The sequence below is a fragment of the Misgurnus anguillicaudatus genome, chromosome 21 (genome assembly GCF_027580225.2).
Source record: "Misgurnus anguillicaudatus chromosome 21, ASM2758022v2, whole genome shotgun sequence".
Taxonomy (NCBI): domain Eukaryota; kingdom Metazoa; phylum Chordata; class Actinopteri; order Cypriniformes; family Cobitidae; genus Misgurnus; species Misgurnus anguillicaudatus.
In genome coordinates, this window is record NC_073357.2 from 7,562,255 (window position 1) to 7,824,404 (window position 262,150).

The following is a 262,150-nucleotide window of genomic DNA, read 5'->3' on the forward strand; positions in this document are numbered from 1 at the left end:
TGCCCTGATTTCTAAATATCGGCATCGGCCAGAGAAAAAGCCATATCGGTTGACCTCTAATGTTAATTGATGCATAGCGAATGTGTAAGGCAACCTGCATGTTTATTTCGTTTCATGTTTATTTTGTTTAGTTTTGATTCATTATTTTTCTGCACCCCGCCGCGACTGCGAGTAACAGAGCAGCCTCCCTCCGCTTTAAAAAAAATAGTGTTTGATAATAAACATTTAAACTAACATTGTTATATGCTCAAAATATATATTATTATATAAATGTTATTGTAGGCAAGTAAAGTGTTGATTTGAGAGGCTCAATTGATCAAACAAGTTGTCAACATGACGTTAGCTGTCGGCCGCTAACCGCTTGGGCATTATCAAAAACCTTAATTTAACAAACAAAAAAGGCTCTAAAATGTAAGAAATAAAAGATATTTTATAATTTTGACAGTTAAAACGGAACTGCTTTAATTGCTGCAATAGTACAGCTGTAAGGAATCTGTGTAAGGAGTTATTTTTTGTTATTTCTGCGGATTTCTTTTGCAAAATATATGCAGAATTTTACAGAATGATTTTAAATGTTTTAAAAAGATCTAAGAGAATGGGAGCTGTGGATATTACAAACAATAAAATATTTTATAATATAGGCCTATAAAAGGTATATAATATTATACAGTGCCCTCCACAATTATTGGCACCCCTGTTTAATATGTGGTCGTGGACTTCTAAAAATTCTCCTTTTTATTTAAACAAAATAGAACCCAAATGCAAAAAAAGTACAAAAATACAACCTTTGATTTAAGTACATTACTTTGGTGGTAAAGAATTTAAACGTTTAGAAAAAAAAAAGCTTGAAATCATGTGTTCCACAATTATTGGCACCCGTAACAATTCCTATGAAAAATAATTAAAAAAAGTTTTAAATATATTTTTCTGTAGTTGCTAAAGTTGGTCAGGGTATCTAGGAAGTTATAATTAGTAATTCATGACTTCCTTTTTCCCTGGAGTATAAATATGACGTGACAAAGAGGTCTAATTCTCTTACCCATTTGTCATCATGGCAAAGACAATAGAACACACCATTCAAGTAAGGCAGATGTGTGTCGACCTTCATAAGTAAGGCAATGGCTACAAGAATTAACTTGCCCATATTTACAGTCAGAGGAATCATTAAGAAGTTTAAAACAACTGAAACAGTGACAAACAAGGCTGGAAGAGGTCCCATGTTTATCTTGTCACAACGCACAGTGAAGAGTATGGTTAGAGAAGTAAACATTTTCCTAAGCTTACTGTCACAGAATTGCATCAAAGATTGGCATCTTGGGGTTACAAAGTCTCCATAACAATTATCACATGCCAACAAGCTGTTTGGGAGGCGTGCACGGAAAAAGCCTTTTCTCACAAACGTAAACATCATCTGGAGTTTGCTAAGCGGTACTAAGACTTCAACTGGGATCATGTGCTTTGGTCAGATGAGACTGAGATTGAGCTTTTTGACAACAAACACTCTAAGTGAGTCTGTCGTAAAACAAAAGATGAGTATGCCGAAAAGCACCCCATGCCCACCGTGAAGTATGGTGGAGGATCTGTGATGCTGTGGGCCTGTTTCTCTTCCAAAGGCCCTCAGAACCTTTTTAATGGTGCATGGCATTATGAATGCTTTGAACTATCAGGACATTTTAAATAAAAACCCGAGGGCCTCTGCCAGAAAGCTGAAGATGGGTCGTCATTGGGGCTTTCAGCAGGATAATGATCCAAAATATGTGGCAAAATCTACACAAAAATGATTCAGCAGTCACAAACTCAAGGTCCTCCCATGGCCATCTCAGTCCCCAGAACTCAACCCAATCGAAAACCTGGGGCGAGCTAAAGAAGAGAGGACCCAGGACACTGGATGATCTAGAAAGATTGTGCAAAGAAGAATGGTCAAAGATCCCTCTTTCTGTGGTCTGCAATCTTGTGAAATGTTATAGGAGGAGATTAAGTGCTGTCGTGTTGGCAAAAGGGGGTTGTACAAAGTATTAATATCAGGGGGGCCAATAATTGTGGAACGCATGATTTCAAGGTTTTTTTTTCTAAATGTGTAAATTCGTTACCACCAAAGTAAGGTACTTAAATCAAAGGTTGGATTTTTGTATTTTTTTGCATTTGGGTTCTATGTTGTTTAAATAAAAAGGAGAATTTTTAGAAGTCCACGACCACATATTAAACAGGGGTGCCAATAATTGTGGAGGGCACTGTACATGGCTGTAAAGTGTAATAAAAATACTGAAGTAAATAGAAGTTCTTTACTAAAAAAATTATCGTAATTTTTAATCGTTATCAAAAGTTTGAGCAAAACAATCGTGATCATAATTTTTTCCTGTAATCGTGCAGCCCTACTCTACATAATATTAAGTAGGGATGCACCGAATCCAGGATTCGGATTCGGCCGAATACTGGGCTTTTTAACGGGGTTTGGGTTCGGCCGAATCCTAGATTTTTTTTCCACCGAACCGAACCCTAGGCTTGCGCAACGCTGGTCGACGTCACGCGACCGTTGATTACACACATCGGGTGCTGAAGTGGAGATGAGCTTTTTCTTTCGGTGAGCCTTAGGGGCTGGACACACCAAAACTTTTAAACACGGCTGAAAACGCCTTGAGGACGCCAAATGCCAGCTGTTTTTCAGCCGAGCGCTTGGTAGCTGTGACGCTTCAGCTGTGAGCCGGTTGGTTGCTGTGGTAATGTCCCGCCCCTCCTCCACTGTAATTTGACGGCCGTGTGAAAACTGACATTGAGGAGCGGAGCTTCTCACTCAAAGTTAAATATAGTTTTCAGCGCGGAGCTGTTTATTGGAAAAACGAGCGTGTCGCAACGCATCGCTTTCATTATGCATAGGCTTATGGTTATTGTCAAAATAGTTTTTTCAACTTGTCATCCTGGCATAATGTACAGTTAAAATTAAATAAAATGAAAAAATACATTGCTGTGGACGTTGTTTACTTCATTAATGTGTTTTACTGTATTCGGTTTCGGATTCGGACGAATCTTAAACGGTGGATTCGGCCGAACCTAAAAAATCCGCTGCATCTGGAAGTGCTTGCGCAACATTACGCACAGTGCGTAAACATTATTGATCACTTACCGAACTGTCCTTAACGTTTTATCGACAAAGTTTATATCGGTAAAATTATTGTTATCGAATTATCGCCCAGCACTACTTACAGTTTACAATTGTTTGAAGTTATTTGGAGAGATTTGCGTTAGTGGACGACCGTTTACTGTTCATTTGCAAAAAACTGACTGTACATCTATTTTTTACAGTGTCTTCTCATTATGTCAATTTAAATACGCATCTTCCAACTAATTTAAGTCCAAGCCCTGCTTTTAACATTAACCAGCAGAGCGAAACCTTGTTTTGGGTGTCCAGCCCATTTTGTTACACACGAGTTGGTCTATGATTCATTTTCTCAATTATGCTCCTAAATCGGTACCTCAAATGATTCATTCTATAATCTTGCATCTCTTTCCCTCCCCAGGTGAGTCTTGAACTGCTCCGAATCCAGCTCTCGTCCTCATCTCTCTCTCTTTACATGTGCCTGAGGCAGCACAGGTATCGCATTGGGTTGCTGTGCTGACGGACTCTGTGACATAAGTAACTCCTGCCTTGGTTATTTCCATCATCTCTGATGGATCTCCAGCTCGCCTCACTAACGCTCGGGACACTACTGATTCTTGTGACCTCTGGACCGCGACCATCCATTGGACAGACGGTTTACACGAACTCATGGGCTGTCCACATCACAGGGGGAGAGCAGGAAGCTGACCGGATTGCAGAGAAACATGGCTTTGTGAACCAGGGCAAAGTGAGTACAGCGTTCAGTCATTTTCATTATAGAAAAAATTTGATTTTGTTCAGGTGTACATTTCCTTAATAAAGAAATTTCAATAAAATTGTAGAGACAGAAGAGCCGATAGTATTGCGATATATGTGACCCTTTCTGTGAAATCCAGGTTAAAGTCTCATAATCTTATTCAATCATTGATTTCACAATGGTCTTACTCAGTCAATATTAAAGGTTATAGGTTATATTTTCACTGAATGTTCTTTACAGTACATGATGTAGGATGATTTTATGTGGAAAACCAGTACATTTAAAAATTACCTTGACTTCATGAGCTGGGTTTTCATGGGTAGGGTCACATATTTTCTTTTTTAGCAAAACGATTAATCGTGACTAGTTGTTTGCAAAATAAAAGTTTTTGTTTACATCATATGTGTGTACTGTGTATAATGATCATGCATATATAAATACACACATATGCAAGTATATATTTAAGAAATATTGCATATGTTTTTATTAGGGCCGGGACTCGATTAAAAAAATTAATCTAATTAATTAGAGGCTTTGTAATTAATTAATCTAAATTAATCGCATTTTAATCTCATATAAATATTTGACCTGAGAACATTAAGAAGTATTTTTACATGGATTTTTATAAATAATGACTGAATACATAAGCTTAACAAAATATTGTTTATTTTTGTTCAACCAAGTCGTTGTACCCGGAGTCGGGCTAATGTCCACGCTAGCTGCTGTATGTTTTGCATTGAGATTATACTTGATGCTCGATGAGCTGCGGTGATATGTGAATTCCTTGTTGCATATCTTACACACAACCATGCTCTTATCGACGCTTACCAGTGATGCGCGGGTCAATGTATAAACAACCCGCCCGCAAATCGGACCGCAAAGAAAAAAATATATATATTATACCCGACCCGCATTTCTTAAAGTAGTTTGTTTAATATTGCAGGGTTCGGGACTTCTCAGGTTTTGACTGTCTGTGTTCTGGTACCTATGTGCGCGGATGCCCCACCTCGCGTATAAAAACAACAAAACATAATATACTATATAGCCTATATTAAAATTAAAATATATAAAAATGTGCATAATATATTTTTTAAGTTGCACATCGTTTATAGGTTTCTTAAGTGGGATTCGGATGTGAAAAGCGCTGCATAATGTACGCGCCTTTAGTGTTACCATTGAAACTTAGCTTTAGCCTACATAAATGCTTATTGCTTTAATGTTGCGAGTTCCTCTTCAGCTTTTCTTGCTGTTATGTTTATAATAGTTCATTGTTCAGAGTTCATATTGATGATCTTATAGTCAATTTAAAAATGTTCTTACAAACTGACTCTATTCGTTTAACTTTTTTCCTTTACCTGCCGTCGCTGTTCTCTGTCCGTGTCCTCCGTCAAAGTAGCCTATTAAAATTAATATGAAGTTGATTTTTAAAAGTCTTAAGCACACCGCAAATCAAACGTGCTGATACAGTATGCTCTAAATGCGCGTGTAAATTTAAAGCGTAACTAAATCCCTGGTCAGAGCCTGACTCCACCCACTGGAAATATTTGAAAAATGCAAGAAAAGTGGGCAGATCCCAACAGAGATAGAGGGGACGAACTTAGTGTGTGGTGAGATCGTAACAAGGGCGTGGTGAGCTTGAACCTGCTTACGTTAAGAGTCATTTTTTGGACCCCACATCCAATAGGAAAATTCAACTGCAGTAGCCACCGTTCAACCTGAAGAGGGCAGCACTCAGACGTTTTTACACCATTTATTGTAGTATTGAAACACTTTATATCCAAATGTCAAAAAACTTACTAAAATCAATGAACAGCACTAATAAAGCATCATTCTTACAAATCAGTAACTAAAAAAAGTTGGATTAGGGTTTAGTTACTGTTTAACTTCTGGGCACTGCCAGGCTGATTTTTTGAAAAGTAAGTGATATAGGCTACTCACTGCATGTTTTGGCATTCGGTAGCATATGCATCAATGAGATGCACGGTGTTGCTTTTAATGTTCTTTTTAATTTATATTCACAAAACCTAACAACAAAACATTGTTTATAATTACGAGACAAATTATTTGAAACGAAATTCGTTTTAAAGTAGCAAACAAAACTTAAATTAAACTCGTAATAAACTAATTAAATTGAAACAAAACAACATTACAACAATATTTAAACCCAACAATACTCAAACATTAACATATAACAGACATTAGAATACATGTTAAAATAATCTGTAGTTTGTTGGTAGATGTTTATTGGGCAAAACCTCCGTTGCAAACCTCCATTTACCAGAATAAATCATTTTTACTTTGAAATTGATGCGTTGTCACGTTAAAATCAGCTGTTCGTTTAGGTTCCGTCTACTTTTATTTACACTGCATCACAACCCCGGAGTTCTCGTACTAAAACAGGGTCTGCAGCATTTACGAATGACTCTATTAATAAGTGCGATTAAAATGCGTTAAAATGTTTAACGCGTTATTTTTTGTGTAATTAATTAATCTTAATTAACGCGTTAAAGTCCCGGCCCTAGTTTTTATACATTTTTATATTTATATATTAATTTATATTATATATATTATAAATAGATTTTTTTCCCCTAAAATTATACATCCATGTGTGTGTACATGCACACATACACATACACATACACATACACATACACATACACATACACATACACATACACATACACATACACATACACATACACATACACATACACATACACATACATATACATACATGCATATAGAGAGCGGGGCACAACCTAACGCTTTTTTGTTTTGGTTTTGATTAATTACATTTTTACACAAGCAACACACATCTCTGCTACAAATGAACATTTGAAGTTTGTTTCTGGTACTTACCATTCTTGGACAATTACATCAAACGTGACAGAAGTGCAAACGTTAAAAGTTACCCCATAGGTGGGGTTAATTGTTACAGACAGGGGGTTAGTTTTAACACTTGCTAAAAATTAAGTTTGCAGGCAAATATTTCAATACCGGTACTATTTTGTCTATATAGTTGAAGTGGGTATTGTTTATATATCTGTCTATAATAGACAGGTATCTACACTATTCATCCCTCATCTAACAATAGTTCAATTATAAATGGATACAAATGTCTAAATATGTGAGAAAACGCAGCACAATTATGACAAAAAAAATTTTTTATAATGAAAATGAAAATAATGAGAAATGATTTTAGCCATTAATTTCATTATGATTTTAATCTTTGACATGACCTCATTTAATCAATATTGAAGATATGAACAAAAAATACATTTTGACACACAATTTTTGATAAGACAAGCACATTTATTTTGTTGGCAGCCAGCAATCATTAGTGTGTAGCCTATTTAAAACAAAGGCAAGAATTAGGCTAACGTTAGCTGTTTTTATATCGTTAGTACTGAGGGGGTAACTAACCCCGCTGGGTGAAAATATTTTCAAGCCTACCAAAAAAGTAGTTTAAGCGCTGCAGACAACAAGAGACTGATTGAGATGACATAACATTGATTTGGGCATCTTACACACCCAACTCAGAAACCGAAAAGAAAAAAAAACATATGATGAAAAAATTTACCTACATGCCACCAAATCAGTATTTCATCAATAACTCTAGGGAAAAACATTATACCTTTCCATAAATTTGCACGAGAGCGTCTTTTGGCAGCGTGAAAAAAAAATCGCTCAACCCTGTGCAACAATGTAAACGTCCGTGTTACAATTAACCCCACGTTAGTTTGTGCCCCTTGCACCCCTACTAATAAAATACAGTACTAGATTAGTCGCGATTAATCGTTTGCAGCCCTACATTTTTTAGATTTGTGCTTGACTATATCAAACTTTAATCTGAGAATCATCAAAAGAGTTTTGGTTTTGGAGTGAAATAAGACACGTCCTTAATGGGCTTCGTGAACTTTCCTTGTAGGTGACATTGTACATTTGCAGAAAATTAGAATATTGTTTATCATTCTGTTTATTTTCTTGTGCAATATTTGACCCCTTGTCCTATTTGTTCTTGTTGAATATTGAGAACATCATGGTTTTGCATGTTACCAGAAGGTTAAATACCTGCACTGCGGCCTGCACGTCCTTCAAGATTTCCAAATGAAACTTGTCTCACGAGACTCCCATTAGTAAATGCAAATTCATCCTGTTCTTCCTCTCAGCCCCCGTTCAAACAAAACTCTTGAATTTATGGAGATTTCTTGCGTTATGTCTCAACGCTTGGGCTCTCTGATGGAATGCATAAAACATCTTCCTCTTTCTTCGGGTGTCATTAAACATCCTAGGCTTGTATCCGTTTATTTGGACCTTCATGTCTTGAACAAGCTGCTACATAACTTCATGGCCAATGTAGGGCAAGCTCGCGGCTGCGCCAAGCAAGGTTGGGCCAAAATAGACAAGAAGGCTATTTTATGCAAATGCTGAGCGATGCAACAAAGCAACTGCCAATCGGAGTGAAGGGGCATTGTGACGTAGGTCAGTGGCTCGAGTTGAAGAAAACAATTTAAGATGGCGGAAAATTCATATTTCTGTATATATCTGATAAGTTTGGCATTTTATCTCATATATTTTGTTATTTTCATCGAGAAATAAATACATTTAAATCCAAAAACATCGTTCTTGTAACTTAACAATACCTCTGAAGTGACTCTTGATACCGCTTTTAGATACTAGCCAAGGAACGGCCATCAAGCGAGTGCGTGCCACTCGGTGTTGCTCACTTTCATAGCTAATGTGACTGTAGTGTAAAGGTACAGTATACTTTTTTCCAGTGTCCGCCTTGCTCGACTTCATATCTGTTTGTCAGCGAGGTGTGTATAGCTTGTATATGTTTCTTACGGTACATTCACACGAGACAGAAACGATAACGCTTGACGGAAGGCTTATCTGATGCGTGGCCAACAACCAATCACAGTGGCCGCTACACATGCTCCATAAATGTAATTTGCTGGCTTTGCCTAGGTTATTTGCATAAGACGATCTGATTGGTTGACGCACGTGTTGGCGCTTGAAAAGTTGAGAAATGTTCAACTCCAGCTGCGAGCTACGGCAGTGACGCGGCACCAACGGATCCACAATTAAAAAAGTGAATGGGAAGCGTTAACGCTTACGCCCTGTGTGAACGTACCGTTATGCGTCGCCACTGGCATTCAACACACGTGTGATCACTGATCTAAGTTTTCTCTTTTGTTTAAGTGAGCTGGATGTTAATCAGTGTATTGAAACACTTCAGTTTTTAAGCTGTCTTGGGTCTTTAAATGACAGTAGCCTGCTGCTTTCTTTGTCAGAAATGTTCATTACACACCAAAAATGATGAATATCACTCACTACTTTTAACTAAACATGTTTTGCAGATGTACATTTAATGCATACAGCGAGGACTTTGCAGTGTTTTATTTGTATTTATCGCTAATCACTGTAAAAAAAATTCTGTAGAAATGACTAGCTGCCAGTAACTTACTGTAGATTTTACATTTATGTTATTTACTGGCAACAGTTCGTTCAATGTTAAATGAACATGAAACATTTTCAGGCTTTATCTTCTACAGTAACTTACTGGTAAACAGCTGCATAATTTCAGCAACTTTTTTACAGTGGGATTTTTGACCGTTTCATAGCAAATATAATTTAATAAATTAAAAATTAAAGATATTTAATACAGTCTGAAAGCTAAAACAAGATGAGTTGTCTTATAATTAAAAGAAAAAATAAACATTTGATTGTCAGTAGGATGAAAATACATCGGCCTAAATGTAATTTTAAATTAATAAATTCTTGTTAAATTATATTTGTTTAATGTTTTCAGTTGATAAGATATGCTTTTTGATAACTGAAATTTAATTTAACCACTAAAACCAGAATACAGAAAAATGAAAATGGAAAACATGGAATTTGAGAATAAATAAAACTGATTTCATAGGGCCCTACCAATGTGTTTCATTACCCAACCCTGCAGTTTTAATTCTGGCTTCACACTGTGAAAACATCCTTCATTCACTTTTACGTCCCCGATGAGTGCTTAAATGATCATGTGAGTGATCGATAACTAAATATAACGTTACATGAATAAATAGCCAATTCATTAGGTTAGATGATTCATTTAGATGAATATTGCAGACCATCCTTCTCGGAAAGGATTTGGTTGACTTTCTAAGACAGACTAGACGGCCAGTGTCCAGATGGTAATCTAAAGTGAGGTGATGAATAGTTCCCAGCATGCTTTGTAGTGAGCGAGGAATATGCTGCGGTTAGTAATTGCTTGAAAGTAATGCCTCAGGGTCGTCTCTGCATATAGGTGGGTTCAGTACTGTATTTCACGAAAGGGAAGCTACACACTAAAAACTCCTGGGTCAAAAACAACCCATTATGGGTTATTTTTGACCCAACTCCTGGGTTAAAAAGGGACCAACTAATTTCTGGGTTATTTCAACCCAGAAAAATGGGTTATTCTTTTTGACCCAACTTCTGGGTTAAATACCTGACCCAACTTCTGGGTTAAAATAACCCAACATTGTAGTTAATATAACCCAACTTCTGGGTCAAAAGAAAGACCCCAATATCTGGGTTGAAATAACCCAGAAATTAGTAGATCCTTTTAACCAAAGGTCATAGATAACCTAAATTGTGTAACTATGCCACTATGCCTTATTTATTTCAGAAAAGAAAAATCCAGGCACTTACACATTTCAATCAGTTTTACATTTTTATTGCATTCAATTAAATTCTATATAAAAAACACACACTTTGACCTATTTATTTAAGGTCACACTGTAATAACATTAGAAAGGAAAAATAAAAAAATAAACAACTCTCAAACATTCTCTCTCAAACATTTGACAACATTCAATAACTAAATTGAACTTGAGGCTTTAAGTCTTCAAACATTGGTTGTGTCTTTTACTGCAGCTTAAGATCTCCCAGAGGGGAATGGCATCGATTGCTGAAGGTATTTCACCAGTGGGGGCCGGTGACTTATTTTTTGAGGGCGCTCGATGCGAAGTTCGTCACAACATGTATGTAGCCCGTCATGTGTGTGGTTCGTTATTTCCAAATATGTGTTCTGCGCTTTGAGAGATCCTGTGTGCATCACGTGTCATGCCAAAATAAGTGCCCGCTGCAGACGCGTCCAAAGGGTTTATGATAAAAGAGATGATTGCGTTTGCCAGATACTGGCATAATTTCATGCGTAATCAGAGTTTACTGTTAAGAAAGTGTCTAGTGTGTATTTTGTGAACATGAGTGTCTCTTTTATCATAAACAGTTTTGATCTCTCGACACGCAGGACACATATTTTGGAAAAGGAAACCACACACGTGACAATCTGAACACTCATTTTGAATTAGCGCATCCTCGGATGAGCAGTCACGAGCCGCCACTGTATTCCACCATATTTGTTCCAACCTAAAACAGACAGAGACAGAGAGATAGAAAGTGAATATTGTGTAGAAAGTGAATTGTAAGCAAGATAATAGACTACCAGTTTGTGTTATAATGCTGATAGTAACTGTACAAGGAAGCCAAATGTTGTGTTTATTTTGAGTGGGTCATGAATGTGACCAAGAAAATTAGTAATAAAACTTAACATCTTTAACTTCACTTTCTAGTCAGATTGCTACCTTAGATGGCATCGCCCAAAACTGAAATACAACTGCAAGGAGCATGAAGGTTTTTTTTAAACCAGGATTCACCCTTTTGCTTTCACATGAAACATGTCCCATGGATTGCCTGCTTTCACATGTACAGTATAGTTATAGAATTAAGAATATTCTCTCTCAGAGTGGTGCTGAGAAACTGGTCCATTGTACTTACAGACATTTGGTGTATGAATGCTGTCCAGGACTCTTCAGTGGAGTGCCGGATTGTCTTCTTCCCAACCCTGTAGGCGGCCTGTAAATGATGGCAGAACTTTCATTTTTGGGTGAACTATCCCTTTAAGCCCTATTAAAGAAAAAGGTTTTCAATATTTAACTATGTTCTTCCCTAAACTTATACGAAATAATACATCCCTGTCTTTTACATCCTCATCACACTGATTTTGAAAGAGATGGGGGAGTTCACAGGAGTGATGTTACTGCACCAGAGGTTAAAGTTCTGCAAACTAAGTGCTCTTCCACCATACAATATAGTTCTCATTTTTTAATCCGCTTAAAATATTGTCACGTTTTATTTTGTGGAACCATACTTACTGGTGTAACTACTCATTAAACAGTCTTTAAATAGGGAAAACATGGAAGTGTTTGGTGGCTTCTAAATTCATCCCTGTTTGGATCCTAAGGAATGAATAGGGCTAGACTAAATGCTAACACATTCACGACATGCTGTACACGATGTACTGCACACATTGAAAAAAGACAGGGGTGTATTATTTCGTCTAAGTTGAGGTAAGAACATAGTGAAATATTGAAAAACAATGTAGTTTTCCTTTAAAGAAAAATGTTTAGGTATAGAGAGATGATATGAGGGCAATAAGAGTAAAAAGCTTACCTCAAAAATGTCTCTGTCAGCTTAAACAGCCACCACTCAGTTAGCTTATCAGCAACAAAGCTGTCCATTTAAAAAGACCTGGAGAAAACATAGCAATATAGAGGTTAGCAACAATTTGAAGACTTGACCAGCTTGTTTAAATCTCACTACTTCAGCCAGTAGAACAATGTATAATATAAGCATGGCACAGCTGGTAAACATAACTTAACTCAATGCAACGCAAAACCCAGTGAGCATTGATGGTCCCCATGTTCCCTTACCACAAATCACGTGACCTTTTCGAATATCTCCAACCGAAAATCGCATGATATAAATAATAATATTTATTTAAAATTGTTAAAAATATATATATTTAAAATGTAATTATATTCCTCGAATTTTATGCACGGATATATAAGAGGATAATGACAGCGTTTTTCACAATGTATTGTTTAAAAATTTAGTCAGAGAGCTGTTGGTTTTGCCGGTTGTTGATGCGTAACAGCTGTGAGTGATCACAACACCTTTAAGCAGCCACATCACAGGATAAAGTGAACAGTGTCCCAATGTCAAGTGAGCTAAAGTCCTTACCAGTGCCCGAACTTGTGTACACGCTACACTATATACTGATTCACGACCTTTGGAGACACAGGGTATGTGTGTGTACCGGCGGTGCCATTTCGCGTCTGTCTGCAGCGTATAGCGCCATATACATAGTTTTAAATTTACACTTATTTGTCTCAAATCGTCGTTAATGTATATACGGACTTCACCATGTGCTGAAATGTACACTCATTTACAGAAATCAGCTACTTAAATTGAAATTTGCTGATGTTATTGGATTTTCAGGTGATAATCAAATTCATTCAGTTTACGGACGCTCTGAGGTAAAGTGTTCAGACTGCAGACACAGCAACGATTGTATTTAATTAACTTATACAGTACAATCATAACACAGTACTGATTTATCTTAATTCCATAATGTCCTTGAACATAACAATATTCCTGGCCATAAACTGAAAAAGTGCGCGGGATACCTCGAATAATGCTATACACGGCACAGCGAGACGCTTCTCGTCCGGTGTTCGACCCCCTTAACGTGGTACGAAGTCATCACTAGCTGCACTGTACTTGTCGTATTTTACCGGTATTATAACAATTAGATAAGCAACGGGGACATGGACACAGAAAGTTTACATTACATTGACACTTAAAATAATTGCTTACCTTGAATACACAGCGAAGTTGCACCGAAGAAGCCCAGGCCAACACGAATCGAGCGCGAACTCCGTGAAGTGACAGTTATTTCAAACGACTGTTGTGAGAAAATTCCAGAACAACAGCGAGGGGCGGGGCATTAACCCAGGACATGGGTTAATCTTTGAAAAATAACCCAGAAACCCAAACAACCCAGGAATTGGGTCAAAATATTAGCCCTATAACCCAGAAAATGATTACTCTCTGAAAAAATAACCCATAATTTTAACCCAACACAAATAACCCAGAATATGGGTTGAAGAAATAACCCAGGAGTTTTTAGAGTGTAATACAACTGCCATTTCAGTTTTTGCCAGACGGTGCATGAACTTATTCAATAAGACGCTACAGTGTTCGGGAAAAATATTAAGGGCTTTCTTTATGTGTCACTGACTGATGTTATTCTGTTTATTAAAATAGCTCTGGTCTTTCAGTCACGGAACTGTTCCTGGAACAGTCACTTTTTAGTTTTAGTTTTAGTTTTGCATGGGCCAATGCCACTCTCTTATAAGTAAATTGAAACCTCTTGTTAGGTCTGTACTAGTTTAGATTTAATCAGTTTAGTCAGTGGTCTGCTTAATTGCTTGGCAGTTTACCAGACGTGTTTTTTCTTAACGTCTGCAATTTCCATACCATTGGTTTGCTTTGAAACTCTGCTTTGCTTACTGTTGTAAGAAGGGGGGACTGTGACGCTACGTTTTGAAGTTTAGTCTGCGGCTATTGCTGTAACACTTTTTACAGGCTTTTGAAATTTACAATTACAATTTCCAAATAAACTTGAGTGTCTGTGATGTAATTTTTTTTTGGACAGGCCAGCCGTTATGCATCATTGTAAATCAGCTATTTGATCTCAGTAATAAGATTGCAGCGTGATTTTACTCAGCGTAAAAGCGCGGCAGCTCAGCTGTGCCGAAATCACACCTGGCCGAGCCCCAGACCCACATTGTTCGATGAGACATGCTGACAGTGCTGTTGGCCGACTTTGAAAAGCATATCGTTTGTTACACCAGTGCCGGAGGCTTAATGTTTTTAACATTTCTCATTTGTTTTCCAAGTGAAGGATTACTTTTACAGACAGAGGAAAGCTTTTATTTATTTTAAACAGCGCCTACTCTTTCTTCTTCACTTCGAGATGCCGCTGCATAGTTTTACTCCTTGCTCTCCTATGTTTTTAATAGTTAATAAGTCTTTGACTTTCTCTCGAGTGCGGCAATTTGTTTTGGGTCACGGATAAACTTGTAAGGCAAAGTTGTAAAGTACATTTTGATGCATGATGTTGCTGCTGCCATTACTATTGATCATACCCGGAGTTTGAATTTAAAGCAAACACCTAAGCATTAAGCATCACCGGTTTGTGCTACAGCCATGCATAACTCAAACTGAGTGGCTTGTTAAGGAGTGTTTTGCTATGTGCTGTTACAATTCAGATGTATTGGAGAATTAAACGGGCAGTGAAAAATATGAATATCATATGCCCCTTTTCCACCAAGGCAGTTTTAGTGCTGGTTCAGAGCCTAATTTCAAATCACTTTTTCGACATCCAACGCACCAACTCTGAACCAGGAAAAGTGTTTCTTAAGGAGCACCAAAACATTGCAGGTCTAGAAATAAGAACCGATTGTGTCAGGGGTTGGGACACAATATAAGGAGAGTAGCTACATGCTAAGGCTAACGTTATTCTGTGTAAATAATACAATATTTTTTGCCTGTATTGTTATTCTTGATATATATATTACGTTGAGCTGCACGTTAGGGCTGTCCCATCACTTGCTTTCAGATGGAGCGGCATTTTCTAAACATAGCTTTAGATCACATAGAAGCTAGGCAAAATCGCATAGATTATCAGAGTCGATTTTCCTCGATTATGAACGTGATTTTGACGAGCTTCTCTGTGTAGTAAATGCCGCTCCATCTGAAAGCAGGTGATGGTGATTTACTACTATCAAGGAACCGACTTTACTGATGAAACGCATGAGAATGAGAGATTTTTTTTGCACAGCCCTACTGCACATTCATGTTGGATTTGCAATGTTTGGATGTGAATAAATGCAAGCAAAGTCATGTCCATTAATAGTATTTATTAGGGCTGGGTATCGATCCAGATGTTCCAGATTGATTTCGATTCACAAGCTATCAAATTGTTTCGCTTCCGATTCTCTACTCGATTTTTATACCCGATTCTCGATTCAACTCAATGAATATAGATTGTATAGAATATTATATTATATTATAATATATTACAATATAGACTGAATGACAGGCTCGCCTCTCGCTCCTTGGTAACATTGCGCAAGGCAAAAATAGGGTGACATCTAGTGGAGAAGACTAGTTATTATATTAACGTTAATCTTACGTTCAATGTTTGCGGAAATAAAATTGGGAAAAAAATAGTTTCGTGGCCTGTGAGAATCGATTTTAAAACAACCACAGAAAAAACGATTAATTGAAAATCGATTTTTTTTTGCCCAGCCCTAATATTTATATCAATTACATCAAGCTACATGTACACATTGATTCGCCACATTAAGATGCCAATGGAGGTACGCAAAGCCATTGACCATTAATAATAATGCTACGTCTGACATTGTTGATGGTGTGTTTGTGTTTAGTGCCGCCACGTTAACATTGCTAGGAAAGATGAGAGGTATACAGTGACGTAAGACTTGGCTCTCTAGCCCATGTTAAGGCAAACGAGTTCTTACGCCCCATTCAGACAACCAACGACCAGCATTAGCAGAGCGATGCCATATCCATTACAATGGAAGCTTGGCGACTTCCGGCGCCACGTCAGCAAGCGTATGGGCGTGACCAGCGACACGAGAAAGTTAAGAAACGTTTTTTGGGAGCGACTACCAATGGGAGCGAAGCAGTGGAGTTCGCATCATTCTTTTACACATCATCAGTTACTGGAGTGGACGGTACTCATTTGTTTATGACAACCAGATTTAGAAACACCTCATTGAAAAAGACGCTAGAGAAATAAAGTCGCTAGTGGTCTGAATGAGGCTTTAGAAGGCTCTTCGAACCAACAACAGCACTAGCTCTGAACCTGCACCAGGTTCTTTCTGGTGGAAAGGGGGCAAGAGTGCTTGGCAGAAGTGTTGGGCGATATGCACCACAGTGAGATCGTCCTATCGTCGGCCTGTGAGATCACCAATACACGATAATATCAGGGGGCGGGGAAATGTTTATTTTTGCAATAGTGATTTTTTTAACTCATTTATGACAAGCCACTAGATTGGTGGGCAGAAAAGAAGCTGATTCAGGGCTGCTGGCAAAACTTCACGACTGCAAGCATCTAATACCGGATGCCTTTAATCCGAGCCAAGGCGCTCTGATATTTCCTGCGTGCCAGGGCGCAGGACAACTTACCCACTGGTTTTAAACCTCTGTGCCCCTAACAACCTCTCTAGTGCTAGGAAATTTCAAAGCTTTACTCATTACAAGTTCACGTGCAAGAAGGAGTCCATGCAGCGAGCATTACAAGCTCTCTTGCACAAAGAGAAACCCACAAGCCTTCTCATGCGAGGAAAGCATGCATGTTGATGTAAAGCTATGATGATGATAATAATGGACAAACATGCCCCATATCTGCCATATGTCTGACTATCATCTTTGGGCACAACCCTATTGGGCTGCCTCTTTTGGCAATCATCTAGGAATCACTTAAGAAAAATTTTGCAGTGCCTTTGGACTCAACCTCAACACCCTAAAATAATGTTTACTTAATAGTATAATTTGAGATATTATTTTATTGAATTGTCCTTCCGACCAAACTGAGGATTTGAGAATGCTATTTAATATAAATACATAAACTTCACAACCGCACCTAATTTGATTAAAAACACGGTAAGGCTGTGAGATTGTGTGATATAATAAATGAAGTAATGTGGTTATGGTATTGAAGAGTGGCATTATTAGATTTATGGAGGAAAGCTAAGTACAGTAAAGTCCCCAAATTCATTTCTTAAGAAGTGGGTTAGAGGTGGATGCCTGCGAGTCCTGGAAGCTGTCCAGATACCTCATCTCATTATTTTCCTGCTTGCTTGCTCAGGATTCAGTTTGTTACCTCCCCCGGGGCTGGAGTTTAAGCAGCTGATTCGACTTCATAGTTTCACGCTGAAGTCTTTAGGATTGTATGAGACCACTTAAGACCGTTCCATCTGTTCCCTTTTAGTTATCCATGCGTTTATTTCCTTAAAATCAGAATTCAAAAGCTCTAGGGCTAAGTTACAGTGAAATGCGTTCCTTTTTTATTGTAGTGTATTGCAAATGGCAACGTGTGCACACGCAATAATTATCTATCCTTCCCAAAATCACCCCTTGTTCCATTTATTTGATTATTATGTTGATGTGAAACAAGGGCTTGGATTCCCAGAAATGAATCCATTTGAAAGATTTTACAGCTGTGAAACCAGACAGTTTCTTGCAGGTGTTTGTGGTGAAGTCAAGAGTATGCAAGATCTCGTCTGCAGCTGATGTTTTATGACGCGAAATTGTGCCAGGAGTTCAAAGCAGTATATTTGCTTCTATCATTAGCTGAGTTATAGGGACATGAAACGATATTAAGATAATGAGACGCCATACTTGACTGATAAACATTTACATGTAAACATGTTACTATATTTGAAGGATTTTTAGCGGCATCTAGTGGTTAAAATGCATAGAGAATCTATGGTAGCCGCCACAGGACAAACATGTCTTCGTCATCTGAGACAGAGGGGGCATCCCAATTAAGGGGCTGGATCCTTCTAAGGACGCAGACTTTGAGGCAAGACTTGTTATTTGAAGGCTGGAGCCTCTGAAGTCCACAAAGGGAACTGAAATGAGACGATCTAGTCTACGGTGGGAGTTGCGTCACTTGCTGTTCCCGTCCACCAGGCTTGTCAGCGGGACACAACTGCTGAGACTTATTAATATTAGTTGCCTCCCCTTGCAAATAGCGCACTTAAATCTGGGCAAGATTGTACTCAGGGTTTCCCGCAGCATATTTCAGTAAAGGCGCTGCACAAAAGGCCATCAAGTGCATCTCGGAGAATAGCGCGTACTCGCATCAAACTGCGAGCGGGGATGCGCGCCACACAGCCGAAATGAGAAAGACGTGGTCCGGACCGTCACTGTCTGGAGGATAACTATCCAGCTGATAAAACATCTCATAGATTAGCGCAGACGCGCTACACACCGCGAGCGTGCACAACACGGCCGAAATGAGATAAGACGTGCTTCCGTCACGTCTGGAGGATAGCCAGTTGATAAAACACGTGTCCGTGAGAACTGTAAGTGGACTTATGTTTTAGGTTTATTTCAGCCTGTTATTGTATTAGTCTAGTTCTTGCAAATTGAAAGTAAGTTAGCTGGTGATTTTGTTGTTTGAGCAACCTGCTAGAGTTTCACGTGCCTGTTGATTAGATATAATTGTTGAGCGCTCTTACTCACTTTATTCATGTGCATTATTTACATGCTACAGAACATGCTACACTGCTTTAAGATAATGTAATTAATAGTGAAAAATGTTCAGTTTTTACCATTTTTGCGCTATCGTTCTACAACATCTGCTTTAGTTTGTGTTTATTAACCCTTTAGTTTCACTTCATCACGCAGCTATTCCTGTTAAAGGTAAAAACATTTAATTTATTAATAATCTAGTATGTGTTCATTTTTTTGTCATAGTTTCTTCAAAATTAAGTTTTATTTGAGTGTTTTAAAAATAAAGATTTTATTTATTTATTTTATTAAAATATTGTAATTTTCATCATGACACATATGCCCCGCCCATTTGATTGCCATGCCCTCGGCCCCGATACCACCTTAACTAACAAATTTTCTGCGGGAAACCCTGTGTACTTTATATTTTCATAGTTTGTGACGTACACACCAGCTCTAGTCGCACTTTACCACCGCGATGGCGCTGCACCACTGCAGTGGTTATGACAATCGTCATAGCCCTAGACATACCTACAAAACATTACTGGTGTGTATCTTGAGACTAAACAATTGCACTGATATATTTTTAAATGTGTAAGTGCGAGATGATTTTAGTTAGGACGACCCAAACAAGCATTTTAAACCCAAACCCGAACTTGTTGTGTTGTGCCTGTGCTAAAACACAGACTGTAATGTTTAGATTCTTCAATATTTCTATCTCTGACGTTTGAATGCTTTTATAAAATGATGCCAAGGCTCAACCTAGTAATTTCTCACTGTTGGTCTAAAATGTACTTCTGTACCCGAGGTGTACTAAAACACCAGATTGCAGGATATTTTTGCTCTGGATGCAAATGTTATTTTAACCTTCTAAGATGCACATGCAGAGTAGATCGTAGAAAGTCAAGATGAAGAAAAAAACAAATGTTGACTCATACATTATGAATACTATTTTTTAAAAGAATGTTTGTGCAAACATTCCTGTAAAATGATTTATGGCATATGATTGGTTCCCATGCCTTTCTTTGAAACTGTGGGGATCCTAAGTAGGAAAACAGTGCTACATTCATGGGAACCACAAACATGTTTCAGTCTCGTCAGTTTTCGCTGCGGCGGTATGTTTTTCTGTGGTTGATGCGTCACGTTTACCTCTTTTAAGCTTACTCAAAGTCCTTTTGCTCCCCAAAAATATTGCATTGAAAGATGATTTGACACTTAGACACCTTAGGACACCTTAGGGCTACAAATGACCCAGAGAGAGAGAGAGAGAGAGAGAGAGAGATTTTTTTGGGGGGAATGTAATTGGCCCCTAGGGAGTTTAAGCTATTGGGCTGAAGATTGAAAACTGAAAGAAAATGGCACTATATAGGCCAGACTGACTGTATTCATGGTCTTGTCATCTTTCAGCGTTTCTTTGTTTGAATGCTTTCTGTATGGGAACTAGATTATGTCCATTTTCTCAAATCCCATTATTATAATGATATGGCTTCAAAGAATAAAACCATGTTTTTACAAGATAAATATTGCATCATAGTTTGCTGTGTGTTTTGTAACTTGGCGTGTTGGTGCATGTTTGTTGATCAGTTTCTAACTGCTTATTGTTAAGTAACTCTAATGTGGTTGTTTAACTTGATTTTAATGCACATCTTTAACTTGATTTTAATGCACATTTTCAACTTGATTGTAATGCACATTGTATTTTACCACTCGTCTTCTCTCATTGTCTCTGTTCTCGCACCATGACTCTACTACTACTCCCTGTAGACATATAACGGCATAGTTGAATATTACTAGTGAAAGTTAATGAGCTATGAACATTGATTTTTCTTGTGTAGTATAGAGTGTAAGAAAATTATGTTATGATGTTGGCATTTTCTCTAGCATCTTTTTCTACAAGCATTTTCTTTCTGGTGGAAGTCTTAACCTCTTGGAGTCAATAGATATTGACATATTGATCCTCATGCTTGTCCAGTTGTTAATTTGTTGCATTTATAGAAAACAAGTTAACATAGCACCACAAATGCTGTTGATTGAACAACTTGTTCCCAGAGTATTTCCTTTAAATTTAAGTCATGACAAAATAGCATTAACATCTAGCAACACCGTAGTGCCTGATGAAATGACAGTTGGAGGCTACAGATGTTGTCACTTTTCTTTAATGGTGGGTAATATGGACATTTTTTTTAAAGAGTGTCACAATTTACTGTACTGGGACAGTAGTCAATGGACATTGAAGTTTTTTTTTTTACACCGACAGGCACATGCAACATTCTCTGTATGGTTGATTCTAACGAATACTTGGTTTTAAAAATGTCAAGCATGAAAATGTAAATATTGCTTAAATGTACTTTTTTTCCCACCAGACATTGAAAAACAAAGTCTTGAGTAAATGGGAACATTAATTTAAAAACTTTTACTTATCATTTAACACTTTTTGTAACATAATTAAAAAAATTAGTCCTAAAAAATCTCAGTACCGCAACAGTCAGAAAACATCAACACTGACATATTTTCAAAATGAACATGACAAACCTGAAAGAACATAATTTGGAGATTCTGCACATGCATTTAAAATCAAAGTATTATGCTTCTATTAATTAAATTAACATTTAATAAGCATCTGTTGTGGTAATGATAATCAAAATGTCGTGTAAGCATTCTGACAAGACAATATTTCAAATTAACTTAAAAAAATGATCTTACCTGGTAGCCATCTTGAAGTAACTGGTCCATGTGCTTGGTCACTCAAAATCAAACTTTATTAAAATTCTGTATGTGTGCTTAAACTGTTCTCAAAAAGTGTTGCGGAGGATGAGAACATCAGGCATGGACACATCATTTTCCTAAATTTTCTTCATTATCATTATACATGAATATTCAGTAAATATTTTTTCTGTCATCTAAAGTAGTCTAGTAAAACATCCATTTATTTTTTTTCTTAATATTTTTGTGTTAATTTGATTAAATTACAACATAACGCATGTTCAAACACAGCCGGACACATTGCGGTAATGAGAATTTCAGCATAAAATGAGATAAAATTTCCAATTATAAATTCTTATGTTGAAATCACACATTGTGCAAGGTAGAACACAGTATTGTGTTAATTCTGATGCTTTTTAATGTCACTATATTACACATTTTAAAGCTAAAATCATTAGTGCCGTATTGTTTCAATGGTTTCGTGAGAATCACCCGTATTGTAATTGATGCTGTGTTGCAGGATTTTTTTTTTTTTGACGACACAATCAATCGCATGCCAATTCTGTAAACTCATTTTGAACCATGTAGCTGTGTGCCAGGCAATCTTTTTCTGTCCAGAAATCTAAAACCGACTGCTTTCTTTGTATTAAAAATCTCACCTCTTAAAAATTTCAATTTAGGGTTTGTTTGAAAACCAGCTACTGTTAGATCCTGTCAAATAAGCAAACTTGTTTCATAATGTAGTGAGGCATTCCAAAAAGTAATTTAATTCCTCTTAAGCCGTTTTGTGAGTTTGATTTGTTTCTCTGATGACATGTTTGCACAGATAAAAGCCCTAGGGTCCTGCCAAGCTGTCGAAGATCAAGTCAACTTGCATGTATCGCCGCTGCAGTTATTAATACAAGCTAACAAAATTAACTGAAGGCTGTTTTGTTCAGGTTCATTAAACAGTACATTTGTTTTTGGAAAAGCACCATTTTTGGGGGGATTCGCTATTGCAAAAGTATTCAAACAGTTTCTTCTCTTTGTAAATACTTTCCTGCAATCCTTTTATGTCAAGTTAAGTCAAACACTAGACACGAACTTTGATCAGTCATGCATGCCAGTTTGTGTACAAAAATGTTAAGTGGAGAAATGTTCAGAGCAGATTTTCCTAAATTAACAACTTTAAAACTTGATGATACTATTTGTGTTAGATGTTTGTTAAAGAGATTTGAAGTCTGTAACTTAAATGTTTAAAATAACATTTGATGAAACATTGCTATATTAGGTAATCATTATTGCACTAAACCTGCACTTTAATGGGTTTTTTTACTGAATAAATGGAATTTTTGTTTTTACTTTTGTAGAAAGTCAGTACTTTTCTAAAAAGCTAGATGTTTGTGATGGTTCACGCAATGTACAACAAATTGCAGTGTCACTCAGTTGGAAATCAAAGCGAATGTTTTAATGTTCTCGACTTTAATGCCACTGCTTTTTTATGATTTCCGTGTTAAATGGATTGTTTGATTTGTTCAAACATTTAAGCACTCCAGATATGAAGCTCGAGATGAAGTGAAAAGTGGGATGACCTGAAACGAATCCTGTTAGCACAGCCTTCCTACAAGAAACTTTCTCCAGCTGTTTACCCAACAGCATCATTGCATCTTTGTGTTGACACTTGACAGATGATCGTGACCCATATCTAAAGACTAGCCTCTTTAAACTTAGTAAACCACACAGCAAGCTTAAAGAAAGCCATTAATAACTGCATAGTTGCAAAATATACTAGAAAATATGACGCACTTTTGTTTAATGAAAAGTACACTGTAAAAATGCAGCATTTTTGTCAAATCAACAAAAAAACAAAAAAAGTTGAAAGTGTTTAACTTCATTTTTTAAGTTAAATATAAGTTTTGTCAACTTATTACAGGTCAAAACTTAAAATAGTATATTGAATTGACTTGCAAAACCAAGTGGTTTTAATTTTATGCTTCAAATTGGTTAAAACAGAAAATGGCTTTTAAAAAAAGTTTTTGTATAATTGTATTAATATAGACTTTTTAGGGTCGATAACTTGATGAATCTGAGTTGGGTTACAAACCAATAACTGCAAACCAATAAAATGTAGCACACCATAATTGAATTAAAATTAAAATTTAGTTATATTCAACAGAATCAAATTGAACAGCTTTTTATCTAAATGATGTAAAGTTCTAGAAAACTATGCAAAATAGTAGTAAAGAAAAGCAGCTTTGTTAAAACATTGTTTAATTAAGATGCGCAATATTTTTAATGAAAGTAACAGGCAGGACACAGCATGGCAATGAACCTCTGTTCCGCTTATGTGCTTCAGTGATGTTGTATGTTACATTTCGACTACAAATATGATCCACTTTTAATAAAGATGAATGTTTCCACGGGTGAAATGTTCATTTAATGAATGAATTATAATGAATTACGGTGAAATCCCGGCACATCCCAAAGCCAGGGGGCGCTCTCATGCAGAAACTCCCTTTGTGCCTAAGAAGTGGCATTACAAATGCTAATCCAGGAAATGTCTATAGGAATATTTATATCACTCTTCTTCAAATTGTTTAACGTATTTTCATGATACTAAAGTATATTTTGTAGGGCTGCACGATAAATCGCATGTGTTTGTCACGCGCATCACGTCAGTAATGCCGGTTCCTTGATTAGTATTAAATCGCCATCAGCTGTTTTCAGATGGAGCAGCTTTAACTGCACCGAGCCGTAGTTCCCTGATAATCGGGGCAATTTTGCATTAATTATCACGGACGTATCGCCTGCGATATGTATGCGATATGGCCCAAATTGTCAGGGAACTACGGCTCTGTGCAGTTAATGTCGCGCCATTTGAAAACAGCTGATGGCGATTTAATACTAATCAAGGAACTGGCATTACTGACGTGATGCGCGTGGTATCGCATGCGATTTATCGTGCAGCCCTAATATTTTGAATGATTTTGTTTAACGAGTGTTGCTTTTTTAAATGCACATTATAAACGACTCCGACTCATAATGATTTTAGATTGATAAGGACTTCCTACTGACCAAATGCCGTAGTACACGCACAAGCTGTGCATGAAACACATAATCGATTCAAAATCGATTTCAGAAGCATTTTTAATAATACGAGACCTACGCGCACAATGTACGCAAGTTTTCAAAAATCCGATAGTGTGCGTATCGTACGGGCGCACTCTATACATGAAAACTTAGCTGCTAGCCTTAACAGGTTACTACAAACTGTGCACTTCATTATTAGTTACTGACAGGCCCGATCAATATTAACAACTATATTTGATAGCCTGTTGCATTTCAGAGGAAGACTTTAACTTGACACGAGTCAATGTGTTTTCGGACGTTTTTTTAAACCGTCAACAGACAAATTTTCTGTGCATCCCCAGTAGATAGTCAATCTGTTGTCAGTGGATCCTAGTTAATCCATCCATAATGTCCTTGAAGTGAGTTAAACCCAAATAATTATGAAATGTTACATGGAGGTTCTCAATCAGTAGGGAACCACAGAACAAAGGATTAGATTCAAAGGATAATAAGTGGTTTTGTTTAGGTTTGTCCAGTATGTCAATACTGAACAGTGATAGCCCTGAGAATCTTGGACACGCCTCAAACTTGCAAAACAAGCTTTAACTTGAGCTTGCAGGGTAATGATGCCACTGTCTGGGGTTTGGTCTGGTCTTTAACCACACCACAGTTTTAAAGAAATAACACTCCTCTTATTATAAGCCAATTATTGCAGACCTACAGGTGGAGCAGAACCCTGATTGTCACCACTTTGAAGCGACACTCGCAGGATTTCATTCTGGTTTTGCTGTCAATTGAGCTTTTTTTTAATCTGCGCGGCTGGCAAAGTTAAGCAGAGTAAAATATTTACTTGTGAAATAGAGTCGGAACCTGAGGCAGGGTTTGTAACCAAAGCCAGATGTGTTGAAGGTGTGAGCTTAACGTCCTTATCGTCAAGCACCGCCACCCTGTCGCCCAGTCCGGATCCGTTCCTCTATAAACAGTTTAATTAAGCCGTGGCGTAGTACGACATGGTTGGATAGAATGAGATTTCATTAGATTGTCTGCATTTTTTTTCCCTCTGAGGCCTTGGCTCAATTTGTCAAGGACAGGCCTGTGTAGGCGCCATGCCCCTTGGCCTGTCACAGAGATAAATCGCCTGCGAATGGAAAGGAATTGCTTAAAATGAGCAAGGCCTTGGGTGAGACTAGGAAAAACACTCTTGATATTGTGCTGATCTAGTGTACCGGTCAAGTGCTTGTGCTTCAGAAACGTAAGGACCGTGATTAATATTTAAATATCAATTACTTGTATTGATGGTAGCAATAACTTAAAAGCACGGAGTGGTGTTTGGGGATAAGATGTTTATCTAGGAGAACATTTAATTGTTTTCTTGATCTTGGCAGCAGAAGTGGAGTTCAGTTTTGCCGTTTTTAAAATGTTTTCTCCAAGGCAGCCCTATAGCTGACTGAATAATTTCTCTGGGCTTTTCAAAATACTAGTAAGCTGTCTACATGGACAGAATTTTAAAATACTTGAGTCTTGAATGGCATTCTGCTGTAAGTAATAAGTAAGGTAAATTACAAACTGGGGGCCGCGAGATGGTGCCATGGATGCACTGTAAGGGGCTTGACACACCAAAGCTTTTACGCACGTGGACGTCGCATGTTTTCAATTGATTCCAATGGAAACTCAGCGTTTTTCAATAAGCAAGCAGCTAGCAGGTTTTTTCCGTGCTGAAAACCGGCACTCTGGGTTTTTTCGTGCTCAGCGCTGAGTTCAAAAATATTCAACTTTGAGTGAAAAGCTCAGCTCGTCAATGTCAGTTCGCACACGGCCGTCCAATCACAGCAGAGGAGGGGCGGGACATTACCACAGCAACCAACCGGCTCATAGCTGCACTGTAAAAAATTCTGTAAAAATGACAGTATTAATGGGTATTACTGGCAACTAGCTGCCAGTAACTTACTGTAGATTTTACATTTATGTTATTTACTGGCAACATTTTGTTCAAAGTTAAAAGAACATGAAACATTTTCAGACTTTATCTTCTACAGTAAGTTACTGGCAACCAGCTGCAAAATTACAGCAAATTTTTTACAGTGTGAAGTATCACAGCTACCAAAGCGCTCGGCTGAAAAACAGCTGGCATTCGGCGTCCTCAAGGCGTTTCAGCCGCGTTCAAAAGTTTTGGTGTGTCCAGCCCCTAAAGAATTTGTAGTTTACATTAAATCTGGGAACTGTGGTTGCCAAAAGAAAAGCATAAAATACAGGAAACAACTTTGCACTTAATAACTGTAAAAAATACATTGGAATTGTATTTTTTATTACAGCAAAGTTTTGTATATTTCAAAATCGGTACATTTATTTTTCATGGAAAAGTTTTTTAAACTTCAATTCTTAACCGTTTATTTAATTAACTGATGTATATGTCTGTTAATGTAAATTTGCATTTTACTTTATAACGTTCAGGGTTCCCACGGGTCCTTGAAATTCTTGAAGCCCTGAGAAGTTTTTGAAAATATACATACATAGATACAGGTCATTGAATGTGCTTGAATCTATTTTATGCAAGAAGTTTTCTGAAAAAAAAATTCAAATTATTCCCTGTGTAGTGTAGGATAATACCATTAAAAATGTAAGACTTCTTAAGCACACATGCTAAATTGTTCATAGTTTGTGTTGTGTTTGACAAATGAAAACGTCTCGGGTTACGTATGTAACTGTTGTTCCCTGAGAAGGGAACGAAACGCTGCATCTCCCTTGCCATACATCCTGCGTCCCTGCAACGCCGTCTTTGTCAAACATAGCGATGTACTTCCTGCCTTCTGCGTCACCCTGTTTTTATCGTTAAGCCTCACCATTGGTTGAAATTGATATTCACATTCAGACGCACTTACCATTGGAGGCGTCCCCAAAGTGTCACGGCAGTGACGCAGCGCGAGTTCCTTCAAAAGGGAACCGTAACAATGTATCTTAAAACAGTGGTTCTCAAACTTTTTCAGCGTGCGGCCCCCCTTTTGTATGGCGCATTCCTTTGCGGCCCCCAAAGAAAATTTATGAAACTGTTTTAAAACTCAACTTTTGATTAAACAAAACATATTAAATAATATGAAAGTAGTGCTGTTGGTTATTAGTCTTATTTTTTTAGGTTTAATTGCACAGAATTCATGATAAATTAATTTATTTTATAAAATGTCATAAAACTGGGGCCCCCCTGGCACCATCTTGCGGCCCCCCTGGGGGCCCCGACCCCCAGTTTGAGAACCACTGTCTTAAAAGATAACACGATGTAACCTTGCTCTTACTTGAAATGTGTCCCCACATTTACTACTTGAATTTGAGGGTATTTGGACCTGGAAAGTCCTTGAAAGGTCCTTGAATTTGAAGTTAACTAAAGCGTGGGAACCCTGAACGTTCTGCTTACCACTATAACATAGGTGGTGAAATGGACGGCCACATCCTGAAACAAAGTTTATCACGATTGGTCTTTCCATAGATTGTTACCAATACACCAATGACATTTACACACAAAACACCATGATGGTAACACGTGACATGAAAATAATGCTATAAACCATTAATTATTCAACATCAATGTTAACAGAAAACACTCTAATGTACATAACTGCATACACATTTTCAGAGGAAACATAATTATTTAAATAAAAAATCATCAAATGTTAAGAATCACGCAGGGAATTGTGGGAACATGTTTTTACTGTTTTCACCATAAATGTTATAGCGGCTTGCATTTTTAACCTAAAGCAACCATATTTTTAACAATATTTTACTGCAGTGTATAATCCATTTTCACCATCCAATATATGGTAATTCACAACTTTTATTTGCGAAACAGAACATTTGACGTTATTTTACTGTAAAATTAAATGTAATATTTTGTTAAATCTTTTACACTTTAACTGTATATGTTTTTTTGGTTAACCAATTAACAGTTTTTTTTCCATAGCTTTTTTATTTCATTACAATTACAAGTGTGTTCATTACAAACGTGTCGAGTTCGTAACTAAATCAATTCTACTGTCGGTTGTCAGGTTTTCTGTTAATTACTGTGAGTGTGGGTTTATCAGACAGTACCCGTGCAGGACTCTGCTTTTGTGTTTGGTACCGGGCTGTTGTCTGCTCAGGGACAGAACAACTCTTGACATTTGCTTTGGTTTTTGTGCACTAGAAAGACATTTAGTTTCAGGCATCTTCAAGGTGTGTGTGTACTTTTGAGGCTTTAACAGGTTGTGACTTGGCAGTTACGTCTTTTCTAATATAAAAACAATTTAGAGTGGCTTTGGGCCATATAGCTAGTAATCACACTGGGAGAATAGCCAGTGGAATGTGATATGGTTTACATTTCTAAATAGATTAGATGTCATAACTATTTTTATTGAAGCTAGCTATGATTTGTGGCGTCCATTGGTGTTTATCAGTTGTGTACCACCCAAATTACTTCGCCTGAACGTTGCCAGTCATATACCCTGAATTTTAATTTGGAAAAAAAGGCTGCACTCGAACTTTGATGTTCTCATACGCAAAATCGATCTTGCTGGGTTGATACTGAGGTCTTTGGCTAAGATCACAGCAGTTGCGGTATTTGCATTGCAAATTGGACCACGGAAAATGTGTGTTGCTTAAAGACCTTTTCGTATGAGATTATGTTTTTGAAGAACGGTCTCGGGAGAGCAGGTGACCTCTGCAGAACGAACTCAATTAACAAGAATTTGCATTAATAAGAACACTTAACGTGCAGCCTAATTTTGTTGTTATGCAGTGCTTGGTTGTTTTAGGTTGTATGTTTCATGTACTAATTTTGTGTTTGTCAACTAAACAGAAAAACTGTAAAACTGTAAAAGTTTTTTTTACCAATTTCATGGTAATCAAGAATTTGCCTTGCATGCAGATTTCCTGGAAAAGTATTAATAATTTACGTTGTATTAAATAAATGTTTAGAAAGCTGTAAGCTTCTAAGCTTTTTGAAATATTTTATTGGAAAATAATTCAGTTTACAATATCATTCAAAATCATAAAAGTGCGATCGACAATTATACGATTTACCCAAAATGTAACAGAAAAAAATAAATAAAACAACATATTAAGGCTGCACGATAATTAGAAAATATGCAATATGTGATCGTTCTGTTGGTTGGTGCGATGACGATATGCCTTGCGATAAACAAGAGCCAGTTTTCATTGCCTTAGAAACCAGAGGGACGCTATGATGAGGTAAATACAGTTCTTGGTCACCTTTAATGTATAGTAAGCATTTAGTGTAAATACATTTAACCGGCCATTCTCTTCCTTGTATTCACAGTGAATGCGGGCTTGCACTTTCATTTTTCAAAAAGTTCTTGCATAACTTGTGCATTATTTTCTAAGTAACCTGAATCCACGCAAAAGCCGTGTGGGAACTGAAAAACGAAATATAATCACGAAATCATAAACTAATCAATGGGTCAACACGTTCACTATATAAATTACATTTTGGTTTGTTTACTGCCAAACCCTACTGTATGCCTTTGGCTTTATTAGACAAAATGTTGGATGACTTTCTATTATAGGCATTTTTATCATTTTTGAGTGTCTGACATTTCTTCATGCCGTTGTAATTCATCAGGTTATGCAGTACACAGCTACAGCACCGATTGATGCAGATGTATAAATCGCTCTCAACGGGCCCTTAGGAGACGTTCTGCATTTTGCCATTGCACTTGAATTAATGCGTAATTTGTAATTGTGGTCGCCTGGGAGTGACAATATGGAGCAAGGACTGAAAAACAAAATGAGTTTCTTAAAATAATGACGCATATAAAAACATAATTTTTCTTTGTGTGATGTGTAACTGGTGTAAGAGTGGACAGCAGCCTGAAATACAAACACTCATCTGTTATTCTAATGGAGGAAGACACTGACCAGAGGTGATAACCAAATCCTGTGGATGAGAGCAGGATTTCCTCTGTGGTGACTGCAGCAAATATACAACTAATGAATCCTATTAATAGTAATTGAATATTGAATAGTCTGCAGCGTTTGCGTGTTCAGTGGTCAGCATAACCCTTGTAAGATCATAGGAGCCCAAAAGTGCTGAGCCATTGGAAAGCATTTGGAGTGTTTATTGCTTTTGAAGTTTTGTTAATGGAAAATCTGTTATATTGAATCAGTTTATGGCTAAATGGCGTTAAAGTTTTTTTTATCTCATTCAGGGAAGTTTTTCACAACAAAATTCATTTTGTCAACCATTTTGTTATTGCTTGTTCTTAATATTAAATTCTTCCCTAAATATAAAGTTTATACTCTGTAGTTCTGATGACAATGAATGATGCACGTTTTCTTTTTTTAATCAATCGTAATTTTAGTAAATGTTTTATCAAATGAATGCATGTAGATCACTCAATTTAATTAAGGTAAAGTGTCTTATTAAGAACGAGAGAGGGAGAGAAATAGACATGGGTGGTTTTCCAGACAGGGCTTACCACAGTCCCAGATTAAAATGCATGTTTGAGTTGCCTGAAGTTAAAAGCACCTTGCACTGCATATATTAAAGCTATAGTCTACGATTTCAAAGATTGTTTATTCAAAGATTATTAATAACCTCGTTTAGATGCTGGTTATTAGTGATGCACCGATGTATCGGCCGCCGATATTTATCAGCCGATTTTTGATGAATTTGAAACCATCGGCAATAGCACGAGAAAGGCAGATACCGATTGTTTATTAATTAACTGCATAAAGAAATCCATTATATGTAAAAAATGAGTTAATGTTGTTAATAAAATAAATGCTGAATAGCAAAAACCACCTTTGAAGGTTGTCATGCTGTATTATTAAATTTGTTTTAGCTTAATTTGTGCCTCTATTATTATGTTGGTCAGTTGAATGTTAATTAGATCCAATCCATGTTCAGTAAAAATAATTTGATGCAGAAATAAACTAGCTAGTAGACCAACTGTATAGTATTGTATACAAGTGTTTAATATCGGTATTGGCATCGGTATCGGCCAGAAGTTTAAATCGGTATCGGCCCAAAAAAATCCGATCGGTGCATCCCTACTGGTTATGGTTCTACAGTAAAATCCTAACAATATGAAGAGAAAACAGAAATAAAAAAAATCCATTCACTCTATTGGGTGTAAAGCGACAGAGAATTTGACCAATGTAAGCTGTCCGGCCGGACAGCTAACATTGGTCAACTGCTCTCATCCAAATTCCACCTTGCGCTCACGTCTCCACCACATCGCACCCCACCCCGCCTCCCTCCTGCGACATGAAATTTCTGACAGTGTAGGGCTGAAACGATTCATCGAGTTACTCGATTTACTCGATTAAAAAAATTCCAAGAGGCAAAAATTCTGCCTCAAAGCCTCGTTAAATTCCTATGACGCGCACTACACGCGACGAGATCTGATTCACACGGACCGTTGTTCAATGTTCAGGAAGCACATCATAGCGCGTGGTACATTTTGAATTTAGTTGGCACGATGGCAGAGCGAATATGTCCATAAACGGCAGAGAGAGAATGTCTAAAGTTTGGGATCATTACATTATCATTACATTCAGCATCTGAACCGAAAACATCCACTGCTGTTTCACCAAGCGTCGATGAAACAAGGCAACGCAGCTTTCGCTGATTTTAACCCCATACTGTATTTGTAGCGATGTCGTTATGCGATTTGACTAGATATGATGTTTAGCTTTGATGTTTTTAAGTAGTAAACGTATTCACGTTCAATTGCAGGAGAGTATAGCTTAAAAAAGAACCCCTTCACACACACGCATGCACTTTACATGCTGTTGTTGTGAAAGTAAATAACGTCAATTAGTCATAATTTAAAGTGTTCATTCCTTCAAGGCTTTATGTGTTTACTGCTTTTAGCTAAATCTCTGTAAATCTCGGTAAATCTCTGTTCCGATGTTTACTACCAGTGATCACAGATTGACTAAGTGACGTTGTTCAGGTCGTTTCCCGGTGGGAGTGGTGTGTGTGTGGAGCGGCGGGATGAGTTTTTTAAAACTTCCCAACCGTCTCAGGCTTTCTCGACCGATTTTCAACATTGTAGACTACAGCTTTAATGCCAATATTTTGTCTCAGTATTGTTTTTGTAAGGTTTGTTTGTAAGATTTACTTAAATGTCCTAATCTAACTAAGGCCAAGTCCTGTATTAATCTAAACCCTGTCCAGGAAACTGTCCCATGGATATAGACGGTTTCAGCAGTAACAACATAAACAAGCGGCTGTCGTGGTCCGCACGTAACTTCCGGTAAACTCTGCTAAAAATAAATAACAACAAAGTTCTTTAAACGTAGTTTATTTATATTACAAGCAAAAAACAACACATAGATTACCTAGGAAACCAAAACATTTGTTATTTTCGACGAGGCATTTGTTCAAGATATCAGTTTAGTAATTAGTCAGACCATTAAAAAAAAACTAAACCGGAAGTAAAGTTCGGATCCAGACGTGTATCGTGTCAGCGCTCGTGCGTCCGATGAAACCGTCTATATGTATAAACCGATATAGATCCTAGACAGACAGATGGATATTGATATAGATAGATATAGATAGGTTGATATATGCATACTATAACAGCATTTTTATCAATCATTTTCCACCCTAGTTCTGTGTTTCAGGCCATTAAAAATCTCACATCGGTTGACCACTGATATTATGGAGGTCTGCGGGATAAAATTTCCTCCAGATGGGCTGCATTTTCTTGAAAGCGAGGAATTAAGGTCTACCCTCCTAAATCTCCATCTTTCTATATTTATCTGCCGTTTGTAATTCCAAGATGAGGAAGAAAATGAGCCAACAGCTTCGGCTTGGCATGCCACTTCTTGGTTTTCGAGTTTCGAATTCCTTCTTGGACATTTCTATTCGTGTCAGGAGCAGAGATATTATGCTTGGAACAAATTGCAACCCGCTGTTTGTTTTCGAAGACAAAGCTCGGTCTGAGGCTTGCTGTCAAGCAAATTAATCTTGTGCTACAGCAGGACCCATCCACCGAAACCATCGATTAACAGCACAATGTGTAGTGGACCAACCAGCTGCGGGATATTTATCTACTTGCTTTTGTGACACATCAGATAAAGTTTGTTTCGCTGTGATGACACCAAGGACAGCGGCGCTGGTCCTATCTCTTTTCTGTTCTTGTCCGTGACATCATCTCCAGGTCATATCTACAGCTCACTGTCAAACTGTATCTGTTTAAGAGGATGTTTCAGACCTGAGGCAGGGCTGCACTGTACCTTTTTGTTTTGTTTTTCTTTGCTTGTTGTAGAGACACTTTGGTAACCTTGAAATAAGGTTAAGGGTTTAGTATATGAATAATGATCCCAATTTGTGTACTCATCATGGCTGTTTTTAAGGCATTTTTAACTTTCATTTCAAAGTTCCCCAGGCTGTTACTGACTACGTCTTCATTTCTGGGACTGCCATAAAGTCTAATTCATTGCTTGTGATGTAGTGGAAGTCAACATGCCCTTTATTTCATTGCTGGTTGAAAAATATTAATTAATTTGGTTTATGTCCTTGGTGATTGAACAATATCATACTGTATGTTTTCCCAGATGGAGCAACGGCGGAGATGAAGGTTTATTTTAAAGTCTGTAATGTATTCTTATAGCTCAAGGGTGAGTTGGCCAGGGAACACTCGGCCGCAATGTCTCGGACAGGAAACTCTGTGAGGTTATAATTGGCGAGTCGTAGCAGGCCAGAATTGCTCCACACGTCTTGTTGGTGCGCTGGGATCAAGGCCAAACGTCTCTGTTTGGATCGTCTGCTGTGGTGTTTTGAAGGCTGCCGCTTTGGTTTTGTCGAAAATCTAGCTTTCCTATCCTGAGAATGTCTCTACATGGCACAAACAGCACAGCATACAATTATAGACATTTGGAAAAAGCTGAGCGTCGTCTGGGCGAATCTGTGACCGGTGGGTTTGTGTCTGCAAATGCGCTCTCCTTACTAGCATTGTTTTCACATCAACAAAAGCTGGCAGTGTGAGCTGCAGTGCATTGCGAACCACTTATTATTTCATTTTGGCAACGGGCATCATTTTTATAGGCAATTGCTATTTTCAGAAGTAATATTCAGATGGACCTAGAGGGCTATGGGATTGACAATCGTATTTACTAACAGGTAATCTCGAATTGTCCTGTTCAAACAACAACTAGGGCTGTGTGGTATATCGTGTTTAAGCGATACATTGGTATTTTTTCCAATGTTATACAGGATGAAACAATAATGTATATAGACTGTTTTAACAGCAACAAGATAAACAAGCGGCTTATATGGACTAAACGCAACTTCCACATAGAATCAATAACAACAGAGTGCATTTATTACCGTATTTTTGGTTTTTTAAGCCGCGTTTTTTCATAACTTGGCTGGTGCTGCGTCTTATAGTCAGGTGCGCCTTGTAAGGCTGCAGTCACACCAAAAGCGTTTATGGCAGTTGCAGGCGCCTTTTTTGAATGATATTCTATGGGCAGGGCGCGTTTGCGCGCTGTTTATGCGCGCCGAGCACCTTGCGGTTTTTTACCGCCTGCCGCGCACGCGTTTTTGAAGGAGCGCTGAGAGCGGAGAAGCGGCTGACGTCATTCGCGTCTTCCATTGTCCAATCGAATCAGGGGAGAGGCGGGCCTTACGTTGTGGTGAGGAAAGTTTACAGTTGCTTTGAAGAACCGGACTCCACTCGCTCACTCGCTCCTGTGTGTTTGTGCACCTCTCACCCTCAAACAAGGTCAGAGCAAGCGCCCTCTTTTAAAGTTTCTGCTAATATGACAGTAAACATCAAAAGAGCGTTCACGCTTCAATATTTGATTGACAAGACAGCTGACTCGGTGGTTGCTTAGCAATATGAAAAGCCGCTTCGCACTGCTCTTTTTTAAAAAAGGCGGTGCGTCGCGCCTTGCGTTTGCAAGCGTTTAAAGCGCTTTTGGTGTGACTGGCCCCTAAGTCAGTATGAATTAATTTTGACATTTATGCTGCGAGAGTCCACCATATGCTGCTTCTGTATTTATGTAATTCAATGGTAATGTGGAATGACAAGTATGCGAACTTTACGCTAGTTTGGTTATTTTGGCCTATTTAACCTTCCAGGCTATGGTTTATCATTTAAATAACTGATAATATTACTTTAACGTACAGACATCTATTCAGCCTGCTGTTCTATCTGCTATTGTTTAGTTGAATAACTTGACTTTCCAGATTAAATGTCCCTTTTTCGGCAGGGATTTTGTTTAAAAATAATTATCAAAATAAACGCGCTGTATAGTCCCCTTTGACTTATATATGTTATATCGTCTTAATGGCGCGTTTTTGAATGATGCGGCTTATACTCCGGTGCGGCTTATAGTTCAGAAAGTACGGTATTCATCATAATGGAAGTAAATGACAGGTAAATTACATTTGTTCAATGTTTATCAACTATTACACTGAACTAACATTACTGTGTAAAATGAATGTATACAATGTGAGCTACCGGTCCTTGAATTCTTTCCTGGCTGCCCAACCACTCCGCATAGTTGTGATCAATGCTCATCGTCTCCTCTCTTCTTTAGGAAAGCAAAACATTTTATTTTATTTAGTTTAGCCAGAGGTCAGACGTAAGCTTTGCGCATGTTGTGCAGCTGTATATTTTTAAACAGGGAAGAAAACCTTGTATTTTTTTCATTATACGCCGTTTTAATAAAGATTGTGATATCTCACGTGTCTTTGAGTTGCATGTGAACATTTATTCTACTGATAATAGAAACTTCTGAGTTTTCTAACGTATACCATCTTTAATCACCAAATTACTGAGATATGAATTTCGGTCCAGCCCTAACAACTTAGAGGAGCATCCCATCTGTAAACTGTCTGCATTAAACATTAACAGTAGCTGTGAATAACATCTATAAACCATAGCAACGCCACAGTCATTATTAAAATCAATGCTACAGCATTTAATAAACAAGTCAATCAAGTTCATTGAGTTTTAAATAACGATTAGTGGCTTTGATTACTTTGTGTTTTAATGTTACAACTAATTGAGTCTGTCTGGTTTGGAGTTATGTGTATGTGTGAACTGAACTGTCAAAATTAAACTGGACTGACAGCTGTATTGTTCTTTTGTATTAACAAATACCCAGTGTGAGATGTTTAATGGAGTCGGGTGGTGAACTATTTAAAGGAATAGTTCACCAAAATATGAAAATTCTCGGTTTTCTCACCTTCATCTTATTCTAGATGTATATAACTTAACTTCCTTTCTTCAGCTGAACACAAACACAATCATAATGACTTTAAATTATTCTCAAGTGAAGCAATACAACAATTCATATTTAAAGGATTACACCACTTTCATAAAAAATCCAAATAATTTATTCATCCCCAGTTCATCCAAGATGTTGATGTCTTTGTTCAGTCAAAAAGAAATGAAGTTTTTTGAAGAAAAAAAAAACATGGGTTTTTCTCCATATAGTGGACTTTAGTGGATCTCAACAGTTTTTTTTTTAAGTGGAGCTACAAAGGGGTTGTTTACACTTGGTATTAAGATGTGTTTTCGTCGACCGGATCACAAGTGGACGAGAGAGACACATTACGTTTACACCTGGTATTTAAATACGTGTGTTTTGTCCACTTTTGACCGTTTCTGTCCTAAATACTGTGAGGGGTGTGGTCTTTCGAGACTGTGGGCGAGTCTCTCTGCTGTCATTTAAACACGAGCGGGAGTAATGATGGGTTTAATGGACGCAAACTAATATTATTTCGGAGTCCGCTGCTTGTGTTGTTAGTCAACATGCTGCACAGTGTTTTGTACATGCAAATGTTAAAGCTTTCTCTGATATTTCAGCGCAATTGATGAAATAAGATTGCTCAACTTTCACATGCTCGCGAAATGAAACTAATTAAAGACGTGGAGATCAGTCTCTTTCGTTTTATCAATGAAAGGTTTAAAACAGCGCTGTACACAGTGTGTTCACGCCAGAAGTCAGAAAAGACTTAGTGTTCAGTACCTCAGATTAGATAAATTTGGCGGAGAGAAGGCGGTCGCATGTGACTTTTCGAACACATTCAACCACATGTGCGTTACACTACAAAAGCAATCCAATCGAAAGGGTTTTCGACTACCTCTGAATGTGGTTGAAAGTGGTCGAAAGTGGACGAGCTCAAAACGTTTTGAACACTGTTTACACCTGGCATTAAAGTTGTTCACTTGTGATCCGATCGACGAAAATGCATGTTAATGCCAAGTGTAAACAGCCTTAAAGAGCTCTAAGCGATCCCAACCGAGACATAAGGGTCTTATCTTGTGAAACGATTGCATTTTTGCAAACAAATTACTTTTAAATCACAACTTTTCATCTTGCACTAGCCTTGTAACGTGTAAGCACAACCTTAAGTATTACGTAATCACGTCAAAAGGTCACAAGTTACATATGTGTACTGCACACTTGCGTACCATTTAAAACGATAAACTGTCACAAAGACTTATTTAGTATCATTTCACATACAACAACGTCGGAACGGTCCTCTTTCTCCACACTTGTAAACACTGGAGTGGTAGTTTTGCATACGTCATGCATGACTTTTCAACATGATTACGTAATATGAAGATTGCGTTGGCCCATCATAAGGCTAGTGCAAGACGAGAAGTTGTGGTTTAAAAGTACATATTTTTTATTTCTTGAGGCGAAAATGATGTTCGATTTGCTTAAGACCCTTATGGCTCATTTGGGATCGTTTAGAGCCTTTTGAAGCTGCATTGAAACTGTAAACCAGGGGTGGGCAATTCTGGTTCTGGAGGGCCACAGTCCTGCAGAGTTTAGCTCCAACCCTAATCAAGCACACCTGAATTTCATTTGCAAGTGATACTGAAAGCTTTGATTAGATTTTTCAGGTGTGCTTGATTAGGGTTGGGAGCTAAACTCTGCAGGACAGTGGCCCTCCAGGACCAGAATTGCCCACCCATGCTGTAAACTGTTGTGGAAAGTGGAGTGATCTTTTAAGATTATGTAGCGATCAATATGTTGTGTTTCCATGGCAACATACAGTTCTGTACAGTATGTTCAAATTAGCATATGGATAACGTCAAATCTCATTGGTTCTTGCGTGTCTCTCACATAAGAAAATAACATAAATGCATTTTATTATTAATTTGTTTGTGTTTAGCTGAAGAAAGCATGTCTACATTTACGATGGCATAAGGGTGAGTGAATTACGAGAGAATTTGTATTTCTTGCTAACTATTCGTTGCGCAGTCCCTGCTAAAGCGGCTAAATAAACAGTTTATTTAGTAGATTTTATGACATGTCATTAGTTGGGTCCATAATGGAATCAACGCGACAAGATTTTGGTAAACTTCAAAGAGTTCTCAGTGGCCCCTCGTCCTGTCATCTCACATCACCAGTCAGCAGTGTGGCTGGGTTGACCTGCGACCTCAGGACTGTCGCCATGGTGATCGTCTGACCTTCCCGAACGGCTACAAAGTTGGGAGTGGAAGTAGCCTCTCGGGAAAGAATGGAATGTTCTAGACGCAACGGGAACACCGGAGTAATCACAGAGCCGGCCTAGATCATGTAGGCACCTGGATAGCTCAAGGCTGCATGTAGTTTTTTACGAAACCGTAGAAAGTATCACCTATGCCTTTAAAGCAACAAATAGGGATGTAATGAGGAATGCTTCATGAATGACATATACCCTATGTCATACTATGATTCATTTTAAGGCGTGTTTTTGTTTTGGTGTTTTGTTGTGGCATGATATTGTTCATTAAATTTAACGATCATCCATTAAAACACGTCATATTAACAGGAACAACTCACAGCAGAAGAGTCACAGCAATACTATCCGTGAGAGAAGAAACTTTCTCAGAAAAAAAGTCACAACTGTCTCAAGGAAGTAGTAATTATACAAATGATGCATTACATTTTTGAAAACCAGACAGTCATTTCCAAAGAAAATTGATTTCAAAATGGATAAAGAGGAAATGAGAGATGTTTTGGGAGAGTGTACAAACACTTTAAAATAAGAGATGTCTTTGGTGTATTAATACCCAGAGGCATTGCAATCAGTTTTGCAGTGATTTACTTTCAGTCCATGGTGTTCCTACATTCAGGGTAATTGAAAGTTTGTGAATCTGGGGGGAAAATTCAAGGCCCTGGGAAGTTTTTGAAAATATACATACATAGATACAGGTCATTGATAGTGCTTGAATCTATTTTATGCAATAAGTTTTCTGGAAAAATCCCTGTGTAGTGTAGGATAATATCATAAAAATTCTAGACTTTTTAACCACACGTGCTAAACTGTTCGCTTTAAACTCTTCTGTATGCGAATGTTGATTCATACCAAAATGCTTTTTTGCATAGTTGTGTTTGACACATGAAAATGCCTCGGGTTATGTATGTAACTGTTGTTTCCTAAGAAGGGAACGAGACGCTGCGTCTCCCTTGCCATACTTCCTGCTTCCCTGTAACGCCCTCTTTGGCAATATTTCAGATAGCGATATACTTCTTGGCTCCCGCGTCACCCTGTCTTTGTCGTTAAGCCTCACTAGGGATGGGAATTGATAAGAATTTAACGATTCCGATTCCATTATCGATTTTGCTTATCGATCCGATTCCTTATCGATTCTCATTGGGTGAGGTAGGGCTGCACGATTAATCATTTTTAAACCGAAATCGCGATTTGGATTGGTGCGATTTTCGAATCGCAAAAGCTGCGATTATTTCGATTCAGTTCTATCAAATATAACAATCATCTAGTACGCCGTTTTTGACAGTTCGCTTCATGCGCATTTTACGTTTGATGCAGTTTAAACCAATAGAGGGCATTAACACTAAGGTGCTGACTGAACGTCAGATAACGCCATTGCGCGAGCAGCAGTTCAACTTACCAACAAAGTGTACGGCCATATGATTTCAGCGATGCGGAAAACACGGACAGAATCGCTAAATGCATAAATTGAATTAACTGCACAACGCGGAATGTCATGGAAGTTGGCAGATTTTGGATTCAGTCCTTTTTAAAACCCATTATCTGGAGCCTCTGAGCCCGTCATCAATTTGATGGACAATGACAACGGAGATTATCCGTGCCGTAAAAGTTAAAATAATGAAATGGCGCTTACATTAACACATTACCTTCGGCATTAATAACAGATGGCGTCCCGTTAGCTCCCCTGGTGCTTGACTCGCTGGTGTTGTTTGTGTAATAGTGTATCAAACACGCGACAGTCCTGCAACCGTATTGTCGTATTTTCGCGTGAAATATAAGTTATTGATTCAACTGTTTCAGTGTTTCACGAAGCCTCGCTCTGCCCACCACTAAATATAACCAACCATTGAATTGTTCTGCCTCGAATGCAATGTTTGCTGCATTCTAAACCAAAACAACACAATGTGTGTGACACGTCATGAGACATTTGCAACGAGCGGAACTCATAAGCGGAATCGTTAACCAGGCATGCTAACGGTTCAAAGGAATTGATTCACTGGGCATTGGTTCTTAAGAAGAACCGGTTCTCGATTCCCATCCCTAAGCCTCACCATTGGTTGAATTTGATATACACATTCAGACGCACTTTCCCCTGGAGGCGTCCCCAAAGAATCACTGCAGTGACGCAGCACGGGTTCCCTCGAAAAGGAACTAACAATGTAACTTAAAAGGCAACACAATGTAACCTTGCTCTCACTTTAGTCCTTGAATCTGAGGGTGTTGGACCTGAAAAGTCATTTGAATCTGCTAATAACGATTATAGGTCGATATATTGGTGGATGTGTATATTTGGTTTAGCAGCTCATTAATTTTTCTCTAGAAGAGGGCTTTAGACCCCCAGCATGCTGAACTAGTGGTTTGGTCAACCAAAACAAAGATGTAGACTCTTAACACAAAGTACTGTTTATTGTGTGTCTTTGTTTTTATTAAACCTTTGCTGTTTTTATCACACTGTAATTGCCTCCAATTTGTAAAAGCATTGCACTGTGTAAAAACATTTGAATCATAGTTATGTTGTGAAACCACTGTAGTTTAATATTGTGCTGTAATCCCCTTTCTTCAGTTTTTAAATTATCCAGTCGAACGCTTTTACTTGTTCCTCCATGGGGAATTCTTCTGACAGACCTCAAAACGGTTCTGACCCAATTTGCACAAATTTGAATGCTTCTTTTCCCTCACTTTAATTTCTCATGGGAATGGAGACGTTTCAATGTCAAGTCGTTTTCTTGTCTAATGTTGGCAAGTCATTTAACCTGTAATTATCTTCACTAACTCAATTCGTCGTGTAGTCTAGAATATTCACATTTTTTATGCATTTCTGATCTGGCCCATCTCCATGTGGCATAGCTGTTGTGTTTACCAAACTCGAAAGTATTCAGTATTGCCAAAACCATGGCCGTGTTCAACCTTTAGTCTGGGTGTGTTCATGGGTCAGAAGCTGGATTATGTCGGGAAAGCATTTTTTATTTAATTTGCATTGTATTTACATGAGCAACTGCAAATGCTTAAAATGCAATCTTATTCAGGTGCCATAATATCATGACCATGCCAATCGATCGGAGCATCCCTAGTTTTTACCATCCTGGCTTCAGTCTCAATAAGAGTGGAGTTGATTGAAGACCAACACAGTGTAAATATGCAATGACATCCAATGTCTGCAGTGTTGTTTTAGATGCAAATAAAAACAGGGCAGCATTGCAGGTGTAGGAGCAGAACAGGGCACAAGCGGTCTGCTAGCAGGTGTGTTCGTGAGGAAAACTGATTCCAGCGAGCCTGGATTTATGGTAGCGCTAATGAGGTGCAATTAGCTTTAGGAGTGGATCACAAGCTGCCAGCAGTCCTTCATTGTCCGTTCAATTTATTCAATAAAACGCGATTACCGACCAGGTGAAACAGCATCTGACAATCTGCAGTCGCAACAGAGCACCAGTATCATGCAGTTTCAGCCTGACCTCTTTATTTCGCTCAGACAATGAGAAACAATCCCACGTTGGAGACATTAAGTGGGCAAACTTAATTTTGTGGGAAATTTAATAACCCAATAGCAGGGTCCACGGGTACTGCAGTGACCAAAATCCGGCTTCAACGCTGTTGCGTACCATCTGGAAGTAGGTGTGTTGGTCTCTCTCCTCTCTCTCACTTCTTTTATTTATTTATTTTGACTCATATTGTGGAATGAGGATGCATAATGAAGTGCGTGAGAAGGCCTTATTATTCAGCGAGTGCGTCCTAACATCTGACTGTCGTGTACTGCAAATGTTAGTCGGTTGTGTTTGAGCATCATACACTCTAGTGGATAATTTTTTTTGAAGTTATCCTCTTTGTCAACCTTGTCAGTCATTGCTTGGTTTCTCAGCAGACAAAGTGGGCAACATTTGTTTGTCTTGGTACATTTGTAGAAGGCTCCTTTTGATTGCTTTGACGTTTAATGTCTGTTTGAGACTGATGTCTCTCATTAATTATATCACCTTCTAATCCAGCTTGAAGTGACACCAAGCTCTGAAAAAATCTTGGAAACAAAATTTGGGACGGAAAGGCAAGGATAGTGGCCAGGTTGCTCTGCTTTGTGAATACACAGTGTGTTATGCAGCAGTAGGGTTATATGAGGGGCCAGACTATGTAAGTGAATACTGTAGTGAGCTTTCAAGGTTAGCAGAACAGCATTTTACTGCACAAGGTTGTTTATTTGAATGGATTTTAATGGAGAAGACACTGTATTTGGGCTGCACGAATCTCGAAAAAATCAGAATCATGATCTTGTCCTTTTTAAATGAAGATTTCAAAATAACAATAGACAAAATATGAATTGCTGCAATTTTTTTAAATGGGTTTGAATTATTTTGTAAAATCTGAAGATTCAATGACTCACTTTTTTATTATTGAATGTTTGCCCTTGATTGTAAACAATAGTGTTTGTATGTAATAGGGGTGTCACAATTCTCCAAATCCTCGATTCGATTACATTTTCGATTCTAAGGTCACGGTTCGATTCAATTCTCGATTTTTACTTTTTTTGAAAGACAAAAATGCTATGCCATTAATATTTATTATTATTATTATTATTATTATTATTATTATTAAAGTTTCACATTAACATGCACATTGCGTGCTTTTCCTCGCATGGGGGTTTGTGGGCTTCACTTTACGAGAGAAAGCTTGTAGAGAGAGGATTCCTTCTTGCACGCACATGGACTTAATGCGCGCATCTTGGACTAGCATATGAAATAAATCCAGTGCGTCATATGCAGCTGCGCTTCTCTCTGTCTCACGTGCACGCGCTGTCCCATCTGTCCGAAGTCTAAACACAAACTAAAGTAGTAATCCTTGGTAATCTGAGAGGTTTATTTTCCCCCGCTTGGCAAGCCGACCAGACGTGACGTGGGGGCGTGGCAGCATCGACGGTCCCATTTTGTAATTCGAAGTTCGAGGTTGTGACTTAATTAAGATCGATTTCGATTTAAAATCGAAATCGTGACACCCTTAGTATGTAAACTGAAAAGTATTATCCCAGTACTTCTGTGATAATTTAAAATTAACCCCAAAAAGACAATTTGATCATAAATTATCGTTCTAAACCACCAAGTACTTTGATTGTCTTCAGAACACATTTTAAGATATTTTTAATGAAAACATAGATGGGTGATTCTCGCGAAATTAGACTTGAAACATGTCATGAAACATTTTGATAAAGTAAATGCAAAGTAAGAGTATATGCAAAGTAAAAGTATAATGTGTACTATTTTGCACATGATTTCAAATGACATCATACAAACCAATTTGGTTGTTTTTTTCCCAAATTTAAGGGGAACATTTTCATTACCGTAACGTGTCCATGACTGGATTTGGGTTCTTTGACATGGAAAATTTATAATTAAAAAAATCTAAATAAGAAAAAGCTTCAGTGCATGTTATACTATAAACATTAACAGTAAAGAAACATGTGGTATTTGGTGATCATTGGTAAATGTAGAGACAATAATAAGGAATATAAATGTGTCCAAGAAAAATTTTCTCATCTTCCGCAACAATTTTTAATTATTATTTAAGCCCTTTTAAATGTTTAATATTTTAAATAAAAGAAATTGTTAGAAGGGACAAAATTGACTGTGACACTCAAGATGGCTACCAGGTAAACAGTTCTTATTTTTTCTCTCTGGATAAAAGTTGAAATTTGGTTTGTCAAAGACAACTTTTTAGTTCTCATTACCGAAACATGAGTTTGTAAATGCATATGTTTAATGTAATATCATGTTGCGGTAATGATAATTTTTGATAATGATAATCTAAAAAATGTAAATAATTCTATAGGAAATATGTTTGATATCCTCTAAAAATAATGGTTATAGTAAGTTCAGACCTTAAGCTTATATTTGCAAAAAAAAAAATTGGCTTCAAGGGCTTTAAAAAAAAATCTGATGCTGGACACCTTTTAAGTCTGGATTTCGTGTGAATCACCCAGATGCTTGTGACTGTCCCACTGACTGAGGTTTGATTTTCCCAATCAAACCCAGAAAAGAATGAAAGACATGCTGCTGACGTGACTTGCCAACGTAGTTGCCAGCGTACAGACAACAGAATACGCTGGCAAGTCATTTGTGCATTTATACAGGCTGTTTAGGTATTGTTTACAATGTTTGCATAATGTCTTAAATAAAAAATGGAAAAAATGTTGGCAACTACGTCAACAGGTCATGGCGCATGCAAAAACCAAATCCCTTTTGGTAGATTAATCTTTATTTCCTTAAAACAAAGCAATAGTAAAATAAGCATTTTTAAGAACTTCCTCTGTTTTTAATTCTAACACCGTTTGCAAATAAAATAAAGTGAACTACTTATTCTGTTGTATTTACAGACAGACAGTTCTGGTAAGTTTTCTGTCAAAGGTTTAATAGGTAGAGGTAATTCCTAATAAGTTAGGAATGAGATTGTGTGGGTTCTTGAATCGATATTGCAATCTTTTTATGATTAATCATGCAACCCTACACTGTATACCAACTGAACAGCTTTTGTAAAAAAACACTATATAGACGATCTGTCCACTAATTTATTTACAATTTAGCACTTGTAAGTTTAATGTTAAGTGTAATCAGAAATCATTGTCAGTTTTGTGTCTGGAGTGATTTTGCGGTATTTTGTTTTGAGTCATGTAAATAATTCGAATGCAAGTGGCACAAGCTTTACGCAATTTTCTTGGATGATACCCATTTCCAATTTTTCTGTAGGTGTGACCTGCAGATTCAAATTTCTTTCTAAGAACTATAACTGACAGCATATGGGTGATTCCCACGAAAACTTGGTTTTAAAAATGTCAAGCATGAAAATGTAAAAATTGCTTAAATTTACTTTTTTTCCCACCAGACATTGAAAAACATAGTCTGGAGTAAATGGGAACATTAATTTAAAAACTTTTACTTATCATTTAACACTTTTTGTAACATAATATAAAAAATTAGTCCTAAAAAATCTCATTACCGCAACAGTCAGAAAACATCAACACTGACATATTTTCAAAATGACATGACAAACCTGAAAGAACATAATTTGGAGATTCTGCACATGCATTTAAAATCAAAGTATTATGCTTCTATTAATTAAATTACCATTTAATAAGCATCTGTTGCGGTAATGATAATCAAAATGTCGTGTAAGCATTCTGACAAGACAATATTTCAAATTAACTGTAAAAAAATGATCTTACCTGGTAGCCATCTTGAAGTAACTGGTCCATGTGCTTGGTCACTCAATATCAAACTTTATTAAAATTCTGTATGTGTGCTTAAACTGTTCTCAAAAAGTGTTGCGGAGGATGAGAACATCAGGCATGGACACATAATTTTCCTAATTTTTCTTCATTATTATTATACATGAATATTCAGTAAATATTTTTTCTGTCATCTAAAGTAGCCTAGCAAAACATCCATTTATTTATTTTCTTAATATTTTTGTGTTAATTTGATTAAAATACAACATAACGCATGTTCAAACACAGCCAGACACATTGCGGTAATGAGAATTTCAGCAGAAAATGAGATAAAATTTACAATTATAAATTCTTCTGTTGAAATCACACATTGTGCAAGGTAGAACACAGTATTGTGTTAATTCTGATGCTTTTTAATGTTACTATATTACACATTTTAAAGCTAAAATCATTAGTGCCGTGGTGTTTCAATGGTTTTGTGAGAATCACCCATATAGGCTACAAACAAAAATCCACTTTGTTAATTAAATTTTTATCATAAAATAAGTGATGAAATATTGCACTTTTACCTAAACTGCATTAAATTAGGATCCTTTTTCGTTTGAACAGATGTCAAAAACGGATGCGTGAAATCTGCCATTTCCGGTCCCTGGGCAGTAGATCAGTGCGTCTCTTATTTAAATACTAAAAAAGTTACGTATAGTTAGTTTTATATTGATAATGGCAAAAAACTAGCGAAACAAGAAAAGGGGTGCTTTCTCCCAGAAAGAATGTTAAACGTGGTTATATAATTTTAATACTTAAGAAAAAAGAAATAATTTATTTAGATTTTACAAACTTGAAGCATTATCATATCATCTATCACATTGCATTTTTCTTCAATGTCGTGCAGCCCTTGTTGTTTGTATTGATCAGTATCACTGTCTGTAATGTATTGAAATTAAGATAGCATGCCAAAACTAAACCGTGACTAAACATCCAGAAACAAAATTCCTTATGATTATTTATAGGTTCCCAGGTCTCCAAAAGCTCTCGAAGTTCTTGTCCTACCACCCAGGTTGTCTTTATTTATCCATTTTACAGTTGCTCTGTGTTCAGCTGAGTGCTGTTCTGTGTATCAATTTGGCTGGGGTGTGTATAAGCCTTAGATGTCGCACCGCAGCATCATAATTCAGTTTCTGATTTTGATACCCATAAAAAGAAATCCCCTGACATTTATTGACATATACCAAGTCGAGTCATTTGTAGGAAATGTATTGATTCCAGAACCTTTTTGCTGGCTCACAGCTCGGGAGGACACAGTTATGTTTTTTTCAGTATGTCTGGCTTTTTCTTCGTTTCATATCTTCTTTCACTATCATGAAGATATAAGATGTTTTTGTCTGTCTGTAGAGACAATCGAACTCAAGTAGAATCTCATTAGTGACCCTTTCAAAAACTTGTATATCAGCCTAGACGAAACTATTTGTATGAACATATGAGAGGTTTTACTTTCAATTCTTTTGATATTAGCATGTTGCTAAGCTAATTAGGGCTGTGCCGATAGACGATAGTATCGTGTATTGACGATTGTCAGACACATCGCTAATAACGGGCTTTCATGATGATAGTTGGCGATAGTTGTTATTATTATTATCATCATAATTTCACATTAAGATGCGCATTGGATGCTTTTCCTCGCATGAGAGGGTTTGTGGCAGGCTTGTGCACAATTCAGAATTTCAGAATTGGCCTCCATTCAATTCATGAATTGGAATTTGAATTGAATTGACTCCGCCCTACAGGAAGTTGAATTTGAATTGGAATGACAGGAAGTGGAATTGAATTCATGGCAATTCAAAGAAATTCCACAAACAAAACAGAAAGAATCTCACATACATTCAGTGTTAGGAAAGTTACTTTGGAAAATTGTTTGTAAATCATTTTAAATAATTGGTTAAAGCAAAGCATTCTGGGAAATAAAGTCATGTTCCATCGTGTTCCACAAAATTACAATTACAAAAAATCAAACTTAATTATTTGCTTTGTGACTAGAGTTTTGAACATTAATTGCTGGGGGAAAACATTTCCTGTTAATGTAATCTGTACAAGTAGTTCAAACTAATATAATTTATAGAATATGTAATGCAATCATATCTGACATATACTGAAAGCTATATTTTTAACACTTCACTTACTGTATAATATATATATATATATATATATATATATATATATATATATATATATATATATATATATATATATATATATATATATATATATATATATATATATATATATATATATTTATAAAACGGTTAGTTCCAATCCTTGATTCTGATTGGTCAATAGGTGTGCTTTATTCACGATAAAACACTGCTATGACCGCTTCACCCAACGGTTCTATTTAATATCACTGCGCCCTTAGCAACACCCTTAGCAACACATAAACATATGATGAGACAAAGTCTGAGAACAGTTTGTTGTTTTTATTTGAGCTTTCATGTTATTGTTCGCAGTCAGGGACTATTTTTTCTAGCGGAAGGAATGCTTTTATTGATTTAACTTCATGAAAGTTGCACTAATATTTTTTTTTACTTTAATATTGTGTGGTAACCGTTTTATAAAAGCAATAAGGTACTTGAGGCAAGTGCTGTATCGTGAATAAGTAACGGCTGAAGGGCGTTGTTAGGCACGACGCGAAGCAGATACAGCACAGCCTCTCGTACCTTATTGCTTACATATGAATTTCTTTGAATTTCTATTGAATTGCAATTCTGCTTCCTTTAATTCAAATTCGAATTGTAATTCTAGATCCTGTTTTTGACATCAATTCAAATTCAATTCAAATTCAATTCAAATTCAAGAATTGAATTGGAATTTAGGAGTCATTCTCAATTCAATTCTGAGTTGTGCACAAGCCTGGTTTGTGGGCGCACAATTTTAGACTTAATGACGCGGATGGATTAATGGCAACAGTTCTAAGAAGGTTGCGGCCATGGCAGTGTTGCCCTTGCTTCTTTTTTGTCCACCAATCAAGTGGGGCAGTAGTTTAATAAATGAGTAAACTACTGCCCCACCCCCCGATACTATCGCGTATCGGCCATCTCACGGGCTGACGATAGGACGATCTCAAAATGGGGCCATATCGCCCAGCACTAAAATAAGTATTGGGTTACTGTATATTTATATGGATTACGACATTTTTGCTAGTGATGCACCGATGTATCGGCCACCAATATTTATCGGCCGATTTTTGATGAATTTGAATCGGCATATCGGCAATAGCACGAGAAAGGCCGATACCGATTGTTTATTAATTAACTGCATAAAGAAATCCATTATATGTAAAAAATGAGTTAATGTTGTTAAAGGGATAGTTCGGCCAAAAACGATATTAAACCCATGATTTACTCACCCCCAAGCTGTCCGAGTTGCATATGTCCATCGTTTTTCAGACAAACACATTTTCGGATATTTTAGAAAATATTTTAGATATTTCTGTTCATTAAATGTAATGTTGCGGGGTCCAGGAATAGTCCACGACCTTCAAGTCCAAAAAAGTGCGTCCATCCTTCACAAATTAAATCCAAACGGCTCCAGGATGATAAACAAAGGTCTTCTGTGGGTAATCCATGCGGTGTTGCTGTAGAAATATCCATATTTAAAATGTTATTAACTTTATAAACTAGCTTCCGGTAGCGCCGCCATCTTAGACTCAGGAGAGAGGATTAGCGTAGTGTACGCACTTTTCTTAGTGACGTATGACAAATTCGGAGGGCGGGGGCACCGAGCAGCAGCAGATAAACTCTGTACGCTGCGTAAGCTCTCATCCTGAATGCGCATCACTCCAAAATGGCGGCGCTACCGGAAGCTAGTTTATAAAGTTAATAACATTTTAAATATGGATATTTCTACAACAACACCTCACGGATTACCCACAGAAGACCTTTGTTTATCATCCTGGAGCCGTTTGGATTTAATTTGTGAAGGATGGACGCACTTTTTTGGACTTGAAGGTCGTGGACTATTCCTGGACCCCGCAACATTACATTTAATGAACAGAAATATCTAAAATATTTTCTAAAATATCCGAAAATGTGTTTGTCTGAAAAACGGTGGACATATGCAACTCGGACGGCTTGGGGGTGAGTGAATCATGGGTTTGATGTCGTTTTTGGCCGAACTATCCCTTTAATAAAATAAATGCTGAATAGCAAAAACCACCTTTGAAGGTTGTCATGCTGTCTTATTATATTTGTTTTAGCTTAATTTGTGCCTCTCTTATTATGTTGGTCAGTTGAATATTAATTAGATCCAATCCATGTTCAGTAAAAATAATTTGATGCAGAAATAAACTAGCTAATAGACCAACTGTATAGTATATTGTATACAAGTGTTTAATATCGGAATCGGTATCGGCCCAAAAAAATTCTATCGGTGCATCCCTAATTTTTACCCTTTCAACCTGTAAAAATGTTAAGTTGACATTTCTCTCGATTTTTTTCAATAAGCTGATGCAGTGCATTCTGGGATTTTTTTCATCATCATGAATACATGCAAAACTGCCTTTGAAATTGTCTTCGAACAGTAGTTCTTAACTGGTTTTGCTTCCGATTTTACATTTGGACTTTAGGCGCACCAATACAAGGCTTTCTGATTGAAATGTAATTATATCAATTATTTCTTTTTTTCAACCAAAAGTTTGTCCCGAATTTACTTTTTCTCTTAACGATCTTGTTAATGTTAATCTCCTGAGACGTTGAAGGATTAATTCACTAAAGTCTCAGTTGGTTTTCCTCATAAGAATGCAGACATTGTCATTGTGGCGTAAAATTGGTTGATTTTAACAGCGTGCGGTCTGAGCTCGTCTCATAATGGTCTTCATTTTAACCGTCATAGATCGTCCTCAATATCGTACCTCAAAAAAGTCTTTGAAATAGACTGTGTTGTTTATTTCAGGGTACTCTTGTATGTCTGTCGATGTTCTCTGCCATATACATCTAAGATGATCCACCCCCCCCCCCCCCTCCAAAACCTGAATAATCATACCTTTTCTTTTCCTGTAATTGGGCTAGAGCCCAAAAGAGAACACCAGAGGTGCATTTCTGTGCAAATTAATTCACCTTTGACCCAGTCTGTTGCAATCATGCTATTCCAGATGATCAGCCGAGAGTTCTTTTGGGCAACATTTAAAAAATATCTCCTCTTGTTTTACATGAATGAAATTGTGTTGATGTTTGCTGAATCACAGTTGCTTGCAGGGCAAGTCAGACAGGTTTTAATAAGAAGAAATGGACGACTATGCAAGTATAACCTGGTCCTGCTTCACTCTTTGATTTAATGTTCATGGCTAACATTGAAATCTTTTTGAAAATCTAAACTTCAGGCATTCTTTCCACCTCCTCAGTAAATGAAAACCATGTGTGGGTTTCTTTCAATATGCAACAGACAGCCATTTAAAAAAGACCCTTCTAAACCTCAGATAACGTTTTGTACTTGGCATACTCGGATGAAATCGTCAAGTGCTTCCCAAGACGCCTTTATGAGTTGGAACCCTGCAGAGATGCAACATCGGTTTCCCAAAGCAAACATGAATTCATGTCAAATGTTTCAGGTATGCATGTGTTTTACATCTCTTTGGGAAACTGCTGTGAACGTGGTTTTTCGGCACAGCTATCCACTGGAACAGTGTTGTGCCGCTTTGGTGAGCATTTCCCCCCCTTGGCATTTCTGCCTGGAGGTCAGCGAAGGCTTGTTGACTTTCTGACACACAGCGCTGGTTAATGGTGCGGCTCAGCATCCGTCTGCACCAGCTTTTCCTGCTCGTCTAAAAGATTAGACTAAAAGATTAATTAAGATTAACTTTCCCCCGGTCTCGCTCGCTTTGTGTTTTTCCATCAGCAGTGGTAACTTTCGGAAAAAGGTGCTTATCTAGAGCTTTTAAAAGTGTTTGTTACTTTGTTCACACTTTCTCCAGGATGTTGGATGGATAGTTTCACATCTGCTCTGATTCAGATGACAGTAAATTTTTATTTTTATATGTTCCCCTAAACATGGCTGAATAGGCATTATGCAAGGCTGCTAAGCCTAAAAGTAATGTTCAGTTTATTGATGATACATTTTTTCCATTCCTCAGAAGTACAGCATATGCTATTTTATTTTAAGGAGCTGCTCTGAAAAAGGTTTGTCCTCTGATATGCAAGGCCTGTGCATATTTTTTTATAGGCAATAGATTGTAATGTTTGCATCATAACAAACACATAAAACTTATTGAGAACAACAAAACAGTGCTGCCTGATATGGCAAGCAACACTTGCTATAATTTTTTAGGGGTTTCTTTAAACCTAACCCTATGGGGATGTTTCCCAGACAAGGTTTAGATTAACCCAGGACTAGGCTTTAGTAATATTAGGACATTTAAAGGAATAGTTCCTGAAGTTGATATTTTGATTAATGATGGAAAGCACACAGTTGATGGTACCCATTGAATTCCATCATATTTATTTTTCCTACTATGCATAGCAAAATTCATACAGGTTTACACAACATAAGGTTGTGAAAATGACGGAATTTTTTTTTTCTGTGAATTATTCCCTTGAAGTCATTTTTACAAACATACATTGCACAAAACATTATTGGTGTGTATCTTGAGACAACACTGACACTGATATATTTTAGAATATGCCAGTACAAGTGGTTTTCAGACTGCATAAAAATACATTTTAGATTGGGACTAGACTTAGGGGGCGTGTACACCAAAACATTATCAATTGTTTTCATTGGAAGTGCCGCGTTTTTTTCTCCACCCAGAGTTGAAAAAAGTGCAAATTGCACAACAACAAATGGGCGCATCGTACAATGACTTATAAACAAAACAGAAGTACCATACACTATATATATTATATAATAAAAGTCAAATAAACATATATTTATACGTTACTTTAACTTAACAAAATAATTGGAGTTTGTTTTAACTTAATGCTGCATTATTTTTACAGTGCAACCAAAATGCTTAGCTGATAAAACGTTGAGAGCGCCCACAGTCTGTGTTTTCAGCCGTGTTTTAATGCTTTGGTGTATAATTTCCATTTAAGCCCAGTCCAAGAAACTGCCCGTAAGTGTTAAGATTTGTCAATTAACACACCTCCCACTTTGTACACTGAAAAAAAATTATTCATTCAATTTACTCAATTTTTTTAAGGAAGTGGTTACAATCAATTTATTTAAGCTACATTTAAACAAAAAAATTAAACAAATATTTTTTTTTGTTTAAATGTAGCTTAAATAAATTGATTGTGACCACTTCCTTAAAAAAATTGAGTAAATTGAATGAATAATTTTTTTCAGTGTAATTGCTTCATGGGACTTCAATTTTTAAGTTTCATTAAAATAACCTTAAGTATCTGAACAGGATTAAACTTCTTTTCTTAAACAGTACGTTTTTTTATTTCTAAATGTGTATTTAAATATTTGTAAATGTGTAGTCTGAGCTTCTTTTAACTGTATGACATGAAAAAGCAAATCTGTGAACTCCTCAAAGGTAAATGTGTGCATTTTTTGTGCTGTTCTAAGATCAGCAGGGACTTTTCAGAGGCCGCAAGTGAAATTTGCTACTTCCTGTTATGGGTGTAGGCCTGTATGGCTCGTATATCTGTTAGTGAGATTAAATTTGTAAAACTCACTTGAACTTCCTCAGCGTCACATTAGCTTCTCTGAGGTCGCAGAACATAAAATCTCTCCGCTGTGGCACTTTATACAGTTCAGATTTTTATTTGCTATGCAAAAAAATGTAATGGCCAAAAGCTCAGGTTTTGTCTTGGTTTCTTCAAGGTCTTATCCTCAAGATGTTTTGTTGGACCAGTTTTGCCCATTTTTTATCTCGGATCTTAAACCCCAAATTGAAGTTATTTCCACTGCTTTGCAGTTTATTGAAGGACTGAATAATATTATTCGAACAATTTTATGTAGACTTCGGTTTAATACTGGAAGGTTAGTTCAGTCATTTTGCTATACTTTCACAGTTTGAAAGAGTTTGTCAAATGAATATATTTCTAGACTGAAAAAAAAAAGATTAATTCAATTTACTCAGTTTTTTAAGGTAAGTGGTCGCAATCAATTTATTTAAGCTACATTTAAACAAAAAAAATTGAAATACAAAACAAAACAAAAACTTCTGTTTAAATGTAGCTGAAATAAATTGATTGAAACTGTTACCTTAACAAAATGGAGTAAATTGAATGAATACTTTTTTTCAGTGCTATAAATATGTAAAGACAATGTGGGCCTGCCTGTAGGCATGTAACATTATAAAAAATCTCACAACCCTATACTTTTTCCAAAATTGTGATGAAATATGAAAGCTACACTCTTCGAGCTTTCCAACAATATATAGGCTTGGATATATGGGATAAAAATTAATTAAATAAATTAGGCGTCCCACTGGCGGAACAGTGAAATTTAGCAGGATTATCAATATTTTTAGGAAAACACTTACTTGCTTACTATCCCTACATAATTTCTTTTATAAGAAACTGTCAAAATGTGTATTTTAGAGGCTTAGACCTTTTCAACGATACAGTTTATCCTGACTCAATAAAAACCCGCATTAAAATTATTGAAGTAAACTCCAGTGTCCCCAATACGGGACGTGACAAATGGTGACATTTAAACGGTTAAACTTCAATGACTTTCAGACATATATTTTTTATTATTCCAATTCAGCAATAATCTTCCAAGTGTCGTCTTTCAAATGAGACAAACCTTATGTTTATATTTCAAAGGGGGGTGACCGTTCGAAGCCTTTTCTGATACTCATCCTTCACACAAGTGAAATTGTACTTCTCTTCCGTGCAAAGCTTAAAATTTTCTTTTCATCAGCAGGTTTGTGGTTGGCACATTGCACAGCGTTAAGTCGTGTTGTTGAACATAGGGAAATTCTTTGGTGTGCGTTGACATACGTCAAGATACATTGTTGCATTTATTGCATTACATCGCAAGTTTGACACTTTATTTACGTGAGACTGAATTATATTTGTTTTTCAGTTGTCGGATCAATCGTTCGTGCTTACTTGTGGGTTTCGATCACCTTGGGAAAGTATACTCCACTTCAACTAAAGCACACTGAATTTAATTTAGATACTTGAATTGTGTGCCGTGATAGGCATGTCATTCAGGTATAACACCGTGACAGGAATATTATTTTTCCGGAAACATTATAGTTTCATCTGCTCGTACTGTAACCAACATGTCCAATTCATTGCCTACCACAGGCTGTCTCTATAGTAACCATGGGTTACAAATTTTTCCTCCTGTCGTTGCTCTCCGTCTCTTCCACACAGTATCTTCTTCATTTTTTAATGTACGAGTTGAAGTGAGAGACCTTTTGGGTTTGGAGAGCTCACATTTACTTTTCAAGCGTAATTGATTAAACCATATCAGTTTTAAGAAGCCAAAATGTTTTGCTTGATTATGACGGCTTGCAGACAAGCCCACTTGCTCCTGGTAGCTGGTGTTAAAATGATCCAAATGATGAAAAACATTTCATCCGGTCTACCTCCTGTAGACCTTTTAAACTTAAGGCATTGTTCTGCGTAATTACACGCTTTGCCTAAATTATCCCCTGCGGGAATGACATTTAAGTCATCTTGTGGACCTGCTTCTATGACAAGTTCCTTGTACTTAAAAGTTTTTTCATGCCGCTGCACTCCATAAACTCAGTTTGTCCAAGCAAGCCGCCCACGTATTTCTCTAAATGGTTTCTTTACAGGTTTAGATGTTTTAGTTTTTCTTGCACCTTGGCAGACAGCTATGAGTTTTCTCTTGGTCCATCTCTTGGGAAGGCATTGGAACCTCGTCTCTGATTGTCATCATAAATCTGAATAAAACTTGCAGATGACCTCAACACAAAGAAAGTATAGAAAAGAAGATGACAGATGAGTCATTATGTAGAATATTATGTGTAATTTTTAGCAGTTGTCAACTACTATACCTTACCATATAAATCAGAACATGTTATTGCAACAAATGATATGAGTCACATAAATAAAAAAATCCAATCAAAACAAGAAACGTAAGTACTGATGCAGTATAGGGAGAAAAATAATTACAGGGCTTCTTTATTAGAAGTAACCTTATTAGGTTTGATCGTCTGCAATTTTGACCTTCCAGTGTTTTCCAACATGGGTTTAGGATGCTGTACCTCCTTTCCGGTGTGGTTGTGTCTTTCTACTTCATATAAATTTGGGAAAGCATTGTCTAACCAAATTCTGTATGTGGAGATAAATATTTTTGTTGATGTCTTGCTCTGTCAGTTTAAAACGGTCCTTCAGCAGCCCTTCTTTTTAGCTATTTTCAACACAGCATTGGGTCAAAAAGGGAAAAACCCAAATTTCTTGGTTGTTTTAATTCATTTTTGTGTAAAATATGTATTTGTTTTGTTTAAGTGAACCCAACGGCTGTGTTTTTCCCCTTTTTGACCCAACGCTGGGTTGAAAATAACTGTGTATTTGGTTCCTCTGTTATTTTTCTTCAGTGTGCTATGTACATTTTTGCATATGTTAAGATCGTGATCAGATCGGTACAAGATAAATTATGCTTTTAATCTGCAGACTTCTCAAGAAATACTGTTTTTAACTCTCGCATCTCATAGGATTTCATAGAAATTTGCTGTGATGAATTGTTGTCACTTTTAACATTTCGACTCCGTGTTGTTGTTTATGAGAAGGTTTGACCCACAGTGCTACATAAAAAAAACCACGAGGAATTGCATCTTATTGTGAATTTCAAGTCTGAAATGCAGTGTAAAAGTTTTTTGTAGGGGTGCACCGAAATTTCGGTCGCCGAAAATTTAGGCCGAAAATGGCATTATCGGTTTCGGGCCGAAATTAAAAATCCAGCCGAAAAAGTCAACCAAAAATGAATGTCAACCGCGTCCCTCCCATCCGTGCGCTAGCGCTTGGGTTTCACTCACGGTGATCAGTCGTCTCCCACCCCTCCCCTTCGTGCTCAAGCAGGTTTCACTCACGGTCAAGCTGTTTGCATGCGTCTGACTCTGCAAAGATTAAGCATGTCTTGATGTGTAAACTTTAGAGAGAGTCACGCTGTGTCTCATACTGTAATCCATTAACGTACATTAAGCGAATAAAGCAATGAAACACAACGTAACGTTTTTATGTGGAGGGACTGTTGCGCTGTTTGGGATTCACCCTCGGTCTCTGTGTGTGCGCGGGTTTAAGTGCCCTCAATAGTGCACATACGAATGAAACGCGTTTAAAAAAAAACAAGCAAACATAAAATCTCTCTGTTATTGACAGGGCACATATAAACAAAATTATCTCCACAGTATTCTTTTTCTAATAAAAACATTTGTTTATGTTTTAAGTGTATGTATAGATAGATTACAGTCAGATTAACCTACTTAAGTCTGTGTCATTAATGTTAATCAAACAACCTATGACAAAGAGACAAATAGCTCTAAAAATAATAATATATTTAATTTATTGTGTTATGATTCATTTAATTTGATTTCTGTACCTAATGCTTATTTCAGACCTTATTAATGTACAAGTGTCTTTGTCGTTAAGCCTCACAATTGGTTGAATTTGATACACACATTCAGACGCACTTACCCTTGGAGGCGTCTTCAAAGTGTCACCACAGTGACGCAGCGCAAGTTCCCTTGAAAGGGAACTGTAACAATGTATCTTAAAAGGTAACACAATGTAACCTTGCTCTCACTTGAAATGTGTCCCCACATTTAGTCCTTGAATTTGAGGGTATTGCACCTGGAAAGTCTTTGAAGGTCCTTGAATTTGAAGTTGACTAAGGTGTGGGAACCCTAATGAGGAATTAACTCTTCTTTGGGTGATGACAATAATCTTTATTTCCTGATATATCACAAAAGTTTAGCATGATTTAAAAGCTAAAAAATGGTATATGTTTCACTTTAATCAAACAAATGAATACTGCACATGTTTTATAGTACAGAAACCTTGAGATGTCAGTATCACTTCAAAGAATTGTTCTTGGATGAGCTCGATGACAATGAGAGATGCACAACCTTACAAAGAGAGGCACAATAATTACTCGCACTACATCTCGATTAACCTGATGGATACTTCCCTTCATCTGTAATTGCTCTTAAAGTTCATCACAAATTTAGCCTGCCTACTGCCAGCTCATTTTTCCCCAAAGTAAACTAACATTTTATTTCTTTGTCTTTATCTACAATTTGCTATTTCCACTGTTTTAGTTAAAGTTTGCCGCTTCAGTTAAAGTTTTAGCCAGAGAACGTGCGCTAGCTTTCATTACAGAGCAGATAGCGAGGAATGTTAATGGTGGCTTCAAGGTGAGGTGGAAGCTAATTTTAGATAATGGCTCTAATTTGTGTGAGAATCTGGGGACCAGGCAAGCTACTGGTCAACCCTGTGCCATTTAGTGTAACCTCGATGGGTCAGACACTGAGGTCAGACTTTTATGTTAAGATATTCTCTTACATGCAATTATGATGTAGTAATTACATGCTAGAATAACCTAAGCATCTTGGCTAACTCTCAGATAAATATTTTTATGCCGCAGGTTTCACCACACTCGTAATTGCAGGTCAGATCATAACTTTGGTCAGAGTTTTAAGATCTCAAGCTTATGTTGGCTACTAAACCATACCAAGCAAGGTGAAAAACAAAGGTGTGGGCTGCAAGTTAATGCTCAGGTCTATTAACCAGAATTTTGCTAGGTTCATTTTTGAAAAGGAACAAGCTAGGGCTGTGCGATTTAGGCAAAATATCTAATTGCGATTATTTTATTTATTTATTTATTTTTTGCGATTGACTTGTAGCGGATGTAATATGCATCTGACTTTCCAGATGGTTAGATCTTCCTGATATTGCTTATAGGTCTGGAGATTTAAAGGCGGAGTCCACGATGTTTGAAAAACGCTTTGGAAAAGGAGACGGGCCGACTACCAAAACACACTTATAGCCACTCAGCAGTAAGGAGCGTGTCTACTAACCGACATCCTTGCCGGGTTGCGTATGTGTGGGGCGGGTCTATCAACCGAAGGTCCAGATTCTATTGGGGTAGAGGCGTGTTTGTTTAGGTGATTTCAAATATCAACATTGGCTTTCAAACATCGTGGACTCCGCCTTTAACTGTATTCTTATCTGTTAATAAAAAATAAAAAAAGTTCAATGTTCAATTTATTTATAAAGCACTGTACATAAAAAATAATAATAATACAATTTTAAAAACAAACATTGTCACACAATAAAAACTTAAATAAAAGACAATAAGAATACACAGTTGCTACCTCTCGTTTGGTCAATGATAAAATACGTCAGGCCCAACACCAGGAATACATAATAAAACGCTAAACCTTCAATGCGTTATAAAACCCACAGTAACAAGTGCGCTCAAATAAAGAGTGAAGCGTGACACACTTTTTCTGGGCACATCAATTAATTGAGTTGACAATATTTCAACTTTTTAGAATGCTAACCGTTAACGTTTGCCAAAAGTTATTATTTTCAGATTATACCCCGGGTCTGTTGAATGCTGCATTCTGATTGGCTGAGAAATGTTCTATGGGTGTTGATTATTTTTCTGTAAACCGCACACCTATCTTTTCAAATGTCTTAAAAATAGGCACCAGAGCAATGTTTGTGGTAACCGTGGTATAAGCGGAATAATTGACTCCGGTCCTTTGAATTATTTGAAAATAATGCACACCTGCGGTGTAACGGCACTCCGCTTCGCGTCGTGCCGCATTACCACATTGGTGTGCATTATTTTCTTATAATTCAATGGCCCGTCGTCAATTATTCCTTACTTAATTATTAACGATTTTACGGATTGTACATTTCTGGGTATCGCCCTGCAGATCAGCTTCACCCTTTTACTCATCAAAATTGTATCATGTAAACATTGTGTCATTATATATCAACTCAAGATGGAGGAACAGTTGATCACAGCTGTACAGGGATAGCCAGAGATGGACGATCTGTCAAACGGTAATTATTGTGACACAAATAAAAGAAACGATGCATGGAGGTGCATTAGTAAATCAATGGAGAGTGCAGCTCGATGTTGCTTAGCAACGGCAGATGCTATTGGAATGCAAGCGTCTCAGTACTTTGAAAACGAGGAATGCCCTCTTTACATTGTATTTTGTTTCCTAACTGCAGATTTATATTTTTCATTCCTTAAAGTTACTTCTACTATTTCTGGAAAGTGCTATAAAAGTGTAGTCTAATCCATAAACCATGAGGCTTTTGGATTGTATACATTCCACACGGACATAAGGAACGCATTTCATGAAGGTGCTCTGTTTAATCAAAACCGATATGATTTTCAGATGTTTTCGTGTAGATATAATTCTGCACCACACGCCATTCCTCTCCGATGTTTCTGGGCAGTTGAGATGCTTGTCTGATCTTAGGCTGATATGACAAGGCGACCGTATCTCCCATCTGCGCTCCCCACACCTTGAAACTGCTAAATTCATCTCCTTACAACTCTTATCTTTGCTTACCACACAGTGCACCCCTTCCCATCCTCTTTCAATTTGCCTTTGTTAAAGAACAAAGCTCTTGGAGTTCTGCAAGGACATTTCAACTTAACATTTTTGCCGATTTCACATCTTGCACTTTTTACGCATCCCCCTTAATCTTCTCTTGCAATCGTTTCTGTTTCTTTTTCATAATTTGTCATTGTTGATCTTGTTAAGCATGTCATTGTCTTGTTTCATAATGTTTTCTCTTGTTCTGTGTCTGTTTGTGGTTTCATCTTTTTTTTTTCTGAAGTATTCTAGTTGGCAGATTGCTTTCACAACAGCTTATTGGCCTACTGGCTTTGTTTGGGTGGAGATATTTGCTTTACCATGCTTTAATCTGGTCTGTTTACTGAGGACGTCACGGAAGAAATCTCTTGTCCTTTAATTCCCCTCAACAGGGATTCTGCTTACACGTTACCGCCCAATAACGACAAAGCCTGCCACGCCGAAGTGTTGTTATTGTACTTATTACATTGCTTCATATAGGTGACCCTGGACCACAAAACTGGTCTTAAGTCGCACGGGTATTTGTAGCAATAGCCAACAATACATTGTATGGGTCAAAATGATAGAGTTTTCGTTTATGCCAAAATCATTAGGATATTACGTAAAGATCATGTTCCATGAAGATATTTTGTACATTTCGTACCATAAATATTTAAAAAAATGTATTTATCATTAGTAATATGTGTTGCTAAGGACTTCGTTTGGACAACTTTAAACAGGGTTCCCACGGGTCCTTGAAATCCTTGAAAGTTTGTGAAAAATTCAAGGCCATGGGAAGTTTTTGAAAATATACATACATAGATACAGGTCTTTGAAAGTGCTTGAATCGATTTTATGCAAGAAGTTTTCTAGGAAAAAAATCCATATTATTCCCTGTGTAGTGTAGGATAATATCATACAATTTCTAGCCGTTTAAGCACATGTGCTAAACTGTTCGCTTTAAATGCTGATATCTTCTGTATGCGAATGTTGATTCATACCAAAATGCTTTTTTGCATAGTTGTGTTTGACACATGTCAACGTCTCGGGTTACGTATAAAACTGTTGTTCCCTGAGAAGGGAACGAGACGCTGCGTCTCCCTTGCCATACTTCCTGCATCCCTGTAACGCTGCCTTTAGCAATATTTCAGATAGCGATATACTTCCTGGCTCCCGCGTCACCCTGTCTTTGTCATTAAGCCTCACCATTGGTTGATTTTGATATACACATTCAGACGCACTTACCTCTGGAGGCGTCCCCAAAGTGTCACCGCAGTGATGCAGCGCAAGTTCCCCCGAAAGGAGCCTGTAACAAATTATCTTAAAAAGGTAACACGATGTAATCTTGTTCTCACTTGAACTTGTAGTCCTTGAATTTGAGGGTATTGGACCTGGAAAGTCCTTAAAAGGTCCTTGAATTTGAAGTTAACTAAGGTGTGGGAACCCTGATTAAAGGCAATATTCTTAATATTTAGATTTTTTTTGCAAAATATTGCCAAATATTGTCCTATCCTAACAAACCATACATCAATGGAAACTTTGACCTTAATTATTTACAGTTGGATTGTGCGTTTGGGCACCTGCATATATTTTATTTCTGACCCTAGAACAGACCGTGTCCCGCTATAGGGTGTTTTTATTACTGCGAGATTCCCTGTCTATAGTCTAAATCAAGAGACTGACGGCGCGTGAACTGAGCTTCACTCCTGACATTTAACCTTCATCAAAAAGAGAGAGAAATCGATCCACACAAGCGCTGGTTTGATGTCTCAGCCTCTGGATGATCTTGTCATGTGTGATTGGGGACTCGCCTGACAGGAGATCGACTCGTTCACCATTACTCGTACTGAAGGTTGTTGGACATGCAAAGCTGTGTTTCTTTATACGTCTTTCTTCTTTTGTCAGCGTAACTGTGTCTTTCATCTGGATCATTAAGGTCATATGCAGGTTGACAGTTGGCTGTCATTGCAGTGATCTGTGAAAGGAGGGTTATAGTAAACGAAATGAACTAAATGTCGTCTGTCTGTGTGTGTGTTTATAACGTATTAAGTGTTTCCCTGTGGCCAAACTGAATCTCTGTAATTTCCCTTGTGCTTTTTTCCACTAGAAATCTGTAGGATGTTGTGGGCTAACTGTGACATTTTCTTTTCCCAGGTATTTGGAGATTATTATCACTTCCGGCACCATGCTGTGGAGAAGAGGTCTTTGTCAGAACACAGCGGAACACACGCACGTCTCCAAACAGAACCCCAGGTAATGTGTGAAATGTACCATTGAACATGGACTCATTTATGAACTACACCACCAGGAAGATTTCCCCCATCAAACATTTAAACATTTCTTGCCCAACAATAGTTGAAAAGCCAAAAGAATGAGGTCATTGAATGTGCCTGATAGATTTAAAGAGAATTTTGAGTATAAGATACATTTTTAAGTAGGTAAGTGTTAATATTTCATGCCGTTTTGCTTTTTAAATGTGCCGTAGAATGCAAAATCGATGAATAATAAGAGTTGTGTACATGGTAATGACATATCGTGAGCCTCAAACACGATTGTTTTCTCTTTCTTATGTAAACCTTGTGCATGCATAAGAGATGGAATACAGACCAATCTCAACATAACACCAACTGTGACGTTACAGTCGAGATGTAAGCCTGCAACATTAAATTACACATTATATTAATTAAAATGTTGTTGCAATGCTAAAAACAAAGTTGTGACGGCTGAGTTAGCGCTACATGCTAGTTAATGCTATAAGCTAGGGTTTTGCAGGTCCACACTTAAAAAACACAAACTTACCTCTCGTCTGAAACAGACTCAAACAAAAGGCCTGTTCACACACACACACACACACGCACACACACACACACACACACAGAGCTACTGAATGAGCTGCTCTGAGAAACAGCCAATCAGAGCAAAGCTCAACATTATTATTCATGACCCTTTCAAATAAGGTAATAATAGACCATTTCAATCTAAAGGCAAATCCTAGGGTTCTAAGTGGACATGTAAAACCATCTCTGGGTCATTTTTCACTTAATAAAGCCACATATCTTCTATGTAGATATCAGAGAACAATTTAACTTACTGTATCAATGCCTTCATTAGCAGATTTAAAGTATATTTGCTTTACCAAAAAAATGACAGTTCTGTCATTACTGACCCTCATGTCATTCCGAATTACTTTGTACTCTAGAAACAGAAAAATGTTTTAAAAGAATGTCTGCGTAATCTAATAAGTGTGAAATGGGGCTGTCCAGCTCAAAGTGAGAAAAAAATCCATAAACGCACCCTCTTATTAGTAGCCCATGTATTAGTAGCCCTAGTTTTGACCCTGCCCCGCATTTTCTCTTAATATATAAAAAGATAAGCTTGGATATTTCTCACAGATTCACATTTGATGTTTTGCAGAAAGAAAGCAAGTCATATGGGTTTGGAACAAAATAGAGTTATGCCTTGTTTATACTAGTGCTGGGATGATAAATCGTGCGATTATGCTTGTCATGCTTACCAAAAAATTACAATGAAATGCCTCTTCATCCAAAAGTCCATTCATCTGGTGCAGAAACTTGATATGCGCCGCAGAAGTAGTACCATTTCACGCTAGGCTATACAAAAGCCGCCACAGTAGCGCGCTTGTGAAGGAAATAAGCACATTTCCTCCACGTTTATTATGCATTTTTAGACGTGATGTGAACGGCTGCAGGACGCTGTAATGTATATTGAAATATCGGAAATGTGTTTAGAAACCATAGCACCGTTATTGTAAAACAATATACCACAAAATTAATTATTGTCCAACCCTAATTTATAATGATTATGTTTGACGATTTTTGCTTTTTTAAATACATGTTATAAATAAACTCACAGTGATTTTAGATTGATAAGGACTTACTGATCAAAAAGCCATTGTACATAAAAGAGCTGTGCATAATATCGCCTTTGCAATTCAGAATCGATTTCAGACAGGTATTATTAGTGTGTATCGCTATTTAGCGTCCCAGCCCTTGTTTATACAATGGGTGGTCATGTACGTTTAGTGCGCAAGACCCCATTTCGAGTGGCACTGTGCAATTTTTGTAACCATGTGTGGGGCTTTGCATCTAAAATTGTATTGAATGTACCACTGGATGAGGAATACAATTTAAACCTCAAGATTTCTGTATGGTAAAACCGTTAATGAAATGATCATGTTTCTTAAAGACATTTTTAAGAAATTGTTGCTTTATTCATGTTCTCATATTTATATATTTAGTACAGCTGCACGATTAATCGTTAAAAGATCCTGATCTCGATTCGACCCCCCCCCCAAACGATCTCCCCAAACGAATCCAGCATTGCTACAATTCAGGTAATTATAATTTCAAGGAGGAAAGATGCAGTCTTGCAGTTCTCGCGACAAAACGCAATCACTAACAGCGGCCGCGATGACTTCTCATTTATTATTGCGCAAGCCAGATGTGCTCATGTTCGCCCCACCGGTACAGCGGATGCTTTCACCAAGAAGTTAGATAGAAAGAAACAGAAACTAAAGAGAATGAGTGAGGCAGAGCAATGCACAGGTACGTCCTTGACGTTGTTTTAGTACCAAAAAGAGGTTCTTATCCCTTCCAAACTGTTTTTTAGCACAGGGGAAACATTGGCTGCGTCCAAATATCCACACTTGCTGTCTTTGCACTTGACCACTTGACTTCTTACATAACGTTTTCCTTTATTTGGCCCAAGTGTTCTAGTGGGCATGAAGATCAGAAAAGCGTCAAAAGCTCTGGCTGCCCTGCGTTCTGACGCTTGAATGCATTCTCTGGTATCCTCTCAAACGGAGGTTTGCGCCTTCCGATTGGTTGCCGTTAAACGTTTCCGCCTTCCGATTGGTTGTCGTTGAATGTTTCCACCTTCCAATTGGTTCCCGCCGAACCGTGTCATACCTCATTACCATAAAGTTAATGTCAATCCATGTGGCAGCAGTCTGCACCAAAACGTATTCATTTTTTATTTAGGCTACATAAAATGTATATTTTTAAGTTTCTTTAAATAAAATGAATACATAATCACTGTACAGTTAACATTAACTGAATTTAAAGATTATCTAAACTCAGGGCGCACTCACACTATCCTAACCAAACCGCACTCGGGCGCGTTTGACCCCCAAAGCCTGGTTTGTTTGACTAGTGTGATCGCTCTGTACCACGCCGCGGCCAGGTTGCAGAGGTGGGCTGGAGCGCGGTTCACTTGGGCTTCACTCGGACATTCACGTAACCCCGCTGCTCGCATCAAAAGGTTTTTGCGAAGGCAGATGAAGGTGAGTGGTCGCGCAACTAACGTCTTCACCTTTTGAATCGCGCTCAGGCGCCATTGCGCTCACACCACAGCCTTCCGCGCCTGAGCACGATTCAAAAGGTGAAGACGTCAGTTGCGCGACCACTCACCTTCATCTGCCTTCGTAAAAACCTTTTGATGCGAGCAGCGGGGTTACGTGAATGTCCGAGCTGCACACGTGACAGATCAACTAGGCAATATGATGACATGTGAGAGGGCTGTCTGTAATCGCGCATCAAACGACTCCGAATAAAATACACAGACTTATCATTACGGTGGGTTCCAGTGTTAAGAGAGAGCTTTACTTCCTGCTTTTTTCAAAACAATCGCATCTTAATGACGAAAGCGCGCCCGGACTCGGATCGATAAAAGTACAGTGTGAGTGCGTGCATCTGAGGGAGGAGGGACAATCGCGCTGGGGCATGGTTTGGTTTGGATAATGTGAGTGTGCCCTTATCTGAAACTTTCAGAAGCTGAATTCTTTGCACCTGTGAAAACTAATGTTAAACTAATGTTCAGGGGTTGTAAGTTTTTAAAATAAAAAAGTTCTTGAGAATCGTGATTTTTATTTTAAGTAAAAGAATCGTGATTTTCATTTTATACAGAATCGTGCAGCTCTAATATTTGCTTTGATGTTACCAGTGTTGTTCCAGCGAACGACGACTTCTGTCATCTTCTTTGTGTTGGTCGTGGACTCGTTTACTCGATTCGCCCCCTGTCGTTTCCAAGAATAGTGCAATAGTAGAGTATAAATTTACGGTGGAGCCTTGCGGTGCCGAGCAAGGTGCGAATATAATTCCCCCTTTAGTGAATGATTTTTAATTTTCTGAGATTAAATTAGACCTGTAATGTAGACCTGACATACTTTTGTTTAGTCCCATTAGCTAAAGTTTCTACTTTAGCTAATGGGACAGCACATTGTGGCTATTCATTAGTGTCCTCAATGTTTTCAAGTTTGTTCGGCTTCTCAGAGTTACTTTTCCTTCGGGACTAAACCTGAAGACTAATCACTGTTGGGTCTTTTAAAGACACCAGGAGTCCTTCATCCTAGTAATTATCGCACCTGACACCCTGTTAATCTCTTCTTTTCTTACTTGTCTTGTAAAGAAATGTGGGTGGGATTTTTCTTTCTTTATCTTTGCTCACCAGTTCCTAGAAACCTCGTTGGCTTATGTTTCAACGTCCAATTGTGTTATGAATATAATCTTTCCGTTCACGCCTTTAAATGTGTAGCTCTAATACAGAACCTCCCCAATTTCACATTTTTCTGAAGCACACAGAATTAAAGTTTTATAGCTTCTCAAGTCACAGCTTGAAATACGAGCATTTAGAGTTGCGTTGCCCGTGATGCATTGACCTGACATCTGCATTTGTTCAGAGCGGCCTCAGTATTGTCGCTCACCGGCTGCCCCGATCCAGATGGCGAGCTCCTAGCTGGGTTGAAACACAAACCCCGCAGTTTTAAAGCCGGAGGACTTGAAGGGCTAGAGACCCCCTTAATGGAAATCACCGACTGGACCCTTATGGACCATTACTCACCTTTTAGAAGGGGGGTTAAAAAGCCTGTCTTGAAACATGGTTTCAGCAGCACGCTCCATCAGCCCAAATGGCTTCCAGGAGCAAGACAGACTTCCCTGGAGATAAAAAAACTCTCCATTGTCCAGTGTGCTGTGATGAGGTATGTGAATTATGAGCCTACCTGAGACTGAGAGCCCGCATGCGGAGCCGGGTTTGCATCATTTCTTTCTGTAATGAGAGCATAACCTATTCGTTTCTGAAGAGTTGCTCCTGTTCATGTGCAGCCAACGATTTGTCCTTGAGTTGTGCAGAATCTAGTCATCCTTTAACACCTACATGACAGTCTGAGCCCCGTAACCCCATCCATATATATATATATATATATATGGGGTTGTTTTTACTAAACCATTTAGAGTATAAGCATAACTATGGTATCATTAGAGAGAAGACACTTTGAGCTTCATTTTCCAGGTATTAAAATAATTTTAAGATAAAAATTAAAAAGTTAGGGAGGCTGAAGTACATTGGAATACTTTTTTTTGCAAAACATATTTTTTTATTACTAAAAATCTTAATGATAAATGTGTGTGTGAAACAGAGAACTGCAATGATCCCAAAGCCACAAGTCTAAAAAATTTACGTTTCACGTTTGAGGTCAATAGGCCCAAAAATTAGGTTCTTTCAAGGGTTTTTTAAGACTAGTGCCTTTTCTAAGTGCCAGTCAGCCCCAAAATAAAAGTCTTTTGTTTCTTATGTTAGCATGTAAAATGCAGTTTCCACACCAGGAAATAAAACGTCACACAAAGATCATTGAATTCGTCATCTAATTGGCTATAATAAAGAATGTGGACAAGCAGAACTGTCTTTGTTTCAGCGCTTTAAGAATGTGGGCGTGCAGATCTATTTTAATGCGTATAGAATGTGAACCTGCCTGTATTTCGGTGAAGAATTAAATAAACTTTAAAATAAAATTTTCAACAATATCACACAAATAACTGGTATGATTTGGCGGTTTGATGGTCTTGCTAAGCGTCATCTTGCAAACTTAAATTTATTCCATAAATTAAAATTACTTAAATACTTCTGGCATTGTGTCTTCACTTAACACATTTGACACGTGTCTTATTTTTGAGGACTGTTCAGAAGGATTTTAACTGGAATATTTTGACAGCTACAGGCCACATAGTACAACGGTGGGACGCTTGTTGAGTAGAATCTACAACCATCTTTCCTTTTGGTATTGACAACCATACGAGCAAGAATTATTTTACATAATAGAATATTTCACTACCCTGGTAGTGTAAGCATATGATTTTTATAACTTTTAACATATTTTTATATTATAAAATTATTAATGGAACATTTAATGCATTTTTATTTGACCTTAAAGAATATCAGACCCCCCCTTGAAATCTGGCATGTTGGGAACCACTGCCCAAAGTCAATGTTATTTTTGGTATGACACGCCAAATTCTCTAAGGGGTGCGTTCGCGCTAGTTATGTAATACCCTGTCAATTATATTGCCTCAAACCACCCAGTCATTAAAATGATTGACAGCAGGTTGTTTTGATGGTGCAAATTGTGAATTATCCTTCATTAACAGGTCATGGTGAAAGTTGTGCTGCTGTTGTTTTTACCAGTTGTCTCAGCCCCGTTGCCTTAGCTTTTCATAGATCGCAGTGGCATTTCCTGTGACTGCCCTTCTCCACTTCCTGTTGTTGAAGTTTTTGGCTCCCATTCACTTCGGATAGAGGAACCTCTGAAATATACATCCTTACCAAAACAATAGCAACTATTGAAGACGGTTGCCATGATGGAAATGTTTTCACTGGCTTTTTGCTTTACCACATTACCTTTTTATTGAAAGTAGTGATTGAGAAGTCAGCCATCATATTAAGTTATTTGTCAGAAATGTAAATGTCGGACACACTAGTCATGACACCATCACTGTTTTTAGAAAATACATTGGCTTTAGTAGCTTTACTGCCATCTTGATTCGCCTATAATAGAGATTTTATCAGAACTTTCTGTATCACTGAGTCAGCCCCCAAAAATCCATTTCCTATTTAAAAGTCCTCTGGCTGCATTCATATTCTCTTTAAAAACACGTCTGGCTTGAAGCAGAAATCCGAGCTGTCATCATCACAGCTATGTGAATCATGTGGAAACGGATTATAAAACATATTTTGCCAGGCCTTAAGGTCAAACCTATTAGAATTGGCAAACAAAATAGTGTCTCTAATTGAGCTTCATTTCAGATGAGGTCGATCTTTTAAGTTGCAAACACTTATGTGTGCTACTTTTCTAATTACCGTGCTACTCTTGGTCATTAATCAATGGGGGGGAAAGGATACCGTTCAGACAAAATGTCTCTCCCTAATAACCTGCCAAACGGGACGATCTCAGATTTGCATTCCGGTTCCTCTCCGCTTGAAGTTTTCATGCATTTTCATTGGCTTGAATTCTGACGATAGCATCTCAATGGATTTTCGGTCGACCTTATCTTGCATGCGTTCAAAAAGATCTTGCCACAAAGAAACTTAAAAAGTCGACTAAATCAGAAAAATATGTTTTCAGGTCTTGCCTGGGTTTGGGTTGGGTAAGAACTTTGAAATGGGCCTTTTTTCTTTCTTCAAATCTTATTTGATCTCGGTGGGTTTTCGTTTGGGTAGACTCTTATCTCGGCTGAATAAAGCTCACGAACCGTAGTCGTGACCATTTAATATTTATGTTGTGAATAAATACATGGCATTAAAAAGAGATAACCAAAACCACAAATTCCCCTTAACCACTTGCTAAGTCAGACTGTGACAACATGACCTAAACTTTGAACAGTACTGCGTACATAAGAGAATCGTTAATAATTAACAAATCCAACTAAAGAAAGCACATATACTTCAGCTCTGTGTTTTTTGATCTGCCTGGCCTCTTCAATATTAAACTTTCTAATATTAAACTAAACCAATATTAAAGTTATTATTACTTTATAAAGTTGTTTCATGCCTATGTGCTACATACATAAATGATAGCTTTAAACTGTAAGGCTTGTTGAGTAGAGGGGTGCAGTTATTTTTCAAAACAAAGTCCCATGTGGTAAAAAACTAATTGTTTATATGTCTATGTGGTGTTTTTAATATACTTTAAGACAAACCAAGTACAAATGTATTATTCAACACCACTGCTGAGTAGGGATGCACCGATAGGATTTTTTTGGGCCGATACCGATTTAAACAGACAACTTCTGTCCGATACCGATATTAAACACTTGTATACAATACTATACAGTTGGTCTATTAGCTAGTTTATTTCTGCATCAAATTATTTTTACTGAACATGGATTGGATCTAATTAACATTCAACTGACCAACATAATAAGAGATGCACAAATTAAGCTAAAACAAATTTAATAATACAGCATGACAACCTTCAAAGGTGGTTTTTGCTATTCAGCATTTATTTTATTAACAACATTAACTCATTTTTTACATATAATGGATTTCTTTATGCAGTTAATTAATAAACAATCTGTATCGGCCTTTCTCGTGCTATTGCCGATATGCCAATGGTTTCAAATTCATAAAAAATCGGCCGATAAATATCGGCGGCCGATACATCGGTGCATCACTACTGCTGAGTATTTTCTCTATAAAATTCAAGTTTTCCAAAGACAGACTCCAATCCGTGGTTTGAAATCACCTTTCCTATGTTACAAACGTGAAACTAATCACGTGTGGATCAGTAGTATGTGCCATAGATATTATGTATGGATTAGGGATGGGCGATATCTTATCGTTTGCGACATACCGTCAAACTTTATCCTGGCGATGAAAATCTGTCGCCTCGCGATAACAACGATTAATGTGGTTGATGAGGTAGTTTTTGCGTGCCCAATTCACTGTTCACGTGCGGAGTGAAAACAAACATTGCGGAAGGCGGACGTGAGGCTGAGGAGTTGCTTGTTATTATCATGAATTTACCAGAAATGCATTTACCAGTAAATACAAAAACGTGGTGTTCACACATGCAGTGACGTTCCGTCTTTTTACCAGTAAGACATCATTCACACATAAATACCAGTAAATTCTGAGAAAAAGCGGAAGTTATCTGTGGCGCGCGGCCGGTGAGCTCAGTGTCGTATTTGTAAACAATGGCAGGTTATGACTTAATATTCACGGTCCGTATTTTGTTGTTTTCATAATATTTATCGTCATTTTTATCGTCCCGCAACAAACAACTGAAATTACCGTGATACATTTTTTAGGCCATATCGCCCATCCCTAGTATGGATGCTGCAAAGACTTTGCACTGAAACAATTGCAAAGTGCCAAGTTCCCGTGTGCATTGTGTGAAACTGGACTTAGCAGCACTTGATGACGTGATCAAATACCAACCAGCGCAGATGCAGCAAACATGTTGGTAACAGCATTTTAAAGTTTTTGAGAACGACACGAAAAGATACAGCACTACAAGTTTCATTTATCATTTAAAATCAAGACATCCTGAATAGGGCTGTGCAAAAATATCGATACAGCTAACTATTGTGATATTTTCCACGATAGTGTACCGGTATTTCAATCTCCAGTATCGATATAAAAAAATATCAAATCCCTCTTTGTGCGTCAAACGACCTCCTCCAATTTTCTGTCCTTTCTTCCAATGCCTTAAAAGTTAGTGTGATTGAGAAAATGGAATGATGATTGCAGCTTTCAAGCTGACGTGTGGAAGCACTTTTAGCTTTAAAAAAAGAAAGTAAAAGAAATTCTGCTTTTTTTTACATTTTTGATAAAAGAAGAAAAAGTTTTGCAATTTATTAGGGCTGTAGCTATCGATTCTTTTTGTAATCGAGTAATCTAGCACTGAATCGATCGATTAATCGATTAATCTGATAAAAATTTTGTGTGTGTTTTTGGCTTTTATTTCTAAAAAAACAGAGGTATTGACATTTGGCTCCAAAAAACAAGCCTTTTTTTTATTTTTACCCATTTAGTGTTTATAAGTACCAGTGCCAACAATTAAGCAACAATTTATTAATATGCACAGCAGGTTTCATGCTGTAATCTAGCCCTGACATCAAAGTAAATATCTTGTTTATGTAAATTTCTACACCTGCAGCATTTACCATTAGGCTACTAACAAATAATATATAATTTCTGGGGTGAACCTTTTTGCTATTGTGTGTGTGTGTGTGTGTGTGTGTGTGTGTGTGTGTGTGTGTGTGTGTGTGCGTGTATAATAAGAATGTAATAATCCCAAACTTTAAACATTCTCTGCCGTTTATGGACATCTTAAAGGTATAGCGGAGGATTTTCTCGAATTTTAGAAAAGAACCACCTTCTCCACTTTTAAAAAAAATGCAATTACGCAACACTCCTGATTGACAACTAGGAGGATCAATAGTCTTGATGATCCACCTGGAAAAAAAGAAAATCCTCCACAATACCTTTAATTCTACGCCATCGCGCCAAATAAATTGAAAATGTATCACGCGCTATGGTGCGCTCTCTGAACATTGAACTACAGTTCGTGTGAATCTGATCCCTGTGCGTATAGTGTGCATCATAGGAATTTAACGAGGCTTCGAGGCAGAATTTATTGAGGAATCATTTCAGCCCTATTACAAACATGTAACTTATCACGTGTGGATCAGTAGTTCGCACCATAGATATTATGTATGGATGTCGCATAGACTTTGCACTGAAACAATTGCACTCTAACCCCGGATTTTCACCGACTGCGGAGCGGCTTCCGATCCACTGTGGAACGGCGGCGGAGTCAATCGGTTTCCATTCAAATTAATGTGTTTATTTCCACTGACTGGGTTCCGAATCCCCCACAGCTCCGGCCATCCGCAGATCTCCGGAACAAATACCCAGAGCTTCTATTTTTGCCGCAGGGCGGAGCCATGACTATATCGCATGATCATACATCTCGACTGTGTCTGTTCCTCGAACAAATAAATACAGAGCACCGTTTACCCCGTCTCGCACAAATCTTATTAACATAAAACTAGAACATAATACATTAACAGATGAAACTCAAATGTTAAAATTCGGCCTTCTTAACATTAGATCACTTACCAACAAAGAACCAATTATCAATGAAATAATTACTGACCAAAACTTAGATGCACTCTGTTTAACAGAAACCTGGCTTAAAGCAGACGATTACACCAGTTTAAACGAATCCACCCCACAAGACTATTATTATAAACATGTTCCTCGTCTAATAGGGAGAGGGGGTGGTGTAGCTACAATATACAATAAAATATTCAAAGTAAACCATAAATCCAACCTAAAATTTAATTCGTTTGAAATAATACTGTTAAATATGGAAATAACTGATCGCAACAACAAACGACTTTCGTTCATTTTAGCTACCATATATAGGCCTCCAGGCCACCACACAGATTTTCTTAAAGAAATAGCAGACTTCCTATCTGAGCTTACAGTCACTGTAGATAAAGCTCTTATCGTTGGTGATTTTAATATCCATGTGGATAATCCAAAAGATGCATTAGGACGTGCGTTTATGGATGTTCTAAATTCTCTCGGCATTAAACAAAATGTGTCAGGGCCCACGCATACTCGTAATCACACACTAGACTTAATTCTGTCACTCGGACTCAATATTAATGACATCGAAATATCACCCCAGAGCGATGCCGTTTCAGACCATTGCCTTGTGTCATGCACAATACTTCTAGATAGGACCGCTCAGTCTACAACATGCTACAGATTAGCCAGAACAATAATTTCCACCACTAAAGATAGCTTTATTAGCACTCTTCCAGACCTGTCCCAAATGAAACATGTAGCAGATAATCGTGAAGATCTAGATATTATAATAGAAAACCTGAACAACGTCTGCTCTAGCACGTTGGATGCCGTTGCTCCCATTCGAAAAAAGAGAATCAAAGAAAAACCGCCAGCTCCATGGTATGACCATCATACTGCAGCCCTTAAAAAAGTAGCTAGAAAAATGGAAAGAAACTACCGAAGCACAAAGTTAGAGGTATGGCGTTCAGCATGGAAAGAGAGTGTTCAACACTACAGACAGGCTATTAAAACTGCCAGATCTACCTATCTCAGTACGCTTATTAAAGAAAATCATAACAACCCTCGTTTTCTATTTAGCACAGTTGCGAAACTGACTAGAAACAAAGAACAAACAGAAACCAATAGTAAACTCCAACACAATAGTGACGACTTCATGAACTTCTTTACTAACAAAATTATGTTTATTAGGGAAAACATAGAAACTATGCAAGCAGCCATCACTCTACCCAATAGTACATTTTCCACTAGATTACCAAACGAACATCTTGAGTCATTTAATCCTACTACAATAGAAGAGCTCTCTAAACTAGTAACGTCATCCAAATCATCGTCCTGTATACTAGACCCCGTTCCCACAAAATTACTAAAAGAGGTATTTCATGTAGTGGCAGACACTGTACTTAATATCTTTAACTCATCTCTAGAATTAGGATACGTTCCAACAGCTTTCAAACTAGCAGTTATTAGACCGCTCATTAAAAAGCAAAACCTTGACCAGGGAGATCTTAATAACTTTAGACCAATCTCAAATCTACCTTTTCTTTCTAAAATATTAGAAAAAGTAGTGGCAAGCCAGCTACGCACATTCGTAGAAAATAATAATACATATGAAAAGTTCCAATCAGGATTCAGGCCCCACCATAGCACAGAGACAGCGCTGCTTAGAGTTACAAATGACCTCCTATTAACATCCGATCGTGGTGAAATCTCAATCCTTATATTACTAGACCTTAGTGCAGCCTTTGACACAATAGATCACACAATCTTACTCAATAGACTAGAAAACTATGTTGGCATCAGTGGTCAGGCGTTAGCCTGGTTCAGATCGTATCTAACCAATCGATATCACTTTGTTTATGTAAATGAGGAAGAGTCATATCACTCCCCCGTTAAATACGGCATACCTCAGGGATCAGTTTTAGGCCCTATCCTATTCTCGTTATATATGTTACCTCTAGGAGACATTATCAGGAAACATAACATAAGTTTTCACTGCTATGCGGATGATACCCAGCTTTACATCTCGTCGCATCCTAGCGAAACCCACCAGTTTTCTAAGCTAACAGACTGCATTAGTGATATTAGGGACTGGATGGCACAAAACTTTCTTATGCTAAACTCCAATAAAACAGAGATACTTATTATTGAACCGAATCGCTACAAACATAATATGTCAGATTACAAGTTGCACATAGATGGCTGCACGGTGGTGCCATCTTCCACGGTTAAGAATTTAGGCGTAATGTTCGACAGCAATCTATCTTTTGATAGTCATATCGCCAACGTCTGCCGCACAGCATTCTTCCATCTTAGAAATATCTCAAAAATACGCCATATGCTGTCTGCATCAGACGCAGAAAAGCTTATACATGCTTTTATGACCTCTAGAATAGACTATTGTAACTCGTTACTCGGGGGATGCCATGCAAATCAGGTAAACAAGCTACAGCTGGTTCAAAACGCCGCCGCAAGAGTGCTTACTCGATCTAAAAAGTATGACCGCATCAGTCCAATTCTGGCATCTTTACACTGGCTACCAGTTAAATATCGTATACAATTTAAAATATTACTAATCACCTACAAAGCCTTAAATGACCTAGCGCCTTCGTATATTAAAGAACTACTATCAGAATACAATCCATCACGTAAACTGCGCTCACAAAATTCTGGTCACTTAATTATCCCTAGAATATCAAAAGTGTCTAAAGGTGGTAGATCCTTTTCCTACTTAGCCCCTAAGCTCTGGAATGATTTACCAAACAATGTTCGAGTATCAGACACAGTCGATCAATTTAAATCTAAACTTAAGACATTCTTCTTTAACAAAGCATTCACATAAAATGTCAAGTAAATGTACATTTCCCGCAGTAGTTAGTTTGTCCAGAACAAAGCACTCACATACCTCATATGGGTAATATACTTATGCCGCAATAGTTAGCCTGTCTGGAACCGAGCCGACTTGAACCACTATAATGTTTGACACTTGCATTGCATGCGAACGGCCCCTACGCTAATAGAATTCTGTTTTTCTCTCCCTGTCTCGTCCTCAACCACGAGGACCATGAGACAAACAGACCCAGTTCCGGTTGCTGTGAAGATCATTGCATCACTGATCCACTGGCTGTCCTTCAACGTGATGACCAGCCGATGCCCGACCAACGACCACCGGCTAAACCAGTTTAATTCGCTTACCCGCCTCCTATCCCTACCGTTTCTATATATATATATATATAAATATATATTAATTCCTCCCAAGGGTTTTTGTCCTTCTATGACTTTTTCCCATTGGGTTTTTTTTCCTAGAGGGTTTTTAATCCCAGGGAGAGTCAGCCAACTTTGGCTTAATTTAGCACTTTACAGTATACGTTACTTTATTAATATGCTCGCTTGTATGCTTTAACCGCTTTCTCTACTTCTTATATTATCTATTGATTTTCTGTGTTCTCCTCTACATCTTCTCATGTAAAGCTGCTTTGCAACAATTAACACTTGTGAAAAGCGCTATATAAATAAAATTGAATTGAATTGAATTGAATTGAATTCGCGAGATCTCGTGTCATGATCTGGGCTGGTTCAGCAAAACGTTATAATTTAACTGGATAATGGGCGGAGACAGAATTAGATATCGCGTGATCATCACGTGAATTTGCGAGACCTCATGGGTCCTCGTCACTTCAGGGCTGCGTTCCACTCCAGTTTTAGACACACACTTGCAAACTTCCCTAAACACTTTCCCTCAGGGGAATCCCTGTCGCCATTCTGAAGTGCGTTCCACTTCGTCAAGTGGACGAGGGAAGATTATATGGACAGACCCTCGATCCCTTGATTTGCTATTATGATGATCAAAGATGAGTTTTTAGTTATAAATTATTTGTGTACAATTTTGTCCGACATACAGCAAAAAATGTCTTTGGTTCAGAGTATTATAGAGACTTTAGGGTGGGATATTTTCAAGTGGGCAAATCAGCAGACATTTAAAAAATCATGGGTGGAATACATATCAGTAAAAATATGATGCCCATTTGCAGACTGTCCACTATGATTATAATCAAACAAGGCAGTGACCATCACGGCATGCCACCATGTTCTTCATTTACCTGTCACATTTCATCCATGTGTTTGTGTCATCCATGTGACTGAATCTCCTGGTAAACAGTGAGCGGTGAGTACTGGCATGAGCAATACTGCACTGTCAATCAAACAATCTGCCAGCGTCTGCATTTCGTTTTTCAGCTTGGCTGCAGGCAGTCACTGGCCTAGAGAAACTGCTTCATATCTTTCAGCGAGTGCTCGCTTCCTCAGCGCCCAAGGAGACAGAAGAGGACACTTTGTGCTGTCTGACTGTCAGCAGCTTTCCTCTGCTGTCCACAGTTGTCTCCTATTAGAAAAGTCTTGAAATCAATATCGGCCTCATTTACTTTCCTGAAAAATGTCCCCGGTCTGCGTGATTAATCAATGAATGTTATTCTACCGAAAATCTCAGCAAATGTAACCCTTTCGTCACCTCTGAAAACATTTCTTGCTGAGGTAACTGATCTAAAAATATCATAGCCTGCTTTTTAACGACAAAATCAAATTCGGATATTTCACTTAAACCTGCACAATACAAAAGCTATCAGCATTGTAAAACCTTGGCATGGCCATGTGTTTAATTGGGCAGTCTTTTTCTTTGTTTACTTGATTCTTTGTATTACTGTTTCCTAATTCTGCTGGACTGCCGGTAAACCGTGGAAGGCAGCGTTTCCCGTATGCGTCTGACTGTGTTTGTTGTTTGGTTTTTTCAAGGTAATGTGGGCAGAACAGCAGGTGGTGAAACGAAGGATGAAGAGAGATATTTACTATGAGCCAGTCGATCCGAAGTTTGCACAGCAGTGGTATCTGGTAAGTAAATGGCTCTTGTTTGTTTGTTTGTTTGCTCATTTGCAAACAATAGTTCCCGCTCTCGATGAGATGCTGAAATATTCTGTTCACGTTGACGGGACACTGCTCCTTTCACCCATGTTAAATTAGAAGTTGCGTAATGGTGAACTCGGTCCCATTATGGTCATCCGGTGGAGCTTCAAGTTTAATCAGCCGGTTACGATTTGGCTCTTCGGAAAAATTCCAGCCAAGTCGGCATGCGCTCAGGTTGCGATTTTGGCACTTCAGAGAAATGCCAACCATGTCTGCATGCATTCAATCCAGAATCTTCATATAGCAGAATTTATGCATTTGTGTGGTTGGCATTTTTGTATCCACAAATCAAAAATGAAAGCCTTAAAATCTGTCTATTATTATGTGTAACTTTTAGAAAGATCTCTTGACTAGTTCTAGGACAGTATATTGCAGAGGCCGATATTTGGATATTTTATTATCAGCGTTTAACGATACATTTTTTTCAGTCTGCCAGTAAATTTTTCTATTACTTAAATTTGATGTTTGTAATAAAAAGACACTCAGTGTCGCTCAGTAAAGCCAAAGTCTGACAAACAGTAAAATGACCAATCATTGTTTACGTTTTAACTTTACATTATGTTGTGTCACACACAACACCACACTAGTTCAACACACTTATTCAAACAGTACCATGAGATGCCAGATCCACATTAATTATATTTTGTAAGTATTTTAAATGGGTATATTTGAAGAGTTTGGATCCACAACACAATAAATCCATTTTGACTAATTTCGGTAAAAACGTGTTTTCTATACCAAGACGGTGACGAGATGGAAAAAGCACTATTTTCACATAGCATCTTTAGGTTTTAATAGCATTAAAAATTTAAATTCATAATTTGATTTATAAAAAAACTGATTATTTTTTTCCGCAAATTGCAATAAATCCACCCAAGTTTTTTTTTCGAAATGCTATAAAGCTATTGTATCCGTATGTGCCTTCATCCATGTTATATTCATTTAGTTGACTAGTGGTATACAGTGATTAAAAAATTACATTAATGGCATTAATCAAAACACTTACTTTGTCATATAAAGAATACTGTCATTGCTGCTGTCATCCTTGGGACGTCGTCGCTGAACTTTTTGACAGCAATCGACTGTAAAATGTTTTGGTCCTGCTCGATTTTTGTTCGAGTAAAATAATGGAAAGTTTTTCCTAAGATCTCTTGGGGTCAATGTGTTAGCATGACAGAAGCTTGATGCTTGTCGGGTGAGAATTTTTCTGTCGCCCGAGTGGCTTACTTTTCTTCCCCGCCACAGAAAACCACCACAGGTTTAGCAATGCCATCAAAAGTATTATTTTGTTTTTGTTTATTTGTTGATCACAAAGTAGATGAGGAAAACTAGGACTCTGGTGTAGTATTCAATGCGCCGCTATTGTTGTTTACAATGCGTGGAATGGTGCGCTGTAATTTGTTGAGTGGATTTATTGCATTCTGCAGAAAAGGAGGAGGGGCTTTTATCACGTTTTGGGGAAAAAAGGGAGAAAAGATGACATGGCGGATATCGGATTTTGCATAAAATTAAGAATTTACTTTTTAATACTGACCTGATACAATACTAATTTTGGTGGTAACTCATTAAAAAAAAAAACCAAACTCTTCATTTATAAATGTTATGCATAACAAATGTTTATTTAGTTTCACCAATTTTCTGTTTGTCTCTTATTTACGGTGATAACATTTGTGTTATATCACCCATACAGCTTTCCTTAATATCGGCACAAAAGACCACATCAGTCGACCTCTACTCTTGACAGACATGTAATATAATATACATAACTATACTATCAGTGGTGTATAAAGACCTTACATAATGCACTGTATTGTTTTCATTACCTTAGAATTAACTGTTTTATCTACATACATATTACATGGAAGTCGCCTTCATGTTTCTAAAGTAGCCCTAAATGGACAAACTGTTAAACAGAGCGTGTTTCGTCCCTACGGATTCTCAGACAACGACATGTATCTATCGTAGGTTTTCTATGTGTTTCGAAATTAAGGTTGGATGCAATTTGCCATCTCCCTACTAGTGCTGCTAAAAACGCAACTGTACCTTTACATATTTGAAAGTAAGTGTTTGTAAGACAACAATTGCTATTACTTTTGTTGGTGTAAAGCTTTAAAGGCAAGATATCTGATTGTAAATTTTTTTTAACTTTAGCCTACTAGCACTGAAATCACGATCCCACCCTACATTCAAATCGCCATTCAAAGCCAGGCCTCCTCCCAAACTAGTGATGCACCGATTTATCGGCTGCCGATATTTATCGGCCGATTTTTGATGAATTTAAAACCATCGGCAATAGCATGAGAAAGGCTGATACCGATTGTTTATTCATTTACTGCATAAAGAAATCCATTATATGTAAAAAATGAGTTAATGTTGTTAATAAATAAATGCTGAATAGCAAAAACCACCTTTGAAGGTTGTCATGCTGTCTTATTATATTTGTTTTAGCTTAATTTGTGCCTCTCTTATTATGTTGGTCAGTTGAATGTTAATTAGATCCAATCCATGTTCAGTAAAAATAATTTGATGCAGAAATAAACTAGCTTATAGACCAACTGTATAGTATTGTATACAAGTGTTTAATATCGGTATCGGCCAGAAGTTGTCTGTTTAAATTGGTATCGGCCCCAAAAATCCTATCGGTGCATCCCTATCCCAAACATTCTCATTCACCAGAGAGAAAACTTTGCAGTACAACGTGAATAACATTATCAAAATAACGAACATAAACAACTGTTTTAAATCGGAAATTAGATAAAGCACGTTTTTTGCATTGTAGATGTAGTAGTTTGCTTGTAATTTTGAAAACATAAATATTGTTACGCTAATTTGTAAAGGTACACAAACTACATAAGATCTGAATCCATCTAAATAAAATCATACCGCGTACCTGCCTTTCTAAAAGAAACAACTATTTCAGACCATTTGCCTCCAGCAGCTGTTTCCATCTCGTGGAAAAGCAGTAAAGCTACTGATGTTAATCCGGGTTTTTGCTCTTTGCTGATCCAGACGGTTTTGTCATTGTTGTTTCCAAAAGTTTTTTTTTGTGCAGCCTGTCAATTCAGCAGGAAAGTTTGTTTCTCCCTCTGCTAACAGAGCGGACATGAACGCGCTGATGACGTATGATGTTTGCATCAACAGGGTGCACAGTGGCATGCAAAACACGTTCCCAGAAGAGGAGCAATTATTGCATTCGGTCCGAGTTCAATGATTTGTTCAACTTTCTTGGTTCTATGCCTTCACAGATATTTATACATTTAGACATTTTAAAGGGACATTCCAATTTTTTGAAAATATACTCATTATCCAGCTCCCCTAAAGTTAAACATTTGATTTTCAGCTTAGAAAATTTCAACTTTTAATTTTCTGTCGGTCTTAGTACATGATGTAACTACAGAAGAGTCAAGTTTTAAATAGGACAAATGTCGAAACTCTTTGGTTATTTTTAGCGCGATGCTAATGGTCTAATCAGATTCAATGGATTGTGCTAAGCTATGCTAAAAGTGGTAGCGCCAGACTTGGAGATCAGCTGAATGGATTCCAAAATGGTAAAAATCAAATGTTTAACTCTAGGGGAGCTGGAAAATGAGATTTTTTTTAAGTGGAGTGTCTCTCTAATATAGCGATTGCTAACAGGATGTGAGGAGACCTTCAACCAGCATAACTAAAAATGTTTCTGAATCAAATCTGCTACCCTGCCTTTAAGTATATCAAGTGTTTTTATTCCAGAAAGTCAGATGATGAACTCAAGGACCTTAAGTTTTAATAATTATTTTAATACTTGACACATGCTTTAGTAAAACATGATGTTTGTGGCAACGCCAGTTGAGTCAGCTGTGGTTTAAAAATACACCTGCTAGACAGGCATGATTAGTGGTGTTTGATTAGTTAGATAATTACAGTAATCTGCAGGAACAGCTAAAAACTGCAGTTTTTGAGCAACTAAAATGCCCACCCCTAACAGAAAGCATGTAGGGCACCCTAACAACTATCCCGAAGCCCCAGCCAAAGTAGTCTTGATGATTACACAAACAAAATATAATACAAATGCAATTTAATGTCTGATTTGCGATGAATGCCAGAACAAAGCCTTGACTCAAGACAACTAGGAATGTTGTGGTGATGGAATTAATCAGCGTGTGACAAACCTGGTGATACCGGTACTGGTAGGGGCTTATAAATGCGCATACAGCCGTGCACATTTTACTTTCACTTTTGAATTAGAGGCAAATGTTTAAATGCAGAGTTTGCGTTACAAGCTGCGTTAAATCACTTCTGTATCCGAGTGCAATGCAAGGGCGATTGTTTAATTAAGTGCTTAAGGCAGAAGCCTGCCAGTCCCAAGCAGAACAACCGACTCTTTTATTTAAAGCACTGCTTGAATGATGGGTTTATTATTATTGTAAAACACAACTACAAAACGTTCTCGCTTATATTAAACATTATATACAGTGTGTATATTATAACGAAACGCGTAAGCACGCTGTTTCTGCCGTCGTCATTGTCATTCAGCTCGCCTCACAGCAATAAACTAAATCGGACACCTGCTGCTCTGTGATGTGTATCACAGGTTACACCAACTATCACAACATTCCTATACTAATGCGTTCAATCGCTTTTTGAGAGATCATGGATAAAATTAATTAAAATATACCTAAAGTACCAGAGTGGTACTGATTTTGTACAGTCAGGTTAAACCAGACAGGCGTCTAGACTTTTCTGTAGCTTATTAATGTCATCAGAATAAGGAGGGGATTAAAAAGCTTTATGTAGGCTGTTTTCGTCAGTGTGTCAAGATATTTTGCAGCACACCTGCTGTCCCCCAGCCAAATCGAATAAATCATTCGTCAGTAAATAGAGGCAATGACTGCAGTGTTTATTATATATGCCTGTTGTCCATCACAGTGTCTTACTTTGTTTTGGCATTTGTTGGCACTGTTTGAACACGACAGTTATGACTACCATTATTATAAATCCAGCAGCCATCTAAAAATGTCAGTGTTTATTGCACAGTAAGAGAATCTGCTGAACACCCTGCAAACTGAAAGGCAAAAGTGCTTTTGCATTGTCATTATATTCAGGGTTCCCACAGGTCCTTGAAATCTTTGAAAGTTTGTGAATCTGGGAGGGAATTCAAGGCCCTTTTGAAAATATACATACATAGATACAGGTCATTAAAAGTGCTTGAATCTATTTTATGCAAGACGTTTTCTGGAAAAAAATCCATATTATTCTCTGTGTAGTGTAGAATAATTTTATAAAAAACTTACATGTGGTAAACTGTTCGCTTTAAATGCTTATACAGGGTTTCCCCCAGCACATTTCAGTTCAGGCGGCCCGCCTAAGCTTGGAAACCCTACCGCCTTAACTACGTCATCAAAAAAAAAAAAATTTGCTGCACAAAAGAACGCCGAGTGCATCTCGGAGAATAGCACACCGCGAGCGGGGATGCGCGCCACACGGCCGAAATGAGAAAGACGTGGTCTGGACCGTCACTGTCTGGAGGATAACTAGCCAGTTGATAAACCATCTCGGAGTTTAGCGCGGACGCGCTTCACACCGCGAGCGTGCACGCGCGCCACACGGCCGAAATGAGATAAGACGTGCTCCGTCGTGTCTGGAGGATAGCCAGTTGATAAAACGCGTGTCCGTGAGAACTGTAAGTGGACTTATGTTTAGGTTTATTTAAGCCTGTTAGTGTATTAGTCTTTAGTTCTTGCAAATTTAAAGTAAGTTAGCTGGTGATTTTGTTGTTTGAGCAACCTGCTAGCTAGGTTTCACGTGCCTGTTGATTAGATATAATTGTTGAGCGCTCTTGCTCACTTTATTTATATGCATTACTTACATGCTACAGTAACACTCCTTTAAGATAATGTAATTAATAGTGGGAAATAATCAGTTTTTACAATTTTTGCGCCATCTATCATCATTCGCCAGACGTTCTACAACGTCTGCTTTAGTTTGTGTTTATTAACCCTTTAGTTTCACTTCATCACACAGCTATTCCCATTAGAGGTATATGTTAAAAACATTTAATTCATTTATAATCTAGTATGTGTTCAGTTTCTTCAAAATTAGGTTTTATTTGAGTGTTTTAAATAAAAATATTTTAATTTTCATCATGACGCATATGCCCCGGCCCTTTGATTGCCACGCCCTATGCCCCACCCACTCGCCCCGCCCACTCGCCCAACCCTACCAAAAAGTCTGCGGGAAACCCTGCTTATATCTTCTGTATGCGAATGTTGATTCATACCAAAATGCTTTTTTGTATAGTTGTGTTTGACACATGAAAACGTCTCGGGTTACGTATGTAACTGTTGCTCCCTGAGAAGGGAACGAGACGCTGTGTCTCCCCTGCCGTACTTCCTGCGTCCCTGTAATGCCGTCTTTGGCTATATTTTAGATAGCAGTATACTTCCTAGCTCTCGCGTCACCCTGTCTTTGTCATAAAGTCTCACCATTGGTTGAATTTGATATACACATTCCGATGCACTTACTCTGGGAGGCGTCCCCAAAGTGTCACCGCAGTGACACAGTGCATGTTCCCTCGAAAGGGAACTGTAACAATGTATCTTAAAAGTAACACAATGTAACCTTGCTCTCACTTGAAATGTGCCCCCACATTTAGTGCTTGAATTTGAGGGTATTGGACCTGAAAAGTCCTTGAGAGGTCATTCAATTCTGTTTATTCAGAAATTAATAATTATTTTTTATTAAGTTTACATTAAGTGTACATTAAGTTATGTTTTTCCAGTCATATATCGCAGTTCCTGTTTGTGCCGTGAGGTTAAAAAAATAAACAAAAAGAACATTGCAGTTATCTACACTTATTGCGCCATGACATATGAACTTTTATTCGTTTTAAAGGCCAGCATGGGTGTTTTTAACGGGAATCTGTAATATTTTCGAGCATCGCTCTGTCACCGTGCATTCAGCAGCAACACGGCAAACCCAGATATTTCATTTCAGTTCATGATTCAAAGAAACACTGGATGCCATTTTTTTGCATTTGGAAAATGTCTTGAAACAATGAAAGTATTGGCTGCTCTGAGCTAAAGTCTATTCCACAAGCGTTTTTCACTTCGATGGCGTTATCAATCATGTTTACCAGTACAGCGGGTAGAAGCGACTCAATAACATTTCAGCGGAAGAGAAAAGTTTTCTCTGCAATTGCAACAGTTGACCAAAGGTTATCAGCTGCAATTTATCACCACCAGTGCCATCATTACTGAACCTTTGAGACAAGATTGCATCATTTGGGTTAAGAAATAAACTGTCGATACTGTTAGCCAGGCTTGCAATCCCAGGATAACTAGGGGACTGTATCAATGTGGGGTCGTGTGACCCGACGGCACCTTACTGGCTCAGTTTTCTCGCTTCAGCCTCTCTGGGGAAAAGTGCAACCGTACTGTGACCAAGTGGAGAGTCAAGGAGCCATGCTGTGAAATAAATTCAATTTTCTGCTCAGATAAACTAAGGCGACCACGTTCTCTTCTGCGCTGGAGTGGGTCGGCTGTGGAGTGAGGTCAATTCTCGGCGGTCAGGCAGTGGGTGGGACGGACGCACGCGTGTATCGCATGTCAGTTCTCAAGACATCTTACTCTTAGGTCAACTTTTGTTTACGGGAGTGTCGGAATTACAATGTTGGCCATTTGAAGAATGGTAATGACCCGAATCTTGTGTCACATGAACTGTGGTGTAGTAGTTGTTTGTATGTGCTTCATGGGATTTCATTTGGGGAGATGCAGGTTTAAATCCCACTTACACAAAATATCATAAACAAAATGCATACCGTAATACTTTCTTTTTGGTAACTCTTTACAATACGGTTGTGTTCGGTGGTTTCTTAGTGCTATTGTAAAAATATTATAAAGTTATTAATCATGGTTATATTTGTATCATGCAAAATGCAAATGTGCAAGAAAATATGTTCATTTCCAAACATTTTATGCCATTTATGCCTCCAAACATGTAAACAATGTTCATGTTAAGTATAATGAACATGATACTTAAATATTTTTAAATACATGTAGGAATAGTGGGTTAACCAAAGGACATTTTATAGAAGTCTTAGGCTTTTAAAAAAGTCAGAAAAAAATAGGGGGCCTGTGCTCCAGTAGAGCTTTATATCTAACAACACCTTTGCTAAATCTCTTAATTCTAATTTTATGTATAATTTCCCTTTTTTCCAGTGACGACCTGTAGTACAGAAGGTTTATTTAAGCCTTAAAATGATAAAAGTCTTTAAGTTTTATGTACAACAAAACAGTTACTGAAATTGTTATTAAAAAAAAAACAAAACGTGATGTGTATCGTATCGCGAACCAAGCGTCGAGATACAGATCGAACCTTGAGCTTAGTGTATCGTTACACCCCTATACATTACACATGGGGCTGGGATTAACGATTATTTTTTAAACGATTAATCTAGTGATTATTTTTTCCGATGCATCGATTAATCTAACGATTCATTTTATCAGTCCGATTCGAATTCGATTCGATTCTCGATTATCTCTCCATTTATTAACTAATATCAATTTATACATGTTGAATTACATATCTGAATGTAAACATTTCAATATATGTTCATTGCTCTTAAAATTTCAAAATAAGAAAAGACGATACAAGTGCAAAATAATGCATTCTTAGTCATAGGTAGCATTCAATAAAACATTTGCAGCTCATACTGTGCAGTTTAGTAACAGTATAAAAATCTCAAGTTCAGTTTACTTTATTTTACATGCATTTATGAGCAAAACCTCTTCAATGTGCCTTTTGATGGTCAGTGTAACTTTTATAACTTGATTTGTTTAATCCACATTGTTTTCGTGCTGTTCTAGTCCATTTAATGACAGATATAAACACAATTATAGACTTAAGAAGCACATATATTATTAAATCTCTTTCTCTTAAGTTTGTTAAGATAGATTAGGACTCATTTACTGCTGGACTGAGAGTGAATGAAAGCGCAGTCTTCTGGCAACAGTGACATATTCCATTGCTTTCTGTTAAATTGCTCAAAGTCATGACTGTTTAAAACACACTTGGCATCACATTCATGATTTTATGGTAAAATGACACTTTTTCGCGTCAATCCACGAGCATTTAAACCATAAACAAAGCACTTTCACATAATTGAGCTTGAGCAATGCAACAGAACCCACGCAGAAACGATTGCAGCACTGTTGCAAAAGAGCCGCGAGCTCACGCTGCTCATGCGGCGGGGTGCATGCTTGTTAACATGGGCGCTGAAAAAACACGCCGCACGTACTGCTCACACGTGCTGTGTGAAAACGGCGTGGACTGAAGCCACTCGCGTTGCTACTATTCTACGGCGCCGCCTTGTTGGGTCTGACGAATCGACGCGCATATTTTGCGTCGACGTATTTTTTGCGCCCTAATTACACATTTATGCATTATGTTCATATTTCACGAATAAACAAACCAAAAGATGGAAAAACCAATAGAGGTACTGTAATCACACTTTGATATAAATTTTAACGTAATTTGAGTTCGTAATTTTACAGCCATCAGAAGTTCTCTATTTTTGATATAGATGGTTTCATTGGACGCGCGTTGCCAAGGTTATGCACCAGGATCCAAAGTTAACATCTGTTCTGTGCTTGTCTATCAGTCTGGCTTGTGACTTAACTGACCTCTAAAATAGTGATAGACCGATATATTGGCCAGCATATATATCGGGCCGATATTTGCGAGTTTTATGTGTATCAGCATCGGCCGATACGTGGCTGCCGTGTTCGCTGATTTTTTTCCGACATTAGTTACAGACAGAGTGCTGGAAGCCGCAAGCGATTGCAGGTCATGTGACTAAAAACAACCAACCTTTCCATGACAACATCGAAAGCTCGGCCTAACAGCTGATCATAGCTGGACAAAGCGGGTTTTTATTTCTCATCTCTATGAGGCGATTTCCCGGACAGGAATTAGACTAGTCCTAGACTAAAATAAATGTAAGAATTGTCCAAATTTATAACATCTCTTTTTAACATATCTTAAAATACATCAGTGCCCTGTGTTTTGCCTCAAAATGGACACAAGTAATGTTTTTAGTAAGGCATGTTTGTTAAAACTAGTTATATTAGTTACCTGTTTTTACTATTTGTTAAATATAAGTTCAGTAAATGTAACTTTTTTAAAATTGAGACTTTTGGCATCATCATTGTGTCATTTTTATGATGTAAATTGAGTGAGCAAAAGCAGTATCGGCTCCAAATATCGGCAGCTTGTATCGTTCATCGGCTAAGGCTGATCAAACAAAAATCGGTATCGGGATCGGCACTGAAAAATCTATATCGGTCGATCCCTACTCTAAAACAAATACCTTGTAGAAAATAAAATGTTTCGCTTTTCCAAAGACTAAGGGATACAGGGAGCATGGATGTGCGGCGAGGTTTGGTAGACAGCCAAGAATTCAAGGATCTGTAGCTCACATTGTATACATTTATTTTACACAATAATGTTAGCTACGTGTAGTAGTTGATACGTGTTAGATATTATATCTGAACAAAGGTAATGTACTTAAATAAACTACTCTGTTGTTTATGATTCTATGTGGAAGTTTACCAGAAGTTACGTTTGGTACACGAAAGCTGTTTGTTTATGTTGTTGCTGCTGAAACTGTCAGTGTAACAAGCATTTTTTACATGTAGATTTGAGGATAAGGAGAAGGTCAGGTCATTAAAATCATTGAGAAGTGGTGGCTGTGAAGGCACGCAGGAGACAGAGTACCGCAGCCTTAACAGAGAGCTGATATTTGCTTCAGAAGTGAAAGATGGGTGAAAAGTGATCCTCGGTAAACAAACAGGGTGATGCTGATCTGTTCTTTTTCTTATTTTCTACGCAGTACAACGGAGAACATCGTGACCTCAACGTGAAAGAAGCCTGGAAGCAGGGCTACACCGGACAAGGTGTCGTTGTGTCCATTCTGGATGATGGGATTGAAAAAAACCATCCAGACCTGATTCAGAACTATGTGAGTTTGAAAAGGTTTTTCATTATTTTTAACAAGTGAAAATGTGTCATGGTTTTCTCACCATTTGTGTTTCAAACCGGTATAAACTCATTAGGAATAATACTGAAGGACTGTACTGCTTGTTTTTGCAGATTAAAAAAGAACAAAAAAGCTTTTCAAGTTCATGAGAACAGTTTATATTACTCCTGTATATACTAATACTTCATGCCTACTGCTTTGTGTGGGGAAATAACCAAACTGTAGTCACTTTTGTTTTAAATCTTGACGTCCTCCCTAGGTCATTTATGAGACAGTGGCAATGTCTGATTCGTGAGCTCATTATTTTAAAGGGCACATATTATGAACATTTTTACAAGATGTAACATAAGTCTCAGGTGTGCGTTGTATGTATCTGTGAAGGTTCAGCTAAAAATGCCACGGAGATACTTTACACAGGACAAATCAGGAAGTCATCAGTCTGCGTCATAGACTGTAAAAAAAGATGGATGACGCGACGTCGCCTCCCACCATTGTAATGAATTGAAGCCAAAAATGTCCGACCACGGTCGCCGCCATGTTGTGTAAAAACGTCAGTTTGGAGCCAAGGCATGCGCAGAAGGAATCGTCCGTGGAGCTAGAAGCGGAGCCGCGGTATCAAACTTCCGCCCAAACGCTCGCGCGACCAATTCAACCACGCCAATCATAACGACACGCCCCGTTTTTATAGCATCAAATTACAAGCTACAATTAAACTTACCACAATAATGAACACTTGAACATATATCAACGTGATAACAACTACTTGAAAGGACCAAAGCCATCTTACGGAAACTTTTATTGGAGGTGTAAAACGAACTCCCATTCGTTTCAGTGAAGAGGGCGGGGTTTATGACTTGTACTGCAGCCAGCCACCAGGGGGCGATCAAAGAGCCAGAGGCTTCACTTTTCAAGGCTTATGAGGCACACCCGGTCTGCGTATGTTGTGAGAAATCGGGTATACTTTATGACCCAGGAGTAAACTGCACGACACCTGCGCTCACAGCAGTGGTTCCCAACCTTTTTAACCCCAAGTACCCCCACAGCCCTAGCAGTAAGGCTTAAGTATCCCTTCATCGAAACTAAACCAAAGTTTTTTTTAAAGACAAATAATTAGTAATATTAATATAATTAATTAATTTTAAACATTAAAGTAAAAATCACTGACTGATGAAGCATGTTTATTTCAACAAACCACCATCATTGCGATCAGTGATGGTGGAAATAATTCAGGGGATCTGTTGCCACTATTTAATTTAATGCATTGGTGCAAGTTAAACATTCTAAATAATTGATTTATTGAAAGATTTAAAGTTGCAAACGAGTTGTCCAGACATGATAATGTCAATAGTTACATCAAGTTAATATTGTGTGTAACTTCAAATTAATTATCTGTGTTAGTTTGTTTAAAACATTTTTTAAGTTGTAGTAACTCAATGCATTTAGCTTGATAACGTCAGGTTCCCAGCATGCTTTGCATGGGACTTGAAAGTGAGAGTAAATGTAGAAATATGGTGTTATTTTATGCATTTCTAATCAAGATGTAAACATGGGAAGACTTTTAATGATTATTGTCCTGTACTTTTGGTATTTAAAAGATTTTCTGTTTTGTTGTTGATTTTTAAGTGGTTACCATTGTGCTGAAGAATAGAGCATTTGCTCAAGTTGAGAACAGACTCACCGTGCATTATCTTGCAGTTTTAATTGCATTTTGATAAAAATGCTAAAACTGGTTGTCTTCTGCAACCTAACAAATGTTGTTAAATAAAAGAGTTTGAATCATTTTAGTAGTTTTGTGTAAATCAGTGTCCACGATTGAATCAAATTTAAAATGCAAAAAAAAAGTTAAAACAACAATTTTTATGAGTTTCAACACAATTTTTTAAGTGCATCCAACGTATTATAGTTTGTTGGCCGGAATTAATTTCAGAAGTAGTTGTCTTAACTCAAAATAATTGATGCAAAAAGCATACTTTTTTTTGTTGAGTCCAAGCAGTATTTTTTAGAGTGTAATATCATTGCGCCTGCTGCAGACATATTACGGTAGCAAAGTCCTTGATTATTACTCTTTGGTCATTTTTGAGCACAATGCTAATGGTCTAATCAGTTTCAATGGATTATGCTAAGCTATGCTAAAAATGGTACCGCCAGACCCGGAGATTGGCTGAATTCATTCCAAAATGGTACAAATCAAATGTTTAACTCTAAGAAAGCTGGAAAATTAGCATATTTTCAAAAAAGTGCAGTGTCTCTTTAAAAAGAGTATACCTTGTAAGAACATGATTTTGTATTAACGATGACAGCTATTTAATCTTCGGCAGAACTATTCCCTTAATACCCTTTCCCAAAATTTTTCTTATATCTTTCCAGGATCCTGATGCTAGCTATGACGTTAACGACGGCGACCCAGACCCTCAGCCTCGATACACCCAACTCAATGACAACCGGTATGTCTCCAAGATATCCAGTACACACACAGATCAGATCTAACTGAATTGAATGAAACCCTTTCTTCTGGCTAATGGAATAGGCTCTTTGTTTTGTAGATAAGCCCCCTCCCATGCAAACCCAGCGCTTTGTGGGCTATTTCTACTTTAAATGTCGATATTTGTTTTTCCTGTTCTGGGCGGCACTGCATTTTTTTAGCTTGGGCATGATGCTCTTGGCGCAGAACCAGCTAAAGTATGAATACTGCCCCACATTTACTGCTTTAACTATTAAGGCCAAATGTTTCCCCTGCGGAGGGTTGATGGTAGCAGAAGTACCAGATTGTAATGGGCTCGGTGTGATTAGTGCAGTTGCCATACTCCATTTCTGTTGGTTATCAGCTCTGTTTACTGATGAGTTTTGCCTTCCCAGCATGCCAGTCGAATCCCATAATTTAAAAAACCCTGTCATTTTGGTCTATTTAAAGGTGATTTGTTACATGATTTACCTATTAATTGGTGTTACACATGGTCACACTGAGCCAAATGCAGTTTACTTTGAAAATGATAAATACATTTCTCCATAAACACTGTAAACGTATACAGAAAACAAACTTGTGCATTAACTATAAAGGTTTCTTAATGCAAGCAGTGTGTGTAGAGGTCACTCATTGATAGTCGCTACAGTGCATCGCTGCTCATTTGCATAAATATGTGCTCTACTTAACTTTGTCAACTCTCATTGGACGTAATGACTTTCGGGTCCTTTCACTGTCAAGCAAAAATGACTTATTGAGAAATACCAGCAGATGGTTTGAAACAAGTTGGTTGTGAAATGCGACTCTAATTGAAATATACCCTTGAGTTCTCCTAACATTTACATGAAATATCAATTTTTAGATCAAATATATTGATTTTAACAACTGCCATGCAGAAAAGCACTGAATGTAAAATGTTTCGAGTGCTTTCGGTTGCTGCTTACTGCGTGTTTGCTTCCGGGAAATGATTTTTTTGTATGATTAATGTGTTGTGAATTTAATTTCCTCCAAAGATTTTATTTTTTTTCTCTGTAATGGCCATCTGCAATACCATGCAATTTTGTTTCCTACTTTATAAACCTACAGAGATTTAGGTACAGTTGTAAAAAGACAACATTAGCTTTGGTTGAAATATTGAGTTCTTCTTGGGTCCAAAGAAATGTACCCGATCCGAAATGATCACTTTTTACCCAAACGGGCCGTGCATAATTTTTTTAAAGTCATCAAGACAAACCAGAGAAAAGTAGATCTGAGTCCGACCCGACTTAAGTGGGAAATTGTATCAACTGTACCCGAATCTAAACGGCACCGACGTGTTTGCAGTCTGCAGCCCCCCCCGCACGCACCATGCATGCACAAAGAATTCCCCGTGGCCTCGCAACCAATTTGGCCCGCTGCTCAATTTATTTTCATTTATTATCTGATGACGACACCAAGTTAGCCGGCAAAATGTGCATTCAAAATTGATTGACAGGTCTGGCTCGGACCTTGGGTTTTCGGATCACTAAAGGGACCCGTGAAGACCTCTGCTCAATACCCCCCAGATTGCATCAAACGTCTGCTTTTGTTAAGCAAGACAAAATTGCGGCTAAACGTTCAGTTGTCGCCGTACGAGATGACCTCCGGTGGTCTTGTCCTGACTTCACTTTGGGATTTTTCTTCTTTCTGCCCGTTTTTGGGAGACGAGCCAAAGAGTCATTTTTATCTTGAGGCTAACCATGATTGGTGATGACAGGCAGAAAAGCTTATAGTTACGATTGGGCTGGAATCAAAGGTCCCGCGCCGAATGGATCGGCTTTGCAGTTCAGAATGACGCTGTCTTAGTGGAAGTAACCCACGGCGTGTGTTATTAAACTGATTCCTATAGCGGACTGTAATCATACACTATGCATGAACTATTCAAAATGTGAACTGCTGCATGTTACACCACTGAAACCACAAAACTTCTTTCAGAATTGCTACGGTAGCAGGAAACTTTCAGTAACACCTTCAGCTTTAGCGTAAAGCACAGCGCAACTAACCACAAGCGCTGCAGTGTATCACACCATTACTATATATTTGCAATAGAATGGCTGATTTTTTAGAAATGCAACAAGCATGAATTTGTTTGGGACTCTTTCTTCCAACTTTTGAAAATGAGCATTATGATAAGGGTTTTTTCTGGCTCAAAATGAGGTGGAGGTGATGCTTTCCTTGTGCATACATGCATGTGTACTTAACCACACACATTTTGCATGCAACATATTTTAGTGTGTAAAAATTAAATGACAATTATTAACTTATTTTATAAAACATTAAATTAATTAAAAACAACTAAGCAGCGGAGTTCATTTATAGCAAAGTTGTTAAAACTTTTTTTGCAGTGTTTTGCAGTCTTTTGCTGATGTCACCTCCTTCATCCTTTTCTCCACTTTTGACAAAGAAAACGAATTTTCCGGCCTTCATTGATTTATATAATAAACAAAAAAGTTTAGTCAAGATCCTAATTCTTTGCTCGATCTTTTTTAATAGTTTTATATTTAATAAATGATACTTAATAACCTTTATATTTTAGTCTAGCTAAACTATAGCTAGTTAAACTAGTTGTTCTGGCTTCTATCATTGCTTTTATATAAATGCATTACCCCATGCCAGTCAGAACGACAGCTTTTTATAGATTATGAACTAACCAACTTGTAACTTGTCAGTAATTCATTAATAATTTGCATTATTTGCGCTACGTCTTTTAATAATGGCTAATAAGTCTTAATAAATGTGTGAAAAGCTATTTCACTGATCTCTGACTGATTCACGTAGCTCTGATTGATTCACTCAGCTCTGTTTGATTCACTGAGCTCTGATTGGTTCACTGAACTATGATTCACTGAACCCTGATTGATTCACTGTTCTCTGATTGATTGATTCACTGATCTGTGATTGATTGATTGATTCACTAAGCTCAGTTTGATTCACTGTTCTCTGATTGATTGATTCACTGATCTGTGATTGATTGATTGATTCACTAAGCTCAGTTTGATTCACTGAGCTCTGATTGATTCATTGAACTATGATTCACTGAACCTTGATTGATTCACTGTTCTCTGATTGATTGATTCACTGATCTGTGGTTGATTGATTGATTCACTAAGCTCTGATTGATTCCCTGAGCGCTGATTGATTCACTGAACTATGATTCACTGAACCCTGATTGATTCACTGATCTCTGATTGATTGATTCACTAATATCTGATTGATTGTTTGATTCCCTGAGCTCTGATTGATTCACTGAACTTTGATTCACTGAACTATGATTCACTGATCTCTGATTGATTGATTCACTGATATCTGATTGATTGATTCACTAATATCTGATTGATTGTTTGATTCCCTGAGCTCTGATTGATTCACTGAACTATGATTCACTGAATTATGATTCACTGAACTATGATTCACTGATCTCTGATTGATTGATTCACTGATCTCTGATTGATTGATTCACTGAGCTCTGATTGATTCACTGTGCTCTGATTAATTTACTGAGCTATGAATGATTCACTGAGCTCTGATTGATTCACTGAGCTCTGTTCGCCAACATGATTATGATGTTGAACCATTGAACAATTTAATGCAGGAAACAATACTGCTTGTGTCTGTAGTGATTTACCTGCACAACATCCATGAAATATAGCTTATATAGCACCTAATGTTCTTTAACCTTCTTGTATTGGTTGAAAACATGCGGTGGATGTGTTTTACTTTTTTGCATTAGGCAAAAATATAAATCTTTTTGACTACTATGATTGTTGAAAGATTTCCCACAGCGTCTTTTTGTATACAGTAGTTCGCCTTTTTCAATGTCACATTAGGATTTTTTGTAAAACCTCCTCTGTTGAATGTAACGTGACTAAATAATGCATTGCATTGCACAATTTAAATTTTTAAGTCTGTTTTCACAGAAGTGGGGCAGTTTGAGTCAGCCTGAGGAAAAAAAACAAAGCTGTGCTTAGAAGCGTTCGCAGCAGAGCCACAGAAATGCCCTCAAACCAAACTTTCAGTCTCTGAACCATCCAAAATCATGTTAATATAGACAAAATTTACCCTGTTTTGTGTCAGTCATATTTTTTGTTTTTTAGTATGTCATTTTTGTCTGAATCCCACATGATTGCAGTCGATAAAATAATACATTTAAGTCAGTGAAAATGTGTCAAAAAATACACTACTTATTCTTTGTTTTTTAGAATGATAAAAATCATTAAAGCTATGAAATAACACACGCAAAAAAATCCAAAACGAAGCAGAACTATGTTATATTTTGACATCTTCAGTGCAGTCAGCCTTTGTTTAAAATTTATAGGAATGTGCTTTCATCTTATCAAGCAGCTTCTTGTAATTCAAACAGAATTATAGAAGTTCATATCTATTCTGTGGGCTCTTATTCACTGGTTATTTTCATTTAATCCAAGGCCCCTATTTAAAAAAAAAACTTTTTTTAATAAAATGTTTTCCTGGTGAAAGATTAGGGGTGTCCTCGACTAAGGATTTACATATTCGAATCAGAATTGTCGAATCTTTCCATAGTCGACCGCTAGTCGAATCATCTATGTTTGTGTGGGTTGGGAGGGGGCCAGACCAGGTACAAATTGGTAACTTTTATTTTTTTTCACAAGCAGCACACATAAACAACTTTCTGATAAAGTGACCAAAACTGTCTTTCAAGTAATAAACGAAGACAAAACTGACGATGCATTTATATATATATATATTTTTTTTAAGGTAAAATATATAAGGCAACATTTGTTTAATTATTCCTCATTATATTTTAAAGCCACGATCTACAGAACATCACACAAAAATACATTTTGATAACTAAACCTAAAAAAATAACAAAGGTGATTCTGCCTTGGAAACCCCGGCGACAATTAAGTGTTTTTATTTAATTTGGAGATATAGCTCGTCAAAGCAGTCATGACCAAAAAAAAACCCGACAAATGAGAAATGACAAATAAGTTGTGATTGTGACTGTAAATGATAAAAACGAATCTTTATTTACAATTCATTAAACGTTAATTTATAACATGAAAAACACTGAAATTAATGATTTTATAGACACTACGCGTTATAATTTAGCACAAAAATACCTGCTTGCTTGCTCTGATCATCTCTGTATTCACTTTAGATACAGAAAGACCGGATGATATTATTTATTTCAGGAATCTCTTTGCTATCATTTGAAAGTGAACACCAACCATAATATTAAATCACAAGAAAGACATTTGTGTCAGGCAGAAATTGGTTCGGTGCAGATAGTTTCCGTTTCATCACCGAAATTGTAAAAAACGGCTTACCTGTTTTGTAGTTTAACTTTTGACAAGATAACCAAAATGTATGATAAATACATTTTAAAAACTTATACCTGTCGAAAAACATCCGTTTTTTAATGTTTAGTTTGATGAACTCCTAAATATGAGACGCAGAACACTTAGCCGGTTCGGCTAAATTACATGCGCAAGCATGGCCAGCACGCAATAGCGCAACATCGATACAACGAAAAGCAATCCAAAATGTACAGACTTAAATTAGATCAGAATTTACGTTCATAATAGATACATTTTTTTAATAAAATAAGGTCAGAAGTAACAAAGTGCAGAATAAATTTGCAAAATGCCTCAAGTGCACAGAAACAAACACAAGCCAAATAGTTAAATCAGATAACCCAGAGTGATTTATAAATAAAATAAAATAAATTATTAAAAGAATAGAAAAGCATAGCCATAATATAATTGCCAGCTTTGTCTTTTAAATGTAGAAACAAAGAGGCAATGGTTTATTAACGAAGAAACCTCCGTGTAGCCCGGTCACAGGGGATGTTGGATTTATTTTAAAAATATTTTAAAAATATTTATTGAAAGCTGTTACTTCACATATTTGCAGCATTATCATAATATGCTGTATATTAATATATTGTGAGAAAGCTGTTATATGTGAAATCAGATAATGTGTGCACCCATATATTGAATTGAATGATCCTCATTTCATAACACATCTGCGACGATTCGACTGTGAGATTGGTAGTCGAATCAGGCTTCTCCTATCGATGCATCGAATCTTCGACTATTCGGGGTCACCCCTACTTTTAAGTAATGTGTATTATTTATTGAATATTGGGTAAAATACATTTAGTACTAAATGAATGCTGTTTCTTGTTTGTTAACACAAATAAATAAATAATTAAATATATTTATTTTTTTATTTATGTTAACAAACAAGAAACAGCATTTATTTATTACTAAATGTATATTTATTTATTTATTTATTATATATTAGGGGTGTGACGAGACACCTAATCCATGAGACGAGACGAGACACGAGATTGGGTTCACGGGAACGAGACGAGACAAGATTTGTAAATTTTTTTTAAGAAATCCTCAATGATAAAATAAATGAATACACTCTCAGAAATAAAGGTACAAAAGTTGTCACTGGGACAGTACCCTTTCAAAAAGGTACACCTTTGTACCCAAAGAGTGCATATTAGTACTTTGAACTGCCAAAATGTACCTTTAAAGGTACATATTTGTAACTAAATGGTACATATTAGGACCTTTTTTAAAGGGTACTGACCAAGTGACAGCTTCGTACCTTTATTTTTGACAGTGTAGGAAACTGAAATAACGTTATTTTGAAATGTTTTAACTAATCTGGGACTGTCCCTAACAATTATTTTGCTAATTGATAATGAAGTAATTTGATATTTTTTGGTGGTAAAAATAGCCCCAAGTGAGAAGTAACCTTTAAAATGACATAATAATGACGATGCAGTAATAACTGGTTCAAATAAACCATCAAAACAAGTAAACACATTACAGTAATATAGTATGACTATGTACCCTTTGTAATACACCAGCATTATGTATTATAACAAATGCCTGCAGGGGGCGCTAAAGGACCCGCTTCTGTTAGTTTTATTTCAGATCCTTACTTTTTAGCCAAACGTTTAAATCCATTTAAATCTTTCATATTTGTCAACTTCTTTACAATAGAAATGATACAGACATTATCATTTATTCTTGAGCAAGAACATAAAATCATGTCAACTTCGATTGAGGGTTTAATCTGCTGAGACTTCACATCTGACGATGATTAACAGACAAACACAACGCGTCTCAGACGAACATTTTTGGAAACCCAAACAAATAAGCACACGCAGTAAAAGACAGAACATAATGCATGCTTTGTAAAAGGTTTATCCAGAAAATTTATTTTATGCTTATATCGGACAGTGGCCGTTTCTGAAACCGAAAACTGCAGCCTCAAGAGGTCGTATAGGCAGGCTGCATACGTCATCAAGCCTGCTTTATTTCAGTTAACTGGGCATTGCGTTCGCAAGTCATAAGCGTATTACAACAATGGGGCTGTTTACACTTGGTATTAAGATGTGTTTTCATCGATCGGATCACACGTGGACGAGAGAGGCACATTACGTTTACACCTGGTATTTAAATCTGTCTCTTTTGTCCACTTTCGACCGCTTCTGTCCTGAATACTGTGAGGGGGTGGTCTGTGAGACGGTGGGCGAGTCTCTCTGCTGTCATTCAAATGCGAGCGGGAGTAATTATGAGTTTATATGGACGCAAACTAATATTATGTCGGAGTCCACTGCTTGTTTAGCAAGTAAACGTGCTGCACAGTGTTTTGTACTTGTGTATGTAAGAGCTTTCTCTGAATTTTCAGCGCAATTGATGAAATAGGATCGCGCAACTTTCACACGCTTTCAAAACAAAACTACAGAGATCAGCCGCTTTAGGTTTATCAATGAAAAGCTAAAAATAGCGCTGTTCACCGTATGTTCACGCCAGAAGTCAAAAAAAGACGTAAAACTTGTGTTTATTACATCAGATTAGATAAATGGGCGGAGAGAAGGCGGTCGTGTGTGGCTGTTCGAACACATTCAACCACATGTGCGTTACACTACCAAAGCAATCCAATCGAAAGGGTTTTCAACTACCTCTGGATGTGGTTGAAAGTGGTCAAAAGTGGACTAGCTCAAAACGTTTTGTACACCGTTTACAACTTGCATTAACGTCGTCCACTTGTGATCCGATCTGATATGGGTCAAAGTGATCTATTTTATGTCAAAAATCATTAGGATATTAAGTAGAGATCATGTACCTAAAAGATATTATGTAAATACATTTCCTACCACAAATTACTCCAAAATGTATTTATCATTAGTAATGTGCATTGCTAAGGACTTCATGTGTACAACTTTAAAAGCGATTTTCTCAAAATTTTGATTTTCGTGCACTCTCAGATTCCAGATTCCATCAATGGAAAGCTTAAACTTTCAGATGATGTATACATTTAAATTTCATAAAATTTACACTGGTTTTGTTGTCCAGGGTTGCATGCATATTTAGTCTATCAGAATAAATGTATAAAAGCTGGTGCAGTACCCTTTCAAAAATAACTCTAAATGGTCCATATTAGTATACTCAAAGGTACATATTTGTTTTATGATATCATTTACGCTTAACATACAGTATGTGCCAGCGAGTTAAATATGAACATGTATTAGAAATCAGCAGAAATGTCGAAGAAGCTAATCTGTTGTAGATCTTTTTGTGCTTTGAGTGTTTGGAATAGCTTTACAGAGACTGTGTAATCTGAGAGATCAGGACATCATGATGAAACATCAGAGGTTACCACAGCACACTGTGTTGTTGGCTTGTTGCAGTTGGACATCTGGAAATGCCTTTTGTTTAAAAGTATTCCCCCGTACGCAGTTCCCAGAATGCTGTTTGCTCGAGGCAGTTCAATAAATTTTGGTTATCACACTCAAAAATAAACCGTATATTCATCTCTACTCATTGTTAATTCAGCAGGCACCACATGAAAGGAACAGCAGAAATATATTTTGTGAAGTCAAGCAGAACAGACGTCTGCTCTTCCATAGAAACATAACTGTAAGAGGCGAACCCTTCTTTGTAACCAATTCCTTGATGTTCAGCATGAGGATGTTATTTCTAGATGAGCTTCTACATGTTGTGTCAGAGTTTCAAGTGTAGTGTATATCATAAAGCAGTTTCCTTGAGTATTTTTCTCAACATTTCATTATATTTGATGTCGTATAATCATGTATTATAATCCTTCCATAAGCAAAGGCTTGGTCAGCAAAATACATTGGAGTCGCTCTGTAGAAATGCTGTTGAATCAACACTTGGCGATATGTGGCTATCACCTCAAGTACCCTAAATGTCAAACCTGACATCACAAGTCTTTTGGAATTTCCTGCCCTTCACTTCTGCTGGTTTTTTGCGCAGTTGATCGGTTTAAATGTTAGGCCAGCTGGCTAAGAAACAAACAAACTACATGTTCCCCCATAAAAGTAATTAACGTACGGATCCAGTAGCCATTTTCACAGTCATTGTCTGATTGAAGTGTAAACAATGGCCGAGTGTACAGTCTCTCAGGGCGACTTGCTGCTGTGCCGTGAATGAGAAATATGAAATGGTAAACAGTCCTGTGGAAAGTAATCCCACTCATATCAAATCATTGCTGTGTGTCAGTCGCCATATTTTTATCGGTCTAAATCCTGTCATCCCTAAGCAGTGAGTCTTTGCGAAATGTCTTTGGTAATGTTTAGGAAAGCAGATGTTACAGTGTCTTAAAATAACCAAAAGTTCCCTTGATGGGTGAAACAGTAATGCTCTTATTTTAATCGATTAATTTTACCACCTGTTTTTAGCACACATTATAATAAGTTCTAAAATGGGATGTATTCTGTGTTCGCAGAATTTTCTTTATTTTTTGGTAAGAAGGTAGAGCAATTATAGCATTATGGCTGTGACATTTTTGGTCAAAAACTAAAATATGATTTCTCTGAGAAATGTATTTGTTACCAGTATATTGAACCATGTTTTATACATCAGAAAACTATCAATCTATGCAATCATGTTTTCTGTTTTAGATGAGGGAGATAAATGTGTTATGGACAAAGTTTTTGCGTGACAACATACTGTAAACTGTAAAAAATCCTTTTTGCATTTAAATTTTTACGTTTAATCAACTTGACATTACCACTTTCTTTACTAGTGAGGAGTTGCTATAATTTACCAATAATAACTTAAGCTAATTTAACTTTTTATCATTTATAGCAATAAATTGTATCATTTATAGCAATTCCTCACTGTTCAACAAAGTTGAAATGAATTGTAAATTACAAACAGCGGCAGCATTTTTTATGATTTTCGCATTCAATTCAGGCAAGTTCAATGTCTTCCAAAAAAATTTTTTTCTTTAAATATATAAACAATACAATATATCTCCAAAAATATTTTTCTTTAAATATATAAACATACAATATATCTCCCAAAAGTATTTTTCTTTAAATATATAAACATACAATATATCTCCCAAAAGTATTTTTCTTTAAATATATAAACATACAATATATCTCCCAAAAGTATTTTTCTTTAAATATATAAACATACAATATATCTCCAAAAAAATATTTTTTCTTTAAATATATAAACATACAATATATCTCCAAAAAAATATTTTTTCTTTAAATATATAAACATACAATATATCTCCCAAAAAAATTCTTTAAATATATAAACATACAATATATCTCCAAACAATATTTTTTTCTTTAAATATATAAACATACAATATATCTCCAAACAATATTTTTGAAATATATAAACATACAATTTATTTCCAAAAAATATGTTTTCTTTAAATATATAAACATACAATATATCTCCAAAAAATATTTTTTCTTTAAATATATAAACATGAAATATATCTAAAAAAAATATATAAACATACAATATAGCGGCTGTCGCGGTCCGCACGTAACTTCCGGTAAACTCCGCTAATAATAAATAACAACAAAGGTCTTTAAACGTAGTTTATTTATATAACAAGCAAAAAAACAACACATAGATTACCTAGGAAACCAAAACATTTGTTATTTTTAACGAGGCATTTGTTCAAGAGATCAGTTTAGCAACTAGTCAGACCATTAAAAAAAAATGAAACCGGAAGTAAAGTTCGGATCCAGACGTATATCACGTGCGTCCGATGAAACCGTCTATATACATATACAATATATCTCCAAAAAATATTTTTTTCTTTAAATATATAAACATACAATATATCTCCCAAAAATATTTTTCTTTAAATATATAAACATACAATATATGAAATGAAAGAACGGACCCTCTGCTTTTAAACAAAAATAAAAACCTGTTTCATCCTATCTGTCAGGACATACATGCACAGGACATGGAAAATAATTTATTCTCTTTTTATCATCTTTCAAATATGGGTAGGTTTCTTCAAAAAGACCAAATTTTGAACAAAAAGCTATAAAGATAATTGCACTTTTGTAAAGGACTTTAAATAGAGATCAAATTCAGAACGATGATCAAAACATACACAAATGCCGAGTCCCAATTCGCCTACTTATACTACAACCTAAAAGTATGTACTGTTTCTGTTAGGAAAACGTACATACTTTTGAGTGTGTAGCAAAAGAGTATGCACATTTTGGGACATACTTCGATGACGTCATGCAACGTGAACGAAAACGTGGTTGCCTAGTTACGCACACCACGAGTGTTAACAATATTTAATTCATTCTTATAACTAATGTCCAATATAATTTTATTTACTATTCCTTTTTTTCTCATAGTTTTTTCACAATACATTTTACAATGTGTTCTACCAAGTTGAGGAGTGAAGCAGGGCGTCATCGTAGAACCAAACGCAGGTCGTTTGTGAGTCAGCTGGTTCTGACGTTCATGTGCAATGTGTGTAACGAAAGCTACTTATTTTAAAGTCAAAATATTTAAAGTTTATAGTATACAGTGTTTCCTCTAGGATTTTTTCCAGCTGTGGCGGCAGGGGGCGCCCATGATGATTATAAATGTACATAATTTTTTTTTAATGTAGAATATAGGCTACAGTAAACTAACATGTATTTTTTTATCATTTTCATGCTGTCATTTACTTTTCCTTATATTTATAGCATATTGCTTTTCTATGTTTGATCTAAACTGTATTTTCTTAAAAAATACGTTTTATAGCTTTATACGGATCTTTCATTGTAGTTTTAATGTAGTGTGCAAGTTCGTGCTCATGTTTAGCGTTACAGAGCTGTTGCAAAGTCACGCACAGTCCTGTTTGATAATCCGCACCGCTGTGATTTGACAGAACACCTGACCAGTTATCCGACATCAGCCGCAATTTTTTCCAGCATTCCACACTCGGCCTGTTTGACAAAGAGCCCGACCCGGTCACACCGCAAATCGCGCAGCTAAATATAAACCTTTAACGTTCTTAAAACAGAGCTTAAACACAAATAAGCCATTAAAAAACTGCTACCTATCGGAATCGAGTCGAATTTTGATCTTGGATGTAGACCTGCAGTTTAGCCTACTCTTTATTGAGTCCCGACCTGCATCTACAACGCAAATGACACTTTAATATTATTACACCCGTTACATCAAATATTATGCGGTTCACCCGCGGGTACCCCGATCCTGCTGTCTGAAAACAGATGAAACCGTCTCACCGTCTGCCTCAAGTTTTTATTACCAACGTCTGTCTCTTCCACGGGAATAATGTAAGTTTCCTTCCAAACAGATTTGACTATTAATGTCTTGCAGTCCCATATAACTAGTAGGGGTGTAACGGTACGTGTATTCGAACCGGACCGTTTCGGTTCAGGGCTTTCGGCACGGTGCACACGTGCACCGAAAGGCCGAATGCATTTTGTGTGCGCCTGTGCGGAACATAATACGTGCGTTTCCGCACGAACATAGTAAGTGGCGGAAGTCTCCTCGTTCAGCGCAAGTCTTCTGTCAAACATATAACATAATTCGGCCCGCAGAAAGATTTTTATTTACTTAATTGTATATCCGTGTGATTATTGATGTAAACGTTTACGTGTCGTATCTAAAAGCGCATGTTAACTTCTTCCACCCTGAAGCTATTTTGGGGATTTTCGCCTGGATTTGGCCTACCCAATTTCAAAAGCTTCCCATACCCACATGCAGAGGTTTACATACAAATGTTTGGTATCATTTTACAGGAAACCCTTTGAAATTACATAAAACACTGTTGAAAGTGCTAAACATGGTTGTATGTGATGTCAGTCCTCTAATAAACACAAAAATAAATAGGCGCTTTTTGATGTTTTTTTTCTAAAGTTTTTATTTAAAAGTGTATAACTCTGGCCCTGAGTGCCTCAGCTCCCTGCAGACAGTTTTGTTTGATTCCAGCAATTGCCAGCTTACAGAGGAAAATTTTTTTTTTCTCTATCATAATCTATGCAAAAGTTATTTTACTCCAACTGATGGGAGGAATAATACGCTTATGGAGTTACATTTCTGCCAAAAAACATTTGAAGTGCTACCATAACCACATACAGTGGAATAAATGCAATTGCTTTATATCATTTTAAAGAAAACCCTTTGAAGTTACATAAAAAGCTGCTGTTTGTGACAAATAGTGTTATTTATGGTGTTTTTCATATGAGGAAACACCAAATTTTCTTTTTATATGTTGTAAATACTGCCTCTGATAGTGTATAACTCTGGTTCTGTGTGCTCTAGCAGACTGCAGACAGTTCTGGTTGTTACCAGCAGCAGACAGTAAACACCCAAAAAAAGAATGATCTCTTTAGCATGTCGCATTCAAAAGTTATTTTCATTTTACTGAAGTGTCCGAAAATACATTTTTCATATAAATATTTATTTTTTGTTTTGGACATATAATAAATAACAAGGGATTATTCATGCACACAACCTAAGAAAATGCTGTGAATGGACTCATTTTTTAGAGTAGGACCTAAGAGAAAAGATGGTGTATCATTTGTGGCTATATGTGCTATCTGAGGCAGTCCACACTCAATTTTTCCATATGTTTACAAAAGACGATTTTTTACCTTATTATTCATTCAACTATTGTTGGATATGTGTTGATAATAGAACAAAAATAACGCTGTAGCCTTATTCCTGAGAATGAGAGCTTTCAGTTGATATAAGACTTGCCCATGTTTGTCATACTTGAAAAATAAGAAATATGTGAATATTAAATCATATAAAAAATTATGGGGGGGGGGGGGGGGATAGTGTAAATTAAGTGTAAAAAACTTTCTTACAGTAAAAGATTTCTCAAAGTGATGCATATCTGGAGAAAGTAGAGAGTCTAAGCTTTCAAACAGTATCTCATATGTGTTACTGGGGTCCATGATGGACCATTAAAGATTAAAAGAATATTTTATTTGAGTCAAAATACGAAATTTTGTACCCGGGACTGGGTCCTCAGGGTTTAAGAGGTTAAACGCGTGTCAACGCGCTGCTTTGTTCTTTCAAAAGTGCGTGAGAGGTTGCGCGTCTTTCGTTGCTACGCATTCATGAGACGCGCTTTCTGTGACAGCAAGAATAAGGAATGCGTGATCAGATTTTTCATCTGCACCTCACGTCAATCATATCATTGTCACAATGCGATCAGCTGGTCGGGACACGGAAGAGTTGTAACCCGGGGTTACTCAGCTGTCACTCAGCTGCGGAGGGGTTCGTAAGTAAAGTCACAGCTTACATTGATGACACAAGCAAAGAATAGGAGAAACGTGCAAAAGATCAAAGATGGCTATGCATGCAACTCACTAATCTCAAAATGAGTGTATAATAAGTATATCATCATGTTGCTTGCTATGCAGTTACACATAGAGCAGTAATATTATTTTTATACAGAGATGGTACATAGCCAATTCAATACTGTGAGTTAAACAATCCAAAATAAATCAAACCACAAAATTTTTGGTGGCAAAAATGTAGGCTAATAGTTCATAAATGTATTCAGCAATTGAATTTGTTAGTTCAAGGTTTTAGTAGAAAAAGTTTAAGAGAAGGTTAAGAAAAGAGTTACCTTCTGTTATAAAACAATGTAAAAAAGAACTTTGCAGTAGTATTTTATTTATTATTTTTTCATTTTATATATATTTTATATGTTATATTTAATAAAAAGTGTTTAAAAAAGTGTAAACAAATTGTAAAAAAAGTTTATAGTAATAAACAACCTGCAGTTTAATGTTTGCATTTTTCCCTTACTGTACCGAAAATGAACCGAACCGTGGCTTCAAAACCGGGGTTCGCACCGAACCGTGATTTTTGCGTACCGTTACACCCCTAATAAGTAGTATTCAGTGTTTAGCCTTTTGTTTTTGGACAAACATCTTATCATTTAATGTGAAACTTTGTGAGGGTCGATCTGAAGCACAGAAGATTGACTGACAGCTGAGCGGTCAGCAGCGCGCTGCGCTTATAGTCTATATTCTGAATAACTAATGGCCTGATAAGTTGATAATATGAGTACAGTGATTACAAATTAATGTCCAAAAAACTTGTAATATGTTAAATCGAAAGTTTAATCATGTCTTTTCTCGCAGCCCAGCGCTGCGCCCGTGTATATGCGCATGTGAAAAGCATACGCGTGATGACCTTGCAACTTAAATTACCCTTAATTTATTGCCATACAGATAAAAGTAAAATAACATTCGAAACTAAAAATTGTTTTTTTTTATTTGTGTAAACTCACAATAAGGAGAAAACCTTGTGCTTATTTAAAATCATTAAAAACACGACGTGCTTTCTGCTGCTTTGGTTTAACAGCGCGTCACAAAAAAAAGAACAGCAACTCAAATACTTTTTTATTCGTATTGTCAATCTGATAATTATAACATATTTCTTGTAGGCTTATTTATTTTATTATTATTTCTCAAAACAGAGACGTAGCCTAATCATCATCTGTTGATTTAAATCAATTTATGCATGAAACTAAACCCATGGGGGAAATGATGATATTTTAGGAGATTTATTTATTATAAATGAGTGAACAACACGAATCCAGAAAGGAATTTATTTCTTTAAAACAGCCAGTCTGGCAGGGCGGACATTTCGGTAGCTTTATTTATTTTGCGAGCTGCCGCCGTGGGTTTTGTCTAGAAGGCATACAGAAAATGCCGAAAAGTTTAGGATTAGATTTGGAGGTAGGATTTTTAGGATGAAAACAGCGGCTCTGGCTAAATGAGAGACAAATACATTCTACAATCCTGTGAAATTTTGTGTTTAGAGTTGGGTTTGGGTGAAGGATTAGGATAAAACAGTGCTCATCCGGCGAGATTTCGTTTGCTGTATCCCTTCTATACACAACCGAAGGCGTGGCGGGGATGTTTTAGGCGTGGCGGCCCGCCACGGTTGAATGTATATAGCGGAAACACTGGTATAACTTTTGTTTAACGTATTTTATACTTAATTTTATACTTGTAATGTAATGTATATATCTCAAAAATACCCCAATGAAAATGAACCATGCTTTTACTATAGTAAAAGTGTAGTGACCATGTTTCTTTGGTAATAAAGTTAACATTTGTACAGCCACAGTATTACTACAAATAAGTCAGTGTGGTTAAGCTCCTCCCTCCCGCATGCAATGGGTTGTGGGCAATATTAGCCGTTAGAGTGTGCATTGATCTGCACTTCGAATTCTAAGCGGAAATAGTAGGCCATCCAGGTGTCTTTGGGATACTCATTTCAATATACTACGATTTGGGACGTACTAATTCTAGTTTCGCATGCTATTTAGGATGGATAGTATGCAAATTGGGACTCAGCAAGATATTTTACTCCATTTGCTAGAGTCTTCTATAAGTTTGGCCATAGCGGAAATATGGATTGCCGTAAAACTCGTCTTTAGCGGGGAAAGGGTTTTCTCTTAATTAATTAAACCTAAAAAGTTATGTGCAACAAGAAATTAATTAGCTAAATTGCTAATTTAAGCATGAATTTTTATGCAAACAAACACACATGTGAACACTAAGGCAATATATCACCTCTCAAAAAACTACTGAGGTCATTATCACTTATCATGTGATATAGTGAAAATCGCGACATACCTATATATTATATTACATTTCTGTCAAGCGTTCCTCCTTACACAGTGTACCTTTAACTACTATTGTTTCCAAAGCCTGCTTTTGTTTACATTACATAGTGCAGATGAAGGGGTGGCATTATTATAATAAGATCCCCTTACTATGTCATGCGTTTAGCGAAATCTGAATGACTTATTTTTTCACATGCTTACAGAGAGAGGCTTACCAAAACAGTTACAGGGTTGCTATTTTTCATGTTTTCTGGGTTGGTAGAAGCACTGGGGACCCAGTTATAGCAATTAAACATGGAAACAGTCAGATTTTCATGGAATGTCCCCTTTAAAACCTGTGTATCCAGTATAGCAGTTCCTACAGGTAAAATAAATAAGAAAACCTTGCATTGTTCAGACTTGCTTTGTTTCTATCAAACGGCTCCGAGTGGCATATCTCACTCAAAACAACAGAAACCTGTATGTCTTGTACCTGTATATCATATGGGGTATTTAACTCTTCTGTCTTAAAGTCTTAACAAACTCCAGTCATATGCAATCAGAGTAACAACCTGTCTGATGTGAATGCCTTTTGCACAATCAACTGCAGTTGCAAGAAAAGACAGACGCTGTGGCAGCCACGTCATCACCCCAGCATCCGTAAGAACAAGACCAAGATCCGGAAGATCAACTCCACCAGTATTGAACCTGTGAGCTCTATCATACACCCAGCGCAATGCGCGACACAAGTGTATTTTGCTAGTTTCAACCCTGCGCAATTATCATTTTCACGTTTAGCGCCATGTTGTTTAAATAGCAATGGATTGGCACCCAATTTTGTGCCCATGGGCATTCTGGTCTGAAAACGAGGTGTGTTCGGCACATTGTTGGTGCGTTGCTATTTTGAGGCAACTAAAATAGACTACGCCATTGACCATGCAACAGGTACATGGGTAGCATCATTGATAAAAACAGATGCAGACATCAAGACAAAGCTAGAGCCACCTTTATACAGCTCAACAAGAATTGTCCTTGACCACCAAGATCTGACTTTTCAACTCAAATGTGAAGTTAGTCTTGATGTGTGATGCAGAGACCTGGAGGACGACCAAAACCACTATCAGGAAGGTCCAGACCTTCATCAACCGCTGCCTCAGAAGGATTCTCCACATCTATCAGTAACGCCAACCTTTGGGGAAAAAGGAAATCAGGAAGAGGAGATTGTGCTGGATAGGGCACACTTTGCGCAATCTGCCAACCCATATCACCAGTCAGGCACTGAGGTGGGAAATCCCCAGGGAAAGCTTAGAAGAGCCCGTCCTTGAGGCTGACATCACAAAGACGGGTTACACCTGGAACCAGATGGACCAGGACAGAGGGGCCATCTGCTTGTTGGCGGCCCAGGCCCTGTCAGGGTTGACGGGCTATGATGATGATGATTATGTGAATGCTGCCCGTCACGTAGTGTTTAAAGTAGTCAAGCATGATCATCTATCATCAAGTGTCTTACTTCACCTGTAGTGTTAATTTTGTCACCTATTTTTAATTTCGTCTTAGTCTTAGTCTTGTGCATATCTTTTTGTTTTAGTCAAGTTTTAGTCGACTAAAAGTGTCATCATTTTAGTCTAGTTTTAGTCAAAAGACAACTCGAGGTATCTTAGTCAAGTTTTTGTCGACTAAAAGTCCCGTCATTTTAGTCTAGTTTTAGTCAACTAAACGTCTTGTCATATCAGTCTAATTTTAGTCAAAAGAAGACTTAATACATCTTGGTCAAGTTTTAGTTAAAACATTTTTGTCTCTTTTTTTAAATAAATTATTTCTGAGATTATTTCTGATAACCAGTTCAGTCAAATAGTGTTACACACATCTCAAATATTGGTTAAATGTCATAATCACCTGACAAAATACACTTGTTGAATGATTTTTGTTGAATGCAACTTTGTTAATGGTGGTGCCGTATCTCTATACCATGTAAATTGCGTCACCATTCATTCAGTGATGGGCGATAGGAAAGCACCCAGACAGCGATCAGTTACTAATAATAAGCTTTTGTCCTCACAATATACTGTACATTCAGAATACTTGAATAATGTTAGGTACATCAACAATGTTGGTAAATAGCGAATGTGGATCAGAAAGACAAGCCATCTAAGTTACTGAAGACAACAGGTGCACGAGAATACGATACAAAAACATCAACACAATGCTGGATAACACTAAACTCTTTAGCTGTTTGTGAAATATTAATCATATGTGTTGGCTCATTTTACACATGAGACTCTTGCTGACCTGATCGCGGATGCCTTTTCCATAGTAGAATCGCTGCGTGTGCAATTGTTGAAAACCATATGAAGATTATTTGATACAAAATCCGATGGAAACAACGGAGAAATATCAATATTTCTCATATGTAATACGTTTGTGGACTAAAACTGCTAATGGATGTTATATTGTGAACACTTAGCATGGAGACTTCAGCAGTGCGAGCTCGTTTGGAGTTATGACAGACGCGCAGTTTCATAATAAGAGCACGCAGTCTTTTTATGAATGAATTCACATTTAAATATGACCTCATTGCATAAAATGTAGTAGAGACGATTGTAGACGAAAATGAAGAGAGATTCTATCTTAGTTTTTATTTTATGCAAAACATTTTAGTCTCGTCTTTTTTCGTCAACAAAAATGCATGTTAATTTAGTCTTAGTCAGCGTTTTTGGACATTGGTGCAGTCTCGTCATCGTCTCGTCTTAGTCATGGAAAAAAAGGTCGTTGACGAACATATTTCGTCTCGTCTCGTCTGACGAAATTAACACTATTCACCTGTATTTATTCCAAACATTTATGGAAGCTACAATACATACACTTTCAGATGGACTGGGTACAGATTTTGATTTAGGAGACCCAAGGTGATAATTTGAACGTTCAAAATCCATATCTTGTTCTGGTTACATTGGAGGCCCATCAATAGGAGACACATATGAGATATTGATTCTTTTTTTTTGTGTAAATTGGTTTTGAACTAGTCAGGTTATATTGTCACCAGATTGTCTGTGGTATTGCCACTCAGTAGGCGGGCCGTGAAGAATAAATAGACACACTGGGTATACTGTACATCCAGACCATCTGCATTGAGATATATTGAGCATCCAGGTTTTAGTTTGACACGTTGTCACTCACTTTAAGTGTCGCCTCGAGTCATAAAACTGTGAAGATTCACCCGCATTTATCTCCATCGCATGCCATTTCGAGAGTGAAGATCGCAGTGGGTGTGATTCACCATTTGCTGTGTGAACTTTTATTAAGGATACGCATTTATTGTGTGGTTGGTGCACCTACTGGCAAAAATAGATTTTATTTAAATGTGAGGAAACCACTTGGGTGTCACAGCAGGATATACAGATAGTCCAAAAATCTAGTCAAATGCTGATCGAAATGGTTCAGTGGATGTCGTATTTTTAAGTGCAGAATGCGTAATATGTGTACTTTTTTGTCTCTACTTTTGCTCTTATAGAATTGGGTATTGAACAAAATGTGTTACGAGCATGAACCGTTTGCACTGAAGTAATCTACGTTCAACTTTCTGGCTTGCATACTTGCACCCTCATATTTCTTTACAGAACCACAACCTTAGTTGCACTAAAACTCTCCTATGTTGAACATAATCTTGGTCCCATGACTGTGCTTATGGTAAAAGTAAATTTGAAACATTAACCTGATATCCTGCTATGGATAGCTAGTGGGGCTCTTCAGGGATTTGATTTACACAAAATCTTTGCTCCTTACACTCTTGACTATGTCTGTCTGTTGACCCTGTACATATTTGTGAGAGACACTGTGGATTTAGACTCCAGTACTACATCTAGTGTTTAGATATAGCAGCGTGTGCAGCTATTACTTAGTAGCGAGTACTTTAATGCTGGTAAATGTGTGCCAGGGTGCATGTGCCAATTGGTAGTGGTGCTCATGCAGGAAGCACAGGTTTGAATCTGGCTCAATATTGCATTCTACTGTAAGAAAAGGGTGCAATTTGTGTATTTTATTTAGGTAAAGATATCTATACATTTGGTACTAACATGTATCTCCGAGGTACTAACATGCAACCCGCACCGCCCCGCACCCGCAACCAATAAAATAGACATACTAGGCATTTGTAATGTAAATAAAAAGAGGCTTTATTTCAGCCTAAAAGTGCTTGAAAACAGTCATTAGATTACATCGCCCTGTAAACTGGCAACAACATACGCGAATGAACCATAGAAACCAGCATGGTCATATTAATATTGAGATAGGATAATGATAAACATTTTCAACATTTACAAAGCAGCATTTGTATTATCTATTCACAAATCCCCTACCTTAATTTCTCCCGCAGATCGTCTTTAATCTTTTATTTCTCCATTTGTTTTGTTGTTGTGGCTGGCAGTGAGAGCTACTTGGCGCTTCTGTGACGTGATGCCAAAGGTTTGGGATATCAAGTTACATTGCGCAAGTTACGTTGCGGAAGTTACGTTGCAACGTAGGTCTACATAATTTAACCTTATCGAAGAACGTAATAAAATATAAATATATATATTCCCAAATATTTAATATATATGTTTTTTTAATTTATTTTTAATGACCCGCCCCAACCCGCCCGCATTTATGTTACGATTTCTTTACCCGCCCCAAACCAACCCGCGGGTTACCCGCAGGCCCGCAGGTTGCGAGACGACCCGCGCATCACTGATGTGCAAAGGTGTACATCAGGGTTTCCCAAACTGGGGTTTGTGAACCCCTGGTGGTTTATGAAGGAATAGCAAGGGATTCATGAAAATATATGAAGAGTTTCGTTGCAAAACGAGATAAATCCATTTTTTAACATTTTGGTCAAAACATGTTTATTATTATGTTATCATGTTATTATTTTGTTTTATGGTGCTACTTAGCTGTATTTTTTAAGTTATGAAGGTTTAAATCAAAACAAACCAACTGCAGTTGAATTGAAATTAATTGGAATGCAAAACCAAAAAAACGAGATTTCTGAACAATTAAAAAAACCGTGGTTATCTCATTTTGCAACGAAACTCTTCATATATCACTTAATGCTCTGTTACACAGTGCACCAAATATTCATATCTCGTTACTTGCTATAGATAACTTGCGGTATTTAACTTTGCTTCGTGCGAATTCGCGAATTCGCTTAAGTAAAAATTTTGCATCTTGTGTGGATAATGCTTTTATTCCTTTTTTTCTCATAGTTTTTCCACAATACATTTTACAATGTGTTCTACCAAGTTGAGGAGTGAAGCAGGGCGTCATCGTAGAACCAAACGCAGGTCGTTTGTGAGTCAGCTGGTTCTGACGTTCATGTGCAATGTGTGTAACGAAAGCTACTTATTTTAAAGTCAAAATATTTAAAGTTTATAGTATAACTTTTGTTTAACGTATTTTATACTTAATTTTATACTTGTAATGTAATGTATATATCTCAAAAATACCCCAATGAAAATGAACCATGCTTTTACTATAGTAAAAGTGTAGTGACCATGTTTCTTTGGTAATAAAGTTAACATTTGTACAGCCACAGTATTACTGCAAATAAGTCAGTGTGGTTAAGCTCCTCCCTCCCGCATGCAATGGGTTGTGGGCAATATTAGCCGTTAGAGTGTGCATTGATCTGCACTTCGAATTCTAAGCGGAAATAGTAGGCCATCCAGGTGTCTTTGGGATACTCATTTCAATATACTACGATTTGGGACGTACTAATTCTAGTTTCGCATGCTATTTAGGATGGATAGTATGCAAATTGGGACTCAGCAAGATTTTTTACTCCATTTGCTAGAGTCTTCTATAAGTTTGGCCATAGCGGAAATATGGATTGCCGTAAAACTCGTCTTTAGCGGGGAAAGGGTTTTCTCTTAATTAATTAAACTTAAAAAGTTATGTGCAACAAGAAATTAATTAGCTAAATTGCTAATTTAAGCATGAATTTTTATGCAAACAAACACACATGTGAACACTAAGGCAATATATCACCTCTCAAAAAACTACTGAGGTCATTATCACTTATCATGTGATATAGTGAAAATCGCGACATACCTATATATTATATTACATTTCTGTCAAGCGTTCCTCCTAATAGTTACACAGTGTACCTTTAACTACTATTGTTTCCAAAGCCTGCTTTTGTTTACATTACATAGTGCAGATGAAGGGGTGGCATTATTATAATAAGATCCCCTTACTATGTCATGCGGTTAGCGAAATCTGAATGACTTATTTTTTCACATGCTTACAGAGAGAGGCTTACCAAAACAGATACAGGGTTGCTATTTTTCATGTTTTCTGGGTTGGTAGAAGCACTGGGGACCCAGTTATAGCAATTAAACATGGAAACAGTCAGATTTTCATGGAATGTCCCTTTAAAACCTGTGTATCCAGTATAGCAGTTCCTACAGGTAAAATAAATAAGAAAACCTTGCATTGTTCAGACTTGCTTTATATAAGAGGCTTTATTTCAGCCTAAAAGTGCTTGAAAACAGTCATTAGATTACATCGCCCTGTAAACTGGCAACAACATACGCGAATGAACCATAGAAACCAGCATGGTCATATTAATATTGAGATAGGATAATGATAAACATTTTCAACATTTACAAAGCAGCATTTGTATTATCTATTCACAAATCCCCTACCTTAATTTCTCCCGCAGATCGTCTTTCATCTTTTATTTCTCCATTTGTTTTGTTGTTGTGGCTGGCAGTGAGAGCTACTTGGCGCTTCTGTGACGTGATGCCAAAGGTTTGGGATATCAAGTTACATTGCGCAAGTTACGTTGCGGAAGTGTAGTTGCAACGTAGGTCTACGTAATTTAACCTTATCGAAGAACGTAATAAAATATAAATATATATATTCCCAAATATTTAATATATATGTTTTTTTATTTTGTTTTTAATGACCCGCATAATGCATAACCAAAAAAACGAGATTTCTGAAAAATAAAAAAAACGGTGGTTATCTCATTTTGCAACGAAACTCTTCATATATCACTTAATGCTCTGTTACACAGTGCACCAAATATTCATATCTCGTTACTTGCTATAGATAACTTGCGGTATTTAACTTTGCTTCGTGCGAATTCGCGAATTCGCTTAAGTAAAAATTTTGCATCTTGTGTGGATAATGCTTTTAAGGCGAATTGTGCGTGTTCACGTCATGCGCAACGCCCCACCCAAATTTGCATCTATTCATGTCTTTGCATTGTATGTAATCTACTCGCGCAAATAATTAATCCACACTCCAGATTTGAAAGGCGGGTGTACTGCCGCACATTGGTGTCTATGTTCTCTGCTCGCTAGTGTTGGGCGATATGCCCCATTTTGAGATCGTCCTATTGTCAGCCTATGAGATTGCCGATACACGAGAGTATCGGGGCAGTAGTTTACTAATTTATTTATTTGTTCATTTTTTTACTCATTTATGACTCACTTGATTGATGGACAAAAAAGAAGCAAGGGCAACACTGTCATGAACGCAACCTTCTTAAAATTTCTTGCGTGCCAGGGAGCGGGAACAACAAACTCGCTGGTTTTAACCCTCTGCGCGCTAACAACCTCTCTAGTACAAGGAAATGTCAGAGCTGCGCGTATTACAAGCTCATGTTTGAGGAAGAGTCCGAATCATGCGCATTACAGAACGAGTCCATGCCGCGCACATTCAATCCGAGCAAGAGTCCAATACTTACAAGCTCTCTTGCACAAAGTGAAACCCACAAACCCTCTCATACGAGGAAAAGCATGCAATGGACATGTGAATGTGAAACCATTGTAATAATAATAATAAATAATAATAATCAACTATTATGCGATATGTCTGACGATTGTCAATACACGAAACTATTGTCTATCGGCACAACCCTAACGCTGTCCATGGTAAAGTGTGTGTAAAATCTGACACCAGCATTATAGTTAAGCGCCTGTAGTTTTAGCGCATAGTGATTAAATGTTTGCTCGCGGGGAGGCGCTTGGATTTGCAGACACACATACAGATGCGCAGAGAATATTGAAATGGGTGGTTTCCGAAAAACGCAATTCACATGCGTGATCATTGAGGTTGAACCCAATGGTTCAATATTATATTGAGAATTTTGGCATCTGTAGGTATTAACCACACAACCAAATTTGAATGATGGGAAAGATGGCAAGTAAAATAAGTTATCAAAATCTTGGAAAAATAGGCAGCATTCTCAGCTCTTAAGCGGTGGGGTCTACCATCGCTCTTAAATTTTAAATACCACTACAACCTAAATGCCTGGTGGCGATTGTGTTAGGGGCGGGGCCATGCGCGGTGACTTAAGTGCGTCATCGAGCCACCATTTTAGCCCTACCCAAATACTCCTGATCACAGAAATGTGGAAAAACTGTTTGCTGTAGTTTACCGACTTTGTTTCAGCAATGCATTCCTAACATTTATAATGTGTTTAGAAACAATTTTCAAGATTGACTTTACATGGCCTTTAATAAACATCAGATGCAAAAGAGCTCTGAATACATGTTTTTCTGACAGCACTGACACTACGAACGTTAAATCTGTGTTCAGGTGAAAAAAAACTTGACAGGAACACCGTAATCCACAATTCCTCTGCTTTATTGTCGAGAAGAAATAAACAAGAAGGTTTCTCTCTTGTTTTGGACCTTGTGCACAAAACGTTACGTGCCAGTACGAGAGTTTATAAGTCAACCTTGCTCTGCTTTAGATTTCCTGGGGATGAAGTGCTTACCTGGCATTTCAGTGCTTAGTTTTTGCTGAAATGGAGCGAGAAATGAATCTAAACGAGCTGGAGTCTCCAGCATCCACCCGGCCAATTTCAGTATAGTAAATGAGACCATTAACTGTGAAGAATTGAAAATAAAGTCATTCTTTTTTCTGCTGATAATAGGAATGACCTTACAGTACATATTTTGCTTTAGAAAAGAAGACTTTAAATCATAATTTCCCTTTTTTTAAGACTTTTACTCTAAAAGAATTACATTTGGTAATAATCTATATTTTTGTATGTGGTGCCGCAAACATGCAACCGTTTGAAATGCATTCTTTTCTTTGTTTATTTTACTAATAAAACAAACTATTACTAATACTAATTATTAATGTATGATGATTCTGGGTAGGAATTCTGGGAATGGTAGAGACAGGAAGTGTACAGGAAAACTTCAATCTTTTTCTCTCTCTCTCTTTGTGTTTTTGAAGACACGGGACACGTTGTGCTGGCGAGGTCGCTGCTGTCGCCAACAATAACATCTGTGGCGTCGGGGTGGCATACAATGCCAAGATTGGAGGTGAGTTGACATATTTAACCCTGACACATTTCCATGTTACAGCACATGCTGTCTATTCTATCAGCACACAGCCCTTCCTTTACAACATTTGAATTGCAAAACCACTCAAATGATCTTCTTGTTCAGATTCGCATTCGTTCCTCAATTCTTTACTAGGGGCACTTTGGAGCTACATTAGTGTTGGCTTCATGACCATGAATTGAGATGGGTTATCAGTCCCAAGTGCAGACCCCTTAGAGCCACAGATTTGGACACATACTGCATGTTACCCTTTTAATAGGTGGAAGTGTCCTAATCCATGTCTTGTTATCACTTTATACTTTACACTTCTGGCTTCCGTGTTTTCTACCCCCTCTACAAAAACAGTACACCATATAGTTAAAACTTTGATCAAAGGGATAGTTCACTCAAAAATGTTATCATTTTCTCACCCTCATGCTGTTGCAAACCCGTACGACTTTCTTCCATTGAACACAAAAGGTGATGTGCGAATATGCACGTTCGAATAAGCTGCAACAGCTGCAGTTGGTGTTAAGATTTGGAGGAGCTCGATTACTTTTTTTTAAGAAGTCATGAGGATTTAAAGAAACTTAGAACAGATATTTAGAAAATGATAATGTAACACATGTGTTTCCTTTACATACCGTATTGTCCCGAATAGAAGATGACTCTGATTATAAGATCATCCCCCTTTTTTTTTAAGTGTACCAGTTTGGTTCTTCACATTCTTCTAAACTTTTCATATGGTATTGTGACAGTACCCTATTATAACCCGCAGTTCATCTGAATTTAATAACAATTTGCCTAGGTTGTCCATCTCATTGTGAATAAAACAAGTAGCCTAATAATATTTTATTAACGGTACAAGTTTCTCTTTCTGTAAACGACTAGTTTATCAGGTTGCTTCAGTCCAGGTGAAATTGTTTACGTGATTTGGCGCCACCTACCATATTTTTCCAGGTGTACAGTTTGATTGACGAAATTGTCTAGAGCTTGAATATAAGACGACATTTTTTTATTGAGAGGCATTTCTATAAAAAAGTTGTCTTTTATTTGGGACAGTACGGTAATATTTCAGATCTATGGAAGATTATCTTCTATGGGAGATAATTGTATCACTGAAAACCTCTCAAATATGGGTAGGTTTCTTCAAAAACACAAAATTTTGAGCAAAAAGCGGAGATGATTACATTTTTGTAAAGGACTTTTGATAGAGATAAGATGCAGAGCGATCCTTAAAACTTAGACGGACATGCAGCTTTTTGACTAGAAGTTGTGGAAGTGCGCCACCTGGTGTATAATGGCGGTATTGCGGATTGACGAGATAACTCGTCAATGGCGGGGAAAGAGTTAAGCATCATACTAGCATATGTCAAACTTCACCACTCTAGCCGGGCGGCGTGGCAATCAAATTGTCATGATGAAAATTAAAATATTTTTATTTAAAACACTCAAAACTTAATTTTGAAGAAACTTTAACAGAAAATGAACACATACTAGAATATTAATGAATTAAATGTTTTTACCTCTAACGGGAATAGCTGTGTGATGAAGTTAAAACTAAAGGGTTAATAAACACAAACTGAAGCAGATGTTGTAGAACGTCTGGCAAACGATGATAGATAACGCAAAACATTTAAAAACTGATTATTTCCCACTATTAATTACATTATCTTAAAGGACTGTAACTAGCGAGAGCGCTCAACAATTATATCGACAGGCACGTGAAACCTAGCTAGCAGGTTGCTCAAACAACAAAATAACCAGCTAACTTACTTTAAATTTGCAAGAACTATAGACTAATACAATAACAGGCTTAAATAAACCCAAAACATAAGTCCACTTACAGTTCTCACAGACACGTGTTTTATCAGCTGGCTATCCTCCAGACCTGACGGACCACTTCTTTATCTCATTTCGCCCGTGTGGCGCGCGTGCACGCTCACGGTGTAAAGAGCGCTCACGCTATTCTCCGAGATGCACTTGACAGCCTTTTGTTTAGCGCAATTATTATTTTTTTGATTCCTTAGTTAAGGCGGTAGGGTTTCCAGGCTTAGGCGAGCCGCCCGAACTGCAAAGTGCTGCGGGAAACCCTGACTTCTGCCGCAAGCAACCGCAGTGAAACAGCGCCGACGGATCCCCAATTCAGTTCGGCAACGCATGACGTCACCCATTGAAAGTGAATGGGAAGTGTTAACGCTTACGCCTCGTGTGAATGTACCGTAAACGTTAGCATATAGCATTAACTAGCATATAAGGCTAACTCAGCAGTCACAAATTTGTTTTTAGCATTGTAACAACACTGTACTTAATTTAACGTGTTATTTAATGTTGCGCGTGTACATCTCGACTGTAACGTCCCAGTTGGTGTTATGTTGAGATTGGTCTGTTTTCCAGCGACCTTTTGCATGCACGAGGTTTACAAAAGGAGGAGGAAACAATAGTGTTTGAGGCTCATGATATGTCATTACCATGTACAGAACTCCTTATTATTCATCTATGCCAAGGTAAATACACTTTTACATTCTACGGCACCTTTAAAGAGAGACTCTTAAAATTGAAAATAGTGTAACTTTTAAAACTTTTAAACACGTCTCAAGGCTCCTGCGTCCTGTTCCGTTCTGTTGCACCTATCCAGCTGTTTTTGACTAATAGTTTAGGAGTCTCACTGACTAGTCAAGGAGCTTAATGTGAAGATATCAGCATGCTAGCAAAGATGGCGCGCAACCCAGCTAATTACTGTCCAGGAACTCATTAAGCCAGAAAATTGGACTTTGAGAACAGGCAAATGTTTTTAATTCTTTTTAATTATTTCTCGGGGGAATAAATATTATTGGTATTTACTTTTCAGTCTAAGAAAATCCTCCTTTTCTAATAAAAGTGAATTTGTATTCATCTCAAATGGCCTTTTCCTTTTCTGAGAAATAATCATAGCAGCCTTTGTCTTTGTCCCAAAGGGATGTTCAGGACATTTAAAAATGGAGATGTGGGACACAGCCAGTGTCTCCATTATTATTCTGTAGCCTTGGTTTTTTAGGTTTGGTATTCTGAAGCCCTTTGAATTGCTTTGGAAAACTTAAAAACGAGTGAACTTTTGTTTATTTTCTTTAACCCGCATGAGGGCAACCTTGAGTAACCTCGCCCCCTTGTGATCTAAATGGGCGATTCACATTGTTTTGTAGATGTTTAACTACGATTTCTTTTAACCACTTAAAACTAAATATACTTGGATAAAAAGCGTGTGTTCTGTGACTGCCCGCAGCCAGGATTTCTTTCAGATCTGGTATCACAATAACTCAACACTTTTGACATTTTGCACCAAACGCTCGGCTCGTTCCCAAACCTCCTTGTCAATATAAGATTTCCTTTTTTTAAAGGGAAGTGGAAGAAGATAAGATGGGCTCCTCTGTTGTTTAACGTCTATAAGGGGGGCGTTTAAAAGAAAGAATGCAGACGCTTGTCACCTTTGTATGAACTCTAAAATCAAGTGCACCCCTCCTTTTTCACTAACAAGAACTTCATGTTTGGCTCTGTCTATTGCAATTTATCATGCTATTTAAGTTATAAGCTATGTACCTGTAATTTTTGTACGGCACGAGCATTTGTATTCAAGTCTTACAGACTGTAAAAACAAACAAACTACTATCCCCCCCCCCCCCCCCCGTTGATAATTTCATTACTGAAAACTCATCTTTGAGCACAATAGCAAATGTAAGAGTTCTCCACTCGATTGCACCATAGATATATATGTACATAGATGCTACATTCGCATGCTCAGGTCACAGATGTCGCGCTGCTTCCATATATAGTATACCTATGGCTCAAATTAATGATCCACTTGTTAAGCTGTGTTGATATGATTGGTTGCATGTTTGTGACGTAGGAAACCTAGATGATTTCAAAGAACAATGAAAAACTCCAGTTTTATAGGAAAAATACTCAGGAATGGTGTTGAATGATGAATGATGATAAGTACACACCACATAGACACATAAACAACAATAAAACTTGATTTTCACCACAGGGAGACTTTAAGATGGAAAATGTGGTGGTCTTAATAAATGTTATTACATCAAATATCAGATATGGGTGGCCAATTAGGCCAAAATGTACACATTTTCTTTTAACACTCTGGGGTCGACTGCGGCGCAGGCGCCGCAAACTATTTATTTTTCAATCACTCTGCAAAGAGACTTATACAACTTTTTCTGTCCACTCCCAATAAAAACATAATGTTGTGCTTTTCACAAAATTAAGAAAATTAACATGATGCGCATTTTGTTCTCTCCCTCAGTGAATTTCTTTCAGAAACGCATCAAAAAATGAACTGTAACTTAACAAATACTTGTCATACAAACAAATGATAAATGTCTCCATAATGCTTGGAATGTCTGTTTTTAAATGATGTAAGTGAGATCGAAAACAGATATTGTCATTCGGTGTAAACTGTACAAGATTGAGGTACCGTCTTTCTCCTGTTACTTGTTTATCTGTAATAAAATGAGATCGCCACACCCCTGCGCCATTGAAGTGAACGACTAGAGACATCCATATGCATAACTCATGCCTCCTGCAATCAATGGATAGGCAATCCACAATCCAGTCTCTCCATTCCTTGTTGTTTCATCCGAGTGCACCAAACATGACATCTAAATCCTTAATTACTTGCGTATCTCCAGACGTGAGTGTTTTCTGTTTGTCCTTCCGTCATATATATATATATATATATCGTGTGTGTGTGTGTGTGTGTATTTACATTCTATTGAAAATTTTTGTTATAAATTCCCAAGTAAACCTTATCATGGTTTTACTACAGAGAAAGTTACATTCCTGTTGAACATTCTTAAAGGCTCATTATGCAACTCTTTTGTTTACTGAGCTGTCAATCACTGATTATTCAGGAGCTTTCCCGCCTCTACGCATACGGCCTTTCCCAAGCAAAAGTGTCTTAGAAATTGTAAATCAATATATTGTTTTATGTGAATGAGTACACCGAATGATTTTCACATCATTTTAAAGAAAAAACTCTAGACTACTAGATCCTGTTTTGAAAAGTCTTGGGAAAACATGTTTAAAATGAGTTTTGTGGACTTATATCAGTGACTTAAAAATTAAGCTTTTTCAAAAACCACGCATAAAATTCTTCTCTTAAAAATACAAACATGTACATACATGTTGATCATATAATATTGTAGCCCAGTTTGTGCTGAACACATTAGTATGAAACATTTGCCATTAGTATGTTTTTAAGCAACGGAAAGAAGCACAAATGTCAGTGAATGTCAAAACTTCCCCAGGGCCCTAAATACCCCTTAAACCCCAGAGGGTTAAAATAGATTTTAATTGGGAAAGATTAACAACATTTTTAAACAGAGGTTGTCATGTACAGCAAATATTACAATGTTTTTTTAACACTGACGTTTGCCGTAACACACCAATGAAAAAATATAAAAAGTAATTAAAGGTACAGTATGGGTTTTTAGGGCCATTTTAGTGATGAGCAATCAACCTCAATTGCGAAACACAATGAGAAGCTACGATATCTGCCACAGGACAAACATGTTATAGTCTGAGAGAACGTAGGGACGAATTGCTCTAGAGCAATTTTCCATTTAGGCCTACTGTAGAAACATGACGACGACTTCCATGTAAGGGAAGCCGTGGTGTATGTAGATAAAAATGTCTAATTTTAAGGTAATAAAAGCAATACAGTTCATTATCTAAGGTCTTTATTCACCACTGATGATATAGTTATGTAGATAATATTGCATTTCTGTCAAGAGATCCTTCTAAAAGTTACATACTGCACCTTTAAATGTGAGAGTATCTCATGGCCTTATATTTTGGATGTGTCTCATAGGTGTGCGGATGTTGGATGGTGAGGTCACAGATGTGGTGGAAGCTCAGTCCCTTAGTCTCAACTCACAGCACATCGACATCTACAGCGCCAGCTGGGGACCAGAAGACGACGGCAAAACGGTGGATGGACCGGCGAAAATGGCCAAGGAGGCTTTCCTGCGTGGGGTGACAGAGGTTTGAACTGCTTAAACTAAGCATTTTATAAATCAACGCTATGAGTCAATTGTTTTCAGTCTCGTGTCTCACAATGCCTGTAGTAAAAAAATGCAATGGTTTGCAGAATTGATTTTTAACAATCAATTTGTAAATAAATGTTTAGACCGATGTACCAACTGTTATTGCTGCCCAGAGATCCACTTACAATCATCTTTGTAGCATCTTTTTTTCTTTTATTTCAACGAAGCTCCTGTACAATAGCATCTTTGACTTCACTGCTTCCTGCCATTATTTGCATCAGTTGTCCTGGTCTTGGCATGTACTGTACCCTAATTGATAATGTGGCTAAAGCACTTCAGTTCGGATATGAGTCAGAGCTTCAGGCTTTCTGACATTCAGCAGACTTCTTCATTTCCTTTAAAGCAGACATTTTAGGGCACTCCATTTGCAAATGCTATGAATCAAAACCAAGTATGGTTTTATTTAAGATATAAATGTATACGTTATAGGCAATGCATTAAATAAGAGTAAAGATAAACTATGGTTCAGGACGTAACATTTATTTTAGACAGATGTGTTTGGAATTTTGTGGGAATACAATATATTGGACCATTTTTTTTGGAAATTTTTAGTGTTCCACAGATTACAAAGTCAACTTTTGGTCGAATATTAACACATCATATTCACTGATATCAATAGGTTATTTGTAAGCTCAACTATGTTAGCATTCTTCAACTTTAGTTTGATCACCGTTCATTTTTTTCCATTTAAGTTAAATATCCCTTAGTTGGAATTTAAAGGGATAGTCATTCCAAACTCGTAAGACCTCCGTTCATCCTCGGAACACAGTTCAAGATGCTTTATATTTAGTCAGAGAGCCCGTTGACACCTCATTGAAATCTACGTATACTGTCCATGTCCAGAAAGAACATCACCAAAGTAGTCCATGTGACATCAGTGGGTCAGTTAGAATGTGTTGAAGCATCCAAAATACATTTTGGTACAAAAATAAAAAAAATTACGACTTTATTCTGCATTGTCTTCTCTCATGCGGAGGACGTGTTATTCTCAGACATGTTTGCAAAGTTTTTTTCCAAACTTACAGCATGCGTCTCCCTCAGACTGTAAACGAAGCCCAGGCGCACGAAAAAACAAAAAGAAAAACAGCTGGAGCGCACCAGATAAAACGTCAGCTGCGTTGTACGTCATTGTCACTGCAGTCACGTGACTTTAGGAAGAGAATGAAATCTGGAGCTACAAAAATTTACGTTTTATGGAATATAATGTGTTTTTTTACCATAAACCACGCAAACACATTGTATTATCCAAATACACAAAATAACGTTGTTTTTTTAGAAATGAAATAGGTGCACTTTAAGTATAATATTAAACAATATTCAAGCAGTACATAGTTTGACGTAATATTTCAATTGGCTAGTAAAAATATTTAAGTTTAAAGCTTTATTAATTCCCGAGGGGTAATTGGTTTAAGCTTACATAGTGCCCCACACAAACATTGTCACATATATTAAACATCTAATAAAGATAAAAAATAAATAAATAAATGGAAAAATAAAATAAAAATAAAAAACAATAAAAATCACTTACATCTGTTATATAACCTTATTGCTTCAGGTACAAAAGTAAATTTATACCGATTTGTGGAGCATTTAATTGCTCTTAAACGCCGCTGTGAGGTTTTTAATAGATGTCAGTAGGCCTCTTATTACTATTTTAAAGATGCAGTGTGTACATTTTAGCAGCATCTAGTGGTGATGTTGTGAATTGCAACCAATGGCTCAGTCCAGTGCTCACCCTTGCTTTTGAAACACATAGAGAAGCTACCGTAGCCTTCACTGGACAAACATGTCATCGTTGGAGACAACTTGGTAAAAAAGTTTGTCCATTATGGGCTTCTTTAGAAACATGGTGGCACAAAATGGCGACACTTACCTAGTGGACCCTCGAGTACCTCATTCTAAGGTAATAAACACATAACAGTTCATTGTAAAAGGTCTTTTGTACACCCCTGATAATATAGTTTGTATATTATTTTGCATTTCTGTTGAGAGATCCTTCTAAAAATTACACACTGCACTTTAAAAATGCGTTTTCCATAGCCAAGATGCATTGTGCAGAATCGTTGCCAAGTAAATTTACACATTACATGATTAGAGTATTTTTATTAGGTCTTTTACATTAGGAATTCGATTTTGGCACGTTCCGAATCCAATTTTGAATCCAGCATGTTACATTATCAGCCCGGTTTTACCCCATTTATTTATCAACTTTTTCCAGCCATATTTTATTGGGTCCAAATCCTGAGCGCGGCGTGTGCCAGCAGTCAGATTTGTTTGGGAAACAAGCTCCGTGTTGCATAGAGAAAGCCAATGCAAATGTGCGTCTGCTCTATGTAAACACCCTCTCTGAATGCTTCACACAATCAAGCAGGTGTTCACTAACAGAGAGCAAACTCTCAAAGAGCGAGCCAAACTTTGCGCCGCAGACGCTTTCTCAGCACGCCATCTCTTCCCGCAGGCATTTATTTGCCATATTGTTGAATTTGTAAGGTACAGCACAAAGAAATCAAACGATCAAAGCTAACAGGCAAGCAGCATCTGTATCAAATTATTTGCACTGCTGGCCTTTTCATCGTGGCAGAATTGTGAAATGTCTATCACGTGGTCGTTCAGACGCGCCTTGTTAATGTGGTGCGCGCATTTTTCACAAGCTCATTATCGTTTCTGACAGTTTGCTTTACTGCGGTTCGTCTGAGAAGCCCGTCACTGTTTGGGACTTTTATTTTCCCATGAAAACACATGATAAATGACTGGTCCCACAAGCAAAGCATCTTTTTTAAAGTAATAGCGGTTCAGTGGTCTGTGATGCTTTGAAAATGTTTTCCAGTTGTTTTGAGTATTGCATCTGTTAGATACGTCTAACATGAAGAATTGGTATATCTGAAAGTGTTTTTTTATTTCTAGGGTCGTGGTGGACGTGGCTCCATCTTCGTGTGGGCCTCGGGGAACGGCGGACGGGAGAAGGACAGCTGTAATTGCGACGGCTACACCAACAGCATCTACACGCTGTCGATCAGCAGCAGCACGCAAAACGGCAACGTGCCGTGGTACAGCGAGGCCTGTTCATCTACACTCGCCACAACCTACAGCAGTGGAGGTCTCACTGAGAAACAGATCGTGAGTGTCTCTCTAGAAAATCAACACCCTAGTTATCCTTTAGTTCAATAAAATTTTATTTATATCAGGGTTTCCGCGGGGTTGTAAAAGGTAGTAAAAGGTAGTAAATTAAATTATGCCAAATTAAGGCCAGTAAAAAGTAGTAAAAAGTAGTAAGCGTCATCTGACCAGGTAGTAAATTTTCGATTGCCTTTTGTAATGTTATGATGCCTGCCTGGAAATTACTTCAAATCACCTGCATATCTGGGCAAATAATCAAAGATCTTTCGTCTCTGGGATGTGATCAAAGCCTGGAGTGGAGCCTAATCACGTTCCTCTCTCCGCTGTAAGCGTTCTGTAATCACTACGGACCGGATCCACTCCGGGTTTTCTGACTGTATCACGATAAGCTGAGGTAAAACTTTTTCAGCTAGCATGGTCAAACTTATATTGCGGGAAGGCTCCGATGTTTTGAAGATCGATAAAGGTGTAAAAGACGATTGACTTGGCTTAGCGAAATAATGAAGATTGGCAAGCCTTTCAGTTCGTGGGATAAGACAACCAAACAGGTAATTGCGTGTCTTTGCACAGTATGACTAACGTAAGGGGTCCTGTATTTTTTGGGGGTAAATGATTTCTCACGTTACTGATCATCCGCGGCACGCTTTTTAATGCTATGCTGATATAGCCAGTGGCTGGTACAACGGGTTTGTTTAACTCGTGGGTAAACTTCATGTGGATCCACAAGAACCAAAAGGCAGATGACATCCAAATCCTGTTAGAGCGATTGACGAGGATAAGAGGAGACTGCTTCCGAAATGCTCTCGCGGGACTTTGATGTCATCCACCTGTCGGTTCTTGCAGTTGCATTTGCTGTGGTCACAAAAACGTAACATTTGTACATATATTTAAGCACAGCAGTTTAAAAACAAGTGATTTTAAGCCATTCAAACACAAACAACAGTGCGTCCGCTGTTTCTGTGTCAGAGGAGCACGCTAGCCGCACATTCGTTTCTCATTGAGCATGTGTTGTACGTATTTTTGCCGCTTTATTGGCCTTAAATAACACACATACGTCAAAAATCCCGCCTTTGCAAATATCCTCATATAAACACGACCATTTAGGTCTAAGGAGAAAGTAAACAGCAGAAACATTGCGCATAAACTAGCACATCAGCGCTGCCTCTATTGTAACATAATATTTTGTTGATAAATGTACAGTCATTCAATTTACAACTGTCACTATGGTTACAGACATCCTGTGTGAATTCTACACGAGTTTGACTCGAGTTACTCGTTCAGGGTTTATATTCATACACATAACGTTACTGTATTAGAGCTGTGACTGTAAACTGTTGTGTGAACAGAACTGACTCTGGATTATTTGTTTATGTGTACTGAATAATATGATATTAAAAAGTTGTATTTGTTCACATTAGTAAATGCATTATATAACATGAACAAACAATGAAAAATATCGAGTATATAATCATTAATTAATTCTTGTTTATGTCATTACAGTAATTGACGGTGGTTCATGGTGCATTCACTAATGTTAACAGTTTCAACTTTGATTAAAAAATGATTAGTAAATGCTAAAATAAATACATTTACAATTAATAAATAATTAATAAAAGATTCATTAAAGGTGGTGATATTCATGTTTTCTTTTTATACAGTATACCGGTAGTGAGTTATTTAGCTGTTTCGCCTTAATCTGAAATGCCCTGCAAACTACAGCTACCTATATGCCACATGAGACTTCAATACGGAATTTATTAAAATCTCCCCTTAAAATGCTATTGGTCTCGCCTACATAGTGTTAGGTAAAGGAATATGACTTGGCCTGAAAAATATTTCAGTCAGAAGAATTTTTTCACTTTAATTCTTTTTTTGTATGTTATATATGTCAAAATCTGTGTAAATAATAGAAAGGTCGCTGATTAACACTTGCAATTCAGTTTCGTGATGGTTTTAAAAAATATTCTGAAGGTAGTAAAAAAGGTAGTAAAAAGTAGTAAATTTAACTTAAGGATTTCTGTATAAACCCTGTATATACGGCTTTTCACAATTGGTAATTGTTTCAAAGCAGCTTTACATTAATAGAAGCAGGGGAAAACACAGAAAAATCAACAGACAATATAAGTAGCAAAATACAGCGGCTATGAATAAACTTTACAAGCGAGCGTATCAATTATGTCTCGTATACAAGAGGGTGCTAAGTTAAGCCAATGTCGGCTGACTCCCCGGCTGACTCCTGACCCAGCCTGGGAGAAAAAAAGTCCTAAGAGGGGAAAAAACCCTTGGGATATATATCAACCACACAAACACATTGTATTATCCAAATACACAAAATAGCATTGTTTTTTAGAAATGAAATAGGTGCACTTTAAGTATAATATTAAACAATATTCAAGCAGTACATAGTTTGACGTAATATTTCAATTGGCTCGTAAAAATATAAAGTTTTTAATAGATGTCAGTTGGCGTGTTATTACTATTTTAAAGATGCAGTGTGTAAATTTTAGCAGCATCTAGTGGTGATGTTGTGAATTGCAACCAACGGCTCAGTCCAGTGCTCACCCTTGCTTTTGAAACACATAGAGAAGCTACGGTAGCCTTCACTAGACAAACATGTCATCGTTGGAGACAACTTGGTAAAAAAGTATCAATAATGTCTCGTATACAAGAGGGTGCTAAGTTAAGCCAATGTTGGCTGACTCCCCGGCTGACTCCTGACCCAGCCTGGGAGAAAAAAAGTCATAGGAGGGGAAAAAACCCTTGGGAGATATATATATATATATATATATATATATATATATATATATATATATATATATATATATATATATATATATATATATATATATATATATATATATATATATATATATATATATATATATATATATATATATATATATATACGACCACCGACAGAACCTATTATGTTTATATATATATATATATATATATATATATATAATATTATATATATATATATTATATATATATATATATATATATATATATATATATATATATATATATATATATATATATATATATATATATATATATATATACGACCACCGACAGAACCTATTATGTTTATATATATATATATATATATATATATATATAATATTATATATATATATATTATATATATATATATATATATATATATATATATATATATATATATATATATATATATATATATATATATATATATATATATATATATATATATATACGACCACCGACAGAACCTATTATGTTTATATATATATATATATATATATATATATATATATATAATATTATATATATATATATTATATATATATATATATATATAATATTATATATATATATATATATATATATATATATATATATATATAAACGGAGAAGGAGATTAAAGGAATATTCCATTTTCACAGAGGACGAACGCGAAACTCCGCCCCAGTGTTTACAAATGTGTTGAAAGAGGACCGTTCCTACATTGTTGTATGCCAACTGATACTAATTGATGTCTTTGTGTCAGTTTATTGTTTACAATGGTCCGCAAATTTGTGTTTTATATATGTAACACGTGACCTCCCTACGTCACTACGCATTTGCGTTAGGTTGTGCTGGACCGGACCTAGGCGAAAAGTTATGTTTTAAAAGAGCATATTTTTTATTTTTCTTGTCAAAAATGACAATCGTTTCGCTAGATAAGACACTTATGCCTCGTTTGGGATTGTTTGTGGACCTTTGAAACTCCGTTGAAAAAAAGTGTTAGGTATTGAATGTTGGGCTCTGTTGGAGTCCATTGGGATGAGAGAAATCCTGCAATGTTTTCCTCAAAAAACATAATTTCTTCTTGACTGAACAAATAAAGACATCAACATTTTGGATGACATGGTGGTGAGTAAATTATCTGGATTTTTCTTTTAAGAAAATGGAATATTCCTTTAAATGGGTTCCGTCGTTGGTCGTTGGTCAGGCATCGGCTGGGCATCACGTTGAAGGGAGGCCAGTAGATCAGTGGTGTGTTGACCTCCACGGCAGCCGGAACTGGATCTGTTCGTCTCAATGTCCTCGGGTTCAAGGACAAGACAGGGAGAGAGAAACAAAATCCTATTAGCGTAGGGGCCGTTCGCATGTAATGCAAGTGTCACACAATGTTGTGTTTTAATATATGCTCGGTTCCAGACAGGCTAGCTATTGCGGCAACAGTATATTACCCAGATGAGTTATGTGAATGCTTTGTTAAAGAAAGAAGTCTTAAGTTTAGATTTAAAGTGGAAGAAGTGGCATAGCAAATGTAATCCTACAAAAGTGGACCTCAGAGTGACCAAACATCTTAAGTTAAAGAAATATTTCACTTTCATAAAAAAATCCTAATCATTCCGAATCAAGATGTTCATGTCTTTCTGGACCTCAACAGTTTACCGTTTCAAAGCCACTTCAAAGGGCACTAAATGATCCCAACTGAGGCATAACAAAAAAATATTGCATACATTTGTATGAAAAACCGAAGCAAATTTCACACAAATTTGTATGTATACATGCTTAGTGAATAAGACCCACTGACTTCTCTTTATCGGGATGCAACTTTTTTTCGGTTGTGTCAGCCAAGTAAAGCACGAGGGGGCATGCACACCAAAGCTTTTACGCCCGCGGTCAATGCATGTTTTCAATTGTTTCCAATGAAAGCTCTGCGTTTTTCAAATAAGCCAGCAGCTAGCAGGTTTTTTCTGTGCTGAAAACCGACTCGCTTGGTGGTTTTTCAGCGTTTAGCACTGAGCGTCGAGAGTTAAAAGAGATTGAACTTTAGGTGAAAAGCTCAGCTCGTCAATGTCAGTTTTTACATGGCCGTCCAATCACATTGGAGGAGGGGCAGGACAAGTATCACAACAACCAACCGGCTCACAGCTCAAGTATCACAGCGACCAAAGCACTCGGCTGAAGAAAGCCGTCACTCAGCTGAAAAAACAGCTGTCAGTCAGTGTCCTCCAAGCGTTTTCAGCAGCGTTTAAAAGTTTTGGTGTGCACAACCCCTGATAGTTATGTTTGTTTCTGCTTAGGATGATCTCCACAAACCACTAAGTATTAAAAAGCATACTACAGACACCAACTATATACATACAATTTGGACAACCTTATAGAAATGCCTTAGCAACCGCATGACGACTTCCTGGCAACCACTTGCACCTTCCTGACATCATGGCTGGAATTTCGCATGCATTCGTTTTCTACAGAAAATGTGTTGCCAGAGACAAACGTATCTCTGTGAACATAACCACATTTCCGCATTTTCTTTGTGCTTTTTTGCTTTGTTTCTTCACCCACGACGATGTCGACCGAGGCACCCTTCCAAATATTGTTTTCATAGCTGACATTGCCTGATGGAGTCATCCATTCACCAGCGTTCAACACAAAGACACTAGATTATACAATAAAAGATGGATTTAAGGTGCTTCAGTGCCTGGATATACCCACTCTTCCCTGCTAGCAGAGATTGCGCTCTCCAAAGATCCATTTTCAAGTGTGCCGAATTATCCGGCATTCACTCCCTCCGCACCATTATTCCAGCACTCCCATTTTTAGCAGTTAGTCTCACGCAAGGGGGTCTAAGTCGTAGCAATCCCATGATGCCTCTCTCTGTTAAGTGTCAGTCATCACCCCTCATATATTTTCAGTCGACTCTCTCTCTTTCTTGTCTTTACTGTCTGTGTGACCCCAAGCGTTACAATATTAACCTCAAGTGTCAGAAATAACCAGCACTTAACCGCTAAACTCACTCGCTGAGCAGAAAGCAAATGACTTGTTTTTACACTTTTCGAAGGGTGTTGTGGGTCGGTGCCAGTGAATTGTTATTAGGGCTGGATTGAACTATCTCCTTTAAATGTATGTCTGTGGGATTTTTTCACCGGTTCTTTCACCCACCTGCTGAAAGTCAAGTCTTGCATATACGTAATAGCGCATTTCTTGGCATTAGCAATCTCATTCACAGCCATAGCACAAACTTTGCTAGATGAGGTTTAATGCTGTTAATTTTGTTAAGAGTCGTTTTTTACACAAATGTACACGCAGAATATAGTTAATTTACTTGTTTGCGTACACAGACGTTCGACACATGCGCATTGCTACAAATTGCTGGCGGTGTGTCTACAGTGCACACGTGATAATGAAATTTGCATCACAAATTGTGCATGTGCGGCCTACCCATACAAAGCACAAAATGTTAAATAAATCCAGCTGTGTGCTTACAGTATGCATACGCAAGGGTAACAGGACTATACTACAGGCTTTACCTTCAACGTGCCTTGCTTTAGCAAACATTATTATCCGTTAAGCCTGAAGTATAGTTCGTTTACATTGTAAATGAAGGCTATACCTTACTGCACTACTGTTAAGTCCAACATCATTTTATGCTGTGTAGAAACCAAAAATGCGTTCCTCAATCAAGATTACTTGTGGGATTTACCTTAGCATCATACGAATTTTCTTCTTAATTTAAACTTTTTCAACTTGCGCGGAAGACATGTCTGAGGCAAATAACGCGTGTTTGCGCCAATAACAAAGGCCAATTTGTATCATTCGCATTGCCCCACTCACGCATCTTTACATTGATGTTGAATGTAATCTACTCGCGCAAATAATTAATCCACACCACAGATTTAAAAGACAGTGGTGCTGCCTCTTGCGCGTATTGGACCGTGGGGGTCGAATCGAACGGTTCAATATTATATTGAGAATTGTGGCATCCCTAACGCATACGCATTGTGACAAATTGCAAAACCGTAGGCTTTAAATTTTATATCCCAGCGTGCAGATCACGCGGGTGCGCACACAGTAACCGAAGTGTAGGGAATATAAAACAGATTTGGATGGATAAACCGAACAACCGCAATTCACATGCGCGTATTGGACCGTGGGGGTCGAACCGAACAGTTCAATATTATATTGAGAATTGTAGCATCCCTAATGCATCACTGTAAAACCTAACAGTTCACTTAGCTCAAACCATTTAAGTAAACCGGTTGCATTAGGGCATTTAAGTTTTAAAACACATAAATGTAAGTACTGTGAACTTGACTCATGTGAAATTATGCACTTATATTTAAGTAGTGTGAACTTAAATATAAGTGCATAACTGCATATGACTCAATTTGTTTAAGTTCACAGTACTCAAATGTATGTGTTTTAAAACCAATGCAATCGGTTTACTTAAATGGTTTGAGTTGAGTTCACTTTTAGGTTTTACAGTGTACGCATTGTGACAAATTGCAAAACCGTAGGCTTTAAATTTGATATCCCAGCGTGCAGATCATGCGGGTGCGCACACAGTAACCGAAGTGCAGGGAATATAAAACAGACAGATTTTGATGGATAAACCGAACAACTGCAATTCACATGCGCGTATTGGACCGTGGGGGTCGAACTGAACGGTTCAATATTATATTGAGAATTGTGGCATCCCTAACGCATACGCATTGTGACAAATTGCAAAACCGCTCCTGGCCTAAATACTCCTGTATGCGTGCCCTACGCGTACAACGGATGATTACAAAATTCTGGTGTTGCGCATATAGTTGCATGTGTGGCCAAATTTGCGTCACACACACTGTATGCATGCGTGGACTTTAGGGCTTTACCCTTACTTTAGCCAACATTATTAACAACATGAATCTTGTTTAAAATACTCATTCGGGATTTTGGACATTGCATTGTGGAAAAATTATTGTGCTTCATATTTGCTTTCAGATCACTACAGACCTCAGGCAGAAGTGCACAGACTCCCACACAGGCACCTCCGCCTCGGCCCCTCTGGCCGCTGGAATCATCGCCCTCGCACTGGAGGCCAAGTAAGTCTGCCAACTCGTCCAAGTTTGACTTGTCCTCAAGCAAGGTCAGGCTTCTTCATCTGAGCTTCCAGTTTCCCGAGGCTTTCCAAAAAAAGTGGTCGATGGCTAGATTGCTACATTTTTTGCGTCTCGGGTCAGTCAGACTGAAATTAACCTTCAGATTCTCATTTTGATAAAATATATGCCGCACGTGGCCTTTGCATTTGTATCAGTTTAAATTAATTCGCCTGCAACATTATAACCTTTATGACTGTACCTGTAGCTATTTGTGACCTTTATGAAAGGTCAGGTGAGATTATCTTACGGCGCAATAAACCACGACAACTAGATTTGTGTTTCATCACCCCGTGTACTGCGCGTGCTAACACTCTGAATGTGTTTTGTCTCTGCAGTAAGAACTTAACCTGGAGAGACATGCAGCATCTGGTCGTGAGGACGTCCAACCCTTCTCACCTCTCCACCAATGACTGGAAGACAAATGGAGTGGGCCGTCGAGGTGAAAGCCCATCTCGTTGCTTTTCATTGCGTCCGTCTTCTTCTCTTGCTTTTCTAGTTTGTCTTTTGCGTTCCAGCTCTTTGATGCGATCAATAACATTATCGTTGGCTGCACCAATCAACAAAGAGCTCAAGATATCAACCGATTTAATTCACCTCTTTACTTATAATGTCAATCTTGTTATAGGCTTTTTAAACTGACTCCGGTTACTTCAACAGTATTGATTTCTTTGTCTCCTACAGTGAGCCATTCTTACGGATACGGGCTGTTGGACGCTGGGGCCATAGTAGCTCTAGCGAAGAACTGGACGAATGTCGGACCTCAGCAGAAGTGTGTCATCTCCATTTTATCTGAGCCCAAGTAAGTGAAACCTTAGGAAAAGTGTGTTAAAGGAAATATTATGTACATTTTTCCAACCCAAGGGATTTTCATTTTTGGTGAGATGTCCACTCTGCTGTTGACAGTGAATCGGGACAGAGCCCAAAAAATACCACAAAATATCTCCATGTGGCTCGACCCAAGCTTATATTCACATATGGCTGGTAAAGCCACCTCAAACCAGATTTGATGTGAGTGTTGCCACACTCAAGGCCTTGTCCACACCATAGACTGTAAAAAAGATGGACGAAGCCTGTTCGCTCTCTTCCATTGGTGAAAAGTGAAGCCGCCAGTGTCCTGATATGGCGCTGACATCTTGGGTCTTGAGTCTGCGCAATAGCGATTTCGGGACCAGTCATGCGCAGTAGTGAGCAGGAAGGGAAGGCGCGAAGTCAAAACCCCGCCCTCGCTCTCGTAGAATGCGCATATCACACGATTTCACAGCTGTCAATCATGACGTGACACCACCGTTTTTATATCATTAAATAACTAACTAAACACAAACCTATTTTAAAAACAAACATTTGAATTTACATCAGCGTGATAAAAACTACAGTAAATGACAGAAACCAGCTTTGGAAAAAAGATAATTGAAGTGTAATTCATTTTTTTAGTTGGTCTCAAGTCCCATTGAATAACATGGGGTGGCGAGCTTTATGACCTATACTGGGACCGGTCACTGGGGGGCGATCGAGACGTTTTGGCTTCACTTTTCAGGGCTTGTGCGGCACGCTTGGTCCACACTTACACTGGTATTTTCAATATTTGTTCGCACTAGGGATGTTCATTTCAGTTAATTTTCCCGACTGCAGCGTGTTAATCGAACATTAACCGTAAACTGATAAGATTTTCATATTAAATTGTCATTTGAGTTTAAACACAGTTGACGGTTGTCTGTGATCCAGTAAAAACAATACAAACATTTTATTTAATTTGAACGTGCAAACAGCAGCAACATATCAACAACAGAACCACCCTTCATACATTATCTAATTTTCAGTCAACATTACATTTTCAAAGAGCATGCAAGTCCAGAGGATTAATCCAATGAGGGAGGATTGTCTCTTTTTTATGTACCACAGTGGCCACTTCTCAAGCAGGATCCAATTTAAAAAGTTTGCTTTCTGTTTGTGCAAAGATTGCTTTACCAGATTGTCAGGGCAGCACCATAGACTGTAAAAAAATGGACGTAGTGTCTGTGACATCACCCATAGGTTTGTGAAGAGTTGCTGAAACCACGCCCGCCTAGCTCAATTATAGTGACAGCAGTGGGAGTTCATCACTGTCACTTAAAGCAACTCTAAAGAGTTTTTTTACCTTAAAATAACGTTTCCAAAAAAGTTTCAGTCGTTCATCCACTCGAAGCAGGGTGAACGGCACTTTCACATTCGCTTTGCAGCCCTCTATCGGCCAAAACTGCACTAAAGAAGTTTCCAACCGTCGTGTCGCGGTCCTGTAGTGAAAACTACAAAACTTGCTTTACGGCAGACCTACAATCCAATCAGAGCCAGCTTTGCTGCAGTAGGCTAAATTATTTACGACAGTGGTAATGGACAATTCCACTTACAACCTGTAGGGGCAGGGTTTCCGCGGGGTTGTAAAAGGTAGTAAAAGGTAGTAAATTAAATTATGCCAAATTAAGGCCAGTAAAAAGTAGTAAAAAGTAGTAAGCGTCATCTGACGAGGTAGTAAATTTTCGATTGCCTTTTGTAATGTTATGATGCCTGGAAATTAGTTCAAATCACCTGCATATCTGGGCAAATAATCAAAGATCTTTCGTCTCTGGGATGTGATCAAAGCCTGGAGTGGAGCCGAATCACGTTCCTCTATCCGCTGTAAGCGTTCGGTAATCACTACGGACCGGATCCACTCCGGGTTTTCTGACTGTATCACGTTAAGCTGAGGTAAAAGTTGATTTTAGCTAGCATGGTCAAACTTATAATGCAGAAAGGCTCCGATGTTTTGAAGATCGATAAAGGTGTAAAAGACGATTGACTTGGCTTAGCGAAATGATGAAGATTGGCAAGCCTTTCAGTTCGTGGGCTAAGAAAACCATACAGGTAATTGCGTGTCTTTACACAGTATGACTAACGTAAAGGGTCCTGTATTTTGGGGGTAAATGATTTCTCACGTTACTGATCATCCGTGGCACGCTTTTTAATGCTATGCTGATATAGCCAGTGGCTGGTACAACGGGTTTGTTTAACTCGTGGGTAAACTTCATGTGGCGCCACAACAACCAAAAGGCAGATGACATCCAAATCCCTTGAGAGCGATTGACGAGGAATCATAAGAGGAGACTGCTTCCGAAATGCTCTCGCGGGACTTTGATGTCATCCACCTGTCGGTTCTTGCAGTTGCATTTGCGTGTGGTCACTGGTCACAAAAACGTAACATTGTACATATATTTAAGCACAGCCGTTTAAAAATAAGCGATTTTAAGCCATTCAAACATTTCTGTGTCGCAGGAGGGCTCGCGCTAGCCGCGCATTCGTTTCTCATTGAGCTTGTGTTGTAACGTACGTATTTTTGCCGCTTTATTGGCCTTAAACAACACATATGCCTCAAAAATCCCGTCTTTGCAAACATCCTCATATAAACACGACCATTTAGGTCTTAGGAGAAAGTAAACAGCAGAACCATTGCGCATAAAATAGCACATCAGCGCTGCCTCTATTGTAACATAATAATTTGTTGATAAATGTACAGTCATTCAATTTACAACTGTCACTATGGTTACAGACATCCTGTGCGAATTCTACACGAGTTTGACTCGAGTTACTCGTTCAGGGTTTATATTCATACACATAACCTTACTGTATTAGAGCTGTAACTGTAAGCTGTTGTGTGAACAGAACAGACCCTGGATTATTCGTTTATGTGTACTGAATAATATGATATGAAAAAGTTGTATTTGCTCACATTAGTAAATGCATTATATAACATAAACAAACAATGAAAAATATAGAGTATATAATCATTAATTAATTCTTGTTTATGTCATTACAGTAATTGACGGTGGTTCATGGTGCATTCATTAATGTTAACAGTTTCAACTTTGATTAAAAAATTATTAGTAAATGCTAAAATAAATACATTTACAATTAATAAATAATTAATAAAAGATTCATTAAAGGTGGTGATATTCATGTTTTCTTTTTATACAGTATAGTGAGTTATTTAGCTGTTTCGCCTTAATCTGAAATGCCCTGCAAACTACAGCTTCCTATATGCCACATGAGACTTCAATATGGAATTTATGGCAAAAAAATCTCCCCTTAAAATGCTATTGGTCTCTCCTACATAAAGTGTTAGGTAAAGGAATATGACTTGGCCTGAAAAATATTTCAGTCAGAAGAATTGTTTTCACTTTAATTCTTTTTTGTATGTTATATATGTCAAAATCTGTGTAAATAATAGAAAGGTCGCTGATTAACACTTGCAATTCAGTGTCGTGATGGTTTTAAAAAATATTCTGAAGGTAGTAAAAAAGGTAGTAAAAAGTAGTAAATTTAACTTAAGGATTCCTGTATAAACCCTGAGGGGGAGCAAAGAGCAAAAACTCTTTAGTGTTGCTTTAAGTGACCACGCTCTTAATTATGCAAAACTTTAAGGTTTACTATAATTTAAACGGATGAGTTACGAAAAAATTCACCCCCTCATTTGCGTCATTTACAGAACATTAAAAAGTTAAGGATAGAAAAGTGGCAAGATGTCCGTAGCAGGGTTCCCACGGGTCCTTGAAATCTTTGAAAGTTTGTGAATCTGGGGGGGGATCAAGGCCCTGGGAAGTTTTTGAAAGTATACATACATAGATACAGGTCATTAAAAGTGCTTGAATCTATTTTATGCAAGAAGTTTTCTGGAAAATTCCATATTATTCCCTGTGTAGTGTACGATAATATCATAAAAATCCTAGACTTTTTAAGCACACGTGCTAAACTGTTCGCTTTAAATGCTTATATCTTCTGTATGCGAATGTTGATTCATACCAACATGCTTTTTTGCATAGTTGTGTTTGACACATGACAACGTCTGTGGTTACGTATGTAACTGTTGTTCCCTGACAAGGGAACGAGACGCTGCGTCTCTCTTGACATACTTCCTGCTTCCTTGTAACGCAGTCTTTGGAAATATTTCAGATAACGATATACTTCCTGACTCCCGCGTCACCCTGTCTTTGTTGTTAAGCCTCACCATTGGTTGAATTTGAAATACACATTCAGACGTACTTACCCCTGGAGGTGTCCCCAAAGTGTCACCGCAGTGACGCAGCCTGAGTTCCCTCGAAAGGGAACTGTAACATGTATCTTAAAAGATAACACAATGTAACCTTGCTCTCTCTTGAATTGTGTCCCCATATTTAGTCCTTGAATTTGTGGTTATTGGACCTGTAAAGTCCTTAAAACATCCGTAAATTTGAAGTTTACTAAGGTTCGGGAACCCTGCTGTAGGCACGTGTCGACACGCACTGTGTGTTAACAAATATTTTTTTTATATTATCAGTCCAGGGCTCGACATAAGGGACTGCCCGGTTGCCCGGGGCCAGTGTGAGAGAAGCTCGGGCCAGTAAATCCTATTGTCACTTGCCCGATCGGGCCAGTGCTTCACCCTCAGTCACTAAAATATATTTTCAGTCTGCGGCTATTTGTCTGTATGTACTCTTACGCAATGTTACCATCGAGACGCATTTTAAGCGGCGCGAACGTAAACTTCTTAGCAATATCATAAAGTTTCTCTTACCTTCTTGGTTGTTGTGGTGACTGTTGCGTGTTTTGCTTGATACTCAGCTGGTAGAGCAAGATACGTTAAGATGGCGGAGGCGTCGGCGCCCGATTATAAGGCCAAACGTAAACTTTTTTAAGCATCTCGGAAGCATACCTTTACTTAGATAAAACACGACAAAAGAAACGATGCGATGTTTCGACCAGTTTTCTGTCAATTTCCAGGTATAGCAGACAAGTCGGGATCCTTTTTCGTTATGACCAGCAACTACCGCAAACAAAACGTCGAAGCCCATGAGAAAAGTCTGATAACGCTTCATCTGGTCTACTTCATCATATGAACGAGACGTATGAATGAGGAGAATTTTCAGCGCATTGACAGACATATCAACACAGCATATATCACGTCATCAAGAATGTGCAGCCATTGTGTCATTCAAACGTATTGACTTGCTTAAAAAAATAAAAACAGAGTTCATGTGGGATCTCAGTACTACACAGATATTGCATGTCCGAGGTAAGAAACATTTGGTTTAACGTCTTTACTAATAGTTAACTCTTTCCCCACAAATGATGAATTAAAGGCAATCTATATTTCCGCTATTACCCAATAGGTGGCGTGCTTACCCAACTTATGAAACACTGGAGCATTCACTGATATTATCTGATCTCTAACAAACGTCCTTAAAACCAACCCATATTCTAGAGGTGATGAATAAAAATAAAGATGGGATAAAACTGTATTTTGATTGAAAGCAGAGGGGTCAGCATTAAACTTTTGTGAAAATCATAAAAAATGCTGGCGCTGGCTGGCAACTTAAAAAAATCAGCTGGCATTAAAGAATTAAGTCCACTAAATGCTCCACTATTTGTTAAAACGGATAGAACTGCATGGAAATATATGCAGTATATTTTTGCCATACCTCTGTTTGTTTGATTTTGATCTATTATAACATTTTCTAAATATTTATAATTCTAGATTCACAGACACTATCTTTGAGGTTCTTTGGAAAGAGATGCTAACTAAGATTAAGGCAATCCACTTTATTAGCGTGCTGGCAGAAAATAAACAACACTGTATAAACACTGTTTTAGTAATATGGGTTAGTTAACGTTCTTGCAACAAGATTTCTTTTATGAATTATGTTTTGTGCAGTTTTTATGCTCTAATATCTGAGACCATAGCCATGAAAGGCTAATGATGAATACAATGTGTAAAATATTTTTTGACGTTTGAATTATTTTTTTTAATATGTGACACAAAAATATTTTTTGTGGGGCCAGTGAAAATTTTGGCAGGGCAAGTGAAAACCTGAACCACTGGCCCGACCGGGCCAGTAGAATTTTTTTTTGCGTTGAGCCCTGCAGTCATACATTTTTCCCTTCTGCTAATTGGTCAATATGAGCATCCCTAATCCACATGCAAACGCAGTATCTGGTGACTAGGGATGTTAACAATTAATCGATCTTCGATTAATTGTCGATAAGAATTAAATCGATAAAACTTAACGATTGTTGAAAAAGCAAGCACGTGTGTCCGGCGCCTGCGCAAAGCACATACACAGCTGGTGAAAAAACTAACCAAGCGCGAAGAAGTAAAACTAGCCATGATCACAATGATGCTCGATGCCAAACACTCACTTGGGCTTTTTGTCCTCATTCGAGACGAGGCTGGCTGCTAACATAACAAAATTGCATCCGCAGAGGATCTGAGAGGGTCCGATGCCGAAAATCTAAACAGTTAGGATACTGAAAGCAAAGACCCTCTTCAGGGCAGCCTGCAAGATTAGCATAGCAGCGCTGCTAACGCTGCTTTACACAGGGAAGGAGACCAGAAGCCGTTTTTAATAAACAGATTAAAATGAAAAACTTAAATTCTGGCAAGAAACTGTTAAGTGTAAACTGTAACTGACTGTCGTTACACTCTGAACTCCTGCAACATATATCATTGATCATCATCATGACTGGCTGAGGCGCTACACGCTAAACACTGTTGCGGGTTTTCTAATGGAAGGTTGAAGTCTTCAAACATAAGCATCTTTGCTGAAAGTACGCCGCAGGTCTAAAGCTGAGGTAACGACGGGAAAAGTGCCCTTTCGTGTGCTTCTTGGATATAATTACAACAAGCGGTGTATCGACGACTCAGAAAGACAGGTGAACAACTAGAAAAATAACACTTAATGATAATGAAACTTTTATTTTGTCATGGATGCATGCGACTGTGCGGAGTTCCCGTTATGAGGCGGAGTTTACTGTCTATTAGTCCTTATATTTCGTTACGAGATTAAATTGATGATTTTTATCAAAACACCAACTACATTGACTCATTTTACAATCCCACTAGCATATTATTTAGACAAAATAAAATCTTTTAATTCGCGTGAGGAAGCTGGCGTTTTTATGCACACTTTTATGTCATTGGCTATATGCCACTGCTGTAATGGCTTATTGCACTATTACTGTTAACGATTATTCGATTGATTAATCGTTAATTTAAATGATCATCGAATATGGGAAAATGCATAATTTGACATCCCTACTGGTGACTAAAAGCAAAGTTTTAACTGCCTGGGTAAAGATTTTTTAGAAGCTCCGGTTGCAGCATTGTCGTGTAGCCGGTGAAACTGGATTGTCACCTGCAGTGACATCACCAGGATTCCTGGATAAATATGACGGTGACAATGGCGCTCTCTCTCCTTTTCTTTTTGTTTTTAGGCTTGGCTTTACGGTTTGGGATATATCGGCATGTGTTGGTTTGGCATGCTCTTGACAGTGCTTAACTCTTTCCCTGCCATTGACGAGTTATCTCGTCAATTAAGAGAAAACATTTCTCTGCCACACTGAAAAAAATGAATCATTTAATTTACTCAAATTTTTAGGTAAGTGGTCGCAGTCAATTTATTTAAGCTACATTTAAACAAAAGTTTTTTGTTTTGTTTTGTTTTTAAAAATTTTTGTCTAAATGTAGCTTAAATAAATAGATTGCGACCACTTAACTTAAAAAATTGAGTAAATTGAATGATTCATTTTTTCAGTGCAATGACGCTTTCCTGAAGAGTTTTTACAGTAATCTGTAATTCCACTAGTATCCACTAGATCAATCAATTTATAAAAATCTAAAGCAAAAACTAATTTTACTAATTTTAAACTCTGTGTATGTTTTAATAATTGCTCTGAATCTGATCTCTAACAAAATTGCTTTACAATAATGCAATCATTTCAGCTTTTTGCTCAAAATTTTGTATTTTTGAAGAAACCTACCCATATTTAAGAGGTTATAAAAAGAACAAATAAAGAACAAATGAAGAGTTTCGTTGCAAAACGAGATGAATCCATTTTTTAAAATTTTTGTCAAAACATGTTTAATATTATGTTATCATGTTATTATTTTGTTTTATGTTGCTACTTAGCTGTATTTTTTAAGTTATGAAGGTTTAAATCAAAACAAACCAACTGCAGTTGCATTGAAATTAATTGGAATGCACAACCAAAAAACTAGATTTCTGAACAATTAAAAAAACGGTGGTTATCTCGTTTTGCAACGAAACTCTTCAAATGTTTTTTTTTTCGGTTTTGTTTGTTTGAGAGCAGAGGGTCTGTTCTTTAATTTTATGTATTTATAGAAAAAAAATCCTGGAATGCTTTTTGTGAAAATCCCAATAAATGCTGGCTGGAAAATGAACTAATACCAGTTTTTTAACGAAGATTTTTTTTATTGAGATTTTTAACGAATGAGGGAAAAACCCTTTATGTTTATAAAAATAACTGTCTATGTGTGGACTTTGCCATATAATCAATCAAAAAAAAAAAGCATTTGGGCTGCTTTTATGTTCTTTTGGAGCTTAATCGCATACATTCCCTTTCTCTTTCACTGTATGTTAAAGAGCAGCAGCATTAGTATTAAAACTGACTTTTCTCTATTTGTGCTGCATAGAGGAATTTAAGCTCTGTTTAAAATGACTTTAGGGTGATGACAGAATTAATTTTTGGGTGAACTCATGTGTAACCTCTCAACCCTCTGTACTAAATCAAACTGTGCAGGGTTAATAGATTCTTCACTAGCGCTTGTAACCCCGTGCTGCTTTGGTGCACCCAACCAGAGTGTGAAGGTTTCTTTTTAGAGTTGCTAAAAAGGTCAAGACATGCAATACAAAACAGGAATAAGAAGTGAGGTTAGGCACAGCTGTAAACTAAACGTTCTGTTTAATGGTCGGTCGCATATAAATTTAGTCCTGCGGCTTGCCAAACACATTTTAAAGGTAGTGATGACATGCAGATGAGCATGGCATCCATGGTCGGCACACATCAGTCACCGCTGACATCTTGAGACCCGAGTCTAGACGATCCCCGTGATGTGGCCTTCCATCAATCCCTATCTCCCTGTCAGTGCATTGCGTAAACCCTTTCGCCTTTTATCCCTTCTTCCAGTCATCCTTTCTGGTTCATTGATGTTACAGAAAGATTAAGTGGTTTTGGAGCAATGCCCAATTTATCGTTCTGGTTACGGCAGTCACAGGGCAAAATGATTCCCGCTGCCTCGCATTGCTTCGTTTTGCACCAACTTTGATTCAAAGCCTTGCATTACTGAATACGTGTGGATGGGTTTATGCTTCATTCCTCATGGACTTCATTCCAGCCTGTCTTTCGTCTCTTGCTTTAAAGTCTTTTTTGCAGTTGAACACTCTCTCTATGCGGCGAGCAGGGCTGGACCACTCAAAGTCTCTTATGGGATTGGGTTTAGAGTACCAAGTGCTCAGGACCTGTAGGGGTCATAGGTGACACCAAAACTTATTCTGGGTGAACCAGGAGACGAGCTTTATTCTGATGGACTTGAAATTATATTAAAAATGCATTCAGATGCGCATTAACATGGGATACATAATGCCAACTAAGCCATTTGTATTCAAGTGTAAACATTGTGATGTTTTTAACTTTTAGTGTTTGTGTAATTGGTAGAGTATTGCATCACGATGGAAATGGATTCGATCCTTGGGGAACACTCAAAAGAGTGCATTTTGGATGCACTGTACGTCCATTTGGATAAAAGCACCTGCCCAATGCATAAATGTAAAATATTGTCCTGCTTAACTGCTCTGAGATCTGCGCCCAACCAATGCTGTTTCTTTCTTATTTTGTCTGAATGATGGCAGGGGGAGGCTGAAACCTGTAATGCAGATGACCTTGTTTTTATTGCGCTTGCTTAAGGATTTTAAATTACCCTAAGTATTAAACTTGGACATATAACTCATTCTGCTTAAGCACCATTCAGAATACAATTCATTTCCTTCAGCTCTGTTCAGTGAACACAATAATAACATTTGAATTTGTGTTTCTTGGTGGAACATGTAGTCTTTCCACATCTACCCTAATGTTACATTACTCATTAAATATTATGCAAAATCCACTTTTACAAGATGTTTGGACATAAATGTATGTTGGCTGTGTGTGAACACAACAACCCTTTTTAATCCCCATTAAACCAAAGCAGTCTCGTAACCATGCTGTTTTGATTCTCTTGTCAATGTGACATTACATTGATAAAGCCCCGCCCACGACCACTGACTAACTGGTAAATTTTACCCAAGTGATAAATATGTTTGTTGGCACATTGTAGCGTTAACGTGGCTAAAGATGTAATTGTCTCACACTGTATTGCAGAGATGCAAACTTGTCACCTTTAAAGTGAAATTCACAATTTTGATGGAAAATATATGAAGAGTTTGGTTCCAAAACGCGATAAACGCCATATTTGAAAAAAAAAATGAGTTACTGCCAGAATCAGTATTATATCAGGTCAGTATTTAAAAGTAAATTCTTAATTTTGCGCAAAATCCAATATCTGCCGTGTTATTCTGTCATATTTTCTCCCTTTTGTCCCAAAACGCGATTTCTACAGAACGCAATAAATCCACTCCACAAATTACAGCGCACCATTCCACGCAATGTAAACAAACAATGGCAGCGCAATGGCAGCTACTTCATACTTTGTGATCAACAAACAAACAAAAACAAAAGAATACTTTAATGGCATTGTTAACCTGTGATGGTCTTCTGTGACGGTAAAGAAATGTAAGCCATCAACATCTAATAATTTACGCGAGAGGTACTCGGGAGACGTGTGCTTGTTTTCCCGAAAGCATCAAGTTTCTCATGCTAACACATTGACCCCAGGGGATCTTATGAAAAACTTTCCATAATTTTACTCAAAGTCAACAAAAATCGAGCAGGACCAAAACATTTTACAGATGATCGCTGTGAAAAATGTTAAGCGATGACGTCAAGTATAACCGCAGCAATGACAATGATCTTAATATGACAAAGTAAGTGTTTTTATTAATGTCATTAATGTTTATTTTTTTAACCAATGTGTACAACTGTTCAACTAAGTGAATATAAAATGGCAAAGATTAATGCACATTTATATATTGATTCAATAGATTTATTTATTTATTAAAAAACTTATGGATTTATTGTATTTTGTGGAAAATAATTATTTGAAAATCAAGTTATGGATTTGAATTTTTTATGTTTTTTTAACCTAAAGATTCTATGTGAAAGTTTCTAACAGTAAATAGTGGTTTTCATCTCGTCACTTTCTTGGTATAGAAAACAGGTTTTTACCGAAATTTGTCAAAATGGATTTATTGCGTTTTGGAACCAAACTCTTCATATCATTCTTGTGATTCATTCAGTTCCGATGAGTTTTTGAAAATTGGGGTGAAGGGGGGTCTGCAACAGGGTCGCAGTGAATAAAATTACGGCAATCATGTTCACCTATAGTGGTAACTAGAGTTGTCACAACAATTAAATAATCGTCTCACCGCGATTGTTTGATCGTATCGTGATGATTTCAGATCACCGCAATGATTGCCCATCTCTTTAAAAAACACAAGGGGGAGCTGCAGCGCCTGTATAAATGAGACCGTATCAGATGGCGCTCCTTAACTGACATTGTAATGCGATACATTGCAAAGCCATTCAATACGGTGGATTAGGACAGGCCCAACAGACTACTACAATTTAAAGAAATGCTGCAAAACTAACTAAGTAATATGAACTGCCAGGTAAAACATACATTTTCAAAACAGCGATTCCAGTAAGGAATTATTTTCAGATATTTTTCAGACACTTTATTGTGCTTATTTCTTATGAAGTATTTTCAGATTTTGAAAGATATATTAATTAAATAATTACTTTTAAGTATGTGTTATGTGTATTAATATTTACTGCCAGGTAAACCTTGCAAAAGATTTAATTTAAATAATCACAGAAGTGTGAAAATTATTTCATGAACAAACAAAAAAAATTATGAGAATTAAATGTCAACGCAATAAAACAGGCAATTAATCGCCACAATTTATTAGACAATTAACCGTCAGCCAAATTTCATAACTGTGACAGCCCTACTGGTAACACGTTCAAATCACTAACCGCTGTGGCATATTGTGATTTACAATTTATAGTCACCTTATTTGCTGTTAAAGTCTAAGCAGATTAAGCGCACATACTCGTCTCATGAAAGTGAAAGTAACAAGTAAAGTCGCGCTGGTTTGTTTGCCTTGACGGAACTTGCACAGACACAGAAAAACATCATGTGCGGTAAGTAAAGTCCCAGGTCACATTACCTCACAGATCAGGGATGGATAACCGCAGTCTCCGCAATTACGGAGAAGTCTCGTGTTAACAGAATTGTATAGGACAACTAGTTGTTTGTGTCACATACTCAATCTCTGTCACTGTGTTAATGTAGACTCATCGGAGATGTCGGCAATCTGCTTCATATCTCGCTTATAATGTGATATTTTACATTTCACATAAGTATTCATAGATGTCAACATGCAACAACAAGTGTTCTTGTGTAATATACGCAAATGAGTGTTGCGTTGTTTTTATGGGAAAGATTGCACAATAAATAACGCCTTAGCACTGCCTCCATTGTAAAATAATACTTTGTTGATATATTTACATGTCACTATGGTTACAAGAATTTGTGCACGAGTACATGAGTTTGATTCGAGTTGCTCATTCAGGTTTTATAGTCATACATACTGTATTAGAGCTCAAACACTGTATTACCTCAAACATTGCTCTGTGGGTATTTTAAGTTTTATCACGGGCCTGTTGAATATTTTATTCTGATTCAGGACTCAACATAAAAGACTGCCCGATGGCCCGTGGCCAGCATGAGAGACACGATCGGCCCAGTGCTTGGCCCTCAGTCACTACATACAAACAAACAGGAAATATATTTCATTCTTATGCAATGTTACCATCGAGACACATTTTAAGTCCCACGGATGTCAACTTCTCTCCTACCTTATTGGTTGTTGTGGACACTGTTGCGTGTGTCGCGTGTTACGTCAGCTGGTAGAGCAAAGAGATTTTAAGATGATAGTTAGGAGGCCAAATGAAAACTTAATTATTTAACATCTTGGAAGCAGACATTCACTTGGGTAAAACACGATGAAAGAAACATTGCAATGTTTTGTACAGTTTGCCATCAGTTTTCAGGTAAAGCGGACAAGTCGGGAACCTTTGTCGTTGGAACAAGCAATGTGTGTCTGAAAGGGTTGCCTATAACCCTTCATCAGTTAATCCCAGTGATCTATATAAATGGATTGCGAATAAAACGCTTAATGTAACAGCGAGAGGTGAAGCCATCCCAGAGTTCGAACCGCCATCTTGGTAGTGGGCGTCATTGTCTTACTTTCAAAATCATGATCTAAATTCACCAGGTTTACAGCGTATTAGTCACACAAAATAATTTTTTAGGATATGTGTACGTAAATGAATTGTTTCTTCTGATGTTATTTGCAATGTTTATGTTAAAATCGTGCAGGATAAGAGATTTATAGAAAACGTTAAGGTGAGTGCTGCTGCATTCTGTTGTAATGACACAGATGTGTAAATAAAGTTTTATGAAATTAAAAGCCTACACGGTCAGTGTTATTTCTCTGAATAACAACTATTCTATGACTTTTTATAAGCACAGTGGCATTGAAAATGGGTGTTGTTTTTATATTGCTTCAAAATGTTAGTTTAACTACGTTTTAAAACGTTATCTTAACTGTGTAACGCATTTTACTGTACGAACAAAACAATACTGTGTAACATAACATAATTACAAAAAACAGCAAATTATTGCATTCACATATGGTACTTAAAACATAATTATTTATTTTGATTTCAGAATGAACTCGTTTGTGATTAATAATACATATACAATAATAATACAATAATACATATGCTACAGTCTAATCTAATACTGTAATGAAGATGAATGTATAGTAACTCACTGTTTAAAAAGTAAAATATACAATTTGAAATAAATAACTATGTACATGCTTATGATGTTTACGTTGTAATAATAAACAGTGATACTAAAACGGATATAAAAACAGAGACTGATAAAGTATCATTAACTCTTTCGGCGCCATTGACGAGATATCTCGTCAATCAAGAGAAAACGCTTCCCTGTGCATTATTTTCAAATATTTCAATAGCCCGTCGTCAACTATTCATACATATTTGACAAGTTATGTGTGCGTTTTACAGAAAAAAATCAACACCCGTGGAACATTTCTCAACCAGTCAGAATATAGCATTGGACAGCCCTGTTGTATAACTAATATAACAAATGCAAAGATTAATATGATCTAAAATGAATAAATCATTAATAAAAATATTTGAGTGAAAATAAAAATAATAATTTATGTATAAACTGGGATATATTTAAGCAATATCGCTCAAGTACACTCTTAAGAAAGGATGTTTAAATGTTTTTGTTCACATTTTTTTGTGTTATGCTTTGAACACATTTGCGTTTGTGTTAAAATAAAACAAGTTGTGTTAAAAGTAACAAAGATATGTGGATTCTGGGACAACGCATTTAGTGTGATGTCTCTAAACTAACATTAATGTGTTGTTTTTAACACATGCGTTCTATGGGGGTGTGCACACCGAAACTTTTAAACACAGTTGAAACGCCAGGCGGACACAGACTGCCACCTTTTTTTTTTTTTGGCGACTGACAGCTTTTTTAAGCTGAGTCTCATGAATGGTCTCATGAATCTATTGTTTGTTTCCTTTATTCATATTTAGTCTCTTTTGTTGCTATTTTTTGGCAGAGATAAGTTACATTCCATTACTAAATGCAAAATTGATTGTCTATTTTATCTTAACGCTGTACTAGAGCACTGTCTTTTTACTGGACTTTGTTCTTGTCAGTAAATATCAGTGGTGTCATCTCGTGTTTTAATATTCACATCACCGGAAATAAGTCAGCAAGTGTCCCGAATTCCTGATGTATAGGGAGCCAGTGTTCGAGCACCTGTACACGGGGTTAATTCCAAACAGCGTGCGTAAAAAGAAAATGATTGTTTTCATTGCTCTGTTTGCCAAGGGTATTTAAATCGGCCACGCTATGAGACACAATAACCACAACCCCCCTAATAGTTTACATATAGTTGACTCAAGACCTCTGATCTTTGAAGGGAATCGGGCTGATTACTTTACCTGATTCACGACCTAGGGAGCTAGGGAACTGATTGAGACAAGGAAAGTCTTAAAAGTAGCATTTGTGCAGCTTAATGTGTGAGCATGTGACGCTCTGTTGGCTTATTAACTTTTTCCAGTCACAGATAGAGCGAGCGTACAGCGGTGCTTCACACCTTCCTCACTCATTCATGATCAGTGGTGGAATGATATGAAATGGTGAAGCGGTTCTATAGACTCTATATATAGACTCAATATATATATTGTTCCCCAAAATCTTGCAAAACATGGCCCCGGTCATCACCCCCAAAGCATGATGCTACCACCCCCATGCTTCACAGTAGGGATGGTGTTCTTTGGAAGGTACTCATCATTCTTCTTTCCCCAAACATGTTTAGTGGAATTATGACCAAAAAGTTCTATTTTGGTCTTATCTGACCACATGACTTTCTCCCATGACTCTTCTGGAACATCCAAATGGTCATTGGCAAACTTAAGACGGGCCTGGACATGTGCTGGTTTAAGCAGGGGAACCTTCCGTGCCATGCATGATTTCAAACCATGACGTCTTATGCAGCATTTACACCAACCGCGTTTCAGGCGTCAAAATTGCGTGTACCGTGCCCAGTTTGCCGCAGTTTGAATGCATTCAGCGTCTAGCGTCAAATGCCTCATCCGCGCCGCGAGACCTCCAGATGCGCGTCAAAGCGTCTTCACATTGACTTTACATTGAAATCACTTAACGCCTCTACCGTGGCTGGTGTAAACGCAGCATTAGTGTATTACAGTAACCTTGGAAACGGTGATCCCAGCTCTTTTCAAGTCATTGATCAGCTCCGCCCATGTAGTTCTGGGCTGATTTCTCACCTTTATTAGAATCATTGAGACCACACGAGGTGAGATCTTGCATGGATCCTCAGTCCGAGGGAGATTGACAGTCATGTTTAGCTTCTTCCATATTCTAATGATTGCTCCAACAGTGGACTTTTTTTTCACTAAGCTGCTTGGCAATTTCCCTGTAGCCCTTTCCAGCCTTGTGGAGGTGTACAATTTTGTCTCTAGTGTCTTTGGACAGCTCTTTGGTCTTGGCCATGTTAGTAGTTGGATTGTTACTGATTGTATGTGGTGGACAGGTGTCTTTATGCAGCTAAAGACCGCAAACAGATGCATCTAATTTAGGATAATAAATGGAGTGGAGGTGGACATGTTAAAGGCTAACAGGTCTTTGAGGGTCAGAATTCTAGCTGATAGACAGGTGTTCAAATACTTATTTGCAGCTGTATCATACAAATCAATCGTTAAAAAAAATCATACATTGTGATTTCTAGATTTTTTTTAGATTATGTCTCTCACAGTGGACATGCACCTACGATGACAATTTCAGACCCCTCCATGATTTCTAAGTGGGAGAACTTGCAATATATATTATACTATATTCATCACTGTATATAAAACGCATTGTAGGCACACCTGAGACTTACCGTATATTACATCTTATAACAAATGATCTGTGGAGTATTTTGTGGAGTATTTTGAGAAAACTTCACAGATAATGTAATTATGTGTACCTCCTAGTTTATGCATATTTGTGCTGTTTTATTATATGTATTTGTGTTTATTTGCCCTTTTCAGGAATATTGAGAGTCATTTGGTGATCACCAAAAGCGTGGATGCTTGTGGCGGGACTCCGAACTTCGTGAGCTCATTAGAGCACGCCCAAGCTCAACTCACCTTGTCCTACAACCGCAGAGGAAATCTGGCCATCCACCTGATCAGTCCACAGGGGACACGTTCCACATTGCTTGCACCCAGGTTAGACACGTGCATTCAGTCTCTCGAGTACTTCAAATTAAAAATTGCTGCGTGAGCCTTTCGGCATCATTTCACATCCCCTTGTTTAGGCGAGTCTAATGGTTCGTGTCTTGTCTCTCAGACCTCACGATTACTCCTCTGAGGGCTTTAATGACTGGGCTTTTATGACCACCCACTCCTGGGATGAGGACCCTCGTGGAGAATGGAGCCTGGAGATCGAGAACGTGGCTGGAACCAGCGACTACGGTAGCCACTTTTTATTTTCACTAGGCCTATCTCTAACAAGTGCTTTCTTATCTCTTGCTATCAATAATGGCATGAACCAAAACATTTTTAAACATTAAAACGATTAAAGGGCCAATCATTTGATTGTTATCCAGATAAGCCCCTCTTTTGTATACATCCCATTGTTTGATACTTCACAGAAAGCCAGAAGTATCTTCTCTCTAAATCCGCTTGTCGTCCCCAATTCCTTTTTCTTCTTTTATGTCACGCTTTATTTGTTTTTCTTCACCACACCCTGCAGTAAATCTGATTAATTAAATCTAGCTAAGTAAATCAGAGGATTAGGTTTTTCCTCCCTATCAAGCACTCCTGCTGCCCCTGAACACTGTAAATATAGACTGACGTCCATTCATTTGTTCGGCTCAGACTCTAACACAACTGCTTTGTGCCTGACTTAAAAGAGTCATTGGTGTAATATCTAGTTTTTTTCTTTTTGTTGGTTAAAAAAACGTACTGACTTGAAACTGGACCATCTAGTGCATGTTGAAGCAGTGGGGCGCTATAGTTACTGAATAATATTGTTAAGAAGTCTATGTGAAGACGTTGTTCTGTTGCATGACAAAATGAAGATCTAGCACACAAAATAAACATGCTCTATACGAGATAATGTAAGGGATAATGTACGGTCAGCCGGTCATTACAGCCGAAATTGACTTTTACTTTTTACACAACCCACTTACCAAATAAATAAACAGATGGATGTGGAGTATCGATTAAAACTCATTTCGTTTTAGAAGAAAGAGACGATGAAGTGATACAGGAAACAGCGATGTGGGAAATCCGTTGCTTAGGACAACAGCCTATAATGTAGTTATACAGTTTAGTGGTCCTTATACAAAATTAATTGACTGCTGAATGCCGTAATTGGCCAATTAAAATCTATTTCAACTATTCGTTCCAGGAAGCTGTATAAGAAAATACTTGGCCCCTCAAAATCTCTTTGGATGAGCCACATTTGATTTGTAAATAACAGAAAGATACACTACAATTGTGTACACATTCGGTATTAGCTACAATCAACTGTTGTTTTTATTAATGAACATAATATTAATTATTTATTGTACATTGTTGTCTATCATTTATTAAAGCAATAAGATATGTGATGGGCCCACTTTAGTCATTGTTTACACAAGACCTGCAACAACTAATCACGAAAATTGATAATAATCAGGGTTTCCAGCAGAAAATGTGTTGGTTAAGGTGGTAGGGTTTGCCGCCACACCGCTGTGCGATTAACCAATATCGCTCGAGTAGGAGTGTGATATAGCTCTATATCATCACGGCTGTGATTAGGCCAGAGGCACGAGGCCGAGTGCCGGTGGCAATCACAGCCGTGATGATATAGAGCTATATCACACGACTCCGAGAGCGATATTGCTTTTATACAACAGTTCGACGGCACACGTTTGAAAAACGAAAACTAGAAAACAACAACGGAGTAATTTTAAAAGCCACTACTTCTTCCGCCACGGATTTGAGGGCTGCCAGAATGACAGGTAACACTTTCGGCTGCTTTGAATCTCAAATTAACTCAATGAACGGATTTGCCGTTTTTAAATATTACAATTTCTTGGTCACAAAGTGTAGTTTTAAGATTAGTTCAGTCGAGAATGTATATGTATTATATTTAAATCTACAGTCGATTAGTAAAGATAGTGCCTGTTTGATTGTTTGCTTAGTGAGATTCGGTACGTATGAGAACCAAAGCATGAGCGGACGTCAGTGTTCACTCGCCCCGCTGACCACCGCCCTCTCTGGGCTACATCTCTGACAGGGATTCCCTGGCTCTCATGTCGGCCTTGTTTGTTTTTGGCGCGAGGTAAAAGTTAATAAAACTATACTTATATAATGTTACTATTGGTTTCCCATTTACTCTTAACGCGATACGAGCACTCGATTATTATTAAACTTTGTTCTTGTCAGTACTATATAAAGCTGTTTTTTATAAGTGTCAGAGATATGTTTTTGCATGCTGCTTATAAATATACCAGTGCCGATATCTCATAACATGTTTTAATAGTCACGTCGCGATTAAATAAATGATCAATGTCCACATTTAAAAGCTGCGGTGCTTACCTGCAGTTCCACGGTGTTTCGCGTTCTGATAAGAGATATAGCTCCAGAAGAAAAACCGAGTGTTTACATTCCTGTTTCCAAGTGTCCACACGATGTGACAAGACATTAATCCCATTAAGTTTAACGTAACATCCAAAAGCGCTGATCTTTAACGGAATAATAACTTCCGATTGCGGATTCACAGACTGATTTATGAGGTAGTGAACTAATGAGACACACGGAGAGTGATTCAAAACAGCGCGGTTGTGTGTGCCTGCAGTTTTCCATTCAGAGATGAGCCTGTTTAGGACCTCCATTCACTAGGTGGCGGAATGATACGAAAGGTGAAGCGGTTACAGTGCCGTTATCAGTACAATATCGAATAGCTCTTAGCCAATCAGATTCTAGAACCAGAAAGAACTGTTGTATAATAGTCTACATACTCTGTTCTACATTTAACAATTATTCCTTTAATACTAAATCTAAAATATAAATCATATTAACAAAAAAGTAAAGCCATTTTATTACATGTGATAACAATTTTGGCCTCTCGTAAATTTTTCCATTCTTATTTAATCCACAATATACGCACATTCATACTTTATCTTGTATTGTATTCTATAAACATCTGTTGTTTCTATTTGCTTGACTGACAGTCACTGCAGCAATAGCGTTACATGGCAAATTATCTAAATTTCATTTTTTGGTAACGCTTTATTTTACGGTGTCTTTGTTACACATGCTACATGCAATTACTATAGTAATAACAGTTATTTATGCATAATTACATGCAACTTACCCTAATCCTAACCCCAACCCTATAGTAAGTACCGTATTATTTTAACTATAAGCCATGTTTTTTTCCATAACTTGACTGGTGCTGCGTCTTATAGTCAGGTTTGCCTTGTAAGTCAGTGTGAATTAATTTTGACATTTATGAGGCAAGATACAACATTACCGTCTACAGCCGCAAGAGTCCGCTATATGCTGCTTCTGTATTTATGTAATTCAATGGATTCTGTAATGTGGAATGATGAGTATGCGAACTTTGGTAACCTTGGCTTGTTCGGTTAATTTAGACTATTCAACCTTCCAGGTAAGGTCTGTATGCTATGGTTTATCGTTTAAATAACTAATAATATTACTTGAACGTACAGACATCTATTCAGCCTGCTGTTCTGTCTGCTATTGTTTATTTGAATAACTTGCCTTTCCAGATTAATTGTCTGTTGGCTTGGATTTTGTGAAATAATTTTCTAAATAAACGCAACGTATAGTCTACTGCGACTTATATATGTAAGTTCGTCTTAATGACACATTTTTGAATGATGCTGCTTATAGTACGGTGCTGCTTATTGTCCGGAAAATACGGTACATGTTGTTAATGATTATTACTTCGTACTTAAATATATAATTACACTGTAACAGTGATGCCGTAAAATAAAGTGTTACCCATTTTTTTTTTTATATGGCAAAACTCACCTAAAGTTAAGTAGTTTGCATCTCTGGGTTTGCTAATTATCTGAATTTTTTAATATAAGGATGCATTTTCTGTAAAATAGCTTTGAAAAAATATGCATTAATGTGTAAAGCACTATACAAACTCTCAAACATAGTGAACATAAAATCCCGCCTTCTTTCATTTCATTTGGTGGAATGCTTCTCAGCTCTGTAATATGATTGCCTGGAGTTCACGTTTGTCTCAAGAAACACAGAAAACTTAAAATTCCTGCTCGGTCGTGTAATTTGATTGGCTGGGAGTCGTTCACTGCTGCGTCTGTGAACAGAAACTTTCATTTTGATTTATCAACATTTTGACACTGATTTGCGCTGTTAGATCGCTACACTAAGCGACTTTGTGTTTTGAAGGAGACAGCAATGACAACAGCGAGTTACAAGTGGGTCCACATACCAAACACAGTGTTGTAATCGTTATTGTCATTACTCTAACTTACCGGTACGTGCATTAAAGCAAACCGGCCCACATTGCCATGCGGCCCACTGGGAAATCTCTCTGTGCTCCAGATGACCAGTTCGCTCCTGCGTCCCCGTAACCTCTATATGTAGAAAAAAATCTCACCGGCCCACATAAAAAATGGCCTTCAGACGGTGGACCATGTCTCTTTCTTTCTCTCATTGTCTGATTTAGGGATGTCAGGGTACCACAAAAAAAACCCACAAAACATGCTAATTAAACACTATTTTATTAATAAAGTGAAATGTCAATATAAAATAAAAAAATAAAAGTATTGACTTGTTGTACCTGTATATGTAAGCAATAAGGTACGAGAGGCTGTGCTGTATTGTAAATAAGTAACAGTTGAAGTTCACACCAGCCGCGTTTGAGCCGGCAAAATCGCGTCCAGCTTGCCGCTTGAACATTTTGGGCCCTATTTTAACGATCTGAAACGCAAGTGCGAAGCGCAAAGCGCAAGTGACTTTGTGGGCGGATCTTGGGCGCTGTTGCTATTTTCCCGGCGGTAGAAATAACTCTTGCGCCAGGCGCAAATCAATAAGGGGTTGGTCTGAAGTAGGTTCAGGTGGGGTTTGGGCGTAACGTCAAATAAACCAATCAGAACGCTATCCAACATTCCCTTTAAACGCAAGGGCGCAAGTTCCATGGTGGGTTGCTATTATTATGACGGATTTACCAGGCACACGCCAGGAGCGGTTCACAGCCGAGGAGACCGACGTTTTTGTAAGAGCAGTCAAAGACAGAGAAGTTGTTTTGTATGGGGATAGGAGAAACCCGCCCAAATCAGCGTAGCTTAAACAGGCGTGAGAGGAAATATAGCCACAATTGTCTCATCAGCTGGCATCCCTATAGTTGCAAATTTTTCAACTCGCGTGTTCGTCGCGGCAACGCTCAATTCGTGCGAACTAGACGTGCGAGACCTCTAGATGCACGTCAACGCGTCTTCGCATTGACTTAACATTGAAATCACTTGCGCTTGACGCCTCTACCGTGGCTGGTCTGCACGCAGCATTACGGACGATGTAAACCATATTAAAGTATAAAAGGTGTATAAGTGCAACTTTCATGAAGTTAAATCAATAAAAGCATTCCTTCCACTAGAAAAAATAGTCCCTGACTATAACCAACAACATTCCAATGTGTAATATGCATGAAAGCTCAAATAAAAACAACAAACCGTTCTCAAAATGATAGTTCCTAGTTTATTTAAATCCAACGTTAAAATGAAATGATGCTATAACGCTCATAATGCAAACGCCAGCTAAACTGAAGCTCAGCTGCTTGAACTCCAATGAATCCAGATGCCGGCCATAAATGTTTCCTTGTTTCATCCCGACACTTCGCTCGTTCTCTCTTTAATCTGCTTGAAGTATCTTTGTATGCATCTCTACACATCTTTAAATGATTTTGTGGAGTTCAGTGACGTCATTTAGTTGCATCTATAAAAAGTTTGGGACTGAAGACCTGTCAAAACAGCTCATCATTTCTGGACCCGGTTCTGCTGTGATTCCGGTACTTAAGATAGTACGGATGACTTTTTTGCTTTTTAGTACCGACGACACGGTACTTTTGACAACCTTAGTCTGATTAATCAATTACAGCTAAGGTGGTTTTTGTTGTGTCAGTTGTATAGTTTATAACCGTGGTAAAATCACTGTAATACACGGCAGTGCAATGTTTAATATTATGTGGTCTAATTTTGTACTACTTTGGTTTACTTTTTTAGTTGAAATCATCCAAGCATCTCTCTCTCTCTCTCCCCAGGCACCCTAACCCAGTTCACGCTGGTTCTGTATGGCACTGCGCCCAGTTTACCCATCTCTTCAGCTCCAGACTCGGGTGAGATGATTGACAGCAGCTGCAAAACCTATGACCTCAATCAGGTCTGCACAGAGTGAGTGTCAGAGCTATTCATGGTGAAAGTGCGCCCCCTACCAGCTGCTAGTTGTACTTGCATATCTACACTTCATGCAGTTGTTTCATTTTGAGTTGGTGACATCAGACTAGCATACTACTATTTTATTTTTGTCAAACTCTTTGCAGTGCACAGTATGCTAATTTTCCAAATGCATGAAACCTGAATGACCTACTGCATTAAACAAAATGTCCAGTATACATCCAGAGCACATTGCATAGAATACTGAATCCCACAATGCGATGCCATTTCCAGTATGATGACTGTACTGTTTTTATTATCTGAGTGACACAGATGTTTAAATAAACATTCCTAGTATAAATGCTAAAAGAAAACTTGCAAATTGCACAAAATATTCTTCTACTAAATAATTATTTGAAGACCAGCTGTAACTAATAATCTCTCTACTGATTTAAAGCCGAGCTATAAACCTCGCAGTTGTTTTTACAGCTCCGTCGAGTGTCTGTGCCGGTCATGTCTTTCTGTTAAATTGTGCGTTAATAACTCCATCCTGAAACGAGCTCGTGATGCCAGCTGCATTGGCAGGAGTGTACAGGGCAGCTGTCCGGTGTAGCTTGTGGTCATGTCGCTTTCTCTGCAAGCTCATTTTTACCTTCTCATACATAACACATTCATCTCTGTTCATCCACTGATGTCTCCTGCTCACCTCTCAATGACACCTTCATTAATGCCACTGCCAAATCCTCACTGCAGGTTTTTTACTCGTCCATCAGATACCTTTACCTGCTTTGAGCACCATAATGGCCTATGAAGTATGCCATACTTAATATTGAGGTGATTCCTGAAGGCCTACTCACAAACAGTCTGATGCAGTTTAGTCTCATGTAGCCTAATGAAGTCTGGTCTACTTTGCGGTTCATGCCGGTCTTGATAAACCACCCAGTTAGAAGGGAAGGTTTGACCTGCATGCAAAGCAATTTAGGAGTGTTTATGTATTTAGGACATTAAGGATGTATATAGTAAATTCTAGATGTCTATCATATTATTGTATATGCATTAGTTTGGAGAAACAAGGAGGCTTTTGGACTCATTTTGAATGGCCATTGGGCTGGTTTTGTTATACGGATCTGGCAACCCTAAAAGAAAAGAATGGGAGAAGCAAAAGCACAAACGAACGCTGGGTAATAAAGGTTTAATTTTCGTTAATATAAGTGTTTGTATTTGTTTATTTGTTGTTGGGTTTTCATAAAAATAACAACTAAGCATCTGTATTAAAGTAAGGGGAAAATCAAGGTTTTCATATTATAATGGCTTATTTTTTCTGTTAATAACGAATAGTGTTCATTCTCAACAAGGTCTAAAGTTAAAGATTAAAATGAGTTTATAAATCTGTGGCTAAATTTTTATATTTTAAAATATAAAAATCAAAAAGTTTATTTGGTAAACTCTGTAGTAGTGTGTGGCTTTTATACTTTTTAAAGTACACATTTACACGTGAATACCCTAATTTAGTGCCATATTTAGCTTTAATAAGTGAACAATGTAATTGAGTAAATATTTGTGTTTTATCCGATTAGTCGATTAATTGAAAAAAATTTACCGTCTGATTAATCGATTATGAAAATAATCGTTAGTTGCAGCCCTAATAAATAGGTAAATGTTGATGTTATTAATAATGTTGGGAACCTAAATCTGTTTTTTAAAAGGAACCGGAACCGCACTTAATTCTTAAGTTTCGGTTCTGGGCAAAGCGCTGGGAGCAGTCACTTTAAATAGCCATGTCTTACCTCATGAGTATTAATTACATTGAGCCACTGTTTACAAAGAAAACACTCACGCTGCTGGGGTAAGCTTTGTATACTTAGGGTGTTTTCACATATACACTGTTTAGGTCGGCCCAAATGACCGGTTCGTTTGGGTCAGTGTGAACACAACAGCCGCACTCGGGTGCGCACTAAACGACCGCTCCGAGACCGCTCTAAACGGTGGTCTCGGAGCGGCTGTCGCCGAACTCTGGGGCGACCCACCTGCGGTGTGAACCGCGGGCCGAACCAAATACAGGAAGTTCTCCACATGTTTAAGCCACTGGGCTTCCGTTGTGACGTAAGCCGGGTGTTATATTGTGGGTTAACAACAAACAAGCCAAACCTGGTCCATTGCAGAGATTCGCTGTCTCCTTTGCGTTTGAGCTGCTGATTTTATAAATGCATAGCTGTCCTCCACACACAAATAGTGACATTACGGGCTTTTTAGCAAACGGCTCCGTGAGAAAGGCTTTAATAGAACAGCCACGCAATTTCGCGTCAAAGCAAAGAAACTTCGCAAAGACGTGCAACGTTTATCTCCACATCTTGATAGCTGTGCTCTCCCTGTCAGGCTGGTTGTCGTGGAAACGTGGGGGTGGTCATGAGATGGTAAGAGCTGTCAGAGACCAATGACAGCGCTGACCGTTGTCACGTGGTGTACGGTGCGGCATTTCGAGTACAGTAAAAAAAATAATATGTGAACACGGACCGCACTAACTGAAAAAAGATACAATGCATTTTGGTGCGCTCCACGGTGGGCACCAACATATGTGAAAACACCCTTAGTGTTAAACATGTCTAAAAGTCAAAAGTGTGGATTCTAGGGCTGTTGACACTATAGTGCGACGCGCGGTGGGTGCACTTTACAAACTATAAAAATATAAAGTACAGTCTCACCCAGCGAGATGTTTTCAAGTTTGCAAACGGCCATAAAACTTAATAGTTAGTGCGCTATAAACTGATATCAGTGATGACCCGTTGGATTTGGGGCGGAATAGGTAAGATGTTCTCTCTTGGTCAAGGTTGCGAAAGTATCAATTTGCACTACCAGTACAGCATCAGAACGCGTTTTCAGCTCTGTGCAGACATTATTATAACCCACAAAAGGTTCGGGGCTCGAGCACCCACCGAAATGGCCAAGCACATTATGCTCAATTGCTTAACATTTCGCGTCTAAAACCACGCAGAAATGGGTGATTCTCACGAAAACTTGGTTTTAAAAATGTCAAGCATGAAAATGTAAAAATTGCTTAAATTTACTTTTTTTTCCCACCAGACATTGAAAAACAAAGTCTGGAATAAATGGGAACATTAATTTAAAAACTTTTACTTATCATTTAACACTTTTTGTAACATAATTTAAAAGATTAGTCCTAAAAAATCTCATTACCGCAACAGTCAAAAAACATCAACACTGACATATTTTCAAAATGACATGACAAACCTGAAAGAACATAATTTGGAGATTCTGCACATGCATTTAAAATCAAAGTATTATGCTTCTATTAATTAAATTAACATTTAATAAGCATCTGTTGCGGTAATGATAATCAAAATGTCGTGTAAGCATTCTGACAAGACAATATTTCAAATTAACTGTAAAAAAATGATCTTACCTGGTAGCCATCTTGAAGTAACTGGTCCATGTGCTTGGTCACTCAAAATCAAACTTTATTAAAATTCTGTATGTGTGCTTAAACTGTTCTCAAAAAGTGTTGCGGAGGATGAGAACATCAGGCATGGACACATCATTTTCCTAATTTTTCTTTATTATTATTATACATGAATTTTCAGTAAATATTTTTTCTGTCATCTAAAGTAGTCTAGCAAAACATCCATTTATTTTTTTCTTAATATTTTTGTGTTAATTTGATTAAATTACAACATAACGCATGTTCAAACACAGCCGGACACATTGCGGTAATGAGAATTTCAGCATAAAATGAGATAAAATTTACAATTATAAATTCTTATGTTGAAATCACACATTGTGCAAGGTAGTACACAGTATTGTGTTAATTCTGATGCTTTTTAATGTTACTATATTACACATTTTAAAGCTAAAATCATTAGTGCCGTAGTGTTTCAATGGTTTCGTGAGAAACACCCAAATATTGATCGCGCCGCTCTCCTCCTCCTTTAAAGCGTGTGACTGAAAATATTAATTCACTTTACATCTAAAATATTTTGACAGTGATTAAAATTTTTTTACTTGTTTAAGTATTGTGCTTTTTTTTCAATTATATGGAACCGGAATCGGGAATCGTTAGGCAGAACTGGAACCGGAACCGGAAAATTTCTTACGATACCCAACCCTAGTTATTAACCAAACAGAAAGGTCTTTATCATTTTAAACGGAAGCATTCAAGTACTAAACCATAGCGCACTTGAAACAAAAATAACATTGTAATACAAGTCAGCAAATGCAAACAATTAAACAAAGCGTAAGAAGTGGTGCACAGCTTTACATAATGGCTTATTGCTTTAATGAAGTGAGTTCCTCTTCAGCCATTTCATGCTATTATGTTTATAATAGTTCCTTTTTCATGGTGAATTTTTAGTCAGTTTAAAAATATTACGAACTGACCATATTTGCCAGAAAAAAGCATAAATAACTTCTCAAGTAACTTCCCCTTTACTGGTTGCTGTTCTCTGTGAGCGTGTGTGGTGTGCATTTCCTTACAAGCGTCCCCCACTCGTGAGACAGACATGACAAAAAGCGCGGCCAGCTATAATAAAAGTGTTAATGCCCGGCCCACATTCGACACAGAAATGGCAAATAGTGTGATCGGCTAAAATAATCTGTTAAAAATGAATATCATGTTGATTTTACAAGTCATACAAACGCTGCAATCAAATGTGCTGCTCTGAATGTGCATGCAAATTGAATTTGTTGGGCCCCGAAGGCTGTTTTTTGAAAAGCAAGTGATATACTCCATACAATGATTTTGCACATAAACAATGATGACAATGATATTATCGCAGACGATGTGTCATGCACACCCCTAGTATGTTATCTTAAACTCATCACTCTTAACAAAACCCACAGGAAGTATATCTCTGTCATTTTAGCAATAAGCCCAGTTGTCGTTTAAGCTCGCTTGAGAGATAGGAGGGCTATACATCTGTTCCTACCTGTTGTAATGGTGAATGCTGATATAGGCATTTGGTTTTGATGGTTGATGACACCATGCTTGAATTTAAGTTGGTTTCTCACCTTATACCTAACAAGGCTTGCACATATAATGGTGGTCAAGAAACGTACATACTTCACTGTGCAGGTGACAACTGAAGAGCTCAGATGCAGATGCCACAGAGATAACATTGACCACCTGCTTTACGTTCATCAAATATTTCCGCTTTAAATCTGCTTAATTCCAGCCTCAGGCCATTCAGAAATATAGCTTTGTTGGCAGAATCTGTCCTCTAAGTGTAAAGAAGAAGAATTGAATATACAAGTTTTTTTACCCAGTTAAATAAGGTTTACCAAATCGACCAAAATTAAGCCTTTTACCTTCATTCAGAAAGGACAGTGCATTGTACTGACTGGAGACGTTTTGGATTTGGTGTGGGGATCACAAGTCTTAAATAAGCATCACAAAGCAGACTACCCACAGCCTACTATGTGGGTGATTCTCACGAAAACTTGGTTTAAACATGTCAAGCATGAAAATGTAAAAATTGCTCAAATTTACTTTTTTTCCCACCAGACATTGAAAAACAAAGTCTGGAGTAAATGGGAACATTAATTTAAAAACTTTTACTTATCATTTAACACTTTTTGTAACATAATTTAAAAAATTAGTCCTAAAAAATCTCATTACCGCAACAGTCAGAAAACATCAACACTGACATATTTTCAAAATGACATGACAAACCTGAAAGAACATAATTTGGAGATTCTGCACATGCATTTAAAATCAAAGTATTATGCTTCTATTAATTAAATTAACATTTAATAAGCATCTGTTGCGGTAATGATAATCAAAATGTCGTGTAAGCATTCCGACAAGACAATATTTCAAATTAACTGTAAAAAAATGATCTTACCTGGAAGCCATCTTGAAGTAACTGGTCCATGTGCTTGGTCACTCAAAATAAAACTTTATTAAAATTCTGTATGTGTGCTTAAACTGTTCTCAAAAAGTGTTGCGGAGGATGAGAACATCAGGCATGGACACATCATTTTCCTAATTTTTCTTCATTATTATTATACATGAATATTCAGTAAATATTTTTTCTGTCATCTAAAGTACTCTAGCATAACATCCATTTATTTTTTTTATATTTTTGTGTTAATTTGATTAAATTACAACATAACGCATGTTCAAACACAGCCGGACACATTGCGGTAATGAGAATTTCAGCAGAAAATTAGATAAAATTTACAATTATAAATTCTTATGTTGAAATCACACATTGCGCAAGGTAGAACACAGTATTGTGTTAATTCTGATGCTTTTTAATGTTACTATATTACACATTTTACAGCTAAAATCATTAGTGCCGTGGTGTTTCAATGGTTTCGTGAGAATCACCCATGTAGTTTCATCAGTATGATCATGAGTTGGTCATCTGTATCTGTGCACAGGTTTAAAGCCCAGACTGATGTTTCCTATGCGTTACTCCATTTCTTACAAACCTTCTCCAAATGATATCTACTGTTACTAGAGCAAGCAAATGTGTCCAGCCAACCTGCCAAATAGGATTTCACGCTAAAAAGCACCAGTTAGCAGATTAGGCTTTGCAGTTGTCGGAAGATGCTGACCTGAGTGATTTAGTAATCGTTTTGGAAGTGAGGCAAACGTGAATTTAAACAGTGCCCGTAAAAGATTTAGCATGAGAGATTGAACTTCCATGATCATATTTCTTGTTAGCATTTTAAGCAATGTAGAAAACGTAAATAAGCGGTGACAGTGCAGAATGATGCAACGTTTGGCTTCAGTGTGCAGACTGATTCATAAACGTGAGCTGCCCATGTATTCAGACTTTTTAAAGGGCACATATTATGCCACATATTATAACATAAGTCAGAAGTTTCAAATCAGAATGTATTTGTTGTAGCATGTCCAAAATGCTTCTATTTGGGTAAAAGCATAAAAGCGTTCTTTTCGTTTGTGTACTTTTAAAGGGATAGTTCAGCCAAAAATGATATTTAACCCATAATTTACTCACCCCTGCATATGTCCATCATTTTTCAGACAAACATATTTTCAGTTATTTTAGAAAATGTTTTAGATCTTTCAGTTAAAGGCGGAGTCCACGATGTTTGAAAGCCAATGTTGATATTTGAAATCACTGTAACAAACACGCCCCTACCCCAATAGAATCTGGACCTTCTGTTGATAGACCCGCCCCACACATACGCAACTCGGCAAGGATGTCGGTTAGTAGACACGCTCCTTACTGCTGATTGGCTATAAGTGTGTTTTGGTAGTCGGCCCGTCTCCTTTTCCAAAGCGTTTTTCAAACATCGTGGACTCCGCCTTTAATTAAATGTGCAGTTACGGGTTAGGGTTAGGGTTAGGTTAGGGTTAGGGTCCATGATCTTCAAGTCCAGAAAATGTGCATCCATCCTTCACAAAATAAATCCAAACGGCTCCAGGACGAAAAACACAGGCCCTCCGAGTAATCCGCGCGGTGTTGTTGTAGAAATATCCATATCTAAAACTCTACAAACGAAAATAACAACCTTCCGGTAGCGCTGCCATCCTAGACTCCTCTGTATCCATGACAGAGTATTAGCGTAGTGTACGCACTTTTCTTAGTGACGTATGACAAACTCGGAGAGTGGGGGCACAGAGCAGCAGCAGAGAAACCTCCGTAAGCTGCGTAAAGCTCTGATCTTGAATGCGGATGCAATTAAGATGGCGGCATTACCGGATGCGAGTTATTTCGTTTATAAAGTTTTAAATGTGGATATTTCTACAACGAAATTGCACGGATTGCCCTCAGAGGGCCTTTGTTCGTCATCGTGGGGCCGTTTGGATTTGTTTTGTGAAGGATGGATGCACATTTTTTTGGACTTGGGGGTCGTGGACCCTGTGGCTTCACAATTGATTAACTGAAAGATCTAAAACATTTTCTAAAATAACTGAAAATGTCATCGTCTGAAAAATGATAGACATATGCATCTCAGACGGCTTCGGGGGGAGTAAATCATGGGTTTAATATCATTTTTGGCCGAACTATCCCTTTAAATGCAAATGAGATACAGATTTTCTCTTCATTACCAACAGACAGTGAATGCTTTCGGTTAATGAGACACCCACTTTTTGGAAAATATACTCGTTTTCCAGCTCCCCTATTGGATTTTTACCATTTTGGAATCCATTTAGCCGATCTCCGGGTCTGGCGTTACCACTTTTAGCATAGCTAAGCAATGATATTACGCAGCACCCGAAAATAGTCCTCTTGGTAACTTATCAGTGTGACATCACATTAACCAGGGTTCCCACGGGTCCTTGAAAGTTTGTGAATCAGGGGGAAAATTCAAGGCACTGGAAAGTTTTTGAAAATATACATACATAGATACAGGTCATTGAAAGTGCTTGAATTGTGTAGTGTAGGATAATATCATAAAAATTCTAGACTTTTTAAGCACACGTGCTAAACTGTTTGCTTTAAATGCTTATATGTTCTGTATGCCAGTGTTGTTTATACCAAAATGCCTTTTTGCATAGTTGTGTTTGACACATGAAAACGTCTCGGGTTACGTATGTAACTGTTGTTCCCTGAGAAGGGAACGAGACGCTGTGTCTCCCTTGCCATACTTCTTGCGTCCCTGTTACACCGTCTATGGCAATATTTGAGATAGCGATGTACTTCCTAGCTTCCACGTCACGTCACGACACGTCTTTGTCGTTAAGCCTCACCATTGGTTGAATTTGATATACACATTCAGACGCACTTACCCCTGGAGGTGTCCAAAAGTGTCACTGCAGTGACGCAGCGCAAGTTCCCTCGAAAAGGAACTGTAACAATGTATCTTAAAAGGTAACATGATGTAACCTTGGTCTCACTTGAAATGTGCCCCACATTTAGTCCTTGAATTTGAGGGTGTTGGACCTGGAAAGTCCTTAAAGGTCCTTGAATTTGAAGTTAATGAAAGTGTGGGAACCCTGATTAACAAGAATCAAAACAGCATGTCTAATGAGTGATTTGGTTTAATGGGGATTAAAAAGAAGGGTAATTGTAGGGTGGTTGCATTCACAAACTGCCAACACAGATTAATATCCAAACATGGATTTTGCATAATATGTGCCCTTTAAAGGAATGTTCAAGCTCGGTGATCTTCATTACTACAAAAAATTTACAAAAAAGGGTAATCCTGGTCACATTTACATAATACATTTAAGGACACAAGACCTCTTGTGATATATCTGCCCATTAGGGAATGGAAAAGAAGAGTTACCTCATAGACATCCATCTTATAATTATTTTTTTAAGAGACAAATCAAATGATTTTTTTTCACAAATGCAACATGTCTGTCTGCCTATACCGAAGCCAATACTGAACGGGCTTACAGAGGTAATGAGCTGTGTAACTCGTACATCTTTCATAAGTGATTAAAAATGCATTTCTTCCTCTTCTCTGTGCAGAGTGCAACCCAGGCTTCTACTTGTACCAGAAGGGCTGCGTGAAAGACTGTCCAGCCGGTTTCACCCCAGGCACCCGTCCCGTTTTACTCCCCAACAACGAGGTGTTACCTGTCGCCCACCCCGCCTGCCTGCCCTGTCACGCCGTCTGCCTCACCTGCAGCGCCACCGGACCTCAGGACTGCATCTCCTGCCCACCTCACAGCCACCTGGACCCCGTCACCAGCAGCTGTTTACACCAGAACCAGATCCTTCGAGAGACTCAGGACAGCCGAACGTACGGCAGCGGCTTGCCCGTGAACCTCCGCCCGGTCCTCACCTCCAACCTGCCCGTCGCAGTGGCGGTGATCAGCTGTGCCTTCATCGTGGCTACGTTTTGTGGCGTGTTCGGCTTGCTGCAGCTTCACTCCCGCGGCTTCGTACCGATCTCAGCTACGGATGGGGAATCGGACTCCACGCGTTTGGGATTCAGCTTCAACCGAACTGCCGTCGCCTATAAGGGCATTCCCAGCGTTTGGAGGGAGGACGATGGCAATACCGAGTCTGATAATGATGAGTTTGATATCCACCATGAGAGGACTGCCTTCATCAAAACACAAAGTGCTCTTTAACCCCGTCTCGACCGCGCCCTTCCCTCTCCAGCCTCTACTGCACTGTTGTCTCTTTTTGTAGCCACCGGTGTGTTTCTTTACTGGGGTATCTCACTTCCTGTTTCATTCTCGAGGGTTTTTTGTGATCTCTTCTAATTACGAGCCATGGTTGACATTAATTCACGCTCTTGACCGGTGAAAAGCTTCCAATCGCAAGGACGGCGTGATATTCGCGGTGTCAACCGGGCTCAAGTCTTAAAACTACAATAAACGTGTGATTGTTGTTTGGCCTCTTTCATATTATAAAATGCCTAGTGAGATTTAAAAACAAGAAGGTAAAATGTTTGCATACAATAAACAATTTTTAATCGATACAGTGCAACTATGTTTATATGTAACGCTGGGTCTGACCCGCTGGGAGCCTTTTAGAAGAACATATCAATGGTCAGGATCTGAGGTGGAGGCCATGTTGTGTGTTACACACACTTGTTTGTAAAGCTTTCTTCTCCCCATAGCATCAACATGACTACAGTTACTTTCTTTGTTTTTCGGATGGGCCGTTCACCCAGAAATACCAGTTCATGTCGTTGCAAATATATGCAAAATATCTTTTTTCCATTCAATGACAGCTAATGGAGTCTAGTACGGTCAAGTCCTAAAAATACGGAAAACGCTTCAACTTTTCGAGTTACGTAAAACCAATCGATTGGTTGTGTAAAAAAAACTAAAAGTGCACAATAATACATTAAAGATGTTTTTTCTTTTTAGAGACAAGACCGCTCTGGCACCATTTGTGTTCATAGTATGGAAAGACAATCATGATCGTTCTTTAAAGGGATGGTTCACCCAAAAAGTGTTCGTGAGCCCCATTTACTTCCATAGTAGGAAAAAGAAATTCTTCAAAATATCTCTGTGTTTATCAGAACAAAGAAACATACAGGTTTGTAACAACAACTCATTTTTGGGTGAACTATCGCTTTAAAGGTTCTTTTTAACGGATTTGTGAGGTTTCGTTTAGGTCCTCTATCTCTTTGATTTCCGAGCCAGTTTAGCAGGAAAAAACACTAGAAATAATCCCTCCTAGTGATGCATCAAATGCTTCCTTTATAATGCCTGTAGTGGTTATAATTGTACTTAATAAGGTTCTTCGAGGTGTCCTTTGCATAATCCGGGTGACGTTTTTATTGAAAGTAATCAAAGAAAGGGCTCAAGTGACCCCTCTTTTGGCATTTATAGAGGTTTGACTCTTTATTTGTTATGAAGTCCATCCATCATGTTTGTTTGAATATAGTCCTATTATTATTTTCTGTTCTGAGTCACACATTCATAATCTGCAAGTGCTACGTCTTTTAAGAAGTCACGTAAATGATGTGATGCATTAAACGTGTGCGCTTACAGTCGGTTGTGTTCATTTTGCTGATAGATGATGTCAGGTTGAGTTTTATCACTATCATGCGTATAAAACTACACAAACTGGTCTTAAAGCTGCACAAAACAACAAATTGTATAAAGATACTATAATACGGCCAGTTATAAAACACTCACACCAGACTGTAGTTCACTTTTGTAACACTTGGTGCATCAGCACGGCTCATAATGCGTACCATTCAACTTTACCCTTTTAAAAATGTAATCAAATATTTCTTGCATATCTTCACAATGTTGTTGTTTTGTGGATCTGGTTTTTACCTGTTCTTAAATCAAATCTATTTACGTCTTCACCACAATAACATCTCTGCCATTCGAATGGCTATTCGGCTAAACGATTATTTCTTTATCATCTGCATTTCTTTCGTTGTTTAGCGAAAAAGTAATGCGGACCATATTAAGCCTATGCGACGCGATTTGTTAGTACAAAAGTGTTTGTAAAAGCCTCACTACGCTATGTTTGTCAAGGTATGACCAAAGACTAGAGAATGAAAAACTGCTTTTTCTAGAGTTATAACATCATAAAACATTCATTATTCATGTTTTTTCTTTTTTGTGGTTTTTTGTTTTGTTTGGGGTTTTGAAATTTGTTTGACACACTTACGTGTGGTAATATTTTTACATGAGCCATACACAGTCTGTTGTAATCATGATTTTGCTTAAATGTCTTCGCTCACACTAAACCTTCTGGAGTCGTAGGATTGTAAGTTCATCTTCAGTTTTTTGTGGTTTTTACACCTTTATGAGAGTCAACGGATGCATGTAGAGCCCTAAATACAGTAAGACATCAATCGTTTGTATGACTACCTTAGATGATGGGACAGCTATATAAAAATAAGGCCTATTTTTGTACTATATATATGGTGCATTGTCATTTACATGTAATTTAAAGATTATTTTGCTCTTTTTCTTCTTTTTATTTAATTGATGTCAATATGCGAATTATAGATTATACAAAAAATAAAAGATCTATGCAAACTTCAGCAGTTTTCTCTGTGATGCTTCCTGTGAGTGCTATTTAATGGCTCAAACCATTTTAGCATCCACAACTATATTTGTTATTATGATGTTTTGCAAATAATACATTTGAGATGCTTTTAACAAACGTATACTCTGATTTGAAAGGTGTTTCTACTGCCAACAAAGCAGCATGGTATCCTGTTATGGTTGAAGTGTTGCTTGCTATTTGGCTCCTGGCTACATATATGTTTGTATGAATTACATGGCTATGACTGGCTGGACTTCATTCGGTGTCAGGTTTTAATTCTCATTTTGACTTTAATTACATTTGATTTATTATAGGACAGGGTTAAGATTAAGCCAGAACTAGGCTTAAGTTATAATAGGACATTTACGTCGTTTTTACAAACATACATTACTGATGTACATCTTGAGACGAAACAATGGAACTGATAGATTTTAAGATATGTGCATGCTTGGACTTGTATGGGAAGCTGCCCCATAAGACTTCAAAGACCCAGGAAAATAGCTGCGATCTGTCTAAAGCAGTGGTTCTCACATTTTTTCGGTGTGTGGCCCCCCTTGTGTACGGTGCATTTCTTAAATTTTATAAATAAAACATTAGAAAACTTACAATTTTAATTAAAAGGACACTCTACTTTATTGAAATTATGCTCATTTTCCAGCTCCCCTAGAGTTAAAAATTTGATTTTTACAGTTTTGGAATCCATTCAGTCGATCTCCGTGTCTGGCGCTACCACTTTTAGCATAGCTTAGCATAATCCATTGAATCTGATTAGACCATTAGCATCGCGCTAAAAATAACCAAAGATTTTTGATATTTTTCCTATTTAAAACTTCACTCTTCTGTATTTACATTGTGTACTAAGACAGACATAAAATTTAAAGTTGCGATTTTCTAGGCCGATATGGCTAGGAACTATACACTCATTCTGGTGTAATAATCAAGGACTTTGCTGCCGCAACATGGCTACAGGAGGCGCAATGATATTACGTAGTTCCCGAAAATAGTCCCCTGCTATTGAAAGTTATTAAGGGGACTATTTTTGGCTTCTGCATAATAACATTGCACCTCCTGCAGCCATGTTACGGCAGGAAAGTCCTTGATTATTACGCAAGAATGAGAGTATAGTTCCTAGCCATATCTGCCTAGAAAATCGCAACTATTAGTCTTAGTACACAATGTAACTACAGAAGAGTCAAGTTTTAAATAGGAAAAATATCCAAACTCTTTGTTTTGTTTTTTGGAGCGATGCTGGTGGTCTGGTCAGGTTCAGTTGATTGTGCTTGGCTATGCTGGGGGGGGTGGTGCCAGACCCGGGGATCGGCTGAATGGATTCCAAAACTGTAAAAATCAAATTTTTAACTCTAGGGGAGCTGGAAAATGAGTATATTTTTTTTTTAAAAATTGAGTGTCCCTTTAAACGAAACATTCAATTATGCAATGTAGTTCTGTTGGTTAGTAGCCTATTTTTATGATGTTTAATTACACAGAATTTATGATAAATTTAATGTATTTTATAAAATGCCTGGCACCATCTCAGGGCCCCCAGTTTGAGAACCACGTATTGGTTTAAATCACTTTCCTGTTAGTGAGTGAAAACACTGGGGTATTGTCTTAAAACGTGACTTGCAGAGAATGAAACTTGCAAATGCAGAATTTCAAGTAGTGCAAGTTATGCAACAAGCAAACTTCCAGTGGACATTACATAGTTTGTCAAAGGTTACGTCAGCGTCCATTTACAGTATTTGTGTAATTCTGGGCCGCGTGTGTGCCCATCGTAAACATACCAGCAAAACCCACCGATTATTTACTATATGTAATACCATTGGATAAAATCTGCTCTGTTTTGTCCATTTATATTTTATATTTTATCTTTATATTTTTTTTATTTTCATAAAGAAACCCAGAACTGGCCAAATTGTAGTAGTGTGTCCAAAGCTTTATTTGTTTAAATTGTTTGGCAAGCTACAGCGTATCAAAAAAAGCTCACAGAAAATAAATCATACATTGATTAGAGTTTTATCAATTATTAATATACAAGATATTCTCTTGTTTTTGTTTACACTGGTCCTTATTTGACAGGACTGTGGCTAGAAGGGATACAGCTTAGGCCAAAATCTCGTGAAATCTCGTCGGATAAGCCCTGTTATAATCCTAACCTAACCCTAATCAAACATTTATGTCGTAGCTGTATTCTATCTAGCCAGAACCGGGACGTTAACCTTCTCCCTGAACTTTCGGTTAATTAACCTAAAACCTGCTTACCCTGATCATGTCGATTCTGGGGGCTATTCCTGAAAGCTGGTTATGTGACATACCCGGTTATGTTTGTAACCGACATGATCAGGGTAAGCAAATTTTCGGCTAATCAACCTTTGCTGATGGTAAACACCTGATAAAAGTTACTTCCAATAAACCTCCTGGTAACTTAGAGTTAATGTGCGCACACGTGTAATAAAGACATTTTCAATTTCAAACATACCTGGGTACGTCACACATAACCAGCTTTGTGGAACCACAACCTAACCCTAAATCCGACATCTCGCGAGATCTGGCCGTAGCTGTATCCCCTCAAGCCAGAACCCAGCTTTGCGCATGCGTTTTGCGCATTTTTTAAATCATTAAATCTTCTCAAAGCTACCTTTTCATATATTTACAGTTTATTAAATTATATAATTGTAATAAAATGTATAGGCCTTTTACGTTTTCTAAGCGTGAATGCCAAAATGTTATATTGTTTTAATAATTTGTAACTTTCTGCATGCGTCATTTTATTTATGGTAAACATTTAAATCATACAGGTAACTATTAAACCTACTAAATCTATACGAAAATATAAATGTTACGGTTGTATCGGAAATATACTGTTGATCTAAATAAAAAAAATATATACATATATATTAAAAGTGGATTAATAAAAAAAAACCGCGTAGGTGTGATGTAATGGTGATTTATTGCACGCGTCTGTCTCCTCCCTCCTCTCTGTGTGCGTGTGTGTTTCTGTGTATTGTAGCCTATTTGTATATGTCTTCCTGCTTTCAACTGCTGCCTGTCAGCACAGTAGTCAGTCTTTTTATCGCTTCACTGTAGTATACTCTGTATTTTACCTCATTATAATGGATAATAACAGCTGAGAGGAGACGTTTCACTGCGTCTGACAAATATACTGAGGTAAGAATTTACATTTTTTTTCTCGAGTAAATGCATTTGCTTTTAAATCCGTGTTATGTCGTTTGTAAAGTGGTTTAAGCTGTTAACGAAATGAAAAAAAGGAAAAAATATACATATCAAAATATAAATAACAACATAACGTTGGTGGGTTGGTTGGTTGTTTGATTGATTGACATAATACGTTAGCGCGACTCCCCGTGACGTCATACTATCCTAGTATGCATCAAATTATAAAGAAATCGGAAATAAAATGAACTCTGATATATCGTTCAGTTTGCTTCCTTCAGTTGTTTAAATACATTTTAGTTTATTAACAAGAGAAATTGACTCAATTGTGTGATGTTTTTTTCTTGTATACTGCTCTATACAAAGTGCACAGATCTTCAAATGGCTCGTCAATCATTAACTTTTTGATATTTCTGCAAATTTCCTTATGACTTTGCTTTACAGTAAAGCTGCTTGCTATCAATAGCCTGTCAAGTTTTAACTGCTGTTTATTATAGGAAGTGGTTGGTATGTACAACATCCCTTTTTGTCCAGAATTGCCCCAATAGAAGTGAAAGTATCAGAATTTCCAGGGCAATTACACAAAGACTTTATACCACATGCATATAAAAAGGTTTAACTGTCTGTATATGAACTGTAGTGCAAGTGTATAATGAAAACCTATAATGTGGGTCGCCTTCTTTCTTTTTTGTAGATCTTGGTTTGTGGTGCTTCTCATAAGCCTGACCAGAAAGTTTACACGTCGTAAGTGATATAGGCCACTGGATATAATTTAGGTCCAGCCTTAGCCAAGCATTCATATTTTATTCACAAAGCAACTTTATGGAGGTGCATCAATAATAAAGAAGCCATTATAACTTCTGTCAGGTTGTTCGTGTGCTGAAGGTATGGGGTTCGCGGAGGATTTGTGGTGTCCTCAGGGTCACTCGGCCCTGATGAAACTGCAAGACTCTGAGCTGCGACTGATGGAGGTCATGAAGAAGTGGATGACGCAGAGGGCGAAGAGCGACCGCGAGTTCTCCGTGCAGCTGCATCAGATGTTGGCCACGGTGGAGAAGCTGGACGGCTCTCAGCCTGGTGGAGGTCTGGACTACATTAGCCAGTTTAACAAAGTAGGAACTGTTTTGTTTTCACGTTCCTTTAATGTCTCTATAGGACTGAGATGGCAAATTTGGAATGCTTGAATGTTTTGTCTGGTGATCTAAAGTCTTATTATCTTCAAGACGTTATGAAGGGTCAAGAATCATGAAGTACCAAAAGATATAGAGAAAGTACATTCTAGAATATTCTCTGACATGTTCTTTAAAGGTGCACTGTGTTTTAGGCAGATGCAATATAATATACATACTATATTATCAGTGGTGTATAAAGACCTTACATGATGAACTGTATTGTTGTCATTACCTTAGAATGAGCCGTTTTTATCTACATACACTGTGGGTCTCCTTTTGCACCGCCATGTTTCTAAACCAGACAAACTGCTTTATAGAGCGTGTTTTGTAACTACATTGTTGAAGACGACGACATGTTTGTCCTGTGGCAGCTATCGTAGCTTTTCTATGTGTTTAAAAAGGGAGAGGTGAGCTTTGGACTGAGTCGCTGGTTTGTAATCTCACAGCTAGTTGCCGCTAAAATCTACATACAGCACCTTTAATATTCTAGATAGATGTATTTACATGCATGCTGACTTTTTGGATGCCGTCCAAATCTTAGGATATTACAAAGATCATAAAACCAATAGTTTAGTGTAAAAGAAAGCATAGGGCAGTTTCCAAATTTAAAACATTTTCAGGTCATACCCTTCGAAAATCAGGTGTTGAGTTACAAGTCCTCCTTATTTTAGACACGCTCCTTTTCTTATTACAAAACTTCGTTCACACGTTTGTGAATATGGGAGAAAAATTTCAAGGCCCTGTTAAGTTTTTGAAAATATATAGATACAGGTCATTGAAAGTGTTTGAATCTAGTTTATGCAAGATACATATAATTCCCTGTGTAGTGTAGGATAATATCATAAAAATTCTAGACTTTTTAAGCACCAGGATAAACTGTTCGCTTTAAATGCTTATATCTTCTGTATGCAAATGTTGATTCATACCAAAATTATTTTTTGCATAGTTGTGTTTGACACATGAAAACGTTTTGGGTTACGTATGTAACTGTTGTTCCCTGAGAAGGGAACGAGACGCTGCATCTCCCTTGCCATACTTTCTGCGTCTCTGTAACGCCGTCTTTGGCAATATTTCAGATGGCGATATACTTACTGGCTCCCGCGTCACCCTGTCTTTGTCGTTAAGCCTCACCATTGGTTGAATTTGATATACCCATTCAGATGCACTTACCCCTGGAGGCGTCCCCAAAGTGTCACCGCAGTGACGCATCGCGTGTTCCCTCGAAAGGGAACTGTAACAATGTATTGTAATGTATTCTTTACTTATGCCAAAGCAACAGCAGCAGCGTGAGCAGATCTAGACCGCTAAAGCTTGTGTACATACCACACTCCATTAAAATGCAAAAACTACATTCACCTCAGTATTTTAGTGCTTGAAGAATTTTTGTGTCTTTCTTGTAGTCGTGGAACGTGTTGGTCAATCAAACGGAGAGCCTCAGTCGTATCCTGCGAAAGCATTCGGAGGAGTTGATGGTGGGTCCGCTCAGCAAACTCACCCTCCTCATTCGGGACAAACAGCAGCTGAGGAAGACTTACGGAGAACAGTGGAACCTTCTCAACCAGGAGCTCTGCAGGGTCAGCATCACACTCTTCACACTGATCTTCACATCTTTAGATGTTTTTTGTGAACATTCATGTGATTTAACAGAAATCATAGAGAAAATAGTAAATAAATGCTCATGTCACCGTTTCAAGCATTTGTGCTGTTTAGAACACATCAGCAACCAGTGACCCACATCAGTTTTTTTTCAACCTGGTTTAGTTTGTATGTGGCTAAAACTGTAAGGTGTTTGTGGCGTGTGCTCGTTTTACTCTTGCTTGCTGAGGCAAGCAACACTTTTTGGTCACTTTTTTTGTTGTGCGTGTAAAAAAGAGGTGCTTTTCCTAGGGACAACACTATTATAAGGCATGTATGTTATTAGTTTACTGCTGTAGCAAGTTTAGTCTTTGCCATGACTTACTGTAACTGTAGATTTCAGCCATGAATAAAGAGGCAAGCATCGCCTGGTATTCTTGGGTCATTCTATGAAAATATTGGCTTTTTGAACAGACAACTTTTTAAAAATGTAATTCTTTTTTTATACCAAAACTTATAGTCATTTAAAAGTTTACCTCTTAACATTATAAATCAGCTTAAAGGAATAGTCTACTCATTTTCAATATTAAAATATGTTATTACCTGAACTAAGAATTGTTGATACATCCCTCTATCATCTGTGTGCATGCACGTAAGCGCTGGAGCGCGCTGCGACGCTTCGATAGCATTTAGCTTAGCCCCATTCATTCAATGGTACCATTTAGAGATAAAGTTAGAAGTGACCAAACACATCAACGTTTTTCCTATTTAAGACGAGTAGTTATACGAGCAAGTTTGGTGGTACTAAATAAAACGTAGCGCTTTTCTAAGCGGATTTAAAAGAGGAACTATATTTTATGGCGTAATAGCACTTTTGGGAGTACTTCGACTCGCCTGAAAAGTCCGCTCCCCTTCTCACTCTCATAATGGGAGAGGGAGGGTGTTACTGCGCCGAGTCGAAGTACTCACAAAAGTGCTATTACGCCATAAAATGTAGCTCCTCTTTTAAATCCGCTTAGAAAACCGCTACGTTTTATTTTGTACCACCAAACTTGCTCGTATAACTACTCGTCTTAAATAGGAAAAACGTTGATGTGTTTGGTCACTTCTAACTTTATCTCTAAATGGTACCATTGAATGAATGGGGCTAAGCTAAATGCTATCGAAGCGTCGCAGCGCGCTCCAGCGCTTACGTGCACGCACACAGATGATAGAGGGATGTATCAACAATTCTTAGTTAAGGTAATAACATATTTTAATATTGAAAATGAGTAGACTATTCCTTTAAATGACAGCTTAATGTATTTTAATATTTTTACTACATTACATTAAATGCTTGTGCTGCTTTTTTGTCACTGGTGTTACCTATATTTTAGATGACAATACAGGCTTCCCAGAATGTAATTTGACTATTTAATTTGCATACATAATTCAAGACAGATAAAGTTAATGTAATATTAAGAAATTGATTAGTAATAATTTACTTTAAACAGGCATGCGTAAAGTTCTATAGTGTGACCTTTTTCTATTTCTACCATTGTGTTTTTTGTTGTAACATTAGAAATAATTGAGGTTGAGTGATCAAAATTGAATGATGATATCCTTAAAATGCTTACTAATGAATGCAGCAACAGTTAGGTAGATAAAAAAATCATATTCTATAAAACTGGGCAACTATGATGCCAGAAAACCAATATGCCATGCGATAACACCAGTGATGCAATTTAACACCAGTGACGCAATGTAACACCAGTGACGCAAAGTGAAACCAATGACAAAACATACAATTATTATGTGTTTACAATATTAAAACAGTAATGAAATGCTAACAAGTCTTTATTAATATAATTTTTGTGAAACCGTATGTTGATTAAAAAGTTAGTGGTGTTATTGATTGTCACTGGTGTTATCGTCATGTCACTAGTGTTACCAGCAGCAACAGTAACACCAGTGACGATAACACCAGTGACAAATCTGCAGACAAAATGGCATATCTAAGGTCCCGTCCCAAATGGCACACTCTGGACTTGTGGTCCTCCTCAGAGTCCACACTTTGATGACATCACGTAGTCCAGACTTTAGGGACCCTTAATGCGAGTCCACGTGGGTGCAACGGAGTCGTATTTTGGGACAGACTCGAGCGTCACACCGGAAATAGGTAGAGAAGTTGCCCGTCAGTGTGAGCTCCTCCCTTCCGTCGTCTGATTGGTCAGATTGCTTTTTCGCAAGGACTTCTGGGTCGGTAAAGTGCGCGAAGCCTGCTGCAGTGCGGGCTTCGCTAAAGACCACATCAAGGGGGCAAAGGAGGCGCTGATGAGCACACTTCAAAGCGTAAAAATGACAGATGGGACACCCTACGGACTCGTGGACTAAGCGAGCACACGCAATTTAAGGCCACGAGACTGAAAGTCCACATGAAGTGCGCCATTTGGGACAGGGCCTAAGATTGCGGCCACAGTAGCTCAAACCACACTTCTTAAATTGTAAATAAAACACTTAATCATGCAATTTGAAAAATTATATTAATAAAAATTTCCTTTCCCCTAACTATAAACTGTAGTAACACCAGTGACACATCTTAAGTCCTCGCATGAAATTATCAAATTATTTATCAAATTGTTAAAAGATGAGGAGAGAGTGCACACTCACCATGTGCTTTTCAAAACAGCCACGCCTACAATGAACCTTTGACCCATGAAAAAGTTGGCAAGGATGTTGATTTTTTTCAAAGTGGTGGTTTTTATAAATTGTAACACCAGTGTCATGAAATTTAGGGACATGGTGTTACTCCCTGTAAATTATTTATAATTTTTAGTTGATATTTTAGTTTTTTAAGTAGTCCACTAAATAACTGTACTACTTCCCTTTGTATTATGACATTTAAAGGGGGAGAATATTATATTTTTTAACTCAAAATATGTTACTAAACCACGACTCCTGGCCTGAGGGACAAGCCAATTTCATGGTACTGACCGTGTTCTACAATATATATAAAAAATGGTTTGCAATATAACTGTCTTACATATGTTTTTACATAATTAAACACTTCAATTAATACAAAAAAAAAAACATATATTTTGTGTCATTATCTGACACTTTTAAGTGTTTTTCCTAGTGGTTGAGGCCGGGACAAGAAAGCCCCCATTTTCATAGAATGACCCTCTTGCATGACATGCAAGTTTGGGCTGCACCATAAATCGCATGCGATAGTCATGCGCATCTCATCAGTAAAGACGGTTCCTTATTTAGTAGTAAATTGCCATCACATGCATTCAGATGAAGCGGCATTTACTACACAAAGTCGTAGTTCACTGACAAGCTGGGCCATATCGAATACATGCCGATTACATGTGATTTATCGTGCAGCCGTAATGCAAGTTCAGACTTGATTTTGATTTGTTTTATGTGCCCTGTTGTGGAAGGTTAGGTCACCCAAACTGAGTTGGACCGACTGAAGTCCAGTTACAGACAGCTTGTACGAGATGCTGCCCAGGCCAAAAGAAAGTACCAGGAAGCAAGCAAAGGTAATATACTACACCCATTATAGTCCGTTTAGGGAAGTCATATTTGCATTTTTCGAGGTCGTTTCAGCTACTGCTCATGGGCACAGGTTGCCAAGCATCTCACATGACTCTATAAAGAGCCTCTTCCTCTAGAGAATCATCAGTCTTTATCGATTGATGATTGGTTCTTTTACCTGGAAGGTGAGACTTTCAACACCAGAGTGGCTATATTGAGTATTGCATTGCCCCTTATTCATCTTGTTATATCTTTGCTGGCCCTCCCTTATTTATAGTTCTCATTTGGCTAAAGTCATTTCATATTATTGCCAACAATGACAATGAGTTCAGGCAGTTACATTGATTGAAGTTCATCATTAATCGTTTGGTATTATACCAAATTATGACTCCCTGCCAGGTTATGATGACTCCTGTTGAGCCTTATCCTAATCTTGGGAATCATAGTCAGTTTTGGCACTACACCGGGATGCAAATAAGTGGTTACGCAATGATCTTTATCAGATTTTACTTATAGTTACTTTGATACCCATATTGCAAAAATGCTAAATATATGCTAAATACATTTTGTAGAAAGTAAAGCTTAATTAAATATATTTTTGAATCTAAAAATAAATTTATTTAAAAATATCTTTATCAGAATATACAAAAAAATGGCCCATAAATATATTGACGAAAACACATTTTGTAAACATATTTCAAAATATATTTCAGCACATTGTATATTTTAAAAAATTTAAAGTTATATTTGAATATATTTTTAATGTTTTTATTGAATACTGACGCTCTCTTATTTAGAGATGCACGATATATCGGCCGACATATCGTTATCGGCCGATAACTGCTTATTTGTAATATTATCGGTTAACGGTCTGATAGCGAAATTAGGCCGATAAATGAAAGCCGATAAATGATGGATTATTTTGGTTTGTTGAACCACTTCACTTGCTCATTGCTGGCCATGTGGAGTTTTGATTGGTGCTTTCTGTGACATAGCACGAAGATGACACGTGTTGCGGGCTTAAGAAGAGTATGCTTGTCTAGCGCAAAGACAAGATGTCCGCGGTCTGGGAGTTTTTCATTGTGAAAATGATATGAATATTTATCGGCCTCTATATATCGGTTATCGGTCCCCAAATATAAAGAGTTATCGGTTATCGGTATCGGCCAAAATTTCCATATCGGTGCATCCCTAATCTTATTTATTTCCCGAAGTTGCTTCAAAGCAGCCACCGACTAGTTTTGCACATCACTAACTTATAAACACACATAGAGTACAGCAGGTGAAATTGGTTAACGTTGAAACACTGATGTTGAGATATAACAGTATGTGTAAACAAGAACTTTGTTTACTTGGTCACTAAGAAAAACCTGTTTTCAGTCTCTTAGATGTTTTAGATCTGCTTCTAGATTTAGAAGTGACACCCGGAAATGAAGCTGTCCAGATTAAAAAAGAAACAGGCAGTGTTTCAGTGTTAAACAGGCAGACAACCTAAAAAATGAAATATTTAGAAATTACTGCAAATAACCTTGTATGCATGTAAATAAGATAACAACAAGGATCCAACTGTGTGTGAACTTCTTTCTTACAGTCGTTCACACACAGTCTTTCGCACAGTTTCAGAATCTTCAACCACTGATTCAAAAGATCTGTTTTTTTGTGGTATTGTTTTGTATAATGTGATAAAGCGATACAGAACAGTGTCCCAGTGTTGTGCTGTTGTTATATCAACACTTTTGAAATGTTTCTTGTTCAGGGTTTTATAAAACTGATCTAATTGTTTGAAGTGTGCGTGAAGCTCCTGTAACATGACTAAAAATACACACTTGTGATCGCACTTTCTATATTAATGTGGCAGGTTTGCTAAATTTCTTGACAACCCCAGACAGCATTCGCAATGTTTCCTTGTCTTTTACATTTTACCTTTGTGTGTGTGTTTGTGTATGACCTTTTTGCACAGACAAAGAACGTGACAAAGCAAAGGAACGCTACATCAAAGCTACTCTGAAGTTACACGAACACCACAATGAATATGTGCTGTCGGTGAAGGCCGCTCAGGTGCATCATCAGCTCCACTACGGTAAAAGCCAGCCAGCCTTACTGGGAGCACTGCAGACGCTGCAAGAAGAAATGGTGCTCATTTTGTGAGTAACACACTTCATAAAACCTTTCTAAATAGGCTTACACAGCAAGCAATACTAAAGAAGAAGCATTTTTTTTTTCCCAACAAACTTTTCAATCAGATGTTGCTATAAGAACGATTCTTTGGTCACCTTTTTATTGTCTGCACACTTAAAGTCCCCATGAAATCAAAACTGACAAATCTTATTTTTTAATGGAATATTGCAGTGTTTATTATAAACGATTCATCCTTGTAAGTCATTGTTTTTTTTAAATTCATGTGCCTCATAAATCTAAAAATGGCCTATCATTCTCTGATGACTTCAGCTAGAGGGCTGGGGCAGAGACTCACCACAAACTAGAAACACACAACAAGGAACTGACCTCAAAGTGCACCTATTTAATTCCAAAAAAAACAACGTTATTTTGTGTATTTGGTATAATACAATGTGTTTGCGTTGTTTGTGGTTAAAAAACACATTATTTTCCACATACTGTACATTTTTGTAGCTCCAGATATCCTGCATTCCTCAAATGCTTTGATTTTCTACAAAACTAATTGATCTGAAAAGCGCTGTGTGCCTGATTGGCCAGCTAATCTGTACGGTGTGATTGGCCTTAATAAACTGACGTCAGCCGGAAATGTGATGCTCCTTAACATGTTTAAAAGATTCGTCACACTGCAATGCTAACAGGAGTTAACTTACAGGCTGTAAGTCAAAGCAGAATGAATTATGATAATGACCGTCATGTCAAAAGGCCCAGGAAGTAAACTGTTGCCTACAATCCGTTTGTTTGTTGTAGTCCGAGAAAAGAGATTTACGTTGGAAACGATAACTTGCATCATTGTTTACTTTGGGGTTTGTACCTTTTGCATATCGTTAACATGTACTAATACACACTTACACAGTAAAGGAAATGTAAAATCGTGAATCGGACCATAGTTGCTCTTTCACAAAGAGTTTACAACAGGACCACAAGACTTGACTGACAAAGACACAGGTATTTTACTAAATGAACGAGGACGAGACAGCAAACACAAGGGCAACAAAAAAGTTCATGGGGGTGGTCCAGGCAGGGTGGGACTAGGCGGGGAAGGAGTCTTGGGTCCTGGGGGTGTAGGCGAGGGCTGTGGGCTAGGACTATGGGAAGGCTTAGTATGGGTCTTGGAAGCAGGCTTGGTGAAGACACATGAGGGACCGTTTCAGGGGAAAAACTGTGGCAGGGGAGAGGCAGGAGTCACAAGGAACAAGGTTGGGTTTCAAGGTGCAAAGGGGGCAGGCATGAGAGTTGGTTGGGGCAAACCAGGACTGGCAGGGTAGGAAAGAGAGTCCAGGGAATACATAGAGACTGAAGCAGACACAGATGGTGAGACAGGGACCAAGACAGGGGGCGCTGCAGCTGGCAGCGGAGACGAGATAGGGACCAAGACTGGGGGAGCTGCAGCTGGCAGTGGAGACAAGGCAGGGACCAAGACTGGGCACTGCAGCTGGCAGTGGAGACGAGGCAGGGACCAAGACTGGGCACTGCAGCTGGCAGTGGAGACGAGGCAGGGACCAAGACTGGGCACTGCAGCTGGCAGTGGAGACGAGGCAGGGACCAAGACTGGGCACTGCAGCTGGCAGGGGTGCAGAAACAGCGAGCACTGCAGCTAGCTGTGGAGCAGAGGAAGGCCCCAGGAAGACTCAGGTTGGGAAGCCAATGATCCCTTTTTCCTCTTCTCTCTGCGAGGCTTAGGCACAGAGAACAGGTCAGGAGGCAGGGGAGATATGGTGGTCATGGCAGGCAAGGAGGATGCCATCTCCCATGCTTCCCTCAGAGGTCAGAGCTTTCGGGGACCAAGGTGGTGAGAGCAAGATTCTCCCATGTCACTACCGCCACGACCTCTGGGATGGGAGGAAGTGGGGCAGGATGGACAGCTCCAATTGGACCCCTGGGCTCGTGGTTCATCAGGAAGTTAACCAGGGGTCTCAGCATCCTCTGCTCTCTGGGCTTGAGGGGCCATCGAGGCAGCTGCTAAAAATTGTTTTCAGCTTCGTTTCGTGAAAGCCAAAGCCCCTCGCTGCCTCCATGAAATTGAAGGCAAAGCTCTTCACATCGTCCTCCCTCTGGATGAGACCGATAAGACATGGTCATGGTGGGCTCACCGGGCCGACAAGGATGTTGTCAATTGTGGCCTGCTAGGTTTTTTTTTGAGCCTTGTTCTTACTGTCAGGATCCTCCAGTGGAGAGAGACAGAACCCAAATACAGGCTTAATAGAACACAGCAGACTTTTATTTAAATCGAAACAAAACAAAACGAGGGGGTAAAACAGACATTAAACTAGAAACACACGGCAAGGAACTGACTCAGAATAAAACAAAACAATAACCTTAAAAAAGAGTTCACAACAGAATGACTAGACTCGACTAACAAAGATGAACTAGACACAGTTATTTTACATAACGAACGAGCACAAGACAGCAAACATAAGGGCATTAAATAAGGGAGAAAATCACGAGGGGAACAGGTGACATGAATGAAGCAATAAGATGATAAACAAGGGGGTGGTGTCAGAAGACGACACAAGGAAGCACACAGCCAAAACAAAGGCCATGTGCTACCACACAAAACATGGGCCTGCCATGATCCTGCCTCAAGACTAAGAGTAATCGCTGTCTTTTGTCGTCTTTAGAAAACCAAAACATTAGTTATTTTCTACGAGGTATCTGTTCCAGAGTTCAGTTTAGCCAGTTTAGTTTTACCTTTCTGTTGCACAAATTATTCTTTGTTGTGAAAAAGGTTCTTCAGATTATAAAAAGGTATAAAAGAAATTATTCTTTTAAGAACTTTGGACTGAATGGTTCTTTGGGGAACCAACAGTTTTTTCTATGACAACGCTCTGAGGAACAGTTTTAGTAACTTTATTTTAGAAATGTGTAGAACTGCTATAAAAAGGTGCAATGAAAATGTTTAAAATATTTTGTACTAACATATAAGCAGTGTACTCACATTCTTTTATTAACTCACTAGAGGAAGTGACTTTTGAGTTGTTCTGCTTTTCTGATAGCAATTCAGCCTGCGCTAGTTTCCCACACGTACAGTAAATAACACATACAGTAAGTTAAAGAGGTGTGGCATGTTTTCTTTTTCTAGGAAAGAGATCCTGCAGGAGTATTTTGATCTGTCTAGTCTTGTGCACGATGAGGTGGTGAGCGTTCACACTGAAATGGCCGATGCCCTGAAGGCCATCCAACCTAACAAAGAATATGACAACTTCATTCAGCAGAACAGGTACATGAGTCTGCTTTTGTCTCTACAGTTTCCCTTTGACACAACAGGATCCCTGATCAAAGAGAGAAGTTATAAATGCTTTTTGTGCCTCTGTGTGGTATTTGGGACACTTATTGTCTTCAGGACAAAACAAAATGATACTGGACTCGGGTCTTTGTCTGTAATCCTTTACAAGATATGCTTGTGGATTATCATCAAGAGGATCAATGCTTTTACAGTAGTACTGTATGCAATAGTATCAAAATTTCCAAGAGCTGTACAAATGCACAAATTAATTTTCTTTAATGATGTAATCAAAGACATGTGGGTGGGGCAACATAATTTCCAATAACAACACAGCTCATTCAGTTAAATCTCGATACATAAAATCACTAATTTTTTTGGTTTCACCTTGAAATGCAAGTACAATTTCTGAATGCAGTTTTGTGTCTTGTTTGTGTTCAGGTCGAGAGGAGAGGTTCCTGCTTGCATGGAGTTTGACAGCAGTTTGCTGGAGGATGCTGAAGGTCTGAAAGCAGAAGATCTGCAGCTTAATGAGGTCACATTAGAGGGAATCCAGCATCGGTCAGTCTCTTCTGCTTTCTGCTAAATAAAAGACAGAAGCGAAATCAAAACCATGAAGTCCTCATGAAATCAAAATCAAGTTTTTTTATTGGTTTTTAGTATGACTATGTTAGCCTACTCTACTTACTAGTGTGCTCCAAAACATTTGCATTCAGAAGATACAAGTATTCAAAGTCTCTCACGATTTTTATGACATCATTTTGCACGGAAGCTCTACACGCGCGAATGCATTCAAAGTGTTCAAGCAGCAAACTAGGCACGGTAGACGCGATTTTGACGCCCAAAACGCGTTTGGTGTAAACTCAGCATAATGCTGCATTCACACCAGCCACGGTAGAGACGTCAAGCGCGAGTGATTTCAATGTTAAGTCAATGTAAAGACGCGTTTACGGGCATCTGGAGGTCTCACGGCGCGAATGAGGCGGTTTGCGCAAATTGAGCGTTGAAAATTTTGAACTTTGGCAGAAAAACGCACCGCGTTAACCAATCAGGAGCTTGCTCTAGTAGTGACTGACCCCTAACTTCCTGTTTCAGATGAAATTATGGCTGCACCCCAAATGGCGCACTTCATGCAGTCTTGTGAACTTACAAGGGTGATGCGTGCGCGTGTCCGTAAAGTCCACAATACCATTGGGGGTCCCATTGGTCATTTTAGGTTTGAAAAGGGTGCTCGTGGACCCCCTTTACCGTCGATTTGAGCCACTTTTGCGAGCTTCGCAGCAGACTTTATCACATCATTCAAAGTGCTGTGACGTCACCAGGACTTGTAGGAAGAGCGTAGTGTTTTGGGTGCCATTTGGGACAGGGCCTGTGTTAACGCGTCGAACGAAGCTGGACATTTCAAGGCACTTAAGTGAGTTCCAAATTATATAAAAATACAATTGTAGTAAGCAAAGTACACCCGTCAGAACCTCATTATGTAAACAAAGGGCGATTGTTCATTGACTTCAATGCAAAAGCTTCTCTAGTTTAAAAGGGGAAGTGAATTTGGGGGTGTAAAGGCAATGCATTATTCTGATGACATATGTGTTGTTTGGTGGTTGTTGTTTTTTTTTCTGATTGAGACTTGGGCGGTATAACAGGAAATTAAGGTGAAAAAATAAATGTGAGACGAAGGGGTAAACTGTAATAACTAAATACCACTTTATGGTGTACATGCATGTACTATAGTGGACATTGAAGCGTGATGACTTTTATTACATAGAAGATAAAAGTTTATAGTCTAAGAACCTTTAGAGCAACAGAAAGCGTATGTGTATGTAAACGGTTCCTTATGAAACTATACAGCTGACAAAGGGCGATTTAGGAAGCTGTATTTTTAAGGAGATGAATATCTTCTCATTGTGTGTGTGTGTGTGTGTGTGTGTGTGTGTTTCTCACAGTCTCACTGCTGTGGAGGAAGAACTCATGAATGTGGCAAGAACTTTGGGTTCTCAGCAGGCTACTGTTAACCAGCTGGAGATGGAGCTGGAGGATGAGGACCGATCGACAAACATAGGCCAGAGGTGCTCAACTACACTCTTCTACTCTAGATTTGCCATTTTATAGCACAGTAGATTTTATAAAAAACGTGTTATCCTTTCTTTGAAATCCAGACTAAAGTCTCACAATCTAATCCTGAGATTTGGAGCATCAAGATTTGATTTCACAATGATTTCAATCTTTGACATGATCTTACTCAGACTCGGTATAAAATGAGACATTTTACAAGACTTTTTAAAGATGTAAAACAAATATTTCCTGTCCCCAGAGTAAATATGTGAAGTTCTAGCACAGATAATTTATTATAACATGTTAAAATGGCCACTTTGTAGGTGTGAGCAAAAATGTGCTGTTTTTGGGTGTGTCCTTTTAAATGCAAATGAGCTGATCTCTGCGCTAAATGGCAGTGTTGTTGGATAGTGCGGATTAAGGGGCGAATTATTATAATAAGATCCTTTTCTGGAAAATAAGATCAAAAGAGGGGACAAATTTCAATGACCTTGGAGAAAGTCAGATTTTTATGATATGTCCCCTTTAAAGGGATAGTTCACCCAAAAATGAAAATGTCATTATTGACTCACCCTCATGTCGTTCCAAACTCATAAGGCCTCAGTTCATCTTCGAACACAGTTTAAGATGTTTTAGATTTAGTCTGAGAGCTTGTAACTATAATTGTAATTTTCATTGAAAATCTATGTACGGAATACTGTCCATGTCCAGAAAGGTAATAAAAACATCATCAAAGTAGTCCATCAGAATGTGTTGAAGCATCGAAAATACATTTTGGTCCAAAAATTATGACTTTATTCAGCATTGTCTTCTCTTGCGGTTCTGTTGTGAAGGGCATGTGCGAGACTAAAGTCACGTGACTGCAGTGACGCGGATGACGTGTTATCCTCAGACATGTTTGGTAAGTTTTTTTTCAAACTTACAGCGTGCGTCTCCCTCAGACTGTAAACCAAGCTCGGGCGCACAAAAAAAATAACACGTCAGCCGCGTCGTACGTCAGCCGTGTCACTGCAGTCACGTGCACGCAGTTCACAACAGATGCGGAAGAGAAGACAATGCTGAATAAAGTCATAATTTTTTTATTTTTGGACCAGAGTGTATTTTCGATGCTTTAACGCATTCTAACTGACCCACTGATGTCACATGGACTGCTTTGGTGGTGTTTTTGTTACCTTTCTGGACGTGGACAGTGTGCCATACATAGATTTTCAATAATGGGTCAATAAGCATTCGGACTAAATGTAAAGCATCTTGGGCTGTGTTCCGAGGATGGTCTTGCGAGTTTGGAACGACACGAGGGTAAGTCATTAATGACATTAATTTCATTTTTGGTGAACTATCCCTTTAAAGATATCAGTATTATTTTCCACAGAATGTTTTTTTACATTATATTGGATGAGTTTTATGGTGATCTTTTTGTATTTTTGTCAAAATCACATACAGGGGGATGAAACAGAGCTTTTGATGGGGGGCAGTTCAACCCTGCCTCCCCCTCATTTTGCACCTGGAGAGTTCAAAAAGAGTACTGAAGCTCTTTAAATTTAATTATCGCTCCATACAAACCTGTGACCCTTTAGTTGCCAACACCAACCCTTAACCATTGTGCCAAACCACCAAAGACAACTAATTTATAAGATAAATGTTGAAGGAAGAGAAATTAAAGAAATTTGATTTTATAAAAAGTTTATTCTGCAGATGACAAAACAATAATTTAGTTGTCCTTTGCAACTAACTGTACATCATTTCTTATATCTAACTGGTTATAGAGTAAATAATCATTTTGTGGAGGTGTCAAACCCTGGAGAGAGCCCTCATCTTGCTCTTGAGTATCCTGAAGGTCCAGATTAACTGGTTTAGTTGTGTTTATTTCAGGTTGAAGATAGTCTCTTGAGGCACATTTGACACCCCATTTCTACAATAAGGAAATGAATCAAATGTCTCTCTCTATGGTTATTCAGGGCATACCAGTTCAGTAAGCGTAATGCTCTGGAGGACAGCAGACAGCAGGTGGTTCTGTCTATGGTAGCTCGGGCTCGACTGGAGGCTCAACGGAGGCTTCTGTCTGATAAACTACAATCTCTGGGCAGTAACGAAGCACCTTCTCTGGACCTGGACGATGATCGGATATCGATTACCTCCAACAATACAGTGGTAAGCCCAATCACATCTTATTATACCCAAGTTTCTACTACTCTAGAGTTTCCACCCTCAGGCAGTCCGGCTACTTAATGAGGAAGTCTGCACACAACTAATTCATTATAGACACACACACACACACAATTGGTTGCACTATGTGTGCATCTTTGCACACGACATCCTCAAATGCTGCTAAGAATTCCTTAATTTAACCATATTTATACATATAACATTTATATATTGTCTAACAATTTTAGTCATACTTTCTATAACATTCTTTTATTTTTCTATTTATATTCTGTATCACATTTGCAATGTGGATTGAAAAGCACCTTGAACCTTGATTCCAATATTGAGATGTTTCACCCCTGTGATCCACAGAATATTAGACTAACATCTTTGCTGTTAGTCTTTGTCTCAGCTCTAATATTATTCACAAGAGTCATATTTCCTTTACAAAGAGACTGTTCAGCTCTATTGTAACAAGGGTCCGCATAACGAAACCAGCCCAAAACTAGCTCATTGTTGGCCTAAACACCAAAACTTATGCAACCACACCTATACTTAAATGACATTTTACCGTCACTGTTATACATCACACACTGATTTGTCTTTAAAATCACTGTAAATACAAGTATGTTTACATAAATAAAATCATCATGCCATAAAATTGAGAGATAATGAACATAATCCTTCCACCTTTAACCTGCGGACAAAAAAATCAACATGGCAACCAGTGTTGGGGAAAGTTACTTTTAAAAGTAATGCATTACAATATTAAGTTACTACCCCAAAAAAGTAACTTATTGCATTACTTTTCATGGAAAGTAATGCTTACATTACTTTTGTGTTGCTTTTGCGTTACTTTTTCTTACTTGGCTGAGGCTTGATCTCTTTCAGACCTTGAAGGTGTTTTTTTATGACTGAGAAGATCTGCATTCAGAAATGGCATATTTCCATTGCAAAAATGTCAAGCTCTGTCCTGCCATCTCCGTTTCTGACTCAAACTGTTCCCGTTCAGGCACTCACGCATAGAGTGCGTAATTCTACATTAATACATTCAATTTAATTCAGTAAATTTTTTTATCTAATAAATTAAACTGAAAAGTAACTCGCATTACTTTTTTAAAAAAGTAACTCAAATATTAATGTGTACATTTATAAAATAATGCGTTACTTTACTCTTATATTACTAATATTATTTCGTAATGCACGTTACTTGTAATGCGTTACCCCCAACACTGGTGGCAACTGTTTAAAACTAGCCCAGAATACCCCAGACTTGGCAACATTTGGAGTGTAAAGCCTGCAGTATTGTCTGTTTTTTACGCGTATGCGAACGTATGCGCATGGTTGGCTTTGCAATAAATAATTTTTGCTGTACACTTGTACACAGAAGTTTGACGCATGTGCATTGCGACAAAATGCAACGCCCCTCCTGTGCTACATACTAGATACTCCTGTAGGTGCATTCGCAACCTACGCATAAAATGTACGTAGAGCTTCAAAAATTTGGCGGTGCGCGTACATATTCTGATGACGTAAATTTTGCGTACCCTACTTCGAACTTAAAGCGGTCATGGAAAAAATAAGAATTAAGTACTGTTTAAGTACTATAATTAGGTCCCCACACTGCAAAAAATGATTTTCAAGAAAAAAAATTCTTAGTATTTTTGTCTTGTTTTCAGTAAAAAAATATCTAAAAATTCTTAAATTAAGATACTTTTTCTTGATGAGCAAAACGACCCAAGAAAATAAGTCTAGTTTTTAGACCAAAAATATCAAATTTAAGTGATTTTGTGCATAAAACAAGCCAAAATATTTGCCAATGGGGTAAGCTAATTTTTCTTGAATTTTTCTTGAATTTTGTGTTTAAGAAAAATGTTCAACTTTTTTTTGCTCACCCCATTGGCAGATTTATTTGCTTAAAAAACAAAACCCAGTAACTTTGTTTTGGTTAATTGTTCTCTGCAAGCATGTCAGAAAAATAAGGTCATTCAGATTTCTTTGTTTTTTGTGATGTAGGTAGCCAGCCAATTACAATAATACAACCCCTTAACCTGCAATATACAACCACGGTACTGCCATTTAGTGCAGAGAGAAAGAGAGAAAATAATTGACAGCACAATTGAGTTTGAATTTCAACAAACCACCATTATGGTGATCAGTGTTTGCATTTCATAAGCTCATTTGCATTTTAAAGGACACACACAAAACGGCACATTTTTGCTCACACCTACAAAGTGGCATTTTTGTTATGATAAATTATCTGTGGGGTATTTTGAGCTAAAACTTCACATATGCACCCTGAGACACCAAAGATTTATTTCACATCTTATAAAAATCTCATAATATGACCCCTTTAACACACAAGAAAAGGAAAATACTCAAGATTGTACTTTTATGATTATTTATTTACAACAAGCTGACTGTAAATAACCCTGTATGTGTATTAGAGACTATTTTGTAATTTCCTCCTTGCGTTTGTTTCCAGCTGGAACGTGACAAAGATCACAAACTAATCAACATGGACCTGATCGTCGGTCACCTCAGCAGCTTGTTCAAGCCCAAGTACACGGTCAGTGACGTTCGGTTTGCTGAACGTTTCGTTCTCGTCCGCCGCCATCATGCCTCATCCGTGCGTCTTTCTGTAGAGTAGCGTTTTTTATACCTCTCAACAGGTTCCTCCGGCCGTGACGCCCGTGCCAGAGGTGGAGAAGCCCTTGACCCAGCAGGGCTGGTATCACGGTGCCATCCCTCGCCTGGAGGTGCAGGAACTGCTGAAGAATGATGGGGACTTTCTGGTTCGAGAGAGTCAAGGCAAACAGGAATATGTGCTGTCTGTGCACTGGGGCGGTCAATGTCGCCATTTCCTCATTCAGAGTACAGACGTGAGTGTTTGTGTGTAACATTGCAGGCGTCAGAATGACCACAGAAACGTTTGTGTGTATGTTGTTGTAATAGCTGTATTTAGATGTATTTATTAGTGATTGCAACTAGCAAGAATTACCATTGGCCTGTGTGTACACACTTGCACAACATTACCTAAAACTATAATAAGTGTTTTTTGGCTGGCATGCAAGCACTGTTTTCTGTATTGTGGAAGTTGTGGCCTACAGTAATGGTAAGGGACTTACGCTAACCATCATTATGTCACTTTCATTTTATTTTCACTTGCGTGTGCATTCAGGGTATGTATCGTCTTGATGGTGAAGGTTTCGCCACTGTACCTTTGTTGATGAATCATCTCCTCAACTGCCGAAATCCTGTCACAAAGAGGTCAGACATTGTGCTGAAGAAACCCATTCTCAAGGTACTTACAACCCCCTATTACTGATTCCCTAATCAACCTTAGGCTTACTACTGAGTATCGGTAGGCTGATTAACAAAGAAACCAATGAATTTGTCGACATTAGTTGACATTTAAAGGTGCTCTGTGCAGATTTTAGCAGCATCTAGCGGTGAGATTGCGAATTGCACTCAGTTCATAGCTTAACCCTCTCTTCCGAAATGCATAGAGAAGCTACGAAGCCGACACAGGACAAACACGTCATTTCTGAGACAATGTATTGACAAAACGCACTCTGTACACTGCAACAAAAATGATTTTCAATAAAAAAATTCTTAGTATTTTTGTCTTGTTTTCAGTAAAAATATCTAAAAATTCTTAAATGAAAATGCTTTTCTTAATGATCAAATTTTTAGACCAAAAATATCACTTTTAAGTGATTTTGTGCATAAAACAAGCAAATAAATCTGCAAATGTGGTAAGCAAATTTTTCTTGAATTTAGTGTTTAAGAAAAAATGTTCAAGATTTTTTTTTGCTTACCCCATTGGCAGATTTTTTGCTTGTTTTAAGCACAAAATCACTTAAATTTGATATTTTTGGTCTAAAAACTAGACTGACTTTCTAACTTAGTATTTTTAGTAGAAATATCAAAAAAATTCTTAAATCAAGATTTATTTTCTTGATGAGCAAGTGGCCTAAGAAAATAAGTCTAGTTTTTAGACAAAAAATATCAAATGTAAGTGATTTTGTGGTTAAACAAGGAAAAAAATCTGCCAAAGGGGTAAGCAAAAAAAAATCTTGAAAATTTTTCTTAAACACTAAATTCAAGAAAAAAATTGCTTACCCTATTGGCAGATTTGTTGCTTGTTTAACCACAAAATCACTTAAATTTTATATTTTTGGTCTAAAAACTAGACTGACTTTTTAACTCAGTATTTTTGTCTTGTTTTCAGTAGAAATATCAAAAAATTCTTAAATCAAGATTTATTTTCTTGATGTGCAAGTGGCCAAAGAAAATAAGTCTAAAATATCAAATTTAAGTGATTTTGTGGTTAAACAAGCAAAAAAATCTGCCAATGGGGTAAGCAAAAAAATCTTGAAAATTTTTCTTAAACACTAAATTCAAAAAAGAAAAAAAATTGCTTACCCCATTGGCAGATTTTTTGCTTGTTTAATGCACAAATTCACTTAAATTTGATATTTTTGATGGAAAAACTAGACTTATTTTCTTGGATCGTTTTGCTCATCAAGAAAAAGCATCTTAATTTAAGAATTAAGAAAACAAGGAAAATATACTAAGAATTTTTTTTCTTGAAAATCATTTTTTGCAGTGTTGCTTATAAAGAAAATGCATCTTAATTTAAGAATTTGTAGATATTTTTAGTGAAAACAAGACAAAAATACTAAGAAAATGTTTTCTTGGAAATAATTTTTTGCAGTGTAGGGCAGTTTGTCCATTTAGTGTTTACTGTAGAAACATGGTGGTGACTTCCATGCGGTGTATATAGATAAAAACGACTCATTGTAAGGTATTAAAAACAATGTGGTTCATTATGTAAGTTCTTTGTCACTGATAATATAGTTATGTATATTATACTGCATTTCTGCCAAGAGATCCTCCTAAACGTTACACAGTGCATCTTTAAATCATTAGAGGAAATATTGAGTCAGTATTGGGTGTAATGAGTTTTCGGCACTTTTTATTTATTGTTATTAAACAAGATATGTCTTTCTGAATATGTTTGTTTTTCTAAACAAAAACTAATGCACGGTTTTAAAGATTAAGGTTGTGTTCCTGTAAGTCATTTATCAGCACAAATATCATGGTTTTTAGCACAAGGGGAACAGATACTGATAAACTCTATTTTAAATGCTCTGTAAGTCATTTTGAATAAAAGCGTCTGCCAAATGTAATGTAGTTTATTTGGTGTGTTTTAGGATAAGTGGGTTTTGGAACATGATGAAGTTGTCCTGGGGCAGAGCATTGGTCGGGTAAGGCTACAGTTCATTGGTTTCTACTGTCTTTTATCTATTGATTTCTGAGGATTGGCAAATGTTAAAAATGTTGGAGCCTTGTGCTTTGTACACATTGGGGTTATAATATAATTGCAGGTATATCAGTCATTATTTTAACTTTTTAATTGTTTGGTATTCCTTCACTTGCATATTTGCGCAAAACTTTAGCGTTATTTTCTAAGACGTTTGCGAAATGAAAGCGTTTTCATTAACCGATGATATGCGACTGAAACATACACTGCAAAAAATTATTTTCAAAAAAAAAATATCTAAAAATTCTTTAATTAAGATGCTTTTTCTTGATCAGAAAAACGACCCAAGAAAATAAGTCTACTTTTAAGACCAAAAATATTACATTTAAGTGATTTTGTGCATATAACAAGCCAATGGGGTAAGCAAAAAAATCTTGATCATTTTTCTTAAACACTAAATTCCAGAAAAATTCAAGACAAATTTTTTGTTTGTTTTATGCACAAGATCACTTACATTTGATATTTGTGGTCTAAAAACTAGACTAGACTTTCTTTGTTCGTTTTGAAAAAGCATCTTAATTTTTGAATGTTTAGCTATTTTTACTGAAAACGACAAAAATACTAAGAACATATTTTCTTGAAAATAATTTTTTGCAGTGTAGTTTTCCCAAAGCGATAAGTCATTTTACATCACATTGACTGATGTTGGTAGGTTCACTAAAATCACATCCACCACACTAGGCATTATTTTTAACTGAAGGAGACGTAAGAGTATTATCCAAACATTAATGCCAAGGAAAGCCCTCTTATAATTAGGAGCGGCAATGTATAGGTGTTTCTTGGAGGTAATAGTAACGCTTTTTGGTTTTGACTCAATCATTCCAAAAATATTTGAGTTTGATACATTATATTTTTACACAAGCAACACACATCTCTGCTACAAATCAACATTTGAAGTTTGTTTCTATTACTTACCATTCTTGGACAATTACACCAAACGTGACAGAAGTGCAAACGTTAAAACTTACCCCATAGGTGGGGTTCATTGTAACAGACAGGGGGTTAGTTGTAACACTTGCTAAAAATTAAGTTTGCAGGCAAATATTTCAATACTATTTTGTCTATATACTTGAAGTGGATATTGTTTATATATCTGTCTATAATAGACAGGTATCCACACTGTATTCATTCATCCAGCCCTTTTATAACAATAGTTCAATTATAAATAAATAAAAATGTCTAAATATGTGAAAAAAGCAGTACAATTATGACAAAACATTTTTTATATGTGACCCAGTCTGTAAAAAACATACTACAGTTTCAAAATCAAATTCTGAGATAATGAGCATCAAAGTCTGATTTTAGCCATTCATTTTATTATGATTTCAATCTTTGACGTGACCTTATTAGTCAATATTAAAAATATGAGCAAAAATAAATTTTTGATAAGACAGGCACGTTTATTCTGTTGGCAGCAATCATTTGTGTGTAGCCTATTTAAAACAACGGCAAGAATTACGCTAACGTTAGCGGTTTTCATATTGTAAGTGCTGAGGGGTTAGTTGGAACACAGTGTTACAATTAACCCCGCTGGGTAAAAATATTTTCAAGCCCACCAAAAAAGTTGCTAAGAGCTGCAGACATATTTCAAAACGATGCGATGTTTCAGTCAACAAGACTCTGATTAATATGACATAACATTGGATTTGGTATCTTACACACCCAACTTAGAAACTGAAAAAAAACATATGCTGAAAAAATGTACTTGCATGTCACCAAAACACTCTTTAATCAATAACTCTCTGGAAAAACATTACACATTTCCAATATTTGCGGGAGATCGTCTTTTGGCAGCGTGAAAAAAATACAGGAGAAACAAAACGCTAAACCTTGTGCAACAATGTAAACAGTCCGTATTACAACTAACCCCGCGTTAGTTTTTGCCTCACGCACCCCTACATTATAAAAAAAAGAGATTATCCAAACAAAAAAGCCTCTTATTTAAGGGAGGTTTTACATACCTTGTCATCTACAACTTACTTGAGGTGACCTGAAAATGCAAATATATGTTTTGCGAAATACACCTTTTCCGAATTGCCTGGAAACCACCTAATGCGAGCGTAAAACTTTGTTCAATATATGGGAGTTTTTGCGAAATTGGTGTGTTTCCATTGGCCGTATTTGCAATTCACAATGTCAATTTGCGCAATTATAGGGCGATTTATAGTCATGCGTAGGTTAGGCTATCCGTAGCCTGTGCGTAGCTCTGTGTTAGTGATGGGTCGTTCACGAACGAGCGGCTCTAAGAGCTGATTCTTTGTAGCGAACGAGCAGAGCCGAATCTTCAGACGCATGCAGGGGAGCCGGCTCTTCTAAGGGAGCCGAGCCAGAAGAACCGAATCTATGAAAAGAGCCGGACTGCCATCACTAAAATTGCCCTGTCCCAAATGGCACACTCCGGACTTGTGGTCCTCCTCAGAGTCCACACTTTGATGACATCACGTAGTCCAGACTTTAGGGACCCTTGATGCGAGTCCACGTGGGTGCACCGGAGTCGTATTTTGGGACAGACTCGAGCATCACACCGGAAATAGGTAGAGAAGTTGCCCGTCAGTGTGAACTCCTCCCTTCCATCGTCTGATTGGTCTGATTGCCCTTTCGCAAGGACTTCTGGGTTGGTAAAGTGCACGAAGCCTGCTGCAGTGCGGGCTTCGCTGAAGACCGCATCAAGGGAGCAAAGGAGGCGCTGATGAGCACACTTCAAAGCATAAAAATGACAGATGGGACACCCTACGGACTCGTAGACTAAGCGAGAACGCGCAATTTAAGGCCACGAGACCGAAAGTCCACATGAAGTGCGCCATTTGGGACAGGGCCTCTGTAGAGCCAGCGCTTGAGCCGAAAGAACCGAATCAATGGAAAGAGCCAGACTGCCCATCACTACTCTGTGTAGCCTGAAGCGCACCTCACAAATTTTTTAACAGCGCGTCAGTTCTACGCTGACCGCAAGCGCTGTGATTGGTCCACCAGAACCTCTCCCGTCAGGTAAAAAAACTGCGTCATAGGTATTTCCGTTTGCGACGGTAAAAACAAAGAATGAGGAGTGATTTAACTCGAACTGCAACAAAAGTCGCTGTTTATTTACATCCATCATTGCAGTTCTTCTCAAATTATACACAACATGTTGCTGTTTCTTCTTCGTTTGTGGCTTAACTCGCAAAGCTTCTTCTTCTTTGGCGTTCACGCTGCTACTGTGGTTACACGCGTGGTTACTGCCTTCCAGCGGCCTGGCGCGTGTTTGCACGTCGACGCGGACGACGACGCAAAATTATAAATGAAAACCGACGTGGAACCTACGCCGTCGCGGCTACGGCGTAGGACATACGCACGACCAGTGCTTTAAGTGGCCCAAAAGAGGTGCCGGTACTCTATTTTTTTTTTTTTTTTTTTTTGCTGACTCGACTCCTTGAAGGGGTTTTATATTTAGCAGTCAACAGACGACCTTGTAAAAAATAATTAATCCTTTTATAAATTTGTGGATTTGCTTGAGCTAGAAATAGCTACTGAACATAAATAAAATGTGCAAAAGGATTTTGAAAAAATACCATTAGAAAGAGCTACTGTAGAAAGAGTTTTTGAACATAAATAAAATGTGCTAAAGGTGGATATGTGAGTAAAATTTTCAGCATGGTTAAATGCTAAAACTAGTGGTTTAGAAAAAAACTTTAAAATGACACCAAGACCATGCCTATGGGGTCAAGAATAACAAAATACTGGCCATTTGAAACTCTAAAGTCATTTATTTTGTCCCATTGTTTTCCATTTTGCGGGTGGTAAAACTACTGTGCACGTCGTTTAAATTCATTGAAATTTCGTTTACTTTTAGTTTAGCAATTAAACTAAATGTATATTACAATTTCTAGAATGTTTTCTGCACATCGCCTGATGAAATCCGAAGTTGCGTCGAGGGGAACCAAACTGAAAGCCGCGACAGCGGAGATTATCACGTACCTACAAGGCTTGCGTCTGACCTGCAGCTATCATTCTGGCTTGGTGGGATGTCAGCGAGTCCTCTGATTCTGACGGCGTTCTTTTACTACTCAGAGTCTAAAACAAGGAGGGCATATTACGTTTTCATTGTATTTTCATTTTAACCGAGCAGCTATGGTTGCGCGTTTCACACACAAACACACACCTCTCCAGAGCACGTTGACACTGACTGAAGGACGCATGCGCTTTTAACTTGTAAACGCAAGGGTGTATGGGTAATGTAGTCTCTGCTCTCGGTGGAACGAATAAAGCCGAAAGTATACTAGGGACGTTCGCGTATGCGCGCCGTCCGCATGACGTCATTTTCGTCATCAAGAGGGTCCGCGGCCGGCCGCGCGGCCCGTCCGCGTGCCGCCCAAAATTTGAGCCCGCGCGGACCCTGCGCGGACACTCCGCGTACGACAGCGCATGCGCGTAAAAATATTTAGACAGGGCACTCCACTATAAACAATTATACAAAGGAAATAGACAGCATTTGCACACACACTATCGTTTTTCTTCTTTAACTTTTACTTCTTGCAAGAACAGAAAGCTGTGGAGCCTGTTTGTTACCCTGATGTTTGATTCCTGACTTTGTTGTCTTGTTGTTTGTTCTAAACTGTGTTTGCAATTGTGGATCAGTTACTTTTCTTCACCTATCCTAATGTTTTAATTTACTGTAAATGTCTCCAAATCAGTGCTGCCCTGACAGCCTGTTAGACTAATAATTTGAATAAGAAATCATTTGTATTGCGTATAGTGTCGAACGCGGCCATCCGCGTGTAGCCGCGGGGACTATACTCGGAAAGCTGCGCGGACGCGTGCGCGCGCAAGCCGGATGCGGACGCGGAAAAAAGTATACCCGGGCCTTTAGGAAGCGGCAGCGCAGCCAAATGATTAAATTAAACCTCTGATTTTTAAACAGATGAGCGTTCCGGTACGCTAAAAGCACGTTCTGGGCGCACGTAGAGGTGGTGGTACGCTCAAGAGCTATTTTTAGAAGTGGCGGTACTGAGTACCGGGGCGTTCCGGCCCACTTAAAGCACTGCGCACGACTATAACGAGCCCTTAAGGGTAATGGAAACGCAGCTATTGACATGGATTGCAAATCCAAATTAATTAATTCTGTAAATGTCAACTCTGTTACGAAGGTAGAGTAACATTGTTGAAAGTCATGTAACAGAACTCACAGTCATACACAACGATTCTCTCTCTCTCTCTGTCTCTCTCTCTCTCTCTCTCTTTCTCTCTCTCTTTCTCTCTCTCACACCCACTCACTCACACACACACACACGCATACATGACTGTCAACACTGTTACTGAGTTTGACAGCCTGTAATATCTTTTCATTCATGACATGGATCGACACATTGCATCTTGGTGCTCATCCAGAAAATGCTGATTCTATTTCGGATCACATTTTTCCCTTATTCTTACTTTCATTTTCTGTCCTCTTTACACTGTTTCTGCAAAATGTCAGAAAGCCGAACTGAATATAAAAGAAGGATTTTAGTGATTTGTTTTGACTGTATATCATTAGGGGAACTTTGGTGAGGTGTTCAGCGGACGCCTGCGTTCAGACAACACACCGGTCGCTGTGAAAGCCTGCCGAGAGAATTTACCATTAGAGCTAAAAAATAAATTCCTGATGGAGGCCAGGTTTGTACACGAATATAACCTCATACACACAAAAGTATATCTTATTATAGTTAAATGTGTGTTATCATTTCTCTCCCAGGATTCTCAAACAGTATGACCATCCAAACATAGTGAAGCTCATAGGCGTCTGTACGCAGAAACAGCCGATATATATCATCATGGAGTTGGTTCAAGGTACGAGGCATTTTTTATTGACTATCATTTGGAAGTTACTTTTACAGTTGAAGCCATTAAGTTGAATATCTCGATGGATTATTGCCCTGGCAGGAGGAGACTTCCTGACATTTCTCCGTGCAGAGGGCCAAAACTTAAAGACCAGTATGTTGATTAAGATGGCAGAGAACGTGGCGTCTGGCATGGCCTATCTGGAGGCCAAAAAGTGCATTCACCGGTGAGATATAAACGATATGTACATGATTTTGGTAACACTTTACAATAAGGTTGTATTTGTTAACAATTAGTTAATGCATTAGCTAACATGAACTAACAATGATCAATATTTCTACCACAGCATTTATTAATCTTGTTCATGTTAATTTCAGCATTTACTAATACATTTATTAATAATAGCACCATTAAATAACATAAATAACTGTTTGTTCATGTTGGTTAATGCATGCACTGTAAAAAAAAATTGGCAATAATGTTTACTATTACAACCTTACTGAAAAGTGTTAGCATCATCCTAAAAAAAGCCTTTCTGCTGTGGATCTATAAAGTATTTGCAGACCTCATAAAGAGCTTGCAGATGGTTTTTATTGAATGTAATAAGGAAGCTTCTGGTATTTCTTTATTATAGTGAAGTCTTTCGGTAAATAGGAGCAGTGATTTTCAGTAATTCCCAGTTGGAAGGATTTTGGGATAATGAGCTGAGCGGAAATGAAACTTTACTTTTTATGCGAAAAGCACTGCTTTCATCGTGCCGTGGCAAACGGGTTGTGAGGATCGAATTTTAAAGCACTGTCATTTTTTTGTATCTTAAAGAGAAAGTTCACCATAAACATGCGGGTGATTCTCACGAAAACTTGGTTTTAAAAATGTCAAGAAAATTGCTTAAATTTACTTTTTTCCCCACCAGACATTGAAAAACAAAGTCTGGAGTAAATGGGAACATTAATTTAAAAACTTTTACTTATCATTTAACAGTTTTTGTAACATAATTTAAAAAATTTGTCCTAAAAAAATCTCATTACCGCAACAGTCAGAAAACATCAACACTGACATATTTTCAAAATGACATGACGAACCTAAAAAAGAACATAATTTGGAGATTCTGCACATGCATTTAAAATCAAAGTATTATGCTTCTATTAATTAAATTAACATTTAATAAGCATCTGTTGCGGTAATGATAATCAAAATGTCGTGTAAGCATTCTGACAAGACAATATTTTAAAAATAACTGTAAAAAAATGATCTTACCTGTTAGCCATCTTGAAGTAACTGGTCCATGTGCTTGGTCACTCAAAATCAAACTTTATTAAAATTCTGTATGTGTGCTTAAACTGTTCTCAAAAAGTGTTGCGGAGGATGAGAACATCAGGCATGGACACATCATTTTCCTAATTTTTCTTCATTATTATTATCCATGAATATTCAGTAAATATTTTTTCTGTCATCTAAAGTAGTCTAGCAAAACATCCATTTATTTTTTTTCATAATATTATTGTGTTAATTTGATTAAATTACAACATAACGCATGTTCAAACACAGCCGGACACATTGCGGTAATGAGAATTTCAGCAGAAAATGAGATAAAATTTACAATTATAAATTCTTATGTTGAAATCCCACATTGTGCAAGGTAGAACACAGTATTGTGTTAATTCTGATGCTTTTTAATGTTACTATATTACACATTTTAAAGCTAAAATCATTAGTGCCGTGGTGTTTCAATGGTTTCGTGAGAATCACCCATGTGTTTAAAACCCATTTAACCAACATACTGTCTTCTGTGGAAAACAAAAAGAGATTAAACAGAAGATTTGTGTCGGACAGTCACCGTGTACAATTTTCCTATGTGTAAACATTGTGAGCTTGGGGCAGAACCTGTGCGCTCTATATTTATTATATGTGACTCTGGACCACAAAACTAGTCGATTTTTTTACATTTAGATTCATATACATGAAAGCTGCATAAATTGGTGCATGTTTTTTTAGGATACGACAATATTTGGCTGAAAATCTCGAATCTAAGGATGCAAAATATTGAGAAAATCGTCTTTAAAGTTGTCCAAACACCTATTACTAATGATAAATACATTTTTGATATTACAGTAAGACATTTACAAAATATCTTCTTGGTATATGATATAATGATTTTTGGAATAAAAATGATCATTTTCACACATGCAATGTATTGTTGGCTATTGCTACAAATAAATATACCCACCTATGACTGATTTTGTTGTCCAGGGTCACATATATTATTTAATTACAGATCCATTAAGAAAATGAACCATGTTGTTTGTACTGTAGTAAAAGTGTTTTTCCCGTTTTGATTACCATTGGCAAAATAATGGTTTTACTACAGTCACCATGTTTTAACCTTTGTTTTACAAAAAACATATTTTGACTATATTTTGTAGTAACCATGGTTTAATTGTAGTAAGTAAACATGATTTTTTGGTTTTAACTGTAGTAAAACCATGGTTAATTATTAATTCAATTCACATTTATTTCTATAGCAATTTTTCTTTAGCTCACAATTTTGAATCAAACACGTATTACAGCAAAGACAGTAAAAACATTTTTAAAAGGAGGCTAATGAAATATATTTAATACTGCACAGGGTATTATTATCAACATTATCAACTGTGAAAACAATAGTCTGTAAATTAGCATTTGGACTATTATTTTCACTGTGGTATCAAACGCTCACCTAAAGGATTATTAGAAACACCATACTAATACTGTGTTTGATCCCCTTTTGCCTTCAGAACTGCCTTAATTCTATGTTGCATTGATTCAACAAGGTGCTGAAAGCATTCTTTAGAAATGTTGGCCCATATTGATAGTGGGGTCTTCTGCTGTTGTAGCCCATCCACCTCAAGGTTGTGCGTGTTGTGGCTTCACAAATGCTTTGCTGCATACCTCGGTTGTAACGAGTGGTTATTTCAGTCAAAGTTGCTCTTCTATCAGCTTGAATCAGTCGGCCCATTCTCTTTTGACCTTTAGCATCAACAAGGCATTTTGGATGTTTTTCCCTTTTCACACCATTCTTTGTAAACCCTAGAAATGGTTGTGCGTGAAAATCTCAGTAACTGAGCAGATTGTGAAATACTCAGACCGGCCCGTCTGGCAACAACTACCATGCCACGCCCAAATTGCTTAAATCACCTTTCTTTCCCATTCTGACATTCAGTTTGGAGTTCAGGAGAGTGTCTTGACCAGGACCACACCCCTAAATGCATTGAAGCAACTGCCATGTGATTGGTTGATAATTGCATTAATGAGAAATTGAACAGGTGTTCCTAATAATCCTTTAGGTGAGTGTATAAGCCTATGTATCAAAATTGTCACAGGCTATACAGTAGATTATATTAGCGATACTGTCTGTCAATCAATTGTAACTGGTTTCTAAAATAATAGATGACTGCATTGATGACCACAACATCAAATATAAACCATTTCAAGCATTTCATCCGAAGGCTCGTACCTACCTCAGTGCTTTATGGAGAGCACAATGTATGAAAATAGTCTATACAGTATATACTTGTACTTGTTCGGAGACTATAGCTGGGTTTCCATATGTAAATTTAGTGCGTTTTCATCATGTTGTTTGACCGTATGACCGTGGTATTGGTAACCCACTAACCAACAGTAAATAAAACAAGGCATACTTGAGACATGACTGCATGTAGTTATAAATTGACTAGCAGTGCAGCTTGTAATTGCCAAACTGAATGCTGTGCAAGTAGCCTTATTGTCATACTCAAAATTCTAGTCAGAACGTCCCGGCCTGAGATGTTGTGGGCGGGGCTAAGTTCGGCTGGCACCCGGGCTACTGTGCAAGAGGAAGAGATGCAGCATTTTTGACGCAGGCACTAGCAGCAAGGGCATTACGACCACGTCAAGCCCCATATATAAGAAAGACAAAGTCAGCTGATACAGTTAGACGATCAGTCACATGTGTTTAATGTTCGCTAAAGGTGTGTTCGACTTCATGCGGCGCTGCGCAGACCGATCGGTGGCTGACTTGAAGCAGTGCATTCCGGTTAGTACTTTTGTCCGACTTAAGCTGGCGCTGCAGGCACGTGACTGTGTCATATGGTTTTTAAGTACCGCGAGAGCGATTCGAGATCAGCCGCCGGAGTCAGCCAGCGCAGCTTGCGAAGAGGAGCTGCACGGGCTGTAATGACGACACAGATGTTTCACGATTGGTCGGATTCACCACATGACAACAATCACGTGTGTTTCGTGTTTCTTTTCACGCCCTCAGTATCACAAATGCTCACAAATCTGTATTTTTATAACAGTTAAAGCTATTTTCATGTAGTCGCGATGTTATATTGTGTCATCTTTATCAAATAAAATGGATAAAAAACGTAGACCCCACAACATTGTTATTTAAATAATATATGCTTATGTTGAACTTTATTATTGTAAAAACAGATGCTGTAAGCCTCTTCAGTTCCACTCATGCTCATAGACGGACATTCAAAACAGTATAATTCACTTTTTATGTAGTTTACATCTTACAAATCATGTTTAATGCGATTAAGCAAGCAAACGACACGTGATCAGCCATGCTTGACGTAAATGCCGCGAACTATGGGAACCACAGCGCGTCCAACTTCACGTCTCCGTTTTCAGCTCCTCCCCGCCTGCACGCGGCTAATCTCGCCGATCGGTTACATGCAGCCACAGCCGATGTCGAACACACCTTAAGTCAAATGCAAATGCTTTCCATATCCCATTATTTTCATTTATTCTTTTTCGCATTTCGTAAAAACTTTTTTATTTGAAATTTGGCGTTTCCATCACTCGTTTCTTATGCTATACTTCAAAATGGAAACCCAGCTGATGACACATTTAGTCAATTAGCAAGATAGATGACAGGTATCCTAATAAACCACACTGGTGATTGATTACGGCTGGAAACTTTCCACGGGAATTAACGGGAATTCATGGGAATAAACTGGGAATTTGAAATCGACTGATTTTTCTATAACAGGGAACTTAAATGTAGTTTAAAAATCTTGCAGCATAATTTTAAAACAACAAGATTAATGCAATTTCATGTGAATTTCTACCCTGCACATTTCTAGGTCACATGCACACTGCAAAAAAAAGATTTTCAAGAAGAAGGAAAAATGTTTTCAGTAAAAATATCAAAAAATCTTAAATTAAGATGATTTTTCTTGATGAGCAAAACGACCCAAGAAAATAAGTCTAGTTTTTAGACCAAAAATATCAAATTTAAGTGATTTTGTGCATAAAACAAGCAAAAAAAAATCTACCAATGGGGTAAGCTAATTTTTCTTGAATTTAGTCTTTAAGAAAAATGTTCAAGGTTTTTTGCTTACCCCATTGGCAGATTTTTTTGCTTGTTTTATGCACAAAATCACTTAAATTTGATATTTTTGGTCTAAAAACTAGACTTATTTTCTTAGGTTGTTTTGCTCATCAAGAAAAAGCATCTTAATTTAAGAATTTTTAGATATTTTTACTGAAAACAAGACAAAAATACTCAGATTTTTTTCTTAAAAATCATTTTTGCAGTGCACACTGCTTATTGAAGGACCACTGAGGCCACACCCCCTGCATGTACTTGCATTATCCCATAACATGCACAGATTTCTCATGCACTGTTTTTCTATGTTACTATTACATTAATTTTAGAAAATTTACAGTCTTTCTCTCTCTCTCTCTCTCTCTCTCTCTCTCTCTCTCTCTCTCTCTCTCTCTCTCTCAATGTAGAGATCTGGCTGCTCGTAACTGTCTGGTAGGAGAGGAGAGTGTGGTGAAGATCAGTGATTTCGGGATGTCCCGTCAGGAGCAAGATGGTGTGTATTCTTCTGCAGGAGGAATGAAGCAGGTCCCAGTAAGATGGACCGCACCAGAAGCCCTTAATTACGGTACGGTCACACTAAGCAGATGCACTTATGAAACATAAAAGTGAAACAGTAGTCAGCACAGATATGTGTCCTACTGTATCTGCTCAGATTTTCGTTTCTAAAAATTGAATCACATGGACAGACGGATTCATTGTTGCATTTCCTGGAAAACAGCATGAGTTGGTTAAATCATCATGCATGCATCTAAGGTTTGGTTTGCATGCTGTCATGGTTGTTGGTTTTGTGTCTCAATGCTTCCCTCTTGTGGTTGATCAGGGCGGTACACCACTGAGAGTGACGTGTGGAGTTTCGGAGTGTTGCTATGGGAGACGTTCTCCAGAGGAGTCACTCCTTATACTGTACCACACGTCATGACTAACCAACAAACCAGAGAAGAGATCGAGAAAGGTGAGACTGCAGTTGCCACACACATGCTGTTCATCCTAGGATTATATCATTGTTGTGTTTAAAGCATGTAACACCTTCACCTTACTTTTTTTCGATTGTTAGGATATCGCATGCCACCACCCACTAACTGTCCAGATGAGATCTACGCACTGATGGGTCAGTGTTGGCAATATGACCCAAGAAATCGACCTTCGTTTAAAAAACTAAGGAAAGATTTATACGCTTTATGCCAGTGACACTCATACATGCTCACAGATTGACCAATAATAATATTAAATTATTTCAAAATGTTAACTGAAAATTTGTAGTTTTCATATTAAAGGGGACATATCATGACAATGTTTAAGTGCTATAATTGGGTCTACAATGCTTTTATCTGGAAAATATAAAAAAAAAGAACAACCCAGTAACTTTTCTCTGCAAGCATGTGAAAAAATAGGAAATTTGGCTCCACTTGTGATGTCAGAAGGGGATAATACCCCTTAATCTGCACTATCCAATCACAGCACTGACATTTAGTGCAGATATCAGCTCATTTGCATTTTAAAGGACACATCCAAAAAACGGCACATTTTAGCATCACACCTACAAAGTGGCGCAATTTTATCATGCTATATTAAATTATCTGTGGGGTACTTTGAGCTAGAACTTCACATGCATACTCTGGGGAGACCAAAGATTTATTTGACATCTTAAAAAGGTCTTGTGAAATGTCCCCTTTAATATAAAGCGATGCCATCAGATAGCGTATGATTTAAAGCTGCTATCCATAACTTTAGCCTCTCTATCGCCATCTCTGTTTGAAACATAAAATTGCAGGTTCATTTAGATACTTATCTTTGAGGGAATAGTCTACTCATTTTCAATATTGAACTATGTTGTTGCCTTGACTGGGAGGAGTTGGTGCATCCCTCTGTCATCTGTGTGCGTGCGCGTGGGCGCTGGAGCGCGCTGCGACGCTTCAGTGGCATTTGGCTTACCCCCATTCATTCAATGGTACCAATCAGAGATAAAGTTAGAAGTGACCAAACACATCAACGTTTTTCCTATTTAAGACGAGTAGTTATACGAGCAAGTTTGGTGGTACAAAATAAAACGTAGCGCTTTTCTAAGCGGATTTAAAAGAGGAACTATATTTTATGGCGTAATAGCACTTATGGGAGTACTTCGACTCGGCGCAGTAACACCCTCCCTCTCCCATTATGAGAGGGAGAAGGGGAGCGGATTTTCAGGCGAGTCGAAGTACTCCCAAAAGTGCTATTACGAAATAAAATTTAGTTCCTCTTTTAAATCCGCTTAGAAAAGCGCTACGTTTTATTTTGTACCACCAAACTTGCTCGTATAACTACTCGTCTTAAATAGGAAAAACGTTGATGTGTTTGGTCACTTCTAACTTTATCTCTAAATGGTACCATTGAATGAATGGGGCTAAGCTAAATGCTATCGAAGCGTCGCAGCGCGCTCCAGCGCTTACGTGCACGCACACAGATGATAGAGGGATGTATCAACAATTCTTAGTTAAGGTAATAACATATTTTAATATTGAAAATGAGTAGACTATTCCTTTAACAACTGACATTTCCCACTAAATAATACTCGAATGTTCAACTTATTTATCCATATTAGATTACAGTTGTGAAAGGTGGTAATGTAAGGAGTCAGTTTTGAACACTGAATCTTGTTGCATTAACTGATTTTTGTTCATTTTTAACCAAAAAAGTTTTTGGATTACAGCTTTAATTGAAATAGCTATTTTTGTACATATTTGAAGCTGGATACAGTAATGTCTTCCTCTAAATGTTTATTTAATTAATGTTTTAATACCGAATAAATTCCTTATATTTACTATATGGAAGTATTGTAAATAAAATCTAATTTAAAATCATTTATTGTTCAAGATATTTCTACAGGAATTCTTCATGTTGACTAACCTTCTTTGATGTGAGATATTGAATATTATAATTAAGAGGACATTCAGATGTATTGTTTTTTTTTTTGTATTATATTTTACAGTATTTGTACAGTGCAGTGTACTTGCCCCCCAAATAAATACTGAATAATATAAAGAAACTACATGTACTCAGCAAGGGTTAGTGTTAGTGGAATTGAACGCCTGGCTCAGGCACAGTTACACTTTAAAACGTGATATTTGGGATAAAACGAGGGAAATAAAATGTATAAAGAAATGTAAAATCAAATCACCATCATAATAAAATAAAAAAATCTCTATAACCTTCAACTCTAAAAAGACAGATGGGCAAAGTTAAAAGTCAGAATTAAAATAGGGAGGCATTATTTTTGGACTGTCGTAAATTGGGTTTTGAAAAAAGAGGGATGGGGGAGAGAGAATGGAATAGGGCAAAAGAAATACAAATACTAATTTAAAGTAAAGGGTATTATTAAATATTAAGATAATTATTATTCTTTGGGGTTAGGGAACAAAAAAATGTATAGTTGGATTTAGGGGATTACATAATACGTATGTGAAACAGGGCTGTTAATAATACCAATATAGTTTTAATTCTGGACAGGTGCCATATTTTAGAGGATCCTTTCAAATTACAAACTGGGGTTAATATTGCCATTTATACATAACATTCATTTAATGATTATTACTCATTCAGTCAAACTGCTGTGATCCATGAAGTTCATCTGTGCTTTGAAGAAAATCCCTGGAGTTTATTAAAAGGCAGTAATTCCTAAATCCTTCCGCCAATTTGGATGTGAATAAAGCTGAGGGTATATAATATTCATTATATAACTGTAACTGGAATAAAGGTTGGCAAACAGCTAAAATAACACAAAATGTGCTTCTGTTTAAATTATTATGGACCTAACTGTATTACACGAAGTCCTAGAAGTAGCAGCACATATTACAAACGAAAAGGTTTGTTTTAGTAATGACCCTGTGGACTGAATTACAGGGTTCCCGCGGGGTCTTAAAAAGTCTAAAATTCAGAAAGTTAAATTTAAGGCCATAAAAAGTCTTAAAAATGGCCAGATTTTCATCCTAGGTCTTAAATTTAATTAACCCAAGTCTTAAATTTCTTACCTCCGTTTATTCCCGAAAAGCGTTGTCCGCAAAAGATAAAATTTATTTAATTATTGTGTAATTAGAGAGGCGAATAAATACGATGGCGGTATATAGTGCATATTTATGCATATAACATATGGGTGGAGAAAGTGTAAAACATGTTAACAAGGCACTTATCATCAGTTGACCATACTGATCTTCCCATATTAGTGGATTTTATTTGTCAAAAAAAATGTAATGATATAATAAAAAAATATATATAATGTTTTGAGAATTTCTGAGATCATTGTGTCGCGTTGGTCTTAAATTTCACTCATAATGGTCTTAAAAAGGTCTTAAAAAGTCTTAAATTTGACTTGGTGAAACCTGCAGCAACCCTGAATTAGGAAACTGTAAGATTTAATGGGGACCAAACTTGAATAGGAAATCCTCAAAGAGCGATACAAACAAGTGCAAGTTTATAGGCAAGTTTCTGGCCAATTTTGTTCGCGATTTTGCTGCATCCACTTAGAAAAAGAAAGTTTTTATATATTTTTGGTAGAAAATGGGGATCAATTGGTCGTAGATCGGTATTGGTCGATCATCATATTAAGTGACTCGATACTCTCTAAATTTGCAAGCACATAGATTACCCTCAGAAGTCCTTTATTAACCTACTTGGATTACTTCTGTGAAGGATGGATGGACTTTTTGGGCTTCAGAGCACTATTTACTATCATTATAAAGCTTGAAAGAGCCAGGACATTTTCTAATGTCACTCCGTTTGTGTCTGTCTGAAAGATGACAGTCATTTATATCTTTAATGGCTTAAGAGTGAGTAAATAATGGGCTTATTTTCATTCTGATGAACTACCCCATGAATGATTCTAAAAACAGGCACCTGTGACCTCATCACATTAGTATTATTGCATATGGCCAACTCCATGCAAATTTCAACCTTATCATGAAAAGTAAAGGTTTTAACCTTACTGATATCTTGGGTTTAAATACACATGCAAAGTCTTGGTTAAAGTTTTTAAAGCATTTTTACAATTATTTTCCATAGTGCACATTTCAGAATTGCCATAACGTAATTTTTCCTTATTAATGCAAGAACAAAAATTTTATTAAAATAAAAATTAAATGTTCTTTGAAGAGCTGTCCCATCTTCATTTGTTGGGTATTATTGCTTCTGGTTTGTGTGTTTTAATTCACAGAATTCCTGCAAAATATGCACTGCAAAAAAATTTTTTTCAAGAAAAACATTTCTTTGATGAGCAAATAAGCAAATAAGTCTATTTAAAATTTAAAAGATTTTGTGCACAATCATAAAAATCTGCCAATGGGGTAAGCACACTGCAAAAAATGATTTTCACGAAAATAATAAGCAAATTTTTCTTGAATTTAGTATTAAAGAAAAATTTTCAAGATTTTTTGCTTACCTCATTGACAGTTTTTTTTGCCTGTTTTATGCCTAAAACCACTTAAATTTGATATTTTTGGTCTAAAAACTAGACTTATTTTCTTGGGTCATTTTGCTCATAAAAATAGCATCCTAATTTAAAATTTTTTTGATATTTTTACTGAAAACAAGACAAAAATACTAAGAAATTTTTTTCAGTAGAAATATCTAAAAATTCTTAAAATATGATGCTTTTTATAGATGAGCAAAATGACTTGAGAAAATAAGTCTTGTTTTTTTTTTTAGCAAAAATATCAAATTTAAGTGAATTTGTTCTTAAAACAAGCAAAAAACCTGCCAATAGGGTGAGGAAAAAATTTAAAATAAGTTAACTTTTTTTAAACACTTAATTCAAGAATACGTTTCTCACCCCATTGGCAGATATTATTTTCTTGGGTCATTTTGCTCATTAAGAAAATACATTTTGATTTAATTTTTAAACACTTGTACAAAAAAAAAGAAAAAAATACTAAGTAAGTGTTGTATGGCGCAGATACGCTTTCGGTGATCTGATTTAGAATCACGGCTCAACGTCCTTTGCCGATACCTTACCCCTCTCTCCACCATGTACTTTCCTGCCCTCTCCTTGCATACTGTGTGTCAAAAAATTATTAAAGAAAAAAGGGCGAATGTCTGGTGGACTAAAACAAGCTTTGATCATCCTTCGTTTTGGTTTTATTGTATATTATTCATTTGATGCATTAAAACTAATTCTGGCAAAAAACAGGTCTAAAACCTGTTTTTATGTTTACGATCAAAGTGAAATATGTGATAAATGAACGGTTTATTTGTTTATTTTTATCAGAGTTACGTTCCATTAAATAGTTTATTCATTTTTAAACCATTTAAACCTTGATCAGTAATGTAAGATTAGGTGTTGTTGGTATTCGTGTAGAGCTAGTTTGAATCACTGTCACTGGTCCATGTAAAGGGACAGATTCTGTGGTATTAACTGCCGTTTTGTTTCGTAATTCACCACTAGATAACCTGGGGTTGTCAGCACATAAACCTGTCACACAATAGACTGAATGACAGTTTAATCTCAATGAGTTTTCATGATATCGTTCAACAGATCTCTAGAACATCAGTCATGTTTAACCTTCTATTCAGTTTAGTTTTATTTATATAGCTCTGTTCACAATTGTTTAATTGTTCGAAAGCAGTTTTACGTGAATAAAAACAAGCACAGACAGGTCAGAGGACAACAAAAGTAGCAAAGTTCAGCGGCTAAGATTAAACCATACTTGCCAGCGTAGTAATAATGTAACGTATACAAAAGATTTCTAAGTTAAGCCAATGTCAGCTGACTCCCTAGGGGTTTAAAAAACTCCTAGGAGAAAAAACCCTGTGGTGGTTCTATAGGGAGAGCCAGACATAGCTAATTCTATAGAGGATATACTGTATTAAATTCTATATATTAAGTACTATACCATAAACATTTAGAAATTATAAGGAAGCGGTCATTGGGTAGACATCGGCTGGGCATCACGATGATGGGATGTCAGTTGATCAGTGGTGTGAAACCCTTCTCTCCTCTTTATATGCGCCTAGTAAAGAACAAACAACCCCACTACCTGCCCCCTTGACCCAATCTCCTACAGACCATTTCATACATACACCTTCACTCACAAATCATTAGCTTGTCTCTGTTCACTGGTATTTTCTGCTGCTTAAAAACACCCTCACCATCCTACAACTACAGGCCTGTTTCCCTTCTCCAATTTATGTTGAAAACACTTAAACAAGCGTTTTTCAATCAGGTGTCTATATTCCTCTCTCAGAACAACTTGCTACATGACAAGCAATAAGGTTTCATAAGCAACCATTCCACTGAGACAGCACTGCTTTAAGTCACTTAAGCCCTACGGCTAGTAAATGCGGAGTCTAGATCTCCTGTCCTCATTCTGGTAGATCTGTCCACTGCCTTGTACCTGGTAAATAACCAGATCCTCTTGTCAACCCTCTTATTACTGGGAATCTGCATTACAATAGTTTGAATCTTCAGATCATTCAGGCTGTCTTGGATTGGGAAGCTGTTTAAATCACATAACATGGTCATTGGAGTCCCTCAAGGGTCTGTGCTTGGACCACTTTTGTTCTCTATTTATACAACACTACTGGGAGCCATTATACAATCACATGGCTTCTCTTACAACTGCAATGTTGACAAAACCCAGATTTTCTTTTCTATCCAACCAAATGATCCCACTGTAGAGGCACACATTGCAGTCTGCTGGCATAAGAGTACACCATCTCCAATTTAACCTAGCTAAGACTAAAATTCCTGTCTTTATAGCCACTTACAGTGCACAACTTCACCATCTAACTAGGTACTGCAACCAGTACAGATAGAAAACCTTGGTATAGTCTTTGACGATACAGGATATGTTTTGCATCTTTTTCAGAGGTTTTACATTATAATACCTTACATGCATTGTCTTACATTATGTTTGGTTTACTTTGGTATTGTTCTGTATGTAACGTTTTTATGTGTGTGTGTTAACGTTTTTTAGTTTGTAGTTTTGTGAAGTCTTGCAACTCAATAAAAACCTGATGGTTAAGTCATATAATGAATTATTCAAAAGAAATAATTAATTTCAGTTTAAATTTTAAAGTATTGCCCAAGCAATGAAAGTGAGTTGAATCAACCAAAGTATTTCCTTCAGTAAAAATTTACACAACTGGATTTTTTTTTTTTATTCAAAAGATTAATGTTATTATTTGTACAAAAACAGTTTTTTACCCCTCACCAACAACCCAGAACATACTGACTGTTATACTTTGTAACAGAAATGGTATAACAGTAAATAAATAAAAGTATACACAAATAATAATTAAAGCAATACAATAAAAAGATAGGAAAGGAAAATAGTGGACATCATACATCCTGCATTGCTATGCACCGGTACATAAGAGAGGTGTGGAAAAATGCATTTTCATAAAAATGTTGGTTTAATTTATATGATTTAAGATCAGATCATTTTTTATTAACTATGTGGAATTTTTATGTATCTCTGTGAATGCATAACAAAATAACCACTCACCTTTAATTCATTCAGCCTTCATAGCATCTGTTAAAATACTGAAAAAAAATACATAGAATAAAAAACTGTATTTATCTAGGCATAGATGAATAATAGGAGATCTGTACGGACATATCGTAAGCCTCAAACAGGATTGTTTCCTTCTTTTTATGTAAACCTTGTGTATGCAAAAGACCGCTGCACTGCAAAAAATACTTTCTTATTTGGAATTTTTGTCTTGTTTTCAGTAAAAATATTTAAAAATTCTTAAATTAAGATGTATTTTGTTGATAATCAAAATGACCTAGGAAAATAAATCTAGTTGTTAGACAAAAATATACAATTTAAGAGAATGTGTGCTTAAAACAAGCAAAAAAATCTGCCAATGGAATAAGGAAAAAAGTTAACTTATTTTAGAAAAAAATATTTCTTATTACATTAGCAGATTTTTTTTTGCTTGTTTGAAGCACTAATTTACTTAAAGTTTATATTTTATGTTTAAAAACTAGACTTATTTTCCTAGGTTATTTTGCTCATCAAGAAAATACATTTCAATTTTAAAATATTTTTACTAAAAACAAGACAAAAATACTAAGTAAGAAATTCATTTTTTGCAGTGTGGAAAACAGGCCAATCTCAACATAACTCCAACTGTGACGTTACAGTCGTGATGTACGCCCCAACATTAAATTAGACATTAAATGAATCACAATGTTGTTACAATGCTAAAAACTAAGTTGTGACTGCTGAGTTAGCGCTATATGCTAGTTAATGCTATATGTTAGCGTTTAAGCTAAAGTTCTACTATTGAAGTTACAGTTACGTTTTGCAGGTTCATACTGAAAAAAAACACAAACTTACCACTCATTAAGGTCCATTAACAATTTCCAAACAATAAATTTTTCCTCAAAATCTGTACAAACTCAAACATAAGGTCTGTTTACTAATGTGAGCTACTGACATGAGCCGCAGAGCTAAACATTATTATTTCGCTCAAAGGACAAATCATAGGTTTGTAAATGGACATGTAAAAACGTTTCTGGATCATTTTTGCACTTAATAAAGCCAATGAAGCTTTCTACTTAAAAATGTTGTTGCTCTGCTCAGATGCTCAGATTTTTAAAAAAATTATCTTAATTGGTAACACCAAAAAAACTGTTTTTAAACTTAAAAAGTGACAAATTGGATCAATAACAAACTCTTTAATTGGTAAAACTTTTATTGGTAACACAAAAAATTTTGTTTCTAAAACTTTTTTTAAGTGGAAAATTTAAGGTAAAAACCTGAAAAAGGCCAATTACAAATAAGAAAATTTAAGTTAAAACAAAATAAACGTCAAATTTCTACAACACACTGTAAGAAATGAAAAGCTGAATCAACTTTTTTTTAGATGTTACCAATTTATTCAATTTATATGTTTAAATGAAAAATACTTAAAATTTAAGTTGAAACTTGTTTCAGCTGATTTTTCAGGTGTTGCCAATTGAAGTAATTTTTTAAAAGTTTTACTTATTATAGTGTATGTGAATTTGAGGGTAACAAACTTCAAACATTCACTTAAAATCACATTGATACCTGCAGTCGGTTAAAAATATTTGCAAGATCAGTGACATTAGTTTTGAGAAGAGTACATACATTTATTTCCAATGCTAGTTTGGTGTAACGTTTGTTTTTCGGTTGCAGTGTCATTCATAGAGTATGTAGGGTCCCAAAAAAAATGTTTTCTCGTTAATTAACAAACTTGCACATATTAAAAGTACACCATTATGCCTATATTTGCAAAATAAATGTCTGACTATTGTATTATTACACAACACTGCCACATGATACTGCCGCATATTTCAACAATAATGTACCTGCATGTCGAATGAAACTATTTTCACGTGAATCATAATACATTTTGATTGATATCAGTTTTATTTTTAACTTGGACCGATGAAAGCTTGGCTTATGTAATGAGAGAATTGAAGATTGTAGCTGTGATTACAGATGGATTTTTGAAGTCTTTGTAATTAGAAAGCACAGCTTTAATGTAAGGAGCATTAAAGGCGTCATTCAGCATTGACATTGTGGGTTGTGTGTTAAACAACATGCAATTATGACGTGCTGTGCATTCATTAACTTGGGTCGCACAAGTTCATGTTTTTAACCTCCTCAAGTGTTTGTTTGCACTGATAAAAAAAAATTCTGCTTGGTTTACTTCAAAAATATGTTTTTTGTATGACTTTATTACGTAGATTATACAAAACTAGTCTCTGTACAAACTGCTTATTTTTTGTTTGTTGCGATATAATTCAAATTAATTTTAGTATTTCTCTAGTTATTATGCTCAACATAACTTCAAGAGAAATAAATGCATATTTTTGATTGAATCCAAATTAATGTATTAATTTCCACATTGCAAAAGTGTTTTTTTTTTCAAACTTATTGGTGCATGGTAAAGGTACATGTAATCAAATTGCACTTGTTAACATGCTAATAACAATTATTATGCATAAGATGAGCATATGAAACTCATCTTCACACTGGCATTACCAAGGTAAGCGCTCATTAAGTAAAGTGCCTCACATTCCACTACCTAACCAAAAGCACCACTCTTCTGCACAATGTAAACCAAACTCAATGAAATATAACACAAACAATAAGATAAACGGACAATAAACCCTATCAAAACTTCTCAGAAATAGCTAGCCTGGGATTCCAGGAATCTTTTAGGATTTCAAAAATCGTTGCTGAAATCTCACAGTGTGCACGAGGCTTTAAGTGTCAAAAAATTCTTAGTAAAAAGTAGGACCAATCTGAAATTAGGAGTTGTATAAAGAAGCTGAAAGCAACTTTTAGTTTAGTGTAAGACTCATTCTTAAGTGCTGCAAACTGAGGACTACAATGATTTTAACCTAAAATGGCTGACTTACAACCACAACAGCATGTGACACCATACATTCATGAATCATGAAGACATTAGGAGGTGCAATGATATTACGCAGTGCCCAAAAATAGTCCCCTGCTAATGAAAGTTACCAAAGCAAATATTTTCAGGCGCGACGTAATATCATTGTGCCTACTGCAGTCATGTTACGGCAGCAAAGTCCTTGATTATTTAGCCAAAATAAGAGTATACTGTAGTTCCTAGCCATATTGGCCTAGAAAATCACAACTTTTTATTTTCTGTCAGACTTAGTACACGATGTAAATACAGAAGAGTCAAGTTTTAAAATGGAAAAATATTGAAACTCTTTGCTTATTTTTTAGCGCGATGCTAATGGTCTAATCAGATTCAACAAAATATGCTAAGCTATGCTAAAAGTGGTACCGCCAGACCCGGAGATCAGCTGAATGGATTCCAAAATGGTCCTATTAAAGGAGACATTTCACAAGACTTTTTAAAGAGGTCAAATAAATCTTTGGTGTCCCCAGGGAACATATGTGAAGTTCTACACTGCAAAAAATGATTTTCACGAAAATAATAAGCAAATTTTTCTTGAATTGTTCTTGAATTTAGTGTTTAATAAAAATGTTCAAGAGTTTTTTTCTTACCCCATTGGCAGATTTTTTTTGCTTGTTTTATTCACAAAATCACTTAAATTTGATATTTTTGGTCTAAAAACTAGACTTATTTTCTTGGGTCGTTTTGCTCATCAAGAAAAAGCATCCTAAATTGAGAATTTTTAGATATTTTCACTGAAAACAAGACAAAAATACTAAGACATTTTTTTCTTGAAAATCATTTTTTGCAGTGTAGCTGAAAATATTATATAGATAATTTATTATAACATGTTAAATTTGCCACTTGTGTGAGCAAAACCGTGTCGTTTTTGGGTGTGTCCTTTTAAATGCAAATGAGCTGATCTCTTGGATAGTGCAGATTAAGAGGCGGTATTATCCACTTCTGACATCACAAGGGAGCCAAATTAACTAGGTTGATAGAAGCACTGGGGACCCAATTATAGCACTTAAACATGGAAAAAGGCAGATGTCCCTTTTAAGAAGGAGTCTTCGACTTTTATAAACGTCTCCTACTCTCAGACTGGTCATACTTTTACTAAGAATTTTTTTACACTTAAGTCATAGCTTAAAACTATTCTTAAGAGCATTTCTGAAAAGTTTTATACATACGGGCCCAGATCTTTATCAAATCACGCCTTTAAGGAACTTTTGTTTCATTAATGTTCAATTAAAAGTGTTTCATTTCACCCATTCACCTAAATGTTACTGCCGTGTTGTTCTTAAATGCTTAGTATAATTAATCCGTATCCATTATCTTTATATCACGCCTTTAATATGTAGTTTTGTTAAAAGTTCTTTCGCATTTAATTTCAAAAGTGCTTTTGTTAGTTGATCTAAATGTTACAGCTGTGACTAAATTGCAATGCAATTCGCAAATATACTTTATGTTGTTTGTTCACATGTGCAACACTGTAATACACTATAAAAAGTAAAAAGTTGGGTCAATTTAAAAAAAAAAAATACTTCAATTGGAAGTATTTTTGACTTAAAATGTCACTTTAGATTTACTTTAGGTGAAAATTTAAGTTGGAAAAAACATTTTGTTGGTTACCAATTAAACATCACCTATGGGTTAGCTGAATTTGAACACTTGATTTAACCGAGCCAAATAGTGTCTAAATTGAGGATCACAACCTCCATATTAGACCCGGTTCCAACAAGTTTATTTAAATCATGCTTCTCTAGTGTTGACCCTGTAGTGTTAAGCATTGTAAATGACTCGCTGCGATTGGGTGTCATGCCAGCAGCTCTTAAAATTGCGGCGGTTACCCCTGTACCGAAAAGCCTAATGTCGACAGAGACGATTTTAACAATTTTTGCCCCATCTCAAACCTCCCCTTTTTAGCCAAAATTGTTGAAAAAATTTTGTCATCCCAACTACATACACATCTTACTTTAAATAAGTTATTTGAGCCCCTACAATCTGGTTTCCGCAAGTGTCATAGTACAGAAACAGCATTGGTGAAGGTTGCCAATGACTTGTTACTTGCGGCTGACTCTGGTTGCCTGTCAATCTTAATTCTCCTTGATCTCAGCGCTGCTTTCGATACAGTGGATCATTCTCTTCTGCTCACGCGTATGGAATCTGTGTTCGGCATCACTGATACCACATTACTTTGGTTTAAATCTTATCTTTCAGACCGTAAGCAGTTTGTTTCAATGGGCGGGCTCAGATTTAAAACTGGGTCAGTCAAATATGGGGTTCCTCAGGGGTCGATTTTAAGTCCGCTACTTTTTAGTATGTATATCATGCCTCTCGGTCTTCTTCTCAGATCTTTGGGTCTTAAGTACCACTTTTACGCAGACGACACACAGATCTACATTCACTCTGAACCAGGTGACTACACAACTATTGCTTTTCTCGAACGCTGCGTGTCTGAGATAAAAGTATGGATGACTCAAAACTACCTCTGCTTAAATAGTAAAAAGACAGAGGTGATGCTCATTGGCTCATAAAACCAATTACGCAAAGCAGGATATGCAACAATTAATATAGATGGCTCAGTGTTAGAGTTCCAGAAAAAACTGAAGAACCTGGGTGTCATATTTGATGCTCATTTAACATTTGAACCCCACGTACAAAACACAGTCAAAGCGTCATTCTTTCATCTTAGAAACATTGCAAGATTACGTCCTATGCTATCTTTTACGGTGGCAGAAAAATTGATAAACACCTTTGTTTCCTCCGGCATTGACTACTGTAATGCTCTACTAGCAGGTGTATCAAAAATACTTTTAAATAACTTACAGTCAGTGTTGGGCAAGTTACTGAAAATTAGTAATTAGTTACAGTTACTAGTAACTTCTTTTAAAAGTAATTACTCTACCAGTTACTGTATATCAAAAGTAATTAGTTACTAAGAAAAGTAACTTTTAAGTTACTTTTATGTCTGCTTTTTAAATGTAAATATGAACAGTACTGAACAGTCAAACAGTAAAATGATATGGATGGGCTATTTTACACGTAAGACTCTAATATATCACATACTGTAGGAGCCTATTTTGCTTTAGATTCAACCTTTGAATATTTTTGTTAGAAATTATCTTAATTTGTAAGCTTACAAATATTAGACAAATATTCTGTGAGTTTACAAAAATATATAATGTGTCAAAATTGTGTGTCTCTTAAAAATTTGGAGACAATTGAGTAGACATGTCATATTTTCTAAAATAAATTTTTCTGATTCCTTATTTATTTTAATAAGTTAGAAACGTCTCCGCTGTGTCAGCAGGTGACGCAAATTATGGGTCCTCCGAAGGTTAGACAGTCTCATTTCAGTTCTCTTCGCGAACTTCTGAGCGCCTTGAAAGACCGAGTGCTCACCTTTTATCGAATGCTTAGTAGGGTGCAGCCCTTGAATTGGAACACAGCTTGTGAAGCTTGCGACAGGGACTGCGCTCGTTGGTCGTATATTTCTATATTTTTTATGTTTGACTAAAATGATAAACAAGATTAAAGGAAGATATTTAATCAGAAAACGGAGTAGGCTACGTGGATTGTTTTGTCGGATGGACACAGAGCGAGTGGATTGTTTTTTCGGATACGGAGAGACTGAAACTAAAACTAAAAGCGAGCTCACACATACTATGGAGTTTTAACACGGGTGTACAGCGCAGTGTGAATATTTTAGTGGAAACCAACCCAGTCTCACCCCATGGCGTCAATATTTGACGACACTTGACCATGCGTCAATATGTTGACGCGGAGGATATACCTTTCGCGTCATTTTTTGACGAACTGGGGACTTCAATACTATTAAGTCCGTTGCATTCTCTTTCCTATTTTCTTACCATTTTCTACCAATTTCGCGTCGGTTTAGGGTTAGATTTACATAATGACATCCCTACCCAAACCTAACCCTAACCCCAATGCCAGGTGACAACTGTTTAATTTCGCGTACCTAATAGTATTGAAGTCCCCAGTTCGTCAAAAAATGACGCGAAAGGTATACCCTCCGCGTCAACATATTGACGCATGGTCAAGTGTCGTCAAATATTGACGCCATGGGTGTGAGACTGTGTTATGGAAACAACAATCGCGGATCGTTCTCTTCCATGAAGCTGATGTAAACATCAAATATATGAACATTTCTCAGATTTATTACTTTTGTGGACTACAAATGCAAGTTGATGTACTGAGATTGCTTGGCGAAGATAATTTACAAACATGAGAACGGATGTATTATGACTTGGGCACAATTTTTTAACAAAGGTATGTTGTCCCGTTTAGATTTTTCATGTTCATTCTATATGCACTGTCAGCTATGATGAAGTGTAATGATTCATTGCGCCGCCAACTACGGTCCTGCGACGTCAGATATGTCTTGTCTATTTTTTTACAAAATAGAGTAACGGGAGTAACAAACTCATTTAAATTTCAGTAATTGTAATTGCGTTACTTGATTTAAAAAAATACTTCGTTACATGCTCGTTACTGCTAGAAGTAGTGGAATTACAGTAACGCGTACTGGTTACAGTACGTTCAAAATTCGGCTGCGAGAATCCTGACAAGGACGAGATTGAGGGAACATATCACTCCTATTTTGGAGTCTTTACATTGGCTCCCTGTTAGCTTTCGTGTTAATTTTAAAGTTCTTATGCTCACTTATAAGGCTCTCCACGGCCAAGCACCTCACTATCTATCAGAACTCTTAAAAGTCTACACACCAGGGCGCGCGCTCCGCTCTTCTGATTTAGATCTTCTTGCTGTCCCTCATACGCGCATGCGTTCTATGGGTGATAGGGCTTTTTCCACCTATGCCCCAAAATTGTGGAACTCCCTCCCTAAGGAAATCAGACAAGCGGCGTCTCTTAGTGCTTTTAAAACTTATCTTAAAACATAATATTTTAGACTTGCTTATAAGTAATTGCTTTTAGGTATTATTGTAAATTGTTTATTGTGTATTTATGCTGTTTTATTTCTATTTATTTACTTTTCTTTTCTCTTTCTGTACTTGCTGTTTTCTTTTTCATTTTGTTTTTACTGTAAAGCGCTTTGAGAAGTAACATTGAAAGGTGCTATATAAAATAAATATTATTATAAGTAATTTTTAAGTTACTTTTACAGTGTAACCTCCCAGACAGCAGACGACTCCAGTAGCTTCAGTGCGGATCTGGGTTTGTAATAAACTGTAAATTAAAGTTGCACGTGTTCTACAGTTGCATCGAGTGTGACGTGTTTTGCTTGAATTGTCACTAAAGCCATTGAGCTTTAATAAAGACATCATGATCAGATGTGTCTGTACTGGGCAGATGAGTGAAAAACATAGGTGTGGAATTGGAGTCCAAGAAAGATGACGGGAAAACAAAAGGAAAACAGGCTGGGACAATGACATCAGCCCAGAGGCATAACAAGAGCCTAGGGTCCTGCTCAGCATCCCTAACAAAAAGGCAGCTAGGATGCTTCAGGTAGCTACCTCATGCTGCACGTTCTCGGATGGATTAGGTTTCTTCCGGTTTGCATCAAGTTTCACCCTAACGTCCGCTTGATGTTTTCACAAATATTTTTTTCTGTGTCCGACATCACATGCTCGAGCACGCGTCTGATGGCACATCCTGCACATCATAGTGGCGATATCAGCGTTCGTATCAGCGATGCAGTCGTCTATCAGCTGGTTCAGCGTTCGTTTAGAGTGAGATAGACGACTACCTCGCATTCCTCTGCATGCGCATGCCACAGGTCTCTTTACAAAAAAGCCATTCAATCACCCGCAGATTTACGATCAAGATCCTTGAGTTGACTCCAACCGTGTCTGTTTCCTCCATGTGTCGCTTTACAGATTAAAGGCTCGTGTGTGTGTGCGTTTTACTTTTTTTAGACTAATGGACCTCACGCCCTCTGTCATGAGATGATTAATTATGGTGAGATAGTTTATAAAATTGCATGTAAGGTGCTTTTACTTTCAAATCTGGGCTGGACGTAGCTGGGATATGAACTACAGTAACCTTTATTCTGGGAAAACTTTGCAGAGCAACATTAATGCGCTTTACTGTATGAGTACACGGAGATGTTTTATTTCTACTTTAATTTCGAATTGAAAAATGATGTGATGATATGAAAAATGTTTTTTGCAGCATGACGTACACATAATACACAAAGATTGTGGACTCGATCTACCGAAAAATAATTTTTATTTGACACATAAAAAAACATTGGAGAAATATGTAGTGGCGTCTGGCGTGATCCCATTGAACAGAAAATGAGAAAGAAATTAAATGTTATCTCCGGCTGGAATCTGCTGGTGCGTATTGAAGGCTTGTCTCGTCCTTGACTGACAGCAAATCAGGTGATATCCTTTTGTTGTCAGCGATGGAATGTACTGGAGTGGCTGATTACGAAGGCCGGGCGATGTCATGTGATTCCTGTCATCCCTGGTATGTGGCCCTGACAAAGATCTAAGGGCCACGCTTTCTGTCACATGCTTTTTTTGGTGGAACACACCTCCAGGATCACACCTCCAGTCACATGCTCTCTAACCGTCTGTAAAGATATGCACTTGTCCATTTTTATTGTCTAGACATGAGGTTGAATTTGAACTAGTGTTTGAGAACGAAAAGTGAATACTTTAAAGAAGATGAAACACTTTTAGCCATTTGTGCACTTTTAAAAATGCTGGTTTATTTTAAACCTAAATAAATTTACCCCAAAAAATCATTATATTTGGTTTAACAGAACTCGGCATAGGCAAAAATACAAACTAACTGGTTGGATTTGTCCCTTTTTGACCCAACGCTGTATATAAAAACAACCTAGAATTGTTAGAGTGCATCCACATCCATATTCATCTTTTTCATTAATTTCCACATTTTAGTCTTGATGATTTTACTGTTCTTCTGGAGAATAAATATTACAGGTGTGTTTAAGCTATATTATATGATTATTAATGTTATATGATATAATTTTGAATAAATGATGCAGATTTTTCAAGTTATTCTTCTTAATATCTGAAAAGTAAAATGTAAAGCATGTTAATAATTAATGCAAGTTAAATAAAAGTTAACAGTTAAATATGATAAATGGGTGCTAGATATAAAAGTGGTAAAAAAATTGTCACATTTTATTTCGATAGTCGACTTTAGACATATAACTATAAATAACTTTGCATCTATTGTACATGTAAACTAACTTTTATTGTTGAATTTGTACACTGTTAAGGGTTCGAGGTAACACTTTACAATAAGGTTCATTAGGTAACATTAGTTAATGTATTAACTAACATGAACAAACCATGAGCAATACATTTGTTACAGTATTTATTAATCTTTGTTAATGTTAGTTAAAAGAAATAAAGCTGTTCATCTTTCTACTTGTTAGTTCACATTGCATTAACTTTAACAAAATTTTAATAAAGTATTAGTAATTGTTGAAATTAACATTAACACAGATTAATAAATGCTGTTTAAGCGCAGTTCATTATTAGTTCATGTGAAATATTGTAGTTAACTAATGTTAACTAATGAACCTTATTGTAAAGTGTTACCGGGTTCGATGTAAAAAATCTTTGTAGAAATTACAGTATTTCTGGCAGCTATTTGCTGCCAATACAACTAAAATAACAATCTCATGCAAAGGATGAACCAAAATCTGACAGAAAAAACAGAAAAAGGTTAATGAGGCTGTTATTTTATAGTTTTAGTCTGTAAAGACAAAGACTTGTTAAAGTATATTTACTTTTGTACAACAGCCGCATAACTACAGCACTTTTTACACTGTAGGGTTAGGGAAGGGGTTACGTGAATACGTTTATATGTAGTTGCAAAGTTACTTACACTGTAACAAGTGAAAGTTGGGTCTACTAAAAACTTCAATTGGTAACACTTAAAAAAATTGTTTTGTTTTAGCTTTAAGTGAAAAATTTAAGGTGAAAAAAACTAAAAAAAAAATTCAATTGTAAAACATAAGAAATTTCAACTTATTCAACTTAAAATTTTCACTTAAATCGTTTAAACCATTTTTTAGGTATTACCAATTAAAGTTAATCAAACTTTAAAACCTTTTTGATTGTTTTTAAACTTTACAGTACATACGGTACGTCCAATATTCCACTATTTAAGACCAAGGCATTATTACCTCATTATATATATAAATATATTAAATATACCTTGGAAAATAGACAAAGAAAAAAGTCAGCCTTGTTTTTGACAATCAAAGTTATTGCAGACATTCCAGCAAGCATTAGCCATCATTTCACCATCTAGGTTAACTTTAGACTCAATATAGTCCAGCTTTGAGTAACCCATTTCTAACCGAAATAAACTTTCATGTCATTGATTACAACGTGTTTGGTTGCATTTGTTAATTTGTTTTATTTCATATGATTAAATGGTTATAAAATTTTCTATTACATTTTGGTTTAGCCTCGATGTTTGGGCTGTGTTTTAAGTGCAAAATTGCTTGCATAGAGCTTTGATTTATATATAGAAACAGATTAATCTCCTTTACAACAACATACAGTATGTGTCAATGTTTAATTTCATTTGGATTTAATTAAAAGGCTTAGCGCCATGATTACAGCAGAGTTATGTAAGGTTATGTAATACAACTACTGCAGAAAATACAGATAAGTCTGGTATGTACCCTATGTAGAACGATGTCAATCATTGAGATACTGCCCGTTTACATGTGCCACATGACTCGATGAAGCTTGATATTAACATTAACATGCACGCTCGCTTTGTATCGCTTTGATATGCAAACGCTGTTTCAAGAAATTAATGCATCTGGTAGATGCTTTTATCCAAAATGACTTACAGTGCATTTAAACTAGATGTTTTATCAGTATGTGTGTTCAATGGGTATCAAACCCACACATTGCTAAGCCGTTGAGCTACAGGAACAGTAGATTTTACTACAATTGCAAAGCTTAGCAAAACATGTAAATGTACTTACAGTCAGAAGATCAGGATTGTGCACATGAGCTGTATACTGGTTTAATCAGATATTGAAATAAAGGTCAAGCATTCTGCCCAGTTAAAGGAAATGAGTCATTAAACAACCTGCAGTGTTCATTTCCCAATTTTAACAGTACACGTTTGCCCTGATTTTCTTGATTTTAAGAGTTTGCACAAAAGTTCATTTTAATTTGGTTATCGAAAACATGCCCTTGTTATCCAGCACCTCTGTGACACATGCTGTAAAACTTCAGTATAATGCACACAGCAGAGCGGAGGACAACTTGCTGTTGTCACGCAAAGGTGTCGGTGCGTTCTTTAGTCCAAATGGGATTCTATTGTAATGATGGAAAAAAACAGAAATTATTATTCAAAATGCTTGACATCTTGCAGGGGCAGATATGAATCAATCTTCTTGTCAGGTGAGTGTCACGGCCTTCATGTGCAGGAGATACACCTGCAGCAGGGGACACACCTCCAGATTACCGTCCATAAATACAGTTGCACTCATCTGTATTCATTACTCCAGAGAGATTCTCCAACTGAACATCTCCTCTTAACAACTCAACATGGGCAACTTCGCCGACTGCTGCCGAGGCTTCTGGTGTGGGACAAAAAACCCTAACATACGCGTCAGCCTCCCTGTCATCTGCTTCATCTGGGAAATCGCTATGATCATCTTGTTTGGGCTCTTCGTACGTTACAATGAAGAATCAGATGCACACTGGTCTAAGCACAAGCATGAGAAGAACATAACAAGCGACATTGAGAATGACTTCTACTACAGATACCCTAGTGAGTACCCAAGTTAGTCATTTTATAGCCACTGAGATTAATTATTGTTTAATAATACATTATTATTTGATCTCTCATGTGAGTGTGAGAAAAGTTGATGAACAATGAATTATAGCTGTTCATACCTTCTCTAAATCTTCTAAACTCTTAACTGTTGTTCTTGCTTGTAAGGTTTTCAAGACGTGCATGTGATGATCTTCATGGGATTTGGTTTTCTCATGACCTTCCTGAAGCGCTACAGCTTCGGTGGGGTCGGGTTCAACTTTCTCATTGCAGCGTTCGGCATCCAGTGGGCTCTGCTGATGCAAGGCTGGTTTCACTCGCTGGACCCTGTCGACGGAATGATCAAGATCGGAATCGAGAGGTAAGTTGTTCAGGTTAATGGCTAACTCTGTAGAAGATGAGGCTGGTGTTTTGTGCATTCCATCCTGATCCTAATAAGTCAATCCTTTTTGTCTCCATCAGTATTATTAATGCCGACTTTTGTGTCGCCGGATGTCTCATTGCGTACGGAGCTCTGCTGGGAAAAGTCAGTCCGGTCCAGCTGATGATCTTGACACTGTTTGGCGTCACACTGTTTGCAGTGGAGGAGTTTATTATTCTTGAAGTTCTCCATGTAAGTTGCCTCCACCTCATGTTCTCATTTTACATCATCGATCAAGAAAGACTTGATGTTCAGTCTGCTTGTTTGTACCATTCACAGGTTAGAGATGCTGGCGGTGCGATGGTCATCCACACATTCGGGGGATATTTCGGTCTAACGATATCATGGATTCTGTATCGACCGAAACTAGAGGGTAGCAAGAATCTCAGTGGCTCTGTCTACCACTCTGATGTCTTTGCTATGATTGGTATGTTAGGAGTTTATTTGATGTCTTAGGGTGGGGACACACCAAACGACGGCGCCCAAGTAGCACGTCATTTTTGCACCTGCGTCAGATGACATAACTCTATCTATCAACAGGTGGCAGTAGTTGGTATTCAGCTAGTGACTGCAATGATACAAAACATAAACAAAGCAGCACTCGCTTACGAGTTTCCCACAAATCTCACTCACCACAGTCGAATTTGTGATATATAAATAATGTTTTATAAGCCAGACCTTTTTAAAATGTTCATGTAGAAAAATTTGATTTTGTACGTTCCCACTTTACTTTGTCGTTTGCTTGCTTTGTTACTTCCGTTTTTCTTCTTGTGCACTTGGTTGCCGAATAGCCAGTTAGAGTGATCAGACTTCTATACAAGCACCAGCGCCGATTCGACATGCTAAATTGGCCACAATAACTTACTTTAAACCTGCCTGAAGCTGAAAAACTGCCCGACTGTTGACTTGGTGTGTTGCTAGCTTTAGAGGCAGAACTTAAATAAGCAGATTTGAATTCAGCTGCTCTCCGAAAGCCCAATCTGTACTCTAAAGATGTGTTTTCTTACAGGAACCCTCTTCCTCTGGATGTACTGGCCAAGCTTCAACTCTGCCATCTCAGACCATGGAGACGGTCAGCACAGGGCAGCTATTAACACGTACCTGGCCCTGGCTTCTTGTGTGCTCACCACGTTTGCCATCTCTAGCATTTCAGCCAAGAAGGGAAAGCTTGACATGGTAAATTACAGTATCTACCGAATTTATCCACGATTACACCCACACAATGTGTTCTGCATGGTGATGTAATCGTTTGTGTGATGTAGGTCCACATCCAGAATGCCACTCTGGCTGGAGGTGTCGCGATGGGAACGGCAGCTGAGTTTATGATCACAACTTACGGTTCGCTGATAGTCGGATTTTGTTGCGGGATACTGTCGACCTTCGGCTACCTGGTGCTCTCTGTAAGTTTCACAATGGGTGCATTTGGGCATCAAAGCATAAAATGTTTAATTTACAGTCCAGATATTTTGTTGTGTTCCCACTGTAGCCATTTATGGAAAAGTATCTGAAGATTCAAGACACCTGTGGCATTCACAATCTACATGCCATGCCTGGCCTCCTTGGAGGAGTTGTAGGGGCCCTCACAGCAGCATTAGCCAGCGAGGATGTATATGGACACGAAGGGTGAGTAAATAAAGTCATGTAGGCTTGCACAAGAAAGTTCTGCGTTTACCAACATTAAATTTGTTCTTGTCTTTTTTTAACAGGTTGGTAAACACATTCAATTTTAAAGGGGAGTATGCGACAAGGACACCTGGCACGCAGGGAGGTTACCAGGCTGCTGGTATTTGTGTAGCTCTCGTTTTTGGCATCGGAGGTGGCATTATAGTGGGTGAGCATATAAAGGCAATACTGCTTGTCCAAATACAAATACAATTAAAGTCGAGACTGTATCAACAACATACATTTTTTTGCAGGTCTCATCTTGAGATTGCCATTTTGGGGAGACCCGTCAGACGATAACTGCTTTGATGATGAAGTGTATTGGGAGGTGAGTTTAATTGTTACATCACTAGGTGGCGCCTTACAGCACAAATGAGAAATAAAAGAGAAACCATATTGCTGTGATCATGGACATTATATACGTAGATGCCTCATAGACTGACGCTGCCTATTGGAGCTGACGTATCAGCGCAGCTGCCATCGCTTAAATAACGTTAGTTGCGATGACATAATATTATAAATGTTTTATTATAAAAAAAATTTGTTTATTTATTGTATAAATTATGTAATCCCATGTGAACGTATATAATGTCTATGGCTGTGATACACTAACTTTGAAAAGCTTAGGGTCACGTGAAGTAACTGAAATGCTTCTCCTGATTAAAAGCTTAAAGTCATGTAATTATTTGAGTAGACAAAAATATTTTTGCGCCAATATTTTAATTTATTTCTTTAGTAATTTTTATTTTGAAATGTTTTCTTCAATGACTGAATAAGAGTAAGAAGCTCAGAATTTTTTTTTACAAATGCTAGACAAAACTGAAGATATAATGTAACTAAAAATAGTTTTAGTCATTTTTTGTCAAACATAATTAACATTTATATTTTGTGGTATTCCAAAGTTTTGAATGCTGAACTGTTTGTCTAAGATTTAAACAAAGAATAAGTGACATTAGTCATAGTCCAGTAGGCTACTCGTTTTCTTAAAAAAAATGTTTTTTTTTTAATTTGAACGATTAAAATTCGTTCATTCATTCATTCATTCATTCATTCATTCATTCATTCATTCATTCAGGTACCTGAGGATGAGGAGAGTCTTCCCCCTATTCTAGAGTACAATAATCACATGATCAGCAAATTACCAGACACGTAAGTATTTATTTATTTTACCTCTAAAGTTACAGAGGGAATATTGTGTAGGATTCATCAGAAAATAAATAACACATTTAATATATATTTTTTTAAAGTTCGTTATTTGTTTAACAATCATAGACATCCACCTAAAGTGCAAATGAGCATTATTACACATCACCTGCAGATGGCGCAAGAGCAACACATTTTCAGTGTAAACTAGCACTTTTACAGGGCCTTGAGTAAAGAAATGAACAGCATTGACCAAAGAAATACTTTACAAATTTATATTTATTCATATATAAATATATTTATGTTAATAACTTTAAATATCAGATTAAAACATCTGTAGGCCTAAGCATTGCACTCTGCGCAGTATGATATCATGTTATTTCAATTTTTTAATATTTCCTTTGTATTTAATATTTATCCTTCAGGTCGGAGTCCCACTTCACTGTGGAGCACAGTCAATAAGAATGATGGACCACACGATGACCAAAAGAACTGTTGTGACCTCCACTGATTGTGTACCTGCAGGATGAATTCGTTGAGTTTGTCCTCAGAATAACATTGAGTTTAATGTATAGAAAAGAATGAAATATTAATTTATTGTACTTTTACTGTACTTTTTAATGACTTGTTTTTGCTGCTTTGATGATGAATTCACTTAAACTTTGATAAAAGTGTTAATAGTTAGGCCTATTTATCTACAGTATCGTTATTAAATGTATGTACTACATTATTTTATAAATATACTACCTTTGAAAGGGTCAATGACTGTATATTTACACCATAAGAATATTTTTTATTTTTAAACACTTTATTTTTAAGGTTTATCTTTGTAGAAGTTTGACAACCTTACAGTTTTATCCGCTTGATAGGGCTTGTAATATTGCTTAGTTTTTTCTAAATGCAAATATGTTTATACCGCATTGTACATACTATGCATTGTTGTCCATTAAAGTTGTATTAACTTAAAACTGTTCCTGTTATTACTCTTACTGTATCATGTAATTGTGTTCAGCATATCATAAACATATTGACATGAATGCATGATGTAGGAAATGTAAACACATAAAACGTCCCAATTTTAGATCTTGCTAGTAAGTTATATTTCATTTTAATAATTAATATTTATTGAAATTTAACTTGTATTCGAAAGTGCATGATTTGCAAAGCATTATGTGCTAATGGTGTAGGATTGCAAGTGTCACCACATTTGGTGCTTTTATAATAGATGTATTTGTTTAACATTTTTAACTATTTGTCACATGGAGATACAGAGGAACTGCAAAGCAACATGTCCTCAGATTATGTGATTTATAGCATTCTGGAATTTGCTATGGATCACAGACTTTACAAATGTGAAATGCCAATAAACATTTTGTGTTCCAGTGAAGCAAAATAACTGTTTAATACTTTTTGCTTGTACTAAATGCAATATTGATGAGTGTGTTTTAATATTTATCAGACGTTTAATTTTATTTAAGTGGGTGAAAGCGAGATTTTGGTCTTTATCTTCGCTGTAAAATGTAATTAGTTAACTTTATTTTTAGAAGATTTAACCAATTTCGTTAACACTTTATTTTACGGCGTCTTTGTTACACATGTTACATGTAATTATTATAGTAATAACAGTTAATTATGCATAATTACATGCAACTAATCCTAAACTAAACCCTGTTCCTAACCCTACAGTAAGTACATGTTGTTGATGATTATTACTTGGTACTTAAATATATCATTACAATGTAACAGTGACACCTTAAAATAAAGTGTTTCTTTAAGTACAGCAAAATATTAATTGCATTGTAAAAAATCTTTGCTGCCTTCAATTTTTTTGTTGAATCAACTCAGATTTAAAAGTGATTTCAACTTACTATTATTTATATAGAAAAGAGATGAGTTTCTACAACTTCATTTTATAAGTTATAACAACTCATCTTTAGTCAAGATAAATAATAGAAAGTTAAAATGACTTGTAAATCTGAGTTGATTCAACTAAATCATTTAACATCAGCAAAAAAATTTTTTACATTATGTGTAAACTCATTCCTTTAGTTTAATTGAGTAATAGGGTCTCTCCCCCCGAAAAACGTTTAAGTTCACTTAAATTGGTGCTTATATGGACTGTACTTTAACTGTTAAGTTTACTTTAATTTTCTCAGTTCGCTTTAGTACACATTAGTTTAATTTCCCATAGAAATATGCACCAAACTGCGATTTTGACATGCATTTTCATTATTTTGGAGAGAAATGAGATGTGTTGAACAGTGTCCATGTATAGCAAAGCAAATGCGAATGACCCGAACAGTGACATAGAAAACTTAGAAAACAACACAACATAATATTTACACTGTAAAATGATATCATACCTACATATATTTTTATGTAACTTTAACTTAACAAATTATGTTATTATATAACTTAACAAATTAACAGCTTAAGTCTCCATGACTTTCTATTAACAGCTATTTAAATGTCCATTTTTATGAGTTTTTATTTTTTAACCATGCATAAATAATAAAAATATTATGGTGAAAGTTTATGGATTTTTTAAGTTAAACATTTAATTGAAGATTTTCACTGTAAAAAAATGCAGCATTTTTGCAAAATCAAGTTGTTTTAACTTTGCTGCATTTTTTTTTACAATGTATAGGTCCAAAAATCTAAATTTTAAGTATTGTTTATTTTTTTTATTTTTTTTATTTGACAACATTTTAGGATAAATTAGAATAAATTTTGATATTGCAGTGGTATGTTAAAATCTTAGCCTGGTTATTCAGTGTGTTAAGATCACATGAATCGGTCTTTAATTGACCTGCTGGTCATCTGTTAGCATGAGGTTTGGTCACCCTGAGGCCAGACTCCTCTATTCTCATGTTAATGGACTTTTTGTAAAAGGGTCACGTGGGTCAATTGGGTCATTTCCTGATCAATCACCGTGACATTTAATGAACTTCAAATACACACTGCTTGTGTGAATGACAGTGACTTGAAAGAACGTCGTGTCTTCATGAATGACACTTGATTTAATGTTAATTGGCTTTATAGGCATGTGATTATTAGTTATATGTTCGACGTCTGGTACTGACAATTGGAATATGCTCAGCATTAACATCGCAGAAACAATTAAAAAGAAACAAACACATCTAAAATTAAAATGTTGATGTCCAGCTTTTCATGCATGTAATGGCAAATCTCGCACACTTTTGGATTAGATTTCTATTTTCCAATGGATGAGCAAAACAAATGAAAATCACAGAATGTTGAAAGACAAACATCAAAGCACTTTATAGTCACGGCATCATTAAATCTCAGGTGCACACTTCACAATAGCACAAAGAAGGCAATGCGCACTATACAGGACCTGAAACACATACAGTACATTGTCGGAAAAAATGGTCCCTTAAAAAGGTACCCATACGTACTTACATGTACCTTTTAGTTCTTCATCTTGTGTGTAACCTAATGTGCACATCATTATCCAGCTGGCACTGTGTTTCTCATCTCAATCTGTGTATATATGAAAAAAAATTGTCCTTAACCCAACCCTATCCCTAACCTAACCCTAACCGTTAACTATATAATCAGTTAATATATGTTATATGCCAACTCTTTTGGTCCCAAGCAAACAGCTGTGGTTAAATATGTACTTAAAATATGAGAAGTGCAGATTATGTTTATTTTCCGTGAAAATAAGACAAACAAAAATCTCAAGTTTGGTTTTTAACATATAATAGATTTACTTTTCTTCTGTGTTCACCTCCCGTGAGAAATGTCGAGCAAGAATAAAGTACGTCATGGGAGACGCTTCACTTTGAGGGATTACAAGCTATAAGACAGCAGCGTGGCACGTCCATCGACTCCAGGCTCTTTTCCCATGAGGATGATGGGGACGGGCGGGGCCTACAGCAACATCAGGCTGAAGAGTTGCGGTCAAATCTCTTCTTCTGCTTAATCAAACAAGTCTGCAGGGGATGGGGGGACGGGGGTTGACTGTCGCTCCTGTAACAGAGATGTTCTGGTTAATCCCCCGTGTGAAGGGGACGGGCAGGTGGGCCGACCCGAGCATAGTTTACATAGAAAAGAGCTGCCAGCACCCAGAGATCCACGCTTGGATCACATAGCTCAGAGGCTGTGTGTGGAAGCACTTGGCCCGCTATTGTCCTCCACGGTTGGTCTTGTCTGAAAGCCTGTAATCAGATTAAAGATTGCCAGGATGAAGGGGGCTAGTTTTTCTTCCCTTTCTCAAAAAAAGAGAACAAGGAGGGAGATTGCAGCCCCTCTAATCAGTACCTGCCATTGAAGCACAGGAGAGGAGCTAAATAACTCGGCGGGGAGTGTGAGTACAAGGGCCTCACGGACAAATTGGCCTGTTGTTGGTTGGGTATAATGGTGGGCAGTGAGCGGTGGGGGTGGAGGAAAGGTGGTGCGTTTTATTCAACAGCCGTTCACCTCCTGACCTGATGATTATATCACTCTTAAGAGCTGATCGACACCGGCCGATTGGTACATCTGTGCCGATAGACGCAGTCACTCTTTCATTGCTTAGGGTTGGGGAAAAACCCTTCATTTGGTCTGTGATCTTGTTAAGAGGTTACGAAAAGAGTTCTACTGTAAAATGACCGGGTCTGACAGCTGGACATCTACAAAAGCTGGCTGAACCTAGAAAGCAGGCACAGTTTACTGTACACGTTGAGTAACAAATCAAAAATTGAAAATGAAGGACAAAGCACTATTAACGTGAAGGTAACAAAAATAAACTCAAAACTCCACGCCAATACAGATGTTTGGATTTTACTCTTGTATTGGATCAAGACTTACAAACACTATGAAAATCTATTAATTACATGAACATGACCCGTTCAAAAGACATTAACATACAGCATTTTAACATTAAGTGTGTGGAAATTAATTGTATTAATTTTACTAATTACACATTACAAATTAAACAGCATCATTTCCCCAAAATGAAGAGTTTTGCTACAGATGAAATGAATGAGATGAGATATTGTGGGCTATATAGATATTGAATAAGTCTGATGTAGTATTGCTAATATGTTTAAAATGTTTTATAAAGTCATGCACAATAGTATCCAAAGCAATCTCTTCTTTCTTTCTTTCTTTCTTTCTTTCTTTCTTTCTTTCTTTCTTTCTTTTCGTCTTTCTTTTCGTCTTTCTTTTCGTCTTTCTTGCTTTCCTTCTTTCTTTCTTCTTTTTTGTCTTTCTTTTGTTTTTGTATTTGTCTTTCTTTCTGTCTTTTTTGTCTTTCCATTTGTCTTTCTTTCTTTCTTTTTTCTTTCCATCTTTCTTTTTTTTCTTTCTTTTTTCTTTTTTCTTTTTTCTTTGTCTTTCAATTAATTAATCAATCAATCAATCAATCAATCAATCAATCAATCAATCAATCAATCAATCAATCAATCAATCTTTCTTTTTGCCTTTCTTTTGTCTTTGTATTTGTCTTTCTTTCTTTCTTACTTTCTTTCTTTTTTCCATCTTTCTTTTTTCGTTATTTTTTCTTTCTATTTGTCTTTTTTTCTTTATATTTGTCTTTTTTTCTTTCTTTCTTCTTTCCATCTTTCCATCTTTCTTTCTTTTTTCTTTCTATTTGTCTTTCTTTCTTTCTTTCTTTTTTCGTCTTTCTTGCTTTCCTCCTTTCTTTCTTTCTTTCTTTTTTGCCTTTCTTTTCATTTTGTATTTGTCTTTCCATTTGCCTTTCTTTCTTTCTTTCTTACTTTCTTTTTTTCTTTCTTCCTTTCTTTTTTCTTTCTATTTGTCTTTCAATTAATCAATCAATCAATCAAACAATCAATCTTTCTTTTTTGCCTTTCTTTTGTCTTTGTCTTTCTTTCTTTCTTTTTTCCATCTTTCTTTTTTCGTTCTTTTTTTCTTTCTATTTGTCTTTCTTTCTTCTTTCCATCTTTCTTTCTTTTCCTTTCTTTTTTGTCTTTCTATTTGTCTGTATTTCTTTATTTCATTATTTCTTACTTTTTTCATTCTATTTGTCTTTCTATTTGTCCTTCTTTCTTTCTTTCTTTTTTCTTTCTTCTTTCTTTCCGTCTTTCTTTCTTTTTTCTTTCCATCTTTCTTTCTTTTTTTCTTTCACTCTATCAATCAAGCATTCAATCAATCAATCAATCAATCAATCAATCTTTCCATCTTTCTTTCTGTCTGTTTTTCTTTCTTTCTTTTAGTGCTTTCCCTCTTTCTTTCTAACTTTCCTTTTTTCTTTCCTGCCTTTTTTCTTTTTTCTTTCTTTCTTTTCTTCTTTCTAACTTTTTTATTTTTGTCTTTCGTTCTTACTGTCCTTTTTCCTTTTCTTTTTCTTTTTGTCTTTCTTTCTTTTCTTTTTTCTTTCTTTCTAACTTTACTTTTTGGTTTCCGTCTTTCTTTCCATCTTTCTTTTCTTTTATCTTTTTTTCTTCCTTTCTTTTTTCTTCCTTTCTTTTTTCTTTCTTTCTAACTTTCCTTTTTTCTTTACGTCTTTCTTTCCTTCCTTCCTTTTTTCTTTCTTTTTTCTTTCTTTCTTTCTTTCCATTCTTTCTTTTTTCTTTCTTTTTGTCTTTCTTTCCTTCTTTCTTTTTTTCTAATTTTCCTTTTTTCTTACGGTCTTTCTTTTCTTCCTTCCTTCCTTCTTTCTTTCCATCATTCTTTATTTCCATCTTTATTTTTTCTGTCTTTCTTCCTTCCTTTCTTTTTTTCTCCTCCTTTCACAATTAATTGCTTATTTTTTATTAATAGTTTATCTCCATATTTCAATTATCTGTGAACTGAATGTAAAGCACAGTTCTATGTTCAAACCAAAAACATCCGTTTCATCTGTGAGACATTTTATTTGTAATGGAAAATTCAGATTTTTTTCTTGTAGTTACAATAAACCGTGTGACAGTGAATCAGTCTATTGAGTTCATCACGATCCTTCAAAACCCCGGCCCTGCTTGTCATGCTAATCCTCATTATCGGTCCCCTTGTTAAGGAACCTTCCTTCTCTCGTGTGCTGGTTTTCCCAAACCGGTTCTCATGCGGGCCGTTCCTTTATACGTATTCAACGGCAGGAGCATTACGCCTCGTTAAAACATAATCAGGCTTGTTCAGTGCGACATGAATCCATTTAGATGGGTCAAAGGGCCAGGTCGGAGGGAACATGACCCCATGGACAATAAATATAGCGGCCCATTTATGAAAGACTTTGAGGGGCGATTCGTGGCTGCCCAGCTCTTTGATTTGGACACATGGAGTCGGGATATGAACTGGATGGTCGTGGAACAATAAACATGGTGCATTTAAAACTTTCTTCCAATTAAAGGATTCCCCCCGCATGTGGAGGGTCTAAACAAGATTAAAAAGCAACCTTTGGACACCCGATCTGCCAATTTACTTGACCTCAGATTGGTGCAGGGAGAAAATAATCCTTGGTATATATGTTGCAAAAAGGGGTTTAGATTTAAGCAGCTGAACAATGGACCGTGACCAGCTAGGAAATGATAATGTAGCAACAACTATTGCTTTGGATCCTTTTGCATCGTGAGAGATCCTCATTATCACATTCATTGGCTTATTTCTCACCTTTTTCTTTTGGATCAACCCTCTTTTTTCCAGACCTCCTATCAGCTGTTCAACACTCAATATGTTCGAGGGATGGAATCAATAGATGAACACATCTGCCTTTCCCATTCTCTTCCTTACATTCCCACCCCAAGAGCGGCAGGTCCTGTAAATGAGGATCTTAAGCCATGTCAACCCTAGAATCACAACTAATTATGAGGTGGAACTGATTATTACGGCCGGCTCCCCCCAAGCCACTGCTTGGGGGAAAAGAGGACTAATTGGTCAGAATAAACTGATTGGCTCCTTTGATCGATCCTCTGTTGAGTGACACAGACACGGAGAAATTATTTCCCTTCAGTGGGCATGAAAAAAGGATTGCTACCTGATCAAGACGAAGAAAAGCTTTGAGTTCTCGAGTAAGGATGGACTTGCAGGGCAAGCTGTCAAACACAAAAAAAACTTTAGACTGAAGGCAACACCTCCCTCCCTCTGTTTCACCATCTGCTAGAGCTTAAGATCTGTTTAAGGTGATGCGCCAATGAGACACAGAGTCATAGCTGCATTTTTGCATGTTTCTTATGTAAAGTTTCTTGTTGCCTCAAGTGTTGGAGAACGTGATATGTTACTGTACTCTTCACTGAGCAGGACCTGCTCAATATGGGTTTGGTTTTATAGTATGTCATTTGGTTAGTCTCATCTTCCTGTGGCTTGAACATTGTGCTAGCAATGCAAAGGTCATGGGTTTAATCCCAGGGAATGCAGACATATGTAAAATAAACGTAGATTAAGTGTTATTTTATTTTAGTTATTTACATTTTTGCTCAGAATAAAAGATTTCACCTTTCAAAATTTGTTGTCGTGGCAAACAAGCAATTAAACATATAAAATGCAGTAATTAAAAATACAGTCACCTTAATGTGTAATGCCAAGCAGGCATTTAGTAAAAAGTGTCTTCCACTATCTCTGTCAAATTTATGACATTTCAAAGGTTTATAGCATGGGTCCGGTGTTAATGCCGGGAGTCCAAAAATGGTTTAAATTAAAAAAAAAATTGGGGGAAAACTAAAGGGCATCATACAAAAATGCAATAATAGGCTAATAATAAACATTAAAACATAAAATCTATTCCGTAAAATTTAAATGTTGCGTAGTATGTTAACAGCATGTAATAAAAAATGTTAAATAAAGATTATTTTAACATCTTTGTAACAACCAGTAATCTTAACCAGGTATGTTAATTCAGTTATGGTGTAATATACATGTCTTTATAGGCCTTGCTCAAATGATACATGATGTAGTGGGGGTCCCTGCTCCTCCGCATAGGGGTCCTTGGCCTGAAAATGGTTAAAGATCTCTCGTTTATAGGATTTAATTACAGATTTATTTAATTTCATTAAAAACAAACAAACAACATAAAAGGTTGTACTGTTTTTGTGTTTAACAAAAGTCTGATAGATGCCCCCAAATTCTCAGATTTTTTGTTTACATTTTAAAAAGTTTAAAATTTTCTCACTTTAAGTGAAAATTTTAATTTGAAAATGGTTTAGGTGTAAACAATTAAAGTAATTTTTAAAAAGTTTTTCACCTTAAATTTTTCACATAAAGCTTATAAAACTTTTTTAAGGTGTTACCAATTAATGTAAGTTTAAATTAGTAGAGCCGTTTTTGTTTTACTTTAACCTAACAAATTAAATTAAATTTGTTTATAAGTTATATTAACTATATATTAGTCAAAACTTAAAATAGTAGCTTCAATTGACTTGCATAACCAATTCGATTAAGCTTCACCATTTTTTACAGTGTAATTCTATTTTAATTTAAAGACAAAATTAGACTTCATTATTTTTCTTCAAAATAATACACTCTCTCTAGGTTTTTTAAAGGGATAGTTCACCCTAAAATGAAAATTCTGTCATCATTTTTTCATCCTCCCCTGTTTCAAACCTGTATAATTTTTGTTTTGTTTTTCTAAACACAAATGAAGATATTTTTCCGGTGTACCGTAGGAAACACTGCATATTTAACAGAAAACTGCATCAAATACAGATTTTAAGATACAATCAACAGGTACAATTTGTGTCCTTTTAGGCATTTTTTAGCAGTTTTGGAGCACCACTGACTTCCGGTATTAGGAAAAATATATAAAAATTTGGTTACAAACATTGCTCAAAATATAAACAATATTTACAATGCCTCAACTTGAGGTTGCGTAAATGATGACAGAATTTTTATTTTTGGATGAATTATCCCTTTAATGTGTATACTAAAAGAAAACATAACACAAATATTTTTATAACCTGTATGTATATTAAAAAATGTGTATTAAGGACTGATCCATGTGCTGGTTGGTGATTGTGACGGCAACAAATAATCAAATGTACAAACTTTTTTAAGTGAAATAAAAAATAAGCCAAGAGATGTTTACTAACACAAGATTCCAACATTGCTTGATAAAATTTTTTAAATATTACACATAAATATGGCTTAAAATTTTAGTTTTTAATCAAGACAATTTTATTTATACAACTGTTTTAATTTTTTTTTGTGGACACATCTTTCAAGACATTTTAAACAAAGCATTTTTATGGTGTCATATGTTTTAACTGTCAGTTTAACAAAGAGGGAGCTCAAACGTGAAAAAACAGAGTGGAAAAATTTGTATCCCACCAGAAAGTTGTTTCCCGCCCAAATAAAGGCTCAGTAACCCTTTGTATCCTGATTCCCACCCCACGGTCCAGAGAACAGACCCAGCAGCATCTGTATGCGCTGCTGCCGGCAGCCTCGCGAGCTTTTTCAGAGGCCCCGTCGGATCTTGGAAGCAAAAACAACAGATTAGTCATGATCTTATCCACCAAGTATCTGCCTCTTTCTTTTCTCATGCTGACAAGGGTTGAGAGGGGGAGGGAGCCACTTTTCAGAGCCATCAGATGAACTTCACACCAGTGAAAAGACGCGGAGGGAGGCGGGGAGAGGGCCGTCTTTTCAGACGTGCAGAGGCCTTGTTGCTAAGGTGTAAGGCCTCTCCATCTCATTGCTCTTGTTGCTAAGCCTTTTAATCACTGGACAGCGGTTGCTAGGCAGGGCAAAAAGTGGAGGAGTGCACGCTATGCCGTCTGGCAGCATTGTCGTCTTCCTCGAAACATCTTTTTCTTCCGAGGGACGCTGAATGACAGTTCTGTTGCGTACCTCGCGTGGGACCCCAGACCTACTGGGTGGTATCGCAGAAAAGGTTGCTTTGAATGCAATGTACTGAACATGGGCGGGGCTGATTTTCCGGATTGATCTGAAAGACATGCTATTTATTTCTACTACATCTACAACGACCTTTATAGTCACATGCTTGCTAAATGTACTTTATAGTGACCATATAATTATTTCAGTCTCTTTTTTGTATGCAGTATTAAAAAGCAAAATAAAACTATAATTCTAATCTAATAACTTCAAGACTTCAGTCACCTCAATAGAGTTCAAGATATCTTTAATGCCAGGAGGGGTCAACACTAAATACTGACATTTGCCAGACACCACAAAGTTGGTGATGGCCTAAGACTTTTACACAATACTGTACATTCACTATAAAAGAAAAAGTTGTTTAAACTTTTTTTATAGTGTAGGGTTCAAACCCATGACCTTTGTCTTTGAAATTCTTTACTAGCTGACCTATACAGGAACACTGGAAGTGGGTCTAGAAACCACTGTAAGTCCCTTTGGATGAAAGTTTCCATCAAATGTAATTTATTAGCAACATAAATCTTCTATGGACATGCTTAGATGTTTCTCCCAGACAGTCACCTGCGTCTAGTTTAGGCCCCCGGAGACTGTTAAATAGGGCCTTTACACACTGACTTCCCCTGGCACAAAGCAGAACAACTCCAACACAATCGCAACCTAGTCTGCCTCCATTTATCAATACATGAATATTCATATCTACTCATGCAGCTCTGAGAACCGAAAAACATGTGCGCCCCCGGGCCCCATGGGAAACCTCCCGGGGTTCCCAGAGTCTTGCTTCAGCACCATATAGGAAACGTGAGGTGAGATCTGCCTTCGAGAGCCTCTTTAAATACATCATTCCAGACAAACCCTTGTCTGGAATCAGACTGCGCCATGTTCAAGTCCAAGAGAATGTCAGACGAATGTGGGCGGGGCTTGAGGGGTGGAGTCACATTACACACCATTCGTTCACAGATGGTGTCTGATCAATCTGCGAAGATTGCAGTTTTTCATGCGTATGCATTTGCCTCCCACGACCATCAGAGGACGCAATTCCAGACAACAAGGTCAAAAAGTCAGTCTGAGGCAACTAATCTGCCACTTTGTAGACTAGACTGCATCTCCATTGTGTCAAATCCATGGGAATTCTCACGAGGCGGCAAAAATTAAACCATCAAAATGAAGCTCTTCTTTCATTCTAATCCCTAAAGCATTATTGGATATGCGTGAATATTTTATGATTCTTGACAGTACTGCAATTGCAATAATTTGTACGCACGATTATATTTGAAACACATTTTTTATGACAGAACATTTAATCTCCCCTCCAGACATTATACATCATGAAGCGGGTGACAGAAACACAAAGACGGGCCTGGGAGCGCTTTCATTTACTACTGCACGTTCTGAGTGTCAAGAGTTTTGGGTAAGACTGCCATTCAGAAACAATGATAGTTCGCAACCATTGGAGAGAAGGTGCAGAACAAACCTCGACCCTTGCGAAATGGTTGAAAGTGATATGGAGCCAATTATACCTGGCTTTTATCATCTTGATGGGTTTGGATTTGTAGACACAATTGGTTACTATTGCCAACTGTTCATGGGTGCAAATTTTCATTTTTGGGTAAACTATTTTCTTCAAAATACGATAAAAACAGTGACTATGAACGTGTGTTAAAACATCATGCCTTTGCTACAGCACAAATCTCAAATCATTTAAATTACAGTATATCTGCTTTGTCATACCCAGTCATATACTGTTAGAAAAGTCAAATGTCCATTGAAGCTTCTATTCAAAATATCTTTTTAAAACCCCTGTCAAAAATGGTTTGGTTCCAGTATAGCACAAATCTTCTCCGCTCAGTGGCAAAGCATTTGAAAGGCTGTAATTATGGTTATAGATGTAACGCTAGGATGTCCCATTAGGTTGTAGTGGTTGGTGATTACATGGCTGCCGTGTTGCAGAGCCGAGACTCTACTATTAAAGTGCATGACCTGTGGTGACTGTCCACTCATCTCTGAAAACCTTATGGTGATGTGAGGTCTGATTACTAACCTCTAGACCCAGGCTGGCTGTTGATTGACAGCCAGCTCAGGCCCACCTACTGCTGCCCACAAAATGGGAACATGGTTTGCCTTTCCAGCTGTACCAGGCTAGCAGAGGTGGGTAAGAGAGGAACTCTGTAAATTCTGTGATGTTGTTAGCATGTCTAGAGGTAGTTGCATGTTGTGAGAAGCTAGTGTCTTGGATGAAATATTCTGTGAGGTTCTTAGCATGTCTTGAGGTAGTTGTTAGGGTGTTGTGAGTAGTACGCTTCTTGATATGAAGATTTCTGTGAGGTTGTTAGCATGTCTTGGGGTAGTTGCATGTTTTGAGTAGCTAGCGTCTTGATGAAAAATTCTGTGAGGATGTTAGTATGTCTTGAGGTAGTTGTTAGGGTGTTGTAAGTGGCTAGCTTCTTAATATGCAGATGAAGATTTCTGTGAGGTTGTTAGCATGTCTCGAGGTAGTTGCATGTTTTGAGTAGCTAGCGTCTCGACGAACAATTCTGTGAGGTTGTAAGCATGTCTTGAGGTAGTTTTAGGGGGTTATGAGGAGTTAGCTTCTTTATATGCAGATGAAGATTTCTGTGAGGTTGTTAGCATGTCTCGAGGTAGTTGCATGTTTTGAGTAGCTAGCGTCTTGATGAAAAATTCTGTGAGGTTGTGAGCATGTCTTGAGGTAGTTTTAGGGAGTTATGAGGAGTTAGCTTCTTGATATGCAGATGAAGATTTCTATGAGGTTGTAAGCATGTCTCGAGGTAGTTGCATGTTTTGAGTAGCTAGCGTCTCAATGAAAAATTCTGTGAGGTTGTTAGCATGTCTCGAGGTAGTTGCATGTTTTGAGTAGCTAGCGTCTCAATGACAAATTCTGTGAGGTTGGTAGCATGTCTCGAAGTAGTTGCATGTTTTGAGTAGCTAGTGTCTCGGATTAAAAATTCTGGGAGGTTCTTAGCATGTCTTGAGGTAGTTGTCAGGGTGTTATGAGGAGCTAGCTTCTTGATTAGGGTGGCCATTCGTGCCAGTTCCGCCGGACACGTCCCGAACATGTTTTCGGGTTCATTCTCTGGAAGTCGCGTTGCTCGACCGCATACGTCATCAAGGTTTAATATTTCGGGTTTAATTTCAGAAAAGCAAATTACAATTCGAGGTAAGAAAGAAACTACAATGATTGTATGTCTTAAAAGAAATAAATCTTAATTTTCTATTGTATTTTAAATGAAATGTGAGAACCTCGATGACGTATGTGGTCGAGCAATGTGACTTCCGGAGAACGAACCCGAAAACATGTTCGGGACGTGTCCGCCGGAACTGGCATGAATTGCCACCCTATTCTTGATATGCAGATGAAGATTTCTGTGAGGTTGTTAGCATGTCTCGAGGTAGTTGCATGTTTTGAGTAGCTAGCGTCTCGGATGAAAATTTCTGTGAGGTTGTTAGCATGTCTTGATGTAGTTCCATGTAGTCAGTAGCTAGCGTCTCGGATGAAAAAATCTGTGAGGTTGTTAGCATGTCTTGAGGTAGTTGTTAGGATGTTGTGAGTAGTACGTTTCTTGATATGCAGATGAAGATTTCTGTGAGGTTGTTAGCATGCCTCGAGGTAGCTGCATGTTTTGAGTAGCTAGCGTCTCGATGAAAAATTCTGTGAGGTTGTTAACATGTCTTGAGGTAGTTGTTAGGGTGTTGTGAGTAGTACGTTTCTTGATATGCAGATGAAGATTTCTGTGAGGTTGTTAGCATGCCTCGAGGTAGCTGCATGTTTTGAGTAGCTAGCGTCTCGATGAAAAATTCTGTGAGGTTGTTAACATGTCTTGAGGTAGTTGTTAGGGTGTTGTGAGTAGTACATTTCTTGATATGCAGATGAAGATTCTGTGAGGTTGTTAGCATGCCTCGAGGTAGCTGCATGTTTTGAGTAGCTAGCGTCTCGGATGAAAATTTCTGTGAGGTTGTTAGCATGTCTTGATGTAGTTCCATGTAGTCAGTAGCTAGCGTCTCGGATAAAAAAATCTGTGAGGTTGTTAGCATGTCTTGAGGTAGTTGTTAGGGTGTTGTGAGTAGTACGTTTCTTGATATGCAGATGAAGATTTCTGTGAGGTTGTTAGCATGCCTCGAGGTAGCTGCATGTTTTGAGTAGCTAGCGTCTCGGATAAAAATTTCTGTGAGGTTGTTAGCATGCCTTGATGTAGTTCCATGTAGTCAGTAGCTAGCGTCTCGGATGAAAAATTCTGTGAGGTTCTTAGCATGTCTTGAGGTAGTTGTTAGGTTGTTGTGAGTAGTACAGTACACTTCTTGATATGCAGATGAAGAATTTGGTAAGATTGTTAGCATGACTCGATGTAGTTGTTAGGGTGTTGTAATTGGCTAGCTTCTTAATATGCAGATGAAGAATTCTGTGAGGTTGATGGCATGTCTTGATGTAGTTCCATGTAGTCAGTAGCTAGCGTCTCGGATGAAAAATTATGTGAGGTTCTTAGCATGTCTTGAGGTAGTTGTTAGGTTGTTGTGAGTGGCCAGCTTCTTAATATGCAGATGAAAATTTCTGTGAGGTTGTTAGCATGTCTCGAGGTAGTTGCATGTTGTGAATAGCTAGCATCTCAGATGAAAAATTCTGTGAAGTTGTAAGCATGTCTTGAGGTAGTTGTTAGGGTGCTATTAGTAGCTAACTTCTTGATATGCAGATGAATAATTCTGTGAGGTTGTTAGCATGTTTTGAGGTAGTTGAATGTTTTAAGTAGCTAGATTCTTGATACGCACTTGAAGAATTATGTGAGGTTGTTAGGATGCATTGAGGTAGTTGCTAGGGACCTGTGAGGAGTTTGCATCTTTATATGCAGATGAAAAATTCTTAGAGTTAGCATCTTGATATGGAGCAGAGAAATCTGTGAGGTTGTTAGCATGTTACTTTGAGGTGTCCTATTATAAGTTGTTGCTGTTAGAACCCGTGTATTCTGTGTGTTTGTTGATGTCTTGCTATGGAGTTGCTAAGGTGGTCAGTGCTTTGTGATGTGGGATTGTCATGCACCTCGAATGTTGCAGTACGTGACGCTTAGTTTGTCCCGCTTTAAAAAAGGAATGTCCTTGCCCTTTATTCAAAGATGTGTTATCCTTGAAGCTTTAAAAAGAATTTAGGGATTTATCACTTTTGGCTACTTCTGTACTACACATTTATCAAACTGATTTTGCTGTACTACCTTATAGTGTATTGAAGTAGTCATGTTTGCAGGCTGCTGTTTGTGCATCACCGGGCAGAAAGAGGGCAGCCGACTCCCGGCGCAGCGCTGCAGGAGAGAGGGAGGAGATCATTGAGCGTGAGAGGTGCGGGAGCGCGTGAGGGAGGTGTTTGGGTGTGAGTATTGTCCCAGCTCCCGACTCGCCACTTTCAAGAGGTTGGGGGTTCCCACGGTCCGCGAGGCCTACAAGCGCACCTCAGCCTTTCTTCCACTCGACTCGCGGTGATGTCATGCATTACCATCAAAATGCGCGCGACAGCGAGTGAGAGCGTGCGCGTCTGCTCGCGACTGTGAGAGAGCCTGTAAGCGAGGCGGCCGTAAAGAAAGGCACCATTGTGTGTGTTGAAATAAAGAAATCTCCACTGAAGCATTGTAAATGGGTAAGGCTGGAAAATGAAGGCTTCGCTGAGTTATAGCTGGCTTGTCACATCTTGTCAAGAGGCCACAAATAGTGATGTCCAAATGCAAACAGCTCCGGCCTCATTGAGACAGTGTCACCATGTGATTTACTATATTCTCACTTCTGTAAATCTGCCTTGTGTTTTAGCATCAGAAAGAGGGAGGGAAGGATCCTTCCCAACACAGCCTTATACTGTATGTGTGTGCGTGCGTGCGTGCGTGTGCGTGTGTGTGGCTATACAGTCTTAAAATTGCTGGGTTGTTTTTACCCATGGTTGAGTAAAATATGAATAAACTAGCTGTTGGGTTTAAATTAACCTATGCTGTTTCAACCCATTGTTATAGGCCAAATATGGACATTTTCGATAGGTTCATATAAACCAACGATTGGATTTGTCAATATTTTACCAAACAAAGTTGAAACAACCCAACATTTCTTTGATAATCACAGTCTTAGTTTAAAAAACATATGTTTTCAGCAAACTTTTTAGGCAACAATGGAACTTGGTAGTAGTACACCAATACGAGTGTTTTTCATGGCCAATGTCGATACCGAGAAGCAAGGTGGTCAATTGGCTGATACGAGGCAAATTAAGTACACAAACCTAGTTACAGTAAATGAGAAACATAACAGATATTTGAGCATTTATTATGCTTAGTTAGTGGCATGTAGCTTAGCATCAAAACAGCCTTGAACACATGAAAAGGAACACACAGGATATTAATTTAATTGTGGACACATTTATATATGTTTATATTACAGGGCTGTTGAAAGCTTTATTCTGATTGGTCGAGAAATGTTTTATTGGTATGCATTATTTTTTGATAAACACACACCTGACCTGTCAAATGCCTTAAAAATTACGACCAGAGCAATGTCTCTGGTCCTCGACTTTGCGTCGTGCTGCTTCAATACTTTTGGTGTGCATTATTTTTTAATAATTCAATGGCCCGTCGTCGATTATTCTTTACAAAATATGCAGAAAATCAAATGCATTGCTCCTTACTATGTAAGGCTTGAATCTCATCCATCTTACACAACCCAACATTCATTCAGTCCAGAGGGAACCATTGTGTTGTTTAAAGGTTACTGTAGACAACAAACATATCTGAGGAAGAGCCGGTTGTGAGGGTTTTTTTTTTACTGTTTGTGAGGTAAATTATTTCAATTTTGTTTTAATTGGTTTATATCATTCATGTCTCCCCCGCTGGAGTTACCGCTGGGCTGCAGATCTGACACCTCACAGTAATGTTTGAGTCTTGTTGTGTACTGTATAACACAATGTAATATTACATATAAAAATAATTAATAATTGGTCATTTTACTGTCTGTCAGATGCTTACATATAAGTGGCTTTTCTTAAGTAACAAAGTGCTAATGCATTACATGGCAGCCGTACTGAAAGATTTGTCGGCCAGTGCCGGAAATACAATCTAAATATCTGACGATTTCTCAGCTATGGTGATATATCGTTTTTTTTCTATGTATTACATGTTTTTTATCAAACATTCAAGTAATAAAAATTCTGAAAACATACAACAGTAAAAAAATATTGGGTGTGTACCTGATACTGATAAAAATGCAGCATGAAGTTTAAACAACTTGCAAGTCAATTCAACCTAATTTTTCAAGTTTTTATGTGCTAAGTTTTTTTAAGTTATATGTTTTGGCCATTTTGCCTTTATTTTCACAATGAGTAAGGAGTGGAAAGGAAAGTACAGAAAGGAGAGAGGGGTGTGGGATCAGCAAATAACCATGAGACGGGAATTAAACTTGGTTCGTGCAAAAGCACCACATGCCCGCTACACCATTGCTCGCTACACCATTGGCTCCGACTTGACATAACTTAGAAAAACAATTTGAATTTGTTTAACTTTATTTGTTAAGTAAAATTGACATAAAATATATGTTGATATGATATCATTACAGTGCTGAAATTAACTGTACACTGTTTAGCCATTAAATTTGTAAGTATTATCTATTTGAATTGAGTTGCTGTAACTTATAAAATAAGGCTGAATTAGCTTACGTTATTTTCACTTTATTTCATAAGTTAAATGAACTCATCACTGGTCAAGATAAAAAATCTAAGTTGAAATTACTTGTAAATCCAAGGTGATAATACTTAAAAAAATTATTATACTTAAAAATGTAAGTGCAAAACATTTTTTTACTGTGCAAATCGCTTTGAATAAAAACATCTGCCAAATGCATAAATGTAAATTTCAAGTCCACATTTGAGAGGATTTTAAAGTATGACCCCAGAATCATCATACAAAACCACCACTAAAGACAGATAACACTGTTTAAACTAGACAGTTGATACCTTAGCTTTGTGTGCTGCTTATTGTAAAATTGTCACCAGAAGTAAATTTGACAAAAATGTGCAACATGTGCAATATTTTAGGGACACATTTGTTCCATTTAGAAAATATAACAAAAACTCGTTTTAGGGATATTTGATCAAATATGTGTCTCTAGTGATTATATCATAAAAACCAGAGGTCCTTATTTAGCTAACTAAACATTTGTGTGTGCGTATTTGCATGTATCTGTATGTGTGTTTTGTATTTTCATTCTTTCAAGTGCCTGACAGCTCTCTAATGAAGTGATTTATGCATTGATAGAAGAATACGTTTGATATGTCCAGCACTGTTTTTCTGAACGCAGCAAATCCCTGATTGCCATTAGCGGTGCCCTGGTAGCATTGTGCACTGGAATGCGAGTGAAGTGACCCAAACCTTCAATGTGGCACTCATTACTTCTGGGCCGCCCGGCGGAAGAATCCACACGAAACACTGTCTTACCTCATTGTGCTGTGTGTGGGCCCACAGCGATGGTTTTTAATGTGCACCCACTGGAAGTGATGGCGAGCCTGCACCATCAAAGCCCGAGTAGATAATTGTGGGCATCTGAACTCTCCAAGGACATTCAGTGTTAATTGGGAGCTTCGAATGGGCAAAGCGGGCACAGCGAGGAGAATGCGTGCGCTTTGTTTGTGGCGTACAAAGCGAGGAGTAAATTTTGCTCAGGTCGTGAGGTGCGTCTCAGTCCCTGACTGGCTGCCTTGTTCTCTTCTGCGGGGCAGGCCTTGTGAAAACGCTCATCTACCTTGTTTGTTCAAAGCCTCTCACAAAGGACATCTCGATGATTTAAAACAATGACGTCCAAAGAATGAATTGTGGGACAGGAGGAAATTATCTTTCCTGTCTGGATGCCCAGAGTCTGCACAGGCTGTGTATTCTTCGCATTGTTGCAATCCAACCGTGCAAATCTTGTTTTATGGAAGAAAGTAAATGTATTTTTGGATCTTTTTAGAACTGTGCATACAGGGATTATTGTTTATATGATTTGAAAAGCTGTGAGAAAGTCCAGCCATTAGGGTTTGGTTTTACTAGCATTACTGCCCATGTTGCCACAAGATGGTGCCATGAGATGGTATGAAGCGGGCACTGTTGCTACATTTTTATATGGACCTCGTTCTTATTTCTATGTGACATTTTATACAGCAGCTCAATATATGAACAAAGTGTGACAAGAATTTCAGGGATTTTACAAAGCTAGCTAACATTTGAATAAAATCTGGATATAAAGAGCGGGGGCTTTGAACACAAACATTTGATAGATCCTGCTTCTGTGTTTTACTTCAAAAGTTTGGCCTTTCATTTATTTGCAAAACATGTTAAGTTATTGTTTAGTTTTTATTCAAAACTGAGTTATAAAATAAAAATAATCACACTGTAAAAAGTGAAACGTTGGATCCACTTTAAAGGGGACATATCATGAAAATCTGACTTTTTCTATGTTTAAGTGCTATAATTAGGTCCCCAGTGCTTCTATCAACCTAGAACACGTGAAAAATATCGACCCAGAAACTTTGTTTTGGTAAACCATTCTCCACAAGCATGTGAAAAATAGATCATTGAAATGTGGCTCCTCTTGTGATGTCAGAGGGGGAATAATACCGCCTCTTAATCTGCACTATCCAACAATGGCACTGCCATTTAGTGCAGAGATTAACTTATTTGCATTGAAAATGACACACCCAAAAAACGCACATTTTTGCTCACACCTACAAAGTGGCAACATGATATAATAAATTATTAGTGGGGTATTTTGAATTAAAACTTCACATACAAACTCTGGGGACACAAAAGATTTATTTTACATTCTAAAAAAGTTGTTTCAACCAAAACAACTAAGTATTTTTACTTAAACATATTAGTTGAAACTTAATTTTTTTAGATGTTACCGATTAAAGAATTTTTAAGTTGATCCAACTTTTTGAAATTTTACAGTGTATGATATGTTTAAGACGAATGCTTTTCTCAAATGATGCACACTTGCATTAAAGGGGAAAGCAAAAAAAGTGAATAAACAATGAATGTGAAGACTCAAAATAAATTCTATATTAAGCAACATTTGTTTCTAATTGACTTTTGCCAGAAAGTAAAATTAAAATGTGTTTATTTTTCTTAATAATGTATTCATTTTAAGGTATCGGTCAACAAATATTGCACTTTTTTGCTTCCCAAACACAAACTTAATGGAAAATGTATTTGATAGCATCATCTGGGGGGGGGGTTTGCTTTGCATACACTGAAAAAAATGATTCATTGAATTTAATCAATTTTTTTAAGGTAAGTGGTTGCAATCAATTTATTTAAGCTACATTTAAACAAAAGTTTTGGTAACACTTTACAATAAGGTTCATTAGTTAACATTAGTTAACTACATTAATTAACATGAACTAATAATGAACTGCACTTATACAGCATTTATTCATCTTTGTTAATGTTAATTTCAACAATTACTAATACTTTTATTAAAATTCTGTTAATGTTAGTTAATGCACTGTGAACTAACATGAACAAGCAAATAAAGCTTTATTTATATTAACTAACGTTAACAAAGATTAATAAATACTGTAACAAATGTATTGCTCATGGTTTGTTCATGTTAGTTAATACATTAACTAATATTAACTAATGAACCTTATTGTAAAGTGTTACCAAAGTTTTATATTTTATTTTACGTTACTAATCTTTTTTGTTTAAATGTAGCTTAAATAAATTTTTTGCAACCACTTACCTTAAAAAAATTGATTAAATTCAATGAATCATTTTTTTCAGTGTACATTTTCAAATTACAATGTCAAGAATCAAGAATATATATAAATTTAGATTACATGTAAGTCCCCCCTGAGCACAGATAAGCCATGTCTGCGCCGGACTCTCTCTCTCTCTGAATGTGCAGTTCACTTCCAGAATGATCTGCATCATTAAGATGCAAAATTTGAAGTCACAATAAAATATTTCAACAATTTAATTTTTTTTTAAAGTCTCAAAACAACAGGTCACGCATTGTTATACTGGCTTGGCGATTACTCATACGTATTCTGGTTTCCATGTTTTGTGGGGACGTAATGGTTTTTATACTAACTGTACAAACTGTATATTCTATTCCCAAACCCTAACCCCAACCATCACGGAAAAATTTGTCCTACTTCACATTTTCAAGAAACATCATTCTGTTTGATTTATAAGCTTGTTTCCTCATGGGGACCTCAAAATGTCCCCACAATGAAAAAAAATATCCCTATCCCACCACAAAGTGATTACCAGGTACACACACACACACACACACACACACACACACACGCTGCAGTCATGTATAGAAAAAAACTATATATGTTTAGACACACTTGCAGTGTCAAAAAAGTATTTTGCACTTAAATTTTTAAGATTAATCAACTTGGATTTACAAGTCAATTCAACTTTCTTGACTAGTAAATTCAACTTGATTTAATAAGTTACAACAACTCATTACTTGTCAAGGTAGTTGAAATGACTTGTAAATCCTAGTTGATTAAATGTAAAAATGTAATTGGAAAAAGATTTTTGCCATGGCCGCCAGAGTCTCGAACCCGCCAGTTCTTTCATTGCCTTTCCTCTTTCAATGGGTTACACTTTACTCAATGCAACACAGGAAGAAGAGGATGAAAAACAGTCAACAAATCACAACGTCGCCTTGCATGTGAACAGGCCCTCAGCAGTGTGCGCTTGCTCTCACAACGGGCAGAGAGCATTAACATTCAGTGTCAGTCCTGTGCAGGCTTCTGGGCCCTGAAAAGCGACGCTGAATCGCTCTGTGACTGTGGTAAACTGATGGACAATGACTCCACTGTGTGACTTCCTCTTTTGAACTTCCCGTATTTGACAAGTAAAAACTTCCAAAGATTAATTCAAGCTAAATGGCTCAACTTTCAGGTTTTTCTTTGTTATCACAATCTGTGTCTCTGTGAATGAGGAACAATACAGCTTTTCTCACTTCTTAGACACGGAGCTTCATCATTTATTTTATTTACACATAAATGCTATGAAATATAAAGCGTGGTTAAGATTTCGCAAAATTATAAGCTGCTTTTCAGTTCTTTGTGAACGTTTTTGGGAACTTTATGCAAAGTTGGCTGAAATTTATTTACAAGGAGTTTGGCTATCATGTGTTATTTGTGCACTTTTTCTGGGTCCCTGATCCAGTTCTGGCATTCTAGTCATCCTTATACCAGTGCTAGATGCACAGTTTCCATCATAATCTGCATACTGCACAACCAAGAATTCCCAGGTAAAAATAAATATACTTAAATACCAGCTAGTACATTCTTAATACATTGTTATTTTTGTGCCAGATAATAGTTTAGTTATACTTGAAAAAGTATACTAAATACCAAATTTTAGTGTATTGAAATAAATGGCTTCAAAATAGTTGAGTACACTCAAGTTTATCTTAAGTACTAAAGATAATTTTTTGGGATATTAAGTGCACTTGTTTCACCTGGATACACATTTAAGGCTAAAGATTAAATATAAGGATGTTCAAAAGTCACAGTACAATCAATTCACATTTATTTGCGCTTTTTACACTTAACACTGTTGCAAAGCAGCTTTATAAAAGGACATTCAAAAGAACATGTTCATAGCTTTTAGGTCTAGAATAATTATTAATTATTGAGTTATTAATAAACGTAATGCAAAGTTACAGATTGTAAGTTACAGAAATGTAAATGCAGTGTATTATTATTATTATTATTATTATTATTATTATTATTATTATTATTATTATTATTATCAGACTATGTCTAGCTACTTGCTGTTTAGAAATGCTTGAGTTTCTTTGTCTCTATAGTAACCATTATGTCTCATGTGATTACATATGAATTTGCTCAGGCGATAATGAGTAGATGAAAGACCTGATGAAGCAATGCTTCTTGTGTTGATCCTTTAGCAGTATTATGGGAAAATGAAAGGACGATGATACGCCTAAAAGTACTATTCAATTAAGATTAAATAATTTCGTAAAAATACATGAATCCTGCTGTAAAGCTATGAACTTCAGTAATAAATTAACGAAATAATGGCAAATTTAAATAGTGTTAAATGTAAAAGATAACACACATATATAAATATAAAGCATGGTATGTTCCAATAAGTAAGATTACTGGATAAATTTGGTTAAAATGTTGATTCTTTTGCCTTAAAATGAAATGTGCTTGAACGAAATACATTTATGGTTAAGACACATTTTAGGTCTCCAATGTGAAACAAAGGCACACATACTAATGCACGCGTGCAATTAACCGCAGGCCCACGTGGCACTGTGCCAAATTAGGGGAATATTTCCCTCAACAACTGCAGACATTTTCTCTTTCATTTAAAAAGAAGGGGGTTTAATCAGAAAATAAAACCCTTTACATATAAAATTTACTTTGGAGTCTGGCAGCTTTAAAGGTAGGTCTATTTTAAAAAAACAAAAATAAAACATGTGTTTAAAAAAGGTGTTAAAAATGGGCAATCCCTGAGTACTTTTCAATTATCTATTATTTAAAATATAAATAGTCGAATTGAAATCATTCACCTTTAGAAATCTTATGAGCGGTGCCAGTCACGTGCCCAAGCACAATGCCCATTATTGAGGCTTGCCTATTTGTCTATGTGTGTTTATTCACCTCTTTAAATAATCATTGCAGGCTTCATCAAACAATAGCTGCGAACTTGAAACGAGGTGATATAAAAATAATTATCTTTCAAAATCGCAATAAGCAAAAATATTTACAGCGCCTCGTGTTTGTTAATGGACATGCATGCTCTTCTTTAAATTGAAAAGTCATAGAAAGTCGTTCATTATTTTTATTTAAACAGACTTTTTATTTACCAAAAAAAAAATTATGATGACTGTTCACTTTAACATAAAGCTCAAGGCGCATATAAATGTCATCCACATTTGTAAATGTCACACATAGGTATGTTTTCCTTTAAAGATTCTAAATTGTCACCAACAAATCGTGTATTTAGGCATACACGTTTGAATTTTAGTTAACTGAATGCATCCATAAGGACAGGCTATTGCACTGGATCACTTCAGTCTTGGATGTTCGCCAAATATGCCACCTTCCTCTTGCCAAGTGTTACATTAGCTGTAATTATGTTTAAATGGTCTGTTCTGCGCAGCAACACGAGCACTAAAAGCCACGTCAAACTGGTATTACAACAGCTGAGGTTATGAACCAAAATGAACAAATATATATATATATTTATATAGTGTAGTAAAACCACGGTTTTGCTGATAGTAATCAATACACTAAAAAGCATGGTTACTACACTTTTACCACAATAAAACCATGGTTAATTTTCCGAAATTATACTATCTATCTATCTATCTATCTATCTATCTATCTATCTATCTATCTATCTATCTATCTATCTATCTATCTATCTATCTATCAATAGAAGAATAACAAAACATTTAAACATTCACTGTTAAAAATAAAGGTGCGTCACGATGCCATAGAAGAACCTTTTCTGTCTAAATGTTTTTTTTCAAAGCACCTTTAATATTTGAAGAACCTTTCTGTTTCACTTTCTATTATAGGTGAATAAAAGTTATAAATGTATAAAATGTATAAAACATTTGAAATGGTTATTTGAAGAACCAAAAAGTTTATTATATGGCACTGCTGTGAAGAACCTTTATCTTTAAGAGTGATGCTTTAGCAATGAACCTTGAGTTGTAGAAAATTGATGTTCTTAGGATATATTTTTATCTTCGAGATATCGAGAAACAAATAACGAGAATTGATTTGTTTAAAAAAATAAAACTTTTATCATTTCATTAATACTGTCTATCTCTCCATGCCTTTTGTAGTTGATTGATGTTAGATGCTATTCTTTCAGCACCCGTCAATCCAAAACTTGCCTCTTGCCTATTTTGCTAAATAAATAAATGTGAATATTTGTGTAAATAAAAACATTAAAATGAAAGAGGATATTTAGCACATAAAAACAGGACTCTAAGGCATTAAATACTCTGTTTATTCTCGCGATACAACGTGGCGCAATGTGACATCACGCACAATTAGCCCATGCATAAATTAACTCTCCATAATTAATGTTGTTGATGCCTTGATGTTCACACAGTTTAATATCCTCTCTGCAGAAAACACCAACGCTCATCTCCTTGAAGGAGGCGTAGATCATAATGGGGTAGGCTTTGGATACTTTTAGTATTGAGTAATTTATTGCGAACATTTATTTTAACACGTGCAATGCATGTTAGTCGCGTGTACAGCATTTTTGCATACGTTTAAGCGGTCGTTCAATGTCTTTTGTCTGAAAATTAGAGGACTCGGTGAGTTTGTGTCATCCATTGTCGCGATTCCGACCAAAAGATGTCGCCTTTGCACCCTGTTCTTCTAGAGAAGCATGAATAGGCGGCTCTCAGGGCGCGCTTGACGCACAAACATGGTCTTGTATCATCTATGTCTCATTATTTTGGAAAGCTATTAATAAACATTTATGTAACATTTAAATCAGATGTGCCCGGGCTCTTTCCTCGACGCTTTATCAGGAAACAATGAAAAGTACAGTAGGTTGCCCATCTGTCTCATTAGATATTCGCCATTTATCACAGAGGCAGGGGCGATTTGTTAGACTGTGGGCGCACGCGCCCAATGCCTCAGGCCCGCCTGTTACTGTGCACTGATACAGTCAATACAGTCAAGTGTGAGGACTGTTTAGTTATTTCAAGAAATTACAATCCTCAGTGATCCATTAAACGATTTTAAAGAGTATTGCCTTTAAAGAGGATGTGTGTGTATTAATGTCTTTTATTTTAGCCTGTGGTATGTACAGTTTTGGATGTTCAATTGTCTGTTGAATGTCTTATAATACTGCACAGTTATTGCTGGCCATTGTAATCGTAAAATCATTTGACTCTTTCCTTCATAAGAAGATTTTGTTCGGCTATAGAAACTTTAATGTCCTTGAAGTTGACTTTTAAGAGATTTTTTTTCTTTTACTGGAGGCAGCGTACCAAACTTATAGCTACCCATAGTAAGTTTTCTATATAATATGAATATAATATGTGTCATAATTTTACCACAGCTACTGCTACCATTTATGAAACTTTTGTACCTGGTTAGAATTGATGCAAAAGTGTGAGGAACAAAATCTGAGATTATATAAAACGTCATGCGTGAAGAAGAAATCTCCTTATTATGCTTTATTTCCAATCAATCTTTATTTCAGTTTTTTTTAAACAGTGAAAATATGTTACAATTCTAAATTCCTAAATACATACAATAAAAATGTATAAAATGACAAATTATTTTAATGTAATTTCCACCAACGTAATTTCCCCTACAAAGTATTTAACAAACAAATCGAGATGTGGTGCTGGTACACAAACGAGATTTTTCTCTTCTTAAATATTTATTGTAACTCGTGTTTAAATAGTTAAAAACGTCCACAAGTCAAAACTGTCCATTGTTGAAAAATTCCTGTAAAATAATATTCAAAACGCATGAGAAAAACGCATAGACTCGTAGAAGCGCGAGGCGACATAGATGCCGAAATCAAACTATATGGGACTCAAGCAGCCGGGGGGCTGAAGATATATTAAATTACCATGATTGGGAATTTAGGCATGGTTCAAGCCTGTTGAAGAGGCTGGGGTGTCTGAAAGTGGTGCTATTCATCTTGGGAAAAGAGGGTCAGAAGGTCGGGGAAGTTCACAGGACCTGTTCCCATTCTTATGCTAACGTACAATACAGACTCTAATGCTTACTGGTTTGGAAGATATAAATGATTGGACAATAATCCGGGCGCTTTTGCCTTTGCTGATCTGCACTGTCGCTAATTGCTGGTCGTCTGGATTTTAATGAAAGACTTAAGGTGAGCTTTTCTCCATCCTGAATCGTTCAGTGGCCTATAGGCTATATGTTTTGAGGACGTACGAATTGCTACGATATGCATCTTATAGTTGTGATATGAGTCATGAAACTGCCGTTTAACGTTGATAAAAAATCAATGTAAATACTTTTAGGTTTATGCCAGCTCGTTCACTTTTATTTTATTGATTACTTTTTTTATTGTTTTATCAATCATTACGCAAAATGCGTAGGTTTTTGGTAGGTTCCGGCTACATCAGATCTGAAGATGATTTTTTTTCGCGTGTATTTAATAGATGGGCCCTCAGTGCTGCTTTTGTACAATGGTCGCTATTTATCTCCTTATGACAAGCAGAAAATCCGAGCAGCTAAATGAATGAATACAAATGATCATTCAGCGCCACGTGACGGAACACCTGCAGTTAGCGCTAGCAGCAGCTTTTGGCGGGTAAATGTTTTGCGCCCTATCATAGCTATTTTCCTTTGCGCATAATATGTGATGTAGGCTACGTGCATATCAAAATATGACGTAAGGACGTACACCAAGATACACATAAACATGTGACGTGAGTGTACTTTACAATATGCAATAGGTATGACGTATAACAGACGTACAGAATATGGTATTAGGATGCTCATTACAAAGGCCCACGGAATATATAACGATGTTGCCTTTTAATGTAACGATATGTTTGTAGAAGTAAATTTAAATTGTGATATCGAAACCTCCCTGCTGAAAAAAACAATAAAACCATTACAGAAAATTCTAATGGTTTTATTGGTTTTATTGGGAATTTCATTGGTTCTAATGGAATATGGCCCAAAACACACTACAGTGTATTGGTTTTTGTTGGTCTCTAATGGTATATATTGGTTCTATTGGTTCTATGTATTGGTTTTAATGGAATATTGCCCAAAACACACTACAGTGTAATGGTTTTAATGGTAAAAGCTAATGGTTCCTATTGGTATTTTAATGGAAACCATTAGAATTTTCTGTAATGGTTTTATTGTTTTTTTCGGCTAAACGGCTGCCATGACAGAAAAGAAAATCTTCTGTTTTGTGGTACAAGTGTAGTGACCATTTCTGGTGTATTATTACTTATAGCAAACCATGGTTTAACTGCAATAAAACCATGGTTAAGTTTTCGTAAAGGGGAGTCATTTAGTTTATCTTAAGTTTAAATGCTTCTAAATAAAACCCAAGCGTTTTAAAAACTAACAAATAATGCGACACTTAAAGCTAAATGTCTGCGTTTCCTCTATATATCATTCGATTGGCCCTCTGGGAATAACTGGACAAACCACTTGAACCCTGAACATCACCTTTGACCCTCTTGTCAGCTGTGGCTGGCCCTCAAGAGACTTGAAACTGACAGTCATGAGCACCAATACGGAATGCTGTTGCGCGTGTTGGATTGCAGTAGGATAGACTATTATGTATCCAAAATAAACAAATAAACACCCACACGCTAAGTGTGAATAATATCAACAGGACCCTTTTGATGGGGACTTACTGCAAACATTAACAAATTAATTCATTAAATAATAAAAATTGGGTGCTTTAGCGTAATATATTTTTTATTAAATAAACATTAACATTAAATAAACAAAACTAAACAAAAATCCTCCCCCATCCTCATGCATTCGCCATGGTAGGTATTCATGTAGCCTAAGAGGATTCCAAAAAGTAAAGGGCACGTGTCTGGTCAGTTCTGAGTCACTTTGACCCCCTGGCCCACCATAAACAAGCCATAAACCCTTTCTGTTGTGTAAACCGCAGAGGTCAGCAAGGCAAGCTGTGGCAAAGATTAGCACAATATTGCATGCGTTTCACTAAATAGATATCCGACTAATAAGTCTCTTCTATCACCACAGGCCACTTAAACGCGGCGTGCTGGTTAGATTTAGATTGCATAGATTTTCTGTAAATCTAATATAGAGAGCTAGAGCTTGTTTATTGCGTACAGTAAATGTTTATTGTTTGAAGAGACTATATGGTTTATCAGTGGCTTAATGCGTTATATTCTTATATAGGACATTTATTTTTGGAAAATTATGACTGATTTGTTTATTGAATTGGTAGCCTATGTTACGCCAAAATAACTGATCTGAAGTGTTAGAAAGAAGCTTGTTACATAAGCAAACAAAAGATTTTAAATCCCACATTCCTGTTTGATATTAAGTTAGCTTAGTCTCAAAAATAATATGTGAAAATGATATCAAAACGCGACGTGGTTACTATAATTTGCCCATTATTATTCTCTCTAAAGTTAATTTAATGACTATTAAATGTATTAAAATAACATAATAATTGCTATCTAAATAATGATTTGGATTTATAAGCTACAAACAAAACGTACATTTCCAAAAGCGTTTTTATAAATAAAAAGCTGTTTTAATATGTAACAACGTGTAAATGCAGGTCTATTAAGAAGTATAGGCTACAACAATTTTATCCTGCAAGCTTTACAGACGACGACATCATTTGTTCAAACCATATGACACATTAGCATTTGCACTACATATAAAGGTTTATCTGTTCATTTATTCTGGTAATTTCACGAACGATTAATCATCAA

The 262,150-nt window shown here is 37.1% G+C and overlaps 3 protein-coding genes and 1 long non-coding RNA gene across 4 annotated transcripts; 3 read left to right on the forward strand and 1 right to left on the reverse strand.

The window, feature by feature from the left end:
- Window positions 1-3,658: 3,658 nt before the first annotated feature.
- Window positions 3,659-172,038, forward strand: furina (furin (paired basic amino acid cleaving enzyme) a). Its single transcript, XM_073859236.1, has 15 exons — window positions 3,659-3,842; window positions 63,087-63,185; window positions 78,612-78,707; window positions 89,647-89,775; window positions 92,161-92,237; window positions 118,394-118,482; window positions 124,343-124,515; window positions 127,482-127,694; window positions 135,438-135,538; window positions 135,931-136,034; window positions 136,277-136,394; window positions 153,263-153,442; window positions 153,564-153,688; window positions 159,522-159,647; window positions 169,038-172,038. The coding sequence occupies exons 1-15, from the start codon at window positions 3,666-3,668 to the stop codon at window positions 169,646-169,648; spliced, it is 2,418 nt and encodes an 805-aa protein (XP_073715337.1). The 5' UTR covers window positions 3,659-3,665; the 3' UTR covers window positions 169,649-172,038.
- LOC129413815 (uncharacterized) lies at window positions 10,548-13,867 on the reverse strand. The gene is made up of 4 exons (XR_012360025.1): window positions 13,548-13,867; window positions 12,342-12,419; window positions 11,667-11,744; window positions 10,548-11,258 (listed from the first exon to the last, which is right to left on the reverse strand). It is a non-coding gene; the product is annotated as an uncharacterized lncRNA (long non-coding RNA).
- A 3,002-nt stretch (window positions 172,039-175,040) lies between the features above and the next one.
- On the forward strand, window positions 175,041-209,197 carry fes (FES proto-oncogene, tyrosine kinase). The gene is made up of 20 exons (XM_055185192.2): window positions 175,041-175,211; window positions 175,912-175,961; window positions 176,085-176,329; window positions 177,790-177,963; window positions 181,392-181,488; window positions 183,444-183,627; window positions 186,741-186,878; window positions 187,323-187,442; window positions 188,825-188,947; window positions 190,892-191,084; window positions 193,564-193,647; window positions 193,751-193,960; window positions 194,260-194,382; window positions 196,298-196,351; window positions 201,917-202,035; window positions 202,115-202,209; window positions 202,303-202,426; window positions 207,958-208,115; window positions 208,371-208,502; window positions 208,605-209,197. Exons 3-20 carry the CDS (start codon window positions 176,105-176,107, stop codon window positions 208,736-208,738), a joined length of 2,487 nt encoding a protein of 828 aa, XP_055041167.2. The 5' UTR covers window positions 175,041-175,211; window positions 175,912-175,961; window positions 176,085-176,104; the 3' UTR covers window positions 208,739-209,197.
- An 18,783-nt stretch (window positions 209,198-227,980) lies between these two features.
- rhcga (Rh family, C glycoprotein a) lies at window positions 227,981-232,890 on the forward strand. The gene is made up of 11 exons (XM_055185235.2): window positions 227,981-228,693; window positions 228,865-229,057; window positions 229,159-229,309; window positions 229,397-229,544; window positions 230,127-230,293; window positions 230,380-230,517; window positions 230,604-230,740; window positions 230,824-230,948; window positions 231,034-231,107; window positions 231,855-231,928; window positions 232,348-232,890. Exons 1-11 carry the CDS (start codon window positions 228,468-228,470, stop codon window positions 232,382-232,384), a joined length of 1,470 nt encoding a protein of 489 aa, XP_055041210.1. The 5' UTR covers window positions 227,981-228,467; the 3' UTR covers window positions 232,385-232,890.
- Window positions 232,891-262,150: the final 29,260 nt, after the last annotated feature.

Excerpts from the sequence above, each read along its gene's own strand:
- furina (XM_073859236.1), top strand. The coding sequence starts at position 3,666 with ATGGATCTCCAGCTCGCCTCACTAACGCTCGGGACACTACTGATTCTT. Across the intron at positions 92,238-118,393 it reads ACCCAACTCAATGACAACCG|ACACGGGACACGTTGTGCTG; the intron begins GTATGTCTCCAA and ends GTGTTTTTGAAG. Across the intron at positions 135,539-135,930 it reads GCCCTCGCACTGGAGGCCAA|TAAGAACTTAACCTGGAGAG; the intron begins GTAAGTCTGCCA and ends TTGTCTCTGCAG.
- fes (XM_055185192.2), top strand. The coding sequence starts at position 176,105 with ATGGGGTTCGCGGAGGATTTGTGGTGTCCTCAGGGTCACTCGGCCCTG. Across the intron at positions 193,648-193,750 it reads TGTTCAAGCCCAAGTACACG|GTTCCTCCGGCCGTGACGCC; the intron begins GTCAGTGACGTT and ends ACCTCTCAACAG. Across the intron at positions 202,427-207,957 it reads GCCAAAAAGTGCATTCACCG|AGATCTGGCTGCTCGTAACT; the intron begins GTGAGATATAAA and ends CTCTCAATGTAG.
- rhcga (XM_055185235.2), top strand. The coding sequence starts at position 228,468 with ATGGGCAACTTCGCCGACTGCTGCCGAGGCTTCTGGTGTGGGACAAAA. Across the intron at positions 228,694-228,864 it reads CTTCTACTACAGATACCCTA|GTTTTCAAGACGTGCATGTG; the intron begins GTGAGTACCCAA and ends CTTGCTTGTAAG. Across the intron at positions 229,310-229,396 it reads TTATTCTTGAAGTTCTCCAT|GTTAGAGATGCTGGCGGTGC; the intron begins GTAAGTTGCCTC and ends TACCATTCACAG.